Source organism: Castor canadensis, chromosome 14, assembly GCF_047511655.1.
Source record: "Castor canadensis chromosome 14, mCasCan1.hap1v2, whole genome shotgun sequence".
NCBI lineage: Eukaryota > Metazoa > Chordata > Mammalia > Rodentia > Castoridae > Castor > Castor canadensis.
This window is the reverse complement of record NC_133399.1, coordinates 38,707,010-38,933,607: the sequence shown is the minus strand read 5'-3', so window position 1 is coordinate 38,933,607 and position 226,598 is coordinate 38,707,010. Positions and strand designations below refer to the sequence as shown.

The following is a 226,598-nucleotide window of genomic DNA, read 5'->3' as shown; positions in this document are numbered from 1 at the left end:
CGGGTGGGATGGGGGCGCGGGTGGGTGGGGACAGAGACTGTGCCTGCCCCGGGGCCGGGTGACTTCCTGGCCCAGAGAGCCCCACTGGCACGCGGAGGGGATGCATTAATACTAATTAATTAGTAATTACGGATAATAATGGGGCTCAGCCTTCTAACACCGGCTGGCATTTAATGAGCGCCGACGGTGCCAAGCGCCCCACGTGGCGGAGGCCAATTCCGCCCACTGCACGGGCCGCCGGGAAGCGGGCGGCGGGCGTCAGGGGCCTGCGGGGAGTCGAGCGAATGAGGCGCCCTCCCGCCCGGGATCCTCAGACGCCAGCAGCTGCAAGTTCCTCCGAGCGCTGGTGCGGTTTCCTCCGGCCCCCAGGCCTCTTTTTCCTTCTTCCTTCTTTTTTTTTTTTTCTTCTTCTTTTTGCTTTTTGAACCAGGGTCTCTCTGTGCAGCCCAGGCTGGCCTGGAACTCGTGATCGTCCTGCATCCGCCTCTTGAGTGCTGGGATTACAAACTTGCTCCACCAGGCCAGGCCCCCCGCGGAATTTTGAAACTTGCACTCTGGGATCAGAATCCTAAAGTGCAGAACAGCCCCACTCCCTCTGGGCTTGTCTCCTCTGGGACAAATCTCTTAAATGCAGAAAAGTAGAGTCTTTCCAGCCTAGAATGGGTACAATGTACATTAAAAGTTACAGAACTCTTAGGTCTTCATAGTCTCACCCAGGAAGCCTTTCCAGCACTGCGCCCTTCCCTGTTGATCTGGGCTCCCCAGGTTCCCTGTGCCATACCATCATATCTGAGTATCTGCCACCCCAACTCTGTCTCCCCCACCAGGCTGGACTCTTGTCAATTGGTACAGACCCCTGCACCAATTCATACCGTGCATGCTTCTATAGAAAATGGGTGGCAGGGAGATCAGAAGCTCAAGAGAGATAACCTGGCAGTGGCAGGGGACAGGAGACAGACTGGAGATATGGGTTGACCTTGTGGGGGAGATAAAAGGATAAGGAGAGATAAGAACCTCAATTCTTTCCTCCCTAGGGCTGGGTTACTGGTCTAAGTTTTTCGTTTCATCCACCATCCCTGAGAGATCAGATACCACTTCGTGCCCATTTTAGGGATGTGGAAACTGAGGCTTAGACCCAGGTCACTTGCAGGAGGACATGCAGCTGACTAGAGGAAGACTGAGGAGTAGAACTCAGCTTCAGGTGACCTCCAGTGTCTTCGAGCTATCTATTTACTAGCAGGAAAGGGTCCACCTGAATGGGGAAAGGCCAGTGCCTTCTGGTTTCTCTGCTGGCCCAGAGTCCAGAAGGTGTCCCTGAAGCATCTTAGGGGCAGATTCAGCAGGAGAGGAGTGTCTTTGGACTCTGATCCCTTTTTGTTGTTTCGTTTGTTTGGTTGGTTTCACTTACCTTTTTTGTCCACTCTGGTCTCAAACTCTTGAGTAGCTGGGACTATAGGTATGTACCACCATGCCCATCTCTGGCTCTGGTCCTTTTAGAGCCAACTATTTCCTGACCCTTGACTGTGTGGGGAAAGCAGGAACAAGGTTAGCCTTGATCCTGGGGCAGGGGCAGAGCAGAACTGTGCTACTTCCTTCATTCAGCCACCCCAGGGCTGGAGAAGTCAGCCGGAGAAACATGGTGGACTTGGTAGGTAAGGAGCCAGGATGTCACCCTGAGGTGGCTGGAAATCATGGGCTTTGAGATGAGATAACCCCTCCTCCATCATCCTGGGCCTGGGTCAGACAAGATCAAAGCAAGTTTTGTTGGCTGACACCCCCACCCCACTCACCCCAAGGCAGGACTGAAGCCATGAGGATGTCAGATCTCCAGCCAGGGGAGGGGACAGAGGCAGAAATAAGTTCAGTGGGGTGAGGGAAATGGTTTATTCTCAACCCTTGGAAATGAGTGGAGAGGATATGTGTCCCACAAAAGAGGGGGGTGAATTTGGGGCGAAGATCAGAGAAAGCACTGCCTAGATCAAGGGAGGCCAGGAAGGAGCCATGAATTCTCATTCCCTTCGGGTCCAACATAAAAGCTGGGAGTCAGGTGAGATCCTGGCAGCCTTTGAAGTCCCCAGAGCGTCCCAGCCACTTCGGACGCTAGGTCTGCGTCCCTTCTCCCTTGGCCAGGGATCGGATGTCCTGGTGGCCCCAGTCCAGCCTCAGGGTACAGGGGGCCTTGCTTTGATCCCATCTGGCCCAGGCTCAGGAAGGAGGTGGAGGGAGTTCCCAGACTCCAGAGAAATCTTTAGATCTAAGGGTGTAGCAGGAGACCATCTCATTGCAAGCCCCCAGGCCTCAGTTTCTCTCTGTAGAATGGAGGTGAGAATAACCTTGTGGAGCCTGGAGTGGTGGTACATACCTATAATCCCAGCTGGGTTTTTTTTTTTTTTTGTGGTGGTGGTGGTGGTAGTGGGGTTTGAACTCAGGGCTTTGTGCTTGCTATGCAGGCGCTCTACCATTGAGCCACACCTCCAGCCCCTAATCTCAGCTGCTTGAGAGGCAGAAGGAGGACCACCAGCTGTAGGCCAGCCTGGTGAAGTTAGTGAGACCCTGTCTCAAAAACAAAATGCAGCCAGGTGCCAGTGGCTCATGCCTGTAATCCTTAGTTATTTGAGAGTCAGAGATCAGCAGGATCCAAAGCTAGTCTGGGTGAATAGTTTGAGAGACCCTATCTCGAAATTACCCAACTCAAAAAGGGCTGGTGGAGTGGCGCACATGGTAGAGGACCTGCCTTGCAATTGTGAGGCCCTGAGTTCAAACGTCAGTGCCGCCAAAAATAAATAAAATCACCCTCTGGAACAACAGGGAAATGGGAGGCTAGAGAAGGATTTGGTAGCCCTCTGACACTTGGGACAAGATTGTCCTTTGTGATGGGGACAGTCTGTGCCTTGTGGATCTCTGCCCTGGGCACAGTAGGTCCAGTACCCCATAGTCCTGACAACCAAAAATCTCTGTAGGCACTACCTAGTATGGAGCTGGGGGTGGAATCACCGCCGGGTGAGAACCCCTAAGTAGGAAAATTCTTCCTAACAAGTGTTGGATTCTTTTTCTTTTTTTCTCGAGTTAAATCTTGTAGCACTGGAGATGAACCCAGGGCCTTGGTTCACTCACCACTGAGCCGCCCCCAACCCAAGTCAGGGATGTTTAAAGCAGAGGCTGCAGTGACGCAATAGAGACACGACCGTAAGGTGGGAGTCAGGCCACGCAGTTGGCACGGTCACGCAGCGCTTGCCAGGCTGCTGTCAGCGGGAATGCGTGACTGCGCATGCCTGACGCAAAACCGTTGTCTAGGTTATGGAGTTGAAAAAGGAGCAGAGTGCAGGTGAAGGCAGTGGTGTAATAAAAACCAAATAACAATAGGATCACCCATTTTATTTATTTTATTTGTGTGGGACTGGGGTTTGAACTCAGGGCTTTGCTTTTGCAAAATAGGCACCCAAATGCTTGAGCCACACCTCCAGTCCATTTTGCTCTGGTTGTTTTGGAGATGGGTGGTCTCAAGAACTGTTTGCCTGGGCTGGCCTCAATTCCTGATCCTCCCGATCTCAGCCTCCCAAGTAACTACAATTACAGGCGTGAGTCGCCCGCACCTGGCAGGACCACACATTCAATTAGGATATATTCATTGTACAGGGGGGATTCATAGTGACAATTCCAAATAGGCTTACATTGTACATTGGTTAGATTACTCCCCCTCGTCCCCCTCCTCGCCCCACTTAAAACAATTGCAAGAAGTTTCTTTGCTGTTTCATATAAGTACGTGAATCCATCAGCCATGTTCCCTCACCTTACTCTCCTTCTTTCCCCTCCCCTCCCCCTAGAGCCCCCCCCACATTGTACCTATTTTACAGTCCTGTCTTTCCTTATTAATATTTAAGTCGCTGTTCAAAGGGGTGGCTCAATGTATCCCTGCTGTGAGTCTACTTGTGACCACACGTTTTTGTAGGAGCACACAGTCATGAAGGCACATCTGTGAACGACGATATATGTATATGCATTGGCTGGGGGTGGGGTTCTCACCCCCAACTCTTCTAGGCTGTACTCCCCCTCTCCTCCCTCCTGCCCTTGGGTCCCTGAAGGTGACCTTATTTGGAAATAGGGTCTATCCAGATGGAATTAGTTAAGATGACATCATCAGTGTTGGGCCTGATCCAATATGACTGGTGTCCTTATAAAAAGGGGAAATACAGACATAGACACAGGTTCCGTGCTAACGTCTTGTGAAGATGGAGGCAGAGATCAAGTGACACTTCTGCAAACTAAGGAACGCCTAAGATCACCAGCCATCACCAGATGCTGGAGGAAGGCCAGGAACAGATTCCTGCCCCAGCCTCAGAAGGAGTGGCCCTGCCTACACGGGGATCCCCAGAAGTGAGCGAGAATAAACTTGGCGCTTTGTTATAGCTGGCCTGGGAAAACAGTACTTCTCTATGTGTAGGAAAAGTGTGTGTGTGGGGGGAAGGGTTGTTTTTTGTTTTTTTGTGGTGCTGGGGATAGAACCCAGGGCCTCGTCTATGCTAGCCAAGCCATCACCCCTGAGCTACACTTCAGTCCAGGAAAAGTTTTTAAAAGCAAAGTAACCAGCTGACAAGTGCAAGAACGCTGGAGCTGGAGGTCTGCTGCCCTTAGCCTGGCTTCTTTAATTTTGTACAAATGAAATGAATTTGTGCATTATTTGCATAAGCAACATTAAGTTAGGGTTAAGGATGTAACTCCGTGGTAGAGCACTGCTCCCACGTGCTCAAGGCCCTGGGTTCTGTCCCAGCACCAACATAATAATAACAATACTAATAATAATGATAATAGTAATAATAGTTTAAACAAAAGAAAAATACATGTGAGTTTTGGATGTGGCTCAAGGATAGCTGTACCAAAGGTTGGTTCTGGGGTTGGATCCCCAGAACCCAAACCAAAGAAACAAAACAAAACATGAAAACAAACGAGCTGGGGCCAGTGGCTCACATCTGTAATCCTAGCTACTTGGGAGGCGGAGATGAGGAGGATCACAGTTCAAGGCCTGCCCTGGCAAATAGTCCAAGAGCCCCCATCTCCAAAATAACCAGAGCAAAATAAATGGCCTGGAGCTGTGGCTCAAGCTGTAGAGCGCCTGCTTTGCAAGTGGGAAGCCATGAGTTCAAACTCCAGTCTCATGGAAGGAAGGAAAGAAAGAAAGAAAGAAAAGAGAAGAGAAAACAGTCAGGCACTGGTGTCTCACATCTGTAATCCTGGCTACTCAGGAGGCAGAGATCAAAAGGATCTCAGTTCGAAGCCAACCAGGCAAATAGTTCAAGAAGCCCATCACAAAAATTGCGCTGGTGGAGTGGCTCAAGGTGAAGGCCCTGATTTCAAGCCCCAGAACCACCAAAAAAAAAAAAGAAAAAAAAATCAGAAAAAAGGGCTGGTGGAATGGCTCAGGTGGTAGAGTGCCTGCCTAGCAAGCGTGAAAGTGTAAGTCCCTGAGTTCAAACCCCAGTGCCACAAAACAAATAAATGAACAACAACAACAACAAAAATCCCTGCAGCAATGCTGTGTGGTTTGATTCTGGTTTTCCCCCTTGAGACAGGGTCTCACTATGAAGCCCAGACTGGCCTGGAACTCGTGATCCCCCTGCCTCAGCCTCCCGAGTGCTGGGGTGACAGACCAGCGATGCATTTTTCTTGATGCCAAGAAAAGTTCCAAACTGCTTTGGAAATCTACATTGAGGCTGGGGGTGTAGCTCGGTGATATAGCGTGCTTGGTATGCGGAACCTGTTGACTCTGTCCACAGCACCAAACTCACAAAAATCCACCAACCAACAAAAAAGGAACCTCTAACTCTTTTTTTTTTTAAATGGTACTGGGATTTGAACTCAGGACCTTCACCTTGAGCCACTTCACCAGCCCTTTTTTGTGATGGGTTTTTTGAGACAGGGTCTTGTGAACTATTTTCCCAGGCTGGCTTTGAACCTCAATCCTCCTGATCTCTGCCTCCTGAGTAGCTAGGACTACAGGCGTGAGACACCAGCACCTGGCCCCTAGGTTACATTTTGTTGTTTGTTTGGTTTTTTTTGGTGGAACTGGAGTTTGAACTCAGAGCTTCTGCTTGCAAAGCAGGCACTCTATAGTCTTTTTTTTTTTTTTTTCCTTTTCTTTCTTTTTTGCCTCTGGTTATTTTGGACTGAGGATATGGCTTGAATCATCTGCCTTGTAAGTGCAAGGACCTGAGTTAAAGTCTCAGTGCTGCAAAAAAACAAACAATCCCCAATCTCAGCCTCCTAGGATCAAGGATTACAAGGGTTAACGACCAGGTGCCTGCTGTTTGTTTTTAAGATATATCTACCTAGTCCATGCTGGCCTCAAGTGTGATGCTGATCCTCTTGCCTCAGCCTCCCAGTGCTCACCTGGCTTGTTTTTAACCAAGCTGAGGGATACACTGGAGGCATGCGAGGTCATACAGTTGGTTGAGCAACAGAGCAGAGTCTGGAATCCAGGTCCGTCAGGATTCCAGGGTGAGGTCCTGTTTCTCAACCTCGGCTGCATCTTGGAAAAAAGATTGAGATTTATGTCACACATTGTGGAATGCCCCACTTAGAGTGTACAATCAAGTGGGTTTTAGTTCATTTACACTAAATGGTTATGCACCCATCACTACTATAAAGCTCCAGAACATTCCATCACCCTAAAAGAAGCCCTGTCTTGGAGTGGCTCAAGTGTTACAACTCCTGCTAAGCAGGTGTGAGGAACTGAGTTCAAACCCCAGTGCTGACAAAAAAAAAGGGAGTTTTTGCTCCCATTTCTGCATGGGGAACAGGAACTCTCTTTTTCTCCCCCCTGACCTTTTTGCTCTCACTCTAGAGACAAATTGCTTTCAGTCTGTTGAAAGTGTAATCCTTTCCTAATAAACTTTACTAAAAGAAATAAAAAATAAAATAAAAAGCAAAGTTAGCCAAGGTTCAGTGGCTCACATCTGTAATCCCAGCTACTCAGGAGACTGAGGTTCGAAGCCAGCCTGGGCAAGTAGTTCATGAGATCCGATCTTGAAAAAAAAAAATCACAAAAAAGAGCTGGTGGAGTGGCTCAAGTCGTAGACCCTGAGTTCAAGCCCCAGAACCGCAAAAAAATAAAGAGGCCCTGTCCTCAGGAACAGTCACCTGTCCCCTCCCCAGCCCCTGGCCCACAAGTCCACTTCCTGTCCCTGGATCCTCCTGTTCTGGCTGTGTCCTGTCAGTGGAGTAACAGGCTGGGGGCCTGTGTGTCTGCTTCTCACTGAGCACCGTGTCCTCAGGGTCCTCCACGCTGTGGTGTGGGTCAGCGCCTCGTCCTGTTCACGGCTGGCTAATAGTCTATGGTGTAGACATAACCCGTTTCGTCTATCATTCACTGCTAAATCGCTCCCCGGTTATTTCACTTTTTGGGTCACACTTGTATGAAGCTCTGTGTACTGTGTTCAAACACCTATTTTCATGTCTCTTGGGGACATTCCTAGTTGGTGACTTGCTGAGTGGAATGGTGACTCCACGTTTATTTAACCCTTTAAAAAAATGGCCAGACTGTTCTTAAAAGGAGATATACCTATATTGTAGGAATTTGCATGACTCATCCATGCATTTATACAATGAATACATATGGAACACTAGTTTAGGCTGACATTTTTAAATTTTTGAGACAGGGTGTCTCCATGAAGCCCAGGCTGGCCTTGAACTGACAATCCTCCTGACTCGGCCTCCCAAGTGCTGGGAGCATTACTTTAGGCCTGAGTGAAGTAGAGCATGTTGGTGGCCAGGAATTAGAGAGGAAAAAAAAGGAAGGAGTTGGGGACTAAGTACATCTTTCCAGTGACCTGCTTCCTCCAACCAGACCCCCCCCAAAGAATGCCATCTTACCTGAACCCAGCGAGGGGAAGCACACTGACCCCAGTGCTTGGGACCCAACCGCATCTCAGTGAGTGCATCCACCAGCTGGGGACATGTGAGCTCCCCTCCCCTCCCTTTCCCTCCCCTCCCCTCCCCTCCCCTCCCCTCTCCTCTCCTCCCCTCCCCTCTCCTCCTTTCTCTCTCTCAATATACATTAATTTTACAAAGGGGTTTCACTGTGATATTTCCATAAAATAGACTTTGATCAAATTCATCCCTATTCTTTCTTGTCTCCCTGTCCCCCCAAAAAACAATTTTATGGACTTCATTATTATTATTATTTTTGGAGTATGGGGGTTTGAACTCAGGCCTCACGATCAGGTGCTCTCCCACTTATGCCGCTTCACCAGCCCCGTTATTATTCTGTTTTTGCACATGCATAGGAAGTAGTTCAATCCTATAGACCCCCTTCTCCCTCGCCTTTCACCCTCCCCGCCTGCTGATCCTCCCCGACACCTCCCCAGTCAGCCCTGTTTTCCACTCTTGTCATTCCTTTTTCTTTTTCTTTTCTTTCTTTGTTTTTTGTTTTTTTTTTTTTTTGCAGTACTGGGGTTTGAACTCAGGGCATACACCTTGAACCACTCCACCAGCATTTTTTTTTTCCTGTGTTGAGTTATTCTGAGATAGGGTCTCACAAACTCTTTACCCCTGCTGGCTTCAAGCTGTGATCCTCCTGATCTCTGCCTCCTGAGTAGCTGGGTTTACGGGCGTGAGCCACCACCACCCAGCTCCTTTCTTTTTGGTGGAATGGAATTTGAACTCAGGGTTTCACACTTGCAAAGAAAGCACTCTACAGCTTGAGCCACACCTCCAGCCCATTTTGCTCTGGTTATTTTGGAGATGGGACCTTGTGAACTATTTGCCTGGGCTGGCCTTGAAGTTCGATCCTCCCGATCTCAGCCTCCCAGGTAGCTAGGATTACAGATGTGAGCCACCAGCACCAGGTGTGCCATTCATTTTTTTTTTTTAATGTGGTATTTGTCTTTCTGAGTTTGGCTAGTTCCATCTATTTCCCTGCAAAGGATGTATTTTCATTCTTCTTTATGGATGAATAATCCTCCATTGTGTATATATACCACATTTTCTTTATCTGGTTATCTGTTGGTGAGCACCTAGGGTGATTCCACAGCTGGCTATTGTGAATAGTGGTGCTATAAACAATGATGTGTGTGTGTGTGGGGGGGGTCTCTATTGTGTGCTGACTGACATTCTTCCAGGTATATGCCTAGGATACAGGAGTGTTTTGTTTTGTTTTTTTTCTTTTTTGGTGGTACTTTTTTTTTTTTCTGTCTTTTTTGCTTGAACTCAGGGCCTCACACTTGCTAGGCAGATGCTCTATCACTTGAGCCACTCCACCAGCCCCTTTTCTGTGTTGCGTAATTTTGAGATAGGGTTTCTGGGACTATTTGCACTGACTGGCTTCGAAGCACCATCCCCCTGGTCTGTCTCCTGAGTAGCAAGGATTACAGGCGTGAGCCACCTGATTCTCACGAGTCTTTTTGACGCATACTTCATATCCGAACTATAACCATAGCTCAGAATGGACGGTGTTCTCCGTGATTCGATGCAACTGATCCAAACCAGGAGATCATAGGGAGGAAACTGGCTTATGGCAAAAACAAAAAATGATAGACCACAGGACTAGGGTGCAAGCCTGGGAGACCCTGGCTGAAGAGGTAAGTTTTGAGCAAATATCTATCTAAAAGACCCAGAAGTGGCAAGAAATGCAATGGCTGGGTTTGAGAAACAGGGGTGTGGAACAAGTGAGGGCAAGAGCACAAGCAGATGGGGGCAGGGAGCTGATGTGGACAGGTAGTTTAGGGTCTAACCGGCTGTAGGGAGAAACTAGGTTGCAGCACCTCCAGCCTCCGATGCTCACCAAGTCCTCGCACCCTTCCTTTCTTTCTTTCTTTCTTTCTTTCTTTCTTTCTTTCTTTCTTTCTTTCTTTCTTTCTTTCTTTCTTTCTTTCTCTCTCTCTCTCTCTCTCTCTCTCTCTCTCTTTCTTTCTTTCTTTCTTTCTTTCTTTTTTTTGTGATACTGGGGCTTGAGCTCAGCCTCATGCTTGCTTGGCAGGCACTCTACCACTTGAGCCACTCCACCAGCCCGCACCCTTCCTTTCCCACCCACCTTTTTCACATGCTCCCCGCCCAGTTCCTGATTCCAGCCACAGCCTGATCCAGGCCCTAACATCGCAGCATCCCAGCTTTTAAGACCTAGACATCATGCAATGTGCCCATTGCACAGACAGGAAAACCGAGGCTCTGGGGGAAGAGCAGACCAGAAGCCCGACTCACAGCAGGGCGAGAGGTCAGTGACCTAAGTTGACGGAATAAATGGGAGACCACACACCCACCGAGTTTTTGAAGGATGCTAAGAACAAGTCCGTTTTGCCAACGTGCTGTCTCTTTGGACCTTCACTCCTTCCTTAGCAACCTACGGCTGTTCCTATGGCAACTGGGGCGGAGCCCGAGCCGGATCCGTAGCTCTTCAGATCCGGCAGGGGCGGGGAGTCTTACCTTCAGCCGGGAAAAGAAGTCTGGGCCGCGCCTACTGGCCCTTTAAGAAGCTCCGCCCGGCGAGGCTGGCAGGCGCCGCCGATTGGTCCCGAGCGGGACCGAGCGCAGCCGAACTTGACGCACCGCCCGCAGTCGTCCCTTCCCACCTCCCACGCGGCTCAGCAGCTACCTCAGCCAATCACCGATGGGCGCGCCGACCTTCATCTGCATGGTCACGCCTCAGGGGGAGGTCTCAGCCAACGGGAGCACTCGCCGAGGCTGTCATTAGCATGCCGGAGGCGGAGCGGGGCGGGGCGGCAGACAGGGGCGGGCTCGGGGAGGTTGGTTGGAGCGTCGCCGCAGTCGAAAGGTCCGGGAAAGTTTCTTTGGAGGTGAAAACAGCCGCGGAACTCGGGGCCCAGCGATGGGGCGGGGGCGCAGGGGTCTCGGGGCCGGGGCGGGGCCCTTCCCGGGCTGGGAGGACGCTGGCCCTGGCCTCCCGGGGGGCGATTGCCCAACAAAGGATTCCTGGGGCGCCCGCCCTCGGTGACTTCCCCGCCCCCGGATCCGGCCCCCCCAGGCGCCGGCTTTCGGGGCTCTCTCACCGAGGTGGGGGGCGGAAGTCAGCATCGGAGGCTCGGGCGTCCCCCATCTCCGCCCGCATCTGTGTTGCAGGTCCGGCCCCGAGCGGCCATGTCCCACGGCCCCAAGCAGCCCGGCGCGGCCGCCGCGTGAGTGAGCCGCCCTCAGCCCTGTCCGAGCAGCTGGACCCCCGCCCCAGCCCGCCCCCCAGGGTCCGGGCTTCCCCACGGGGCTCAAGGCGCCCCCATAGGTTTCTGCTTGACCCCATCACGAGTCCCCGATTCCGGGCTCCAGTCCCTCCCAGGACCCCGACTGTCCCTCAAAGTGCTCCAGTTTCGACTCTCAGACGCTGACCTCTGACCTGTCCCTTCCCAGGACTCTTGCCCCCTCGCGGCCAGCCCCACCATCGGTGGTCTCTAAACGCTTGGGGTGGGCGTGGAGGGACAGAGGAGGCTGTAGGGATGGGGGTGACATGGTGTCCTATGGCCCCAGGCCGGCGGGCGGCAAGGCTCCCGGGCAGCATGGGGGCTTCGTGGTGGCTGTCAAGCAGGAGCGCTGTGAGGGTCCGCGGGCCGGCGAGAAGGGGTCCCATGAGGAGGAGGTGAGTCCCTGCCCTGTTCCGGTGAGGCCCGGTCGCGCCCCTATTCTTGAAGCTCCTCCCCAGACCAGATTTGAATTCCTTGTGGCCCTGATAGCCCCACTGTGAGAAGCCACGCCCCCAACAGGTCCACTCTAAGTCCAGACTGAAGTCCGGTTCACTGCCATCTCCCTCTGGGCATCACCTTCCCCCACCGGGAGGCCACGCCCCCACGCCAGAGGCCACGCCCCCGGCCCCGGCCATCCTTTTATCTCCCGGGTTTTGACCACTGATTCAGGCCATACCTCCATCCGGCCCTGCGACGAGACCACGCCCACCATTGCCCCATCCTCTCCCCGCCCCACCCCTGCCCTCCAAGCCCCTCCCAACGACTCAGCCCTGTTCTGCAGCCGGTGAAGAAGCGCGGCTGGCCCAAAGGCAAGAAGCGGAAGAAGATTCTGCCAAATGGGCCCAAGGCACCGGTTACTGGCTATGTGCGCTTCCTGAACGAGCGGCGGGAGCAGATCCGCACTCGCCATCCCGACCTGCCCTTTCCCGAAATCACCAAGATGCTGGGCGCCGAATGGAGCAAGCTGCAGCCAGCGGAGAAGCAGGTGGGATCGCAAGGGGCACGCGGGTAGAGCCGGCTGCATTGGCTAACCACATCTCCCAGTCACATCCCTTGCAGCATGCATTGTGGAGAGTTCACCTTTCTACCTGGAAAACCTGACCCCCAGAATGGGCAGTAGTTAGGAACAGGCTGTTAAGACTGTTTCCCTCACAGGGCGAGAATAGATACAAAGCTTAATGACCAACCAACCAGGTTATGTCAAAAGACTCAGGAAGGCCGTGGTTTTTGTGTGTGTGTGTGTGTGTGTGTGTGTGTGAAACCTTCCAATTTTCAAATCTTGGCAATTAGTTTAAAAATTGCATAAACCAGCTGGGCGCTGGTGGCTCATACCTGTAATCCTAGCTACTCAGGAGATAGAGATCAGGAGGATCACAATTGGAAATAGTTCGCCCGGGCAAATAACTCGTGAGACCCTGTCTCTAAAAAGCCCCTCACACACACACAAAAGGCTGTAGGTCCCCAGTTCAAGCCCCAGTATCAAAAAACGAAAACAAACAAAAAAAACCCCAACTGATTAAAAATGGCATAAACCACCAGGAAATGCTCACAAACCACTGCCAACTTGCACCACCTGTTGAGAGGAGATTTCAGCAGGTAAAAATGGCGCAGTAGGGCAGGGCATGTATTAGCAGGGTCTAGACGGGGTTGCCTGCAGAGGGAAGGACGTGGGCCAGGAGTGGTTTGTAAGGACCCGAGTTAGGGCTGTGGGAGGTGCGATGGCTGCGGGGCAAGTTCGCTGAGTAGGAGGCTGAGGGAATAGGGAGCTATGGAACGTACAGGACAGTAAGCAGGGCACTGTCAGAGCTGGGTGATGGAGGCAGGGTCCTGGGCCTGGAGGGCTCCTCTCTGCCAGGCTGGGCCTAGCCTTCGGGTGCTACCCGCCCCCAGCGGTACCTGGACGAGGCGGAGAAGGAGAAGCAGCAGTACCTGAAGGAGCTGCGCGCATACCAGCAGTCTGAGGCCTACAAGGTGTGCACGGAGAAGATACAGGAGAAGAAGATCAAAAAAGGTGGGCGGGGCCCCGAGCCCCGGGGAGGGTGCCTGGGTGCCTGTTGTATGGGGCTCAGGTCCTGATCCAGAAAGAATATCAACCCCTCCAGTTCCCCCTCCCTTCCATGAGGACGGGGGCCCCAATCACAATGTCAAGGGCGTGGGTTTCACCCTGTGTCGAGATGGCCCGGGATGGGTAGGGCTGACCAAGGAGCTGACCCTGCCCTCATCCCTCCCCACCAGAGGATTCGGGCTCCGGGCTCATGAACACTCTCTTGAATGGACACAAGGTAAGAGCCCTCCTAGGTGCACAAGGACTGCACCTGGGGGATAAGGGTCTGGAAGTTGCTAGATTCCCGAGTGAGCCATGGAAGTGACCGCTGCGCGTCTAGGTGGGTGCGTCTTCTGGACTCTGTGGCTCCGTGGAGGCAGGGTGCCCCAGATCCCCCCAGCCTCTAAGCACCTCCCGGGACGAGTGGCTGCCCCCCAAACACATTGCCACTTTGTCCTAGGGCGGAGACTGCGACGGCTTCTCCACCTTCGATGTTCCCATCTTCACTGAAGAGTTTTTGGACCAAAACAAAGGTGAGCGTTAACTAGGGTTGTGTTGCTCGGGACTGATGGGGGCGGGAAACCGAGAGCGCAGCGGAAAGAAGGCCGAGCGCCGGGCAGAGCCCGGGCCAAGGCCGGGAGGCGGGCGGGGAGGGCGGGCGAGCGCCAAGCTCTGACCGGCTCCCCCGCACAGCACGGGAGGCGGAGCTTCGGCGGCTGCGGAAGATGAACGTGGCCTTCGAGGAGCAGAACGCCGTGCTGCAGAGGCACACGCAGAGCATGAGCAGCGCACGCGAGCGCCTGGAGCAGGAGCTGGCGCTGGAGGAGCGGCGGACGCTGGCGCTGCAGCAGCAGCTCCAGGCCGTGCGCCAGGCGCTCACCGCCAGCTTCGCCTCGCTGCCAGTGCCAGGTGCGCGGTGCCGCCGCCCTTCGCCCCGCCCACGGCCCTCCAGCCCCGCCCACACCTATCCAGCCCACGCCCCCTCCGGCCCCGCCCATGCCTCAGCCCCACCCTCTCTGGCTGGGCTCCTCCCTCACCTGCTGGCTAAAGCCGACCCTGACCAGGTACCTAAGCGGCGTGCGTGCCCCTCTCTCCTCGCCATCCCAAATCTGCGTGGCCCTGCTGGCCCCACCTCCCTCTCAGGATCATCCATAGCCCTATCCCTGCTGACCCCTCCCCTTCCCCCATACCATCCCAGCTCCTCCTTGGCCGGCTCCTCTGATCCCAAGCCCTCCTCATCTTCCATTCCCCCTCCCCCTCCCCGTTCCTCCTTCCTATTAATTCCTGGGTCCCTGCCTTGAGCCCCGTTTCTGCCCATCCAGGTGGCCTTGCTGTTCTCTGGCACTGGCCCCACCCGTGTCTGCGCTAATCCCTCTCTAGGTCTCCACCCTCCTCTGTAGCCCGGTGGGTCCCGAAGACCCTGCCCGTGTTAGCTGTCTTCTGCCTATAGCTGACGTTGATTGACCCCCTCACCCTGCCCACACTAACCCGCGTCCAGACCCCAACCAACCCCATCGTCACTGCCAGCTGTCCCCCTGCAGGCTTTGTCCCTGCTGACCCCTTGACTTCTGCCCCCGTCCCCACCCCCGAGGAGAGCCGGAGTCCCCCGGGCCGGCTGACCCGTTTCCTCCGTAGGCACCGGTGAGACCCCGACGCTCAGCACTCTGGACTTCTACATGGCGCGGCTGCATGGCGCCATTGAGCGGGACCCCGCCCAGCACGAGAGGCTTATTGTCCGCATCAAGGAAATCCTGGCCCAGGTCGCCAGGTGCGTGCCAGCAGGAGTCCAGGGCGGATTGGGATGGCAGCCCAGCCCGACTTGGCCACAGTGGGGCTCCCAAAGCAACGACCCCGAAAGGTCTGTTCCAGGGCTTATAGGATGCGGCCACGAATATTGGGGGCACTGATAGGGCTGTGCCTCAGGTCAGTTACATTGGGGTGGGGAGTGGGAATGGCTAGACCTTGGCCTGTAGAACACACTGGGGGTGACCAGAACTCCCCCAGAGCTTCCTGGAGTGGATCCGGGCTGCCTGGATAGGTGGGCTTCCATCCAAGCCCCCACACTGGCCTGGCCTCTGCTTGGAGGATTCCCAGGAAAGGGTGATGCTGACTAATGAGGGGGTCCTTGTAATGTCCTCTTCTTTGTTACAGCGAGCACCTGTGAGGGGCAGGTGGCCTGTGATCCAGAGAAGCAGCTCTGGGCGCTGCTTTCCCCACCCCCACCAGATGGAAGAGAGGCTGGGCATCTGCCCTTTGGGGCCAGGCCCCATGCTGCACCTTGGGGGCTTTAGCCCCCCTAAAATTAAATTTCTACAGCATCTCTTTAGCTTTCAACCTCCCCAGTCCCTGAATCCAGAGAAAGCACCAGCTACTGGAGATGTGCCCAGAGCACAGGGCCACAGGGCCCTTCACACTACAGGACAGACCCACACCCTCCCACGTGGGAGCTACCAGGTTGCCCCCTGCACAATCCGGACCCCAGATTGCTCACCTCTGGGCTACCTGACGTGGCACGTGGGCAGGGAGGCACTGGGGAGATAGCCTTACAGTTGCGGGGATAAGGACCCCTGGGATCCCTTCCCTCTGGCAGGGAGACTGGGCCCTCCTGGAAACAACCCCTTCCTACACTCAATCCAGACCTTTTAAATAAAAACAAGTGGAATATGTGTTCCAAGCTTGTGAGCGTGTAGCTTTCAGGGGTGGGCCAGGAGGTATACCCACCCAGGATCCCCTATTTTATCTCTTTTGGGGGTACCAGGCCTGCCCTCTTACCTCTGGCAGAGCCCTGTTTTTTCAGATGGAGAAACTGAGGTCCAGGCTTGGCTGGGCTCATAGAGGAAGACAGGTCACCCATCCCCCACCCTGTTGGATTAGGCACACGCTGGAGACTTGGGGTCCAGGGGCTGGTGCTTGACCACTTGGTTCATCCTTGGACTGCTCTTCCTGACCTCCCCATGACATAAACTTGGCTGCTAAGTTGTGTTAAAATGCACGATTCAGTGATATCTAGTATATTCAGAAGGTTGTACAGTGATCTAGTTCCAGAACGTTCCTTCACACCAAAAGGAACTTCCTACCCTGATGAGCCGTCACCCCAACCCCTGCGCCCATGAGTTCACTTCCTGTCTGTTCTGGGCGTGTCCTATCAATAGAGCCACAACTGTGTGCTTGTGTGTGTCTGCTTCTCTCACTGAGCAGTGTCCTCAGGGTTCCTCCATGCTGTAGGATGGGTCACGGCTGAGTGATATTCCAGGGATGACCATGTTGTGTGTGTCCATCTGTCCCTCCGTGGACACTTGGGCTGGTCTTCCTCTTGGTTGCTGTGAGCATACGTGCACTGACTCCTGTTTCAACCCCTACTTTCAATATTTTTTTGCAGTACTTGGATTTGAACTCAGGGCCTGCATCTTGAGCCACTCCACCAACCCTTTTCTGTGATGGGTTTTTCAAGATAGGGTCTCTCGAACTATTTGCCCTGGCTGGCTTGGAACTGTGATCCTCCTGATCTCAGCCTCCTGAGTAGCTGGGATTACAGACGTGAGCTACCGGTGCCTGGCCACTGTGAATTCTCTTGGTTCTATGAGTTGCTGGTCATATAGAAATCCTGTGTTTCACTTAGGGAGGGGCTTCCCAGAGACTTCTGTTTACCTAATAGGATATTGAAGACACCTGAAAAGTTTGGGCAACGTGACAGGCACCCATGCTATTATGGGGTAGAATTGTATTCTCCCCAAAGTGTGTTCAAGTCCTTACCCCAGACCTTCTGAGTGAGACCTTATTTGGAAATAGGATAGCTTACAGATGTAATTAGTTAAGATGAGGTCACACTTGAGTGGGGTGGACTCTGAGCCAAGAACTGACGTCTTTACAAGAAGAGAAAATTTGGACACAGACAGCAGACAGATGTTGAACCACAGAGGCAGAGACTGGTGACACATCTGTAAGCCAAGGATGACCAAGGTCTGCCACTGGCCACCAGAAGCTGTCAGGGCCCAGAAAGAAACTCTGTCCAAGTCTCAGAGGACCCAGCTGATACCATGATTCTAGAATTCCAAACTCTGGAACCAGAACAGAATCGATTTCTCATGTTTTAAGTCACCTGGCTGGTGGCACTCTAGGGAGACTAATATGACCAGACGCTATCAACCCCTCTCCACCCACCCCACATCTCCTGGCACAGGAAGCCACAGCCCAAATTTAAGTTTACCATTACTGGGCAGGACCTGCTTCTCTACGACCTATGTAGTTCTCCCTAAAAAGTACCATTTTGCAATCGTTTTTTGTTTACCTAATTTTTTTTTTTTTAGTATACAAGTCAGTGGATTTTAGTACATTCAGAGTTGTGTGACCAGCACCTCTATATAATTCTAGCACATTCTGTTACCCCCAAAAGTAATTTCCATCTCCATGAGCAGTCACTCACCCGTGGTCTCCCAGTCCCTGGCACTGTCTCTGGACACTTCCTGTCTTTGGATTTGCCTGTCCTGGCCGTTTCCTATCAATGGAGTCGCACGCTGTGTCCTTGTGTGTCTGCTCCTCTCACCGGATCCTCAAATCAGCACTGCGTCCGCAAGGTTCCTCCACACTGTAGTGTGGGTCAGGCTTGGCAGGTTGTTAAACTTTTTACTAACTTCCTTCCATCATGCAAAACCTCGAGCGGCTTGTTTCCTTCCATCGATGTCTTTTTGTGTAATTCCCAAGAGACAATGGCTGTCACTGGCTCAGCCTAGTGACAGGATGGCACCCATGTGACAGGAAACTATGGAGTCCATATCCCTGAGCAGCAACACTGATGGATGGCCAGGTGGGTTCAGCACTGTCTTCATACAAGGCTTTTGTTACCCAGAGCCCCTTCTATAACCTGGGGACCCATTCGTCCCCTCCCAAGATTGCCCGAGGGCCCCAGTGTGCCAGGCATTGTGGGCAGCTCCAACCATACAGCAACACAGGAAAAGACCCAAACTGTGTCCTGGAGCTTGTCTTGCCGTTGGGGACACACAGGACACAAGGTGAGGAAGTGATACATCGGTTTTTTGGGGTTTTTTTTTGAGGGGGGGAGAGGGAGGCAAGGTCTTGCTGTGTAGCCCAGGCTGGCCTCAAACATGAGATCCTCTTGCCTCTGCCTTCCCAGTGCTGGAATTACAAGCAGGAGCCACCATGCCTGGCACAAGTGAAATATGCTAACAAGTCAGAAGTGCCTTTAAATGTTAAGGAGAGGCATCAGATGGGGGCAGAGGGCTTTGGAGGTGGTGAGCGAAGAGCTAATGAGCAGCGCTCTGGGGACAGGGGAGGCAGGAAGGACAATGGGCAGGTCTGGTAAGGCCTAGTGGGCTGTGAGGAGGACTTGGACTTTTCCTCTAAGGAAAGTGGGAGCTATGGAGGGCTGTGGACAGAAGAGGGATGGAATGAATGTAGCTCAGGTTATACCAGCATAACTGTCTTTCCTCAGTCCTCAAGGTCGTTGCAAGGATTAAATGACCTACAGCCTCAGGAACCTCAGCTGCCCTGGTCCTACTTTGTGATCCTTGTTTTTCGTGGGTTTGCAGCCCAGGTCCCTGCGGACCGCCAATCGTCCCCGCCAGTCCCCGGGGAGGGTGCAGCTGGCCCTGGCAGGGCCCGGACACCTGGGACCCGTGCCCCCCTCCGCACCCCGCGGTGTCGCCTTTCCGGGCAGCTCGGGTTCCCAGATCCCCTTACCCGGGCGGCTCGGCTGTCGCGCCCTGGACCGGGGGAGGGGAGGCTGCAGGAAGCGGCGGATCCGGCGTCGGCGGTGGCGGCGACGGCCCGTTTGGGTGGCCGAGCTTCTCCGGCCATGGAGGGCGCTGCGGCCCGCGAGCCCCGGGGGGACCGGGGTGACCAGAGGGCCGAGAGCCCGCGCGCGCCCGCGCCCCCGCCATCTCCCGCGGAGCCCCCCGCGCCCCGCGCGCGCCCGCGCCTCGTCTTCCGCACGCAGCTGGCGCACGGCAGCCCCACGGGCAAGATCGAGGGCTTCACCAACGTCCGCGAGCTCTACGCCAAGATCGCGGAGGCCTTCGGCATCGCGCCCACCGAGGTGAGGCCCCCCCCAATGCCCGCGCTCCAGGTGCGGGGCGCAGCCTGGGATCCCCGGTCGCCGGGGAGGGGGCGAAGAGCCAGGTCACAGCGCCGCGCCTCTCAGATTGCGAGGGGCCATGTCCCGGACACCCTTGGCCCTGCGCCAAAGACGAGCGGTCTTGGGGACAGGGGTCCCTCATCTTCCAGGGACCCTCCGCGGACCCAGCTAGGTGTGGATCCCAACCCTCGGGGAAGAGCCTCTGTGGCTCCGGGGACTGGGACCCGTATAGTGGACAGTCTGTGCTGCGGGGGGTCGGGGGCTTGAGGCTGTCCCAGCCGGCCTCCTCCGCCCTGCAGCCCCCAGGGGGCGCCAGCGGGCTCCCATCTTCCTGAGAAGCCCCGAGTGAGGGGGGGCGGTCACACCTAGAGGTCGGGGCGCGGGGACCGGGGTCTCCTACTGCCCGCAGCCCCTGCTCAGCCCTTTCCCACTCTCGGGGTCCCACCCCTGCTGTGTCTCTGGGGGCGGTCCTTGTGCCAGTTCCGGGACTCTTTGGGCCTCAGTTTCCCCGTCATCCATCCGGGGCGTGCGCAGGCAGGGAAACTAAATGGCCAATTCTGGGGCTGTGGCTAATTGTGGACTCCCCTCCGCTGCGGGCAGATCTTGTTCTGCACCCTCAACAGCCACAAGGTGGACATGCAGAGGCTGCTGGGGGGACAGATCGGCCTGGAGGACTTCATTTTCGCCCACGTGCGAGGGGAGACCAAGGAGGTGGAGGTCACCAAGACGGAGGACGCGCTGGGGCTGACCATCACGGACAATGGGGCCGGCTACGCCTTCATCAAGGTGCCCAGGGCGGGAGGGGACTTTCTGGGTGCCTGGTAATCTAAGTAGGCCCCGGGGACCCCAGGGGGCTGCCATTGCGCCATCAGCGACTCTGGGTCCCCGCAGAGGATCAAGGAGGGCAGCATCATCAACCGCGTCGATGCAGTGCGCGTGGGCGACGGCATCGAAGCCATCAACGACCACTCCATCGTGGGCTGCCGCCACTACGAGGTGGCCAAGATGCTCAGGGAGCTGCCCAAGTCCCAGCCCTTCACCCTGCGCCTGGTGCAGCCCAAGAGAGCCTTCGGTGAGAGCCACCTGGGGCCCAGGGTCAATGGGGAGCAAGTGCAGAAAAATGGGTTCTTGGGGCAGCGGGGGAGGGGGAAATGGGGCAGCGGGGGAGGGGGAAATGGGGCAGCGGGGGGGGGGGGAAATGGGGCAGCGGGGGAGGGGGAAATGGGGCAGCGGGGGAGGGGGAAATGGGGCAGCAGGGAAGGTTCTAGGGGCATGTGGTGTGTGCTGAGCTCCTGGCGCTGGGTTGGGAGCAGGCAGAGCGTTTGTTGATTGACTTGGTTATGGGGGAGGGGAGGTGTCCGGCTCATCTTGTCACCCAAAAAGTAGCTCTGAGAGGTTCCAAAGGAGGGTGTACAAAGAAAGTCCTAGAATGGCACTTTCCTTTTTTTTTTTTCTTTGTTTTGGCGGTACTGGGGTTTGAACTCAGGGCCTCACGCTTGCTAGGTAGGTGCTCTATTGCTTGGGCCATTCCACCAGCCCTTTTCTATGAGGGTTTGTTTTTTTTTTTCCAGATAGGGTCTCATAACTATTTGCCCAGCTGGCTTCCAGCTGCAATCCTCCTGACCTCTGCCTCCTGAGTAGCTGGGATTACAGTCGGAGCCACTAGTGCCCAGCTGAATGGTGCTTTTCAAAGGGAAAGAGCTTGCTTTAGGACACCATTTCTCCCCCTCAGCACTGTGGACAATTGGAGCCCAGTGGTTTTCTGGGGTGGGCCTCCACCTACTCCATGCCAGGTGTGCCCCAGTCCTGAGAACCACGGATGTCCCCAGACATGGATGGCACAGGGCCCCTAGGGGCAGGATCACCCCCAGTTGAGCAGCTCTGTTCTAGAATGCATAGCATCCTGTTTAGTCACTTTTGGGGGGCTGTGCTGGGGATGACTCAGGGCCTCTCCTATGCTAGGCAAGGGCTCTACTACTGAGCTGCACCCCGGAATAGCATTTTTTGGGGGGGAGGTGACACTGAGGTTTGAACTCAAGGCCTCACACTTGCTAGGCGGGCACTCTACCATGGGAGCCCCAGCCCTTTCGCCTTATTTTCCAGATAGGGTCTCTCAGTTTTTGCCTCATCTGGCCTTGCTTGGGCTGTGATCTTTTTACTTCTGCCTTGCAAGAAGCTGGGATTACAGACATAAGCCACCTTGCTCTATTTAGTCATTTTTTTTTCATAACGAATTTCAAAGCAAAGAAGGCAGTATTTTGATTTATGCCTGGCGCATTTGCCTTACCTCATCATGGACAGGCCCCTTTGGGCCTCACTGTGCAGAGCAAGAAGCAAAGACTCCACACGGGCTTCTAGGTCCCGAATGACGGTTGTGAACTCTGAGAGCCCTGCCTGAAAGTTAGGAAGAGCAAGTTCTGTAGCGAGGGCTTTTCTGGATTGACCGTCTAGCTAAGAGGATGGTCTCAATTCACACCCTCTAGAATCATCTGAAGAGGAAGGGGGGCAGAACTGGAGACCCACTGTGGTAGAACAGCTTTTCTGGACTCATGGGTTACTTTCTTGGGGGCAAGAAGAATATTGAATGGGGTCTCTGAAGGTGGAGGTAAGGAGGACTTTGAAGGGGGAGAAGGTTCTAGAAAGGCTCAGAAGTTTCTAGAAAGCCTCCCAGTGTCTACAAAGGAGTGGAGTGGATTTTCTGCATCCAGAACATAGGCGTGTCCCCCACGTGTCCCCTGTAGATATGATTGGCCAGAGGAGCCGCAGCAGCAAGTGTCCCGTGGAAGCCAAAGTGACCAGCGGGAGGGAGACCCTGCGGTTCCGAGCTGGGGGCGCCGCCACAGTGGAGGAAATGGTGAGTGACAGGTGCTGGGGTTCGCTTAGTCTCAGAGCCTCAGTTTCCCTGCCCGTGCAATGGGGCCTGATTGGGCAGGGCAGTAATGGTGGCTCCAGTGCACGGTCGTGAGGGGCATCTGGGGGATCAGACCTGAGGCCTCTGCTTGTCCCCTGCACCCCAGCCCAGTGAGTTTGAGGAGGCTGCGTCTCAGAAGGTGGACGACCTGCTGGAGAGCTACATGGGCATTCGGGACCCTGAGCTGGGTAAGGGGCCAGGGTAAGCTGGGGGCCCCTGGAGGGAGGATGCCCGGGAGGAGGCGGGGGTCCCAGGGGACACTGGGGCCAGGAGCGCCCTCACCCTGCCCCTGCCCGCCCGCAGCATCGACCATGGTGGAGACGTCCAAGAAGACGGCGAGTGTCCAGGATTTTGCGCGCTGTTTAGACTCGGTCTTGGGCGAGTTCGCCTTCCCGGACGAGTTTGTGGTGGAGGTGTGGGCCGCCATCGGGGAGGCCCGGGAGGCTTGTGGCTAGTGTGTCCTGGGGCCGAGCGCAGCCCCAGCCCGGAGCCCAGCCCCCTGCCCCAGCCCTGCTCCAGCGCCAAGACCAACTCTAGAACCCAATCCAGTTCCGAGACCCAAGCCAGGTCCACAACCCAGTCCTGCTCTAGAACGCGGCCCAGCTCTGAGAGCAAGCCCTATTCTAGAACTCAGGTCAGCTTTGAGACCAAGCCCAGCTCCAGAGGCCAGCCAGGCTCCGACACCAAGCCCTCTTCTAGAGTTCAGGCCAGCTTTGAGATCAAGCCCAGCTCCGCCACCAAGCCCTGTTCCCGAACTCAGGTCAATTTTGAGACCAAACCCAGTTTGAGAGCTGAGCCAGACTCTGAAACCAACCCCAGTTCTAGAGCCCAGTTCATCTATGAGAATAAGCCCAGCTTTGAGAGCAAATTCTATTCTAGAACTCAGGCCAGCCTTGAGACCAAGCCCAGCTCTAGAGGCCAGCTAGGCTCTGAGACGAAGCTCACCTATGGAACCCAGCCCAGCCCTGACTTCAGGCCAGCTGCTGAAACCCAGCCCAGTTCAGAGATGATTCTCAGTTCCAGAAACCAGTCCAGCTGTAAGTCCGAGCCTGGCCAGAAAACTCAACCCAACTCTGCAACTCAAGACCGCTCATTGGTCCAGCCCTTCCTAGACATTCAGTCCAGCTCTGGAGCACCACTGAGTTTTGGAACTGTGGTGAGATTCAAGAAACAGCCCAGCTCTGGAGCTGAAGCCAGCTCTCAGCCCCCAGGGTGTCCCAGAACTCAGAGCAGCTTGGGAAGCCATCCGCACGTTGCCGTCCAGTCCAGATCCAAACCTCAGCCCTGTTCTACAACCCGGCTGCTCCCAGGTGCCTCCCTTAGGGATGCGTCCTGGTCCAGCTCCGGCGATGAGTCCAGCTTTGAGGCTGAGCCCAGCTCTAGACCCCAGCCTGCTGCTCCAAGCAGGCCCATCTCCAGAGTTCAGACTGGCTTTGGAACCGCATCCATCCCTGAAGGAAGGCCTGGAGCCGAGCCCCAAGGCCCCTGCCGATCACAGACCAGAATGCAGTCCACCTCTGGAACCCAGACTGACTTTGAGACCTGGCTGACCTCTGGAGCTCAATCCAGCTCAGGCGACCCTCCCAGCTATCGAACCCAGCCTGCCTCTGGAGCACAGACTGGTTTTGGCAACCAACCCAGCTCGGAAACACAGTCATTTGAGACTGAGGAGAGTTCCAGAACCCAGCTGAGCTCTAGAAGTCAGTCTAGTTGTGGGACAAAGGCCAGTGAAGCCTCAGAGCTAAGCTCCAGAACCCAGATGAATGCAAGAATCCAGCTCAGCTCTGGAATCTCCTTTACTTCCAGAATCCAGCCTATTTCTGGAACCCAAAAGAAGCCCCAAACTCCAACCAGCTTTGAGACCCAGCCCAGCTATGGGGCCCAGGCTAGTGCAAGAATTCAGCCCAGCTCTGGAACTCAGTTTAGTCCCAGGATTGAGTTCAGCTCAGAAACCCAGCCCAGCTCTGGAGTCCATGTTAGCTCCAGAACCAATCCTCTTTCTAGAACCCAGCCCAGCTCCAGAATCCAGCTCTGCCCTCAAACCCCTGGCCTTGACGCTAGAATCCAGCCGGATCCCCTCTTGCCAGCCCAATCTCAGTCCCCAAGCCCACCTCCCAGAGCCCCAACTCCAGCCCCCAGCAAGGTTCCTGGGCCTCAGTGTCAGCTCCATGCTTTGGGACGTGGAGCTCAGGCCAGCCCTGGCTCAGTGCGAGGTCCCCCAACCTCTTCCCTGGCCCCCCAGATCCCGGTCTTCTCCACCTCCCAGAAGCCTGCACTTTCCCCCAAGCCCCAGCTGGGACCCCCGAAGTGTACCCCACCCACCATATCAGTCAGTCCTAGCCCAGCACCCAGGGTGGCCACCCTGCAGTCCCCTGCATCCCCAGCTCAGGGGCTGTGCCCCTCCCCTGTGCTAGGGGAGTTTGGTCCCTCCCTCACTGATGGTACCTCAGAGGTGACATCTGGCTCCTGAGGCCCACCCTCACCTGCCTCCCCCAGCCTGGGTCAGCAGACTAAGCTGGTGCCCTCATCCCCGCCAGGAGAGGTGGCTGGGTGGATGGACAGGAGTTGGGCTTCACTGGGTGGGAAGCAGATCACCCTTAGAGGGAGCACAGGAGGCCTGTGCCTCGCGGGGAATAAAGGCACCTTGCACCCGGCTGCTGCGTGTGTCATTTTGGGGGAGGCATTTGGGGAGGGGAGGGCTGAGCCAAAGGCTACTTGGCAGCACTGGGTGCTCGTGAGGCCCCCGGTGTACACCTGGCGCCCTGTTAGGCACTGCCCCGGCCTGAGAACACCATCAGTGGGTCAGTTCACAAGTTTATTGGGACCTGCTGTGCCACAGTTGGTGTCTCAGGTCCTGGGGCTCCAGTGTTGAGGGGGGCTGGAGTGGAGGATCCCGGGACTGTCCCCAGCGACTTATGAGGCCTCCCCGCTTTCCTCGCTGCACAATGAAGCGAGTCCCAGAACCTCCCCGAGGAGTCCAAAACCCTCCAAAACCGGGGTCCGCGGCCCGCTGCGCCCCGCGCCCAAGGCCACCGACTCCTCGGGCGTCCCGGCTCGGTTCTGGCGGGAGACAGGTCGCCCCCTCCCTGGCACCCCCAGTTCGGGGGACCGAGCCCCCACAGCCGACTTCTCCCACACGGCCCCGAATTCCAGCCGCCAGGGGCTGCGAGGAATTGGGGGGCGACAGCCTGGAGGGCGGAGGGAGAGGACCTCAGAGAGGGGCGGGGTGGCGGGGGCAGGGGTGCGGGGTCCCCACGGGCGTCAGGGGACAGGGCTGGCCCCGCGGACCCGGCCCCTCGCTGCTCCGGGCGCCCGGGACGTCCTCGTGGGCCCGGCCGGGGCTGGCGGTGGCGGTGGCGGTGGCGGTGAGGCGCGGGTGCAGGCGCCGCAGCACGGCGCGGCGGAACAGGATGTACACCCAGGGGTCCAGGATCTGGTTCCAGGTGGCCACGCGCAGGTAGATGAGCAGCTGCTGCTCGGTGGCCCGGGACAGCTGTCCCGCGGGGCTCATGGCCGGCGGGGTCCGCAGCACCGTCTGCGCGATGAACACCTGCGGGGTTTCAGCGTTAGCCGCGCTGTGTGACCTGGCGGGCGGCGCGCCCTCTCTGAGCCTGTCCCCGCGCGGGCCCGGGTGCCCAGCAGGGGACACACTGTCCATCCTGAAACTTCAGATGCGACCACTTACACTTTGTCTTGTCCCGTGAAAGGCTTTTATGTCACATCATGTAACTTTTATGTTTTATAATAGTTTTTTGGCGGCACTGGGGTCTCAAGCGTGCTGGGCAGGCAGGCGTTCCGCCACTTGAACCAGGCCTTTTTTTTTTTTTTTTTTCTGTGTTTTTTGAGGTGCTGGGATGAACCCAGAGGCTCTCACAGGCTAGGCAGGTGCTCACCACTGAGCCAACCCGCAGCCCAAACATAATATTACATAAATATAAAATTTATATTTATTACTAACACATGGTCGAAATGTTCTAGCAAATCAGTGTACGGTGTAAAATGATTTTAAAATGTCAGTTCTATAACTATGTAGTTATTATTTATAACTATGTGTAATATTCGATATTATGCACTTGTGTGTTACTTAAAACGTAAGTACTACTATGCTGTACATATCTTCCACTTATACTTAATTAGAATTAAAATTTGTATTGTATTAAAATAATTTCCATTTTGTTAAAATGCATCGCTGTGTTAAAATTATTATTACTGGTGGTGGTATTGGGATTTGAACTCAGGGATTTAGGGTTACAGATGTGAGCCACCAGCACCTGGCCAGAATTATTTTCTGAGCACTCACTCACTTTGTGCAGATGAAGCTTGGGACAGCAGGCCCCAGGCCAGGCCCAGGCTCCATCCTCACAGGTGCACAACGGGGGGGGGGAACCCCTGTGCCCTGGTCCCCCCCACAGCAGCCACCAGGGGGTGCCCGTGAGCACCGAGCCAGGCCCTCCCTCCCCTGCCCACAGCCCTCCATGGCTCCCACCTCCCTCAGGCTCAAAGCCCAAGTCCTCCCTGCAGCCCACAGGGCCAGGAAAGCGCTCACCACTGAGCTGCATCCCCAACCTGAGACTGCATCTTGCTGTCCCCCGAAATCAGAGGGGATGGAGCCCCAGACGGCCAACTGCAGCCATTGAGAGAGAAGACTTGTGGCCCAGCATGGTGGCACACGCTTGTAATCCCAGCTGCTCGGGGAAGTTTTCCTTGTTAGCCCACGTAGAGCCTTGAAGACCCTCGTCTGGACTTCTTGGTCCCAGGGTGCTGAATGTAATTTGGGGGTCCTTTGTGTCTTCCTCTTGTGCTCCATAAGGAAGGGCACGTGAACACAGAGCCCTAAATCTGGACCTGAGGGAAACTGACCCCCCTCGCCCCCCCACCCCGGACCCCCAGCCCGGCACTCACCAGCAGTGGCATCCAGCACACGCTGGCCACCACCATGATGCCCAGGAGCTGGACCATCATCTCCACCTCGCAGTCCCGGGGCCGCTGCTGGGCGGCCTCGGCACCGTGGTAGACGCGGCACAGGGTGGCCACGCTGACGGTGTTGAGGAAGAAGGACAGCGCCACGGACAGGCCGCCGAGCAGCGCGAAGAGCAGGCCAAAGGCCACGTCGCCGGGCCGCGCGCCCAGCGTCAGGAAGCACCAGGAGCCGGGGTACTGCACGGTGTAGCGGCCCAGGCCCAGCAAGGGCAGCAGCCCCAGCCCCAGCGCCACGGCCCACACCAGGGCCACCGTGGCCCAGGCCCGGCGGGGCGACGCCATGGCCGGCCGCGAGAAAGGCCGCGTGATACCCAGGTAGCGCTCCGAGGCCATGGTGGCGCCCAGCAGCAGCGGACACAGGCCGAAGAAGACCATGGCGACGCCCATGAAGTGGCAGAGGCGACAGCTGGGGTCCACGGCCTGCCAGTCGAAGAGGACGGCGTGCTGGGACACCACGATGACGCCGGTGACCAGCAGCCCCAGGAAGTCGGTGAGCACCAGGCCGCAGAGGAAGGTGAGGAAGGACGAGCGGGGACACTGGCGTGCGGCCGACAGCACACTCAGGGCCACCAGGTTGGAGGCCAGGCCCACCACGCAGAAGGAGGCGGCGAACCAGGGCGAGGCGATCAGGCCACGGTCCTCCCGGGTGATGTTGGTGGGCCGGAAACAGGGCCCCCAGCTGTCGTTGGCCCACATGGCGCCCCAGCTGCCTGGCGCCATCGGTCACCACCCCATCGGGGAGAGGGGGCAGGCTCGGCGGGCTGACACTGGCTCAGGCACACCTGGCAGAAGCAGAGGGAAGATTGGTTGGTCACTCTGCACACCAGGCTGAGTGACTCTAATGAACTCCTACCCAGTCTTCAATGCCCGAGCACAAATACACCCTCCTTGAGGAAGGCTTACCTCCCCCGCCCCCCATTATTACTACTGCTAGTTGTTCTGCTGTTTCTTCCTCCATTTCTGTCTTCCTTAGACTCCAGGGACCCTTCAGAGGGATCAAGTGTGGTGGGGCACATCCGTAATCCCAGCTGCTAGGAAGGTCTGACCTGGCAAAAACTCAAGACTCTATCTGAAAAATAGCTAGGGCAAAAAAGGACTGAGGACGTGGTTCAAGTGGTAGAGCGCCTGTCTAACAACTACAAGGCCCTGAGTTCAAACCCCACTACAGCCAAAGGAAAAAAAAAAAGTTAAAGTAAAAAGAGGAGGACCATCTCCTCTGGGACCCCAGGAAGTATTTTTTGGGGTCCCAGAGAAGGGTCCAGGGACATATGGCTTTGAACTCCAGCTCTGGTGCTCACTATGTGACCCCCCCACCCTGAGCCTCAGTTTCCCCATTGGTCACCCATCCAAAGTCCTTGGTCGACTGCAGAATCAAAAATATTTCAGTCATTTGAGAGACAGAAATCCCAACCTCGACAATGCGTCTAGAGTGACCAGCCGTCAGTGGAGGGCCACCCAGCGCCGAGGGTCCCCATTTCTCACAGATGCCCCGGGCGGGCGGGAAGCCCTCCTCCTCTCTGGTGCTTTTAGGGAAGCCAGGGGCGTTCATGTCCTTCCTCGCACATGTTGGAATTGTGTGATTACTTTTTTCCACTTTCGCAGTGCCATTTTTATAATAAGAAATGAGCCCAGAAGTCCCAGTTCCATTTTGGGAACAAAAAACAGCTCACTTGCCACAACAGCTTCCCCAGGGACAAGTCAGAGAAGGCAGCGGGTGGCTGGGTGTGGTGATTCATGCCTGTAATTCCAGCTACTCAGGGGTGAAACTTGGGAGGATGGAGGTTCAAGGCCAGCCCAGGCTAAGAGTTAGGGAGACCCCATCTCAATCAACAAAGTGGGCATGGTGGCAATGCTTGTAACTGACAGGCAGAGGGAGAAGGATCATGGTCTGAGGCCAGCCCTGGGCAAAAACACAAGACTTTCAAAAATAACTAAAGCAAAAGTGGGCTGGCGGCGTGCTCAAGTGGCAGGGTGCCCGCCTTGCAAGCTCACGGCCCTGAGTTCAAACCCCAGAGCCGCCAATAAATAAAAAAGGAAAGAAAAAAGAAAAAAAAAAAGGGCAGCTTCTGGTTCCCAAAGACAGGAAGGACACTCAAGTACAGAGTGAAAGCCAGGCGCGGTCGCCCCGGTGTTGGGGATGAGCCCAAGGCCTCACGAGCTGGACAGCTCACCACGGAGCCACGCCCCAGCCCTCAGCTTTCTTAAAAGTTGGCCAGACGGGATTGAGAGGTGACCCTCTGGCTGACCTTGGGCTTGTCACGTGTGACTCGCAGCCTCGGCTTCCCTCCCTGTAGAATGGGGCTGCCGAGGCGTTCCATGAATAGACAGCGTGTCTAACACACAGTAGGTGCTCAACTGGTGCTGGCCCCGGTCAGGGCTGAAAGTATCTGTGGGAAGCCTCATTGTCGCCTTGGCTCAGCTTCCCACTATGGAGACTCATAAATTTTCCAGTCCCAGACAGCTGCCCTGACGTCCCTCCAGCCGGCCCAGAGCCAAGGCTTCTGCCAGTCCGCGGGGCCAGACCTCCCGTGGGAAACTGAGTCCCAGACAGCCAGCAAGGCGGGGTGGTGCGCTCTCCATGGCCATGGCCATGGCCACGGCGACTGGCCAGACTGGGCGACTGGAGCCCACCCTGGGCTCCAGGCAGGGTCTGCTTTGCTGCCTCCCTTGTCCCCCTGGCTCCCCCAGAACGGGGCGCCTTCCCTCCCCAGCTGGTATGCGCTGTTTCCAAACATCCCCATGCATCTGGGCTGTGCCTGGAGTGAAGGCCTGTCCTTCTTGGGTCTCATGGTCCCCTGGTCCACTCTAGTATGTGTCTCAGAGATGCACCTCCCTGTCTGGGGACAAACCCATGACGCAGAGCTCTCTGCTGGGGGGAAGGGTGGAGGCTGGCCCCACAAGTCCCTCCGGTCACAGCTGGTGGTTTCCAGTCCCTTCCCCTCCTCCCTAGCCGGGTTCAGGTGATAGTGGCTGTCTCAAGTTCCCCAGGCAAGCGCACCACTTAGGGGGACCTGGCATAGCCTCCCATGTTGACCAGAAGGGATGGCAGGGCCCCCACCACACCACGAGAGGTAGGAAACAGTGCTGTGTGGCCTTTGGAGGAGCTGCTCTCCTTCTCTGTGCCCCACAGGAGGCGTGGAGAACCTCAGAATCCCTGGGCCACACAGTGCAGAGGTTTGGACTTGGAGGGTCCATGGCCTGGGAATTCTGATGAAACCCCTGTTGTGCACCCTAAGATTCTGGAATTCTGAGAGGCGGGGGCTTCAGTGGGTCCTGGGGTCCCTGTCTCAGCTCCTGGCTTCTTTCTGGGGGTCGGACACAGAGCTCTCCATCGGGACAGGGCCTCCCGTGCAGGGCACAGGCACTGGGCGCCATGCCCGAGACCGCCCAGCTCGCAGAACGTGATGTTGGATTCCCAAGCGCCAGGCCCTTGCTCCTCCCCAGCCACCACTCAGCCTGTAGCAGTCCCTCTGCCACTCGCCCGGCCCCTGGCCTTCCCCACATCCTGGGTAGTCTTGCTTTCCTGATGGGCCTGGACTCTCAAGGTCCCTCTGCCTGCCACCTTGCCAAGTGTCAGTTTCCCACTCTGGGAAATGACGATCAGTCATTGCTCTGCCCAGGCCTGATCAGCTCCTGCAGCAGCCTTGGCTCGTGCCCTGGCTGGGTGTCAGTGAGGTGACCTTGTCTTCCCTAAGACCCTGACCATGTCCCGTGTGGCTGCCTGCACTCTTTAGCCTGAAGTCAAAGGACCAGGCCAGCCAGGGGACCAGGACATACCCATGTTAGATTCTCTCATTAGTGTCACAGATGCCCCTGCAGATGTGTGCATGACACACCCCTGGCCTGCACACCCCTTCACCACAGGGCTCTATTTCCGGGAACTCTTCCTGTTTGTGACACTATTGAGGCCCCCAGCCCGAAAAGCACAGGTGGTGACTCCACACCCATCAGTCTCTGCTCCACCCCCGCCCCCGCCCCAAGCTCACTGGGTCCCCTCTGAGCCGCGGTTTCCTCTTCTGACCAGTGGACACCCAGAGATGCAGCGTGGGACAGTGAAGGGGGGAGGGGAGTGGCAGCTGTGGCGGGATGGGGCCAGGTTACAGGGATCACACAACACACTCCAACAGCCACTAGTGAGTCTGTGCATGGTCTCACACACACACACAGGTGGACACTCAGAGACAGACACACAGACAGATAGGTACCCGGCCAATCAAACAGGCAGACACAACACACAGAAAGTCAATTACCCAGGCAGACACACAGAGAGCACAATGGCCAACACACAGACGGACATACACCAGGGACTAGGTTTAGAGCACACAACCTGCCACACATCCAGGGCCACATCTGTCACGGCCACATCCCGCTCCTGTCACCTTCTCTAGTCAGGTTAGACCTTCAGGACACGCAGGGACCCCACCCAGACTGGCAGAAACGCCAAGTGCATCCCGGGCCATCCTGGGACCCACCACACCGCGTCCAGACGGCAGGTATAAAAGCCACCGGGCACCTGGAGGCTGTCACCGCCCACAGGGACACACCCATGGCAGGGCAGGGTGAGCGCGGCGCCCAGCCCGGGGCTCACGTGCGCATGGCGCGGCCGAGCGGGGCGCAGACCTCACCTGGGCGACACCTGGGTGGACGCTGCCGATGGTCGCGGCCGCGTCCGGGACGCGGAGCAGGCGGAGGTGCGGGCGCCCGAGGTCGGAGGCCAGCGGAGGGAGGGGACGGGCGGTCCTGGCTCCCAGGGATTCCAGGGGAAACTGAGTCACGGCGCCCCCCCCCCACACACAGAGGCCGGGGCGCCGCAGGCAGGTCGCCGCGGGCACAGATGGAGAGCGTGGCGGCAGAGGGGCCGGGGCGCTGGCAGCAGTGGCGGGGGCGGCCCGCGAGGCCCGGGCTCCCGCCAGCCCCGCCCCCGCGCTCGCCCCGCCCCCGGGCTCGGGGTGGGTGGGGCCTCGCCGGGGGAGGGGCGCCGAGGGACCCGGACTCCTCGCCGTGTGCATAGCGCCCAGGGCGGAGGGTCGGGCGCTCAGCCTCCGGGAGGCCCCGACCCGCGCAGGGAGAGCCGGTTAACCCGGGAGGGGGGGGGGCGCCTGACACACAGCAGGCGCCTAATAAGTGCAGGATCTGCTCTTTTCAAAGCCTCTGCAAGAGAGCGGGTGGGGGACACAGGGACATTTGGGGGCGGGGGATGCAACATGGGCCACCTGGCTGAGCAGAGCTTCCCGGCAGAGGAGCCCCTAGGGTTGGGGTGATGTGGGGGGGATGCTCCCGGGGGGCGAGTCTGTGAGGACAGAGGCTGGCGGTGGCCTCAGCAGGAAGCCTGAGGTGGAAGAGGGGCTTGATGGGGAGGATGGATGGAGGCTGTCACCACAGCAGCGATTTAGATGAGGGCTTGGGGGCAGCTCGCCAAGGGTCTTCCGGCCTGAGACGATGGACCGGAGGGGTGGGGGTGGGGGGTGTCCACGGGCCTGGTCAACCTGAGAGGCTGTGTGGAGGGCAGGGTCTTGGACTCTTTGGTGTCAGTTTGCACGCAAACCAGGCAGACCCTTGGCTCGAGTTAGGGCCCTGGGTGGGCCAGGATGGCTGGCCTGGCCCTGACCCACCCTGCCCTGTCCACTGGTCCAGACTCTGAATGCAGAGGAGGGGCTCTATCAGCAGACCCGAAGTCCCTCCCTTTGCCCCGCCCACCACCTGTCAGCCTCCTGGCTTCTACCGCATCCCTCCAAACGGCCCCTCCTCTGTAGCATCCCATTGCCTGACACCTTGAGCCCTAATTTCTCCCTTCATGGTAAGGCGTCACCCAACTCCTATGCATCTGGCAAAGCCCTGCCTCCAAGGCCCCACCTCAGTAAATCCTTCCTGAACTCTGAGTCTTACTGCACTCAATCTCTGTGAGGGGACAATTCTGAGCTCCTGGAGAGCCTGCCCTTGCAGGACCCTCCAAGCTAGAGAAAGACAGAGACCATCCCAGCATCCTGGAGTCAGGACTGAGCCACAGAAGCGTGGACCTACTGGAGCTCAGAGACTGGGTAGGAAAAGGATGTGGAAACTGGGGTTTTGTGAGATGATTAGGAGTTTCCCGAGAGCATGAGGCCATGAGGAACTCACTACTAGTGGAGCAGATGTGATGGGAAAAGGATGGGGCTGGGCTCCAGATGGGGTCGGGAGGCCACTGCACTTCTGGTCCTCAGCCCTGAGATGGAGAACAATGTCTCTTCTGGGAAAGGGTTGTGGCCAGGGTCAGAGGACACTTGCTTCCCATCTGACCTGTGAATTTGAGGACACTGAGGCCTAGCGGGAGATGATGGCCATCAGTGGCCTGGGGGCAGATGATGGAAGGCTGGGCTCAGGATGGGCCCCCGCGGCTGTGGCTTCCGCTGGGGGCCAGGCAGGGAGCAGCTATTCTTAGCTTTGGACAGCCAAGGGAAGGAAGAGGCTGGGACGGGGGCTGGAGCGGTGTCCAGGATACGGGGAACCTTCGCCAGGGTGGGGGGTCATAGGGCAGCTCCTGCACCCTGCTTGACTCACTCACCTCCATGGCTCCCCTGTGCCCTGGGAAAGTCTAGCTCTTTGGCTTAGCATTCAGCCTGCTGTCTAGCCTTGCCTTGGGCACAACTGCCACCCTGTCCTCCACCAGGCCAGCCCCAGTACGTGAGCCCCTCCTTCAGGGAGTCTGTGTCTCCTGGGGCTCCCCTAACTTAGTACCTTACTCCAGCACTGCCTCCCCCAAGATCGGGACAGGACATTAGAAGGAACCAGGGTGCCCGAGTTGGAAGGGCTTTCCTCAGCTAGGTGTGGCTCTTAGACAGTGGGCTTCTAGACAAGGATAATACAAAACAAAACCCAACAAAAGCAGACATCTAAAAAGCTAACCCTGATTGACTCCTTACAGTCATTTTTCCTCTGGGACAGGTGGAAAAACTGGGCTTGGCCCACTCCATACTCAGAACCCATGGAGTAGGACAGGTCAGGGATCAATTATAGAGGCTGAGATTGACTTAGGTCTGGGGCGGGGAGACCCAAGACTCAATTATAGAGGCTGAGATTGACTTAGGTCAGGTGTTCTTTGCCACAAGCTGGCCTGGGTGATGGTGGGGGTGTCCCTTGAACACACACTTCTCTGCAGAGTCCTTGAGCCCCACAGCAGAGGCTCCTGGGATATGGCAAGAAGTCAGGGCTGGGAGGTAGCGGGTAGCTGTCTCCCATGGCTTCTGTCTCCTGCTGTTTTTTCTTTTGGCAGCACTGGAATTTGAGCTCAGGGCCTCATACTTGCTAGGCACTCTACTGCTTGAGCCACTCCACCACCTTCCCCCTGCTGTTTTCTCAGCCTTGCCTTGTGGACATGCAGGGCAGATCTGGTCACTGTGGGTGCTCGCCTCCATGGTCTCCACGCTACTCTACATCAGGTCTTCCCCTAGTGGTGACAACCACGTCCCCAGACACAAGCAAGCACTGTGCTTACGAGAGCTCTGTCCTGGGAATAGCTGCCCACCATCGGGCATCAGCTCTCCTGCCTTGGGGGTCCAGGCAGAGGGGAGCAGGGCCAAACAGGCTCCTCACAGCATTGCTTGTGCCCCCTGCTCGGAGTGTGGTTGTGTACTTTCTAGGCCTCTGGCTGTGGCAATTGTGTCTGGGTGCTGGGCGGGCGCCAGGTGCAGTGCTGTCTTCACAGCATTCCTGAAAACCTATGACAATTTTAGAATGAACTCTTATTAGAAACACATGTCTCCCAAGCAGACTCAATGAAAATACAACAAGATTTTTTTCCCATCTAAAAAAAAGTCTTTCTCAAGACACAGTCTCTTCAGATCAAAGGGCATGGCGGGAGGGCTGCATCTGGGCCAGTAACTGGGGGAGGCCTTCAGGAGACCACAAGCCGTAACAGGAGGAGCCTGCTGTGGCCTGGTGCTGAGCTGGGCATGGGACCCTCCACACCCTCCACCTTCCCCCTCCAAGGAAGAAGCTGTGGGGCCGACAGCAGTGCCATCATCACCCTGTGGCTGGAACTCACCAGAGGCTCTGGAGGCAAGCTAGGTGGGGGTGCCCTGAGAGGACCCTACCACACTCCCACCCATGTCCTTGAGGTGGGGGCAATGGCAGGCGAATTGGGGGCTCTTGGCAGCAGACCCCGTGGTCCCTAGTGGTGTCTTCTGGAACACACATGAGCAAAGTGTCAGGTTCCACTGGCCCTGGGAGCAAGGCCAGCCCTCAGGAAGGGACTGAACTCTGATGCCACTGCAGAGCCTGTGACACTGTCCTGGGCCTGAGGTCCCTCAGCAATCTGAGGCAGGTTCACGCAGAGGAAACTGAGGCTATTTGGGGAAGACCCAGCCTGAGGTGGACATGCACACAGGCAGTGCTCCCTCCAGCTGGGCCCAGGTGGTGGCCCTGGGGCAGTGGTGAGCCAGCCTTCTTGTCAGGGTCACCGGCGGTAGCGGTAGCGTTTGAAGTGAAACCAGAGCTGGAAGATGCCGTTGGCAAACTGGCAACGGAAGCCATGGCGGTGCGAGTATTCCCACTCGCGGTTGACGATCTTGAAGGCGATGTCCTCGTAGGGTGGCCCAGCATGGAAACGCAGGATGGCGAAGTCCTTGTTGTCCGCGCAGGCTTCCAGGAAGTACTCAGGCGTGGAGCGCTTGTCGATGAGGTCGGGGTAGAAGATGTTGAACTTGTAGCCCTGCACGATCTTGGGGGGTGGGTTGTCAAAGTCGTAGTGCGTCTGGTTGTACTTGTTCCACTCGAAGCCTGTGTGCACGCGGTTGAAGAAGCGTGGCTTGCGTGGCCGGTACTTGTCGGCCCACAGGTAGGCCTTGCCAGTCAGAGGCATCTCCACGCTGAACTGCGCCTCGTCCTGGCCCATGCCCTCCTTCGCCCGCCGGAAGAAGATGTCTTCTGCACTCTCACTCGCGTCGCCTGTGGGCGGGGGCTGCGTTAGCCAGGGCTCCCTCCCGGGCTCTCAGGCCTTACACAGAAGGGAACACAGGGTTTCCTGGCCCCTCCTGGTCTCCTTGACTCCACCCCATCCCTCCTGGCTCAGCACCCAGGCCTCCATACCTGTGACCTGGAGCTGCTGGCGTGACAGCTGCAGGCGCTGCAGGTCCTCGTCGGGCTCCAGCACGTGCACGTCCAGTGGCAGCTCGTGCGCGGTAAGCAGCCGTGGGCTATAGCGGCCGGCATCATAGTCGTCCAGGCTCTGCTGGATCAGGTCCTCCTCCATGAGCACTGCCTCACCGTCACCATCACCCTCTCCCTCACCTGCTGCAGTCCCGTCTGCCTCAGGCTCCACAGGACCTCCCTCCATTGAGGGGGCTGGCAGGGGAACTGGTTCCTCGGGCTCCAGGCTGCAGAAAGCCAGGGTGAGTGGATGCAGGGTAGGGATGGCAGCCCTGTTCTGTGCCTTCCACTCTGCCTACCTGTGGCCCGGGGACGCAGGCTCCTGCTTGAGGATGGGGAACAGCGGCTCGCTCTCCACACCCTGCTCCTGCTTCAGTTTGTACAGCTTCTGCCGCAACACGTCCTGGTGGCGCTCGCGCAGCCTATATCACGACACAAGCCACGGCTCGCTGGGAGGGAACGGCCTGGCCTGAGTCCCCATGGGCATTGCCCTGTCCCTGCTCCAGCCAGCCTTGTGGCTTTTGGCCACAAGGACAATGTGATTGAGGGACCCCTGAGCCCAGTCCCTTGGAGGCGGGGCAGGTCCCTATCCCAGGCATACATGGGGTTGGAGACATGACCCAAACAGCCATAGCTGGGGTCACTGGAGGGGAGGCTGCAGCAGGACACTAAGCAGACAAGGATGAGGACAATTTAGAGACATAGACAAAGTCACAATGGCAAACAAGGCCTGGGTGCAGCATAGCTGCTGTGTTTATGCACCGAAGCCAAGCATGCTGAGAATCTGTAAACAGTCCCACACTCGGGGAGGGGCTGGTGGCTGGGGCTTCTGGGACACTGTAACCCCAGAGAAACAAAGGAGGGGAGCAGAGTGGCCAGGTACTTGTTAAAGGCAGGAAGCAAGACAGGCGGCCGCTGCCTCCTGGGGTGGTGACTCACCTGGCCCGGGCCATGTGTGCGCGCAGTTGCTGCAGCAGGCTCTCCCAGTAGCCCATGTCTAGGTTGGGGCCGCCGGCCCGGATCTTGCCCTCAATGCCCTGGAAGATGACCTGCAGCTGGTTGTACGTCTTGCCCTTGAACACTGACTGCACGTCTGAGCTGACTGACGCGTTGACTCCCTCTCGGTGCTCACCTGCACAGGGCAGGACTGATTGGTGCAGGCAGGGGTCCTAGACCCTGACCCCTGTGCTGGATGGAGACAGGATGCAGACCCTAGCCCTAGGAAGGCCAGCATGGTTCTCACCCCTCTGCAGGTGAGTGTGACACTGGGTCTAAGAATCTCTCTGAGTACCCTGGTTAGTGGCCCTGGCCTGCATAGCAGAGCCGTATGAAAGGCTAGAAGGATATGCTTTGCAGGCAGACCTGGGAACTCAGAAGGTAAATTTGAAGTGTGACCCTGGGCAAGTGCTCACCCTCTCTGGGCCTTGCTTACCTTCGTGCAGCCTGAGCTTTGCAACCTAAGCAGGGAGAGCTGCTCAGGTTCCCCAGGGCTGTTGACAGCCTGGGAACACGTTGATGCCACCCCAGGACAAGTCCCTCCCCTCTATACTGAGAGGCCCCTGGGGAACAAGATGCAAATAAGCCCAGTAAGCCCAGCCCTGCACTGCCCCACCAGTGCTCTAGTATGGCCATCTGGTGGCCAAAGGGCTGTCCTTAGGGCACTGCAGCACACTCTCTGGCCTTGCAGGTACCCTGTCCTCACTGCCAGCGCACATGGGCCTAGTCCCACCTCTGAGCTTCACTAGGTTCCTCCACAATGCTCCATCTTGCATGCCATTTGCTGCACATCCCACACCTCAGCGCCCAGGGACCACACCTTCCCCTCACTCCCTACCTCGATAGATGGCAGGGGCCTCCTGTCTGCGCAGTGACACATACTTCTGGGGCAGCGCTGCCAGGTTCTGTGGTTTCCTGGCACTGTGCTAGGCCTCAGGGGCCAGGACATAGCTGATGGGTAGGCCTGGGGTTGGTGACCAGTCCCTGCTCCCAGGCTGGCCACTCCCACCTGGGGTGGCGGTAGAGGTTCCAGAAGCCACAGGAGCCAGGACAGGATGGGGAACACCTTTCTGCCAACAGCCCAGGACCCTGGGGTCAGCAGTAGAGATGTGGCCCCTCTGCTGGGTACCCCCAGGAGGAAACCAGCTCTGCCACTCGGGAGTGTGAGTGACCTTGGAACCCACCAGTAAGCCCCTGCTTGGTTGCTCCCATGAAGTCAGGTGAGTGAGGTTCACACAAAGCCAGGCCTGCTTATGCCACCTGGGGTACCCACTGCTGACCCTAGCAGCTTGCCCTTGAAGGGAGGCTTTGCCAGGCTATGCATCTCCCACCAGACCCTGAGGTCACAGTAGGCATGGCTCAGGTTACCTGGCCCCTTGCCCGAGGCCTCCAGCTTGCGGAGTTTGGCGATCTCGTCCTCAGTGATGATGGTCATGTCCCGCCAGAAGTCCACATTCTTGCCCTGCTCCAGCTCCATGTACACCTGCGCAGGCCGGACATAGGCAAGGTGGGGGCAGGGCACGTTGGCTGGGGCAGACAGGCTGTGGGGAGGGCGGGCAGCTGTTACCTGAATGTCCTCCAGTAGGTCCTCCATATCAGCCACAGTAAGGCCATTGAGGAAGGTGTAGGGCTCGTGCATCTCCACGGCCAGGTCGTCGTCCTCGGCACTGATGTACTTGGCCAGCAGGTCAATAGGCTTGGCTCGCCCATCCCGGATGCGGATCTTGGAGCTGCCAGGGCACAAGGGCAGTGGTGTCAGAGCCCGATGTGCTCCCCTTCCTGAGCACCTGCCTTCGGGGGCAGCACACTGTGGGGCCAAGGTAGGAGCCTGGTCCCGAGCGGTGGTCAGGGAAACTTTCATTTGAGAAGTGGGCACAAACCATGAGGGTGGGGACAGTGGAAGGGCAGTCAGAAGCCTCCAGGGGGGCAGCTGTCTGGGCTGCAGTGGGGGCTGCAGAGGGGCTGAGGGGCATAGCTTCTGCCTGGTGCCCAGGAGGACACATGCCAAAGTGATCATGGGGCAACCCAAGGGCAGCCCCTGGCCATGCAAGTTGGAGCTGGAGGAGCCACTGAAGTCACCAGGAGGAGCAGCAGGTGGTGCTCAGACATGAGCTGTGTAGCCTCAGCAGCCAGGGCTCCCCTTGCACACCCCAGCCCTCTTTCCTTGTTTGTAAATGGGCTGATGAGCGAGCCACGTCACACACTGGGTGAGGGAAGGAGAGGCCATCCGCACCAGAGGGATGTGGAGCACAGTGCGCATTCAGTGTGATTCCTTCCGCCATGCCCAGCCAGCCACGAAGGAGGTCTCAGGAGAGCCTCCCTGGAGGGCAGGGTGTGAGAACAAACCGCAGCTTGGCCTGCTGCAGGTGGAAGTTGTCCTCCTGTTCCTCCCACGTCTTGAAGTGCTCTGCCTCCTTCTCCCGCTGTAGCATCTCCAGCTCCTGCTCGCGCATAGCCTTCTCCCGCTCGCGCTCCAGCCTCAGCTGCTTCACCTGGAGGAACATCAAATGAGGGGCACTCCAGGGGTGCCACAGCCCTGCTGCCTTCTCAGGCCACGACCCGGCCCTGCCCTGTGCACAGGGACCAGCTGGGGCTACGTCAGCCTCCCTAAAGGAGGGGGTGAGAGCAAAGCAGGACCCATGGGGAAGGGAGACACCATTTGGGCCCCTAAGGCCAGTGAAGCTTGATGCCAGTGCCCTGGATTCGGAGGTGAACACATCCACCCATCCTGGCTGGCTGAGGTCTGAGTGCATAGCTGTGGCCCACCTTCTGCAGCTCCAGCCGATTGTCCTCCTGGATCCTCTTGTTGCGCTCCTTCAGCTCCTTCTCCTCCAAGTGGCTGATCCCTTTCTTCTCCAGGGCCTGGAAGGACAGACCCATGTCCCCCGAGCAACGATCCCTGGCCCATGCCAGCCCGGCTCCACCTCTAGGGGGCTGCATATGATGAGCCCATGTGACCTGGAACCCTCTGATGTCACCTAACAGCTGTGCTAGCCACTGAAATTCTAACTGTCTCCCTCCAGGTTCCTAGTGCCTAAGCGAGGATCCCCCTGGCCCCCATGAAAAGCCCACAGGAGGACACAGGGATGCTGGTTCTGGAGCTCCCTCCACCGACTCTCTATCCCAAGCTCCCTTCCTGCCTCACGATCCAGTGCCCACCAGCACACGTGTGCCCGAGTCATGTCTGGGAATAACAGTGCAGACAAACAGGGCCTAGACAAGTGCTCTGCTTTTCATGGCTGGGCGAGCTTGAGGCTTAGCATGGCTGGGAGAGCGGTGGTTCCCCCGCTCTGGCCCACGGGCTCACCTTGTTCCAGATAAAGGTGCCCAACAGGTTGTTGTCACCGAAGGGGTTGTCAGTGTTGGTGTAGCCCATGTACTCTTCGCCCCAGCCCATCTTCTCCCGCTTCTTGCGCTCCTTGGCCTCCTTCTTGGCCAGCCGCCGAGCACGCTTCTCCTCAGGTGTCTCGAAGGCCTTGAGCAGCTCCTCCTGCTGTCGCCGCTCCTCACGCCGCCGCAGCCGCTCCTGCAGGCTCTGCTGCTGGCTCAGGGCTGCCGCCGCTGCCCCAGGGCTCTGCCTGAATCCTGGGGACACTGTGCTGGACGCTGAGGAGCCCCGCGACCAGGAACGCCTGCGCCCGTGGTGGGCCCAGCCCCGTGCCTGCTCCTCCCCAGAATCAGACTGCGAGGACTGGTCCCGGGAGCGCCATCGGGGTGGGGGGCTCTGACTTCGCCTCCTGGGCCGCTGCCGCCGGTCTTCCTCCGAATCCGACCTACAGAGGGAGAGGACCCACAAGGCCTGCTCAGTGCTGCTGGTGGGCACTGCTCTGGGTGCTGGGGACCCAGCAGTAACCAGAACATTGATGGCTCCTGCCTTCTTGGGCTCACCAGCCTGTGGCCCACCACATTAAAGCCACACAGAAATGCACACTGGTGTGACAGACTTGACACAGCCATGGGAGCCAGGGTACTGACTGAGGGTGGGGAGACCTGAGGAGGGAGGAGAGGAGCTGCAGGGCAGAGAGATCATGTGGGGCCTGGGTAAGGATGTGGGTAGGACACCCTGGGCACAGCACATGTGTGGGAAGAGCATTCCAGGCAGAAGGAACAGCAGGAGCCATGACACCGAGGCTGGAATGCACTTGGCTTGTCGAGGTTGTAAGGTGTGAATCAGAGGACTGACCTGGTCCTACGTGCCAAAGACAGGCATGGACAGCGTGCCAGGAGGAAGTGGGGTTTGAACTGGTCCTGGGGCGGGCAGAGTAAAGTGTCAGGAGGAAGGAGCAGGGTGTGAGGCATCCCTGGGGATGGATTCTTGGATGTCTATTTTGTCTGATGTGCTGCTTACTCAGCTCACGGAAAGAAACAACGTAAACCATGAAACCAAGTACACTGGAGCCCTTAAACACTGTTGCCTTGTTTTTTTGTTGTTTTTGTTGTCTTTTTTCTTTTGCTTTTTTTTTTTCTCAGAGCTGGGGACTGAACTCAGGGCCTTGCACTCGCCAGGCAAGCGCTCTTCCACTGAGCTAAATCCCCAACCCCGAGCCCTTAAAAACTGACCGAAAACTCTATCAAGTTTTCAGAGACAACTTCAACTCTCATTGTGTATCTCAAGCGGCTCATCACTGCAAATCACTTAAATCCCAGAAAACAGCACGGGGAAAGATAAAGACGGCAACAACAAGACTTACAGTGGCTCCTGGAGCTCTCAATGCACCAACGCCTGGGCCTTCAACCAGATGAACTGGCTTTTTTCCAAAAGGAGCAGATGGTAAAGTTCCAAGTTTTGCAGGCCACGTGGTCCAAGCCACAACTACTCAACTCTGCTCTTTAGCACAAAAGCAGCCCGGGCCAGCATGGAGACAAATAAGTATGGCTATGCTCTGCTCCCCCCACTCCTTTGGCAGCACTGGGGTTTGAACTCAAGGCTTCAGCTTCCTAGGCAGGCGCTCTACCACTTGAGCCACTCCACCAGCCCACGTGGCTGGGCTGCAATGCAGCTTTATTCCCAGACACTAAGGTGAATTTCATCTCGTACTCAGGAGTTAGGAAACATGAATCTTCTTTTGACTGCCTCTCCATTAAAAATGTGAAAACCAGCCAGGTGCTGGTGGCTCATGCCTGTCATCCTAGCTACTTGGGAGACAGAGATCAGGAGGATCACAGTTCAAAGCCAGCCTGGGCAAATAATTCCCAAGACCCTATCTCAAAAAAAGACCCTTCACAAAAAAGGACTGGTAGAGTGGCTCAAGGTGCAGGTCTTGAGTTAAAAACTCCAATGTCGCAAAAAAATTTTTTTTTTTTTTTTTTTTTAGAAAGTGTGAAAACTAGGGGCTGGAGCTGTGGCTCAAGCAATAGAGCGCATGCTTTGCAAGTGCAAAGCCCTGAGTTCAAACCCCAGTCCCACCAAAAAAAAAAAAAAGGGTGAAAACTAGGCTGGGTGTGGTGGTTCAGAGTTGCAATTGCAGCTACTTGGAAGGTGTAGGTAAGGAGGACTGTGGTTCAGGCCAGCCCTGGCAAAAATAGGAGACTCTATCTGAAAAGTAATTAAAGCAAAAAGGGGTGGAGGCATAGCTCAAGTACTAGAGCACCTCCCTAGCAAGCTAGGCCGAGTTTAAACCCCAGTACTGCTACCCTCCTCCGCCCTGCCCACCAAAAGAGTAAAAATTAGCCAGCGTGGTGTCCCACAGCTGTGATCCCAGTACTCTGGAGACTGAGGCAGGAGGATCTCCAGTTCCAGGACAGCCTGGGCTGCGTAGCAGGACTATATCACCAAATAAAACAAGAAGCAACAAACCACCCAAGTAAAAAAAACAAACCTAAGAATGTAAAGAGCATTCTTACTCCCTAGCTTAATCAGCTGACCCCTTAACTCAATTCTGCCACTTTTATCTTCCTGGGATGCCTGGGGCAGTGACAATCTCATCACACTCAAAAGCCACGTTGTGGAACCTGAGAACCTTGCACCACAGCCTCTCCATGGTATGGAGACCAGCTGGAGAAGCTCTGCTGCAGCTGTCAATGTGAATTTTGTCAGCTGTCGTGGGCTCCTTTCCCCTTTCATATCCATCTCCATTAGCAAGGGTTGTCACCTTCACTTCCAAAGTCCCCCTCAAATCTACCCACTTTCCCACTAAGCCTGACATCACGGGGCCATCGACTGCCTGGACAACCGTGCCATCCATCCTCCTCTCTGGTGCCCTCCTGCTTCCCCTCAGTCTCCGCTCCATAGGAAAGTCAGAGTTTCTGAAAGTCAGTCAAGTCACGTCACTGCTCTATTCAAAGTTCTCCTCATTTCCCTCCGATAACTCCTCACCACGGCACACGGGACCCTTATCCCTGGGTACCTCTCCGACCTCACCCCCTGCATCCCACTTGCTCCGCTCCTTGCGGTCTCTCAAACCACCAGGCGCCCTGCTCTCAACGCCTGTCACTTTCTTGTCGCCGCTTGGTTTACCGAGAAGAACCCGTGCTCTGACACCCCTTTCTCTGACACCACGTCGGGTCCAGTTCCGCTAAGGCGGAGACCTGACGGCAGCCGTATCCTCAGAGCTGGCCCCCCAGCGGTCCCACCTGCGCTCCCGGCTCCGCCGCCTCCGCCGGTGCCGCCCCTCGTCTTCCCGGCGCCGCCGGCTTCGCCGCCCATGGCTGCCGCTCCGACTTCTGCTCCGACTGCGACTGCCACTCTGACTCCGCCGCCTTCGGCCCCTGCGACCCGCCGACCGCGAGCGTGAGCGTGTGTCGCGACCCATCTGTGGCTACGGCAGCGGCGGCGCAGACGCAAACAGTCGGTGCCTGCACTGGGGGCCTTTCTCGACCAAGGCGCGCTTGGGGCTGCCCCATCTTAGCCCGAACCAGGAGAACGCGTCCTTCCCGCTTCCCGGAACTGCAAAAGGCGGGAAATCGGGATCTTCCTAGGTCCTCAAACGTAGCTTGCGTGACAGACTCCGTCTGAACCGTCGCAAGCCGAAACGGGAATAGCTATCCTTCAGGCAGTGTTGAGGCAGCCCGAGGCGGGTCTTCGTGCCTTAGTGGGCTGGAGGAACGGCGGGCGGGGCCGCTAATTGTGGGCGGGGACAGGGGAACGAGGAACCGTTAGTGGGGCGAGGCCTCGGGGACTTGGGACCAAAAAGAGGCGGGTCCACCGAGGAAGTGGAGCCGAGGCGGGCGTGGCCCTCGAGGATGAATCAAAAGGTACGGCCGAAAGGGGGCGCGGCCACAGAGGCGTGTCCCAGGGGCGAGGTCTCGGGAAGGCTGCGGACGTGGAAGAGGGCGGATGCGAATACAGATTGCTCAAAAGGGGACGGAGATTCAAAAAGTCTTAAGAGGCCGGTCCGGGTCATCATGTTCCACCACCTACCAGTGAATACTTGCGTAGGTTATGTTTTTAAAAAACTTCAGTAACTCCCTTGAATTCCCCAACCCGTTTTAGAGATGGGGAAACAGGCTCGGGGATATCACTTTAACATCTTCCTCCATCCCCAGCGGACCTTGGATTTGTCGTGTGGGCATTGAGACCCCTCGTGGGAGGGTTTTAGCACGGGAGCGATGAGCCAGGCGGAGTGCCCACGGGCCAGTGGGAGGATGGACACAAGACTAGAGGCTCTGGGCTCTCCAGCCCAAGGCTGCCCCACCACCTCCTCCACCCACACTTATAACCACACTGGGCTGGGTGTGCTGTGCTTGGATGAGACGTAATATTTTAACTTAAGCTAACTCTAAATGCTGATCTTAAATTACAACTCCGCAATTCTGACTTTGCATGCACTGCTCTTCAGAAAGAAACCCGGGACCATATCCTGTCATTTTTGGGGGGCGTGGTGCGACTGGGGTTTGAATTCGGCTTCAGTCTTGCAAAGTAGGTGCTGTACCTCTTGAGTCACATCTCCATTTAGTCCATTTTGCGCTGGTTATTTTGGAGATGGGGGTCTCACGAACTATTTGCCTGGGCTGGCCTCAAATCTTGATCCTCCCCCTCAGCCTCTCAAGTAGCTAGGATTACAGGTGTGAGCCACAGGGCGCCTAACTTCTTGCCACTCTTGACGATGACCCTGCTTCGTCTTCCAGAGTGCACTCTGTCATTCAGTCTCACTGCTGATCTCTGGAGGTTAAAAAAAAAAAAAAAAGCAGATTCAAACCCTCCCACATGTCCACCTTATAACTGAGCCTACTGTTTTCCACGACAGCCTCTTCCAAACAAACTGGTTTTCCCAGGACTCGCTTATAGGCAGAGTCTTACCTTCAGGGCAGTTTCTCAAGCTAGGAGTTGGGAAGAAATATTTCCCCTTAAAGGGGTCCATCCATTCCTCCAGCTCAGCTGCTCTGGCTTGTGACTTTGGGAAGGTCTGCTGTTTTGAGCTGGGCTGCAGCATTGTCACAGGCTTTGACTTTCTGAACTAGATCCCACAGGAGACCATAGCTATACTACCCATACATATATATACATATTTTTTGGCAGTACTGCAGTTTGAACGTGGGCTACTTTAGCCACACTCTCACCCTTTCTTTTCCCTCTACATAAGGGCTCCCACATTTTCCCTGGCCAGCCTTGGACAGAGATCCTCCTACCTGGCTGGGATTACACTCACTACCACACCTTGCCCATGCATTTGGGACAGGGTGTTAGTTTGAGGCTGGCCCCAAACTCTGGGCTCAGCCAGTCCTACCAAGTGTCTGGCTGTGGCCTTATTCACACTTTTCATGAGTTTTTTTTCCACTCTGTGATTCAGTTGGTTCTCTAATCCCAGATCCTGGGATGCACCAGAGAGGCACACAGCTGATGTTTATACCCGATTTATTAGAGAGATCTGTTCAACGTAAAAAGAGATGTGATGGGGACAGCTGGGCAGGGGCCTGGGCTGCATACACATGTTTTCTGGGACCAGCAGTAGCTGGATTATTCGAGGTGCCCATTGTTCTGGGCTGGGGGACACGGCCTCCTCAAAGGTGCCAAGGGAAGCCGTGCTTCGGATTGTCACACACCAGGCCACAGGGGCTGAGGATGAGACCCCGGTGAGAGTTAAGACACACAAGGTTTGCACTTTTAAGAATTGGTTCGGCCATAAAAACGAGATTGGAGTGCGGCTGGGAGATGCGATTTTTAACCACCAGAGAAAAGGGTATGTGTGGGATGCCTGTCCTGGGGTGGGGACCAAAGACAGTATCATGGCAAGGGACCCCACGGGGATGGAAGTATTGCACTGAGCCAGGTGTGGGGTGGATGGGGACATGTCGAGATGGCATGGGAGGACACAGATGGAAGGAGACACATGAATGTTCCACTTTTGTCAGTTTCACAAAAAAATGCTTCAGTTCTTACAGTACAGGAATTTGGACACTGTCCCCGGCCAGAGCGGTAGCAGCCACTGGAGAGAGGAGCTGGGGGTGTGGGGAGGGAGTGCATCGTGAGGATATTTACAGTTTCTACGGAGGAGGGGGTCCAGGGCCTTCCTCCAGGGAGCTGAGGATGGGCGGGGTACAGTCCTTCAAAAAGAAACAAAGAAAGCGACACAAGATGGGTCTTGGAAGTGGTCTTCGGGGCTTCACACAAAATTGGAAATGTAATGACATCTATGGCATTTGCAAATCTCTCCTTGTGGACTCTGCCTCCACACCGAGGGGTCTGAGGGGTACCCCAGCCACTCCTCTTCTGCTTAGCGACCTGGACATGGACCTGCTGTCCACATGAGGGATTATGGGCTCTGAGCCACTTCTAGGAACCTCAGCTTGGCCCCTGGCAATCTGGGTGTGGTAATGACTTGGCTGTCTCTGTTAGTCATTCAGGTCCTGGACACCCCTTGTGACCTCTGCCCTGGTGTCCTTCCACATGTCCATTGGGTATCCTTCAGCAGGGCAGGCAGGCAGGTGCCAGTGTGTGAATCAGGGCTGACATAGAAGAGAGGATGCAGCTACGTCCAAACAGGGACTTGGATGGGCTTGTCTTCAGGTCCTTTGAGCCCAGGCAGCAGCAGGTCCCCTCCCCAGCTCAGACCTGGGGGGCTCCAGTGGAGTGCTGGCTGGCTCTGTGACAGGCTCTCTCTGCACAGTCCTGGTGGGACAGAGACCAGGAGGAGCCATGGCTTGGAGCTCACACAGGCTGGTGGGCTCAGCTCCCCTGGGGAGAGGGAAGGGTTTGGAGCAAAAGCCACACACACATCCTCGTGCCAGGGCCCATAAGTGGGGGATCCCAGAAATGGGAGGAGGGCTGGGGGTGGTCCTCATTACATCAACTCCAGGAATCCCAAAAGGGGGACGGGGACACAACTGCCTGGGGTGGTGATGACTTCAACTTGTGCCCTCTGACTACAGCAGGCCAGCCAGCTGCCAGACCTGACAAGTGGGGAAAAGTCTCTGTCCTTTCATCTACCAGGCACTGCCATCACTGAGCAGAGGGTGGCAGCCCTGGCCTCCAGGCAGTACCTCCAAGACCCAGGGTGTGTCCTCTAACTGGTTGGGACAGAGAGGCTCTGGGTGGCTATCACGGCTCACAGTAGCCTGATGTCACCTTGGCTATCTCCAGGATACAGCTCTCTGTAACCTAGAGCTAAGGTCCTGCCTCTCCATTTCAAGGTTGGACCAGGTTCTGCTCTGACCAAGTGGTCCACGATGGGTGTGAGGTCAAGTCCACCGCCCTGAGCTGCTGCCCCCACAGGGCCCTCCCAGTGCCAGGTCTGATTGTGACATGCTGGGCCTTCTTGCTCACAGGTCCCTCGGTCTTAGAAAGTCCCTCCTGGTGGCAAGAAATTAATGTGGAGAAGTCACAGCCACCTGGGGCCACCCCTGAGGATGCAGGTCTTGCCCAGAAGCCCCCAAACCTGAGCCAAATGAGGGAGTAGTTGTGTCCAGCCAGGAGCGGTTTGCCTTTGCACTCAAGTCTGGAATGACTTAAGTGTCAAGTCTGGGATGGTGAGAAGAGCCACCCATCCTGTCACCTCTGCAGGCTGCCAGGTGAGACTTGAGAGTGTAGGCTTTCTCAGGGCCACGGGGACCTGGTCCCCAAGGTGGCAGGGCACATGCAAGTACAGCAGAGAACCTTGAAGTCAGTTGAACGGAGTCTCTTGGTTCTTGGTTTTGTGTGTGTGTGTGTGTCTGGTTTGTCATTTTCCTAAAAAGCACCTGCGTGCTTCTGTCTCTGTGCAAAAAGTAAGGACCCAAAATAAATACACGGTGGGATGCTCCGCAGCTCCGCAGGTACCGCCTCACGAACCCAGGTAGTTGAAGGGATACCGCAGTCCTCAGGAGTTGTCGGAGGGGACAGGCTCGGCCTGCTGTCAGCATCCATCAGGGGAGGACGAGGACGAGGTCGGGCCAGGGATGGCCTGCAAGTCGCCAAGCTCTGGGCCTCAGCTGGGCAGACGGTGCCTCTGGGGAGCGGCCGGGGCGGAGGCGGGCGCTGGGCTCCGGGTTGGGAACTGCATAGAAATTACTGCAAAGGCGAGGGGAACAGGTAAGGGCGGGTGGGGGGCACGGCAAGGACCCCTTGCCACCCGCTGGGCCCCCCGGGGCCACTGGGCCCGGAGATGCCTATTCCGGGGCTACCTGGGTGTCCCTGGTCTGGGCCGCCTGTGCCCGCCCTCCCCGGCCTCGGTTTCCCCTCGGACTCGGGCCCCTGCTGGGCCAGGGTCTGGCCCCGGTGCGGGCGGCCATCCCGCCCCACTTACTGTGTCGCTCTCGCCGTCGGAGGCGGGCTGCGCCTGCGCGCTATAGTGAAGCGGGGAGTACACCCAGCTCCTCTCGTCGGTGGGCTGCGGGCGGGCGCGCGGGGTGGGCGGGGGTGCAGGAGGGCGGGGGCGAGGAGCGCAGAGACAGGCGGAGGCAGAAGGAGAGAGGAGAAAGTAAAAGAGGCGGAGCCCACGGGCGGGCGGCTCTCCGCACGCGCGCACCTCGCACGGCGCCCGCCCCGTCCCTGGCCCAGGCGCAAAGGCGGCGGCAGCAGTTAGTGCGGTCACGGTGCGGGCGGCTTGACGCAGGGGAAGGAGCGCGGGGAGGGGGGCGGGGGTCGGCGGGCGGGATGCGTTTGCAGCCTCCCCCTCCAACTACCCCCATCCTGCTCCTCCTCTCTTCCTTCAACGCCTCCCGTCAACTCCTCCCTCCCTTCCCGTCCCTCTCCAGCTGCTTTTCCTCCTCTCCATACGTCAGAGAGCTCTATCCTTATCCTAACCTCCACCCATCCTCCCATTCTGCCTGCCAGACAGACTCCAGGGAGCTTCATGGGGGGGGGTCCTGCTGAGTCAGGGAACCCCAATCTGTTTCACCATGATCCCTGTTTCTGATGACAGCCTGTGAAGACCTGAATACACAGCTGGTGCACCATACAGCCCTGCCGCCTGAGGCTGGCTGTCCAGCTAAGAACCTTCCGCCAAGAGGACGACACGCCAGGGGAGCAGGGACAGTGGTTAGGTTAGGGCTAGGCACTGCCCATTGAACTTTTCCCAGGTGTATCTGAGTGAGGGGTCCTGGGTGGATTCAAGTCTGGAGACTGAGTATGTAACCTAAACCACCCCCTCATCTGCTCCTAGGGGCGGCTATCTTGGGAGGGTCCTCTTCTCTCGCTCCCTCCTCCTCCCAGGGCCTCCCCATCAGCCCCCAGCCTTCCAGACTCCTTTGGGTGCCAAGTGGCCTGTGGACTTCTACCCAGGCCTGTCTCCTGCTCAGAGTCCCTAGCCATGTCCACCTGGGTGTCTCTGAACTGCATTCTAAGCTTGTTGCAGCCACAAAAAAAACAGCCCCTCTGTCCAGTCCCAACCATGCTGCCCTGGCCACGCTGCACCTCTTGCCTCTCTCACATCCATCCTCAGTATGGACCTGTCACTGACTGTCCTGGAGTCCCCTCCCAGCGGCCTGAAAGGCAGCCTGTGGGCTCCGTGCTTTCCAGGTGGGCCAGGCCTCACCTGCTGGGTTGCCATCCCCCACTTCAGCCACCTGAGGCTCCACCCAGAACATCCTACTCTGCGTCCTCTTGCAGTTGAGGCCCCAAGAGCCTCCCACCTGTGTGCCCAGGCTGGATAAATGGACAGCAGTGCATGCACTGTGGGAGCACAAAGGCACTGTGGGGTCAGTGCTGGGATCTCAGACCTCTGATGGCTCACAAAGGAACAAAACCTTTGAGGGTCCAGCCCAAGGCACCCTACACGGCTGTCCCACACTGATTTGTGGGGCTTGTCTGGGGCTCAGAAGCTCCAAAGACACCCTCTGTCCCCGGGAAAGAGGCTAGCGGCAGCCCTGCAGGCCACCATCAGAGCTGTCCTCTAGGAGGGGGCAGCCAGTACTGCCCCTGGGCAAGGACAACAGGACACTTTGAGATGTTAGGAAGGGAAGGTGAATCAGCTTTCCTGTCTTCCAGGAGCAGGGTGGACAGAGAAGGACCCCTTAGCCACCAGCTGACCTGTCAGGCTGGGCAGGCTAGGCAGTGGCTGAGATCCAGGACGTGGGTGACTGCATGTAGGTCAGGGTCAAGAGCGCATCCTATGAGTCCTTCAACCCTCCTGCTGGCTGTGGCCCTCTCCTTGCAGCCACCTGCCAGACTTTTGCTTCAGCTGGGCCCTACCAAGGCTCCCTTCCCTTTCCTGTGTCTCCAGCCAAACTGAGGTGTTTATCAAAGGCCTTCTTGAACAGCTCCCCTCTGCCCAGTCCCAGCCGCAGCACCCTGGGCAGCTCTGTGAGTATCTCAGGGTGCAGCTTCTCCGGTTCACTGCCTGCTGTCTGAGCTGGACACAACGTGGCCAGAAGGGCTAGGGAACTGGTCACCCCACGATGTCTGGCATACAGCCTGCCCAGTTTGCTGATGGGGTTGGAGGTGAAGGCAGCATTGAAAACAGACACTCTTGCTTCAAGTCTGTACCCTCTCCTGGCTGCTCTGGTGCTCTGCAGCTCTGGGTAAGTCACTCAGCCTCTCTGGGCCCTGTGCTTATTGTTCACGTGGCAGTAGTAGCCACTTACAGTTCTCCACCTATGACTTCTCCATCTGTGACATGTGTAGAGAGGCCCTGCAGTTCAGGGCTCAGCTCTGTGGCTGCTCTGCTGACCTGTGTGGCAAGTGTGGACAGTGAGATGAGTGTGGAGGCTGGCAGGCTGGGGTCAGGGCGACCCTGCCATGGCCACTGCCTCCTTCAACTTGGAGTTAAATGCGTTTTCATGTGACATGATGCACTCAGCCCAGTTCCCACCTGGGGCAGGTTGGCCGACCTCACCCAGTTGGTATTTTTCCAAAGTCCTTTGAGAAGAAAGGGGAGGCTGGGCACTGTCCTGGGCTAGGGAGTCTACTCTCTGTTGGCCCGAGGTGGGCAAGGCCCCTTCTCCCCAGTGGCCGGCTGCGGTCACTTACAGTGCCCAAGGAGCTCGGCGTGACGGCCCGCAGTCGGCGATGACGGGGAGAAAATATCCAGTATCTCCCATCGGCAAACTGGCGGGCAGCGGGCCGGGCGGGCAGAAGGAAGAGAGTGTACAGAGGATGAGGGCAAAGGAGTCAGGTAGGGAGAGGCGGAGAGACAGCGGGGTTGGCGGGCTGGGGGACAAGCTGGCTGAAGCAGGAGGTGGGGGTGTATGCAGGTGTCTGACAGGCCTGCTACCTGCTTTGCAGGAGGGACACAGGGCACACCCGGCAGGACACAGCCCCCCACACCATACACGGACTAGGAAACACACACATACACACCAAGGTCTGGGTGCAGGGTGACGAAGCAGGTTGGGGACAGAGCCCTGGCCCAGTCCTTTCCCCTTCAGGGCCAAGAGGGGACTCTGGGTCCCCCAGACATGGCTCAGAGACAAAGCAGGCTGTGTTAGTAAAGAAGAAGCGCTGGCCTTGGGCGGGGATGAGGCTGGGCCCCCAGGCTGACCCCTGGGCCCCTGAAGGATGACAATGCTCTGGGAATTGGAGGGGCTTTCTGGCCCTCCCTGTTGCAGTAGGGAGACTGACCCCTGAGGGGCTGCAGCTGTGGTGGCCCCAGGACTCATGGTTGGGGAGGGTCCTTAGACTGAACTTGCAGCCCTTCTAATGTGGGAGATGGGGTGGTGACCCCTAGCTTGAGGAGGGAGGTCCTTGGTCCCCAAGGCCAGGGTACACCCAGTTTCAATCAATGGAGCAGATAGCATGAGGCACTCCTGTCACTTGCCAGGTCCCCCTGCCCTCCTTGAGGACACCCCAGTGTCCTTGTCCACTACCTGCAGGGGACAGATTCCTGCCATTTCCCAACTGCCAGGGACCCAGGGCATGGGTCTCCCCACGGGCCCAGGGGGGCTGTGTGTTTGAGGTGTGGTGGCATGGCCAGGCAATGGTGATGTGGCCAGGGAGGGACATATGGGTGGCTCAGATCCTTGAAGAGTCTGGCCTAGGGGATGCAGGGCATGAGGTGGCCAGCCCTGGTGGTTGTGAATACAACTGAGTGTGCCAGTGTGCCAGGGCACGTATGCAAGTGGTTATGAAAGCCCTGAGTGTGAGTGCACGAGTGTCTACATGAGGGAGTGTGCAAGATGCATGGACTCCATGGGGTGCATCACAGGGCATGTGGAAGTTACACATGGGCTCCGAGGGGCAGGGGACCTCAGGGGACTTACAAAATAGATGTCAGTAGCAGGTGCATCCTCCTCATCTGAGGCCTGGCTGGCGGGCTCTGACGCCTGGCTGGCTGTGTCCACATCCACAGCAGCAGCAGCAGCAGATGCACCAGCTGGGGAAGCTTCCATCCTAGGTACAGGGGGCAGGCAGATGGGGTCCTGGGCAGTTCTGGGCAGCACCAACTTCCCTCTGTCTCAAGAACCACTTTATAGTGTCATAAATGAGACAAAAGACCCAGGCAACAGGTAGTGGACCTTAACATGTTCCATGTTACCAAAACAAAACAGTCATACCAGATGCTGTATTGAACACTGCTGCTGGCCAGCAGCCTCCTCACCCCAGGAGTCTGCTTCTCTCTAAGCCTCCGTTTCCTCATCTGAAAGCGGAGAAACACAGGACCTTCTCCCGTGGGGCCAGGACCCCTCTTCTCCTTTTCACAGCTCACTTACAACATGCCAGGACAGCTCCCAAAGCCTTTGTGAACGAGCACTGCCAGTTGCTGCTGACCCCATTTTGCAGATGAGAAAACTGAGGCTCAGAAAGAAGGCAAGAGCCAGGTGCCAGTGGCTCACCCTATAATCCTAGCTGCTTAGGAAGCAGAGATCAGGAGGATCGAGGTTCGAAGCTAGACTGTGCAGTTTGAGAAACCCTACCTTGAAAATACCTAACACAAGAAAAGGCTGGCGGAGTGGCTTAAGGTGTAGAATGCCTAGCTAGCAAGCATGAGGCCCTGAGTTCAAACCCCAGTACTGCCAAAAAGAAAGAAAAGGAAAAAAAAGAATAACTATTTAACTGGGCACCAGTGGCTCACCCTATAGTCCTAGTTCTCAGGAGGCAGAGATCAGGAGGATCACAGTTTGAAGCTAACCCAGGTAAATAGTTCCTTGAGACCCTATCTCGAAAACACCCTTCACCAAAAAAGGGCTGGTGGAATGGCTCAAGGTGTAGGCCCTGAGTTCAAACCTCAGTACTGCAAAAAAAAAAAAAAAAAGAAAGAAAAAGGAAAAAGGATGAACGTAAGGTCACAGCTGGGGCTAAGTGGTTGTGGCATAAAATTCATCTCATAAATGACAATGCTGAGGACTTGCTCTCCTGTCACGTTTGAAGTGGGTTTTTTCGAATGAGAATTTACACAGGCAGATTCAGTAAATGGCAAAAGACAGACGGGCAGAAATCTCCTGTGTGTGCACATGCGTGTGTAAAATGAACTCTCTGAACAGTAGAGCCTGGGAATCTGTGCCAAGAGTGCTCAGTAAAAATAAGTACAGAAAACAAACATTAGAGAGGCAAGAAGAATTCAATAACATCATGATAAAGAATTGCACACACCGACACATGAGAACCTGCTGAAGACACTGAGGAATTACTCAATGACGACAGCCAAAAAGCTGATGTAACAGACTTGGAGAGAACAGGATAGAAATTCTCCCCAGAAATAAATGCACATTTAAGAAGCAGATATTGGGCTGTGGGCTGGTGGCTCACACCTACAATCCCAGATACTTGGGTGGTTCACATTGGGAGGATTGCCAACCCAGGCAAGTAGTTACGAGACTCTATATCCAAAATAACCAGAGCAAAGTGGACTGGAGGTGTGGCTCAGGCTGTAGAGGACCTGCTTTGCAAGTGTAAAGCCCTGAGTTCAAACTCCAGTGCCACCAGAAAAGAGAAATAGGTTTTACTCTTGACCATAAAGACTAATGTATTAAAAAAAAAAATCTTAGCCAGGTGTGGTAGCGTACACATGTAATTCCAGCACTGAAGCTGAGGCAGGAGGATTGTGAGTTCCAGGCCAGCTTGAGTTAAACAGAGTCTGTCTTTTAAAAAAATTTTAAAAAGAGGGTGGCTCAGTGGTAGAGCCCTTGTCTACCATGTGCCAGGGCCTGGGTTCAGATCGCCAGCAGTGAAAAAAAGAGAAGGTTAATGCAAAAGGCACAGAATTTTAAAGGCTGCAGTCATTTTTTAATTCCTTAAGTCTTTGGGTCAGAGACTCCTAAATAATCCTCAGCCCAGGGTCGCCAGGTCCCCCTGGGGCCAGGTTGTTCTCTGCGGAGCGTCCTGGGCCCCTGAGGGCACTGAGCAGCATCCCTGGCCTCCACCCACTCCCTCCCAGGAGCTCCCCAGTTGTGAGAGTCACACAAGTCCCCAAACAGAGCCTAGTGTCCCTTGGGGCAGAGTAACACAGTTTGTTAAAAACCACTGCCTTAGATAAAAGATGAAATTAAAAGCAAAACCCCTTCTATCTGTACATCAGGAAGAAAAAGCCACATTGTTAGTGAGAAAAGCTGTGGCTTTTCCTGGTGCCCACCATTACCTCCTTGGAGCCTGCACTCACCCTGCATCGTCCTCCTTGGGGACCACAATCTCCACACTGCACGTGGGTTCCACCTGCACCGTTATCTGCTGCAGTTCCTCTTCCACATGGGGCTCCTCCTGGGGCCTGGAGGCCAGGGGAGCCAAGCTCAGTTTCCTGTTTCCTCCTCCCCACCCCCAGTCCTGGTGGAGCACCAGCTCAGACTGAGTTCTCTGGTTGTCATGTCAGGGGGCTGCCTCTGGGCCCAGCTGCACACCTGGGTCCCTCTGGGACCCTAATGTTTACGGGATGAGTGGATGGAGAACCCACAGGCTCAGAAGCGTGCCCACCCTCCTGGAGTAGCTGGGCATCGCTGTCCATTGTCTGAACGGAGGCTCCACACAGAGGGTCGGAACAGCGGGTTGCTGGGGGTGAAGGGGGGTGGGACTCACCGGCCATCCTGTCCGGAGGACTGGGTGCGTCGCCTGTAGAGATGGCAACAGGTGCGGGGCACACGGCCCCCGCCTCTGTTACAGCCAAGTTTGGAGACAGTGTGCCCCGCCCACCTGCTGCTTCCTCCTCTGCCCACCCACCTGCCTCACTCACCTGTACCGTGGCTGCTCCGAGGTCTCAGAGGGGGACCGCTCTGGGATGGAGAGGGAGGTGGACGACAGGGTCGTGGCGATGGAGGCGGTGGTAGCTTCTTCAAAAGAAGGTGGTGTGCAGGGCAAGAGGTCAGGCCGGCCTATGGGGAGAGGTAGGTGGGCACTTCGTGTGCTGGCGCCCCCTGGCTCTTACGCCTACCTGGTGGTACCACCCCCTGCTGGCCAAGCTTGGCATTTGCCCTCCCAATGGACGGGCACTCCCACCTGCCACCCAGCTTGTCTCCCTACGTGCCCTTTAAAAGGTCAGTATGGTTAAATTTTCCCTCCTGCACAAATGCTTCCACAGAACTTCTCAATGTTCTCAAAATACAAAACACCTCAAGGGCCACAGGGTCCTGCAGACCTACCCCTTTTCTGCCCTCACCTCCTCCTTCTCCCTCCACCTGTAGGTCAGGCTAGGTCCTGCCCAAGGTCCATCCTGCCTGGAATCCTTGACCCCCAGGGACCAGAAGATCTTCTGAAACATCAGTCCCAGCGCCATGCAGTGTGTCCTATGACGCCCCTGTACCTGATGGTGATGGTGATGGTGCTGTCTTCTATGCTTAGCGATCTCTGCAGCTGTTTCCCAGGGCCCAGTCCCACCAGCCCCCCACTGGCCCCTCTGTAGATTCTGCCCCAGGTTGGCCAATCACCTTCATCCTCTAGTGTGGGGTAGCTGCGGGCCCCCCGCAGGTCGTACTGCGCGTCTTCCCGCTCACTGGGGATCTGGCTGGCTGAGAAGGCAGCTGTGGGCCCCAGGGGCTTCACGGCCAGCAAGGCACCACGCCCCTTCTTGGACGGCGAGGACTTGAGGGCTGTGGAGGGAAGAAGTACGGTTGGTGTTTGGGTGGCCTGGGAGCCTCAAGGCTTCCCCAAGCAAGGGCCCCTATGTTCCAGCTTTGCCTTTACACAGAAGCCTGGCAGAACCCACATCCCCTGTCCTGCCTGGGGACCCTGTGCTCCTGGCTAATCTGCCTCTTGATGCTAGGGACGAAGGAAAGCCCTGCTCTGTCATGGGGAGGTGCCAGGGAAGCCTCATTCCTGCCACCCCACTCAGTCCGTAACAAGCCTCCTGGGCGACCGGGCACCACTGCCCCCAGGGCCTCCAGGAGTAAATAAATGGCAGAAGGAGTTGTTGCCTCTGCCTATAGACTGACCCACAGCCAAGACCCCCGCTATGGACGGAAAGCCCTGCATGTGGGTGTTGCAGCAGTGGCAGCACACTCTGCCCCTGCAGCTGGGTGACTCAGAAAGATGGCTGAGTCTCTCTGGGCCCCTGGGGTTTCGTCTGCAGCAACAGGGTCCACAGAGGCTCAGCCCCACGCGATACACCACTTTGCGTGTTCCGGGTCTGTCATTCTCCCACCCACCCTGGCTCCCTGATGCAGCCCTCTTCTCTCCTCCCGAGTCCCTCCCTCCCCAGCAGGCCTGGGTGGCTCACAGGAGTTCTTGCGAAAGACTGTGTTGCTCATGAACTTGAAGAAGCGCTCAGCATAGAAGCTGGGGCGGTGGACAGAGACTGTGTCCTGGAAGAGAAGGGGTGGGCAATGAGGGGGCATTAGCTGGGACTTTGCCCTCTGTGGGGATGTTTGTGGGCAGAAGTTGTGATGGGGGGGGTCCCTTCTGTGTAAAAAGTGCTGTGGCTTTTGGGAAGGGGACAGGGGCTCACTCAGAACCACATGGTCAGGATGAGATGGGAGGGAGATTTCTTCTTCACTATAACTTTTTGAACCATGTGAATGAAGTCACTATTCAAAGTACAAGAATGAACACCCCAGAAACCTGAGAGATGCAAAGTCTGGCCCCCATGCCTGCTTTGTAAATAAAGTTTTCTTGGCATGCAGCCACACCCCTTCCTGTATGTTTGGTCTCTGGTTGCTTTGCTATTTCCTGAGCAGCGTCCCTGGCAACCACCCACTCCATGCCAGGAGCAGCCCCAGCTCTGACAATGTTTTCCAACACTGCCCAGAGCCGAGCCCCGTTGAGACTCCCACTTTGACATAATGGACTCCAACAGGATTCTTCCCAAGTGTGATCACATGATTACATTTTGGCCAGAGGGACGTCAGCTGCACTGTGACAACATGATTTCCTTTGGGCAGTGGGATTTGGTCCAAGTTTGAGTTCAGGCTGACCTTGAACTCAGGATCCTCCTGCCTCAGCTTTCTGTGTGCTGAGCTGTGCACCAACCATGCCTGTCCACCCTGACCTTCTGGACATGTATTCTGGAAGTTTCTTCCCAGACTGTCATAAGGCTTTTTTGAGGGGGGGGTCTCCTTGTTGAATCTTGGATTTTATAGACTGTGGCCAGAGAGGCAGTCACTAGCACTTTAGTAAGAATCAGTCTGAAGCAGGGGCTCTGGGCAGAGAGCCGTCCACCCATCTAAGACCCCTTACATGGGCTATGGTCCTCACTCTGAGACTTGAGCCATGTGCTTGCAAGTCTGGACATGGGGTGTAAGGGGTCAGCCCAGGTCTTTCATTTATGTTTTTTTTTTTTTTTTTTGGTAGCACTGGGGTTTGAACTAAAGGCCTCACACTTACTAGGCCAGTGCTCTTACCGCTTGAGCCACTTTGCCAGCCCCCAGGTCTTTCATTTAAAGAAACACACACTAAAAGTGCATATGGGAAAAAAAAATGTGTGTGGTAACTGGGGTCAGCACTGAACTGTGCTGCCAAAACCCCTCCACACTGTGCATTTCTGGAATACTCTGACATTCTGGGTCAAGCTGTCCTTCCAACAGCGTGGAAGTCCCCTCCTCCAGGATGCCAGCCCATCCTCCTCTAGGAGGGCAGGGACCCCTGCGGGGCTCCTGTAGCTGCCTGTGCTTTCTCTGCACCCTTGGCTTGGAGCTGGTGACAAGGCTGTTCCTGCTGGGCTGGGCAGCAACCCCAGGAAGGTGCGCCATGCGTGCTGGGTGCCTGTGGACTGATGGTGGACTCACCCCATCGTGGACCAGCGCCTTCCAGGTGTGCTCCAGCTTCTTGATGAACCTGCAGCGGAAGGGTGGGGAGTTCAGCACACCTGGTGAGGTGGGCAGGCAGCCTGGGGAGGGGGCTGGGTGGGGCCAGGCTGGGGCAGGCGACTCCCCTCCCCCCAGCACCTGTAGGACTGCAGGATGTCAATGATGCCTATGTGCAGCAGCAGGCGCTCCCCACGCCCGTTCACGGCTGGGATCCCACCCATCCTGCGGAGAGAGCCAGGGCAGTGTCAAGGTCCTGCAGGGCCCAGGAGGCTCCAGAGCCAAGAATCCATCTGCTCCCACAGCAGCAGGTGGAGCAGGTCCCAGGCACCTGGAATCTCGTCCTGGTGGGCAACTGAGTGTGTCTTGGGCTTTGCTCAAGCTCAGAGCTGAAGACCGGAGGCTGCCCAGCTGTCCTGGCTATGAGTCCTGGGTACACGCACACACTCACACGCATGCCTGCACCCGCCTCCATGCATAAGTACACTTCCATGCCTGCACACACACACTCCCACAACAAACATGTCATGCCTGCACACACGCACTCCCACACCTCCAGGACTGTACACGCTCATAACACGCACAAACCTGTGTGAACACCTCCATGCTGTACACACACACACGCACACCTCCACACAATCCCCATGACTGTACACACTCACATGCACACACCTAATGCATGCACAGCCCCCACACACGCACACGCCCCTCCACACACATGCACGCACACTCTGTGTCTCTGAGGCTTGGGCACAGGCTGGGGTAGCAGTCACATCGCGTGGCATAGTGCACACACGTCCTGGCCAAGCACGGTTAGTGACAGCACACGAGGCAACAGTTCCCGGAAGTCACCTCGACTTCAGACCCCTGGCTTAGCCCAGCAGGCTCTGCTCACCACACACCAGGCACCCTGTGCTCACCTGCTGGCCCTGTGCAGACCCGACAGACGCCAAGCCAGTGTGAGGCAGGGGCAGCTGCATGGAGCGAGTCCCCTCACCTGCTCAGGGATACAGACTGGCTCCTCCTCTGCCCTTGGCAGTTGGTGGCCTAGTAGGAGTCAGCACGCGTTTCCCGGTGGGTCAAGCTGGGGGGTGGGTCACATCCCGATCCTATTCCCAGACACTGTTCCCCCAACCCTTGAGCCTTTAGCCCTTGACGGCAATCGGTACTCCACCTTCCTCCTCCAGGATCCAGGGCGGGAGTGTATACATGTGTTTTGTGTGCGTGTGTGTGAGCTAGGTGAGAAGTGAGCAGACGTTGCTGGGACAGGAGGACAGCCTTCATACTGACAGAAGGCTTGTCAATCTTAGCCCCAAGGGCACTGGACAATGTCTGGGTACGTGTGGCTGTCACTAGGCAGCTCAGCATGGAGTAGGTGGAGGCTTGGGATGCTATTCAGCACCTGCAGGGTCCAGGATGCTCCGCCCAGCGGATGCCCCAGGGTCCCCAGTGCCAAGGGGGTGACCCCTGGAGCATGTTTCAGCTTCTAAGGTGCTGCTCTGTGTCTTGCTGGCTGCAGATTTCCCAACGCTGCCCCTTCTATCAAATACCTCCCTTGTCCCCAGTCCCCTTCCAGCTGTCATCCCATGACACCTCACAGCTATGCTTTACATAGGGGGCTCTCTGTTGTTCATATGGATGGCCAGTGGGCTCAACCCACATACCTACTGACCTGCCCCACGTACCAGGGTCTGTAACTGCATCATGGCCTGGGAGGCAGGATGCCACAATCTCTAGGTCATGAAAGGAACCAGGGTGCAGAGGGACCTCTGTGCTCCACTTCTTTGCTCCCCTGTGGGCATCACTACCAGCTCTCTGGGCTGTTTGCCCCTTGGTTGGGGACAGTGGGCACTATCCTAGTTGGGCTAGGTGAGGACAACTCTGGGGGACCCCAGCCTTCCCCACCTACGTGTCGTCTGTCTCGATGGCCTCCCCACGGGCAGCCCCGCCCTGGATGGACTCCATGGCTGTGGAGTACAGTGCCTTCTGGCCCACGGGCCGCTTCTCATCAGAGGTGCTCTGGGCGCCCTCGGCCTGCCGCTCACGCTCCTGCTGGTCGATGTTATGGACGCCGAGCAGCAGGCTGTAGTCCATGATCTTGAAGCTCTCCAGTACCTGGCACAGGGGACTGGGTCAGGGATGGCTGAATGGCTGTCCTGGCTCACACATTGAGCCCCCCAATCCAGAGAGACCCAAGAACAGACAGCAGACCTCACTTGGGCCAGCTGCATTGGAGGGACTTAGTCCCATGGTCACACAGAAGCCCTGTCACCATCTTAAAGGACAGAGGGTTACAGTGGGAGCCAAGCCCAGGGTGTCGGCCCTGGAGCATGAGCACCTAATGTGGGATGAGGAACTACTTCCTGTGCCCTATCCTCTCCAGGGTTTACAGGTGAGGTGGCACTCCAGGCTTGAGCAGGGAAGCCCCTGCACGTGGACACCCAGGGTTTGGGGACAAGCCAGGGAAAACAGGGAGGCCCCTGGCCTGTGTGGAGGTGGAGGGAAGTCAGCAGGGAGAATGAAGGATGCAAACCCTGGCTTTGCTGAGGGCTGGGAGTGCCCTCCTTCGTCTGGACTGTAATGGGGACTTTGGAGCTGTCTCTGCTACAAGCACCATCTCTCCCTGGGCCTGCAGCAGCCTGATGGGTACTCAGCAGGACAAAGCTTGGGATCTCTGCCGCCATTGTGGATCTGCCTCTCTGGCTACCTTCAACTCTGGGTCAGATTCTTCCTGAGCTGTGCACGGCTACATCTCCACCTTGCTGTCTGGCTCATTCTGAGTCACCTTCCCCATGTCCCAAGATTCCAAGAACCACAGTCTGACAGGCAAATATCTCATGACCACAGCCAAAGTCAACCTCCCTATCACTGCCAATGATCCGTCAGACCTCCATTTGACCCAGACTAGTTAACTACACAGATTTCTTAACAATTTTTTTTTTTTGTGTGACAGGTTTGAACTCAAACTCAGGGCCAGGCACTTGCTAGGCAGATGCTCTACCACCTGCTTTTTTTTTTTTTTTTCTTTCCCTGTTTAAACCTGAAGGTTACGTCAGTACCTGACTCCTCAGGCACTGAGGAGGGCTCAAGGTGACTGTGCCTGTCTCCTTGTCATTCTGAGCAGCTATCCTAGGTAAATCCTTTTGTGTGTGTGGTTGGTCCTAGGATTTGAACCCAGGGCCTTGCACCTGTTAGGTAGGTGCTTTACCACTTCAGCCATGCCCCTAGCCCTTTCTGTTTGATTTTTGGGACAACTAGCTAGACCTGTGCTGTTGGGACTCCCCAAAGTCAGGGTCCCTCTGGCCTAGGACTCAGGCAACATGCACTGCACTGGGGGAGGCGGCTTGGCTGATATCACATGGCCGACCGAGAGCTGGGCACTTACTATTTTTTTCCCTGATGCACAGCCACGGTAGCCTCCATGAAGGATGTGACATGGGCCAAAGGCTGGCCAGGGTGGCTGCTCACTGTCACTACTGCCTGTGGAGTGGGGGTGGGGCTGCCCTGTGGTGGGCAAGGAAACAGGCAAGAGAGCCTGGGCAGCTAGCTGGGGGGCAGCAGCTTGCGGCCACAGCACCCTAAAGCTGGGCTGCGGGCTTTCGCAGGGACGGCCCCTGGCATGGTGGAGAAGCTGAGATGGCTTCCAGCCCTGCGTGGGCCGGGAGCTGTGGGGTGGGGCCTCACCAGGCAGTCGCGCTGCAGCGTCTTGACAAGGGCACTGAAGGTGTCGGCATCAAGCAGCAGCCCCTCAGGCATGTCCTGCATGAAGTCCAGGTCCTTGTAGGTGGGCATGCTCTTCTCCTTCTCCTTCTTGCTGGCCCGCCGCTTGTACGTGGAGCCCTTGAGGTCGAACTTGAGGTGCATCTTGACCATGCGTGGCAGCACGTTGTTCATGACCACCACGCGGATGTTTTTGCCTCCCGACTGCACGCAGTACAGCCCATAGAACTTCGGCAGCAGGGTCCGCGGGTTCTGGTTCAGGTTCTGCCAGGTGGTGGGGTGGCCGGGCCATCAGGCGGGGACACATGGCCACTCTGCCACCTCCCGCTTACCCCTGGGATCTCTGAAGAGCCCCCCACCCTGCTCTGCCCTCTACTGTACCCCAGGTTTACATGGGTTCTGAGGGCCAGGTCGTGGCCCATGAGGATTGGCCCACAGAACCAAAATACCAGCAATGGCTCTTGGCCACAGAAGGTTGCCAACCCCTGAACCAGGCAGCACACAGCAGAGAAAAGGTGTTGCAAAGGGGAAACTGAGTCCAGCACTGCCAGGAGGCAGTGCAGCAGTTCTGGGCCTCTTCCTGTGCCTGGAACCTTGGGGTCAGCAGGACCCAGTGAGAGAGGTCACCAGCAAGATGCCCACTGTAGGCTGGGCCACCTGAGTCCCGAGGGCTGGTGGCCAGGGGCTGACACCCTTCCTTGCATATTACAAGGGAGGGAGCACAGGAGGGAGGGCCAGGAGGCAGGAGGAGCCACTCTGCACCCTGAGCAATCGGTCTTTTGTGAGGCACCAGCTGGCAGCCCCTCCCATCCTCTCCTTGACTGAGTCAGCACCCGCTTGGCCCTCGGGGGTGCTGGGAAAGACACTGACCATGGGACATGATTTCTGAGATCTAGGACTCACAGAGGGTATTGGCAATAGGGCTAAGGTCCTCGCGCCTCTGCCCAGGGATGGCCACATGGGCCTGCAGCTGCAGGAGATGGCAAACACTGGTATGTTGGAGCACCCGCCGGACGGGGCCAGGCCATGGGGATCCTGTTTGCATGAGCCATGTGGACATTCCCTGCAGCTAACTGGAAAGTGAAGGCCGCTATGGGGAGGGTGCCTGGGGCCCCTTGGCCGTCCAGGCGGCCCTGGCCAGGTGGGGCCACGCACCATATAGTAGCCGGGCAGCAGCTTCTGCAGGAACTCAGCCTCCTTGTGCATGACTGTCTTGATAATGAACTCGTCGTCGCTGGTGACGTAGAAGAGTGAGCCGCTGGCACCAGGGTTGGACAGCTCGATCAGTGGCTCGTTGCACAAGGAGTACTGGAAGGCAGGGTGGGGCAGTGAGTGGCCTGGGCTGAGTGACACTAGCTTCTGCTGCCAGGCCACCTTGAAATTCTAAGAGTCAGTTCCATCTTACAGATGGGAACCAGAAGCTCAAAGAGGGGCGGTAACACGCCCTGGGTCACACAGTGAGGACTAGAGTCCAGGGAAAAACACTCTGGGGCCTGAATGCTGACCAGGTGGCCTCTGCTCTCTGACTAGTAACACCTGACAGTTTTGGGGTGCTGACGCTGAGCCGTGCTCTCAGCTTCCCTAGTAGCCATGTGGTTACCACATCAGCTCCGCTCAGTGGATCATGAGCAGACAATGGGTTGGGGGCACCAGGGATCAGACAGCTGGAGCACCTGCTTTTCTGCCCTCTCTTATTTCTTACCTGGGACCCTCATGTCACAGCTGGAACCCAAGTAGGCACTCTAGCCATGAGGTGGCTTCCAGGATGGGATTTCTGCACTAATGACAGCAGACAGAGAGCAAGAAGGGGCTGCATGTCTGATGCACCCACACCCAGGGCCCTGCTCTGATGCTCACTCCCCACTCTCTCCCTCACTTTCTCTCTTCCTCACTTTCTTTCCCACTGATCCTTAGGGTTCACCCTGGCAATCACTGCCTTGACTCCCCCACACGCTGGGGAGGATGCTGATGGTTGGGAGATGTGTGCAAGCAGCAGCCTTTGGCAGGTCTGGCCATCTGTCTGTCCTTTCTCCACCCACAGCCCCAAGCCACAAATATCCCCAGAAGACAAAGAAGCCCACGCCCAGCTCTGTAGCTCCCCCTGCAGGCAAAGGCCCTGTATCCCCAAATGGTCAGACAGCAGCACAGGGCAAGGAAGGGACCCGCTTAGGACTGTACTACGTCCCCATTTCTGAATTCCACTGAGGGCCACTAGGAGCCACTTCTCTACTGTCCCAAGTGAGGCCTAAGCAAAATAATCAGGTGACCCCACGTTTGCATCAGCTAAGGGTCCTTCTTGCCCCAAACCCCAGGAATGTCTGAGCCCCTTCTCACTGCCTGCAGAGCTTGTCAGAGCACTGAGAGGTATTTTCAAGGAGATGGGATAGAGAGAGGAAAAGTTGTGCTGGCTCCAGATGGCGGCTTGGGCACCTGCAGCAGGGTGCCACGGTTGGGAAGCTGGCCAAGTGGCATCCTTAGTTCTAGAGTCCTCAGGGATCCAATGACCCCACCTGGAGCACAAGCTGTTTCTCTCTGGAGGAACATGGCTTCAGGTAGGACATGGGCTTCCCAGAGCCTAGGGTGGACCAAATATGAGTGTGCAGATGAGGAACACCAAACCACAAGGAGCCAGCATAAAGTCAGCAGGACTGAGCTCCCACCCTCTGCTGTCCTGTGGATGACTGTCCTCCAATGCCTCTGTGTGGAAGGCTTGCCCACAGGTGGCATTAGAAACCTCTAAGGGGCAGAGCCTAACGGGGGAAAGTTAGGTCCGACTGCACTAGGCCAATGGGACACCAGCTAATGGGAGAAGGCCGTGCCCTTCTCTTTCCCTCCCTTCTCCTGCACTGATGGTGATGTGAGTGGCCTGCTCCACCACACGCTTGGGCCATGATGCACCTCCTCGCCACAGGCCCAAAGCTTGGAAAACTGTGAGCCCAAGTCAACCTCTTCTCTGTAAGGTGACAATCCCAGGCTTTTGCTAGAGTGATGGCAAGCTGACTACCACTGCCCCCCAGACTCAGATGCAGTCTGTCCAATAACCAGACACGCAACCTGTGGATAGAGCACTCTCCCTGGTGGGAAGTCATAAATGACCAGGAGGAAGATTTGGAGAATGAGTGTTCAGAAGTGGATTCTTTGCTGGGCAGGTCTCACTGGAGCCCCAGACTCAAGCTGTCCACGACACGGAGCATAGAGCCCAGCTGAGCTGCATCCAAACTCTAGCCTCAACACACTGGAGAGACCATACCCAGGCACTGTGTTACAGGGCAATAAATGACCAATGTGCTTACCAAATAATCGTCTGGCCGGATCCCAAAGAGCTCCCGGAAGTAGCGGAAGGCAACGGGTGCATAGGTCTTGAACCGGAAGTCCTGGAAGTGGTGGGCGGGGGTGAGGTTGCTGCCTTCACTGCAGAGGAGGACGCAGGGGGATGTCTGTGAGGGTGGTAGCTTTTGGGGGCACCTCTCCCCATCTGTCCCAACACTCAACTGTACAAATAACTCAGGGTTCCTGCTGGGATAAGGGCACTATGGCCGGCTTCGAGCTGAGCCCCAGTGACCACTCTTCCTTCTGTCATTAGTGAGGGAGCCCTCAGTGAGCACTGCCAAGAATAAGACAACACTGCCCAGCCTCTCTTGCAACTAGGTATGGTCATGCAGCTGCCACTCAGCTAATGAGATGCAAGCAGAGCAGAAATGATGTTATTTCCTGGTTGTGTTCTTTTCCTCCTTCCTGCTGCTGGAGTGGAGATGTGATGGCAGGAACTTGAGTAACCACCAAAGACTGTTAATTTCAGAAGCCTCACTGAGGATGGTGAAGCAGAGCAACTAAAAGGAACTTGCCCCCCTCTTACCCCCACCCAACACCATGGAGCCACCTAACCAACCATGGGTTGACTGCAGGTATTTACCTATTATTTTGTTTTACTGGGATTTGAACTCAGGGCCTCATGCTTGTTAGCTGGCGCTCTACGTTTGAGCCACACTGTTAGCCCTTTTGCTTTTAGATTGTTTTTCAGATTAGGTCTCCTGCTAACTCTGTCTGGGCCTGACCTTGGACCACGATCCTCCTTCCTCCATCTCTTGAGTAGCTGAAATTACAGGCATGGACCACCATGAGTTTTTAAATATTTTTTTAAGTGGAAAGTGGGAGAGTTTATTGAGATAGAGAAGTATAAAGTGGAGCTGGGCGCCAGTGCCTTGTGCCAGTAATCTTAGCTACCCAGGAGGCAGAGATCAGGACAATCATGATTGTGGTTCAAAGCCAGCCTGGGCGAATAGTTCATGAGACCCTATCTCGAAGAAACCCATCACAAAAAAGGGCTGGGGGAGTGGCTCAAGTGGTAGAGCACCTGCGTGACGCCCTGACTTCAAACTCAGTGTCACCAAAAAAATTAAAAAAGTGAATTTAAAAAAAAAATAAAAAATAAGTGTAAAGTGGGAGAACAGAGTCCCCAGAGTTGGGGGGAGGGTCCCAAGAGAGAGTGCCCCCCTTGCTTTGAGATAGGGTCTCATGCTCATCTTTGCCTGGGCTGCCTTCAAACTGTGACCCTCCTGGCTTCACCTCTCAAGTAACTGTGACCACAGGCCTGCCACCTCGCCTGGCTGCCTATGGCAATCTACAGGTGAGAGAAAAAGGAACTCCTATCCTTTTTCTTTCCCATTTTGTAAAAACTTGCTGTTATACTGACTGAGGCTTGATTCAGCAGTGAGGCAATACTGTGATTAATGGAGGATTGGAACCCAAAGCCACAGAGACACAGATGGGACCTAGTGCTGTTTTGGGTAGGTGCTCAGGGGAGGCTGCCGTTCTGTGTGGGGAGCACATTCATCTACTGGGCGAGGGCCTCTGCTGATGCTGCCAGGACCAGGGCCTACCTGGGGAAGAAGATGCTCTCCACAACATAGAAGTCCTGCATGAGTACGTCGCGCTCTGGCTTGGAGCTCAGGTTGCCTACAGTGTAGCCAATACCCAGCTGGATGGCGCCCTTCAGGGTGGACGAGGTGGTCTGCAGGAGAAACCAGTGGCATCAACACCTCAGGCTGCTCCCCGTACCCCTGGTGTGCTGGGCTGAAGCTGGAGCCCAGCATCTGCAAGGTGTTGCCTGAGGCCCTAGGGCGTGACCACTTTCCAGAATGGTGGCTTGCTCCGCTGCAGCCATGTAGGGCAGAGGCCCAGGCTGCAATGGGGAGGCCACCCTGCAGTCATACCACGAGGCAGGAGCCTGGCCTGATGTTCCCAGGCTCCAGAGCCTGTTTTCTAGCTAGGTTCCAGAAAGTTCTCTTGGTGGGGATCAATTTGCTGTCAGAGTTTTGTTTAAAACAGGGATAGTTTAAGAGTGATGTCTGGGGGGTGGAGGCAGGGGGGAGAAATGACCCAAGCCTTGTATGCACATATGAATAATAAAACAATTAAAAAAAAAAGAGTGATGTCTGAATTACTTTCATTCCCTACACCAGAATTTTTTTTTTTTTTTGGTGGTACTGGGCTTTGAACTCAGGGCCTTGTGCTTGCTAGGCAGGCACTCTACCACTTGAACCAGGCCCCCAGTTCTTCTTGTTCTAGTTATTTTTCAGATAAGTTCTCACATTTTTGCCCCAGGAAGGTCTGGGAACAGGCTCCTCATACTTACATCTCCTGCATGGATGGGCACAACACCACACCCAACTTATAACTGAGATGAGGTCTCACTACCTATTTTGCTCGGGGCTGGCCTTGAACCACAATCCTCCTGATCTCTGCCTCCCAAATAGATGGAATTACAGGTGTGAGCCCGGACCTGGCCCTTCTACCTGATTCCTAGGTGACTGTGTCATGTTGGGTGAGGAGCACTGTCTGTGCAGTGTTGAGTGTCCCTCCTGAGGCAGCTGTTACAGGTCGAGTCAGGGGCTTGGGCCAAGGCCTGCACGTTTTGAGCATATACTGTTTTATGACTGCTATGGTGGACATTACTGTCACTGTGTATTCTGAGCCCCGTGTTTACTTGAACCCTGGGAAGACTCAGTCCCTGGTCCGCAGCTCTGTGGTCACCATGCCAGGCAGCAGTTTTAGGCTTTGCCACCACAAGAGCAGACCTTCCTCTCTTGCTCAGGACATCCAAGCCACACTATGGAGGGCCCACCGGCCTGGATGCCCATCTGCCTCCCTCACATGCTATCTGCTGAGTCGATGCTGTCCAGACAAGAGCCCCTAGGTTGGCTGTAGAAAGATGTTCACCCCTGAGGTGCCCAGGACAAGCAACCAGAACCAAGAGACGATTCCATGTCACACCCACTCAGATGCTGGGGTCAGGACGGACGACAGTCAGTGTTGGGGACAGTGGGGGAAACGAATCCTTGCACACAGCTGGTCTGGAGGTGGCACGGCACAGCTGCCAGGAAAACAAGCTAGAAGTTTCTCACAGTGTTGAACACAGAGGCACCATATAACCCACAATTCCTCTCTTGGGTGTATGGCCAAAAGAAATACAAATACACATCTAAGCTAGGCGTGGTGGCCATGCCTGTTGTCCCAGCCCTTGGGAGGCTGAGACAGGAGGATCAGGAGTTCCAGGCCAGTCCAGGCTACACAGCAAGACCCTGCCTCACAAAACAAACAAACAAAAAATAAAAAACAACAACAATAAAAATCTGCCCAGAGATTTTTTTGGCTCAGTGGCGAGCACTTCCCTAGCATGTGTGAGGCCCTGGGTTCATCCCCAGCACCAAAACCGAACCAAAACTAAACCTAAAACACACATTCACACAGAAATTTGTACATAGATGTTCATGCCAGCATCACTGATGGACATTGAGCAGGAACTGCCTAAGTGGACATCAACAGATGAGAGGGCCCAGTGTGGCCCTCCACACACGGGAGCATCATGCAGCCAAGAACAGGACAGGGCTCTGAGCCCACATCACAACATGCAAGCACCTTCAGGACACCGTGCTCAGTGAGAAGCAGGTACAAAAAGCCCTACAGCCAGTGATTCCATTGTCAGGAAATGTCCAAAATAGGGGAAGTCACAGACAGGAAGTAGACTCATGGGTGATGGGGGCTGGGGATGGGATGACTGCTTTTGGGATGGGGCTTTCTCTTGGGTGACGGAATGTTCTGGAACCACAGAGGTTTTGCACACCTCTGAGAATGCACTAAAAAGCACTGGTCACACACTTTAACAGGGTGCATTCTGTGGCGTGTGAATTCTATTTCAGCAAAGCTGTTAAGTTTTTCTAAATACAGTCACAGCTAGGGTAGGGGCAGTGGCAGTAGGTCAGGTTTCAGAGTGTCCCGCCTGCTGTGTGAGGCCATGGTGGGTGAGCTGTAGCTGCTGGCTCTCAGGAGGGGGCACCAGGGGCTCAGGAGCCGAGGCACAGCCACAGTCACTGGTACCTTCACCAGAGCACCCGCCTCTGGCCCACATGCTGAGAGCCAGCTCCTGACCCAGTGGGTCCCATGTGTGTGTAGGGGGAGTGCAGCCAGGCCTGAAGATCCCTGGGAGCCCCACCCTGCCCATCCAGCTGGCCAAGTGCAGAAAAGGCACCTTCTTGTAGGTGGTCTCGCCAGATGCGTCCACGCCTCGGTGGCCCAACTTCTTCCCATGGCCAGGGCCTGGCTGTCCAGTCATTGACGGGGCCTGGGGAGGAGGAAGCAGGAGGTGTTAGGCCAGTGAAGACACCAGAGGCTCTGCAGTCCTGAGAGAGGGGCTTGGTCACCATGCCCAGATGGGATCCGGTGCTGTGTGTGGGGCCAGTGTGGTGATGCCAGAGTGAAGCAGAAGGTCTGTCACCTGCAGAGTCCCAGCAGGTGGGAAGTATCCAAAGTGGATGTCCACAGGGCTCACAGGAAAGCAGGGAGGTTGGCCGGTCCCAGTCCACCTGTCAGGGTGGAAGGGCCTTGCACCATAGCCACTGCATGACACTCTGTGGGGCTTTGCGGGCCCTGCAGGTGCTGAGCAGTGTTTCTGCCCTCCACCCACTCCATGCCAGGAGCTCCCCAGTTGTGATGACAATGTCCCAGGACATGGCCCAGGGTTTCTTAGGGGAACCTGGCTGGGCAGGCTGTGGGGGATGGCACGGACACCCCAGAAGATGAGGGGGGAGCTACTGACCACCCCCATACAAGTACACAGGCTGTCCCTCCTGGCGAGAAGAGGGACAGATGCCAACAGGAGACAAGGACCAAGGTTGCTATGTAGATGGGGGGTGGGGCCCCTGCTACCACTGACTTCCATGAAAAGCCCACTGTGTGCCAATTTGGGGAGCCCCTTGGGGAGGCCCCCCTACCCCCCTAGTCAGCTAGCTGCACTTCCCCTGTCCTCAGATGCCCTGGTTCCAGTCCCATCTGCTCCTCCATACAGGATTCTACTTGGTGGGTTCTAGCAGTTCTCAGCAGTGGCCACCAGGGGGCGGGATCCTCCTGGACCGCCACATCCATCCACCTCTACACCCCTGAAGCTGAGTGCGCCTCCCTCCTGCTGCCCCACTGGCCCTGAGGTTACCCAGGGACTGCTCCCTGTACAAGGGATGAGGAGAAGAATCCCCGGCCAGGTGGACAAGGCCCTCCCAGCTCAGTGTGGACACAGGAGGCCCAGAGAGATCCTGGGGTTGGTGGTGCTCCAAAGAGCAGATCAGATGGACACTGCCACCAGCTCCTGTGGAGTGGGTGTCAGGGATGCAGAGACCTGGCTCCTGATCTGGCCCCAACTGGGCCTCCCTGGCATCATCCTGGAAATGGGGCACAGATGCCCCACAGCAATTTCCAGCAGCGACCCAGAAACCACACAGCTCTGCTTCCCTCGGGTAGTGACTGTCCCCAAGCTGGGACAAGCAGCGCTGGTACCCACTGGGCTGACCCAGGGCTGCACACCGTTGGCAGTGAGTGACCCAGAAGCACTGTCAGGGCAGGGCCCCAGGAGGGGAGAAGATGGGGGAAGGGGTGGTAGGGACCACGTGCGTGTGTACACAGGGACACTAATCGTGCTCTTGGGTGGAGGACATGGGTCTGGCTGACCACCTTGATATCAAGTTCTTGGCTAGTGTCCTCCAGCAACATCCCCGGTGTCCTGCACCCACTTGGAGTGCGGGCTGTGCCCAGTTTCATCTGGGGTGACCCTGAAGGGCTGAGTTTTAGCGTGAAATCTGTGGCCCAGCCACCCTGGGCCACACATTCATTCCACCCAGCCTGCCAACGTGTTCTTCTGTCCCTCTAGGTCACCTCCACATCTGGGACCATTCGCAGTCCCCAAGACCGTTACAGAGCTCCCCCCGCAATTGCTGAATTCTGCCCCCACAACTGGAGGCCAGCAGGACGGATGGAGCATTTACCCTGCCTGACAACTCTCACTGCCCGGAGAGGCGCAGTGAATTGCTGGAGGACACACAGCAGCCAGAGATTCTCTTGGGCAGCTCAGATGACTTCTCCCTTCTCTGTCTTGTCACTGAGGCTGGTCAGGGTGGGGTCCCTGACCTTTTGCCCCCCCCCCCAACCCGACGACACTCACCTCAGTTGGGGCTGTCTTCTTCTGAGCCAGTTCTGTGAGAGAGAAGGAGAGGTTTCAGCCTGGAGATGCTCCATGGCTAGCCCGCACCACCAGGGCCACAGCCAGGGGTCCAGCCCAGCCTGTGCTCCCCTCCCTCACAGGCTCCATGAGCCAGCATGTGCAGAAGGTGCTGGAAGATGGCCTCTTACAGAACAATTCATGGCGTGCACCTGGGGTGTGGGGATGGGAGAGGAGAGAAGGCAGGAAACCGGGAACACAGAACTGGAACGTCCTAGACCTCGTGGAGGGGCCAGGAGCTGCAGCCCACGGCCGCTCCAGCAGCAGACTTGGTGGCCCCCAAGGCTGTGGGTCCTGCTGTGTGGCGCTGACCCCACCCGGTGGCCTGGTCCTGCGTCCTCTCACCCACCAGGCCCACGGGGGACACCTGGGCTGCTGATGCCCGGCCCACACTCTGCCCACAGTGTCCTCCTGGTGAGCAGGCAGGGGCCGCATGTCTTGGTGGCCCCAATACTGGCTGTCACGGTGCGGGCCTCCTCCCAGCCCAAGGCACGGGCAACATCTTCTGAATGAGCCGCCCCACGTTGGAGGAAATTGAGTTTAAAAATAGCCAAGGAAGGAGGACAGGCAGGCGTGCCACAGAGCCAAGCCATGCAGAACCCACATCTGCCAGGAGGGCCTGGGTGGGCGGGGACGCCGTGGGCATCCGACCAGGGTGACCTAGGATCTAAGGGTGACCTCTGTTATTCTGGCTCCCCACCAGTGAGGGCCAGGCAAGGATCCCTTGGCATTCAAGCCAAACTCTGCTACCCCACTGCTGTGTGACCTTAGGCAAGTCCCTGCACCTGTCTGAGCAGCTTTTCTCTGGCAGCTCATTCAGTACCCAAAGCCAGGGTTTAGATGCAGGAGGCTCTGTCTTTGACCCACCTTAGGACCTGATGGTGACCCAAGCCAGCCACATGCTGCTCTCATGGCATCCTGCACGGCTCTTACCTGCTCCACTTTGAGCCCTGAGGTCTCTGTAAATTGTGCCCAATGACTGGGCACAGAAACTCTTAAAGCCACTGACTGCTCCAAGTCACTCAGCTGATTCCAGTCCACGTCTGGCCTTCAACCTGTGCTCCTGCCTGCATGCTCTAGGCCATCTTCTCTGTCCTGTCAATGCTGCCCCATCCTGCAGACCCCATTCTGGTGCCTCCTGGGTGGGCCTAACACCCACAAATGTTTGCTGACCGACTGACTGATGGATACCCGTTATCTTTCTCTGCACAACAGGTCTCCATAGGAACCACTTCTTCACAACTTGCTGGATGTGGAAACTGCGGCAGGGAGCCACTGTACTGGAGCACATGCCTTTTACACCCCCAGTGACCAGTGAAGAAGGCAGTGCTAGGTGAATATGGTCCTCAGGCCCAAAGCCAAAAACACAGAGGGGCCTGGGTGGCAGGGTGGAAGAGGAAGGAGCTGAAATTTAAAGGAAACAGAAACTGCAGGCTAGGCCAAGGCTCTGTTGGAGACAGCAGCAGCAGTGGGTGGGGAAGGTCCTGTTTACCATGCTCCTGCCCCTTGACTGTGGACAGTGCTGGTAGGGAGACTGAGGCCAAGAGGTCAGTGGGTGTGGGAGGGGTGCCTTCCAGGAGGGGAAGCCACATGGAGGAGGAAGCCACCGCCCACAATGAGGAAGTGCACAGACCATGCGGGTAAGAGAGGTGGCTGGTGAGGCTGGGGGGGAGGGGCACAGGGCGGGGCAGGGAGGGTGGGAACGAGAACCCACTCAGCCAGTCTCTGACAAGACTGTCCATCTGTCTCACTCTAGACCTGCCCATTTGGTCATGTCATTTCCCTTACCAGATCCCACCACATACCCGTTTCCCCTCCTCCTCTTCTCTCCCCCTCGCTCCCTCTGCTCTAGCCCATTGGTGTCCTTGCGGCTCCTCCAATATGCCAGGCCCCAGGGCCTTTGCACAGACTGTGCCTTCTGCCTAGAGCTGCTTCCACCAGACCCCTGAAGGTTTTGCTCCCTTGCTCAGCAAGACTTGGCTAAAACATCACCTCCTCAGTGAGATCAGCACTGACCACCCTCATCCTCTTTCTAGCACGCTTCGTGCTTGCTGTGCCCTGGCTGCGAGGGCAGCTCTCCCAGTGTCAAGAGGAAGAATGCCCACAAGAAAGGGGTAGTGGGGCCAGAGGCTGCTCTGAACAGCACAGGGGACTGTGCCATGGCTGAAGTCACTGCTCAGGGGGTTGGACACTGGGTGCCCCAGGACAGGGAGTGGTCACCGTGACTCAGACCCAAGAAAAGAACACAAGGACAGACCAGGCACACAGGGCCTATGATCCTGCAAAAGCAAGAAGTTGGGCCAGGCCCCCCTGCACACTTATGTCCCTGATCTGCTAGAACGATCTGTCTTTTGGTCTCCCACTGCATGGGCCTCTGACCACAGGAGCAGCTGCGGGAGGCGCCAGTCCAGGCCCAAGCCGGACACCACGTTCCTAAGCCATACTTGAGAACCTTCTTTCGCTAAGTTACAAAAGGGATCCCGTGGCCATCTGCAGAAGACCCAATGCCAAGTGGCCATGTGATTGGCTCTGTCCACAGACGGGACAGTGTGCACCTTAGATCCTAGCAGGATGAAGGCTACAACCTTGGGGAGCCCTGATTCCCACATTCCAGAGGTGGCTCTGGCAGAGACCACATGGGCACAGCAGGCCCGGGCAGCCCCAGTGCGGGTGATGGACACGTGCACGCAGAAGCCTCCTTTGGAGTCAGTACCCTCCCCCCCTCCCCCTCCTGCTGACCACAGCCCCAGGTGAGACCTGTGGAACCTCCCAGTAAACACAACCAGGACCATAGCACTGCAAGGAAAGACACAGGTGCTGAGTAGAGGCAGCAGGTGGGGCTGTGTGTCACACAGTACTAGCTGACTGAACCAGGGGCTGTGACAAGGCAGAGAGCGTTCCAGCAGAAGTGCTGGGACCTGTGAGCAAGGACTCCTTGGGCGCTGAAGATTCCGCTTCTTACTCCTCTGTCCAGGGGAGATTTCCCATGTTCAGAGAAGCATGAAGAGGGTTGGGAGCGCAGCACAAGTGGCAGCACCCTTGCCCAGCATGCAACAGGTCCTGGGTTTGATTCCCAGTTCTGCAAAAAAAAAAAAAAAAAGTATACATATATGCAGAAAAGCATGAAGTAAATCTACATTACTCTCACAGAACGAGGCTCTGACCCATGATACAACACGGAGGGACCTCAAGAACATGGTGCTCAGTGAGAGAAGCAGACACACAAGCACCCAGCGTGTGACTCCATTGACAGGACAGGTCCACAGCAGGAGAATCCAGAGACAGGAGGTGGACTTCTGGTGCCAGTGGCAGGGGAGGGGACAGGGTGACTGCTCATAGGAATGGAGCGTCTTTTTTGGGGTGATGGAATGTTCTGGACCTAGGTAAGAGGTGGTGACTGCACAACTCTCTAAATATACCAAAGACCATTACAGACTTTAAATGAGTGAGCTCTATGGTATATACATCTCTCAAATGGGAAAAAAAAGGTCTGGGTGCAGTGGCTCATGTCTGTAATTCCCAGCTACTTGGGAGGTGGAGGCAGGAGGATCACTGGTTCAAGGTCAGCCCAAGCAAAGGCAGTAAGATGCTATTCCCAGAACAAAATACAGCAACAGAAAATAGGCTGGGGCCTGGCTCAGTGGTGGTGCTCACCTAGGATACAGGAGGCTCTGGGTCCATCCTTGGCCCCCAAAAGAATGCAAATTTCTGGAGATGCAAAGACTGTGCAATGTTGCATACCATCCAGAACTTTCCACAGACTCCTTTTCCCTCAGAGAACTCGGGCTCTCAGTCTCCTTGTCTCCAGAGGGTCAGCACGTGGTGAGGAGGAGACCTCTGACCTCCAGGGGGGCAGTCTGTCCCCAGAGCAGCGCACCTCAAACCCTCTGAGGCCCAGGACTTCTATAATACGGACAGCCAACATCACATGGTCTGAGCTGTCCGTGCACTGGGCACACATGGGCACTGTCACGTCCTACTGCCCCCTCATCTCAGATGGCAACAAACGCATTTGCCCACAGTGACCCCATGCGACCATGCCTCGGGCCACTTTCTCCTAAGTGCACTGACCATTTGGGGCCTCCAGCACTATGCACACCAGGCCAGGTTGTTCTCTGTGGGACATCCCAGGCCCTGCAGACTGCTGTGCAGTTCTCCTACCCTCCACCCACTCCACGCCAGGAGCTCCCCAGTCATGATAGTTACAAATGTCCCTAGAGTCACTCAGGGTCCCCTGGGAGCAAATGAGACATTCTAAAAGGCAGGAGAGCAACGATTTAAGGCCCTGTGGTGTCTGGGAGCCAGGCCTGACCTTCCTGTGCAGAATGTCATCCTGGCCCGGCCGGGTAGGTAGCCACTACTGAAAAGATGTTTTATGGATGAGGTTCAGGGAGGCTAGAGGACCGATAACCGCCAGTGAGAGCCCGTGGAAGCCAGGGCTCCCAGCCCCCAGCTTACTTTTGGTGGGGCAGCCCTTGCCTTCCCCCACTTTGGGACGGGTGGAGCCCTGGTCCCAAATGCTCACCTCTCACCAGCGGCCGCCCTGCAGTTCGCAAAGGAATGGCCCAGCTGGGCTTCCTTCTGGCTCTGCAGTGTTTGTTTAAGGTGAGTCAACAAGAAAAATCACAGTTTTCTGGAAAGAAAGCTGGAGTTCTTGAAAAACAAGCAGATCTACAAATGAAAGGCAGCACCATTCGCCTGCCTGGCGCCTGCTAGGTCCAGCACAGTCACCTCCTCCACCCATCCTACCACACTGGCCAGGGGCACCTGTGGGCAACCCAATCCAGTCACCACTGAGTCTAATTCTCTCTTCATTGAGGCCATTTTATAGGAGATGTCTGAGTTACTCAAAGTCACAGGCAAAAACCTCCCGATCCAGAAAAGCCTCTGACAAAGGTCAACATGAACTTCATGACACAAAAGCTATAAAAGGATGGGACTGGGGTGAAGTTTAGTTCAGTGGAAGAGCACTCGCATAGTGTGTGCAAGATCCTGGCTTCATCCCAGCACCAAGAAAAAAAGAACCAAAGCAAAGCTATAAAGAAACCAAAGAAGTAGCCAGGCCTGGTGGTGCATGCCTGTAATCCTACTACTTGGGAGGCTGAGACAGGAGCAAGTTTGAGACCAACCTGGGGTACACAGCAAGACCCTGTCTCAAAAACAAACAAAAAAGGGGGTTGGGGTGATAGAAGAGAGAGAGAGAGAGAGAGAGAGAGAGAAGCTAAAGAAAACAGGATGTGTTTGTGTGGAGACTGCCTTTACTTGCAAAGTATAAAGCAAAAGTTATGGAAAATGTGTTAATGTCAACTTCCAGATAAAAAAGTTATCTAAGCTGCTCTACCAAGCAGTGGAGGTGCTGGCCAATGCAGTTAGACAAGAAAAGAGGAAGGAATGAGGATTGGAAAAAATCTGGGAGACCAATTGACTAGCCACTAGGATTAAAGAAAGCATAGGAAGGGACCAGATACCAGGGGCTGACTCACAGAGGGCATGTCACAGGTACATGGGGAAGGGGAGGGAGCCAGGCATTCCCACCCTTTGGACCCACCACTCACTCGTTATCTGCTTGGCTCCGGTCTAGTTTCTCATTTGGGTTAATTTTAATCTGTTCAGTGCAGATAATCCCCTCTGACTAGCAGGGACACTGGAGGCTCCCCAGAACACTGAGACCCCCAGAAGCTGCTGTCCCCACCTGCTGTGAATTGAACAGGAGTCTGGGGTCTACAGTACACAAAGGCAGAAACAAATAACCCTTAGCCAGGCACGGTGGCCATGTCTGTTAACCCAGGACCCAGGAGGCTGAGGCAGGAGAATTACAAGTTCCAGGCCAGCCCATGCTGCATAGGGAGACCCTGTCTCAAAAAACTAACAAACCAACAACAAAAAAAGAACTCTTGCACTTCTGCCTTATCTTGGACTTCTGCTTACAGGATTAAGAGGGAAGGGCTAAGAATCCTGGAGTTCCTAGCAGGCTGGAGAAGTTAATGTTTCAAACCATGTTAAAAAGTAGCAGGGCCGCGTGCGCTCAGTGGCAGGGGCTAGCATAGCGTGCACAAGGCCCTGGGCTCATCCCCAGAACTGCAAAACCTAAAAAAGAAGCAAACCCTAGTTAATGACAGGCCTGTGGAAGTGCTGAGAGGCGAATGCCTGAAATTCTTAAGTGCATGCAGAAAATGAGACAAGAAGCAAATAAGGTGCCACGGCACTGGAGATGGAGGGGCGGGGGCAGGAGGTGTCCACAGTCCAAAGCTTATAAACTTTCAGTGTTGCTGAAGATTTTCCTAATAAAATTCTGTCCCCCTGGCGAAAGCTGAGTTTCCACCCTGGTTGCCAGGTGTCCTCGGCTTTGGGGAGCTCGGGGTTTGAGCAGATGCTGCCCAAGGACTCTGAGTGGCCACATGGGTAACGCCAACACTGTTAGGCACGAGCGGGCCAGGCCCTGTACAGGCCTCAGTCATGCCTTTGAGGAGGTATGTCCTCCACCACAGGGCCTTTGCATGGCTGTGCCTGCTGCCTAAGACAGGCTAGCCTCACACCTCTGTGGCCACCTCCTGTCCACTCTTCAGTTCAGGCCTCAGCTGGACTGTCGCCTCCTTAGGGAGAGTACACCTGATCACAGGGCCACACCCCCCACTTCCTCCTCTGTATCTCTGATCACCTTTCTCATGGTGTACATGTCATTGGAGTCATCTGTTTAGGACCCTGATGCCCCCCACAGAGACTCAGGGTGCCCATGCACAGCTGTTCCACCACAACCTAATGCAGTGCCTGGCATGCAGGAAGAACACAGTGACTGCTGGAGAAGAGAGCCAGGGTAAAGAGGCTGGGATGGTGAGGAGGGGGTGAGGAGAGGATATGGGGTGGGGATCTCAGGAAGAAGAGCTAGGCAAGCAGGTCCTCGGCTGCAGGAGATGGGACCTGGGAGAAGGTGATGCTGGTACTCAAGTCCCATCATTCAGTGGGTCCACTGCCAAGGCAGCTGCTCGGTCTGAGGTCCAGGCTGGACAGACATAGGGGATTGCACATGGAGGAGGCCCCCGAGGCCCAAGAGGGATCCTGGCATGTAGAGATACTCAGCAAACACTATCCTCAAATGGAGAGGCTGACACTGGCGGGGACACTGCCAGGGCCCAAGGCTGGGCTTGGCTGGATCCAGCCCTTGCTCCTTGGCGCTGGGCCTCATCATACATGTGACATGGCGTTAAAATCGAGGCCCAGCCTGGAAAACTTGTTCTGATCACTGTGAGCCATCCCTTCCCTTTGGAGCTGTTTTCTCTTTGGATTTTACACCTTCAGTCATTTGGGGATGGCAGCATGGAAGAATTAAGTCAGTGCTCCCCAATAACCCAGCCCCCAAGAGATAGTCGGCTGGCTTGTTGGTTGGTTGGTTCATCCGTCCACCCATCCATCCTTCTTCCTTCTTTCATCCATCCATCCATCCATCTATCCCTAAATGAACTCTGGACATTTCTGGGATGCTGGGCCCCATTTGGGGAGAAAATGCTGAGCGGGAACTGGCTCTTTAATAAGAAACAATGGGGCTGGACAATGGGGCCTCACACCTGTAACTCTAATTACTTGGGAGGCTGCAATCAGGAGGACTTCAGTTTAAAGAGGCCAGCCCAGGCAAATAGGTTTGCAAGACTCCGTCTCCAAAATAACCAGAGCAAAATGGACTGGGGGTGTGGCTCAAGTGGTACAGCACCTGCTTTGCGAAATCCTGTGTTCAAACCCCCAGTCCCACAGAAAAGGGGGGGGGGCGAGAAGAGAGGACCACAGCAGAATGGGATCACAGTACATATGTGCATGTATGAAAATGTCACAATGAAACCCAGTATTTTGTACAATTAATGTACTGAACAAAATATTTTAAAAATGTTTTTGGTTTGGTTTTTGAGCCAGGGGCTCACTATGCATCACAGACTGGCCTGAACTCTCTCGATCCTCCTGCCTCAGCCTCCCATGTGCTGGGATGGCGTGCTCTTATTTTTGGTTTGAAGCTCCCTGTAATAAAAAGCTACAACTCAGCCACACGTCCCCCTGGGGGCTGGCAGTGTTGCAAGCTGCACCTCCAACTCTCTCCATTATCCGCATGAGGTAATGATCATTGGGAAACTGAGGCTCAGAGGTCTGGGTGAGTTCACAGGCAGCCATGCTCACCTGGGCTAGACTTGGGGGCACAAGAGCCGCGTGGTCACCCTGTGGGAGGGGGCTCTGAAGCACACAGTTCAGACAAACTTGGAGATGCAGTCAGCTGAGCAGGCCCCACGGAGAAGCACTGGGGCCAGGCTTTGGTTCCCTGGCCCTCAGATCTGACTGTGTGTGCAAACATGCTCCAAGGCCAGACAGTGGGACCGCCACTTTCTGTGGCCCCTTTCTTCTGACAGCACTCAGCAGGCCAACAGGAGGCTGTTTCCTTCTTAGCAAATCATTGTGGTGGTCCAAGTCACAGAGGCTCAAGGGCTCAGAATGGTGAACAGTGTCTCCTTTTGCTATTATACTGTCATTAGTCCTATTTCCCTCTTTACTCTGGGCCGTGCAAAGCTCCAAGGTTTGCAGCCCACAGCAAGGCTCCATATACTTTAAGGCAGGACAGCTCTTCCCAGCTCCGCAGAAAACATGTAGGAGCCCCTTGCTGATCTGGGGCTCAGGGAGGCCCTCGCCTGGCCCAGTATCAGTCTCCTGGTCTCAGGTTCCCCAGCTGTCAGATGGGGCAAAATGGTACTAACCTCTACGATGTCAAGAGGACTTTGAGAGACTGTGCCATGTGGAACAGTGATAGTCCCACAGTTGCCTCCTGACTTGGCCCTGCTCATGGTGAGCACTTGGTCAGCTGGCTCAGCTTAAATCCAGCTTGGAGAAGGCGGTGGGAGGCAAACCGACACTGGGAACACACCTCACAATGGGCATGACACGGTATCCCCACCCCAGGTTTAAGTCACCTCAGCCAGCAGTGCAGACGCCCACCTCACAGTGACATCCTTCTGGAGACTGGCAACTCTGACCCTTGGCAGTATCCCTGGGTGGCCTGGATCCCTTTCCTCTTGCACTGTGTGTGGAGGAAGTCAGCTGCTGACCTCCAAGGCCGGCAGACTGGACTGACTTCTCTGCACCTGGGCCTCAGGCATCGTGTGGGCTGAGGGGAACCCAGAGACTCTCTGCCCCCCCCACAGGTCAGCCCCAGCAGCTGGAGGGCTCCTCCTGCAGGGTCTCCCCCCGCTGTGTCCAGATGGAGCTGGGTCCCTGCTGCTCCTGGCCAGCTGTCCCTGCTCCCCAGGTGGGGCTGCTGAGGGAGAAGGCCTGGCTGGAGACTGACAGGGCCTGGCATGGGTACAGCTTCTGTGCTGCATGTGGACATTACCACTTTACCACTCAGACTCAGTGGGCCCTTAGGGTGTCGTGGCCACTATGGGGGATGGGACGGGATTGTTTGTCTATCACAACTCAGGCACTGGTTGGTGGCAATACCTGGACAGAGCACAGTGACAGCTAATGTTTACAAGTCTGTCTGATGGGGTCCCACATCTTCCCAGCAGTCCTGTGAGGTAGCTACTATTGTTCCTCCTGCATTAAAGGTGGAAGCTGAGGTTCAGAGAGGTGAGGTCACTTGCCTGAGATCACACAGCAAAAACATGAGGGTAGACGGATGTGATTCCAAGCTGTACCACTATCGTATAGATAGAATGTGAAAATGTGAAGGAACCAGCTGGGGTAAGACCCAGCAGGATTTCTGGGGCAGAGGACATGGCCACTGCAAAGACCCTGGGGCAGTATGGGACAAGAAGGCTGCATTGACTGGAAAGGAGGGAGGGGGAAAGCCAAAACAGTATGCATGTGAGAGAAACAACCTAGCCTCACTGCCCTTTCTGGGTCCACTGTGGCAGGCCAGTCCCCACCCTCTCCCAGACTATAGACTCACTGGAGGGTGGCCAAGGCTGTGCCTGACCTAGGGTTGCTGATGAATATCCACCACATCCTCAGTTTCCTCCTGAAAAGCAGGGAAGGACAAAAAGAGCCACAGTTCATGGGAAGAGGTGACATTAGTGTCCATTGAGCCACATTTGAGCACTCATCTGCCTGAGGGGAGCTGGCTGCCATTCCTGGTGGTCTACGCCCCTTCTCTTAGGAGGGGGGACCTCTTTCCCTCCCTTGAAGGTGGGCAGGGCTTGAGATGTGCTTCAACCAATCAGATGAGTCAGAAGTGACCTCATTCCAGGAGTCCAGCCTCATACTTTCTGTAGACTGGAGCCACAAAGAGAGGTCTAGAGGCCAGGAGGCCACATGGGTTATCCCACCATCAGCCAGGGCGGCTGCCTGGGGGCCTGGGCCCACAACTCATGCAAGGGAAGAACTGGACAGCAGATGGGCCAGAAATCAAAAGCATTGCTGTTGCTGGGTGCCAGTGGCTCGTGCCTGTAATCATAGCTACTTGGGAGGCTGAGATCAGGCGGATTACAGTTCGAGGCCAATCCTGGAAAACAGTTTGTGAGACCACCATCTCCAAAATAACCAAAGGAAAACGGATGGAGGAGTGGCTCAAGCACTATGGTGCCTGCTTTGTAAGCGCAAAGCTCTGAGTTCAAACCCCAGTCCCACAAAAAAACAAAAAACAAAAAAACCTAAAGCACTGCTGTTCTGGCCTCTCAGTTTGCCAGTAGCTTGTGACCTAGCTCCTAACAGTCCTTCAAATGTGCTGAGATGCCCCCACTTACTTAGAGTCACACAGCACGTAGGGCCCAGGACACAAAGCCCCCTGCAGTTGTCTCTCCAACAACCTCAGCAGCCCCAGTGACTTCCTGGATCCCAGCTGCCCTCCAGCCACACAAAACGCTCAGGCTCCTGACATGCCCTCAGGTCGGAGTTGTTTCTGGAGCTTGGGATGGAGGCTGGGCATCTCTCCCTCTGTTTTACACACTTTGGTCTGTTTGAAATAAATGAGGTTTCTGATAACCAGGAAGGTGAAAACCTGCAGAGGTACATTTATCACCTATTGTCTGGGGCCAGGTGACACACAGGGAGGGCTTGGCCTCTCAAGGGAAGAAAAATGAACTCCAAATGGATCCACATTACTAATGCAAATGGTCTTTACCAGCAATTCCACTTCCAGAACTTTCTCCATGCAGTAAAAGACATGCTCCAGGAGTCCAGGCACTACGAAGCAGAAGTTTACAACAGCTAACAAGTCCTGAAAAGGACTGAGGAGTGTACAAACCAGCAGACAACGGTCCAGGGGCCAGATGTGGCCCCACTGCCTGTTTTTGCAAATAAAGTTTTACTGGAACAGAGCCACATCCATTGGTGGTGTCTAAGGTGGCTTTCTGGCTACAATGGAAGCATTCTGTATCGACTGGGATCGATAGGCAAGGGAGACTCCAATGCGTTACAAGGCAACATGCAGCTGGGTGTGGTGGTAAAAGTCTGTAATCTCAGCATTTGGGAGGCCAAGGCAGGAGAACTGTGAGTTCCAGGTAAGCCGGGGAAAAAAGAAAAGAAAAAGTATCTTGAAGGGATGCATAACAAGAATAGATAAAAATGCACAATGGCTAATAAGCACTGGAAAAGACGCCAAAGACAGCCAACACCATATGTCATTAGGAAAGTGCCCATCAAAACCCCAAGGGTTCCACCACCTCAGGCCCGCCAGGATGGCTCAGCTGAAACCCGTGTTGGAACCAGTGTTGGCGAAAATGGAAAGGCCCGACCCTGTGTGAAGCTTGTGGGAGTGAGAAATGGAGCTGCCGCTTAGGAAGACAGCCAGCCGGTTTCTCAAATGGCTTAACACAGGCTCTAGGATTCAGCAATCCCACTCTAGGGTGTCTATCTATTGCCCCAGTGGAAGCAAAGACCTTCACGTGCACAAAACCTTGCACACAGATGTTCACAACAGTACTACATAGTCTGCAACAGCCAAGTGTGACCACAACCCAAATATCCATCTGTGGACAGACGGGCACACAGCGTGCTCCGGCCACACGATGGAATACTACTCAGCACCGCAGGGTGGAAGGACCTTGAGGACACACAAGGCTCCACAACCTGTGACCCCTTTGATAGAAAGCGTCCAGAACAGGAGAATCCACAGGCAGGAAGTGAACTCATGGGGGCTAGGGGCTGGGGAGAGGGTGAGGCTTCCTTTGGGGGTGAGGGAATGTTCTGGAATTAAGAGCTGATGGTTGCATGACTCTGAAAAAGCTACTGAGTCATCCCACTCTGACATTTCAATACAGCTGTTAAAGACTTTAGAGAAAAGCTCCAGGTATGGAATAAAATACACACACGTCACAAATGCCATTCAGCAGGTGGTGACCCTGGGCTCCAAGAGACACATGCAGATGGGGAAGCAAAGGCCTCTCAGGGGACAGTGCTTCCTCCCCCACCACATGTTCTGCCAGGACACATGCCACCTCCCAAAGCACAGAAGGAAAGGAAATCACGAGAGCTGGGAGCAGGGATCGGGGCGCTGTGGGGACAGCAGGGGCGGGCTGGTTGTAGCTGGGGGGAGGGGGCAGATGGAAGGGGTGCAGTCCCGGGCCATCCCTCCCTCCTCACCCCATGATCATCCTTTCCTTTTGTCCCCAGCCCCCTACCACACAGGACGGACACATTTCCCCGCTGGCTCCAAGCAGTAAACAGGAAGCCAGGCCAGGGCAGGGAGCTGATCCACCCACAACCCTGTAGAGGAGGTGGGAGAAGCCACACTGTGTATGCCAGTCCAGGTCACTGCCATCTAAGTCCCCAGTAGGGGGACAAGGACAGGGGGTTGGGGTCCAGGGAGAAAATGCCAGCCCAGCAAGGACTCAGGGCCCAGCTGTGTGAGCCCCCTCCAAAGGCAGGGCTTCCACCTGGGCAGGGGCTCGACACCCAGGGCTTGACCATCTTCCGTGCCCTCTGTCCCCAGCATGGCCAAGTGGACACTCCTCAAAGACAGGCCCACTGGGGATGAGGCTGCTCCCCAGCATCACTGTCCCCCAAAGATCCTGGCACTCAGCACAGGTATGTTCAAAAAGCAGCTCTGCAGGGAGTCCTGCTGTGGGCATGGGCCACAGCCAGGAGAAACACCGGGGTGTACCGCCAGGTGGGCTGTACAGCTCCAGGGAGCTGGACCAGCCTCGCTCCCAGGGGACCATGGCAGGGCCCCGAGTGTTGGCCTGGATGGTGCTGTGGTCTAGATGTAGTGTGCCCCCCAGGGTTCATATAACGGAAGCCTGGTTGCCTGTGTGGCAGTTGAGAGGCAGTGGGCTGTTTAAGGGATGGGGCCTGGGGCTGGGGTGTGGCTCGGTGGTAGAGTTCATGCTTAGCATACACAGCCCTGAGTTCAATCCCCAGCACCGAAAGAAAGAGTTGGAGCCTCATGGAGATGAGGTCACCAGGAGCATCTCCTTTGGAAGGGATTAATGGGGTTCTCATAGGACCAGCTCAACTCTCCTGAGATGGACTGAAACAGCAGACCTGACCCCTCCTCCCTCTGGGTCTCTGTCTCCCCATGTGATCTGTCCCTCTTGCACTGGGTCCAACTGAGATGCTATCACCACCACTGAGGCTCTCACTAGAGGCTGAACAGATGGGGCCACCTGACCTTTGACTTTTGGCCTCTGAGGCTGTAAACTAAATAACCCTCTTTCTCCTTAAAGTTCCCAGCCTCGGGGATTTTGTAAAAGCAACAGAAAACAGGCTAACACAGATGGTCACCTTGCCCAGTTGGCTCTGGTGTGGTAGGATCTCAGGATGAGAAGGACACATCTGATGGCAGCCGTGGAGCCACACCTGCCCTGCTGAAGTGCAGCAGGGTGACACTCTGTCTCCTCCTTCCAGCTCAAAGGCTTTTAAAAAAAAAGTGTCCTTGGCCTGGAGGTGTGACTCAAGCAGTAGAGTGCCTGCTTTGCAAGTGTGAAGCCCTGAGTTCAACTCTCAGTCCCGCCAAAAAAAAAAAAAATTATCTACAAATGTCCTTTCCATGGTCTGTTGAGTGCCATGGGGTGGGTTTTATTTTTTGCATTTTTGTTGATCTTGCTGTTGCAACTGGCCCAAGCATAGCAAGCCCCACCTGGCACTCCAAGGCTAGGAGGCGATGAGGTGCCTCATGGACAGGCTGTGTCAGAGCAGCTTTGCCAGGCATGTTTGATATGTGGTCCTTCCACCCAGATGGAGGTTGTGTACCAACTGGTGACGCCCACGCTGCAACTCAAGGCCAGCAGGAACCTAACTGCCAGGTTCCTCTGGGAGCAAGCGAGGCTCAGGATTTGTTAATGTGGTACTTGCCGAATTCTCAAGACTCAGGTACAAGAGGTAGGGAGGCACAGTGTCTGCAAGTGACTTGAGTGGCCCTGCAGAATATCTCCTTCTCTGTCTGTCTGTCTGTCTCTTTCACACATACCATCCAACGGTAAATGCTGCTGCATCCCAGTGAGCCCTGTATGGGTGTTTGCTGTCGCATCTTTGCCACTTTTTCTATAGGCTTGAAACTTTGCAAAATAAAATGTTAAGAAAAGAATAACAGAAGGGCGGGAGGTGTGGCTCAGTGGCACAGCACTTGTCTAGCATGCAGGAGCCTCTTGGTTCCATCCCCCGCACACAAAAAAGAGGACTAGATAGTGAGTCAGGCGTGTAGGGGCACAGAGAAAGATCTGGAATGATAGTCATTACCTCCGCAGAGAGACAGAGATGGCAAGGGTGAGTGGGAATGCTCACTGTCTACCAACTGCACGCCTGATCGCTTTTTTCCTTCTTCTTTTTACTGTAAACGTGTTATTACTTGCACTTTTAGATATGTCTATTGCATGAAGACAGGGGCAGATGAAAGGAACAGAATGAAGAGTCAAGAAACAGACAGCCACACATAAGAGCTTGCCAGGATCACTTCCACACAGAGGAAGAATTCACAGTCAAAAAAAAGGAGAAACGATAGAGGTCATAGAAGAATTTAATTATACCTCAGAACAGGGAAGAATTTCCCATCCATGATGCTAAACTGGGAAACTGTAAAAGGAAAAACGAATAAACTTGACCATATAAAAACTAAAATTCATGTGTGGCACTTGTCATTACTGTAAGAGAATGATTACAATAGAGAACCATTCGCACTTGTATTACGTGAAAGAGAAGGGTCCACCATATATAAAGAGCTCCTGCAAATCAACAAAAGACTGTTTAATTGAGAAGTGGGAAGACAGTTCTACAGTTCCCAGAAAATGAGGTCAGAGTTCAGAGTGACAAGTAGAGCTGAGTATGGGATCCCCTGGGGTGAGTAAGGAAAACAGGCCCAGAAGGGTGGTGGCAGAGTCCAGGGCTTGCTAGAGCAAGAGGCAGCAAGGACGTAGCCTCAGTGGTGGCCCTGTCTCCCTGGTGGGTGACCCTCTATTTTCCAGTTCTGACAAATCACTACACCAGGGAGTGGCCACGCCTGTAACCCCTGCACTTGGAAGGCTGAGATAGGAGGACCATGAGTTCAAGGCCAGCTGACTACATAGTGAGACCCTCTCTTCAAGAAGAAAACAAAAGTAAATCCAAAATACAAATTGCAAGTACATTAAATCACTCTGCACTGTAAGACTGACACCGATAGAAGAATTGACAAGGCCCAGCACTTCTCCTGGCTGAGGGAACTTGGATGGCCTAACCCAGCGCATGCTAACCCTGTTTTCTGTTTTCTGGATTTTATGGTGGTTTGACATCCTGGGGTACAGCAGATTAAGGAAGGGCGACCCCTGTGAAAGTCAGCCAATTCCAAGGGGTTGCAACAACTTCCTTTCATATGGAAACAGACTAGTGTCCCCAACAGCCTCACCCTCTATCAAAATTCCCCATGCCAAATCACCCAGGCCAGGGCCACCCACAGCTCAGATCCCTGGGAAATTATATACCCTAGCCAATCCTGCCTTCACTCAGTGCACTGCCCTGGCTTGTAGCCTTCCCACGAGAGCCCCTGTGCAGGCTGTGGCACCCACTCTCCACTTCCCTACACCCTGATGTCGCTCTCACCTGCAGGCTAGAGGCACAGAGCGTGTGTGTGCATGGATGTGCATATGTATGAGAGGGAGAGGTGACAGTCATACTGGGACATACATCCTGGGACTCTTTTTTGTTGGTTTTTGAGGCAGCATATCACTGTATGGCCAGGCTGGCTTGAACTCTTGGTCCTCCTGCCTCAGCTTCATGAGGGCTGTGATGACAGGCTTGTGCCAGCCACCACTCCAACACTGAGACACTTTACTGGAAGGCAGAGTCAAGTCCCCAGACAACCGGTACCAGCCCAGTCAGACCGTGGTGAGAGAGATGCAGGGGCTCCGAGCTAATCCCGAGCTCCATAATCCCCTGCAGTTCCACCCAGCGCTGCAGGCCCCACTGTCCAGCTGGCCACAGCCTGCAAATCCTTGGCAGGGTCTCAACCTGCTGGTCACGTGTGAAGGTACACTGCTCCATCCAGGAAGCAGGATGGCCTGAGGCCTGACAGCTGGCTCTGGTGCAGCCCCAGGGACCCTCCCAGAGCCTCGGTTTCCCCATCTTAAGTGGTCAGCTCTCAGTAATTTCCTCGCCGATCCCCAGCAAGTCCAAGTTCTCGGTATGAGAGGGAAATGGGGAAGTCCTTTGCCCAGACAACCATGGTGGGCATGGTCTGCATACAGCCCCAGGTCCCCCTCCCTCCAGGGATCCCAATGCCTGAGCCTCACACATCAGCACAGCCTGTCCCCAGGCCTCTGCAGCCCAGCCCCAGCTCCAGGGCCCAACCCCAAACCCTTCTGAGTCCCTGTCTTCCTTCACCTTCTGGCCCCAATCACCTCACAGCACTGCCTGTCGCAGCCAGAGTAAAAGTTTAAGACTCAAGTCAGCACTCTCTGCCCTTCCAGGGCTGCCCACTGTCCTCAGCACAGAGCAGGGGGCTGGGCCCAAGACGCCTGTGTGGCTGGCTGCCCATCTCAACTCATGCCACACTGACTTCGCTTCTGCTATGGGTCAAGTGCGTTCTCACCCCAGGGCCTTTACATGGCTGTTCCCTCTGCCTGAGGTACTCAAGTGGCACCTACTTTACATTCAGGTCTCAGATTGATGGGTCACCTCCCACCCTGACATGTCAGTCTCTAGCTGTCACCGCCACGGCCCATTTCCTTTTCCTCTTCACCCTGCCCACTGCACACATGGTCTTATTCAGGGCTCAGCAGACATTATCCAGAAGGGACCAGATGGTGAATACTTCAGGTTCTGTGGCCCAGGCAACCTCTCTCTTGGCTGCTCAGCTCTGTGACGGTGCAGAGGTCCACAGGACAGCCCTGTGAGCAGATGTGTGTAGCTGAGAGCCAATAAAACCTTGTTGACAAAACCTGGTGTGGACATGACTGGAGTGGGAGCCGCAGTAGGTAGACCACTGACCTCTGGGCTGACCTTTTACTTGTGCCCATCTGCATCCTGGCCCCTCCCCCGCCAGTCTAGGAGCCCCATGGGGACATCAAAGAAGAGCCCCATGCTCCACGACATTGAGTAGTTGCATGATAAATGTGCAGTGGACACCGTTCAAGGACTAAGCAGGACCCAACTCCACCCACGTGCTGTTGAGCCACTAGACGCAGCCCTATCACCCCCATCCTACAGCCAGGCATACTGAGGCCAAGCACCCCAGGTTCAGCATGACAGAGCTGCTGGGGGACCCAGGGCCTCTCCATGGGGAGACTGAGTCTGCAGAGGATCAGGTGCCTGATGTCACTGTTGCTAGGAAGTAGCAGGGTGGCCTGAACACAGAGCTTTTTGCCTCCTAGGTCACACGCAACCTTGGCCCTGGGCTCTGGCGGTTGCCATCCCCTTCCTTCTACCCAGCTGGCCATCCTGGGCTGCAGAGGCTGCATGGCACCACCCTGCCCACCCCAGCATGCTGCTCCTCACACACCAGGCCTCTGCCACCAGCCCCCTGCAGGTCTCCAAATGTCACCTTCCAGGCACAGCCCTGACCATCCCATGCCACCTCAAAATTCCTTCTACTTTATGGCACCCTTGGTACTGGCCACCCTGATACACCTGATGTTCATGGGGCACCTGTTGTGTGCTAAGCTGCTCCAGTGCTGGGGCTGAGCCTGGCATGTGGAGGAGCAGCGAGGAGGCCTGTGTAGCTGCAGCAGGGGGACAGGGGGGCACAGAGGGAGGCAGGGAGGCAGGCAGGGAACAGGGTAGGTCGTGCAGGGCCCATGTGGCTAAAGCAGGGGGACAGAGGGAGGAGGAGGCAGCAAGGGGACAAGCAGGTCGTGCAGGGCCCTGTGGGCTGCAGGGGAGGACTTGGGCTTTGAGCCTGAGGGAGGAGGGAGCCATGGAGCTGTGGGCAGGGGAGGGAGGGACCTGAACCAGGTGGAGGCAGAGGAGGGGGGAGCCATGGGCAGATTTTGGGTTGATTTTGAAGGCAAAGCTGACATAATTCATTGCCAGATTAAATGTGGAAGGGGCGCTGTGGGGTCAGGAACCAGGCCACTGTTCTGAGACCTCACGAGACAAGATAGCAGGGAAAACAGCTCAGGCCAAAACCCACAGGCAGATCATCATTCCCCACAGCCAGCCCAGTGGGCATTCCCAAGCCCCAGGACCTCCTAAGACCTGCTCCCATGAAGCCGGTACCCTAGCCACCCAGTAGCCACTGGGGAACACCAGCCAGGCAGCCTTTTCTGGGCCAGGCCTGGGAAGCAAGAGCCTATACAGTAACCAGATTCTAAATGCAGGTGAGATAACGTTTGCCTCCCATCAGATTGCCGACGTGACCACGGCTGATAACATCCGGGGCTGGCAGTGCTGTGGGGACCCAGGCGGCTCTCTTGGGTCCCTGCTGGACAGAGCTCCCCAGTCTTTCCGGGAAGCATCAGGGCAGCTCTTCACTCTGCTTGCCCTTGACTGAGCCACCGCAGGGCCAGGATGCTGAGTGCTGGACTCCAGACACCCTTGTCCCCACGGTTTCCAATCAGCAGAAACCACGATCCACCTCAGTTGGGGGCTGGGTGGCTCCCTGAAGGCAAGGGCTGCAGCAGGAGGGAAATAGATGCTAACAGTCGTTAAGCACCAGGGTTGACTCATTCATGGCATTTAAGGTTCTGGTGTAGGGCTGGGGGAGTGGCTCAAGTGGTAGAGAATCTGCCTAGCAAGTGTGAAGCCCTGAGTTCAAACCCCAGTGCCACCAAAAAAGAAAAATAAAAAATGGCTCAGGTGAACTAGCCCCAGATCAAGGTAGATAAGGACAAAGTCCCCACTTTACAGATAGAGACACTGAAGCTCGGATGGGTGAAGGCCACACGGCGCCCCCCCCCCCCCCGCCCCAGAGTCAGGGAGCTGGGAGTAGAAGCCAAGCCATACAACTCTGGGATTTCTCTCCAAATAACTGATTCCGAGGTGGGACAAGGGGCTGGGGCATGGCTCAAGAGGTATAGTGTCTGCCTTGTGCCTAGTAAGCACAAGGCCCTGAGTTCAAACTTCAGTACTGCAAAAATAAATTAAATAAATAAATAAGTAATACTGAGGCTGAACAAAAAAAACTCAAAATTTTTGCAAATAAAAGGCAAGCAAGTCACAAAATAGCAGCTAGAGCCTGGTGGTTCTCACCAGGGTGATGCTGTCCTCAAGAGAACCTGATATATGGGGATGTTTATGGTCATCACAACTAGGGGCCCAGAGTGGGTGGAGGCCAGGGATGCTGTGCCACACCCCACAGTGTCCAGGACACCCCTCAAAATAAAGAATTTTCCAGGCTCAAATGTCAATACCGCCAAGGTGGAGACCCTGGCACATGGAACCAATGATGTGTATATTTGTAGGGGCACCACAGGAAAGGCGGGGACAATCACACAGTTAATGGGACTTCTATCAGGACAAGCTGGGCTGGAAGAGAAGCGGGAAGGGAAATGAATGACCAGCTGGTGGAGTCCAGTCTCTGCAAATGCCAGTCACAGATCCCTTATCCCCTAAGCCCCCGCTATGCTCAGCGCAGCCACTCTATCTGTCCCCAATCAGATGACCAAGTTCCAGATAAGACAAACGTTTGCCCTGTGGCTACCTTGTATTTGAGCAGCTCAGCCAGGGATGAGGGCAGAAGACGGGGGCTGAGAAAGGATCCCAGCCATGGTCTGCTGTCCATCTAGCTTCCTCTATGCCTGGTGCAGCCAGGTCAGGGCACAGGTGCCAGCAAAGGAGGGCGGGTGGCTCGTGAGAACAAACAGGGTCATCTACCAGGCGGCTCCAGATGGCAGCAGAGAAGGAGCCAAGGAAAGCCTGGGGGACTCACTGGCTCTCTCACTCACTCTCCCTGTCTCCAGACATTTCTCCCAATTCCTGGGCAGTCCAGCACCTCCTCACCCACCTGCTAAGGAAGCTTTGGGAGGAGAATGACGGATGCTGTGTGGGTGTCCACAGAAACACAGCCACCCTGGCAGAGACAGCTTCTGGAGGAGCCCAGGGTTTTGCAAATCGGGAAACTTCCTATTTGGGAGCATATGACCTCGACAGAGAAGGAAGTGTTCCAGTCTCTGGCTCTGCACACCACCCTCCGGAACGAAGGCCTGGAGGGAGCCACAGGAAGGCTGGGGGCGGGGGGGGGGGGACAAGCCAAGGAAGGGCACAAGCTGGCTATGCCCCCTACATGCTAGGCCAGTTCAGGGTTCAGGGAGAAGGCTTGGGGGAGGGGGAGACAAGACAGCAGGCTACCAAGGCAGCCTCCTACTGCACCTGCTTGTCCAGCCCAGATGCGGACAGCACCTCAAAACACCAGGGAGGTAAACTGAGGTCTAGAACGGTAAGGAACAGTCAGCGAATATACCCAGGTCTGAGGACTTCCAGAACCAGAGAGGACACAGCCAGGAGGCTGCTCTAAATCAAAGCCCCCCCACTTCCAGACACTGCACTTCAAGACCTGCCTGCGGTTGAAGGCCCAGAAGGTGACAATCATAACATGGGCAGCCCTGCGAGGTGGCTCCAGGCAGGGGGTGGCATTTGGGGCACCGTAACACACACACACCCCGCCATGCAGCGCGTAGAAGGCATGGTCCCCCGCTAGAATGGGAGTACCACTCCAGCATCCACACACTCAGAAAAGCCCCTCGCCCACAGCCCATGACAGCGGCTGAGTCGTGGTCCCCATGCACCCTCTGCAGGAGATAGATCACCGGCCCTGCCTCCCAAACTGGGGTCCCCCTAGATATGAGGACCCCTCTCCCCTGCACGCTTCCCAAGGGGATTTGCTACACCCGCACAATCCCAGCACAAGGCCCTGCACCCACTCCCGCCCCCAGACCGGCTGAGCCTCCCAAGGACTGCGGAACCGGCCGAGCGCCGCAAGCCCCCATCCCCGGGCGGGGCAAACGCAGCCTCCTGGCCAGCGCGGAGCGTCCTTCCCCCCCACTGCCGAGCGTAGGTCGCACCGGAGCCCCCCGCGCGCGCCCCCGAGTGGAACGCTCCGGCCGCCCGCTATGGGTGCCCTCCGCGCCCGGGCGGGCCCACTGCGCCGGGGTGGGGGGGACGGGCGGGCCCATTTGGGCTAACGGGGGCGTCGCAGGGCCGCACCGTTACCTGCCGCCGCTCCGCTCTCCGCCGCCCAGGCCGCCTCTGCCGTCACGGTCCCTGCCTCGGCGCTCTCCGCCTCGTCCGGCACTTCCAGCTCCATGGCCGCGCGCACCGGCGGCGGCGGGCCCGAGGTTGCACCCGAGCTCGGCCGCCGCCGCTGAACAACAAGCACAGCCGCCGGCCCAAGGCGGAGGGAGGGGCGCCGGCGCGCGGGGGCGGGGAGAGGGCGGTGCCAGGCAACGACGCGCAGCGTGCAGCCAATCGGAGATCTGGGGCGGGACCTGAGTACGGCCCAGCCCTGGAGCACCGCGAGCGCCCCCGCGCGCCCAGCAGTGGAAGGACGGCACGGCGTCTTAGTTAAGATTGTTCTATTAGAGACATTGTTCCACGCAAGTAACATTGACAGCTAACAACCTGTTTATTATCACACTACAAATAACGTCATGTTCTGCTATTTACACCATATATTATAAACTTAGATGTTTTATTATTTTGCTCATATTTTATTATTAATACTAATATTTCTACTGTCAATGAGAACAATTGTATTTATATTATTTCTATTAATACAAGTGATCATTTTAATAGATAAAATTAATGTGTAAGTTATGTCATTTATATTGCATAAATTATGGAATAGTTCTATCATATTATATACTTGAATAAATGTTAATTTTTATTTGAATGATAGATGGAAAATGTAAATATCTGCATATTTTTACATTTTACTTACATATGAATAATGAATTTAAACATAAGTTCATATAAAATATTTGCATTTATATTTATGTGCATAACTGAGAAAGTACATATTTGTATATTATATTCATATTTTATTCATTTAAATCACTTATATAATAATATTCATATGTGTTTATAATATAAATATGTAATACAAATAATAGACAAACATAAACACCTACGTAATTATACTTGTATATTTATGATGCATTTATAATATTTATATGACAGTATTTGTATTTATATGAATTATACAAATGAAATACCTATATATTCACATTTGTATATTTTATCTATACATAAATAAGAAAGTTGTTCACATAAATAGCAATAAATATACTTGATAGCTCATCAGCTGTATTTTATTAAGTACAACCTGTGCATTATAATAAGATATGAATATTAGCATCATGAAGCAGAATCTGGGCTCTGTGATTTGTGAATCTGCCCACGTGGCTGCGTTGGGCAGGAGAGAGAACGCCCTGACCACCAGGTCAGTGCCGAAGCTTGGCCGGCGCTGCCTCTCTAAGTCACAGACTGACTTTTGTGCTTTTGTGTTTTTCTTCTTGCTACTCAGAGTTTCCCAGTGCCTAACAGAGGACCTGATGCCTGACACCTGGAAATCAATGAGCATTTGAAAATGACCCAGTTAGATGCGCACTTCTTTTTTTTGTTTGTTTGTTTTTTTTGAGCCAGGGTTTCACAGAGCAGCCCAGGCTGGCCAGGAGCTCCCACTCCTCCTCCCTCAGCCTCATGAGTGCTGGGATTACAGATGTGTACTACCACACCCGGCACTATCACTGGTTTTATTCATGATTGAAGATTTCTGGTCTGGTCACCAGTACTTGAGGGATGGACCAGGGATATTTCTGCCTAGGACCCCTCTGTGTGATGGCAGAGGCAGGGCCCTCCTCACTGTTGGGCTGTCAGGTGCTTGGCATGGGGTGACGAGGGACCAGGAAGCTGGGGCTGGCCTCAGTCAGAATCAGGGTCCAAAAAACACTTCTGCAAGGCTGTCCACTGGAACAGAGAGGATGATCAACAATGAAAAGGAAGCAATTTTTTTGTGTGTGTGGTACTGGGGCTTGAACTCAGGGTCTACACCTTGAGCCACTCCACCAGCCCTTTTATATGATGGATTTTTTGAGATGGGGGTCTTGCAAACTATTTGCCTGGCTGGCTTTGAACCGTGATCCTTCTGATGTCTGCCTCCTGAGTAGCTGGGATTACAGAGGTGACCTGTGCCTGGCAGAAGCAAATTAAAAACAAACAAACAAACAAACTAGAAAGTCAATAAGTGGCCCATGAGGCAGGGCTTAGAAATACAGAAACCAGTGTTCAACTAATCCACTGAAGAGGTTATGGGGAGGGTTTTGTGGGGAGGGTTGACAAGGGGAAGCTGCTCGTTTTCTTAACAAACCTGCATGTATAACTTCATTAAAAAATAAAAAGTAGCCAGGCGCTGGTGGCTCACGCCTGTATCCTTGCTACTCAACAGGCAGAGGTTAGGAAGACCATGGTTCGAAGACAGCCCTGGGCAAATAGTTCACACAAGATCCTATTTTGAAAAAACCCAATACAAAAATAGGGCTCGTGGAGTGGCTCAAGGTGTAGGCCCTGAGTTCAAACCCAGTACCACAAAAAAAATACAAACAAAAAACACTAGCTGGGGTGCAGCCCAGTGGTGAGCGCTGGTCTAGCATGTGCAAGGCCCTGGGTTCATCCCCAGGTCCCAAAATAAATAGTAATAAAAATAAAATAAAAAATAAAAACATACAGAAAGAAAAAAAAAAACCCTAGTGCTGGGGTGGAGCGGACAGGCAGGGAATGGGGAGAGGACCGGGGCTTGGGTGAGGCTGGGCTTTGAATCCCGGACCTCAGGTCCCAAATTCCTGCTCAACTGACCCATTTTTTGCAGGGTGGAAAACCGAGACTGCCATCACCCCCCTGGTGGCTGTGGCCGGTATTATGGCCAGCAAGGGTACCTTGGGTTGGTGGGATTTGGAGAATCTCCAAGCACTTCATATTTCATTGTATTCATTCCAAAAAAACGTGTATTGAGCACCTACTGTGTACGCTACACTGTTCCAAGCCATAGGAGAGGCAAAGATCAAGCAAGACAAAACTCCCTGATCTCAAAGATAGCAAATGAATAAACCAGGAAGGTATAACAGCGTCAGAGGCTACATGCTTGGAAAATAACGTAGACCTGTGGCTGAGGATGGAGCTCAGTGGGAAAGTGTTTGCCTAGCATGCATGAGACCCTGGGTTCCATCCCCAGCACTGCATACACAAAAAAATATGTACATACAAAGAGTGGCCAGCAAAAATACAAACAAGATGGGTGTGATTGTGCACACCTGTAATCCCAGCTCTTGGAGGTGAGGGGCTGAGTTCAAAGGGCAGTCTGAGCTGTAGAGTGAGACACTATCTCAAAAAAAAAAAAATACAGGGCTGGAGGAGTGGCTCAAGTAGAAGAGCTCCTGCCTAGCAAGCTCAAGGCCCTGAGTTCAAACCCCAGTACCGCCAAAAAGAAAAAAGACGTTAAATAATACTGTAGCCAGGGCAAAAAAATGATAAAACGTGAAACTAACTCCTGGTTATTAAATACCTGTTCTGGTGCTATCTGATAGAAGTAGAATGAAAGCTCCAATCTCATTTTAATCTTTTTCCTCTGGTGCTGGAGATAGAACTCAAAGCCCTGTGCATGCTGCACGGGGCTCTATGACGGAGCACAGCCTTGATCCAAAGGCCCCCAGTTTCAATTGATTTTTGGGGGGGTAGTAGTGGGATTTGAACTCAGGGCCTACACCTTGAACCGCTCTACCAGCCCTTTTTTGAGATAGGGCCTTACAAACTATTTGCCTGATCTACAGGCAAATAGATCTACAAACTGCGATCTTCCTGATCTCGCCTCCTGCGTGGCTGGGATTACAGACCTGAGCCACTGGTGCCTGGCTTCAATTGAAATTTTTAAATGTTATTTAAATTTTTCTGATAGCCACATTTTAACAAAGTAAAAAGGATCACATGGCAGGGCACACTTCTGTAGCCCCAGCTACTTGTACTTGGGAGGCAACATAGAGAGACACCAGACAGAGAGGGAGGGAGGGAGGGAGAGAGAGAACAAAACAGGTGAAATTGATTTTATTTCATTTTAATTTGTTGGCAGCACTGGGATTTGAACTCAGGGCCCTGAGTTTGTCAGGCAGGTGCTCTACCACTTGAGCCACTCTGCCAGCCCTTTTCTCCGATAGGGTCTTGCACTTCTTGCCTGGTCTGGTTTGACCCTCCTTCCCTCTACCTCTGCCTCCTGTGTTGCTCGGATGACAGGCACACACCACAACACCCAGCTATTGGTTGAAATGGAGTCTCACTAACTTTTTGCCAAGGCTGTTTTTGAACCTTGATCCTCCTGATCTCCACTTTCTCAGTAGCTGGGATTGAAAGATTGCACCACCATGCCTGGCTTGTTTTTGAGATTTGGTCTCATGTTAACTTTGGTCAGACTAACCTCGAACTATGAGCATCTTGTGTCTGCCTCCCTTATAGCTGGGATTACAGGCATGAGTCCCTGCACTTGGGCCATTTTTCCCGTTTTTCATATGCGAACAGCTGGGGGTCAGGAAGCTACCCAGTGGGGAGAGACGGAAAGTTCTCTGCATAGGGAACAGGTTCCTTCTCAGCTGGGAAGCAGAATTTGCACACACATCTGCAGCATGGAAGGAATGACTCTGTTACAATCTGATGGGAGGACATCCCTGGTAAACCACACAGCAAGGGCAAAAGTCCTATGGCTGGAGGCCCAAGAAAGACAGTAGGGGAGCTTGGAGGTGTGGCCCATTCATTCCTTAATGTGTTCACAAGTTTCTTCTGAGCTCCTACTGTGTGCCACCCTTGAGTGGTTCAGGGCACCCGCACAAGTAGGACTTGGAGTGCCAGCCTCCAGGCGTGCAGGGGTTAAGGCCAGCTGCTACCACGTGAGCACACCTTGCGACAGACCACACACCCTTACCAACCGGCCTCTCTCACTTATTCAGTGGCCTGCATACGTTTTGTACTGGTTCCACCTGGTCAGGGACCTGCCTGCCCGTTGCCACCACGAGGGAGGAACGGTTAGGCAAACAGGTTGCCTGGTGAGAGCTGGGATCCTCGGTCCCCTCCCCACTGCCCATGCCAGACGGGGACGCAGGACCTGGCTCCCGCCATCCACTCAGAGTCCACCCAACCTGCAGCACAGGTAAGTCCCCCAGTCCTGTTCTGCCCACCCCTGGGGTGTTGTGGGAGCCAGGCACCTGCAGTTCAGGGGCCTGGGACCCCAAAATGCCTCCTTGCTCCCCAGCCAGCCGGATGTTGGCGTCCTGCGTGGGCATCTGACATAGTTTCTAAGGATTACTGGCTGCCCTGGCTGACAGCCCAGGACGCTGGGGCCCGTGCCTTGAAAGGGCCATTGTTGGTACAGGTGATGGCGGAGAGTGGAGCAGTGAAGGGACACAGGCTGGTCTCTAATTCCCTGACCCAGGGTGGGCAGGGGCTGTCAGTCCCCAGGGGGCGGGTCCTCAGATCACCCCTGAAGTGGGGAGTTGGCAGGTGAGGCAGGCTGGCTGGCACCTGGCCTGTTCCCAAGCCACCTGGGACTTTCCCTGGGACCCCCAAGTTTCCCCTGCCCCTCCAGTCCTGTGCACAGTGGGAAACCCTCCAGGACCTCAGGGTCACTTATCTTTGCTCCACCAGTAAAATCTCATAACTGAGAAATTCAGGATGGGCCTGGGAGTGGTGGATGCAGCTTGGGTGACGGGAATTTTTTCTGGGTCACTCACTCCCAAACAGGGAGGAGGCAGGGAGCTCCCCGAGGGGCTAGTGTCTGATTGCACCTCGGGTCTCTTTGTCCAGGCCTTCTGGGGCCCGCGAGGAACAGTGTCCATATCCTGGGGTGCAGGGTGGGTCCAGTATTTGGGGTTACTGCAGGGCATCGTGGTCATGAGAGGTAGCCGGCTTGATATCCGGTGGGCTCTGGGGATAGGGTAGGGGACGGTGGGTTGGGGACAGGACACATCCCTGCCATCAGATGCTGCGCTGGCTGGGAATTGGAGAAAAAAAACAAAACCCTCATTCAGGAAGCTCTAGCCCCTTTTCCTGCCCGGACCTCGATTTTTCACTCTGCACAATGAATATCATTGGCTATCGCTGCTGAGACCAAGTGACAAGGAAACAGATGACAGGTCACACGGAGGTCAGGGTGAGCCATTCCTCTCCAAATCAGAACACAGAATTCAATTCCAGTGCCACGGTCCCATGCTCAGAGAGGGTCAGCCCTCTCTGGGGTTGCACAGCAAAGTAGGAATGTCAGGCAGATGAGCCAAAATGCAGAAGCAGGAAGGTCTGTGCGCTGCTTCTCCCCTCAATATCTACAGAAGGCCCGGCTTGCCTGACTCTCACTTCCGCGTGGCCCTGAGTGCTGGGGAAAGTCCACCACAGGGAGTTTGGGCTGTCCTATTTCCTCCAGGCCTGGCCGGGTGCCAGAGGAGCCATGTTTATACAGGGTGGAGCCTGACACCCTTTGGAATGGGCTGGGGTTAGTGGGGCTGGTTAGTGCAGCAGGAAGTGAAGCAGCGTTTATTGAGCACTTACTGTATGACAGGTGCTCAGGGAGTAGACCTTGGGGTTCTGCAGGGAACAACAGAGAGCAAGACCCCTGTTTTGGTGACTAGTATCATGGGCAAGAAGACAGACAAGAAAGGAAAACCACAATAAGGAAGAAAATTGTGTCACATCACAGCATGGGTTAGGTGCATTTTATCACTTTAAATAGAAAGATCTGGGCATCTGGTGGCATTTGGGCAAAGCCTTGCAGGACCCGAGTAGTTGGCCAACTAGTGTTTGGGAGAAGTGTTCAAGGCAGAGGGCACAGCCTGTGCAAAGGCCCTGGGGCAGGACCCAGCTTGATGGATGAAGGAACAGCAAGGAGTTCAGGTGGCTGGAGCAGAGGTAGAGAAAGGGAGACGGGGGCTGGGCACTGGTGGCTCAGGCCTGTAACCCCAGGAGGCAGAGGTCAGGAGGATCACGGTTGAAAGCCAGCTGGGCAAATAGTTTGCAAGACCCTATCTCACAAAACCCATCATAGAACAGGACTGAGTGGCTAAAGTGGTAGAGTGCCTGCCTAGCAAGTGTGAGGCCCTGAGTTCAAACCCCAGTACCACCCCCCAGAGAGAGAGAGCGAGAGAGAGAGAGAGAGAGAGAAGGGGAGACAGAGTGGAGGGAGGCACAGAGGGGACAGGCAGGTCATGCAGGGCCCTGTGGGCTGCAGGGAGGACTTGGGCTTTGAGCCTGAGGGAGGTGGGAGCCATGGAGGGCTGTGGGCAGGGGAGGGAGGACCTGGCTTGGCTCACCGCGTCCCCTGGTGGCTGCTGTGGGGAAGACACACTGGGGAGACTGGGGACCAGGGACTAAGCCCTTTCTGGAGCCCGCAGAGGCAGGAGTGCAGGGATTCTGGACCCCTCATAGGGGTTGAGCAATGAGAGACAGAGAGAGGCCGCATGAGTGATAAGGAAGGGGGAAGATTATAACAGGTGAGTAGAACAGACAGCTGGGCAGGTAGGTGGAGAGGTCTGAGGTGACATCCCTGAATGCTGGCCTGAAGCCTTTGGTTTTGAGGTTAAAGGGTTTTTTTATTTCCTTTTTTTTTTTTTTTTTTGGTATTGGGGCTTAAACTCACAGTCTGCACCTTGAGCCACTCCACCAGCCCTATTTTGTGAACAGTTTTTTGAGACAGGGTCTCACGAACTATTTCCCTGGGCTGGCTTTGAACCTTGATCCTCCTGATCTCTGCCTCCTGAGTAGCTAGGACTATAGGCGTGAGCCACTGGCACTCGGCTTATTTTCCTTTGAAAAAAGGGTTGAGCCAGGTGTGGTGGTTCATGCCTGTAATCCCAGCACTCAGGTGGGTGAGGCAGGAGGATCATTAGTTCAAGGCCAGTAAAAAAAAAAAAAGTCTGGGTGCAATGTCTCATGCCTGTAATTCCAGCTACTCCAGAGGCAGAAATCAGAAGGATAGCAGTTCCAGGCCAGCCCAGGCAAAAAGTTCACGAGACCCCATCTCAACCAATAAGCTGGGCCTGGTGTTGAGCACCTGTCATCCCAGCTACAAGGGAAGCATAAAGAGGAGGACCAGTTTCCAGACCCGCCCTGAGCATAAACCTGAGATCCTATCTGAAAAATGACCAAAGCAAAAAGAGCTGGCAGAGTGGCTCAAGTGGTAGAGCACCTGCCTAGCAAGCGTGAGGTCCTGAGTTCAAACCCCAGTGCTGCAAAAACAAAAAGAACCCTCAGTTCAGAATCCATCCACTTCTCTCGCCTGGGTCTCCACCTGGAGGACTCCATCATCTCTCACCTGGTCCAGCACAGTCCTCTCCCCTGGTCCCCAGCTCTCACCAGACCTCCACAGCCTGTTCTCCTCCCTGAGGCCAGCAGGGGGCACCCGTGAGCGCCCATCCAGCCCCTCCCTCCCCTGCCCACAGCCCTCTGTGGCTCCTGCCTCCCTCAGGCTCAAAGCCCAAGTCCTCCCTGCAGCCCACAGGACCCTGCACGACCTGCCTGTCCCCTCCCTTCCTCCCTCCTCCCTCTGTCCCCCTCGCTCCCTCTGCTCCAGCCACACGGCCCCTCGCTGCTCCTCCATCACCCAGGCTCGTCCTGCCCCAGGGCCTTTGCACAGCCTGTGCTCTCTGCCTGGAGCACCTTCCCACCCCTCCTCAAAGCTCTTCCCCGCTTCAGCAAATCTAACTGCCCCTGGGTCCCACGCACCAGGTCCATCTCCAGGACCACCTCCTCCTCGGGGACCTGGGTCCTTCCGGACATCTCAGAAGTGTGGCTGTCCTTTTTATCACATGTGACTGTCCTTCATCCTGCCTGAGAAGCATGGGCCTCTGTTGGGCTGTGTCTCCTTATAGCCTGTGACTTCAGGACTATGTACACAGTGGGTGCTCAATAAGTACTAAAAGAATGAGCCAGTGCCCGGCTGCAGAGTTTCCAGGCTATTGTTGGGTTCTGGTCAGACTTGTTAGGTCACACATAGGACCTCAGCCTCCTCCCTGCAGCAATCCTGCCCCAGGGAGATTCACCCCATAACCCTCCAGGGCTCCCACCTTCTCCTGGCCATCCCGCCAAAGGACCTCGGCCGGGCCTCTGCCCAAACTCCTGGGCCTCAGTTTCCCTCAATGCTCTCAGAAGGGGTGGAGCAGGATCCACCCCCCTACCCCGAGATATTTCAGGAGGGAGCCCCTGGCTTCCTTGCCTGTTAGGCCCCCCTGATTGTACTTGGTACTGCAGCCTCAGGTGCACAGTTGGTTCCAGGTCTGATGGCATCAGGTTCTGCACTTAGTAGGGAGGGAAGTGTTTGTTGAGTGCATGATGGAATGGACAGAAGAACCAGTGAATGACGGAGGGGACTGATGAAACGAGACCTTAAATTCCTTGCCGTGGTCTGGCGGTCGGGAGTGTGTGTGTGGGGTGTCAAGGGGTCTTACCTGGTGCGGGGACGTGGCACTGACTTTGCTGTCTCCAACTTACAGATTTGAGCTCAAAGGCTGATGGTGGGGACTAGGGAGCTATTGAGGGTTCCAGAGCAGAACATGTGAGAGCAGAATGGTGGGTGGCAGGAGGGAGACAAGGGGTCTGGGGTGGGGGTTGCCTCCCTCCCTCCCTCTGTTAGGGGGCCCGGCAGCCTCTGTTTTCTTGGCTGCCAAATGGGTGCATGGTGCTGCGTGTAACAGAGCTGGGCTGAGAGTGAGTAAGCAGGACGGGACTTGGGGCGTCCACCCATCTATTTTATAGACGCCGTGCCGAGGTCTGGAGGTGGCGGGGACGGAAATGCTGGCTTGTCCACCAACTTCTCTCACCTGCAGGTCACCCGTCCCCCTTGCAATCACAGCTGCCATCTGCATGTGGGGGCGGCCTGGAATTTATGATTTTCTTATGACTCATTAAAACAAGCAGATGGCTATTTAAAAAAACTTCAGCCCTCTCCTACCTAAGCTTTTGTGTGAGTGCGCTGCCTTCTGGTCCCTAAGCGTCACGTTTGGGTCCATGGTGCTTCCACCATCTTGGGGTGAAGGACTCCTGCTGTGCAACCCTGGCGAGCACTGAGCTGTCTCTGAGCCTTTCTTTCATCGTTTTAAAAATGGCTGTGTCACATTTCCTGATAATACACAGCCACCCCTCATTTAGTGCTTGGAAACAGTTACAGTAATTCTCCCCATTTATGACAGGGAAACTGAGTCTCTGTCCCCTCTCCCCCTTGTTTAAACGGCTTGCACAAGGTCCCACAGCTGGGGTAGAGCAGCAGGGCACATTAGCGTCTTATTTTAAGCATCTTTCGTCCTCCTGACCCCTCTGTGATGTAGAAGCTATCATTTTCCTCAATTGCAGATGCGGAGGAGTGCACAGACAGGGGAAGTAACTTCCTGAGGTCGCACAGCAAATTCAGAACCCCCTCGGCCCAAGGATCCAAGTGGGTCCCCAGAAGGGATAACCTTCAGTAAAGGTTTTGTTGCCTTGGGGATTTTCAGGGATCCTTGAGGGGCTGACTAGCTAGTTGAGACACCTGACTAATATTGCAGTGGATGGAATGAGAAATAACTTTTGAGGGCTTCAAAGATTTTGATGATATTGTGTCCTGGTCACTTGGCAAACTCTTATCCAGCCTTCAAAACCCCAGTTGGGATGTCCTTCTCCTCCAGGAAGCCTTCCCGAACTTCCCTGTGTTTCTGCTTTGCCTCCCATTTCTTGCTTCCTCTTGCTGCCCAGCCTGACTGCAGACCAGGGAGGGGAAGGTGTTCGAGCCCATATTTACCCCTTGGACCTTGAGCTGGGGTGGGGCAGGGGCTGTTTTTTTAAGTAGGGAGGAATGTGTGGGCGGAGCCACAGGCAGCCCCACCCATCCAGGTGACTTCCTCCCTCCCCCACGCCCAGGTAGAGGCTTTCCTGCTTTGGTCCTGGTCCAGTCTTTCTGAACCCGGGGCGCCTGGGGGCGACGCCAGGTGTAGGAGGAGGCTGACCTTTTCCCCCAGGAGCCTGGAGAAGGTCCTCCCGCCCTGCCCCGCTCTCAGTCACCTTCCATCCCCTCCATCCCCTCTTAGCCCAGAGCTGGATGTGAAGTCCGAGCTGAGAGGCCGCAGCTGGGCCTTTTCATAAAGCCCATGTCCCTGGCCTCCTGGGGCTCAGTTTCCCCTGTGAACTGCTGTGAGCCTGGATATGGACCATCCTCCTGGAGAGTGGGTGTTCCGATAAGAGCCCGAGGTTGCTGGCTCTTCACGAGCTCTTGATTCAAGAGACCTCTCAGATGAACCTCAAAATGTGCCCGTTTCACGGATGGACAAACCTCCCACTTCCCCGGCTCCCTTCCGCCCGCGGGCTGTTCTCCCAGCCGGGTCTTCTTCGCAGCTTCATTGGGGCTGCATTCCAGCTCCGGCCACGGGATAAGGCTCGGCTCCTCGGAAAACCCGGTGCGGATTTCTGTGTCCGGCGGCCTGGAGCCGAGGATGGAGGACACGGGGCGGGGGCCGCCTCCGCCGCTTCCCGGAGGCGTGTCGGGCCGGGCCGGGGCGGGGCGGCCGCCGACCTGGAGGAGGAAGAGGGACAGGTGCCGCCGGGAGCAGCGAAGCGGACCGGAGGAGGGCGACAGCGGGACCCCCGCTCCGCCGCGACCCTCCCCAGCTGCGTCCCCTGGGCCGGGGTGGGGGCGGATTGACGGTTTCCAGGCCCCCCGCGGGTAGGCGCCGCTGCGGAGCGGGGGGTGGACATGGCGGTGAGATTCCAGGCAAGTGGCCCGCCGAGGGTTGGGGGGAAGAGGGCACCCCCTATGGTGAGGGCTTGAACCCAAGACCCCAGAACACCCTCTGCCTACAGAACAGGTGGGGAAACTGAGGCCCGGGGGCTGCACGGCGAGGCGTGCCCGCGCCCCTTCACCCTTCTGGGGCTTCCTCCGCGCCGCCTGTCCCCGGAGCCGTGGGTTCGAATCCCGGTGTTCTGGCCGCGGTGTAACGTGGAGCCAGGGCGCCCATGCTCCGTGCCTCTGTGGTTTGCAGAGGGCGTGGGGCCGGGGTCCTGCGGGGGCCGCGGTGGGAGCGCCCTGCGTGTAGTAGGGGCGCAGTGAGAAGCCCACAGTGATTCATTGGCGGGGCGGGGTGCTTCTAAGTGCATAGGCTGTGGGAGGCCATCTGCGTTTAGTAGGCGGCTACTGTGTGCAGAGTTGCTGACCTGCACCGAGGGGTGGGGTCTGCACCCCGTCTTGCACTGGGGAGCGATGGCGGTCCTTGCACCTCTAGAGCGACTTTACCTTGCCGTCCAGGAGCCTGAACCCGGGTGAGCGGCAAACAGGCTGCAGTGGGCCACACGGCCGGGGTCTGAAAGTCCCTCGGCCACCTCCTGACAGGACACAAGGGACAGCGCCCGGCCCCTCCAGCCTCCCCCGCCTTTGTTCCTGGGGGTGGGGGAGGGGAGAGGCAGCAGAGACCCGGCCAGGGGCTGGCGACTCCTCCTTAGTCCCTGTGGGCGGCTCCTCCTGGTGTTTGTGTCCACAGGTGGCAGGGGGCGGGACCGGGACGGTGCCTTCCCAGTTCACCTGGTGGGGCGGGACTGTCAGGACACACCTGGCTGAGCCAGTACTGGAACAGCCACCCTTCACTGATTCCTCAAAGCCTTCCCCCAGTGCACGGCCTTGTGGGGACAATGTGGGGGTCCCAGAGCCCGCAGCCCAGCCTACCAAACTTGGGGGGAGTGTGGGGGAGAAGCCCCCAATAATCAGGGTTGGGCCAGAGGGAGGGATGTGAGATGCATGCATTGGGAATGGAGGATGAGACCGTAGGCCTGGGGTTGTGAAGAATGAGTAAGAGTTTGGGGAAGAAGGATCAGAAACTTACCAAGTGATGATTCAATGACATAAAGATGATTTTAGATGCTCTGAATAAAAGCAAATAAATGAATCAGGAGAGATGATACGGTGCCTGGTGGTTACTGAGATTCTAGGGTGGTCAAGGAGAGACCTCCCAAGGAGAGGCATTTGAGCCAAGTCCCAAGAGGCAGAGGACAGGCAAGCAGAGTCCTGGAGCACAGGAACAGCCAGGGCAGAGGTCTGGAGATGAGCCAAGCTGTGGTGGACCAGGCTTGGCATTATCCTAGGGCAATGGGGAGCCCTGGGTGGTGTTAGGGAAAGCCTCTGGTATCCGCAGAGACGAACCCACACAAGTAGAGACAGGCCCAGCCACCTGTACCCAGCTCCCCAAGGGGCCCCGGCGACCCAGGGGCTGTTTCTTAAAGTAAAGCCAAGAAATAAAAATTCCAGGCAGGGGAGAGGCATTTAATCACGTAATCATCAAAGCAAGAGAAAGATTCTGTTTTGAAAAATAAGCCCAGAAGGAAAAAGGAAATGAGCTGAGGCCACTGAAGGGTGGTGGTTAAGAGCCAAGGCTGGGAGAGAGGTGCTGTGTGACCTGGGGTGAGTTACTGTGCCTCTCTCTGCCTCCCTTTCTTCCCCCGTGAAATAGGACTCATAGCAGGGCCACTTCCTCGGGTCATTCTGGGAATTCGATGAGTGGGTACAAGTGCTCTTGCTGGCAGCCAGCAGAGTAGTAGGGCTTATTCGTTCGACACAAAGGAGATCCGTCATTATTATTACTTCTCACGATGGTGGCTGGATCTCTCTCTGTCTTGGAGGCTGGATCTTGGTCTGCTTCTGTTGAGACAGTGTCTCACTGTGCAGCTCACGCTGGTCTGGAATTTGATCCTTCTGCCTCAGCCTCCTGAGGATTGCTGCTGGTGCCTCCGTTTCCTCACCTGTAATGGGATAATAGAGTGACTCTTCGATGGAGAGGGGTTCAATTCTAAATGGAGTGGTCAGGGCACCTCACCAGGGAAGTGGGCAAGGACCATGAAGGGAGGTGAGGGATTTGGAGAACAGAATTCTAGAGGGCACAGTCTGGGCAAAGGCCCTGGGGCAGGACGAGCCTGGGTGATGGAAGAGCAGCAAGGGGGGCCGTGTGTGGCTGGAGCAGAGGGAGCGAGGGGGACAGAGGGAGGAGGGAGGCAGGGAGGGGACAGGAAGGTTGTGCAGGGCCCTGTGGGCTGCAGGGAGGACTTGGGCTTTGAGCCTGAGGGAGGCGGGAGCCATGGAGGGCTGTGGGCAGGGGAGGGAGGGAGGGACCCATTTTGCAGATGAGAAAACATCTGGATTCTCCAGTGAGCCTGTGTGTCCTGATGTGTGTCCCTTTCCCTGTCCCTCAACCCAGGTGGCAGACATGGAGGAGCTGACTATCTGGGAGCAGCATACAGCCACGCTGAGCAAGGTGAGCCTCACCTGGTGAGGTGGTGGGACTATGGTGGCTTTGTCCCAGCTCCAAGAAAGAAGCCCCTTTGTCTTAGAAGTAAAGCTCTTCTTGTCCCCTGTCCCTTAGGACCCCCGCCGTGGCTTTGGCATCGCCATATCCGGAGGCCGGGACCGGCCCAGTGGATCCGTGATCGTGTCGGATGTGGTGCCCGGAGGACCGGCCGAGGGCAGGCTCCAGTGAGAACCAGGCCACCATTGTGGTTCCACAGGGGGAGGGCGGGTTGGCGTAGCCGAAGCCAGGAGGAGGGAAAACGCCTGGCACTTGTGGCTCTGTCAACACAGGACTTGGCTCTGGCAGCAGCCACTCAGCCCTAACTTCCCTGAGGCGGTTCCTGGTTCGTCCTTGAGTGCAGTTCTTCATTATGGCCCCAGGGTGCTCCTGAAATGGAAAGTCCTGGGAACATCTTTTTTTGGCAGGAGAGAAGACCCAGTGGCCTCAGCCCTAGGTGGCAGGAGGTTCCTAGGAATTCTGTATAAAAATAAATGACTTTGAGCCCTGAGTGGCTGACAGGTGATATGGCCCAGTGCAGCCCAGATTCAGAAAGGGGGACTTCCATCTTACTGTATTTCATAGATGAGGAAACTGAGGCAGGAAGGATGAATAAGTGTCTTTCTGAACCCGGGGACATGAACAAGTCAGAAGCAGGCCTTGTAGACCTGGAGGTGCTGCAGGTCTGTGGGGACAAGCAAGGTATGGGGCCATGAGGCCTCCTCCCTGAGATCTGTCCTCTCCCTCAGGACAGGGGACCGCATTGTCATGGTGAACGGGGTCTCTGTGGAAAATGTCACGTCCGCCTTTGCCATTCAGATTCTCAAAACCTGCACCAAGTTAGCCAATATCGTGAGTGGTGGAGGGGGGAGGGGCAGCCCCAGCATCACAGGGTCTCTGGATCCCCAACCCCACCCTGTCCCTGGTCCTGTCACTCTTGGTGTAGAAGTGTCGACTGTTGGAACCTGATTTCCTGGGTTTTCTATGGTGCTGGGTGGAACCCTCCCGCATGTGTGCCAGGCACTGAGCTATGCCCAGTCCTTGTCCTCAACTCACAGCCTGGGTGCTGAAGCCCAGAGAGGGACTGGGGTCCCCAGGGCCACCCAGTGGATGGTGCAGAGCCTCCCCCAGCCCCCTGCTTCTAGCTGACCTGTCCTGTCCCCTCTCCTACCAGACAGTGAAGCGTCCCCGCAAGGTCCAGCTACCCTCCACCAAGGCCAGCCAGCCTGGCCCAGGGCACCAGGATTCGGATGAGGAGGCTGACCACGGCGGGGGCTATGAAGGTGGCTCTTCCAGTGGCTCAGGCCACTCTTGGGATGAGCGATCCCGCCGGCCAAGGGCAGGGCGCCGGAGCCGGGCTGGCAGCCACGGACGCCGCAGCCCGGGTGGTGGCTCTGAGGCCAATGGGCTGGCCCTGGTGTCTGGCTACAAGCGGCTCCCAAGGCAGGACGTGATCATGAAGCCGGTGAAGTCCGTGCTGGTGAAAAGGAGAAACAGCGAAGGTGAGGGGGAGTGGGGCTCGGTGTCCCCCGAAAGGGAAAATGTCACTGATGCGGTGTCTGGACTTTTATTGGGTGTGGTCTGCCAAAGAATGACCCCCAGAGACATCTATGTTGCGATTCCCAGGCCATGAGCTGGGATCACCATGGATTGTCTGGGGCCCAGTGTCACACAGGGTCCTTGTAAGAGGGAGGCAGGAAGTCATAGGCAGAGAGGGACTGGGGGACCCTGAGCTGCTGCTCTGAAGAGGGAGGAAGGGGCCATGAGCCAAGGGATGCGGGGCTCGAGGAGTGGGGACGGGGGTGGACACGGGTCCTCCCCAGAGCTGCCCTGTGCTGCACCCGGACTACAACCCAGGGAGGTCCCTGTCAGACTCCTGCCCTCTAGGACCATGAGATGACAGATTTGTGTTGTTTTAAAGCCACTAACTTTGTTACAGCAGCTGCAGTCCACTCAAACATTTCATCATGGCCACATCAATAGAAATGTAATTTCTGGCCCTGGTCTGAATTTAACGACAGTATTGTGACCTCAGAGTTTTGGTCGCACACTTGCTAGGCAGGCACCCTGCCATTTGAGCCACACCCCCATCTCTTTTTGCTTTAATTAATTTTTGAATAGGGTCTCAAATTTTTGCCTGGCAAGCCTCTGACCATAATCTTCCTACCTCTGTCTGCTTCCCGTGTAGCTGGGATTATAGACGTGAGCTACTACTCCTGTCCCCCATCATGACTGCAGTGACAGTCACATCTCTGTAATCATGGTGTCACTAGTACTGACTTGTCACTAACCTGTGCATGGTCACATAGGGCCTGACCTCTCCCCCTATGTAGAGGTCACCAAGGCCGTTGAATCTCAGACCCACATGTGGCATCAGTGTTCCCATGATGTCACCCAGTGGTCCTGCAGAGCCTGTCTGGAGGGTGGGACATCAAAGCCTGTGGTGATGTGATTGGGTGATGGGACAGCAGGGTTGGGTCCCAGATGCCATCATTACAGCAGGCACCTGTCTCCAGAGCCCTGCCTCAGTTTCCCTCCTCCCTACAGAGTTCGGGGTCAAACTGGGTAGTCAGATCTACATTAAGCACATCACAGACTCCGGCTTGGCTGCCCGGAGCCAAGGGTTGCAGGAGGGGGACCTCATCCTGAAGGTAAGCCTGGCCTTTCTCATCTGTGGGGTAACTGAGGCTGGGGCGGGCAGTGGCACCAATCAGTCAGCCAGATTTCCAGAGCCAGGCCCTGACTGCCATTTTCTTCCTGTATTGATGGGGATGGTGAGGCACAGAGCCCTGCTTTCTCCAGCTTCTGCATTTCCACTGCCAAATGTCGGTTTGGTTTCCAGTACTCTCACTGATTTGGCTGTTTCTAGTACCCTGACGGCTTTCCGTGCTGGCTGCAGTGCTGATTCCTGGACTCTCCCCAAGAGGCTAACGGCCCAGAAAGCAGACTTAGAGAAACCACCTGCCTCAAGGACTGGATTCTTTCTCAGTTCTGCCCCTGAAAGTCTGTTTCTAGTGATTCCCAGGACTGGAGTTCCAAAACACTTCCAGATAACTCCTTGGAGTCATCTGTTTCTAGTGACCCTGAGGAACTGTCTGTTTCTAGCGGTGGGGACAGACACTAGAAACGTAACTGGGGGAGCACTAGAAACTCACAATCCCTAGGGTTCCTGAAAAGAGACACCCCCAGGGACAATGATAGGAATGGATTCCTGGTGTAGGCAGAGATGATACAAAGCCCTTTCTAGGAATTGTGTGTTTCCAATCCACCTCCGCGTGTCTGTTTCTACACCTCAGCGTCCGCTCCCTCGTCTTTAATTAGCGGTTTCTAGTGTTACCCTCAGATCTGTCCTCCTGCCCAGTGAACAATTTCTGCTCCCTGGGGGAGAGGAGAGACCACTCATTTCTAGTTTGTCCTCTAGAATTCTGTGGACAGTCAGTTCTTTTCACAGTCTCCATCCTGCAGCAGGAATCTAGTTCTAACACTTGTCCAGAGGAACTGTTTTTAGTGACCTCTGGAGATTGTCTGTTTCTAGTCCCCCCAGCCAAGCCATCTGCTTCTAGTATCTCTCACCCACTTCTCTTTCTCTGTTCCTTCCTGGTCCCTTTCAGATCAACGGGGTGTCCAGCCAAAATCTGTCACTGAGCGACACGCGGCGGCTGATTGAGAAGTCCGAGGGAAAGCTGACCCTGTTGGTGCTCAGGGACCAAGGGCAGTTCCTGGTGAACATTCCCCCGGCTGTCAGTGACAGTGACAGCTCTCTTCTGGAGGGTGAGGGGCTGGGCAGCGGCTAGAGGAAGGACAGGGTTGGTGGGGAGCACCAGAAGGGCCAAGCAAACATCTTTAAGCCAGGTCTGCCACACAGCAAGTCAGGGTTGGATCTTTTTTACTTTTGGCAGTACTGGGGGTTGAACTCAGGGTCTCACACTTGCTAGGCTGGTGCTCTACTGCTTGAACCATGTCCCCAGCCCTTTTTGCTTGAGTTATTTTTGGGATAGCATCTCCGTGATCCTTCTGTTTATGCATAGCTGGGGTGACAGGCATGTGCTGTCACACTCGGTTTTTACTGGTTGAGATGAGGTCTCCCTAACTTTTGCCCCAACTGGCCTTGCACAGGGGTCAGGGATTCCAGACCTGAGTCACCACATCCAGCCCTCAAGGCTGGATCTTCTAACTGGGGCTGTGGCTGACGTGGGGCCCTTTGTTTGGGAGGCCTCGTCGCTCCCCTCTATGAAATGGGTCCATGCTGGCCCTGTGGCCATGGCTGACCAGGTACCCCCTCCCCACAGACATCTCGGACCTCACCTCGGAATTATCACAGGCGCCACCATCTCACATCCCACCTCCACCGAGGCACAGGCAGCGAAGCCCAGAGGCCAGCCCGACAGACTCCCCTGTGTTTGTACTGGTCGTGGGGCAAGGGACACTGGGTGTGGCTTCTGGCTGAGGGTGGACAGGAGGGCGTGTCCTCTTTTTTTTACAGCTCAATCTCAAGGCTCCCACTGCCTCTGTCCCGTGTCCAGCTTCAGATCACAGCCCTGGTCTGTACGTGCTGGATACCACATATCTTGGCAGAAAATTGTCACTTGAGGCCTGTCCACACGCTAGTGTGGACAGGGGGCCTGGGATGCCAGGAATTCATTGCTCACAGTTCAAGGTCTTGGTGATTCAGGTCTGTGTGCTCACAGTGGGGCCAGAGAGCACTTTCTTTCTGTTTCTTTCCTGTTCCAACCCCACTGAAGTCAGAGGCTCCACCTCCCACTACATCCCACTGTAGGTTAGGGCTTAAGACGTAAATGTGGTGCCGGGTGAGGACATAAATTTGACGTCCATAACAACCTTTATGGGTTTTTCTGGTTTTTGAGTGAGGGCCTCACTGTGTAGCCAGGCTGGCCTGGAACTTGCACTTCCTGGGATGACAGGCGAACGTGTTGGTGTCTGACTTCTGCGGCTTTTTTATAATAAAATAAGTCGGGTGTGGTGGCAGCTGCCTGTAATCCTAGTGCTTGGGGGGGCTGAGGCAAGAGGATGGAGAGTTCCAGGCCAGCCTGGGCTCCACAGAGAGACCCTGTCTAAAAAACCCAAGACAAGCAAACAAATTGTCCATGGACAGCCGCCCCCCCGCCTCACCTGGAGTCTGTCCCCCCAGGGAGAGCCCTCGGCGGGAAAGGTCGGTGGATTCCAGAACCATCTCCGAACCAGGTGGGTGGAGGGCACTGGGCGGTGACTCTGAGCACTGTGCTCCTGGCTTTTCTGATCCTTACCGGTAGGGCTGTGTCAGCAGCGTGAGAGGAGGTGGGGACGGTGCTTGGAGGGGCAGGACATCCAAAGCAAAGGTCAGGAGGCTGGACAGGCACAGCAGTTTGGGAAGAGACCGGCTTTTCTATTCCAGACTCGCCCAGGAACAGTGGCTATGACATTTACAAGGTGCCCAGCTGCCAGAGCCTGGAGGAACGTGGGTGTGTACCCAAGAAACAGCCGAGTGGCCTGAGAACCCCCCCATTTGGGGCCACATTTCCCCATCCCTGCAACCCTACCTTCTCCTGTTTGGTTGAATGGAATGACTGCAACCTGTGCTCTTTGGGGAACTGAGGCACCGGGTAGGGGGCGGGCTTGCCAAGGCTGCCTGGCACAGCCCATCACTGCCCTGGCCTGACCTGTGCCCCTCCCCACAGGTACAGCCCTGACACACGGGTCGTCTGCTTCCCCAAGGGCACACACATTGGGCTGCGGCTGGCCGGGGGCAATGACGTGGGTATCTTCGTGTCGGGGGTGCAGGCGGGCAGCCCAGCCGATGGACAAGGCATCCTGGAGGGTGACGAGATCCTACAGGTGACCCAGGGACAGTCAGCACACTTTGGTGGGCGGAGGGTACATTGGGTCCGGCCTGTGACTATACCGTCTCTGTGTCCTCCTCTGGGGTCCCCCGGGGGACTCAACACCCAAGTGGGCACTTAGCAGTTTATGTCTCCTGCCTGAGTCACAGCCTCGTTTAGGTCATGATCTCATTGTCCAGGTCACAACCTTACATCCTGGTCATAACTTTGTCTTGTTAGCAAGGTCACAGGCTCCTTTTTCCTGTCACAGCCATGTTGACTGTGTCCTGACCACATGGACAGTGTGTCCAAACCAGGTTACTTGTCCCTTCTTCCCCTCCATCTTGTCGTTTTCTGAGTCACCCTGTATCCTTATCCTGGCTTGGCCTGGTTCTTCCTGATGGCCTGACGAGTCTGTCAGAGCCCAGTCCAGCTCCTTCTCCCAGTCCTGGCCCCTTTCTTGCTCTTATGATCTTTTTGGTGTCACAACCTTAAAATCTGAGTGGAGAATTTGTGAAGGAGCCACAACCCCACTTCTGGGTCCCCTAAGTGGAAACCCCATGGCCAGGTGGAGGCCGTGTTGCCACGCTTCCCCAGGGCAGGTGTTCTTTCTGTGTTCCTGCTTTGTGGGATTGTGGCCTTGTCTTTCCTGTCATGATCTCTCTCTCTCTCTCTCTCTCTCTCTTTTTTTGGTGGGACTGGGATTTGAACTCAGGGTTTCACTTGAACCACACCTGAAGTCCATTTTGCTCTGGTGATTTTGGAGATGGGGGTCTGGTGAACTATTTGGGCTGGCCTTGAACCTGGATCTTCCTGATCTCCCAAGTAGCTAGGGTTACAGGTATGAGCCATCAGCCCATCTTTTTGTTTGTTTTTTTTTTTTGAGTCAGGGTCTCACTGTGTAGACCAAGCTGGTCTCAAACTTGAGATCCTCCTGCCTCTACCACAGACATTGCGGGCTGGTGCCTGGGTTCTGTGCTGAGGACCTCATGTCGCTGTGACACCATCAGTTGTTCCTGTCAGTGTGACACTGCTACTGGGTGGTGCCCAGTCACAGCCCTCCCTGGTGGCTCCCACGGACAGGAGTCCTGGAGGCCATTAAGTCAAGCTGTTCCCAGGTGTCCTCTGGGGTCTCCTGTGCAGTGGGTGATGCTCAGGCCTGGTCCCCTCACTGCATCTCCTACCTGGCAGGTGAATGACACACCGTTCCAGAATCTGACTCGGGAGGAGGCCGTGCAGTTCCTCCAGGGGCTACCACCGGGAGAGGAGATAGAGCTAGTGACCCAGCGGAAGCAGGACAGTGAGTGTGTGCGCATCCATGGCCCTGTGTCACTGTGCGTGCCCACAGAGCACTGGCCACCTGACTGTGTGGCCCGGTGCTGAGCGCAGGGCATGGTGTGTGTCCTCTGCGTCCTCACTGCTCGTGGTCCTGAGGGCTCCTGGGGGAGCAGTCATGTGGGATGGAGAGGCTCACAAAGGTCTCTCTGTCCCCAGTCTTCCGGAAGATGGTGCAGTCCCGCGTAGGCGACTCCTTCTACATCCGCACACACTTTGAGCTGGAGCCCAGCCCGCCTTCTGGCTTGGGCTTCACCCGTGGTGACGTCTTCCACGTTGTGGACACACTGTACCCAGGTGCTGGGCAGAGCCAGGGCCGCGGAGGCTACTGGCTGGCCGCACGCATGGGTCGTGACCTTCGGGAGCAAGAACGTGGTGTCATTCCCAATCAGAGCAGGTAAGCCACCTGGCCACTGCCTCAGTTTCCCCATTGGAACTGGCATGATCCCATGGTTCAGTCAGGCTGGGACATAGTTGATAGATGTGTGTCCCATGGTTGTACCAAGTGACCTTAACCTTAGTGACTTTAACTCACAGTTCTGGGGGTCTGACCTGGCTCCTAGAGGTCCCATATCCCTTGGCTCACTACCCCTTCCTCCCCTGTCAATCAGCAGCTCAGAGTCCCCCAGTCTCTGTTTGTGACCTCCTGCCCCCTTTTTTTGGGCGGTACTGGGGTTTGAACTCAGGGCCTCACGCTTGCTAGCCAGGTGCTCTTACTGCTTGATCAACTCCACCAGCCCTTTTTTGTGATGGGTATTTTCAAGATAGGGTCTTGCAAACTATTTGCCTAGGCTGGCCTCAAGTCATGATCCTCCTGATCTCTTCCTCCTGAGTAGCTAGGATTCCAGGTATGAGCTGCAAATTGGTTTGCCCAAGGTACTAGGGTTTGACTTGGGGCCTCATGCTTGCTAGGCATGTGCTCTACCACCGGAGCCATTCTGCTAGCTTTCTTCCTTTTATGAGGACCCCATGGTGACACTGGGCCCCGGATAAGCCAGGATGATCCTAGCTCAGGGTCTTGTACTTGATCCCACCTGTAGGCTCCCTTCTACCTTGGGAAGTGACACAGCCACGGGTCTTGGGAGTTAGGATGTGACCACCTTTGGGGCGTGTTCTGCCATCCTCATGCTCAGTGTCGTCCTCCTTCCCAGGGCCGAGCAGCTGGCCAGCCTGGAGGCTGCACAGCGGGCCGTGGGCATGGGACCTGGCTCGTCCTCGGGCTCCAATGCAAGGGCCGAGTTCTGGCGGCTGCGGGGTCTTCGTCGGGGGGCCAAGAAGTCAACTCAGCGGAGCCGTGAGGACCTGTCGGCACTGACCAGACAGGGCCGCTATCCGCCCTACGAACGTGTGGTGCTGCGAGAAGGTGGGCCAGGTGGGGGTGGGGGGCCCTAGCAGGGGTGTGGGGGCCAGAGGCACCTGTCCCCAGTGTCAGCCTCCAAACCTTGACCTTGCCACTGACCTTCCACCAAAGGCACTTGCTCGTGGTCATTTAGGGGCAGAGCGAGATGGGAAAAGAGTCAGGTCATTTGCTTAAGATTGGTTCCAGGGCTAGCAGAGTTGCTTAAGTACATTTGCCTAGCAAGCTTGAGGCCCTGAGTTCAAACCCCAGCACCGCCAGAAAAAAAACCCCAAATCTGTTTGTATTTCCAACAGAACTAGAATGTGAGGAATAAATACGTATGTAACCAGCCTCTGTGTGCACAGGTTCCACAGCCAGCAATTCAGTCCAGCATAGGTTGAAAATATTCCAAGAACAGTTGCGTTTGTGCTCAACATGTCCAGACTTTTTACTTGTCATTTTTCCCTAAACTACCCCATAGCACCACCATTTGCATAGCATGGACATGGTGTCAGGTGTTATAAGTCATCTAGAAATGACTTAAGGTCCATGAGAAGATGTGCCGAGGTTCTGTGCAAATGCTATGTCATTTTTCAGAAGGGACTTGGGCATATGTGGTGTTTTGGTACACGTTGGGGGGAACCTGGAACCAAGCCCAGGTCCATACCGAGGGATGACTGTAATCTTAAAAAAGGGAAAAGATACAGTTGAAAATAATTTTGTTTGACATGCTATACCCAAAGTTTAATTTCGAAGCCACATGTGGCAGCACACACTTGTGACCCTGTTGGTCGGGAAGCTGAGGCAGAAGAATCATAAGGTGGAGGCCAGCTTGGGCTGCATATCGAGACCCTGTCTCAAAAAGAAAAAACAAAAAAAAGAAAAAAAAAATAAGTTCACTTGATCTTAGCCGAAAAGCCACAAGGCATTTAAAAGAGTATAATTTCAGACAACATCAAAAAAATAATTTTTTTAGACCGTGCTAGGGATGGAATCCAGAGCCACAATAGAGAACTGTTATTATTTCGGTGTTACTGCTTTTTGGGGGGTGGGTGGGACTGGGATTTGAACTCAGGGCTTCCCATTTGCAGAGCAGGCACTCTACCACTTGAGCCACACCTCCAGTCCAGGTTGCTCTGGTTATTTTGGACGTGAGGGTCCCATGAACCATTTGCCCGGGATGGCCTTAAACCTTGATCTTTCCTATTTCATTCAGCCTCCCAAGTAGCTAGGGTTACAGGTGTGAGTCACCAGGTCTTGTTATGTTGTCCAGGTTGACCTTGAATTCCTGGGCTCAGCTGATCCTCGTGCTTCAGCCTCCTGAATAGCTGGGGCCACACGTGTCCACCGTCAGATTTTTAATTTCTTTTTTGGCAGTGCTGGGGTTTGAACTCAGGGTCTTGCTCTTGCTAGGCAGGCACTCTGCCACTTGAGGCATGCCTGCAGCCCTTTTTGCTTTAGTTATTTTTCAGATCGGATCTTGTACGCTTTGCCTGGGCTGGCCTATACCATATTCTTCCTATGCCTCCTGAGTATCTGTGATGACGGGTGTGCACCACCACACCCAGCTCGTTTATTGAGGTGGAGTCTCGCTAACTTTTTGCCTGGACTGGCAATCTCTTCTGCCTTCCAAGTAGTTGGGATTACAGGTGTGAGCTATCACACTCAGTCTAATATCAGAATTATTAATGAACTATTTCACCTTCTTTCTTTGTGCAGTCTTCATGATCTGGTGAGGAGACATTCCTAGCCTCAAGTGCTCCGTAGCCACACATGGCCTGTGTGGCCAGAGACAGGACAGGAGAGCAGGATGTACAGTTATTGGGGTTGCCGTTGCTGGATTGTTGGCTTGGGGTAAAAGCAGACACACTTAAAATACATGCACACTGATCACAGGTGTTCCACCAAAAACCTGTGCATGAATGTTCACAGCACCCAAGAAACAGCAGCCAATGGTGGCCCCAGCCAAAGTGTCCCTGGGTAGATGGACACACACAGTGTGGTCCCTCCACACATTGGCATATCACGTAGCCTTTTGTCATTGTGACAAAACACCTGAGAGGAACAACTTAAAAGGAGGGAGGGTTTAGCTAGGGACTAGTGGCTCATGCCTGTAATCCTAGCTACTTGAGAGGCTGAGATTGGGAGGATCAAGGTTCAAGGCCAGAGTGGGCAAATACATTGAGAGACCGCCTGTCTCTAAAATAACCAGAGCAAAATGGACTGGAGGTGTGGCTCAAGTGGTAAAATTGAATTAAAAAGGGAGGATTTACTTTGGCCCACAGTTACGGGGTTTTTGGTCCATGGTTGCCTAGATGCATTACTCTGGGCCCAAGGCTGGGCAGAGCATCATGGCGGAAGGTGTAGTGGAGTTCACATCACAGGGGCCAGGAAGCAGAGAGGGAGACAACAAGATGGTGCCCTCAGAGGCACCCAGTTCCTGGCTCCACCTCCCATGACATTATGTCCCATCAGTGGATTAATCCATGAATGACATCGTTCATTTTGGGGATCCCTGGGGACCCCAGAAACCCCACCTCTGAACCCTGCATTGGGGACCAAGCCTTCAATACATTAACCTTTGGGGACATTTCATATCCAAACCGTAACAGCCATGCACTGGAAGAGGCTCTGAGCCACGCCACCACGTGGAGGGACTCTGAGGACATGGTGCTCAGTGAAAGAAGCAGACACAAAAGGCCACAGGCAAATCCAGAGACAGGAAGTGTACTTGTGGGGGCCAGGAGCTGGGGAGACTGATTTCTCATTGGGACAGGGCTTCCTTTTGGGTGATGGAGTCTTCTGGAATGAAGATGGTTTCACAACTCTGTGAATGTACTAAAAACCACCGAGCTGTTGTATATTTTATGTGCAGGTTTAAAGTGGTAAAGTTTATGTTATTTGAAAACAAAACAAAACAAAACAAAAAACCCCCACAGGAACACAACATTCAGCACCTGTTTGAGAAACCCTGCCTCACTCCTGCTTCCAGCAGAGAGGAGATTACTCCCTCAGGGCCCCAGGGGGAGGGGATTAAGTGATTAATCACCAGGTGTGGCCTTAAAGTAAAACCAGAGAGGAGTTGGAACAGCAGGTGGCCCAGGCAGGTGGGGACTGAGCTCCACAGATGCCCTGGGACCTGCCCTTGTGCAGGAGGGAGAAACTTAAAACCGCAGCCCTCACACTGCATTTCTCCCTCCCGCTGGTGAAAGTGCCAAGGTTTCTTTCCCTGTGGTGCTGGGGTTGAACCCAGTGCCTTGGCTGTACCAGGCAAGCGCTCACCCTTAATCCCTGCTCTCCTAAGAGAAAACAGATCGGCCTGGAAGGAAGGGAGAAAGAGCAGGATCCAGTGCAGAGGGGCGCCAGTCTCCCCACTTTCTTCCCCTACAATGCTTTTTTTTCCCCTTTAGTAAAATGGCATATCCATTAGGCCAAGGCTCAGCCAACTTTTCCAGCCAAAAAAACCAAAAATGAAATAAAACAAAAAGTTGGAGAAGAAGTCACTGGCTCCTGGCCAGATAGCCTGTACTGCAGCTACTTAGCTGGGCTTGAAGGTTACAACAGACAGGACATCAACAAATGTGACTGTGTCCCAATAAAATTTTACTGACAAAAACAAGCAGTGGGCCAGGTGTGGCCCATGAGTTAGAGCTCATGAGTTAGAGCTCACTGCTGAGTTAGCTAGGGCCCAAAGTAGAAGTTTCTTTTTAGGGCTGGGGCATGGGTCATGTGATAGAGCACCTGCCTCGCCAGTGTGAGGCCCTGAGTTCAAATCCCAGTACTTCAAAAATAAAGTTTTCTTTTTCGTGTGCCGTGCTGAGTCGAATGCATGCCGAGCGCACGCTCTTCCACGGAGCCGCATCTTGTTTTTTTGCCCTCCTGCACGGTTCAATAAGGTTCTGGGCACACGTGGTGGAAGGCAGCTTCTGCCTGTAGAGGGCACAGCCCAGCATTGCCTACACCAGCTCTGCTTGCACCCCATTGGCTGGAGCTCAGTCACATGGTCACACCTAGCTGCATGGGAGCCTGGGAGATGTAGTTCATCTCACTAGTCCACCATGGACACAGCTGTATATTACTATGGAGGAAATGGAGAACTGGCCACGAAAGACACTAGCAGTCTTTGCCAAGAATAGGATCCTGATTTTTGTCATTGTTTCTCTGCCCCTCAGCCAGCTTCAAGCGCCCGGTGGTGATCCTGGGACCTGTGGCAGATATCGCTATGCAGAAGTTGACTGCAGAGATGCCTGACCAGTTTGAAATTGCAGGTGAGAAGCCAGTTCAAGGGCCAACTTGAGGAGGGGGCTGCTAGTGATGCTTTTTTTTTGGTGGGGGGGTTGAATTAGAAAAACAGAAGCAAACATGGGGCAGACACCTCATCACTTTTTCTTCCAATGCCCAGGTCAGACATCCTCAATCTGAGCACCGTTTGTCTGGCTCCACTCAGAATCCTTCTTAACACATGGGTCACAGGGAGAGTTGGAGCATGGACGGCTGTTCCTGGGAGGAGGCTGGGTGTGGTTCAAAGGGCAAGGTCACATGCCATGTTGTTAGTCGTAAGCGAAATGTAGATTTGTGCCACCATGAGACACCAGTGCATACCAGATTCGGTGACTACAGTAGAAACTAGAACAAAAGAGCAGAGGATGGCAAGGTGTGGAGCAGCTGAAACCCTCACACATGGTGGGTGGGAATGCAGAGAGGTGTAGGCACTGCAAGAAACAGTATGGCAGATCCTCAAGTAATTAAACACAGGCCATCATGCCTGTAATCCCAGCCACTTGGGAGACTGGGATTGGAAGGATCATGATTTGAGGCCAGCCTGGGCCAAAAGTTAGTAAGACCCCATTTCAGTCCATAAAGCTGGGCATGGTATTGTGCGTCTGTTGTCCCAGCTACTCAGGAGGATCTCAGGAAGGAGGATCTCAGGAAGGAGGATCTCAGTCCAGGTTAGCCCCAAGCAAAAAGTGTGAGACCTTATTGGAAAAATAACTGAAGCCTAAAGGGCTGGAGGTGTGGCTCAAGTAGTAGAGCGCCTGCCTAGCAAGTGCAAAGCCCTGAGTTCAAACACCAGTACCGCAATAAGTAAGTAAATAAAAAAAAAATAAAGGTGGAAACAGCCCAAGTGTGCGGCCACAGATGGACACACACTGTGGTCCACCCACACACTGGATATTACTTAGCCACAAAAAGCAAATTAATTTTGACACCTGCTCTTATGTGGAGGGGCCTCGAGGACACAGTGCTTGTTCCGTGAAATGAGTGACACGGAAGGACACACAGTGCAGGGCGCCACTCACAGGAGGTCCCCAGAGTCACAGAGCCTCAGAGACAGGAAACAGGATGGTGGGTGCTAGGGGTTGGGGTGGGGACAGAGCTTCAGTGTGGGAGGCTGCCCCTTGTCCCCGAGACTCAGCGTCAACATCTGCCAGATGGGGCCACTTAGGCCCCCCTGCTCACCAGTGGGGACAAGGTCAGGAGGGATGGGTGAGTGCAGTGCTCGGCGGTGGCCAGCAGGAGCTGCTGGTGCTACCCTTTTCCCTGAGGGGTGATGGGAGCCATGTTGGGCTCTTGAGCAAGAAAGGGCCAGGTAGACATGAAGTTGAGGGGTGGGAGCCAGCTCCTGACGCTGCTGGCCTCTTTTCTCTCCAACAGAGAGTGTGATGAGGACCGACAGCCCATCCAAGATCATCAAACTGGACACTGTGCGGGTGATCGCAGAGAAAGTGAGTACAGCCCTGCTCATGGAAGGGGAAACTGAGGCTTGGGTGTCCAACCCACGTGGTCTTTTCTCAGATGCTGTGTGAGATGGGGGGGGCTGGGAGAGACACAGCTTGGTCAGAGGCACAGAGCTGAAATTGCTGGGGTATGGATGTGAGAGGCGGGGTCCGCTCTGACCTCAGACTCTGTGTCTTTCCATTTTTCTGTCTCACTGTCCTGTCACTCTCCACTTTGTCCTGGTCCAGGATAAGCATGCGCTCCTGGATGTGACCCCCTCAGCCATTGAGCGCCTCAACTACGTGCAGTACTACCCCATTGTCATCTTCTGCACCCCAGAGAGCCGGCCAGCCCTCAAGGCCCTGCGAGAATGGCTGGCCCCAGCCTCCCGCCGCAGCACCCGCCGCCTCTATGCCCAGGCTCAGAAGCTGCAGAAACACAGTTCCCACCTCTTCACAGGTGGCTGGGAGCCGGGAGGGGGTGGTTAGGGGCTGGGGGTTCTGAAGTGACCCCTGGCCATGCTGACACCCTCTTCCCGCAGCGACCGTCCCCCTGCATGGCACTGGTGACACCTGGTACCAGGAGGTCAAGGACGCCATCCGAGAGCAGCAGACACGGCCCATCTGGACAGCTGAGGACCAGGTGCCAGGCATGGGGCCCCTGTGGGGTCTGGAGGCTCTGAGGTGGTCAGGGTCTGGCCAGGGTCAGAGTCCAACCCGAGGTGGTTGCCCTTCAGAGTGAGATGAGATTGAAAACTCAGTTTGGGGAATGGGGTGCAGCTGAGGTTTGGGGCTCGTCAGCTTTGGATGGAGGCTGATGGTCAGATGTCCTGGGACCCAGGGTTAAGCTGCACTTGAGTGAGGTCTGGGGTCAGGTCTTTGCCTGGTTGGGACAGCAGTTTAAAGATAGCATCCTGAGCTGGGGTCTCGGCCAGCCAGGGCAGGGGGGCTGTCTCAGCTCAGCTGAGCTGGCCACAGCGACCATATCCACCCACAGCTGGACGGCTCCTTGGAGGACAACCTGGACTTGCCCCGCCGAGGCCTGGCTGACAGCTCTGCGGACCTCAGCTGCGACAGTCGGGCCAACAGTGACTATGAGGAGACGGATGGCGAGGGTGGTGTCTACACTGATGGCGAGGGTGCCTACACCGATGGCGAGGGTGGACCCCACACGGACATGGATGAGGGGCCTCCATCAACAGCCCTGGCTCGGTCCTCAGAGCCTGTGCAGGAGGATGAACCCCCAAGCCCGAGGGATCACAGGAGAATCCTGGCTCAGCGGGGGACCCAGGTGAGCAGGGCATGGCGACAGTGGTCCCTGCAGGGTCCACACGGAGCAGAGACACCAGCTCGGAAACTGGCTGCCTGGAGTGAGCTTTCAAAATGTCTCTGATGGGACCCATTTCTGGGACTCAGACCTGGGGTGTTTGAGCCACCAAGCACTTGAAACAAGTATGGGTGTCTCTGGGTATCCCTGGGGATCTCCTTTAGAACCCCGTGTAGTCCGGAGTCTGCGGACGCTTCAATTCCTTATGTAATCGCGTGGCCTGGTATTGAATACTAGCTAAAACAAGTTGTATGTGTGATCAGTACACTCTACCATACTGAGAGTCTCACCCTTGCTAGGCAGGAGTTCTACCACTTGCACCACTCCACCAGCCTTTCTTTGTGTTAGGTATTTTCAAGATAGGGTCTTGAGAACTTTTTACCTGGGGCTGGCTTCGAACCACAATTCTCCTGATCTCGGCTTCCTGAGTAGCTGGGATTACAGATGTGAGCCACCGGCGCCCAGCTACTTGTTATTTTTTGTCCAAATATTTTGGATGGTTTCTTGCTTGAGTGCAGACACAGAATGTGGACAGGGAGGTTGGGCCACGATGCCCTGTGCATCACCTCCTCTGGGACACGGGGTAAGTTCTAAGGGTCTCACTGTCACAGGGTGTTTGTGAAAACTGTGCTTTTTCTGCCACACTGTAGGTGGGTGTCTGCCCAGAATGAACGTGTATTCAGTACTTCGTCTAAGTGGGGCTGGCTCAGCATCTTTCAGGGAATTCTAAGGCACCTGCACCCTTTCCTCCAGACCTTAGGTAGTTAGATGTAAACATCTACCAATCTGTGACGTCCTGGTCTTAATGATGCAGTGCTCAACCCACTCACCTGTCCCTGGCAGCCTGTTTGTGGGGCATCACTATTGTCAGCCCTTTACATACATTAAACCATTTATGAACGCACAAGCACTGTCCTCTGGGGAACTGTAGAGAAATAGAATTCTCCCCCTGCCTATAGGCAGGAGGTCTCTGCCATGGTTTCCCCTCCCCCTGCACTGCCTGGGATCCCACTGCGGTGGGATGGGGCATTTATTCATCCCCGTGCTCTGGGGTTAATGTGAACCCTTCTCTCTCTAGGTGGACAGCTACCATCCCCAGGGACAATGGCGCCAGGACAGTATGCGGTAAGAGCCCCCACATAGGGTGTGGGACCTTGAACCCTTTCTTTTGGACTCAGACTGTGGCTTAGGAGGGGTCCTAGGACCAGGCTGTGGCTTCATGGCACCAAGTGGCTAAGGTAGAGCCCAACAGGGCCACTCCAAGCCCCCTGCACACAGGCTGAAGGGACAGGGATCCACTTCCTGGGATGACTGTGAAAGCTTATTGAAGGAGTGAGCATTGGAACTGGGGCTTTGTGGGATGCACAGAAGTTTGTTCACAATGCCCAGTCTTGTTCACCCCTGCCCATAACCACTGTGCCTAGTGGAGTTAGTCACAGTAACGCTAGGGGAACTCACGCCCTCCCATCCGAGGCTTCTACTCCTCCTTTCTGATTCACAGGACATATGAACGGGAGGCCCTGAGGAAGAAGTTTACCCGAGCCCGAGATGTGGAGTCCTCTGATGAGGAGGGTTACGACTGGGGTCCAGCCACTGACCTGTGACCCCTCTCAGGTTGCCAGCTGGCCCGCTGTTCCTTTGCCTCCTGGCGTTGGGTCTCAGTTTCCCCTACAGAACCCAGAACTTTGCTTCTCCCTGCCTGGCCGGTAATAAACTGAGCATTTTTACAGTGCTGGCAGCTTCCAGGAAGGACAAGGGGGGTGGTCTCTCCTCTCTCAGCCCTGCAGACCTTGACTGGAGGTTTTGCCCATTCAATAAACTTTTAATTTTTTTTTACATTAAAAATAATATAGGGCCAGAAATCCTTTGGGGTCCCGTCTGGCCAAGGAGGGGCCTGGCCAGTGGGGACTAAGGCACGGCGGTGCAGATGTGGGTGGAGGGATGGTCACAGGTACACAGGTTGCTCCTGGCCTGTGAGAAGGCGGTAGGTGGCAGCTGGCATTGTCTTCATGTGCACCTGGGGATGGGAAAGCCCGGTCAGGATGGGGAGGCGGGGTCTGGGCCAGAGGGTGTGGTCAGCAAGGGAGGCGGGGTCAGGGTCAGGGCGGGGCGTGGACATTACTACAGGGAGGCAGGACAAGAGGGGGCGTGGTCAGCATAGGGCGTCCCCAGGCTGCGCCGCACCTCGTCCTGAGCCTCTGTGAGCAGCTGGATGATGCGCGCGTGCGGCGTGGCCACCACGCTCTGCCCGTTGATCTCGATGATGCGGTGTCCCACGCGGACGCCCCCGCGCTCAGCGATGCCCCCGCGCAGGAGGCTGCAGATCTGGGGAGGTGAGGAGGCTGCTCAGAGCCATGCTGGTGGCCGCCGCCCGCCCCCGCCCGCCCCCGCCCGCCCGCGCCCGCGCCCGCGCCCGCGCCCGCGCTCACGATGCCGTCCTCCACGCAGAAGCCCAGCTGCTCGCGCGCGTGCGGCCGCCGGATGATGGCAGTGGTGACGGGTGGGCAGTGCACGATGCTGAGCCTCACCGACGTGTGCGGCTTCACCTCCTGCGGGATATGGGGGCCGGTGGCAGTCCCTTGGGGCCTCAGCTTACCCACCCGTCAACTGGGGCCTGGTCCCCTGTCCTGTTGGCGGGAGGACTCACGCGCACGGCGGCCTGGCAGGCGGCCAGGGGCAGCCCCACCAGGCTGGCCCCGTTGATGGCGGTGAGCCGGTCCCCGATGCTGAGGGCGCCTGAGCGCTCGGCGGGGCCCCCGTGCAGCAGGTTGGCGATGACGGCGGTGGGCAGCAGCGAGCCCCAGCCCGATTCCACCAAGGCCACGCCCAGGCCCTCGCCGCGGAGCTTCTCCACGTACACCTGGGGGACGGAGGCCCAGCCCGTGATCGGCGGGTGGCTGCGTGGGCGGCTGGGGGGTGCGCAGCGAGGGCGGATCCTCACCTCCCTGCAGTTTTCACTGTTGGAGAAGTGGTCCAGGTCCCCGTTGTGCAGGTGGCCGGGGCCCGCGGTGCCCTGGCTCGGCCGGGTGCCCACCTGGCTGGGGTCGATGCCGCTTTCCCGCAGGAACTGCCTGTAGGCTACCGTGAAGGCCTGGCCGATGGCCTGAGCAATGAGCTGGGCCTGTGAGGAGACATGGTGTGACCCTGGGGCATCCCACCCTCAGGTCTCCCATCTGGGACATGATCTTCAGGGGACAGCTTCCCGCCCTGGGGAGCTGTTTGTAATTACAGAGAGAAGAGCTGGTGGCCCCAGACTGTGAATTTTCCGTTAACTTGAGGATGTCTCTGTGCTAGGCAGAGACCAGTAAGCCTCAGCATTCAAGGTTAGCAAACTCCTACAAATACTTCAAAGCCCTATCTCCAATTGGGTTATTGGGTTCCTCCAATAACCGTTCAGCGTCCTCCCAAGAAGAGGACTGGCCCTGACTGCAGGGGGCTGCAAGTGGCCTTCTCCAGCTCTATCTGGGCCAGGAGGCTCAGAGCACTGGGAAGCTTTGGAAGCAGCAGGGGTGAGGCCTGTGCTCCCCTCCTCCCAGGGCGATGAGGCTCCCGCTGCTCACATCCTGGGAGTGGAAGACGTGGCAGATCATCTTGTACAGGCGGTGGTTGCGGTCCTGGGGTGCTGGTCTTCGTGCCAGCCGCCGCCGCGCCATGAGTACCAGTATAGGGCCGATGTCCGCGATGTAGGAGACGGTCTGCAGTGCGTGGTCCATTATGGCCTCCTGGGGACACGTGCTGTGGGCTGTGGGCCTCGCCAGGCCCCTGCGCCCCTGTGGCTATGATACCCCGCCCCATACCTGCAAGTCCGGTATGAGGACCTTGACCCTCTTGGTGGAGACGAAGAGGTCCACTTCCGTCATGGGCTGGCTCTCGCCCTCGGGGGCCTGCGGGGAAGTGGCAGAGGTGGAGACCCTAAGAGACCCCCCACCACCACGGGCCCAGTTCCCTGTCCTCCTCGCCCCCACCTCACCTTGACGCGATCCACGGCCTCCTGGGCCTGCGCCATGCGCACGCTGGGGGGTGGGTTCCGCTCTGACACCAGGTGGGTGGAGCCCAGGTATTTAGCACCAAAGATGACACCGTCCATGAGGTCCTCGTGGTCACAGGGCCCAGATACTGAGGGCAGGAGTGGCAAGAGGGTGGGCCTCTAGAGCCTCTGCCAGGCCTATCTACCTCTGGGTTCTGTCCCCTGCTCCATAATCATCAATGTGGCTCAGCCCTCAGAGGTCCAGAGCCCTGTCAGTCTAGGGCCAGTTACCTCTCCCGCCCACTTTCACCCCCAAGGACTCCCGGGCACTGTTCCCCATACTAGAAGCCTTCTGGGGGTCCAGAGCCAGGCTAGATACCACCCTCAGGCACTCTTAGAACTCTGTGATCAACGTGGAACCATATGGTCTGCTCTGACTTCTAAAATCCCAAAGCTAACCCCTCCCCCACAGCTCTGGAGTTGCTTCAATGGAGACCCAGCCAACTTGGGTCCTGTGTTCTAGAATCCTCTGCAGTCAGCCCAGGACAACAGGCAACTCTAGTTCTTGGTTGTAAGAAACAGTTGTCCGTCCACATGTGTAAAACTCAGCACTGTCCAGACCCCAGTGGCTCTGACCTATTCCAGAGCTCCCTAACATACAGTTCCATCAGGGATTCTAGAAACCAACTTCCTCACAGCATGATTCCAGAACTTTTCTGTGCTGAAGATGAAACCAGGGGCCTCTCACATGGTAGGCAAGTGCTCTACCACTGAGCTGCACCCACAGTCCCGATTCTGGAACTTCTAAACCCTGACAGCATTGGGTAGCTCTTCTGTGGTTCTAGAATCTCAAGTAGTTCCCAACCTCAGCTGCTGTGGTTGTTCTAAGAATCACCTGAGCAGTTGAGAAGCCATGTTTGCTCTAAGAGCATTCTAGAATGGCTGCTCTCCCCCCTCAACTCAGCCCAGAACCACAGAAAGCTTCACCCCAAGGTTCTACATTCCCCCATGCCAGACAGTACTGCCACTGATTCTAGAATGTTCCAGCCAGTAGCTACTGCTCTTTGGTTTAGAATCACAGATACAACAGGTCCCAGTTCTAGACACCTCTCAGGGAATTGAAGCCAGTAAGCACTGTCTGTGGTCTTTCCTGATCTAAGCCTTCTGAAATAACAGATGACGGCTCCACTCTAGGATTCTAGAACCGTGCTGCCAGTGTGGTAGCCACCAGGCCCCCAAGACCGGGACACATCAGAACAAGGCAGCTCCTGACCAAGATGAGCTGTGAAGTGCAAATACATTCTTGGTTTTGAAGACTTAATGTTAAAAAAAGTAAAAAAAAAACCCTGAAAATTACTGACTGTATAATAAACAATATACTAACTATACTGGGTTAAAATATATGAAAAAGGTAATTCTACCTGTTTCTGAGATTTTTGACTTGGCCAGCTAGAAAATTCAAAATCACATATGGCTCACATATTTCTATTGTAGAGTTCTGCTCTACAACTGTCTGATCACAGTAGGCTGACAGCTCTGCCCAGGGTTCTAGAATACCACTGGCCTAGAACAGCAGGTGAGCTCTCTTCATATTGTGATTCTAGAACTTCTGCAGTCCAAGGAGACCCAGACAGCTCGGCATTAACTCAGAATACTTTTCATCCCTGGCTCCTTTGTTCTGGAATCCTCTGCGGGTTGTCCAGGAAAACAGGCATCTGTACTCCTTGGTTGTAGAAGGAGGCAGCTGTCCCTGTGTGTCTTGGCAAGGTCTGGAACTCCATAGGTGAGTCATAGCCGCACCCGCCACTCTAGAACCTTCTCAGAGACACAGGTCCAAAGCAGCTCCCCTCCCTACCACCACAGAAGTTGCTTTGATTTATATCCTAAGGTGGTTTGGGAGAGAATTCTAGAACAAACTTTTTCTGGGCAAACTTTTTCAATATTTTCATTTCTGTGGGCCAGATGATCTCCACTGAAACTATAGTCAAGTTGGTTCTCACACTGTGAGAAATGTGAATGTCAAAGTGTTGATGAAAACAAATGAAGACAGCCACATCACTAGGTCACAATTTTTTTTTTTTTTTGGCAGTACAGGGGTTTGAACTAAGCCTTGTGCTTGTTAGGCAAGGGTTCTACCACTTGAAGCATGCCCCCAGTTCTTTTGCTTTTAGTTTGCTTTTCAGATAGGGTCTCATGCTTTTGCCTGGATAGTGATCTTCCTGTCTCTGCCTCCCAAGTAGCTGGGATTACAGGCATGCACCACCATGGCTGAATAGACCATATAATCCTATGGGTCAACTGTTATATGGCACATGACTGCATTTCTCTCTGCCGAAGTGGCCACAGACAACATTTATTTGAGTGGGTGTGACTGTGTTCCAATAAAATTTTACTAACAGACTGAATTGCCCATCATTTTCACATTTCAATTTTGATTTTTTTCAACCATTTAAAAATGCAAAATCCACTCTTGGCTCATGAGACCTACCAGAGCAGGTAGGGACTAGACTTGACCAGCAGGTGGTCATCTGCTAACCTCTGCTCTAGAGCCAAGTGTTACCAATAGCCACACCTGCCCTGCTACCCTGGACTCACTCTAGAACATTCTCTGCAGTGTGTCTCCTCTCTCTGGCCACGTGGAATCTGTTCAAAACTGCCCTCAAGGCTTCCTAGAACCTTGTCCTTATCATCAAACTTTGTGCCAACTTTGGGGGCCTGGTTCTGAGGTCTGGATCCTCAGGCATTGGACAGGGGTAGGGAAAGACACTCACCCTCCTGGAGGGCAGGGCACGAGGCCAGGGTCTCAGGACTCTGGAAGAAGACAGAAGAGGAGCAGGGCTGAGTCCCCCTGCTCAGCTCCAGGCCATGCAGGCCAACTGAAGGGTTAGAGCAGGCACTACCTGGGCACTAGCAGGTGACTTTTCGGGTGTGACCAGAGGGACCGTCTCCAGCCAGGGCTCAGGGGAGCTGCTTGAGCTTCTGCTGTCCTCTTGTTCTGCAGAGGCTCCATCTGCCCACTCTGGGGAGGCAGGCCCCCCACCTGAGTCCCCAGGGGGCTGCAGGAGGCGAGGGGCAGGCTGAGGAGGCTCTGGGGGACTCGGCTGGGAAGGGGAGCACGCCTCACACTGCAGGAGGCCCAACAAGTCCTCCCGGCCAGCCTCAGCAGACAAGAGCCCATGGGCATCGGCAGTGTCCTGGGAGGCCAGGCCGTGGCCAGTGGCAATGTGCAGAGGGCAAGGGGCTCCATCTGGGGCCAGGCCCACCAGATCACTGGGCAAAGCCTCAAACTGTCGCACCAGGTCCTGAATGCTTGACCCGTCCAATTCCATCTGAGTCAGGCTGCCCGAGCCTCCAGGCTCTGGGTCCCACCGGCTGTCAGGGCTGAGGTCCTCGGAGGTCACGGGGGAGCCCTTGGACTCCTCCAAGTCCATAGCTGGAGGCCCTGAGAGGGGCTGCGGGGTGGTGAGGAACTCCATGCAGAGTCCCAGGCTCAGGCAGGCATCTTCACGCGGCTGAAACAGAGGTTGGAAGCCGGTTTCACAGAACTGAGTCCCCCCGGGCCCTGTGGGGACGTCGGGGTCCCAGGCTCACAGATGAGTAAACTAAGGCAAAGAAGGGGGGGGCAGCCTTCCGATCCCCGTCACCCTGACTCCTGCCCGCCTCCGCCTCCGCCACTAGAGCGGTGGTCGTTCCCAGTTCTCGCGACGTGGGACCCAGGCTGGGGACACAGCGCTCTTCAATGCCCTCGCTCTATAAGGCCGCAGACCCAGGACCTCAGACAGTCTGAGATCCAAGATGCCCCCAAATAGACCAAACCTCCCATGTCACCCCAACACCGACCCCAGACCTCAGGCGCCGGGCCCTGATCCCCCCCCCCCGCCGGGACACTCACTTCCCAAACCGAGGTCGTCTCTGCCCCGCGCGGCTCCCAGAACCCCGAGCCGCCCGGCCAGCCCCGGCATATCGCCGTCGGTCGTCTCAGCAGCCGCCACCGCTCGCCGATCCCCGGCCCCGGCGCTCGCTCTTCTGTCTGCTCGGCGTCCGGCTCAGTGGGCATGAGCAGTCTTGCGACGCCTGCTGGGAAATGTAGTCCTACGGTCTGTCTTGTCACACATGGGGGACGGGGGTGGGGATGGGGGTGAGGGGGTAGGGTTGCGGTGGGGGGTGGGAGCGCGGGTTCGAATCCTAGGCCTCCATGCACGCGGGCTGGCCTCTCTACTGCAAAACGAAGCTATTAACTACTGCCTGCCTCTTATGTCTTATGCTGTGATAACACATGGGAAGAGAGGGTAGTCTCTGTGACTTCAGGACACCAGCAACCTTGTGTGTGTGTGTGTGTGTGTGTGTGTGTGTGTGTGTGTGTGTGTGTGTGTTCCAGCGGGTTAAGGATTTAGAATAGGTCTGGACTACAGTAAAAGCCTATTAAGTATTAGTTTTTCTTACTTTTAGACTTTCAATAATTGCTCATTAAATGGAATCAGTAATACATAAGGTGTGACATTTTAAGTAAATAAATAATAAAGAAGGTAAGTAGTTAGTGAAATATCCTTTGAAAAGCTTCTTATCTAGGAACTGGGTATGTCTTACAAAAATTTAAAGTCATACTAACTGTAATGTCTAAGACTAGGAAGACTACATTTCCCAGAAGTCCTCAAGGTCCTACAATTCCCAAGAGTCCTCTGGGCCACTACGTCTCACGGAAACGTGCACGTGCAAGCAGCCGGCGTACGTCATGGCGGTCAGACGTCTTCTCAGGGATACTCGAACGTGGGCCGGCTGGGCGACCCGGGAGCTCCCAGACCCTGCCGCTTTTAGGAGACTGCTGGTCCGGGACTATGCAAAAAAACCGGGTAAGCCGAGTTAACAGGCAATAAGATGGGCACGGCGGGTACTATGAGGAATTGGTAGTGCGCAGGCGCCGGATGGGGAGGTGGAGCCAAGAATTACTGCGCAAGTGCAGATATACAGCCGCGAGGGCTGTCTGAGCAGGCGCAGTTTGAGGGATTTAAGGGCTGCTTGGGGCTCGGGCGCCTGGCGGGACTGGGACGATTGCACTCAGTGCGCAGGCGCAGGTGCGAAGCCCAGAGGCTCGGAATGAGCGTGCTTTCCGCAGAGGAACGCGTTTCACTGCGCAGGCGCGGGTTGATGTAGGCGTGATAGGTCTTGAACTTGGACTCCTGTTAAGTTTCTGACTCTGTCCTGATTGCCGTGTGACTTTGGGCAAGCCAGTCACCACCGAGAATTGGAAAGACACGGAGCCCATCTAAATATTAATTGTTTTTGGCGGTACTGGGGTTTGAACTCAGAGCTAAGCACTTGCTAGGCAGGCGCTCTACGGCTTGAGCCACTCCACCAGCCTTTTTTGTGATGGGTTTTTTCAAGATAGGCTCTCTTGAAAAACTGTTTGCTCAGGCTGTCTTCAAACCATGATCCTCCTGATCTTTTCCCTCCTGAGTAGCTAGTTACTATATTTTAGCCGGATATAGTGTTGCCTGATCTCCTTTGTTGAAAGGAGGAAATAGGCAAATGTTAGACCTTAAAGTCATGTCATGGCTGTGAAGGGAGATTTCTTGGTGAGATAAATAGAAGGAATCAAAATAGAATTTAAAAGGAAGTGACTTGGTGACTTGGAGCGTTGGTGTTGTTTAATGCCGGGTCCCTGTGCCACTTCCTTTAAATGGAGAAGTCAGAGTCCAGCTGGGGCTGCAAAGAGAGGGGGCACATGTGGGTTGAGCTAGCTGGAAATGACTCCTCCCTCCTCCCCACAGTCATGAGGGGTGCCAAGAGTGGCAAAGGTGGCGTGGTCAGTGAGGCACTGAAGGACCCAGAAGTGTGCACAGATCCCATCCAGCTTACCACACATGCCATGGGTGTGAACATCTACAAGGATGGCCAGGATGTGGTCCTGAAACCGGATGCTGAGTACCCCGAGTGGTGAGTAGGCTGGGCTGGGTCATCCTGGACCAGCTGTTGCCTCCTCCTTCAGCCATCAGGTCAGATAGTCACACCCGCTTGTCCTGATGTCCAGGCTTGAGGGCTTAACTACTCCAAGCTTCAGTTGTCCCATCTGTAAATGGGTGATGTATGGGAGGGGACCATATGTCCTTCAGAGGGTATGAAATCAGAACCTGTGTGCAGTGCCAGAAATGTCTTTTTTTTCCTTCAACAAATACTTATTAAGGGCTGGGGGACATGACTCAAGTGGTAGAGCGCCTGCCTAATAAGCACAAGGCCCTGAGTTCAAACCCCAGAACCACCAAAGCAAACCAAACCTAAATACTTAATGAGCACTGGCTGGATATCAGGTCCCCTTCTCAGGTCCAGGGACCCAAAGGTGCACAAAGGAAGCTAAAAGCTGACAGGAAGCAACAGATGGGCAGATACAGTGGGGACCACAGTGCAGGAAGGGGGTGGGAGAGGGAGCAGGGACAGATGGGGGCTTGGCTTATCAAGCCTGAGGTCTCCGGGAGGGCTTCCCTGTTAAGATGAAGCAGGAGCTGGGGTGCGAAAGGGAAGGGACCTCAGAGATAGGGGGCACAGCCTGTGCCAAGGCCCTGAGGCAGTACGAAGCCTGGCATGTTGGAGGAGCAGCAAAGAGGCCTTGTGGCTGGAGCAAGAGACTAAGGGAGAGAGAAGGAAGAGAGAGGCAGGGAGGAAACAGGGTAGGGTATGCAAGGCTCTGTAAACTGCTGGGAAGCTCTCACTCTGGCCCCAAGAGCAGCTGTGGGGCCTGGAAACCCCTGACTCATGCAGGTCCTGAGAGCTGGGGAAGGGTCAGGAAGGTAGATAAAAGGCAGTACAGGACAGTGGCTAGGGGCAGGGTGTGGGGTGTGCCCTCCTCAGCTATCAGTGCCATTGAAGTGGAAACAGCCGTCTCTGAGCAGCCATGGACCCAGGGGAGCAGAAAGACCCCCAAGATCATGCACCCTCCTGGTGGCACTTGGCCCCAGCCTGGCCACCTTCTCTGTGCAAGGGATGCCCAGGTGCTGCAGGCTCACTCACTGCAGCCCTGACTCCTACCCCACTGCCAGGCTGTTCCAGATGAACGTGGGCCCTCCCAAGACGCTGGAGGAGCTGGACCCTGAGAGCCGGGAGTACTGGCGGCTGCTGCGCAAACAGAACATCTGGCGCCACAACCGTCTGAGCAAGAACAGGAAGTTCTAGGAGAGGAGCTGGGTGGCCGCAGCGAGAAAGACGACTTGCACCTGGGTTTCTGTGTGGCCCCAGCAAGGCTGGGCCAGGGCCCTGGGGCCAGTAAATACTTCTTCCTGGACCCCAGTGCTCCTCAGCGCTGTCTGATATCAGCTGGGAGGGAGCTGGGTCAGTTCCACCTGGCAGTTGGCCAGGCTTCTGCAGGTTCTCCTTCACCTCAGTCTTCAATGGCCCCTGGGATTTCCTAGCCTTGTCCAAGAGGCTAGGAAACCTCTATGGTTGTCCTGGTCAACCTTTCTTGGTTTCAGGGGCCTCATACCACACCCAAACCTTTAGAAGTTCTGTGAGCTTCTGGAAGTGAAGTGTCAGGGGTAGATGGCTGCCTTTGGGCATGGCTGGATCCAGCTGCTTCGAGTCAGATCTGTGGCTCTTTCCATCTCTGATCCTTTTGTCTTCCCAGTGGGTGGTGCTCGTGAGCAGGGACAGCCTCAGGGATCCTGGCCTGCCACCCCTACCCTGCTTGGCAAGTGGAGCTTGGGGAAGGGACGGCCACCTCCTTTTCACTGGTGTCACAGGCGGGCCTTGCTGGCTAGTCACTTAAGCCCAGGGCATGGGCCTGCTGTCCTCACCCAAGTCCTCAGCTGCTTCGTCCACCAGAGCCGTGCCTCAGCCTCCCTTCTGCCTCCTCTTCACCTGCCTGACATGTCCTGGGGTCTGCTGACCTGAGCGTCTGACCCACAGCCCCGTGAGAACCCTGGTCCCGGCTTCTGGAATCCTGACTACTGCTCAGCCACCTGTGGTGGAGGGGCCTGGAGGTGGGGTTCTGCAGGTGAGGCCGGGCCCAACAGATCAGAGGGCCGGGGGTGCTGCCATTAAGGGGCAGTGCAGCAGCCATGGTAACCAGGACCTTCCCCTGTAATTGCTGCGTGTGTGTGTGCGTGTGCGTGGCCAGGGGGCAGCTTTGTGCCAGGTCCACCCACCCTCCAGCTTCCACCAGCTCCTGCAGACTTGAGCGGCTAATCCTGTCCTCTCCCCGGGAAAGGAGAGCCGGACTCTGCAGAGTGGATCACTGCACACCTGCCCTCCCATGCCTGGCAGAGGGAGTGATCACGTGCTCCTTTGAGTCTTGGAGGGTCATGCTCACCCTTCTCCAATCCTCCTGTGGCTCCCCAGTGGCTCTCTGGGTCCACACCAAAGTTATAATAGCCACCAGGCTCCACCCCACTTGTCCTGTCACCTTCTCCCACTCCCTCCCTCTGTTCCAACGACTTGGGCCTCCTCACTGCTTCTCCAACAGAGCGGGCTCCGTCCTGCCCGAGGCCCCTTGCACAGGCTGTGCCCTCTGCTTGGGATGCTCTTCCCTCAACACCTCCATGGCTGTCTTCTTTACCTTCTGGTTTCTGCTCTGATGTCACCTCCCCAGACCTCCCTATTAAAATTGGAACTCTAGCCACACACCCAGATGCTTTTCTTGTTTTTCCTCTATGGTGCTTCTAATGTCTCTGACATTTTATATTTAAGCTTAAAAAAGAGATCTTGTGTCTCCTTTACTGTCATGACCCTACTGCCTGGTCCATATGATATATTGGGTGGGTGGATGGATGGATGGATGGGAGGATGGTGAATGGGTGGGTGGATGGATGGGTGGATGGGAGGATGGTGAATGGGTGGGTGGATGGATGGGTGGATGGGAGAATGGATGGATGGGTGGGTGGGTGGGCAGATGGGTGGATGGATGGATGGATGGGAGGATGGTGAATGGGTGGGTGGATGGATGGGTGGATGGGAGGACAGTGAATGGGTGGGAGGGAGGGTGTAGATGGGTGGATGGACAGGTGGATGGGAAAATGGTGGAAGAAGAGATAGGCAGGTGGTTGGGCTGATGGGTGTAGGAAGACTGCTCATCTGGTTTTGACATGACTGAACTGCCACAGTGACTGACCAAGGACCCCAGCCCACAGGGATGCAAGAACTTAAATAATCTGTGTGTCAAAGAGCAATGGGTTAAGGGATGATGGGCCAGGTGACATTTCCTGCTGGGAACAGGGCCTGGTTGCTCCAAAGGTCCTCCTGGAGAGATGTTCACCACCACCCTGTAGATAAAGGAAAATGAGCTCACGCCTGTAATCCTAGCTACTCAGGAGGCAGAAATCAGGAGTATCGTAGTTCAAAGCCAGCCTGGGCAAATAGTTTGTGAGACTCTATCTCAAAAAAAACCATCACAAAAAAAGGGCTGGTAGAGTGGCTCAACGTGTAGTCCCTGAGTTCAAGCCCCAGTACTGCCAAAAATAAAGAAAAATGGAATGGGTGGTGATAGAGGGACTTGGGTGGGGCTGCTGTTCAAATCATCAGCTGCTTGGTAAGTGACTCCAAGTAAAGCTTGTTCCCTAGGGGAGCTGGGTGTTCACAGGGGTTCCCACACTGTCCTGATTTAGAGGCAGGTGCTTATTCCTATCTCCCTGGGAACCCCTCATTCAGGCTGCTTCAGGCTCAGATTCCTGGGCTGCCTGAGGGGCACTTGGGGCTGGGTGGCTATCTGGTGTGGGATGACACAGGGAAGTGAGCACCTGGGTTGAGTGTGGTTCCTGGGGAATCCTAGGCCCTGCAGCTTCTGACATTGTCCCCATTCCTACCCAGGGCCATTGTTCTGTGTCTGGCCCATCCCTTGGACAGTGTCCCCTCAGCCTGCTCTGGGCAGTCACAGGCTCCAGTCCTACCTCATTCACAGCCTCCTGATCTAGAGCCACGCCCCATTCTGACAGGGTGGCCGCTCCTCATGCCTTGCTGAGCCCTGGGGAGATGTGGTCTGCTAGACAGGACAGAGGCTGGCATTGCCTTACTGGGCTGGGGACACGCACAGGCCCCACAGCTCCCTGTCCTGGCACCTGGTGCTGTCCTCGTCCTTGTAGCGCTGCATCAGGAGACAAGACTAGGAAACCAGCCCCAGTCCATTCTGGCCGTGTGACCTCTGGAAATGGCTTTCTGTCTCTGAGCCTTAGTTTTCCAGTCTGTAAAGGGCTGATGATGGTGCCCCCTTCCCAGCTGTGGGAGGGGTGAAGTGGTTGACACTGGTGGGATATAGTGACAGTAAGCACACCATGGGAACACGAAATGGACTGCTGTGGTTGTCACTTTCCAAGGACTAGGAGGCCTTGGGAGCCGGCATGGGGCAGCAAGAGCTGCTCGAATGCGTCCACGCACAGAACCCACATCCTGGCTGCTCGTGCTCCACGATCCCACAACCCAACCACTGCCCATTGCACACATCGAGGACTGAGGCCCAGGAGGGCAGAAACACCCACAAATCCTGGTCTTAACGGTGGCTGCTGTCACTCAGGCATGTTCCAGGCCCTGGGTGTGGACCAAGGAGTGCAGCTGGACGGGCCCAGTCTCAGGCCAGTGGCCAGGCTCCCTCTAGGGCCTGCCCGTGCTCCTTGGCCAGCAGCTGGAGCAGCTGAAGCCCAGGCCTCCAGGGGCAGCGACATGTCCAGAGGGTGGGCAAATGGCAGGTCTGGGGCCTTGGGGAGCTTCTGGGCTGCCAGAGCCTCTGAGCTGGACTCTTAACTGCTCCTGGTGGTGCCACTTGGCCTGGCGATTCTGGAACCATACCTAGGGGCAGGGAGAGTGATATGGGGGCTGGACCCCTCCTCCCTACTCTGTGGAGCCCCTCTGGGTCTCCCAGTCTCTGCGGGTCCTGCCTGCTGTCTGACCCGACTCCCAACGGTGGCCCCGTTATTGTCCCTGCATCCACTCCTGACTCATCACTGTGCCCTGCCTCGTTGGTGGGCTCTCTGTCCTCCCTCTGGTCCTTAGCAGGATGGTGGGCTCCTCAGCTGGGCATTTGAGGCCTTTGACAGCTGTCTTTGGCTCCTTTCTCTGTCTCCTTTCACCTGTCTCACACCCAGCTCAAAGAAAACACCTACAACCTAACTCCTTCACATGTTTGCACATGCTGTGCCTAGAAAAACCCTTTCTCCTTCCCACCTGGTAAACTACTGAAACGTCAAGGCCTCAGCTCCCTTGCTCCCTCCTCCTCCAAGAAACCTTCCCAGGTGTGGGGGGGATGGGGCACCCTCACCTGCACTAGCACCTCTGGCAGGTGCACCTTGGCTGCCAGCTCCTCATGGCTGTACATGTCCAGGTAATGGAAGGCCTTGAACTCCTGCTCCAGCTGGTGCAGCTGGTACATAGTGAAGGTCGTGCGGTTTCTCCGGTGCTTTTTCTTGGGGGCTTCCTCGCCCAGCCCTGGGCCTCCACCCTCCACCCCTGGCCCCTCACTCTGGCTTAGGATCATGGCCCCTGCCATGTTGGATGAAGCAGGACGGATCACAGTGAGACAGCAGGAAAGACTGCTGGCTGGGGGAGGACCAGGGAACCCTGAGCACACCTTCAGCTTTTGCTGCACCCCATTTGTCTGTGTGTCTGTCCGGGATTATCTCGCACTGTGTTTATCTGTCCCTCCTCCCATTATTTCTGTCTCAGTGTCTCCCCATAGCCTCTCTGTCTAGCTCTGTGTGTTGACCCTCAGGAAGGAGGAGGCCAGTTTGCTGCCTCCACAGGCTGCTTCCTTACACTGCTGTGTTCCCTGCACCCCACTCCTGCCTGCCCACCTGTGCCCACCTGCGCCTGACGCTTGTCACCCACAGCAGCCCCTGCGTGGGCTGGCATCCACTGGGCACTGGCCCAGCAGACAACAGAGCTTGGAGGCTGGGCAGGCAGGATTAGCTCAAGCGATTAATTGAGGCGCCTCGCCTTTGGCTCCTGGCTGTTCTGAGCCCCTGGGAGGGCAGGGACTCACACAGTCACACACACACACACACACACACACACACACACACACACACACTTGAGTGGGGCTTGTCGGCCAGCCATGGGACAACAAGGGGGCTCTACTCTGTGCCTGTTTCCCTGGCTGTGAAATGGCGATCTTGGGGCCACAGTGAGGTGAAGAAAGTAAAAAGCACTCAATGAAAGCCCACCTACTCTTTTATCAGTTGAGGTCTGAAAGGGACTGTTTCAGATTTACAAATGGCGCAGAAGTTTGGGAAGTGAGAGCACAGAGGCGAGGGGCATCCTGGTCAGCTCTTCTGAACACTGACCAGGACAAGATGGAAGGGGCATTTTTGCCAGGTCTTGATGTATGAGTAGAAATTCACTATTCATTCACTGAGTAGACATTCATTGAGCACTCAGTGTGTCCTAGGTGCTGTTCACAGTAATAAAAAAAAAACAACCTACAAAAGTCATGGAGCTGGCCTTCTAGTGGGAGATAATCAATGAATTTGAAAGAATTAAAATGGAGGATGTGTCACATGTCATTAGCCTAGGGAGAAAAACAGGGAAGGGGGGGAGGTGGGGGAGGGTTGCTGTCTTGAAAGTGGTCAGGATGGGAGGTGGAGTGCAAGGCTGCAAATCCCGGATACAACTGGTTGTGAAAGACAGGGTACTGGGGAGCCATGGGTGGTTGTAGAGCAAGGGGGCACAGTCAGTGACATCTTAAGACAAATGTGTACCGTGGGCAAGATGGGAAGCCAGGAGGAGGCAAGAGGCTGGCGTCCAGGAGGGAAGGCAAGACCCTGGTTAGTAAGAGTGGTGGGGATAGACGGGACAGGAGGGATGGAAGAGCACTTCTGGAGGGAGACTTTTTAGGAGGGCAGGGGTAGAAGGAAGGAGGAGGCAAGTACCACCCCCAGGGGCAGGGAGGGCCAGGTGGGGCCCAGACTTAGTCAAGCGAGGACAGGAGGGGGAGCTCTAGGCCAGGGGATGGAGGGACAGGTACAAAGTGAAGGGTTACAGATTCTTCAGCGATGTTGACATTGAAGGGAGAGAGACACAGAGACAGCTGAGTGCATAGCACACACAGCAGGCGACCGCCTGGGTTGTCCAGGTCCTATTGCAGAGCCTAGTGACCTAGGACATTGGCTTCCACACATGGCAGGAAGCATCAGGGCCCAGCTGCAAGCCAGCAAAGAGGCAAAAGGGACAGGCTGCATGTGACAGCTGTGTCTGGGGTGCCTAGGAGCTCCCCAAGAGTGGCATGAATCCCTCTTCGCCCCATCCCCTCTCCAAACCCACAGTGAGGAATTCAGGTGCCCAGGCGGGACTTCGTGCGGGCACCAGATAGACTATGCCTGCCTCTGTCCTACCCACCCCTGCCCAAGGGGAGCCTGAGACAGAGATGTGCTAAGGTCACTCAGACCTCCCGCGTGGCCCCTGGAGTCCACCCACTCTGGCCTGAAGGGATCTGGAGGTTTTCTGGGAGAAATGGAAGGGTGAAAGGCCGGAAGGGCCCCGCCTAGCCCCGCTGGAGAGGCCACCTGTCCCCTTGGCCCTACCCCCCACCCCTAATCCACGCTTTAAGCTGCCACTCACCTAAGTCGCCCAGGCCCTCTGTACGCGCCTGCCATAGCCCCCGAGACCTGCTGTGGCCTCTTAGCCCACCAGGGCCAGTTAGTTAATTGGGCCTGAGACGCCATGCGTTAGCACTTCGCCCCGCTGGAGTGATTAGGAGTCACACGCCTTGCTGCATCGCCCGCCTGCAGAACCCTCGAGCCAACCGCCCCGGGCAGCGGGCAGCGCGGTTTGGGGCCTCAGGGAGCCCTGCTGGTTAGGACTCTGGGCAGCAGGGCCTCCCTCCCTTCTGGCCCTGTTGTTTCCCTCCCTTCTACCCCTGGGATGAAGGGAGCCACATCTGGCTCCGCGTTGAGAGAGACTCCGTGCATGATGGGGACTGCTGAGCCTGGGTGCTTTGCCCAGCAGGTACCGACAGGGAACTTTGAGCACTTAAGTTCCACAGCCAGAGGAGGCCCTTCAACCTCAGGGCACCAGTCAGGATTGAGTCCCAGTGGGTCAGCTCAGAGCCAGCTCCTGGGGGTGGAGAGGGCAGGTCATGCCAGGCTACGGTCTTTGATCCTCAGATGCTGTCCCACAGTTACTGGCCCAGGTGTGTGGTCTCTACACAACTGGTCAATCTTTGTCCAGGGCCGATGTCACTTCTGGGCTATCCCATTAGGGTCTATGGGGACACTCAGTGGACGCTCAGTAAGTACTGAGGGAGGGATGGATGGTTGGGTGGATGGATGGAAGGATGGGTGAATGGATAGATGGATGGGTCTGGGTGGGCGATGGATGAGTGAGTGGCTGTATGGGTGGGTGGGTGGGTGGTGGTGAGCTGGCTGGAGGGCAAGTTGGAAGTGTGGCATGTTTATCAGATGGTGGCTTCCCCCTCTCTCTGTGTGTCACACATCCTTGAAACCTTGTGGCACCATCATTGTTGGGTTGGGATCCTCTGCTGGTACAGAAGTGGGGAGGCCCAGCTGAAGAAGGTGATGGAAGCTCAGTCCTGGACTGTACAGGCCAGGTTACATCTTGGCTCTGCCACTGTCTCTTAGGGCACCTGGGGTAAGCACCTGCTGTCTGGGCCTCACCATCCTGTGTGACAGGGACATCACAAACCCTTCCCTCTTGGGCACTGGCAGGACCTGACCTGCAAGCCCAGGGCACAGCGCTGCCCATAAATGGAGGCACAACTGGAGCACCAGGGTGGCTTCCTGAGCACCTCCCCGAATGGGGATAGTGCCTTGCAAAGCCCCCTCTCTGGGAGAGCCAGGGGCTGCTCGGTTGAGAAGAGGCTGTAGTGGAAGAGGAAATGTGGCCAGTGAGGGTCTTCCCAGGAACCTCTGAGCCTGGGACCCTGTGGGTGGGGTGGGGTCTCCACCATAAATACCTCATCCCTTCAGGGGACCTCATGGCTGATGGCTAGTGGGTCCTCAGCCTGGAAGCTACCTGGGGACTGCATCCCCATGGTGGCCAGTGGGTGGGTGCTTCTCAGTGGGCCTCTGTGGACAGCAGCAGGGCCCAATGTGGACCCATCTGGGTGCCAGAGGTGGAGAGCAGAGTCAGAGGGTCCCGGTGACTCCATCACCGTCTGGTTGGGCAGGGAGTTCAGTAGCTTGGGGCCATGACTAGGGAGTTCCATAGGGGTCTCCAGGCATGGGGAGACCCCAGATGGATGCAAGCTCCATGGGTAGATGGGAACACAGCACCCAGAGTGGTTCTCCAAAGCCAGTAGCCCCGCCCCTGGAGGTCACAGAGACACAGACGCCCACAGTCCTTGGAATCTGTCTTTATGGAGGCAATGACTCCTGGCTTCCCGTGTCTGTGGTGTCCAGTGGCTGCCCAGAGCCCCCCAGCCTGGCCTGCTCTGCCCGGGGTTGGGAGGGTGGTCACTGGCCCTGACCCTCCTCAGGCCCAGCCACATCCCTGCCCTGTGGCCCCCACTCTCTTGGTCCTCTTGGCCCCACTGGGCGGGGTCAGGGCTCCTGGCTTCGGGTTGCAGCACAGTTGTCCAAATCCTGTCCCCCGACGGGGGCCGAGGCGCCCGTGCTACGCAGCTCCCGGGCCAGCTTCTCGGCCACCTTGCGGAAGGACGGCCGGCGGGCGGGCTCCACCTCCCAGCAGCTGCCCATGAGGGCGTGAACAGGGCCTGGGCAGCCCTCAGGGGGCTCCATGCGGTACCCCTTCTCCACGGCCTCTGACACCTCCTTCAGTGACTGCAGATGGAGGGTGTGTGGCGTGGGTCAGGGCCCGGTCAGGGCCACGAGACCTGGAGTTGCCACCACCTGAGTCCCACTCACCATCTTGGGGTACGGAGCCCGTCCATATGAGAAGACTTCCCACAGCAGCACCCCGAAACTCCAGACGTCCGATTTGCTGGAGAACTTCTGTGGGGCCCAAGGTCTGGTTGAAGAGGGATCCCCCTGGGGTTCCTGCTCCTGGCCTTGCTTCCTCCAGGAAGCCATGCAGGGCCACCTCGCTCTCTGATCTCCCCCCAACAGTCTCCTCCCCCAAGTCCCCCACAGTCCAGGGGAGTCAGACTCTGTAGAGTGAAAGCCCTGTTAGTCTCTCCCTCCAGGGTGAGCCCATGCCTGCTTAGAGATGGGGAAACTGAGGCCAAGAGGGGGCTTCGGACTTCCTGGAGAGGTAGCGCCATTTCTAGGGGGAGATTCAGAGAGGCCAAGTGATATGTTCAGGGTCACACGGCACAGCTGGGATGCCAAGCTTGCTCTGGGGTAACCCCAAAGCCCTGGGAATGGAGGGGAGCTCACCCCATGTTTGAGGGCTTCAGGCGCTGTCCACTTGACGGGCAGCCGGCTTGAGTCCAGCCCCTTTCGCTCAGCCTTGGCCAGGCCAAAGTCACTGACCTTGGCCACCAGGTCCTCAGAGACGAGGATGTTACGGGCAGCCAGGTCACGGTGCACCAGCTTCTTACTCTCCAGGTACTCCATGCCCTCGGCCACGTGACTGGGGAGAGGCTCTCAGTCAGGTTTCCTGCCCCGTGCCTCAGTTTCCCCTTGACCTTGGAACCCCACGTCCCTGTGGGGAGCCACACTCACAGAGAAAACTGTAAGAGCTGGGTGGTGTTCACGAGGGCCCGGCCCCGGGTGCGTAGGAAGTTCACCAGATTGCCCTGTGGGGGATAAGAGACATGGGGGGGTTGCCGGCTGCCCACCCCTCACTGCCCACCCCCATCTGCCCACCTGGCTGCCCCACGCGGGCACCTTGCTCACGTGTTCCATGACGATGTAGAGACCCTGGTGCAGGATCACGCCCAGGAGCCGCACCAGGTTCCGGTGCTGCAGCTTCCTAGAGAATGGAGGTGGGGTTGAGGACATGCATAGGACCCCAGCCCAGGGCCCTGACCCCACCTGGGGACTCACGTCATTACAGCTGTCTCGTCCAGAAATGCCTGGGCTGTCACGTCACACTTGATGTTCTTCACTGCCACCTTCTGCCCCAAGTATTCACCCTGCAGGACGGCTAGGGGTGGGGAGACAGAAATCAGGACTGACATCAATCAGGACAGATGGATTCACTGATTGCTGTGTGCACCAACATGGCTTCGGGGCCCCAGACCTTGGTACAGCCCAAGGGACTGTACCAGCTTCAGACCTCCATCAAAGAGAACCATCGAAACCAGAGGTCTGCCGACGTCCACACCTGAGGGCCAAATCTAGCCCTATACCCTGTTTTGGCACAGCCCTGGAGCTCAGGGTGGCTCGTGTGTTTTCAAATGATTCAAAAACACCAAAGAGAGCCAGGTGCCAGTGGCTCGCACCAGTAATGCTCTAGCTATACTCGGAAGGCAGATATCAGGAGCATCGTGATTGGAAGCTAGCTGGGGCAAATACCGGGCAAATAGTTCACAGGACCCTATCTCGAAAAACCCATCACAAAAAAGGGCCGGTGGAATGACTTAAAGTGTAGGCCCTGAGTTCAAAAAAAAAGCCAAAGGGGCTGGGGGTATGGCTCAGTGCCGAGTGCTTGCCTTGCATGTGCGAAGTCTTGGGCTCCAGCTCCACCACCACAGAAAAAGAAAAAAAGGAAAGAAAAACACCCTAAAGATGTAATGACACGTGGACATTACGTAGAATTCAAATTCCTGTGCTACCAAAAAGCTTTAAGGAGCTGGGCTTGGTGGCTCACGTCCGTTATCCCAGCTACTCAGAAGGATGGCGATCAGGAGGATAGTTCAAGGGCAGCTGGGGAAAAATGTTCTCAAGATCTCATCTCAACCAATAGCTGGATGTGGTGTGTGTGTGCCTGTCATCCCAGCTACTTAGGAGGCATAAACAGGTCCAGGCCAGCCCCTGCAAAACCTCAAGACCGTATTAAACAAATAACTAAAGCAAAAAGGGTTGGAGGTGTGGCTCAAGTGTTACAGCATCTGCCTAGCAAGCCAAAGTTCAAACTCCAGTGCCTCCAAAAAGAGAAAGCTCTAAGGGCCACACCCGAGTGTTTACATATTATCTGTGCCAGTCTCTCCACTGGGCTGAGTGGTTGTATTTGTGCTTTGGCTCTTTACAGAGCTGGCTGACCCCTGACCTAAGCCCAGAGCTTTCCAGAATAAGGATTCCAGGGACTGATGCTCCAAGCAAAGAGACCCAAAACCCAAGGCTGGAAGCAGAGGGAATGGCTGATCTCCCGGTGCCCACTTGGGCTCTTTTACTCCCTGTGAGCCCATGACGGGGGAACAGACTCAGAGAAGGCCTGTGCCTGTCCTCCAACACGTAACAGCGTGGTGGCAAACAGGGACTGGGTCCCTTGCCACACACGCCCTGCCTTCAGTCCCCCCGTCTCACCTCCAAACTCTCCCTCTCCAATCTGGGCTCCTAGCGTGAGATGCTGTAGCTCCAGCAACCAGCCAGCTGTGGGGGAGCGAAGACCCAGTTGGGGGGGGGGATGGCCGCACCCAGCAACAGAGTAAGTGGTGGCCTCCCAGCGCCCCAGCCCGGGAAACACACTCCCAGTAGCACCCCTAAGATTGTGTCCGAGACTCCCCTCTCTTGGTACAGCTGGAAAAGCATTCCAGGTGAAGGGAACAGAATTTACAATGGCACAGAGGCATGAGAGGGTTGGGGCGTGCAGGAATGGGGGAAGGGCTTTGTGGACAACCCTGGAAATGTACTTCCACCCATGTGGGAAGGCTCTAGAAGGTGGCGGGGTTGCCAGGTCTCCCTCCAGGTGTCCATGGAAGTGTTGAGCAGGGCATGGCATGGGTGTGTTTTTGTAACAGAAAGGTCTTGGGGCCCCATACAGGGGGAAGGGAGACTTCCCCCGACTGAGGAAGGAGGTGGTCTGATGGGAGGGTGTGGGAAGGAGCTTTGGGGCAAGGAAAGGATGAACTGACATTAATGGAACTGCCCTTGGAGGGGAGGTGGAGGCTGGGGTGGTACAAGGTTCAGGCCCAGATTTCTGGCTCAGATGACGTGATGGATGATGGGACAAGAGGCAAGCAGGCATGGGACTCTTCCCTATGGACCTAGTCTGTGTTTGTGATGTCCTCTGCTTGACCCATGGCAGCTCTGGTCTCCCATTCTGTCCCACAGCGCCAGCTGAGGGGACAAGCTTGGTCCCATTCGGGGCTTGGATATGGACAGGGCCACATGGGAAGTGAGGGGTCCTTTCCCACTATTTTGAGGGGTTCCCTACCCTTGGCCAGCTCCTCCTCAGCTGACTTGGTGCCCTGTTTCCTCTTGGGCTTCACAAGCTTTGTGCAGATGGGACCCTTGTCTTTGCTGTAATGCTGTGGGACAGGCAGGGGTGAACATGAAGTTGGCAGGGCACCCCTAAACCTGTCCCTTTCCCAGGTGGTCTCTGGGTGGGGCAGGCAGGATCTGGGGAGATGGGTTTGGGTCCCACCAGAGGTGGGCTGGTTTCCATGGGGATGGGAAAAGATGCAGAATAGGTTCTGGGGGGCCCTCTGGATTGGTGTCCTGTGGTTTCTGGAGGTCCCCAGAGGAGTCACCCCAATCCTGGATCCAGGATTATTCAGGCCACCTGTGGAGTCCACAGCCCATGGGGACCAGCCTCTCATCTCTGCATTGGGCAGGGAAGGGGGGACAAGACTCTGGGGCTCCCAGACCCACAAAGTTGCCACAGCCTGGGGGGTAGGGGCTTGTAGTCCCTGGGGAGCAGCCTTGCCATCATCCCCTGGACATGGGGAACACGCGCCTCTGGGCCCCACCCTGTCCCCGCAGGGCACCTCCACCATGTCCATGAGGTTACAGAAGCACACGGCCTCGTCGATGGTGAGATGCCCATCACGATGCAGCACGCGGTAGTGGATGACATCACGGCCAAAGCTCACGCACAGCACGTAGTCACCCGGGTGGCGGGCGGACTCCCGCACCAGGAACAGCCCATCCTCGGGCGGCTGCAGCTGCTGCACCGCCTCCTGGCCCGAGATCTTCCCATGGAACCACCTGGGGGGGGCGGGGGCAGAGATGCTGCGTGGGCCGAGCTGGGACATGACCCCCACCCGGGGCCGGCCACCACTCACGGCATGAGGCTGAGCTTGGGGTCCGCAGAGAGGGCCTCGCGCTCCCGCAGTGCGCCAGCTGCCAGCAGCCCTTCCTGCCCACTGGCGTGGTGCTTGGCACGGTACCAGCTCTTGTTCTGTCCGGGAGGGAGGGACAGGTTGGTGCTGGTCTGGTAGAGTCCCCTTCACTCCAGGTGCACCCTCCAGCCACGCTCACCTCACACGCCTCCAGGATGGTGACCACGTCGCCCTTGCGGAAGGCCAGCTCCCCTGGCTTGGGGCGCGAGTGCTCACACTTGGTGATGCACTGGGTGCCAGGAGCCCAGCGCCTCTGGGGCATCAGGAGATGTGCAGAGAGTAGAGATGGAGGAGAGGGGACAAGAGGGAGACGGAAATGGAAATTGGGAGAGACAGGGATATTGGAGACAGAAAATAGAAGAGAACAGGAGGGCCAGGGGCAGGAGGAGAGAGACAGAGAAAGTGGCTAAGACATACCAGGGTCATAAGCAGAAGGGGCCCAGGACCAAGATCAGAAAGGCACAGGGAGCACGCACAGACCTGGGGCTGTGGAGCTGAGTTCTGTGGGTCCATTTCCACTGGGGTGGGGACCATGAGGAAGAAGGGCTGGGGACAGAGGCACCCATGAGGGGGTACTCACCGTAGGCATCCTGGCTGTGATGGGCCGGAGTGCCAGGTTTGGTAGAAGTGAAGGCTCACCTGGAGAGGGGTGTAGGGTCAAGTAGGGGAGCCCGGATTCCAGCTAGGCTGGGGCCTGAGGATCCAGTTCCTTCTGTCTGGGTGGGCCAGGTGGGACAGAGGCAGGAGTCGGAGAGCCCCCCGCAAAGGCATCCCAGTGGAGCCGGGGTACTGGCTCTCCCCAGTCCCTTTGAAGGAATGATCTTTACCCTAGAGAGATCCTCAGCTGAGTCACAGTTGCAAAATGCTGGCCAAGAAGCCAGAGCTTCACCCTACCATTGCCCACAAAGGAAAAGTGAGGCACAGGAAAGGCATAGAGCCAGTGGACACAGGATGGGGTTGTGGGACTGAGTGGCTGAGAACCAGTATCTAGCACAGTGTGTAAGAAGTGTGGTGCCACCCCACTGAGCCTGGTTCTTCCTCTTTTCTGGTCAGAGGGCAGGGCCAGGGTGAGGAATCCACAGATGAGTCAAGGTCATTCCCAAGACTCTCACCCAGGGCGGATGGGGGCAGGAGGCAGGCCATGCAGCCCTGCCACCTCCTGGGTCACCAGAAGTTCCTCTGTGGCCTCCTCCCCTCCCCCTCAACCTAACTCAGGACAGACATACCAAAGTCCCTTGCTGCTGGGGTGGGAGACCCTGGCTGCCTCTCCCATGTCACCACCACCGGTGGGCAGGGGAGAGGTTTGGGGGTGAGTTTCATCTTCTGTATGCCTCCCCCCACCCCGTAAGTCCTCCTTCCCTGGTGTACACACACGAATCCGATGTATACACAGCACACAGAAAACATAGGGGCTCAGACACAGGTACCTGCAGGCACCCAGGCTGGGTGTGCAAGCAAAGGCATGCGCCCACCTGCGGGCAGGTGTGCGCACACAAGCACGCGTGTGGACACACGCACAGACACTGACACCAGAGAACCTGTGCACCTGTCCCCCGCCCCCATCACACACACGGACCCACACTTGAACACCTGGGCGCCAGACGCCGGGCCACGCGGGCGCGCAGAGCTCCACGCAGGGCCGCGCACACGCATCTCGGACACGCGCGCACAGCTCTCCACGTGGACGCGCCGATCCACTCCCGGAGCTCGTAGCTGCGCACGCCGCACCCAGAAAATACCTCGCGCACCGCGCGCCACGCGCGATCGCCTCTGCCACCCTCCGCCCCAGTCGCGTCCTCGCCACGCGCCCCTCCAGCACCCGTGCTGCGCCCCCCGGAGCCCTTGGGATCCCCACCCGCCTTGGGGCGCTTCTCCCACTCCCCGCGGACGCACTCACCTGTTCAGGGGGCGCCCCCGGGCTGAACTGCGCGCCCGCCCCCAGGAGGGTCCCCGCAAGCCGGCTGCGCACCCCGAGGCGGCCCGGGCGGCAAAACTCGGAGCAAGTTGCTCGGTTTCCTCATTTTTTGGGGGAGGGCTGGGGGGGGGAAAGGATGGTCGGGGAGGGAGCGCGGGAGGCGCCGCGGCCAGGAGCCCCCGCGGGTCCTAGCGCCGGCCGCACTGCGGTCAGCTCCGTGCGCGCCGCCGCCGCCGCCGCCGCCGCCGCCGCCGCCGCCCCTCCTGGCCCCGCCCCCGCCGGCCCCGGCACCACCCGCGCGCCTAGGTGGGGGCCGGCGCGCTCTTGGGGTTCACGTCGAGCCCCGACCTGCGCTACCCGTCATCCTCCCGGGGAATCAGGGGTCTTGGAGCGCAGAGTGGAGGCTGCGGCGCATACACGTGCGTGGCGGGAGTGAGAATGAGCTCCCTGTTTGTGGAGGTAAGCAAGTCGCAGAGCCCGGAGGACAAGACCCACACAAAAAGAATTAAAAAATGCCAACCTTTAACCTCAATCCTAGCTACTTGGGAGGCTGAGATCGGGAGGATCACGGTTTGAGACGCTCATTTCCAAAATAACCAGAGGAAAATGGGCAGGAGGGGTGGCTCAAGCCGTAGAACGCCTGCTTTGCAATAGTGAAGCCCTGAGTTCAAACCCAAGTCCAACACCCCAACACCCCCCCCATAAAATGCCCACCTCCATTGGTACCCTCCTCCTCATCAACCATGGAAAAGAAAACTGAGGTGGGCAGGACAATCATATTTGGAGTTGGAAGTTCCCAGTGGAGCTGCCCTCCTTGGAGGCAACAGAGAGTGGGTCGTGGGGGACAGTGAGGGAACGAGTCAGCTCTGCCCCTCTCAGAGGAGGGGCTTCCCCTACAGGCAGGCTGAGCTGCTGTGTCCATCTCTCAGAGGACAGATCCCATTTGATTGCCTTGGGGGACCTTACTGGACCCAGGGTCAGGATGGCTAATGGAGAAACCCCTTGGACAGAGAGGAAGATTACAGGGGACAGTGGAGCAGGCATCAGGGTCTTCTGTGCCTTCTTTAAGTATAAGGCAGAGTTCTAGGCTTTAGGTTGGGTTTCTTTTTTTTTTTTTTGCGGTACTGGGGCTTGAACTCAGGGCCTACCTACACTTTGAGCCACTCCACCAGCCCTTTTTTGTGATGGATTTTTTTTTTTTTTGAGCTGGGGTCTCTACCTCCTGAGTGGCTAGGATTGCAGGCATGAGCCGCTGGCGCCCAGCTTCGAAGGTGTTTCTTGACTTGTGGGAGCAGAAGCTCAGTTAGGAGATCCTTCACGGCATACAACATGGACCATTACGCATTGAAACCTGCAACACTGTGGGCTAAAATGACAGCTTTTCAATTGTACAAGCAGCCACATCCACCAGCAGAGTGAAGCACCATGCGGACGCCATGACCCTGGCCACGGTACCCGTGAGAGAATGAGTCCAGGGGGACAGCCATCCTGGATGGGTCCCTCCTGTCAGCCGCAGGGAGGGAAGTGGCCAGAAGACAGGGTAAGAGAGCAGGGTCTCCTAGCTGAGTTGTAATTTGTTATTCCTGTCCTCTGCAGGATGGACCTTCTGTACGGTCCCCTGGGTAGTCGACCTGGCTCCCTGGAGTGGCTGAGGGTCTAGCAGTGGCTACCAGAGGCCTGGGGACCCTGCAGCTGTCATTTCAGATGTCCTAGGGACCTCCCTCTACAGCCACTCTCCATCGCTCGCCTGAAATAGAAGTGTCAAGTCCAAATATCGCAGTGGAAGCCCACCAGCGTCAGCAAATTCTCACGAGGCCTGCCGCGGCCATAGCTGTGCTCCATGTTGAGGGATGCCTCCCTGCTGCTCTTTGGGGACAGGTGCCACATTGGGGAACATCTAAGATGCCCTGACACCGTGCAGAGACATTCTCCGTGACTTGGCCCAGGAATCCCAGAGACAGCAAAGTGACTGTCCTGTTCTGGAGGTGTCCAACAATTGGCCACTTTGAATCACAAACTCTCCTCGTCTCTTTCTGTTTCCAGAACCCAACAGGAATTTCTCCTGCCTCCTATCAAGGAGATGGAGGGGCTGCTGCAGCTCTCGGTCTCCCCGAGTCCCGGGCAGGCTGTTGACGCAGCAGTCCACGTCCTGGTCTCCTGGCTGCCTCTCCACTTTCCCCCTGCTCCCATTCACTTCATAACCAAGGGAAAGAGACTGTGACTGTGTTCCTCCCTCACACTAAATCTTTCTATAGCTCCCTAGTGCCTACACTCTGGCATCCAGGGCCCTTCAGTCTGGCCTTGTCTCCTTCTGATTCCACTAAGCACCCAGAGTTCATAGGAGGCCTGTTTGGAGAAGCCAGTCTGCATTTTGGTCCCTTTAGGAGTGAGTTTCCAGAACTTAAAACCAAAATGCCCCCAAGTACTAAAAATGGTGCCAGGCAAAAGCATGGACCCTATCTGAAAAATACTGAAGTAAAAAGGGCTGGAGGAGTGGCTCAAGGGGTAGAGTGCCTTTCCTTTGCACACACAGATCTCTGTTCTCCACATGTCACTCTTCTCCCATAATTTCCCTCAAACTGTGACAATTTTTGTTTTGTTTTTGGTGGGACTCATGTTTGAACTCAGGACTTTGTGCTTGCAAAGCAAGAGCTCTACCACTTGAACCACACCTCTGGTCCATTTTGCTGTGGTTATTTTGGAGATGGGGGTCTCACAAACTATTTGCCCAGGCTGGCCTCAAACTGTGATCCTCCTTCATCTGCCTCCCCAGTGCTGGGATTATAGGAATGCACCACCATGCCTGGATTAGGATATAGTTCTTATTCTTCTTTCCTAATGCCATTGAAAATCATGGTAGCCAGTGGAGAGAGAGAGAGTTGCATGACAGACACTTTCTTTGATCCATCAGTCAGGATGAGGATTCAGGGATGGAAACCCCTAAATTCTAGAGGCTTGAATCAGCTAGAAATGAGTTGTTACTGAGGCAGACAGTTCTGGGTGGTGTCAGGGACACAGGCTCCTGACATCTTGTTGTTGCACCATTTCATAGAGTACACATTTCTAACTTTGTTTTTTTTTGGCAGTCTTGGGGTTTGAAGTCAGGGCCTCATGCTTGCTAGGCAGGCCCTGTACCAGCCCTCCATAATTCTTGATCTAATATGGCTTTCAAATATGCTGCACTTTGATTCCAGCAACAGGAAGCAGGAAGGAGTAGAGAGACATACACGTCTTCTCTTTAAGGACGCTTCCTGGAAGATCACATGATGTGTGGCTTCGTTGCATGGGTTTAATGGGCCATGGCTGTCCCGTGACGGGAACACTCATCGTGCCCATTTTGCAGATGGGGAAACGGAGGCTTGGGGGGTAATGGCCACCCCAAGTGGGCTGGGCTCTGTGGCCACCGTCTGGCCATCCAGCCAGGTACTGGGTGCATAGAAAGACAGAGGGAGCTTTCTGAACCTAGATGGCTTGGCCTGTAGGTCAGCTGTAACCAGGGGTGCAGACAGCAGAGCCTGGTGGCTTCAGCAGAAGCCATGTCCTTCATCCCCAGCCTGTCAGCTGAAGAGCAGCCACAGATCCGACTGCCCCAGTTAGTGCGTCTTTCAATTCAGTGTTCTCCACAGCCAGGGATTTGGGATCTGGGGAGGGGTCCTTACTCACTGTCACCAGCCATGAGCTGCGGCCACTGGACTCAGTGCAAGGGGAGTTTCTTGGGGTGACCTGCTCTGGGGAGGCTGTCTGCTGTCGCCTGTGGCCTGTCTTCCCACACTAAGGACAGAACTGGGAGCGTTGTTTCTCAGCCACACTTGGCACCGCATCCCAGCTACTTCTCAGGCTCCTGCCATGTTTAGGGTACAGCAAGCCCTCACTGCGGTCCGCCATGTCACCCCCGGGCCCCCTCTCTGCTCCCAGCTCCCTCCCTTCCCCAGCATCCTCTGCTCCTGCCTCCCTGGCCCTGCCCTCCAGGCTCCGCCCAGCCCCAGGCCCTTTACACGTGCTGCCACCACCTCCTCGTGTGTCCCCAGCTCTTCTCACAGCCAGCGACTTCACCAAGAGACCCTCCCTGACCACCCCATAGCTGCCACCTGCTGTCATTCTCTGTAGCAAAAGCAAGACTCACTGCCTCTCAGCTTTTCCTTTCTCCTTATTGTTTTGTGGTTTTTGAGACAGGGTCTGTCTGTGCAACCCAGGTTCGGTTCAGTCTCGAGATCCTCCTGCCTCAGTCTCCCAAGTGCTGGGATTACAGGTGGGAGCCACCAGTGCCTGGCAATTTTTTAAACTGGGCAGTCACAAAACTGGGTGCAGTGGCTGTCATCCCAGCTGTAGAGAAGACTGAGAATTACTTATGTCTAGGATTTTGGGCCAGCCTGGGTGAAATATTAAGGCCCCACCTCACCAAAAAGAGGGAGAATAGTCCTGACATAGAGGGTGAACCAGGCCCCTTGTCTAGAGTCAAAGAAAAATTGACAAAGCTCTTCCGAAACAGTTTTGCACATGGAAGGTTCAAATGTCAAATGGCCATGCCCTTCGATGGGGACATTCTTTTCTTTGGGATCTATCAGATCCAAATGCTACCTGTTGAGGACCCGTTTGTCCCAATGTAAGTCACACCTTGAAAACAGTCTGAGTGTCCAACAGTAGGGGCTGGTTGAGCACAGTAGGGTACATTTAATTGATGGAGTATTATGCAGCTATTAAAAAGTGGAAACAGCCTGAGTGTCCATGCAGCGTGCTCCATCCACACACTGGAATATTACTCAGCCATGAACAGGCTGAGGCTCTGACTCATGCTACAATGCGGAGGGACCTTGAGGACACGGTGGTCAGTGAGAGAAGCAGACACACCAGGCCCCACAGGGTGTGACTTCATTGATAGGAAACATCCAGAACAGGGAATCCAGAGACAGGAAGTGAACTCCTGGGGGCCAGGGGCTGGGAAGGGGACAGGGCAGCTGCTTATGTGGATGGGGTCTCTTTTGGATTGATGGGATGTTCTGGAACTAGATAGATTGTCTCTTTGAAATAGCTGAAATAAGTTTTATGTCTTTTACCACACTTAAAAAAAAGGATACTCTTGGGCCTGATAAGGTGGCTCACTGCTGTAATCCCAGCTACTACAGAGGTGGAGATCAGGAGCATCTTGGTTCAAGGCCAGCCAGGGGGAAAAGTATGAGACCCCATCTTAATCAATCAGCTGGGTGAAGTGGTGCACACCTGTTATCCCAGCTATAAATAGTAGGATCGTGGTCCACGCAAGTCTGGGCATAAATACAAGACCTATTAAAAAAATACCTACAGCAGTAGGGTTGGGGTTATGGCTCAAGTAGTAGAGCTTGCAAACCCGAGGCCCTGAGTTCAAGCCCCAGTCCTGCCACAAAAAGATTATGATTCACAAGATGGTTGAAAGAATTAAAGTGTACACAGCCCGTGATGAGCAGGTGGTAAATCAAAGCTGTTACCTCCAAAGAACCAACAGAGTATTTAAAAAACCGCTGGTGGCAAGTAGAGTTTAAGAGCAATTGACTGACTGATTGCCTTTTTTCTGAATTTTCAGTTTCTTTTTCTAATAGGAAAACGCTCATACTTTAGAAAAAAATGTAATTGTGGTAAAATGCATATAAACATAAAATTCACCATCTTACTCGTGTTTTTAAGCGGTGTTCGGTTCTTTTATGTGGTTGTGCAGCCGTCCCCACCAACCGCCTCATCTTCCCCATTCCACACCCACTCCCTTCCTCCCCCCCCCCCGCCCCCGCTCCTGGCATCACCCACCCTACTTCCTCTGTCTGTGGATCTGATGATTCCACTCGCGACCTCCTGGGTGTGGCGTTCTGCAGTGTGTGTCCTGCCGTGTCTGCTCATTTCCTTGAACACAGTATCCTCAAGGTCCTTCTTCGTTGTAACGCATGTCTGCATCTCCTCCCTTTTCATGCTTGCATAATATTCCAGTGCATGGATGGGTCACATTGCGTGTATACATCCTCCTCTGCATTGTCACTTGGGCTGCTTCCACCTTTTGGCTGCTGTGAACACGAATGTGCCAGTATCTGTTTTCAAATACATTTATTTCCCAAACGCGGGCAGACGCGGGTAACACGCGTCCCCCAGAGCTGTCCCGTCTGTTGTCGTGGGAAGGTTCGAGCTTGGGGTGGATCACGGCGCAGAGCCCTCCTCTGCTTTCCTGCAGCATCTGCGGGGCTCCCGCGTGGGCTCCCGCGGTGCAAGGCCCGGTCCACCCGCGCGCGCAGTCGGTGACCTTGAGGATGGAGCGCGCAGACGGCCCCTCCCTCCCCACGCCCCCCGAGCAGCCCCCGAGGCCCCGCCCCCCGCGGCCCCGCCCCCCGCGGCCCCGCCCACACTCACCGCGTCTCCTAGCAACGCGCCGCCAGCATCCGCAGCCTGCGGTCCTCGCTCTGCTCCGCACGCTGTGCAGTCCGCTGCCCGGTGCCCCGGGGCTCCGCCGGCCAGGTCAGGCGCGATGGCTCCCCCAGCCTCTTGGGGTTGCTCGGAGGCCCCGCGTAACGCTTGCCGGCGAGGCTGCATTTCACCCCGCTGCCGGTGGCGGTTTGCTTCCCAGGAGCCAGGGTGCGGGGCGCTTCCGGAGGGAGGCTGCCAGCGCTGCTTGCGCGGGCTCCGCACCGCCATGAAGTCGCCCCTGTGGCCGCGGTGGTCCCCACCCCTCCCCCACTCCGCCACTCTGCGCTGCAGTGGGGCGGAGCACATGGCGTTCTCTAAACTGCGTGCGAGAGCACCGCATGAGAGTTCGTCACTCAGCTGTTCCGCCACCCTCCCCCCCCCCCCACGCTCGGGACCTGGGACAATGTGGTCAGGTGGACGCACTTCCTGTCCACAACTACCTAACAGAACATTCTCACCAGACGTGTCTGGTGGCCGCTGGAGGTGGTTAGGGAGACCTCTCTGAGCAGGTGACACTGGAGTAGAGGTCTGAAAAAGGGGAGGCCGGCAGCCAGGGGAAGAGTTCATCAGGAGAAGGAGAAGGAAGCAGGACGTGCAAAGGGCCTGGGGCAGGACTGAGTGTGGCTCATCTGAGCATCATCAGAGAGCCTAGGTCCGAGGTGGAGTGACTGAGGGTCAGGGTGGCAGGGAGTGCTAATGGGGGCCTTGTTTAGATTTGAGATTTCAGCCTGAGTGCAATGGGGAGCTCTCAGGAGTTAAGAAGATGGAGCAGGTGGAGTGCAGGGTTTCAGGGTGGACTGTCTGTGAGGGCAAAGATATGGAGAAGAGGGGCTCAGGCTCTGTGCCCATGATACATACTTCTTTCCACCCGCCAGGCTGTTACCTTGCCTGTGCCTCCCCTTCCGCCTGCACCCCAACTCCCTTCAACTGCTGCCTGGGGAGCCCCAGGCTCAAACCTTACCCCAGATCTGGCCCACAGTGACCATTGTGACCGAATGTCCTTATCTGAGCCATTTGGAGGAGTCTCCAAATCCTGCAGTAGGGATTTGGAACTGGTTGAGCTGACCCCTTTTTCCAGGAAGCCTCTGGGGGCCTCCTGACCCCCTCTCCCTTGTGTTGTGGCCGTTATGTCCTGGGACAAGGCCAGGGAGGCAAAGTCCCAGGTTGTGTGATGTTCAGAGATGGACATTTCTTAGACATCCACAGGGGTCCTGTGTCGGGGAAAGCTAAGGGATCTGGGAGCAGCCATAGCACAGCTCAGCCCCTGGGACACCCTCTTTGCCCAGTCTTGCCTCAGGACCTTGCAAGGAGGTGGCCACTGGCACCCCAAGCAAAGGAAAACATAGGCCACACGCAGACAAGTGTGTCTCCTTTATTCCCCTCGTTTCCATTTCCAGGCGGCTCTACAAAGATGCCCAAAGCTACATGCCACATGTGGGCTGCTCCTTAAGTCTTAGAGATGGAATCGACAGAGCCAAATGTCCCTGGGTCAGTTCAGTCCAAAGATGGCCTTTCCTCTCCCGATGTCTCTGGGAAAGAGGTTGTGGTCTAACAGGGTGGGGCGGGGGCCAGGCCCTGCTCCCCTCGAGGGGAAGTGTGGTCCACCTGCCCCAGGCCAGGCTGAGGCCCACACCAGGGAGGACCCAAGGCAGAATCCAGGCCTCCAAGCACATCCCAGAGCCACAGAGTGGCTCCTCTCTGCAGAAGGCACTCAGTGTTGTGGGCGGTGGCAGGTATCTGGGGCTAGGATCCCACTATGGGGGCGGGGGGAGGTCACAGTGTTCCCAGCGGTGGGGGGAGCCCAGCCTGTGCCTGTTTGGGTCTGAGGTCTCCATTGGCACCATGGGGTTGAACACATGCACAGGGTGGGGATGAGGCCACTGCCACAACGCTGGGTGCTCCCCACACACCTTCAAGGCTTCTTCTGTAATCTTTGGGACCAGCCTCAGCGACAGTGGCCCAGGACAGCCTGTCCGCCTTGTTTCAGGTACATGTACAACAGGGGCCTCTGGAGGGAGCAATTTATAACTCCACACCCCAGTGTATTGCATGGGGAGAGTTTAAAGCCAGCAAGTTGGGGGTCACCCAGCTGGAGACAGGGCCACAGGGGAGGAAGCTGCCCTGGGGTGACTCCCAGGGCCAGAAGCTGTGACTTCGCTAGTAAGTGAAGCATAATGTTTGAAATAAACTACCAAGCATGACTGAAAAGGGAAATGCCACCATTTGATGTCAGGGACAAAATACAGCTTGTTGGTGCACACTGTGGCCAGGTGTGCACAGCTGACAGGGTGCAGATGTGCAAAGGGTGTGGGGAGGCGGGCAGCTCATACGAGCCCCTCTCCACCTTGCCGGCCCCGTTTCTTCTCGCTGGTGCCCTCCAGGGCCTCCCTGGGCCTCTTCCTGCTGCGGGCCCCAGGCCTGTGTCTAGGTGGCAGAGGGTCCATGCCAAGGACCTCGTGGATCTGGCGGAAGGCCACCATGCGCAGGGCGTGCTGCAGGCCACATGACCTTGTCAGGATGCTCCTGCCTGGCCTTGTTCCCGGCCCCCACACATGGGACACTGAGGACACAGGGGCTCCTGTTGGGGGTCCCCAGGTTCAGGCCTATCGTCTTCCTTCCTGCACCTGCTCAGTGCCAGCTGCACAGCCCATGAGGAAATTTACCCAGTGCAGCTTGGTCCTGGTTGACAAGTAGGGCTGTCCTGGAGCTCCTTGGCACACTGACTCTGTCACCTCACTAGAGGGACCACAAATCCTGCATGTGGATGGAGTGACTCAACTCATCCCATGAAAGTGGAACCTTGGGTGATGAGTTTTGTGTGGCCAGATCTTTATTTTTCTTTTTAGACAGGGTTTCTCTGTGCAGCCCAGCTGGCTTTGAACTCATGATCTTCCTGCCTTAGCCTCCCAAGCGCTGGGATGACAGGCATAGCCATCATACCTGGCTCTTAGGAGACTTTTCTTACAAGGAAACCACAGAAGCTTGGGTGTTTCTGGATCACACTGTGCAGGGACACCTGGGACAATCATGCCAGTAAGACCCTGGGGTCTGGGCCTCATCCTAGTGGTGACTGAGGTTCTGAGCTGTGGGCCCAACATAGGGCTGGCTCTGCCCACGGGAGCAGACGGGCCACCCCACTCCCCAATCCTGGACCCAGTCTCTCTGCAGGAGAAGAAAAGGGCTCGCCCTGTCCTGGGCCCAGCCCTCGTACCTGGGCACTGGCTGTCACATCCTCCCGCTGCTGGGGGGTCATGGGCTGAAGGGCATCTGTCTGGTCTCTCTCACAGGGGTCCTGGATCCCGGGCCCATCTGTGCAAGGTCGGGGGAGGGGGCAAAGAACATGAGGACACTTCATAAGGGGCTCACAGTGACACAACAGTGTTGCTCTGCCTTGTGAGGGGAACTCAGGTCCACGCACAGGGTCTTCACATCCACTCGTGGCACCTGTGACCCACAAGCCACATGGGGCCGGGCCTGCCAATGATGGTATGAGGTCTTACCTGGGCATGTGCAGGGGTCTGTGCACATGTGTGTGTGTACATGCCTATGTGTGTGACACAAATGGCTCATGCACCAGGGCCATCTCTATAACCCTTCTTTTCCACACAGCATTATCCTGGTCACTACAACCTGGGGCCACCCTCTTCACTGGGTGACTCCTGTCCCCTCCTGGGAGGGCACCATGGCACTTCCTGCTCCCCGCTTCCATGGTCAAACATATTGTGTCACTTTGTACCCATCTTATCCTCTGCTTATTTCCCTTGAATAAATAATAGTGCATTTATTCAAATAAATTTGCATTGGGCAGATAGTCGGCCAGTCACCTGGTTATGAGCTGGCCATTCTCCAAAAAGGCTCAGTGCTGTGGGTGGGCGTAGGCATAGAGAGCGACGCCTGCTCTCTCCAGCCGAAGTTCTTTGTCCCTAGAGGGCAGACGTACCCACCCTGTTGCCCTGTTCCCTCCCTACTGGGATGCTTGCATGCCATATCCTGGCTGCTTTCTTGTCTGGGCGGGCCCCTCCTCAGGCATGTGGATGGTACGCTCCAGCCTGCGCACACTTGTGGCCTCTGGGTTGCTGCCCCCATTCCAGCTCCCCCTGCCCCAGTACTCACCTGGCAGAAGTGTGCCTGTGGCCACACACTCCAGGACCCGGCGCACAGCGTCCCCGGGGCTTAGGGGCCTGGTCGCACTGCTCAGTGCTTTCTCCACCAGTAGCTCCATGGCCTGGTGGGGGGACACACAGGGAGACCCTGGGCTTTGGGAGGCCCCCACTAGACACCTCCCACTGGCAGTGGTTTTATCAGGGCTCAGCCCAGGGGGACTCAGGGACTCTGGGACACAAGACCCCTCTGGGCTGTTTCCTTCTTCCTGCCCACCCTCAGACATCTCCACTGATGGCCAGTGAAGCATCTGCCACCACCTGTGTAGACAGGGGCAGGTTCTCTGCCTCTTCAAGTCCCACTTTAGCTATCTGCACTCTGTCCCCAGTGACACCATAAACCACCATGAGTGACAATGAAAGTCACTCAACTCCAGCAGGCCACCCCACAGTGGCAAGTCCCTGTCACCCCAGCTTTGAGGGCAAGGTGGGAACATGCATGAAGGTGGCCCTCCAGCACATGTGTATGTGTGTGAACAGGAGGCTGTGTGTGTGTGTGTGTGTGTGTGTGTGAACAGGAGGCTGTGTGTGTGTGTGTGAACAGGAGGCTGTGTGTGTGTGTGTGTGAACAGGAGGCTGTGTGTGTGTGTGGGTGGGTGTGTGAGAACAGGAGGCTCTGTGTGTGTGTGTGTGTGTGAACAGGAGGCTGTGTGTGTGTGTGTGTGTGTGTGTGTGTGAACAGGAGGCTGTGTGTGTGTGTGTGTGTGTGTGTGTTTCACATGTCCCTTGAGGTCCAGGGTGGAGGACTCCCTGAGTACTAATGTAGAAGCCAAAGACTTAGAAATGTACCTACCGTGTTATTTCTAACTGCTGGGTCAGTGTGGGAGTGTGGACGAGGTGGAGAGACTGAGGGGTGCATGGATGAGTTACCATCCCATGGAAAGACAGAGGTCCTGGGGGATGGGACGCTGCACTTTGTGGCTGCTTTGTGGCCAGTGGAGATATGGGGGCTGGGCAGGGACCTTGAGGCCTCGCTGGGGGACACAGGAGCCTCTTCTCTTTCCATTGGGATTGACCCAGGGATATACTGAATGGCGGGGGGAGGGGGAGGTAATTAGAATTGCAGGTGGTCCAGAGTCCAGCATGGAGCCAGGGCAAGGCCTGGCTGTCTGTCCTGATGCCACCATGTCTAGGCGTTGGCCACCCATTTCCCTGGTGCACCCGCATTTGCATGGCACCCCAACCTCACCTCAAGTTTGGAGTCTAAGATAATGGTAATTAAACAAGGGAGGCCCAAGTCCCTTCTCCCACTCCCAGGAGTGCTTGGAACTTCCCCGCCCTCAGCTACCTCTCTTGCTAGAGCTCTCTCAGGCCCCTTCCAGAACAACCAGATGCTGGCAAGAGGTGGAAACAAGGATTGTCTTGTCAGGACCTTGGGGCCTAGGGACCTCTGGGGGGCTGAGCATTCCTCATTGCCTTACCCAGGCTGGCAGGGCTCCCCAGGTAGGCAGGCGCCGGCAGAGGTCCTGCAGGACCCGGATGACGATCACGCAGGGCTGCAGACCACTGGCTCGCGCCTTTGGAGAAAGAGGCACACATAGCTGTGTTGGGGATGGTGGCTGTGTGGCCACAGGAGGATTAGGGTTCCTGGTGGGGGGGGTCAGTGGTCCCTGACCTGAGGGTGAATACTGGAGGGGGACTACAAGAGGTGACAGGGCCACCAGCCTCAAGAGTGGCCGAGTCTAACTCCACATAGACCCAAGGCTGCCAGGTGGCCAAGAGTAGCTGTCCTGTCCCTACCCAAAGAGCAGTGCTCACTATGTCTAGTCTTCCCAACCCACTCCACCAAGGACCAATCTTGGTCAGTGCTCGTCAGCAAGAATGTGGCAGAACAAGGACATAGGCACCTGCTTGGTCATCCTGTCTGTGCCCAGCCCCGGGCCCAGGCTGTCTGGGGCTGTGTTTGGTGACAGGTCCTCTCCCGCCCCCGCCCTGCGCCCCTCACCTGGAACCACTTGGCATGGCGGAGGGCGGCCAGGGTCTCCAGGCACTTCTCTTGACTCAGGACATCTCCTGGATTATGCTGAGACTGCTCCATTCCTTATAGAAGGAAGGGGACAGTGAGTCACCAAGGGTGTGTGGGCAGGAGCCTCATCCTGCTCTGTCCAGTCTGGATGGGCAGTTTGGATCAGGTTGGGGCCTCCATCCTTGGGATCTGGGAACAGCTGGTTCCTCCCAGACCCACCTGAGGGATGTGGCAGGGCCTGAGACACCACTGCTGCTAACACTCATCTTGGGAAGAATTCCTGACAGGAGCTGAATGACTTTGGCACTGGCCTTCTTACCAGCCAATTAAGATGTAGCTGTAAAACTATGGATTAAGCCTGATTTCCAGAAACTTCAAAACACATCATGAGAAAGGAGAAGGCAGGCTGATTTAAATACGTACTACTGTTGCCAACAGAGGTCACAGGCCTCTGGTTCATTTTGCCTTTCCTGTTGCTGCTTCAAGAATATGCTCATCAAGCCAGGTGTGGTGGCTCCTGCCTGTCACCCTCACTACTCAGGAGGTGAAGATAGCAAGGACCACAGTTTCAGCCCAGCCTGGGGAAATAGTTCTTGAGACTCCATCTCAACCAATGGCTGGTTGTTGGTACATGCCTGTCACCCCAGATACTTGGGAAGAGTAAATACATCCAGGCTGGCTCTGGTGAGTGCAAGGCCCTGAGTGCAAACCCCATAATGTCAAAAAAAAAAAAAGAATATTCTCGTTTGGTGGCATAAAAGCCACGATGAACCCCTAGCTTGTCCATCACAAGATGGAGTTCAGGGCTCAGTTCAGTCTGTGAGTGTCTGTGGTGACTTCTGTCCCCCTGTCCCTCATGGGTAAATCCCTCCTTCAGGGTTAAGGTGGAACTGGCCAGGGTAATGTGTAGAATGGGGATCAGGAGTCAGCCTCCCCCGTACCGAGTGGGGACGGGAAACTGAGGGAGGAAGTGGCCAGCGGAAAGTGTGGTTTCCTGGCAGGCCGGTTCGTTAAAGAATGGTCTATGCCATTCTTTAGTATGGGTTTTAGGTCTCCTACTCTGTCCAGTCGGGCCAGGCGAGAGAGCCTCTGTTGTGAACACTCTGGAACATTCCCCAGTCTCCTCCCTGTTCCCTTGTTTCAGGACCTCCAGCTAGATTTCAAGGCTCTATGTTTTTCCTCCACCACATTTATTTTTTTTAAGAAGGTGTTTTTGGTTTTGTTAGGGTGCTGGGGATGGAACCCAAGGCCTTGCATGCTTGGCAAGTGCTCACCACTAAGCTGCATGTATCACTTTTTTAGATAATTATTTTTACTGGTGGGACTGGGGTTTGAACTCAGGGCTTCATCCTTGCAAAGCAGGCAGTATACCACTTGAGCCACACTTCCAGTCCATTTTACTCTGGTCATTTTGGAGATGGGGTCTCAAGGACTACTTGCCTGGGCTGACCTCAAACCCCGATTCTCCTAATCTCAACCTCCCACACACTGGGATTATAGGCGTGAGCCACCAGCACCTGGCCTTTTTTAGACTATTTATGACAACTGATAATGGCTTTCCATGTACGGTTCAAAGTCTTTTAAAAAAAAAATTTGGTGCTGGGGACAGAACCCAGGGTCTCACATGCTGGGCAAGTGCTCTGCCACAGAGGTGCACCCCAGCCCTAAAAAAGACTCAGTTTTAATAGTGGATCAATGTAAGTAGTTATGACCAAAAAGTCATGAAGGGGTTCCAAGGATGACAGGAGTCTGGTAAACAGCCCCAGAAACTGTTCTAGATGGTTTCAAGGCTGAGATCCCAGTGAGCACAGCTGTGTGGTGTGTGCTGTCACTCACTGTCACCGCAGCCAGTGACCAGGACCTTCCCTGCCTTTCCACAGGTGAATCTGGCTTGTTCCAGATGAGTGGCCCTAGGATCAGTGGGACCTTCTGTGGTCCCCAGCTGTGGGGACACTGGTTGCTCGGAGAGTCCTGTTGCTGCCACATTCCTGCCAGGTCACACCTGGGTGAGGAAGCAGGGCCATGCACTGGTGTTTCATTGCTCATGGAGGACAAGGCTGTAGCCAGGCTCTGAGCTATCAGGGCCTCTGTCACCTGCTCATTTCCTCTGCTGTCCCAGACTAACCCTTCTGTGACCCGCAGCACTCAGACACACAGAAGTGCCAGAAGGCTGCTGTCTTGGCCTTCTTGCCCAGAGCAGAGGTGGGTGGGGCCCCAGGTCTGGGTGTTTGCACAGGTGTTTGCTGTGGGTGTTTGCTATGGAAGTATGCCATGAGCAGTGTGGGGGCTTGGGCAGAAGTGCCTGGCTGCACCTTGGTCCGCAGATGGGTCCTCCCGCATTAGGGGTGAGGTGATGGACACGTAGACCTGCATCCTGGGCTCCTCGCAGGAGGAGATGACGATGTTGGCTTCAGGGTCACAGGAAACCTCATACTTGTCCTCGGCCACAATCTAGATGTAAATGCAACACAAGGCCATGTGACTCCAGCCCTCACATGTTCCCTGCCCAGATGTCAGGCCCTGAGCTCAATGTCTGGAACTTCCGTGTGACTAAGACACAGTGTAGCTCTCCCAGGGTGCACACAAACAGAAATACATGCTGTAAGAGGCCTCCATATGTAAAAAGCACCCAGAACTCAACAAGACAAGCAATCCAAAATAACAAGTATTGGCAAATGAGATAACCAATAGTTGTAGAAAAAGAAATACAGATAACTTTTCTACAAGATGACACAAATTAACCCCATAGCCAGAGAGAAGCAAACTAATGCTATGGTGAAATGTTGTTACCTGAGGGAAGAACAATGCTCAGGAGGTCTGAACAGTGGCCCGGCCTCCATACTGCCTATGTTTGCACCTGAGCCAGGCCTCCCCCTATCCTTGAGCCCCTCTGTCTTGGGGACTCTCACAGTGAGGCAGCCCCTGGGGGTTCCATTTACACCACTGGGGTGGGGGTGCTCCCAGCCTCTCCAAATCCTTGGCCATAGTTTTGGGGCTTAGGACTTGGCCACCAGGCTGTGAGTTTCCAGAGGCTGGTGTTAAGGAACTGCATGATGAGGTTCCTGAAGTCAGAGTATGGTACTGGCCACTTCAACCCCTCCAGTCCTCTGCTTCCCTGAGAATGTAATCCTGCCTTTCTGCATGGCCTTCAGGCTCAGTTTGATCTAGGGCTTCCCACCTTCTGCCTCTACAGGTGCTGGTCCTTCTGGACCTCTGTCAGACATGTCAGGTCTGACCTCACCTGTCCTGTCCTCTGCCAGGGACATACACCTCCCTCCATCCTGTCAGAAGTAGCTCCTGGCTCCCCACAACCATAACTCCTGGTTGAGCTGTGCTCAACCTGGCTCAGCACCTGGCATTAATTTCTTCACAGGAGATAAACTGGAGGTTAGCATGCTAATGTGTCTGTCTATCCTGGGGTCTGCCAGGAGCCTAGCCATTATCTCTTGCTCACTAGACAGGTGGGCAGAGCCACGTTGGATCCCTGGTACTACAGGACAGACTCCAGGATTGGGCTCTTTTTTTTTTTTCTTTTTGGTGGTTTGAACTTGGGGCCTCATGCTTGCTGTGCAGGCACTCTACCACTTGAGCCACGCTCCAGCCCTTCTACTCTTAGCTTGTTTTTGAGACAGGGTCTTGAAATTCTGCTCAGGCCAGCCTCAGACTGAGATCCTCCTACCTCGGCCTCCCGAGTAGCTGGGATTACAGGTATGAACAAACACACCCAGTTTGTCTTTGCAACTTTTATGAAAACCACCTCTGGCTGGTTTCCAATAGCGATGCCTGTGTTTTTTTCTTGTTTATTTATTTTTGCGGGGCTGGGGATGGAACCCAGGGCCTTCTGCATGCTAGGTAAGTGCTCACCATTGAGCCACACACCCCGGCCCTATTGCTTCTAGGGACCACGGAGCAGAGTCACCCCTGGCAGGGAGCAGAAGAGCCTCGGGGAGAGGGGAGGGTCAGACAAGCCACAGGGGTCAGGGCAGCCATCCTTACCGGGAGCTGCCGGGGCAGCTGCTCCACGATCCTCTGCAGCAGGGCATGCGTGGGCTTCTGGGAGCAGAGCAGGGCCAGCTGCACGCGCCGGTCCCCTCGAAGGACCAGGCCTTTTGCCAGGATGCCCACCCGCATGACGCCTTTCAGGACCCGAGGGGAGGGTGCTGCAGCCCTGGCAAGACACAGCCAAGAATATTCCATCACGGAAGGGGTACAGGGACTCCAGCTGCTCTACTCAGGACTTCTGGGGACCCTGGCAACGTGCCTCAGTTTCCTGCCCTGGCAGGTTGAGATGAAACGTTACAATGCCAGTGTCTTCTAGAGCCTGGGCAGGTTCAGTGCAAACACATCACTGTGTAGAAGAACCCTGATACTTGCGGGATGGCTGCCAGGCCCCATGGACATCAAAACACGTTCCTTCTATAACCCAGCACAGCGTTTGCATAGAACCTGTGCATGTCCTCCCCGGGACTTAAATCATCTGCAGATGACTCAGTACCCAGTACAAGGTCAAGCCTGGGTTCACCATGTCACACTGCACAGTTTGGGGGATGATGAGAAGAAAAGCCTGTACCTGCTCAGTACAGATGCAGCAGCTTTTTACAAAGCAGTTTCAACCCTCGGTTGGTTGAATCCACAGATATCGGATTTGTGGATATTGACAGCTGACTGTTCATCTAAGAGGCATGGTAGGGACAGGGCCACAAAGCCTGGCCTCTCAGATCAGAACTGAAAGGCCACCTCAGGATGATGTCCTCAGAGGTAAGGGGCTGTGGCACAACATACCTCCCCTATTCAAAGACTGTCCTCGTGAGCCCTTGTGTTTGATTTTAGCTTCTCAGTGGCTCTTGGGCAGGACAAAAAAATAAAAAGGGTTCATGGCCAGGCATGGTGGCTCACACCTGTAACCTCAGCTCTGCTAAAGGTAGAGATCAGGACAGTGGTTTGAGGTCATTCTGGGCAAAAATGTTAGCCAGTCCCAGCCACACTAGATGCATAAGTAGGAGGACTGTGTCTGAGGCTGAGACCTTATCTGAAAAAACAGCTAAAGCAAAGGGCTGGGGTTGGCTCATGTGGTGAGGTCCTGAATTCAAACCCCAGTCTGCTGTTAAAAAAAGAAAAGAAAAACACTAAAGAAAGAAAATGAAAAAGACACTATCCAGAGAGGAAGAACGTGGAAAAGCCCACTCTCCATGAGAGGATGAAATTGTGTGGCAGTTACGACACAGAGGGACCTTGCTGCATCCACAGTGGCTCCTAATGGACGCTGGCAGATATGTCCTCTGACCACGGAATGGCTCTGTGAGGTGGAGCCGGGGTTCAGTCACACGTGACTTCCTTCTGTGCGTGAGGGCGCAGGTTCGCGGACACGCGAGGCTTCTGTGAACTGCATTTAATTGAGGTTTTGAGATGGGGTCTCCCTGTCCTGCTGGGTGGTCTCCAACTCCTGGGCTCACGTAATGCTCCTGCCTCAGCCTTCTGAGCTGTGGGGACCAGTCTGTGCCACCATGCCCGGCTCTGTGAACCATAGGCTGAGCTGCACCTTCCATAACAAAGGGCTCGTGACATTGGGCCGACAGTGCTTGTCCTCTGAGATTGGGGGACTTTGCACTCGGGGGCTGGGAAGCCTGATGGCCACACAGGGCTCAAGACCAGGCAGAGGTGGAGGTTAGCCTGTAGGGCCTGTAGGCCTCTGCTGGGTGGTCCAGGGAACTGGCAGCCACTTCCATCCCAAGAACTGGCCCTGGCTCAGGAGTGCAGTGATGTCCTGTTACCTGCGCTGGCTACCCTCGTCCTCTAGGCTTTCCTGATCTTCCTCTACCAGAATGTCAGACACAAGCCTCAGGGCCCGTTCCACGTGGGACACGGCCTTCTGGATGGCCAGTAGCTCCCCCTCTGTAGGGTAGACAGTGGCATGTTTGCCCATGACGTGCCGGTCATCGCTGGTCTCTGGTCGCCGCTTGGGCTGTGGAGAGAGGTCGTCCTCATCAAGGAGGGTTGAGGAATGTCTGAGATTGAGTGGGAAGGGGACAAGATGGCTGGTCATGCCATGGTGGCAGACAGTATTCAGAGGGCCCTGTAGTTGGCCAGAGGACTTAGGAGGGGCTCCTGAGCCAGACTGGCTTTGGGGAGCCATGCAGGTGGGTGGGTAACTGTGGCTAGTTGGACTTAGAGGTGTGGCACAGCCAGGGAATTGTCCAGCCACACACAGGGAGTGGGGAATGTGGGAGCCACAGGGCAGTGAGCCAGGGAGAAGCCTGGGCCTGGAGTGACACATGCCTTTGGAGAGCTGGCAGGACCCACAGTGTGGGGACTAATGGACACATGAGTAGAGGATTTCCTGGGCCTTCAAGAGGCCAACAGTGGGGGCTGGGCAGGGGACCCCATCTGTGGTGTGAGGGGCTGGGATATGGGTCCCCAGCCACAGGCACCCACCAGCTGAGCCCCGGAAGAGGTTGGGGTCTTGGGAGAAGTGAGAGGTATTTTGCACGACGCCTGGCACCTACCGGGCGTGGGGCTGCAGGTGTCCCTGGTCTGCTTGTGAGGGACTCGGGGGCCCAGGCCAGTGCCAGAGGTGGCTGCTCCTCCTCCTGGGGCCGCAGGTCTTCCTCTAGTTGCCTGCAGTGGGCCTCATACTGCCTGTGTTGGGGGACACGGGATGCCACAAGACAGGAGACTCAGGGAACACCAAAGGTGGGGAGATACAGGGATGCCAGAGGTCAGGCGACACCAGGTGGCGCTGCAACCCAGGTGTCCTGTGCATGGGCAGGGCTTCCCCTACCATCTGCCACCTATTGGCCAGTGAAGCAGTGATGGGACCCACACAGCCTGGCCTTGCTGAACGGCCCACCTTGAGTTCCCCCACCCTCCACCCTCCCAGCAAGGGTTGTACTCCCGCCTGAGCACTGGTGTTGGGTGGCTGATGTCTGTGTGGGGTAGCCGGGGGCAGAAGCTGAGATGTGACTAGGTGGAGAGGGGGTCACCAGGCACCTGAGTTCCGTGTGCCAGCGCTGCCGTGTGTCCTCCAGCTGCCTCTGTGCCAGCTGCCTCTGCCTGCGCAGCCTCTCTACCAGTGCCCTTTGTACCCTGCTGCTGGACCCCATGGCCAGGGGGAGACGGGGGTCCACTTTCCTCTGCAAGGCAAGCAAAGTGGGGTCAGGCTGCACAATGCATGTGGGTACCCTGGGGACCCTGGACACCCCATGTCGCTTCCCGCTGCAGCTCAGGATGCTGGGTTCACATTCTCTGTAGGCTTGAAACCCTGCATCCCAAAGGCAATGTGGGGAACGGGGTGCTGAGGGGAGTTAGGAAGAGGGTGCTGGGATAGGATGGTCAGGCAGTGCAGGAGGACACAGGCACATTCTGAGAAATGCATCCTGGGCAGCTCAGGCTTTGAAAACATCATGGAGTGTGTGCACAGCTAAACACAGCCACCCCGTCCCTTAGTGATGTGACCTTATTGGACCACGTATTCTGCACTATTCAGTCTGATGACCGAAAGCCACTGAGCTGCGTGTGACTGTGTTGGTGAATACGCTGTGGTCATGGAGTGTAGGCAGAAATTCCAACCAAGAGCACTCACTAACTGACTAAATGCACTCACTCCCATCAGACAACTCAGCAAGGGAGGAAACAAGACCTCAGTCACAATTCTGGGATTTCCTATGGTCTACCTCCCCACTCCCCTTCCGCCCCACACCAACTAATTTTATAAATGGGTCAGCAAGTGTCTTGAGGGACCAGAACTGAAGGCATTTTCCAAAATAATACATGGATGTCGTTGATTTGTATCAATCTATTCACCCATCCATCCATCATCCATCCACCCATCCATTCCTCCACTCACTTAACATTCACTCACTCCTCCACCTGTCCATCCATCCGTCCTCTAGTTCCTGATTCCTCTGGGCAGGCAGTGGGTGAGAGGCTGTTCCAGAACATGGACTATGGGTTGAGGTGGGAGACCCACCCTTGCTTCTGAGGAGGTGCAGGGGCACCTGAGAGGGGGTACCCAGGGCTATGGGAGCTGAGGAGTGACGGAGCCACCCCTGAGCTATGGCTCAGCCTGCTGGTCAGGCAGCACCTTGGCAAAGGGCAGGCATGCCTGGGGTGGCATCAGCTGCATGTGCCTGGGGCCTGTGGATCCTCAGCAGAGGAGGCCCCAGGGTGGCACCGACCTCACAGTGTCCAAGGACCCAGGGGACCTGGAGGATTACCCAGGGCTCAGTTTCACAGAGGAAAAGGTGTGCTTTGAGATGCGGATCAAGAGGTAGAAAACAGAAGCCACTACTCCCCCACCGCAGCCCTAAGCTAACCAGAGGCTAGGCAGAAGGGACTTAACCACAGAGGCCCTCAGACAGCATCGGGCCCCCCCACCCCCATGGACGCACCCTGTACTGCAGCCGGTGCCGCCGCCCTGTCACATGCATGTCCTTGGCATTGAGGTCATTGAAGTTGCATTCGCACAGCTTGCAGCGGAACCGAATCACCTCCCCTTTATCGTCGCACACCTGGGACACAAAGTTATGGTTGTGCATGTGCCAGGCTTGAGGCCCAGGAGGAGTACAAGGGATGCCACCGATGTCCTGGGCACTAAGCCGTCCCTTGTGGCCAGGCAGAGTCGTGCCTGCTGAGGAGGGAGCTGTATAAACACCAGCTCACGGCTCCCTTCCGCCCTGTCCCCTTCCTCCTCTTGTGCATTTACCTCCCTCTCCCCCACTCATTCCTGGACACAGTAATGACTGTTCCATGAGGCTGTCCCTGTGGTGCCACCTCTGCCCACTGTGCTCCCTCTCTGGTTCCTACAGCTTCTGTGACTCTAACCTCCTTAACCTAGGGACAGGGTCTTCGGCAGCCTCGTCCTAGCTGCTGTGGCAGCTTTGCTCTGGACAAAACACAAGAAGTTGAATTGGGGACGTAGGCATACTACCGTCTCCCCCACTCAGCCATGGCGCGCCTGTGGGGGTGACATGCTGAGTGTCACTGGGGCACTTGAGGAGGCTGGGAGCTCTGGAGCTGGCCAGAGAGAGGCTTTGGAATTCAGAGGAGCCTGGTGAGCTGACTGCTGCTGGATGTCTGCATGGGGTCCTGTGGCACCAGGGCTCTATGGCCACTTGGGCCTTGGCCTACCTCCTCCACAAACTCCAGGCCCACTGGCTCCACATCCCAGCATTCCCTGGAAGCTTCTTCCAGGCCCCCTAGGGTGAGTGGTTCTCCAGGTCTCTCTGTCCTGTGTCGGGCCAGTTTTCCCTCCTGGTGTTGGCTGTGTGCTGCCCGTGGCTCAGGAGGCTCTGAAGGGAAGATGGCTGTGTTACTTAATATTCCCCAGAGGAAATCCATGGCCAGTTGCAACGCAGGTCCCTTTTCTTCCTTGGGAGGGCGACTGGAACATTCCTGGGCAGCTAGCCTTGCCCGCCCATAAAAGTTCTCAGATTCACGTAACTTTTTTTTGGTGGTACAGGAATTTGAACCTGGGACCTTATGTTTCCTAGGCAGGCATGTTACTACTTGAGCCATGCCTCCAGCTCTCAAAGTTCTCAGGTTCAGAATAGAGTCACCTGTGTCAAACCCCACAAATGGAGCCAGGGAGAACTGTGAAGGGAGGGCTCTGTCGCAGGAGCTGCCTGATGATAGAAATCACAAGGACAGCTACCTGACACCCCATCCCATTATACCCCATGCAGGGAACCAGCCTGCCTGACTCAGCACATGGTCAGGGGTTGCTCACATAGGAGCTGGTCCATCAGGGCTGGCTTGAGACACACCTCCAGTCCATTTTACTTTGGTTATTTTGGAGATGGGGTCTTGTGAACTGTTAGCTGGGGCTGGCTTCAAACTGTGATCCTTCTGATCTCAGCCTCCCAAGTATCTGGATTACAGGCATGAGCCACTGTGTCCAGTGGGATCTTTCTTCAGAACAACTTTCATAAGTTTCTCAGTCTAATAAGGCCCAGAATCCTCCCTTTGTTCACCAGAGATATCAGTGGCCACCTACCCTGCAGTGGTGACTGGAAGGCATGCATCCTATTGATTGTTCACCCCCAAATACAAGTTCCTTTATTAGGGATTTGTATCTGTTTTTTTTTTTTTCCCTTTTTGTTGTTGGTTTTTCTTTCTTTCTTTTTGTTTGCCTTTGTTTTGTTTTGAGATAGGGTCTTGCTATGCAGTCCAGGCTGGAATGCAATTCCCAATCCTCCTGCTTCTGCCTCCCAAGTACTGGGATTACAGGTGTCTCCACCAGGCACTACCTCATCTGTGCTTTTGTTTGACTTTGACCCATACTGTCATGACTGCATCACAGCTGAGGCTGATTTGAATTCGTGATGGGGATTCCTGGTTTCAGGTCAGTGCTTGGAGAGTCCACCAACTCCTCAGAATCTACAGCCCCAAGTCAATCAGTTGTGAAATAGCGGGTGGATCAAAGTTTCCAGTACACCTTACTAGTTAGGCAAATTTATGGGGCCTTAGGGTAGAAACTTCTTTATCAAAACGCCTTGCTGGGTGTGGTGGCGCTCAACTGTGATCCCAGCACTTGGGAGATGGAGGCAGGAGGATGGAGAGCTCCAGGCCAGCCTGGGCTACACAGGGAGACCCCAGCTCAAAAATCAAACTGAGGGCTGGGGGTACAGCTCACTGGTAGAGCATGTAGCTGGAGCAGAGACTGGGGGACAGAGCCAGGCTGGAATTCCACCTGTTTTTCCATCTGCACATGGGGACTAGTGACAAAATCACCGGAGCGACTGGGGAGGCTGACTGGGGCACACATGGCTGCCAGTAGAGCACCAAAACTCTATGGGAGTAATGGCATCCATGTCACCTGTGCTGCTAAATTCCTGGCAACCTCGCCAATCTGTGGTTTGGATTGGTGTGGCCCCCACCCTCCACCCCATCTGATCTTAAGTGCTTGCTGAGGTTGTGTGGCCCCTCTCACAACATTCACAAAGGTTACAGATGATGGCTTCTCAGGAGATTGAGGGAGGCAGGGAACTGGGGAGACACGTACCCTTGCGTGGGGCTGCCAGTCTCTTGCCAGTCCCACCGGGGTGGGCAGGAGCCCAGGACTTGCCTGAGGCCTCTGAGGAGCTGTCCAGAGCATGGGTGCCCAGCTTGCGGGTGCAGGTGGGGCTCCTTGGCGTGGGCTCGATGGTGGGGATGGGCTTTCCCAGTCTGGTGTGCAACTTCAGGACCTGGAATGGAGCCCATGCCCTGTCAGATTAGTCCTCAGGCACCAGGCGAAGGATCCCTGTGCTGTGGGTGTGCTGTGGAAGGGGGTGTGGTGGGCCTGCCCCTGGGGACCCCACTTTTCCCTGGCTGCCCTGAAATGGCTCCTGCTCTCTGGAGCACTGCAGAATGGCCTTCACAAGCCAGGGCCCTCTCTCCTACTTCTAGGCCCATTGCTTGGGCAACTGTGGCATCTCTAGTTCTCCACATCGCACTGGCTCCCGATGACACTCTCCCTCCAGTTCTACTATGTCAGCAGCCATCTGTCTCTGTCTCCCAAGTCCCAACCCAGTGCTCCAGCCCAGAGAGGGACTGTGTGTGTGTGTGTGTGTGTGTGTGTGGGAGGTGGATATGTGGTTGGGGTTGCTAGCTAAGACGGATATGTGCACAGGCTCCTGGGCACATAGCTTGATGTGGTAGCACATGCCTATAATCCTAGCACTTGGGAGGCAGAGGAAGAAGGATCGTGAATTTGAGGCCAGCCTGGACAACATATCGCTTTCCAGACCAACCTGGGATGTGTAGGGAGACAAAACAACAACAAAAACAAAAAACTGGAAAAAAAAAGGTGCATGTTTGTGTGTACACATCCATGTTCTGGTCACACCCCTTGAGCTCTTCGAGCTAAAGGCAGTTATATAGTCAGCCAGGACTGCATGGTGGCCTCCACTGTACCTTCAGAAGACATCTCAGACAGGTCAAGTCTCAACCTGTGACTGCAGCCCCACTCTTCTCTCCTTAGCCACCTAGGCACAGCCCTCCTTCCCTGTCTTTACCCTCCCCCTCCCATTTTCCCTGCCTCCTTGGCTGGCTCACTTCTCTGGGAGGTTGGAGTCTGTCCTGAGCTGGACAAGGGACTGCTGTCCTCTATGAGCCTCAGGGTGTGTGTGTGGGGAGCCACACTCCACCCCCACAGAGCATCCCAGCTCCATTAGCAGTGACACTAGGGGGGCGCAGAACTGCTGTGGTTCCCAGGTGACCTAGGCTCCTACCTTCTGGTGCTTGGCTCCCCGGATGTGGGCAGCATAGGCGTCTGCCCCAGTGCAGGATACAGAGCACAGGCCGCAGTGCAGTGGGCCCTGCACCTTGCGTGGGCTGCTGCTGTGCTGTGCCTCCTTCCTCTGAGCTGCCTCCTTCTTCCTGTGCCTCTGCCCTTCTAAGTGGTCTCGGTACGTCTGTAGCAGAGGGAGAGGTGGCTTGAGCACATGTCACCCACCAGGCATGGCCTTGTCCCCTGGGCAGGTGGCAAGAACCCAGCTGGAGACAGAGGCCACCGCCTCGCACCTGAGAAGGCAAGTGTCACTTTATTAAGGCCAGTGGCAGACTCAGAACCTGGGCTGAAAGCTTTAAATCAGGTTTCCTTCTCTAAAAGTAAACAGTTTCTTAAGAAAGCATCCTGCAAGCATCAGGCATTTAGCTGCCGTGAAAGAAAGCTTGCTTTTCCATTTCAGACCTCAGATCCCAGCTGCCTGAATGACCTCACTGCTAGGACATGGAGGAGCTCCACGTGACAGTTGCCATCCAGGGTTGCTGTGCTCATAGTATCTGATGCTCTGACCTGGTGCAAAATCCGGGAGTCTGTCCTTGCAACCCTAAAAGTGAGGCAAACCTCAGCTCCCCGCATCTCCTGTTCCCCCTAACCCAACGTGCTTTGATAATGCCAATGGAGGGAGAGTAAGCCCCAAACACCCAAGAAACTTGCGCCATCTGTTGGTTCTGGGGAGAAAAAAAGAGGCAGAGATTGGGGCAGGGCAGGGAATGAGGCAGAAGACAGACAGCTCACTGTGTAATCTTGGAACTTTGGAAACATTTTTTTTTTGAGGCACTGGGGTTTGAACTTAGGGCCTTGAGCTTGCTAGGCAGGTGTTCTAACACTTGAGCCATGCCCCCAGCATTTTTTGGCTTTCATTATTTTTCAGATAGGGTCCCTAGGTTTTGGCTGGGACTGGCCATGGACCATAACACTTCTACTTATGCCTCCTGTGTAGCTGGGATTACAGATGTGTAATATTACACCTGGCCTTTTTTATTTTTAGTGGTGCCGGGGTCTGAACTCAGGGCCTCGAGGTTGGTAGGCAGGCACTCTACCACTTAAGCTTGAGCCACTCCACTGGCCCTGTTTTGTGTTGTGTGTTTTTGAGATAGTCTTGTGAACTATTTGGCTGGGCTGGCTTTGAACTGTGATCTGTGTGATCTCTGCCTCCTGAGTGGCTAGGATTATAGGCACGAGCCACTGGTGCCCAGCTTTTTTTTTTTTTTTTTTTTTTGAGATAGGGTCTTGCTATGTAACCCAGGTTGGCCTGGAACTTCAGATCCTCCTGTCTCAGCTTCTCTAGTGCTGGGATTACAGATACGTGCCACCACACCTGGCTTAGAATTTCAGAAACTCACTGGGTGCTGTTGACTCATGTCTATAATCCTAGCTATTCAGGAGGCAGAGATCAGAAGGACTGTGGTTTGATGCCAGCTCAGGCAAATAGTTCATAAGAACCCACCTTGAGAAAAACCCTTCACAAAATGGTTGGTGGAGTGGCTCAAGGTGTCAGCCCTGAGTTCAAACCTCAGTACTGCAAAAAAAAATTATTACCTACATGACAGAATAAGCTCTCCTCTCTCTCTCTCTCTCTCTCACACACACTCACACACACACACACACACACACACACACACACACACACACACGGGAAAGATTTATGGAATATGGTCTGGAAGGACCCCATCAAGATAACACCATTGAATAACTTCCAGGGAGATGGGTTGGGTGCTAGGCATGCCAGTGGACTCCCACAAACTTGGTCTGAGGTCTGTCTCCACTCAGACTCTGGGTGCGGATGGACTTTCCTTCACCGAGCCTCAGACACACTTGCCACATGGAGAGGGTTGTAAGGATGAGATAATTTGCACCACATACCTCAGAGTGCCAGGTATGTGGCACACATACAGAATGCACACACTTCCCATCTGTATCCTTGATCTGGTCTGACTCCTTACCATAAACGTGTTGTATGTGTGATGAGAGGTTCACAAAGAGGTGCAGCTTGTCTTGCTGCCCTCACTCCTGGTCCCCTTGGGCCACCCAGAAGGCATGGACCTTTCAATATGAAGATGACAGTGGGAGTGGAATGGGCTGTCTTTGGCTTGGAAACACCTACTATACTTGGAGCCCTGGAGCCCACAGGTACCCAAGTCCACAATGGACAGAGGTGCAGACTGAGGAAGGCTTTCAGTGGTGATGGGCTGGAGACAGTGCTGGCAGGGGGAGAGGACTTGCCATAAAAGGGCACTACCAGGGTCCCTTGTGGTGCTGGGAATATGCAGTGAGCACACTGAGCACAGAGTGAGAGCGGAACAAAATACACGTGTGTGATGAGGCCAGTAAGTCCTGAGCCAGATGGCCAACTGTATCCATGTCCAGGTTGTATAACTGATCATGGTTTGTGAAATGTTACTAGCATTGAGGGAAACGGTGAAGGGCTATGGGGTGTCTCTGCACCATTTCTTGAAATTGCATGTGAATCTACAATAATCCCAATACAAATTTTCATTTAAGAAGTGCTATAAGGCAGGTGCCAGTGGCTCACAACTGTAATCCCAGCTACTCAGGAAGCAGAGATCAGGAGGATCATGGTTCAAAGGCAGCCTGGGCAAATAGTTCATGAGACCCTATCTCAATAATATTCATTACAAAAAAGGGCTCAAGTAGTAGAGTGCCTGCCTAGCAAGTGTGAGGCCCTGAGTTCAAACCCCAGTACACCAAAAAAAAAAAAAAAAAAAAAAGAAAAAGTTAAGACTAATCAGAGCAGGCATTTCTGAGGCACATCTCCCATATGCCAGGGACCATACAAGGGCTGGCTCATTGGGCATCACGTCCCCCGGGCAGGCCAGGCCAGCTGTATTGCTGTCTCTCTCCCCACTGACAGACTAAGGCTCACAGAGGGTGCCGATTGCTCAGGTTGCAGATGGCCTGGTGGACTTGTTAGTGAGCTCAGAAGGCCGACTGGCTGTAAGCCTCACTGGGGGCCTGTAGGATGCTTGGTGAGAGCATGATTTACTTACCCCAGCCACAATGGCAAGAGTCTGGGATCACAGGAGACGCTTGTGTTTGCTACCAGGGACTGAGAAGGGTGTAGGCTTTTATAGCTGGCAAGCTTCCCAGCATGGAAAATGAAAATCCCACACAGAAATGCTGATGAGAACAAGTGAATGCCTTTGACTGGGGTGTGTGTGACAATGGAAAAGGTGGCTGCGGAAGGTGTGTCCCTCACAGGTCTGCGTAGGCTGCGGTTGTGTTCCTGCAGTCTCTCAAGCTTCCTTTCAGAATATTCACAAAGCTAAGGTGTGTGTTTTACCAAGACAGAGCTCTGGCATGGAATTTTCTTTCTAGGGAAAAAGCCCAGAGTTTTCAGGGTTATTTCTGAGCTTTATGATCTTGAGCTGTGCTTCCCAAGCACCACCTCACTCTTGAACACACATGCACACAAACCCTGCATTCACACACACACGAGTGCATGCACACCAATACAAATGCAAGAACACATGTGCACACATGCAAACAAAAGCATACACGTCTGTATGCATGCATACAGCAATACATGAGTGTGCACTTGCATACCAACATACATGCAACACACACGAACTCACATGTGCAAAGACACACTGGCACACACGTGCATGCACATATTAGTACACACAGTGTGTGCATACAGGCACATGCACACAGCACACACACAACATGCATGTGCACACACACACACACACACACACACACACAGGCACACTCCTGTAAACGTGCACAGTGTTTTAGGCTCAGCAGTGTCCCATGCCATTGCAGCCACTTGTGGCCCTCCAAAACCAGCCCCCAGAATGGAAGGATGGAAGGCCTGTTGAGGACTTGGGTGTCAGAGGGAAACACATAGGTGCTAAGTCAGGATGTGTTTCATCCTTTGCCTCTCCATGCATAGGAGGAGAAGCTGAGTCAGAAAGATGAGGTCGGCCAAAGATCACAGGTGAGTCACCACTAGGTCCCAGGCCCAGTCCTCCACTCCCAGTGGATTCCAGCCAGCTGAGCCCCATCCCGGCCACAGGGTCAGGGCACTGGGGAGACACTAGCAATGCCATGACAAGTCACTTGCTGGAAGCCAATTTGGCCTCACTGCTTGCTGCAGTCTCTCCCTGTCAGACCCAAAAGAGATACCACTTTGGTGGTCAAGCCATTTCTCTGTGGCAGGCCATCAGTGCCATGCCTGGCTCTCCTTTCTTCCCTTGGATGCCAGTAGGCCCATATCAATGCTAACATGCACTTTGTGGGGCAAGTTAGTAATGGACCTTTCTGTGCTGACTAGGACCCCTGTACCCACACTTGGTCTTGACCTTTGCTCAGCTGAGAGGTATGGAGACTGAGAGACCCAGATCTGCCCACAGGGGCAGAGCTGACCTGGGCACCCCCGCAGCTGATCCTGCAGACTTCACAGTAGTGCAGTGGGGGCTGCCTGGGCCCCACCGTGGACCTTGGCTGCTTGCTGGGGAACGGTGGCTTCTCCATGAAGCTTCAGGAAGAGGTGTCCCTGGTGCTGTTTCCTGGCACTGGCAGCAGGGAAGACTGCTGAGGGATTCCCCGGGGTGACAAGTGCAGTGTCCAGGGGGACAGTGGCAGAGGACAGTGAGGACTGGCTGCTAGGCATACAGGTGTGTTGTCACTTGGGTAGCTTGGTCCTAGGAGGGAGAGAAAAGAGAGTGTGGGAGAGAGGTATTGATTTCTACCAAGTTCATTGTGAGAACAGATGGACAGACAGCCTGAATTACCGGTGTCCTGGGGGAGATGGCATCTTACCCAGGCATGGGGCCAAGGGACATATGAGAACAAAGGCAGGAGGCCACAGTGAGGGCAGCAGTGTTGGGCGGGACACTCGGGGCTGTGGGGCAGGTGGAGCCCCAGGACAAGGCGCTGGTAAGAGGGTCTGCCTTCACCTTGGCTGTGGGGACTGAGCTTGTCTGTGAATGTCACAGGCTGCCTTTGATCCCTAGAGAACAGGCAGGGCTCTCTGCAGAGCCAACACCTTACCCAGGGTCTCCCCAGCCTCCTGTGCCTGTAGCGGAGCTGGATCTTGCTGGCTGCACCTTACTGGAAATTTAAGTCTGGGGCCTGGCAGTGAGTTGCCTGTGACTTGGGCCAGCCTCGCCTTTCTGACTCCAGCTTCTTCCTCCCGTGGGGTGAGTGGGGGTTGAAGGGCCATTGGCACCTATATGTCTCCCTCTGACACCCAAGTCATCAACAGGCCTTTACCTCCTTCCACCCCAGACAGCCTTCTTAGAAGACACTATTTCCATCCCTTCCTGTTCATTCCCGGGTCAGAGACCTGCTGACACTCTGGGCAGATTTGGCCCCCAGAGTCTTTTGCCATTCTAACCATTTTCGCCCTATTCCACCACTGTTGCCTTGTCCTTGCAACAACTGGTCGCTGCAAGACACCCACCTGGCTGGCAGGCGAGTCTTTGTAGGCAGCAAGCTAGTTGCCCAGTCTGTCCTCGTGGCTCCTGGTTGGCGTCAACTGTCGGTTGCTGTAACTGTCCTGCATAAGGATTTCCAAGGGACAGAGGGGGCAGGGGCTCTGGGGTGAGTGATATGGAGCCCCAGGACAAGGTGCTGTCCAAATTGCCTCGCTCACCCTGACCCAGAGAAAAGGAGCAGGTGCTGACTGCCCCGCTGTCCACACCAGGAGCCTTCCCAGGAGGACCAGGGACTCACGTCCCTTGGAAGAGCTGACTCAGACCCAGATCTGACCCCAGCATCCCTTGCTCTGCTGTCAGCCACCCTGAAGACAGTCCTGGGATTGAAAAGCCACTTGCTAGGGAAAAGTATGAGAAAGATTACAGCCCAGTGCCCAAGGGAGGCGGTCATGTGAGACAGTGGACCCCATGCCCCATTGAGGGGGTGTGATTTGGGGGCCAAAAGACCTGAATGCAGAGGGATCACAGTCATCCCTTGGACTGGTCCCAGGTCTGCCACAGAATACCAGAATCCTGATGCTTGGGACCCTTACGTACAATGACACAGCACTGCACAGAACTAGAAAAAAAATGTCTGCACATCCTCAGTACAGAGGTAATTTTTTTGGTGGTCTCAGGGCCGTGCACTTCCTAGGCAGGCACTCTACCACTTGAGCCATGCCCCAGCCCTTTTCGCTCTGGTTATTTTTCAGATAGGGTCTCATGCTTTTGTCTGGGGCAGCCTGGACTGTGATCTTCTGACCTCTACCTCTGGTGTAGCTGGGATGATAGGTGTGTGCCACCATGCCCATCTAGATATAATTTCTTAAAGAATGTTTCTGCCCACAGTTGATTGAATCCACTGATGGGCCCTGTGCTGTGCAGGCTGACTGTATACAGTGGTGGTGGCCTGGATGGGTGTGCACACTCATCCTCTGGCATTTCACACTTGTCCTGAGCACACACTGGACACCTGGGGACTTCATAGATCACAAGGCTGCTCCTGTCACCCCAGACCCCATGGGTGACTCACTGCCCAGTTAGGAGACAGTAGGAAAACCCAGGGCCACACGGTGTATCCCAGGCAGTGCTGAGGGATGCACAGAACAGGGGGAGCATAGAAGCTTCCATGCAGGAGCTGGGAGCAGCACAGCCACCCCATGAGAACCGGACACCTGGCCAGGGACCAAGCAGCCCCACCCTCCTCCCTCCTTTCCACATCTCTGTCCTCCCAGCAGCAGGGGCTCCTCTTGAAGCCTGATCCACTGTGTCACCCTGCTGCTCAAAGCTCTCCCAGAGCTCCACACCAAGGACCCACATCCTCTCCAGAGTCTGCTTGGTCCATTCCTCATCCCAGCAGGTGGCTCCTCATATGTCACCTGTGAGTTCAGGCCTTCCTTGATGCCCTATCCAAAACAGCAGCAGATCCCAATCCCTGATCACTATCTGTCCCGGGCCCTGCTCTATGACTCACTGTTCATCTGTCCCCTCCAGTTTCTGCCCCAGTCTTGAAACTGAGGCACACAGGGCCTGCCATGCTGGGTATTCATGGACCACAGAGGGCAGGGTGTGGGCACATGAGGGATGTCATCTTGCTCGCATTGCAGCCTCCTCCCTGGTCCTGAAGGCGCTGTGCTGATCCCACGAGGCTCCTAACCCTGCACACAAAGCTCAGCAGCTCTCCAGGGGAACAGCAGGCATAGGAAGCCACTGCCCTCTGCGTGTACATCTGGGGAGGTTCGCGTCTCTCCAGGGAAAACAGGTGTGCCTTGCCTGCTTTGAAGGGACAGGTTCTCAGAGATTGCACTTTGTTCTTTAAAGAGAGCTTATTAGTCAAGAAGTAGATTAAGAATGTGATGGGGGCTGGTGGAGTGGCTCAACTGGTAGAGCACCTGCCTAGCAAATGTGAGGTTCTGAGGTCAAACACCAGTACTGACCAAAAAAAAAAAAAAAAAAAAAAAGAACATGATGGCCGGGTGCGGAGTTGTACATCTGTACTCCCAGTACATGGGAGGTAGAGGTAGGAGAATCATGATTTCCAGGCCAGCCCTGGTTACATAGAGATCTTGGTTAAAAAAAAAAAAAAAAAAAAAAAAAAGGAAGGGGCTGGGTGCAGCTCAGTGGCGAGTGTGAGGCCCTGGGTTTCATCCCCAGCACTGGAAAAAAAACAAACCAAAACAAAAACAGTTGGTGGAGTTGTGAAACAGAAGTTTAAATCTTATTTCACTTAATTTTGATCTCAATTGTCACGTGGCTTGTGGTGGCCATGGTGCCAGCAGGGATGCAGGACCCGAGCATCAGTGCAAGGTCATGTTGGTAGGAGGCATATGGCGTCCCTGTCCCCATTTCCCTGTGGCTCCCAGGGTTCAGACCCAGGAGACACTGCCCCCATCTTAGGCTCTGGGGCGGAAGGCCAAGGCCATGGCATGGGAATTCTCTGATGCTGCCCAACTGGGGATGGGACAGGAAGTGACACAATGACAGTCACAGACTCTCCTAGAGTCTACCTGGGAGATGCCAGTCACCACAAAAGGCCTTCCTGCAGGAAACATGGAGAGTAAGGCTTGGGCCTAGGTCTTTGCTAACATGGCTAGGGATCAGGCTGGAGAGGCCAGACGCTAAAGGCAAGGACTGGAGCCCAGCAGAGCTGCATGAAGGGTGCCCTAGGGACCAGGTGGACACAGGCCCTGTGGCAGGGGAAAGTGAAAGTTGCTTTTTGTTGCTGGTCAGGGACAAGGACACAGTGACATTCCCACCCAGGGGCCCAAAATCCCTAGGTGGCCAAGGGGTCAGCTGTTGGCATGAGGCTGTGGGCCACCTGCAACCAGGTACTCAATAAAGTAGAACTGGGGAGGGGGTGGGGGCAGGGGGGAGAAATGAACCAAGCCTTGTATGCACATATGAATAATAAAAGAAAAAAAATCAAGTGGAACTGATGCTGCCTGAGAAACTGAGGCCATTGTACAACCACCCGGCAGGCCCGAGGATGGTTTTTCTCTTAACTCCAATTAAGAAATGGAGTTGGTGTTGGCTGGATTGGCTGACAGGTGAGACCTGCAGAAAAACTCAGCACTGCTTAATAAGGCTATAGCCTTATTTAGTTGCGATACTCCCTTGTAATTATCCCCCAAAATTGGAGTCTATTTGCTATTATTATTATTATTTTTGGGGGGACAGAGAAACTCTTTCATATTTGGAGATACAGCCAAGAACTAAAAGCTAAAGCAATAAAATAAAAGTTTCTGATCAGCAGAACAATCTAAATGTGGACATAACTACTGGGACCTAGTTTATTATTGGACTATTGGTAAGGAGATGCTAACTGTGCTAACATTTGGAAGGTGCACACACAAAAATCTAGAGGCTGTCATTTGATTCCAAAGAAAAATAAAGCAAACTTACAACAGTCTCTCCATGTGACTTTAAGGAATTTATCTATGGCTATCAATGGCATTTTTTCTATCATTTGTCCTTAATGAATTACACTTCATCATTTATTTAAAAAACAAGGCAAGGACTGGTGAAGGTTAGAGGCAGGGACTGACAGAAATGAAAGGCAAGGACAACAAACGTTAAAGGCAAGGATTGGCAGAAGTTAAAGGTAAGGTTACAGGCAGAGATGAGTGGAAGTTAAATTCAAGGACAGAGTTAAAGGTAAGGAATGACAGGAGTTAAAGGCAAGGACTAGTGGAGGGTAAAGGCAGGGACTGACAGAAGGTAAAGGAAATAACTGATAGAAAGCACAAGGCACAGGAGCCAAACTGGTGGGAATTGCAGAGATGGGAAAAGAACATAGTTGTCTTCAGTCACCTGCAGAAAGTAAGGTCATGCTGGGTGTGTTTGTGCACACCTGTAATCCCAGTTATCCTGGAAGTACAGACAGGAGGCTTGGTTCCAGGCCAGCCTGGGTAATCTGGTTTGTCATTTATTTTATTATTATAGTTTTTTCAGACAGGGTTTGTTGTGCAGACCAGGCTGGTCTCCAATGCTCAATCTTTCTGCCTTTAGCCTTGAGTGGCCGGATGTCAGGTTTTTTTTTTTTTAATGAAAGTACTTCTGTTTTTGAAAAGCCCACTGGTAAGAATGCTTTTTATTTTTTATTTTGGTGGTACTGAGGTTTGAGCTCAGGGCTTCACATTTGCTAGGAAGGTGCTCTACCTCTGGAGTCCCTCCACCATCCTGACTTTTTTATATTTTTAAATGGTTGGAGCAGAGTTAAAAGGGTCATGTTTCATGACATGTGAAGACCATGTGAAATTCACATTTCAGCATCCCAAAATAAAGTGTTGTCAGCACATGGTAAGGGTTATGCAGAATTCAGTGGCAGCTTCAGCAGAGTCAAGACCTTGGCTCTGGTTGTTGTGGCAAAGCCAAATCACTTATCCTGTGGCCTCTACAGTGAGGTCTGTGTGTCCTGCCTGCAAACGGCAGTGGTCCTGACTCTGAAGGGCAAGCAGCGCCCCTCCTGTGTACGAGATGGGCACACTCAGCCAGCTGGGGCCACAGGCTCTGCTCCAGCCTCAGGCCTCCACATGCAGGAGGGGTGCAGGCCAGGCTTCTTACGCACAGTGTTACCACCACCACAGCATGTTGGCTAGGCAGGGAGCAAGGATGCTGGAGACAAGGGACTGGGAGACAGACTCTTTTTTCTGAGCGTCCAAGGTCACAAAGGAAGGAAGGAAAGATGGGGACATGGTGACAATGACCTACCCAAGTCGTGGTTACAGTTGAGCAAGGAAAAGCAGAGTTCATGGGAAAGGTCTTCATGGCAAAGCCACTGTGGTTGCCAATCCCAGGGACCCTACAAGCAGGGGTCTCCCTGGGGCTAGTTCTTCCCCCAGGGGACATTTTGCCACATCTGGGGTCACGAGCTGTCACAAATGGAATGTGTGTGGCATGGAGTGCGTGGAGGGCAGGGACACTGGTCAACACCCGACAGGGCCCAGGATGTCTACTTCAGAGAACCAACACTACTGGGAAACATTCAGAAGGGCAGGGCTGATGTCCCCATAGGGGACCTGGGATTAAAGCCTAGCTGTGGGGAGAGAAAGGCAGCTGGTGGGGAGCCACACGCTCTCCTGCCCAGGCCCCAGGTCTGGGCTGGAAGGCCAGGACCCTTCTCCTGTTACCACAGTGGCAGACGGCCACCACCTCTGCCCTCTTCGTGTAGCATCTCAGTCTTTTCCTGGATGGGTCTTCTTAAGAGGAGGCAGGGAGCTCCTGTCCTGCTCCAGGACAGGCAGATTGTTCAGTGGGCTCCTGGCTTTCCAGGTCTAGAGGAAGAACCCCCACTATAATGGGTAGATGGAACCACCACCTGAAGTTAAATGGCAAGTTTTTTCCTTTTTGGGAGAACTGGGGGTTGAACTCAGCAGAAGCGCGGTTTTAACTCAGGGCTTCATGCTTGCTAGGTGGCACTCTGTGGCTTGAGCCATCGCTCTAGCCCTTAAATGGCAAGTTTTATAGAGTATAATTGTGCCAGAAGGGCTGGAGGAGTGGCTCAAGTGGTAAGAGTGCCTGCCTAGCAAGCATGAAGCCCTGACTTCAAGTCCCAGTGCCACCAAAAAAAAAAAAAAAAAAAGAAAAAGAAAAAGAAAGAAAAAGAATTTTCCAGGACATGGTGGTCAGTGAGAGTAGCAGACATGCAAGGCCCCACAGCAAGTGACTCCACTGACAGAAAATGTCTAGAACAGGTGAATCCAGAGACAGGAAGTGGACTCCTGGGGCCAGGGGCTGGGGAGGGGATGGGGTGATTGCTCAGAGGGATAGGGTTTCAGTGTGGGAAGATTAGAAAGTTCTGCAAAAACTCTAAAGTTGATACAGGAAAGAATAGGAAATACTCTGGAATTAGTAGGTATAGGCAAGAACTTTCTCAACGAAACCCCAGCAGCACAGCAACTAAGAGATAGCTTAGATAAATGGGACCTCATAAAACTAAAAAGCTTCTGTTCATCAAAAGAAGTGGTCTCTAAACTAAAGAGAACACCCACAGAGTGGGAGAAAATATTTGCCAGCTACACATCAGACAAAGGACTGATAACCAGAATATATAGGGAACTTAAAAAACTAAATTCTCCCAAAACTAATGAACCAATAAAGAAATGGGCACGTGAACTAAACAGAACTTTCTCAAAAGAAGAAATTCAAATGGCCAAAAACCACATGAAAAAATGCTCACCATCTCTAGCAATAAAGGAAATGCAAATTAAAACCACACTAAGATTCTACCTCACCCCTGTTAGAATAGCCACCATCAGCAACACCACCAACAACAGGTGTTGGCGACGATGCAGGGAAAAAGGAACCCTCTTACACTGCTGGTGGGAATGTAAACTAGTACAACCACTCTGGAAAAAAATTTGGAGGCTACTTAAAACGCTAAACATTGATCTACCATTTGATCCAGCAATACCACTCTTGGGGATATACCCAAAAGACTGTGACACAGGTTACTCCAGAGGCACCTGCATACCCATGTTTATTGCGGCACTATTCACAATAGCCAAGTTATGGAAACAGCGAAGATGCCCCACCACTGACAAATGGATTAAGAAAATGTGGTATCTATACACAATGGAATTTTATGCAGCCATGAAGAAGAACGAAATGTTATCATTCGCTGGTAAATGGATGGAACTGGAGAACATCATTCTGAGTGAGGTTAGCCTGGTCCAAAAGACCAAAAATCGTATGTTCTCCCTCATATGTGGACATTAGATCAAGGGCAAACACAACAAGGGGATTGGACTTTGAGCACATGATAAAAGCGAGAGCACACAAGAGAGGGGTGAGGATAGGTAAGACACCTAAAAAATTAGCTAGCATTTGTTGCCCTTAACACAGAGAAACTAAAGCAGATACCTTAAAAGCAACTGAGGCCAATAGGAAAAGGGGACCAGGAACTAGAGAAAAGGTTAGATCAAAAAGAATTAACCTAGAAGGTAACACACACGCACAGGAAATTTTTTTTTTCAATCCTTTATTTATTTATTTTTTTGAGCTTGACCATTGCCTTCTATGCTTTATTTTTCTTTTGTTATTCATATGTGCATACAAGGCTTGGTTCATTTCTCCCCTCTGCCCCCATCCCCTCCCTTACTACCCACTCCGCCCCCTCCCTCCCCCCCCCAAATACCCAGCAGAAACTATTTTGCCCTTATTTCTAATTTTGTTGTAGAGAGAGTATAAGCAATAACAGGAAGGGACAAGGGTTTTGGCCGGTTGAGATAAGGATAGCTATATGCACAGGAAATTAATGTGAATCAACTCCCTATATAGCTATCCTTATCTCAGCCAGGAATACTTGTTCCTTCCTATTATTGCTTATACTCTCTCTTCAACAAAATTGAGATAAGGGCAAAATAGTTTCTGCTGGGTATTGAGGGGGTGGGGGGAGAGGGAGGGGGTGGGGGCAGCGGGGAGAAACGACCCAAGCCCTGTATGCACATATGAATAATAAAACAACTAAAAAAAAAAGAAAGTTCTGAAAATGATTGGGTACTGGTGGCTCACACCTGTAATCCTAGCTACTTGGAAGGCTGAGATTGGCAGAATCAAGGTTTAAGGTCAGCCCAGGCAAACAGTTCTCGAGACCTCATCTCCAAAATAACCAGAGCGAAGTGGACTGGAGGCGTGGCTCAAGTGGTAGAACACCTACTTTGGAAGTATGAAGCCCTGAGTTCAAACCCCAGTCTCATAAAAAACAAACAAGAAAAGAAAGTTCTGGAAATGGATGGTGGTGATGGTTTCCTAAATCTGTGAATATACTAAAAACCATTAAATTGCATGCTTCAAATGGGTGACTTATAGTTTGTGAACTGTATCTCAATAAAGCTATTTTTGAAGTATTTTTGAGCACAAAGAACTCAGCACCTTTTATATCTATGGGCAAAGCCCTGTCACTCCTGATCAGGACACAGATCTGGGGAGAATCTCTTTACAGGAATAAAAGAGCTACCTATTGTAATTTGGATCTGGGGTGCCCCCAAAGGCCCATGTATTAAGGGCTTGGTTTGCAGCTTGGCACTATTGGGAGGTAGTGGAACCTTTAAGAAGTGGGGCCTAGAGGGAGGTCTTTAGATCATTGTGGGTACGGCTTCAAAGGGGTTATGGGGCCCTAGCCACTTTGTCCTGCCTTTGCTTCCTGGTCATGTTTTGCCCTAACCTGCACTCCTGCCCTGACGAGCTGCCTCACCATAGGCCCAAAGCAACAGAGCCAACTGAGCATGGACTAAAACCTCCACAACTGTGAGCCATAATCACCCTTTCCTCTCTGCATTATATCAAGCTATTTGCTATGGTGCTGGAAGGCTGATGACCACACCAGGCAAGTAAGCTTAGAGAAAATGATGTAAGGAAAGTGGGCTAAAAATAAGCAGGAAACTCCTCAGGACAGGAAGAACGCCCTTTACATCCAAGGCTCCTGGGAACCTGCTTCATTCAGAGTTGTTTTTAAAGTGCAAATTTTTCACTTCTAATTTTAACCTCAACTTAGTACAAAAACTCATTTGCATTTGGAGAATGGGGAAAGGCACAGGCTGGCTAAGAGAAGGAAATGCCGCTGGGGCCTTCTGAGGTTCTGGGGTGTTCCAAAGATTATTTTGCTTTCTCTGGCTGCAAGGCAAGAGATGCTGTGTGCAAAACACAGGACTGGAGAGTGAAGAATGCTGGTGGCCTGATGCCACCACTGGACAGAAAGTTGCTGGGCACTCCTGCACCAGAGCTGTCACCAGAGTCTCACCTGAAGAGAAGAAACTTTGCATGAGAGGGGTGGAAAGCAGGGCTGTCCAGAGTCAGTTCAAGGATAAAGGCACAGCTAGTGAGGCTGGAGTAGAGGGGATGAAGACAGTGAGGTCAAAGCAGCTGGGGTGGACCCCGTAGGCCATCATGGGGCATTGGCTTTTATACCGAACCTTGCAGTGTGTGGGGAGGCATCAAGCAGAGCGTGGACACATTTTTCTTCTTCTTCTTTTTTTTTTGAGATAGAGTTCTGCTTATGTAGCTCTTTAGTACTGGGATGACAGGTGTGTGAAATCACACCTGGCATTGGGGGCTGAGGACAGACTAAAGTGGGGCAAGAACAAAAGCACACAAGGACCTGGAGTACAAATGTAGGGAGAGAGAGGCTGAGCAGCTGAGGAGCAAGATGACAGCAGGGTCACTGAGGATGCAGAAGGAGAGGCAATGATGGAAGATGGGCCAGGGGCGGCTCCACCACAGACACTCTCGCCCACCACAGGGGTGACACTGGGTGAAGGCACTGGAGACAGGATCAGACGCTGGGTCTCTGGAAGTGCCAGGGAGATGTCCGAGGGATGATTGGGTGCCAGCTGCATCTGGTGGAAAGCAGAGCTGGGGAGAGGTCTGAGTAGAAGGTCCACACTGGGTGTCATCCACAGATGAAATTCTTAAGGAACTGAGATATAAGCAGCTACCATAACATTTACTCTTTAGAATGTGCAGGTCAGGATTTCAGTACATTCACAAGGTCTTACTACCACCACCTCTATCTAGTTTCAGAACATTTCCTCACCACAAAAATAGCCCTATCCCAAGAAACAGCCATCCTGTCCCCTCTCCAGCCCTGACACCCATGAGTCCACTTCCTATTCCTGGATTCTCCTGTTCTGGATGTTTCCTATCAGTGGAATCACATGCTGTGGGGCCTTTTGTGTCTGCTTCTCTCACTGGGCACTATGTCCTCAGGGTCCACCCACACTGTAGTGTGGGTCAGAGCCACGTCCTGTTCATGGTCGAGTAATATTTCAGTGTGGTGCTGCTTTTTCTTTTTTCCAGACAGCTCAGTGATTTTTACTGTGCCTGTTCTCTGCAGCAGTCACTCAGCTATAGTTTGATGCTGAAATGTCCCCAGAAGGCTTACATTCTGAGGGCTGGGCAGCCAGCTGATGGGCTTCTCAGAAGTGACTGGATCCTGAGGGCTTGGACTTCATTGATGGATAAGTCCACTGATGAAGTCATAATTTGATGGCATTTTTGGGAAGTGGTGGTGACTTAGAAGTGGTGCCTTGTTGGAATTAGTAGGTCACTGGGGGTGTGACTTTGAAGGGTATACACTGTCCCTGGTCCCTCTCAGTCCTTATGCTTCCTGGCCACCATGAGGTGAGCAGCTCTGCCCCATCACACCCTTCTGTCTCAGAAACAATGGTGCCAGCAGACCATTGACTGAAACCTCTGACACCATGAGCCAAAATAAATCCTTCCTCCTTTAAATTGTGTTCCTCAGATATCTGGCACAGTCATTAAAAGCTAACACCTCCCTATCTTCTAGCCCTTGGAACCCACAAACCCATTTCCTGCTCTGGATTTGCCTGTTCTGCACATTTCCTCTCAATGGAGTCATGTAGTATGCTGCTCTGTGACTAGCTTGTAGATGGCATTTTAAAGCCCTGAGATGAGATGAGGTCACCAAGGGAGGGCAGCCAGGCTCCTCCATGACAGTCAGTTTAGAGCAGAAGGAGGGAGACACCAATTACTGGTCATTGGTCCTAGACATAGGGAAGCCCAGAGACAGCCATGGACTGTGTCCAACACTGCTGGCTGCCTCCAAGGGCTGAAAAGGGGCGTTTGAAGTGATGTCATGAGAGGGAGGATGGAAGCCTGGCTGGGCAAGGTTAATGGAGTCTGGGAGGAGGGACCAGTAGGCAGAGATGACTCCTGCAGGGCTTGTTGTAAATGAAGAGGAGACACAGAGACAAGACAGGAGGATACACCATTCTCTTCAGTGGTCAAACATGCTTAAAGATGCAAGAGAAGGGGAGGAGGGCAGAGCGTGAGGTGGGGAACAGATGCTGGGGGCTCAGGCAGGAGTTCAGGCAGGACAGGTGCAGCTCGTGGCCGCCAGGTGGTGCTCGGAGCTGCTGAGGTTATGATGTGACTGATCCTGAAGGAGACAGAAAGCATGGTGGAGTGTGTCAGCCTTGGTGACACAGGCTTGGACGAGGACTTGCTCAAGGCCTCTGATTGGCTACGGAGTTGTGATGTGGGCAAGGAGCTGACTGGACTTGTACCAAGGGAACTGGGGGGCACAGCCTGCAGACATCCATGCCCTGATCCCTGGAACCCACGAAGATGTCACCTTATTGGGAAGGAGCTTTGTGGATATGACGGTGTTTGGGATCTTGAGGTGGGGTGACCCTGGGTTATCTGGGAGGCGGGAGGCCACAGGTTGGTGGTAATGGAGTGAAGGGGCCACAGGTAAGGCAAGCCCTGTGCTGGAAGGACAAGAGGAACAAGGATGCATCCCAGAACCACAGGGGGAACCAGCCCTGCTCGCGCCTGGAGCTTCCCACAGGGACACTCATTCTGGATTTCTGACATCAGAACTCAGAGATGGTAAACTGGTGTGGTTTCGAGCCATGAAGTGTGTGGTCAGCTGTCACAGTGACAGGAGACACACACAGATGCAGGAAGCCTGAGGGACACAGGAGGCTCCTGAGGGTGGAGGACTGGGCTGGAGGGAGGGATCACAGGTACAAAGCAGGGCTGGACGGCTGTTCTATAAGGACCAGAGAGAAAACGCACAGTCTTTCTAGGTGGCTTGGGGCTGTACAAAGCCAGACTGCGGAGTGCTGATCAGAGGCCAGTGGTGGGAGCAAGCAGCTGACATCCAGCTGAAGCCTGGGTTCTGGAGTTCTGGAGGGCACCACTGTGCACACCCTGGAGGAGCTGAGGATGGTAATGGGCATGTGGCTGGGGAGTCCTCTTTCCCAGCAGTCTGCAAGGCCACAGAACGTCAGTCAAACACACTGTGAGTGGAGGGGTGCAATACAGTCTGTAAGTCAGAAGGAAGAACTGTCCCCTCGCTGTGGGGCAGGAGCAAGGGGAGTGGTGCTGGGAAGCTGTGCCTGTGGAGAGCTGGGGCTCCTGATACCAAACTCTATTTCTATTGTCTGAATTTCAGTATTTGGCTAGTGGGGAGAGGTCTCTGCCAGGGCCAGGCACCTCTGAGAGACGGCAAAGGGTTCAGCAGGGAGCACAGCTTTCTCTGCAAACCGGGTACTTGACACCCCCAGCCAAGCCTCCTTCTCAGTCATCCTAGGGCCAGTGTCCCCATCCATCCGATCTGGTCTGCATAGCTCCTACAGAACAGCAAAGAGTTCTAATAATGAGGAACAAATATTTGTTTCTCTCGGTTTAGAGGTGCAAGTGCAAGGTCAAGGCTCTGGCACTGGGTGTCTGGGGAGGGTCATGAGGTGAGGTCTGTAGGAATCAGGGATCCTTATGAATGCTCCCCATTTTTTAACATCAGTAATGAATTAAATGAAAGCAAATGTGTGGCTCAGTGGTGGGGAGGAGTGGAATGAAAAGTCTAGGCTTGTTCTCAATAAAGCCCGCCCTTAACCAATGGGTGGTCCTTCCCTGTGGCTGTGGTTGGTGGCCACTTGTTGCTAGGGGCAGGGTACCGCTACACTGTAGCTACTGTCTCCATGACAACAAGCACCAGGCTGGTGTCCAGCCTGGGAGGGAGGGAGCTTGGGCAGGAAGCTGGTCTGGCTGGGGTCACTCCTGGTCCAGGACAACAGCGCTTCAGCAGGTGCTAATGCCTATCCACACATCCTATCTACTGTTCTTGTCTTGGGGTGTCAAGCTCTGGGTGGCTTTGGATGGCTTTTTGCTCTGTTTGTCTGGGAGGAAGCCCGGCTATTCTGGTCACATCCTTCTTCTAGATTAGATCCTAGAGTGCAAAAGTGGCACGACTCGTGGACATGGACACCGACACCATGTTGGTCACAGTCATCAATCCCCTGGGGACACTTTTGTGCAGAGGATGAAAGGGACTCATCCAGGGAAATCCAGGATGAGCCCAGGGCTCTTTTCTTTGGGACATACTCTTTCTTTCTCTGTTTTTTTTTTTTGGCTTGCAAATACAGAAATTTTTTTCTCACATTCTGGCGCCTAAGGAGGTAAAAATCATGGTGCTGGTATATTAGCTATCTGCTGGGAGCCTGCTTACTGGTTCATAGAGAGCCTCACAGGTGGAAGATACAAAGGAGCTCTCTGGGCCTTCTCTCCAAAGGCACTGATCTCATTCATGAGGGCCACTCTCTCATGATCTAACCACCCAGTTCCTGATGCTGTCACTGTAGGGGTTAGGACTCAACATACCAATTTTAAGGGGACACAAAGCTTCAGTCTGGAGCAATGGGCAAGGGGCACTGTGCTAGGGGCCAGGTACACAATACAGAGGACAGACAGACAGGCCTCTGCCCTCATGGAGAAAGAATTCTGGAGGAGGCAAAAGACCTGAAATAAATAATAGATAATGCTTAGGGCAATGTTCCTGTGACAGAGATTAATGGAGGAGACAGTCAAAGACAACCTCTCTCCAAACAAATGAGCTGAGATTTGAAATACTAAAGCCATGATTACAAGGAGCCAGGGGCAAAGGGGCAATGAAAAGAGGGAACTACGATCACGTTCAGAGAAACTGAACCTGACCTAGAAGGCCAGAGTGGCTAAGGTGGAAATGACCAAAGGAAAGATGGCATAAGACACAGTCAGAGAGATAGTATGGAACTTAGAATTTAATGTTAGACGGGTCATTTATTTAGAACTAAGGAATGAAGGCAGGAGCTGTGTGACGTAGTATCTTAGTTTTTTTTTTAAACATGTGGGACACACTCTCAGTCAGAACTTGAGTGTAGACCAGGCTCAAAGGATCAAATACGGTAGAGGTGGAGGCAGGCCATGAGACGCTTTAGGGATGTCAGGAAGAAAGGTGAACACCCATTTGCATATTACGATGAATTTTTTTCTTTTGAAAAAAATTTTGAGACAGGGTCTTGCTAGCCTGGAACTCTTGATCCTCTTGCCTCTGCCTCCCAACTGCCGGGATTATAGGCATGTACCACGGTGCCCAGCTAATAATGATGATTTCTGCTGAACATCGCTTCCGAAGAGTAACTCAATGTGAACATATACATGGCCAAAACAAAAACAAACAAAATAACCTCCTCCCACCTAAAACATTGAGTCCAGGAAAAAAAAATCAAGTAGAAAGAGATTTTCCTGGAATTCCAGGGCTGAGAAATCTCACTTGGTTTTTTCTTATTAAATCACAAACTCTTACTTCAGGGACTTTGCTGTTCACCTGCTTACCTACTCACTACACCTCCTCCAGAGGGAGACAGGAGTGGAGCAGCCAGCTGGAGACCTATCTTTCACCACTGAGAAACGCCCCCTGTTACCAATGCTGCCCTTGGGGGTTAGAGACTTTTAGGACTCACAGAGTGCATTGTGTCAAATTCTAGAGGGACTTTTCTTTTTATTTTTTTTCATTTTTCTTTTATTATTCATATGTGCATACAAGGCTTGGTTCATTTCTCCCCCCTGCCCCCACCCCCTCCCTTACCACCCACTCCCCCTCTCCCTCTCCCCCCCCTCAATACCCAGCAGAAACTATTTTGCCCTTATTTCTAATTTTGTTGTAGAGAGAGTATAAGCAATAATAGGAAGGAACAAGGGTTTTTCCTGGTTGAGATAAGGATAGCTTTACAGGACATTGACTCACATTGATTTCCTGTGCATGGGTGTTACCTTCTAGGTTAATTCTTTTTGATCTAACCTTTTCTCTAGTACCTGTTCCCCTTTTCCTATTGGCCTCAGTTGCTTTTAAGGTATCTGCTTTAGTTTCTCTGCGTTAAGGGCAACAAATGCTAGCTAGTTTTTTAGGTGTCTTACCTATCCTCACCCCTTCCTTGTGTGCTCTCGCTTTTATCATGTGCTCATAGTCCAATCCCTAGAGGGACATTTCTTTTTTTTTTTTTTTTTCATTTTTCTTTTATTATTCATATGTGCATACAAGGCTTGGTTCATTTCTCCCCCCTGCCCCCACCTCCTCCCTTACCACCCACTCCACCCCCTCCCGCTCCCCCCCTCAATACCCAGCAGAAACTATTTTGCCCTTATCTCTAATTTTGTTGTAGAGAGAGTATAAGCGATAATAGGAAGGAACAAGGGGTTTTGCTGGTTGAGATAAGGATAGCTATACAGGGCATTGACTCACATTGATTTCCTGTGCGTGGGTGTTACCTTCTAGGTTAATTCTTTTTGATCTAACCTTTTCTCTAGTTCCTGGTCCCCTTTTCCTATTGGCCTCAGTTGCTTTAAGGTATCTGCTTTAGTTTCTCTGCATTAAGGGCAACAAATGCTAGCTAGTTTTTTAGGTGTCTTACCTATCCTCACCCCTCCCTTGTGTGCTCTCGCTTTTATCATGTGCTCATAGTCCAATCCCCTTGTTGTGTTTGCCCTTGATCTAATGTCCACATATGAGGGAGAACATACGATTTTTGGTCTTTTGAGCCAGGCTAACCTCACTCAGAATGATGTTCTCCAATTCCATCCATTTACCAGCGAATGATAACATTTCGTTCTTCTTCATGGCTGCATAAAATTCCATTGTGTATAGATACCACATTTTCTTAATCCATTCGAGAGGGACATTTCTAACCAAATGCTGATGTGGCCAACAGAAGCACACAGGGAGACATTTCAAGTCTGCTTTATCAGCAATTAGACCATGGTTCAATTACCCAGCCACTTCTGGTCACCACAAGGGTTACCATCAAAATATGTTACATGCTCTAAGTTTTTTTGTGTGTGTATGTTGCTGGGGATAGAACAGAGGGCCTTACACATGCTAGGCAAATTCTACCACTGAACCATATCCTAGCCCCACATCTATCTTCCTTCCTTCTTCCTTCCCTCTTTCCTTTCCCTCCCTTCCTCCCTCTTTTCCTCTCTCCCTCCTTCCTTTCCCCCCTCCCTCCCATGCTACTGGGGTTTGAACTCAGGACCTTGTACTTGCCAGGCAGGTGCTCTATTACTTGAGTCACACCCCCAGCCCTTTTTGTTTTACTTTTCCTATAGAGTCTCAAGTTTATGCCCTGGATAGCTTGGATTGTGATCTTTCTATTTATGTTTCCCTCAACTAGGATGGCAGGCATGCACCACTAACGTCCACCTTTTGTTGGTTGAGATGGGGGGGGGGTCTCACTAACTTTTTACCCAGGCTGGCCTTGAACCTTTGTCCTCCAGATCTCAACCTGGCATAGCTCATGCCAGGCATGAGCTATGGCACATGGCTCTAATTGCTTTAACTGATCTTTTCTTTTTCTTTTCCTTTACCATGAAATCCTTACATGCACTGTCCACGTGAAATGCCCATTTCAGACTGGGTGCCCCAGCAAACTGCTGACACACTGACAAAGTCCCATGCTCCGTTAGCTTATCTTTTGGGAAGTGACAGGAGGACTTTTATTGCTCACTCCATCTATCACCTCCTTCTTCTTCTTTTTGCTTTATTTTCTGTTTCCTTCCAGTGCTGGGGATGGAACCTGGGGCCTCAAACATGCTAGGCAAATACTCTGCCAGTGAGCTACAGTTCCAGTCCTATTTTTTTTTTTTTGAGATAGGGCCTCACTATGTAGCCCAGGCTGGCCTGGAACTCATGATCCTTTTGCCTCCTTTCACATACTGGGTTCACCGGTGCAGCCTGTGCCTATCTGCCACTATCTTCTTTAAGCTGTAGTCAGAAGCCACTTCCAAGCCAGAGCCCTGGGCTGCTCCATGGGGGCCACAGTCTACAGCTTGGGCAGAGCTTCCCAGACCTCAAGGGTGGGCCAGGCTTCATCGGCAGTGGTCTCCTGAATCTCGTCCATGCTGCTGAAAGGAACTCGGTCCCCATGGAGAGTGACTACATGGAGAGTGACTACAAGGAGTGTCCCATCTATCAGGTGCTTTATTATTAATTGGTTTTGGCAGTGCAGAGGATTAAGGGCCTCACTGGAGCCATGGCCCCGTCCTTTTGGTTTTAATTTGTTGTTTTGATAGGGTCTTGCACTAACTTTGCTCGGGCCAGTCTCGGATCGATTCTACCTCCACCTACCTAGTAGCTGGGACTGCAGGTGTTTGTCAGCACACCTGGGGTTAGGTGTGTTAGAACATGGCCCAGCGCCACATTGGGAAAGCAGAAGGAAGGCAGAGGCGCCTGCCCTTCAGGCAAGCACTGAACCTTCCAGCCAGCATGGCTCAATGTAGCCAGGCCCTCCTGCTGCAAATGTGTGGGGAGCACAGGATGAGACCTCTTCCTGCTACTATCAGAGGATGAGTCAGCTGGCCTGGGGCTGTCACAGTCAAGTTCAACAGTCATCTACCCCGTAGCTCTGGAAGAAACTGATGACATCCAAAATTAAAAAGCAGCCACTGGCTTTCTTTTTCTTTCTCTTTTTGTGGTTCTGAGCTTCACAAATGCTAGGCAAGTGCTCACCACTGAGCCATGTCCCCAGTTACTCAGTGGCTTTTAAAAACATTCAGTCCAAGGGTCTTTGGATGTTGGGGTTCTCTGTGCCCCCAGGAGTAAACTCCCGAAGGACTGGCCTCATGTAATGGACTCAACTTTCTAAGACACAAAATGCTCCTGAGTCAGAGGGAAGCCTGGGACAAAAGGTGCCATGGAACACATTTTTTGGAAATGGCAAAGGGAGGTGATGGCCTTGGGGGAACATGCCCAAAGCAAAACATCTACCAAAAAAGAGAGGAATCTTGTTCCCCGGATATTTACAATGGGGTCTCCAGCTAAGACACACAGTGACCTTAGCATGACAGCGTAACACAGGCCCAGGAGAAAAGAGCAGGTAGAGGAGGTCACTTCCAGCCAGCTGGCGCCAGGGGACATCCAAGGCAACAGAGGCTCACCCTGGTGGACAAACAGTTCCAGAGCTTTCCCAAGCTGTCTTCTGTCTTTGGAGGAGACTACTGAGAGATATCAGTTATTGTCACTTTCCCAGTGGTGCAGGTTTTTTGATTTTTTTAATAACATCTGAAGAATGTAGCCCTAAGCCACAATGTGACTGGGTCCTAAATCACCAGGGCAGGAGCAGGTGGCAGTAAGAATGGCCATCACCTGGGCTCCAGTGGCAGATGTGACCTCAGGCTGATGAGGTCAAGGCTGGGTCAGCCATCTCAACCCTCCCGAGGCTCCGGCACAACCTACGGCAGGCAGAACACTCAGTCCTTCCACCCGCTACCACAGGGACCCACACCAGTTATTGCCTGAGCCTCGCTGTCCTCATCAGCAGATGGGCGTCACCTGTCCTTGGGCCTGTCTGGGAGTGTGACTTCGGGACTGGACAGACACCAGGGCCAGTGTTACCTGGGGAGAATGATCCCTGCTGGGGTTACTGGTGCCAGTCAAACTCAGAGGGCCTCCAGCCACCTGCCCTTCTCTGGAGAAAGGACACTGCTCATGAATGTTGAATGCTGAGGAAACAGCTCAAGGACCCTGTCACCCAGCAATAAGAATGCAAGACAAGCTGTGTTGTGGCTCACGCCTGTAATCCTAGTTACTTGAGAGGTATGACTGAGAGGCTCTGTTTGAGGCCAACCTCAAAAAATTTCACTCGACTCCATTTTAACCAAGAGCTAGGTGTGGTGGTGTATACCTGTCACCCCAGCTGCAAGGGATCGCAGTCCAGGGCGACTGGTGTGTAAAAGCAAGACCCTATTTGAAAATTATCTAATGCAAAAAGGGTTAGGGGAATGGCTCAAGCAGTAGCACGCTGCCTTGCAAATGTCCTGAGTTCAAACCCAGTACCGCCAAAAAAACAAAACCAAAATGAAACAAAACAAAAAAAACCAAAATGCAAAAACGACACATGAAAAAACCCCCAAACAAAAGCAACAACAACAAAACAAAAGACAAGGCAAAGGCAGCCTACTGCATGATCCTGGGGGATTGTGGAGAAAGTGCACTGCCATCTGAGCCAGCTTGCCACTGCCCATGGTTTTTGGCCTCACAACGTGAAGCTGTCTGTACTAATGATGAGCCTGTCAGATTCCACATTCCACTTGGGATGATCTTAATTCTGAACCTCCAAGGCGATAACTCTAAAAAAGCATTATGAGACTTGCAGAACCACATAAAATAAATAATAATTGACATTAGCGATAGCTAATTGCCAACTTTTCTTATTCCTTCATGAGTGGATGTGCATGCAATTCTTATTGATCAGTGAGTTAAAAACAGCTCAGGAGCCAGGTGCTGGCGGCTCATGCCTGTAATTCTAGCTACCCAGGAGGCAGAGAGCAGGAGGATCAAGATTTGAGGCCAGCCCAGGAAAACAGTTCCTGAGACCCTATCTCAAAAATACCCAACATAAGAAAGGGCTGGTGGAGTGGTTCAAGTGGTAGGTTGTCTGTCTAATAAGTTCAAACTCCAGAGCCACCAAGAAAAAAAAAAAAAAAACAGCTCAGGGGCTGGGGTGTGGCTCAGTGGCAGAGCTATTGTCAGGCATGCATGAGGCCCTGGATTCCATCCTTAGCCCAGTGAAAGAAAAAGAAAAGGTGAGAATTGAGATCCCAATCATATTTGTGGATGACATGTAAGGAATGTTCCCTCCAGAGCTCTGGTTATCAATTTTACAAGCCAAGAAAACCTACTCAAAACTGCTAAGAAATAAACTCTTGTCTTCTTTGGAGACTGATGAAGTGGGCTTTGTGCATACAATTGTCCTATTGCTACCAAGGTGGGTACTAGCAGCATGTTATCAAACCACTTTTTCTATGGCACATTATGTAAGAATACGGGGGCTTGGCTCAAGCGCCTGTGTGAAGTCCTGAGTTCTAACCCCAGTACCACCAAAAAAAAGGGGGGGGGGAAGAGGGGAGAAATGATCCAAACACTGTATGAACATATGAATAAAAGAAATAAAAAAATAAAGTAAGTTATATTCCTACCAAAAAAAAAGGGGGGGAGGGAGAGGGTTAAAGTATCTGAGTAAAAGTTGGTTTTGCTTAAAATAAAATCATTCGAAGAAGGCAGATCGTCTTGTTTGGAGGTTCTGTGAGGCTGAGATTTATTTTGCCATGACTCCTATGTTAGTTCAGTTTTAGTTAATGTCTATTCTTTTCTCAAGGTGTAATTCACTCTCTCAGAGACACTTCTAGAGACATAGACTAATTGGACATTCAGCTGATGATAACGTAGCATTTTTGGTCACGGTAAGTCCTATCACCAGATTCATCAGCATACAGAATGGAGTTGTGCTAAGATATCTAAGTACATAGCTAACCCAAATCATGTTGCATGTGGTACATGTGTTGCTCCAGCTACTAGGGAGGCTGAGGCAGGAGGACTGCTTGAGGCTAGGAGTTTGAAATTAGCCTGGGTGACATAGCAAAACTCAAGAGACCCTGTCTCAAAAACAAACAAATGCCATCTATTGACTGTGAGCAGTAAGCCACAGACACTCATTTTTTCCCCTGGGAGGGAGTCACACAGGGGACCATCCACATCAGACTGAAGCATGCAATGGAGGAAGAAAGAGTAAGAAAACAACAGGTAGTGAGGGGTGGAGCGTGGCCAGGAGCAGAAGGTCCTAGCTAGGTGACTAGGTGAGTCCCTCTTCTGTGCATGGCTCAGGCCATAAGAATGCCAATGAGTATGATGGGGACAGAAGAGAGAACAATGCAGTGCACTGTCCTGGAAAACAACAGGTCATACGTTCCTTCCAATAGAAAATCCACGGCTAGCCGAGCACGACACAGAGATGGCACATGGGGTGTGGCTACATTAGGAGCCGTCTGCCATCCACATCTGGGTCCAGCCCAAGCAGCTTCTCTTTTACTATACCAGCTCAAACGCTGGGTCAACACTATCCACTGCCAGACTGAAGGCCTGGCTAGTTGGAAGTTACTGTCAATTTAGAGATCAATGACGCCTATAGATAAAGCCCCAAGTTCTGGGGACACTTGTCTACCAGATGCCTAAAGTTGGTTCATGCCTGTGGTGGGCTCAGTTGGGGCTGAGAAACTGGTCCTAGGTTCACTAGGCTTCTGGCTGAAAAGTGACAGAGGGGTGGCACTTGATAGTAATGGGTACAGGGTCCTTTCCCCAGGGAGGCAGGCCCTGGTGGCCTGAGACCTTGGTTGCCTGATGAAGGCTGGGATCTTGGTGGAGACAGGGGTCAAGGACAGTGAAAGTTCTCCAAGGAATAGGCCTTGGAGGACAGTGCAGGATGTTCATGTTTGTATCCTGAGTGTCCCCACCTACAGGATGGTTCTCAGTCCTTGCTCCCACCCCATGCCTCCTCTCCTCCCTCCCCTTTTGCACACCTCAAAAATTTCTAAGTGCCCCCTCCTTTACTGCCTCTTAAATATCCAAGTGCCCCCTCTGCTCAGGGCTGAGGATTCACATCACCAATCTGGTTCCCAGTGGGGCCCTCTATCCCTGGAAGCTCCAGTGACACCTCCTACTGGGCCTCAGGACCTCCTCCAAGTCAAGTCTACCCCCAAGTGTCTGTCTCTCTGTTAATCAGGCCTCAGTCCCCCATCTTCCCACTCCAGCAATGTCCTTCTCCCTCCCCCTGTAGCACCCTCTTGGGTTTCTGATTTTCCAGGTCTGTCCCGGTACCCTTCCAGGCCTGTCTTTTTTTTCCATAGTCAGGGCTCAGCTCCCCATCCCTGACTCCACATTCCACTGCTCTCATCCTTATTAAGGTCTCTGCCCCTCCCCCTGCCTGGCCAGCCACCTCCCAGGCCTGTCTTCCCTCCCAAAGATGAGGCATCAGTACCTCTAACCTCATATGCCCCTTGTTGGCCAGGGACCCTCCAGGTGTTTTCTTTTTTAGTCATCAGGGATCCAACCTCAATATCCCCTTGTCTGGTCAGGTATCCTCCCTGGTCTGTCCTCTCCTTTTCGGTGTCAGCTCCCCTCTGCTCAACCGGGTACCCTGGAGGTCAGTGTCTTCTCCCCTTCATCAGGGGCAGCTCCCCTTCTACATCTCCCGCCCCTCGCCATCACGGGTCAGCTTCCTTCTGCACCCTCCTGCCAGGCCAGCTACCATGGCAGGCTTCCATCCTCTCCCCGCATGCGTAAGGGATCAGCTCCCCAACCCACTCCACATTCCAACCAAGGTCCCTGGTCCTACCTGTGCCCAGCCAGGCACCCTCCCAGGTAGCAGGTCTCCCTTCTCTTCCCCTCATCAGCGGTCAGCGCCCCTCCGCCCTCCCGGCCTGCCCAGGTGCTCTCGGGGGCTTCCTCGGTGCAGGCCCCATGCAGGCCCCTCGGGGACCGAGCACCCCAGCACAGCTCTGGCCCATCTCCCTCAGGCCAGGGCCCCGCCCACGGCAGGAGCCCCGACCCGCTCCTCTCACGGACGTGGGCTCGCGGCCACCTCAGCCTAGAGTTCGGATTTACAGAAAAACAAGCGAATGCGGACAGACACTGCCCCCGGGCCGCTACTCACCGCGCGGCTTTCCTGGTCGGGCCGGTGCGCGAGGCGAGAGAGGGGCCGCCGTTACCTGGACAGCGGGCCGGGGCCCTGCGTGAAGCGGAAAGAGCTGCTGGCCGCCATGTCCGCGTCCTCTTGCAGCCGGCGGGCAGTGACGTCACTGGCCCCGCCCCCGAGCGTGCGGCGCTCGTCCCGCCCCGCGCCCAGGCCCCGCCTCTGTTCGGAGCCCCGCCTTCCTTTTAACCACTCAGATGCGAGGGTCTCTGCTCAAGCCCCGCCCCCTGCCGGAATCCCACTTTGCCTTTAACCACTCCGATGTGTAGGTCTCTGCTGAAGTCCCGCCCCATACCACAAGCCCCACCCCTTCCCAGAGCCCGTCCTTTTTTTCCCGGTTGAGATATGAGCCTTCTACTTCAAGGCCCACTCCATTCCACAAGCCTGACTGCAGTCACCACTTTCCCTTTATTCATTTAAATGTGAGGGTCTCTGCTCAAGGCTCCCTTCTTGCCACAGTCGTGGCCCTTGCTCGTAGCCCCATCCAGATGTCAAACATTTGCTTTTTTGATTATGGAATATTACAGAATATTACAGTACCTTCGCCAACCATGGCCGGGTGGTGTCCCTCTGTCCCCTTATATTAAGCAGGCACAAGGCTACTTAATTCTTGGACAGACACCGTAGGATCCCCTGTGCCAAGGGGAGCCCCACCGGTGACTTAGTGGATGGCATGCTTCCATCCGTGCCTTCTGACCATGTGTGGCCACTGGGAATGGTCCGGCCGGTCTGGCGAACGCAGCTCCCCGCCATGCCCTGGCTGAAGTCCAGCGTGGTAATCACAGTGGCCTCCCCCAAGGCCTTGCAGTCTAATTAGTAGCGAAAGCAGCTCTGTAGAAGGCAGGTCTGCTTCAGTGCTTTCTCTGGACTACACAGTATCTTTTCTCCTATTATTTATTGCAAGCAGTGCTAAATGATTTCTATGTCCCATCTTAGCTAGTCCTCACAACAGCCCTCAGAAGTCGATTCTCATTGTTTTGTTGTATAAAGTTGCCACGAACATTGAATTAGTGAAAACTGACCATCGCTCCTGGGGGAAACACAGGGCTAGGTTCCTGCCAGCCTAGGGTCACAACATTTTCATCAACTAACCAATCAATACATAACCCTGTTTTATGTGTATTTCTATTTAAAGACACCTATTTAACATACACGATCAATTTGTTCACATTGATTTCACAGCTAACAGCATTATAGCTCATGCCTGAATGAAAATTCTCTAACACACATGATTTTCTGTGTGAGGTACATCACAGCCTTCTTGCATTTAACAACACTAGATAGCACTGTAGTTGGGCTGTTTCTTAAAAAATCAGATTACCAACAAAAATATGCAAAAGAATAGCAGCACTCAATAGATTCCCAAAGACTCTTGTTTACAGTATGAGAGATGAAAGAGGAAGGCAGAGCCTCACTTTGTTCAACCTCAACTGTTGTTCAACCTCAACAGACAGCAACTAAAAAAATTTTCCTGCTTTAACAAACAAAACAGCTTCTAGTATGTATATATATATATATATATATATATATATATATAATTTTCATCAACTAACCAGTCCATACATAACCTTGTTTTATATGTGTTTCTGTTTAAAGAAACATATATACATAACTTATAAAGAGAATATATACACATGTATATATACGATGGAATATTACTCAGCCTTAAAAAGGATGGAAATTCAGAACCTGTTACAATATGATGGACTTTGAGGACACGGTGCTCAGTGAAATGAGCAGATGCAAAATGTGACACACTGAGAACTTCACTCACAGGAGTCCCCCAGAATCCTTAGTTCCATAGAAACAGGAGGTAGGATGGTGGTACCAGGGGCTGGGGGAGGGTTTGATGTTTAGTGCAGTAGGGACAGAGCTTCAGTTTGGCTAGATGGAAAGTTCTGGAGGTATGGATGTGCTCAATGCCGGTGAGCTGTGTTAAATGTACATTTTATATTATGTATATGTTGCCACAATAAAAAGCAAAACAAAAGGAAAAGTGACAGGGAGCCCAGCTTGAGTAGCACGCGGGGCTCGCGGGCGGTGCTTCAGCACCCGGGACAGCTCCCAGGGCGCTCCGCAAATGCAGGACCTTCCCGCAGGACCGAATGACTTTCTCCTTCCCCACCTGACTCCTATTCATTCCTCAGAGCCCAGCTCACATCGTCACCACCCGTCCCACCCTCGGAAAGATCCCAAGGGCCCCGCACACTGCACGGCTTGAAGACGTCTGAGATTAAGTGCGGAGCCATATGGCTCCTGGACGCAGTGTCTTCCTAGGGCTCCACTCTCTGGCCGGGCGGAGGGCGTCCAGACCCTCTGCCTGAGCTCTGGTGTCTTTCCGCCTCCATCTGGGCTTCCTGCCTGTTCTGGGGGGCAGGTCGCCTTGCTGCTCTGGTTCAGAAGGGCGCAGAGCCCGAGGCAGTGGCGGAGGCAGCCAGCTGAGTAGCGCCTTGTCTAACGTCCACGAAGAGAGCCTGCTCCAGCGATCTACTGTGGTTTGAAGATGACTGTGACCCCAAGGGCCATCGTGATTAAAGCTTGGTCCCCAGAGTCGTGCTGTTGGGAGGCGCTGGGACCTTTGACAGGTGGAGCCTATTTGGAGGTCCTTAGGTCATGGGGTGTCTCTTAGGACATGGGGGCATGCCTAAGGTAGTGAGGGCGTGTCTTAGGTCATGGGGGCGTGTCTCAGCTCATGGGGCGTGCCTTAGACAATGGGTGTGTCTCAGGTTATGGGATGTACAATTGGCAGGTAGTTCTCACCGGCCTCTTTGGGGGTTCTCTTCAGAGGGATGTTATACCAGTCTGAACTTTGGCCTGGAGTACAGCTCAGTGATGGAACACTTGAATAGCATGTACAAGGTCCTGAGTTCTATTCCCAGCACTGCAGAAAAAGGGGTCCTGGACTTGCCCTCATCCACTCTCTCTGGTTTCCTGTTGGAGATGTGACCACTGCAACACACTCGCACCACGGACACCAGACATCCACCATGTGATCCCCACCAGAACTGAGCCAGTGCAGGCACCATGTAAGCGAGCTAAATAAATCTCTTCTCTTTATAAGTTAGCTGCCTTGGGCATTTTTTTGTAGTGACACAAAGCTAACCAATACACTGAGTTTCCTGAACACCTTAATCCCAAGTGCTGCCAACTTGTGTGGAGAACAAGTTAGGGAAGCAGACCAGTGGAGTCTCTGCTCTCTGGAAGTTTATATTCAAGTAACAGGAAGAGATGATAACCAAAGAAACAGGAAATAATTTCTGAGTGGCAAGTGCTGTGGGGAAAAAGCAGGGTCCTCAATAAGTGAAATATAGAATTTCAGTGTGACCCAGAAATTCCACTCCCAGGCATATACTAAAGAAAACTGAAAATGAGGACTGAAGTATTTATGCCTACATGTGTGCAGCAGCTTGATTCATTACTACCAATAGGTAGAAACCACCCCAAGGGTCCAACCATGGCTGGGTGAATACATTAAAGTGCTCCATTCATACAGTGGAATATTATTTAGCCACAGAAAGGAAGGAGACTCTAATAATACTACAGTGAGTAGTATGAGCTTTGCAAACATAAAACTCAGTGAAAGAAACCAGATGTAAAAGACCACACAGTGTGGGATTCTACTGATAGAAAATGTCCAGAACAGGACAATCCATAGAGTGGGAAATGGGATAGAGGGGTGAGTGGGAGGCAGGGTGGGTAATCAGCTATCTGAGGAGAAAACTTCTGAACTGGCACATGAATAATCCAAAAGTCAGGAGAAGAGCATATCTAACAGGAAATACAGCCTGTGCAAAGGCCCTGTGGTGGGAGTGAGTTTGATGTGTTCATGGAGCAGGTGGGAAACCACCACAATAACTTGGGGGGAGAAGAGACAACAGAACTCAGTTTCCACTTGGGGTCATGTACTTGATTATTGAAAAAGTACCCCACACTGGAAGAATTAAAACAAGCATGTATTCTTCTTGGTCTTGGAGACCAAAGGTATGAAATCAAGGTGTCACTAGGGTTGGTTCTTGAGGTCGGAAGGAGAATCTCTTCCCTGCCTCTCTCTTCCACCTTCTGGAGGCTGATGCTGGGAACCCTTGGTTTCCTTGGCTTGTAGACCCGTCACCCCATCTCTGCCTACATCTCCTACACGGCTCTCCTGTCTCCTGTGCCTCTCCCTTCTTCTAAGGATGGCTGCCATCAGATTTCGTGCCCACCCTAAACCAGCATCCTTAACCTGACTCCATGCACAAAGACCCATTTTCCAAACAAGGTCACATGCTGGAACATGACTGTGTCTTTGGGGGCTCCATTCAGCACTCTATAGGATCTCAAAATTAAAAATAAAAACAGCAGCGGCAAGAAACATTTACACAGCCTTTCCCATGCTCCAGCTTTCTTGGCACCATCTCATTAAATTCCAAAAAGCCGGTGCCAGAATGTCCGCACTTCACACAGGGGGAAACTGAGGCCTGGTGGCAAGGTGACTGCTCCCTCGGGTTCCCCATGTGGAGGGTGGCTCTGGGCCAGGGTCCAAACTCTCTTTGTGTCCTTCTGAGCGTCTGAGTTCTTGGCCCTGTCTGGGTCCACCAGCCTCTGCAGTTCCTCCAGGCGACTGTAGGGGCGCTGTTTCCCGGCGGCCCCAAGACACCGCATCTGCGGAGCGGCTGCGTCCCCAGCGCCCCGCGTCGTTCAGGGCACCGAGCCCCAGCGTGGCGAGGGCCTGCCGCACCCACGAATCCGAGGACGGTCTTTCCCTGCCCGCAAAGACGGCGTGGGCCCCCACCAATAACACCTTCCCCGGCCGCAGCCGGCTCGGTATGGATCCCGGCCGCGCCGCACTTCTTTATTTGCCCCGCTTTTGGTTTTGCACCTGCGATGCGCCATCGGAAATCTGCACCTCCCCGCGCGCCTGTGGGCGGGGCTTTCCCTGCAGCCAATGGAGAGCGCGGATGCCGATGGGGCGTGGCTTCCGCAGCAGGCCTGGCCCCGCCCCGCCCCGCCCCCCGCACACAAAAGCAAGGCTTTAAGCAGCAGGGCGGCTGACAGCTGTGAGCGGGAGGAAGCGGGGACCTCGCAGGCGGCCCGCAGGCGGCAATGACAGTGGACAGGGCGACTGCGGGGACCCAGGGAGCCCCCCGCTGACCAGCGCCGCCCTCCCCGCCCCCGCCCTCGCGGCCCCGGTGACCTTCGGGTGCGGAGCCCGCCCCGCAGCGCCCGGCGATGCTCTGAGGCCTGGGGACCGCGCGGGACGCCCGCTGCGCGGCGGGACTCGGCTTTGTCTGCCGCGGAGGTGAGTGGAGCCGCGCGGGGCGGGGGAGCGGGGAACCGCGGTCTCGTGACTCGGCGCTGCTCCCACGCGGGAGCCGAGGCCCCGCAAACCCGCGCCCGCCCGGTCCCGCCGCCCACCCGCAGGCCGAGGGTCGCCCCATTTTCAGCGCCGTGCCTCGGCCGGCTCGCGAGCTCCCGCCGCCTCCGCTCGGCTCCTATTTATGTCACCGAGGGAAGAAGGCCAGCCGCACGGGAAAAGTCTCAGGACCGCGACGACCAGGGTTTGCGGGCGGGGAGGAGAGGGGCGGCTGGAGACCAGAGTCCCCTTCTGTTTCCGAGTTTGTGTGCGATTGCTCCCAATTCAGCACCATGGCTAAATGAACGTCTCAGCCTTTCCTCGTCCCTCCCTGTCATTTGCCGTCCCCAAGTGGGAAGCCGGGATCTGACATCGGGAGGGTCCAGGGCCGCAGGCGACCCGGCACACCCCACAGTTAGAGGATGTGGTTTCAGCCTCAGCCTGAGGGTCCCCCTGGAGCTGAGGTCGCGCCCAGCTCAGGATGAGGAAAACAGACGCAAGACCCCCCGTAGGAAATGGCTTCCACCTGAACTTTCCCTCGCAGGAGCGGCTGGCGATTGCTACTGCCTGTGGCATCCAGAAGGAATTTTTTTCCTCCCATTCTACGTCTTACTGTCCCTCCTCCATGAGTGAATGACGACATTCAGGACCGCAGAGAGAACTGAGTGAGAAGCCCCCCACCTGCAGCCAGAGCGGGTCTGATCTCAGCCATTGCCCCTTCCCGCAGGTGCTCACCTGGCTCAGGTGCCCTCTGGGTCCTCTCTGACCCCAGCCACGGTCTCAAATGCAGACCCATCATCTACTGGCAACGGGCCCCAGAGCTCTTTGCAGATCCATCGCTAACGTGCTGAGGGGTTGTCTTGACAATTGCAGTCTACTGAAGCTCGTTTCTCCACCTTCTGCTCTCTCTCAGGCTCATTCCTCTTCAAGCCTGCCCCTTTCCAGCTCCCATGGGGACCACTGAAGCCATGCTCTGTATGGAAAATGTGGACACAAAGGAGTGACAGGTCCAGGATCTTCCTAGGTAGGACCCCAGGTCCAGGTCACTGTGGTCCTGGCATCTCTCCCAAGTGGGGCACAGAGCACACAGCTGTTGCCCTCACTCCTGTTGGAATGCTGCCAGATCATCAAATCTAAGTGGGGACTTTCTGGACTGACCTGGTCCACTCACTCTCCTCTCTCATGCTCTCCTTGAGAGCTAAGACATTATGCTTCTTCTCCATGTGACAAGTCCCCAAACCTTGAGCAAACTATGGAGCCCTCACCATCCTATGATGGTGGGGTCTGAGAGCCTATGTCCCGATCCCTGTAGAATGGGGGAGGATCCCTGGTCCACAGACCCCTGCCAAGGCTGGTCCTCAGTTAACTTGTGGGTGATGTGAATAATTCTAATGAGACATGGGGTAGGTAACCTGATGTCCTGGACAGACATTCCTGTCAAACTTAACCCAATCTATGAGAGCCCCTCCCCAAGGCAAACAGGATCTCCTGTGACCCCAAACCCTTCAAAAAAATTTTTTTTTGGTTTTGTTTTGAGACAGGATATCAGTATGTAGCCCAGACTGACTTTGAACTCAAGATTCTCCTGCCTCAGCTCCCCTCCCCCCAACCCAGTGCTGGGATCTCAGGTGTGGTCGCCATGCCCACTTTCCTCCTCCAACTGTCGCCTCCAAATCCTGTCATGTATGGACTGTCCAGCACATAAGGCTTCCTGGGTGTGGAGAGGCAGATGCGCACCTGCTCACAATACCTCCTATTTGCCAGCTCTTTTATAACAATTGGGGGTAGTAGCATGTTTGTGCCTTAAATAGTGGCTTAGTTTAAAATTATTTTTTGGTGGTACTGGGGTTTGAACTCAGGGTGTTGTGTTTGCTGGTAGGAGCTCTACCACTTAAGCTATGCCCCCACCCATTTTTGCTTTAGTCATTTTTCAGATGGGGTCTTGCACTTTTGTCCTGGCTGGTCTTGGATGGAAGTCCTTCTACATAAGTCTCCACTGTGCCTGACTTTTTTGAGAAGGGGGATCTCACTAACTTTTTGCCTTGGCTGTCCTCAAACCCCAGTCCTCCTGGAATCTGCCTCTTGAGTAGCTGGGATAGTTGAGATTATAGGCATGAACCACCATGCCTGACTAAATAGTAGTTTACTTTTTGAGAAACAATAACAGCTGTGGGGAGCCAAGCCTGGTGCTGGATAGGGAGCAATCCAGCAGAGTCACATGGGTGTGTATGTGGGTGCCACCTTCTCTCCTCACCTGACCCCCAACTGAGCCCCTTCCTGAGTGCAATCCCTGGTTCTGGCATCCTTGCCAGTGCCTGCAGTGCCTATGTACTGGGAGCCCCATTTTCTCTCTCTCTCTCTCTCTCCTCTCTCCTGTTAACATGCTGCACACTGAACTTATCTAGACCTAGGCTTCTGGCTCTCATCCTTGTGAAACATCTGAGAAACATAAAAAGACTGATATGTCTGGCAGGGAGGAGGAGGCCTGGTGTGGCTGGACCCTCCTCAAGGTTAACTTTGCTCTGGAATGTTCTTCATCATTATGGCCCCCTGCACCTGGTTCCAAATGAAAACAAGTTCTGGTCTAAACCAGTGAAGATGGGCTACTTTGCCTTTTGTCTGTTACCATATCATTATTTCATTGTGCTTTTAAATCCCCCCTCATGGGTTTTTCTTAAGTGATCAGGGGTAATCACACTCACAGAGTGATTCTTGAGACCTGTGGGAATTCTTTCACAACTTTTATGTCAATCACTCCCCTTAGGCTGGTCCTAGAGAGGGACTGGTTGCTCCAAGCCCCCTGAGTTTCCACAGAAGCCTGTGCTGGGGTAGATGTGGTCTGGTCGTCACTTTCAACCTCTCTTTCTGAGACAACTCACTTTTTCCTCTGAAAGAGGCTTTCTATTCTAATAAACTGTACTACTCTTTTTAAAAACATTTTTATTGTTTTATTATTCGTATGTGCATACAATGCTTGGGTCATTTCTCCCCCCTACCCCCACCCCCTCCCTTACCACCCACTCTGCCCTGGCCCTCTCCCCCCCACCCCCTTGATACCTGGCAGAAACTATTTTGCCCTTATCTCTAATTTTGTTGAAGAGAGAGTATAAGCAATAATAGGAAGGAACAGTATTCCTGGTTGAGATAAGGATAGCTATACAGGGAGTTGACTCACATTAATTTCCTGTGCGTGTGTGTTACCTTCTAGGTTAATTCTTTTTGATCTAACCTTTTCTCTAGTTCCTGGTCCTCTTTTCCTATTGGCCTCAGTTGCTTTTGAGGTATCTGCTTTAGTTTCTCTGCGTTGAGGGCAACAAATGCTAGCTAATTTTTTAGGTGTCTTACCTATCCTTACACCTCCCTTGTGTGCTCTTGCTTTTATCTTGTGATCAAAGTCCAATCCCCTTGTTGTGTTTGCCCTTGATCTAATGTCCACATATGAGGGAGAACATACGATTTTTGGTCTTTTGGGCCAGGCTAACCTCACTCAGAATGATGTTCTCCAATTCCATCCATTTACCAGCGAATGATAACATTTCGTTCATCTTCATGGCTGCATAGAATTCCATTGTGTATAGATACCACATTTTCTTGATCCATTCGTAAGTGGTGGGGCATCTTGGCTGTTTCCATAACTTGGCTATTGTAAATAGTGCTGCAATAAACATGGGAAACTTTACTACTCTTAATAAACTCTTCTGTCACTGTCACTGTTTCATGTCTGCCCTGACATCTTCTCTTGCTGGATGCAAGAATGGAGATGGCTGTGCTGACTTTCTGGAACTGCTGGATGCCCCATTCCACCCCGACCCCCAAAGCCAGGCTTCACAGTGTCCTGAGTCTCAAACCTCAACTCAGAGTTTGTCCCTGGGTGTCACATGGATGAATGGGGTTTTTTTGTCTGGGAAGATTCTTATGTCTCCTCTTATGTCTCCCCTGAGGCCCTGTGTGGGGCCTGGTACAGCCACAGGCTCTGGAGCTCCAGGGCAGGGGCTGTACCTCCAGCCTCAGGTGTGGAACTGGCTGGTTTCTGGGACTGTGTTACAGGCAGGGGGGCCTTGACCAGCTCTTCATCTGGAGGCTGCAGGGGGAAGTGTTGACCCAGTCATTTTGGGGCTGTGGCCCCTTGACTGGAGTCCATAGGGCTGAGTCAGGCCCTTCAACAGGAAGAGAGGCCCTCTGGATGGGGACAAGAACCCAGAGCAGACTCTGGCAGCAGGAAACTTGACCCCACACGTGTGTGTATGTGGCAGGGGACAGGAGAGTGCCTGTCCCCAAAAGGTTGGGTTCAAGGCTCAGGAAGAGTAGGAGGCTCCTAGGGCAGGGGCCAGCACACCAGTGCCACAGGTGCATAGCACACCCACAGAGCGAAGGGCTGCATGGAGGAAACTGAGGCTTCCCAAGGTGAGAAGCAAATGCCCCACGCCCCTTTGTAGGAAAAGGCAGACTGCACAGCTTCAGCCTCTCCTCTGCCCGCTTGCCCCTCCTCCCTCTGCGGGCCTGCCTCTCCTGCGCTCCCCCAGCAAACCCATTCACTCTTGTGGCCAAGTCAACACCCCTGGGGACACACAGCCCTTCCCCTGGGCTCCAGGAGGGGGCAGGGAGTGCATATAGGTCAGGCATGGAGTCTGTGAGCCCCAGCTCTATCCTAGCACCCAAGGGCACAGGCAGATTTTGTCTTAACTTCCAGGGGAGTATGCACATGACACACGCTGGCCCCCCTCCCCCAACATAGAAATAAACCTCACTCCTTGAGCAGGTGACAACTGTTGCTGTCCCTTGGCTCCTGTAGACCAGCTTCCTTTGGTTGTGTACAATCCCTTCCCCTGTGTGCACAGAGTTGAACAGTGAAACCACCCCAGCCAGGGACCCCAGAAAGGACTCCAGCAAGAAGAGGCAATCAGTCTTCCTGACCCCAGAATTACAGCTGAACTGTATCATCAGCTGTATCCCTTCCCCTATAAATAGTGACAGCTGCCAGCTTCCCCAAATTCAGAAATTCTCCCCAGCTGGGCACCGGTGGCTCATGCCTGTAATCCTAGCTACTTGGGAGGCTGAGATGGAGAGGATTGAGGTTTGAGGTCAACCCAAGCAAAATGAAAGCAAGTTCCTATCTCAAAAATACCCAATACACACGCACACGCACACACACAAGGGCTGGCAGAGTGACTCAAGTGGTAGAGCACTTGCTTAACAAATGTGACACTTTGAATAGCTCAAACTCCAGTACCACCAAAAAAAAAAGTTCTCTCCAGTGTCTCTGGTGTCCTTGTGATCTGTCACCTCCCCTGCACCTTGCTGCCTTATCATGGTAACTGTACAAGTGAAGGCTGGATGGGCAGTGGCAGGAAAAAACTCGCTTCTTAGTCATCTGTATTAGGGGGTAGGCATCTGGGTACCCACAAAGGCAGGGGGGCCCACAAAGTGTTAAGCACGCAGAGCAAGGGGCAGCAATGTGACAAGGAGCCCCACATGTATGGCTGAGGCTGACAGAAGTCTCGGGATTACGGCTGGGCCCCCTGCCTCTGATGTAATCACCAGCACCGCAGCGAGAGCAGATAACAAACCAGTTCATTAGGAATCCACTGGAAAGTCTCAATGCGTCTCATGAACAAAACAATTAGGCCTCGGCTCCTCGGGCTCCCACAGGGCTTGCATGCCAGCACAGAGAGAGCCGCCTCCTGTGGCCCTGCCAAGGTCATGGGCTCCCGTATGGGCGCTGTCCCCCAGCTCTGCCAGCCCCTGCAGAACACAGTGCTTCAGGCCTCTGTACACACAGGAGCCTGTCTGTGTTGCTTTTGCAGGGGTGAACAGGTCCCACACTCCTGTCTCTGCTCCACCTGCAGGGCTGGTCTGCAATCCAGGGCTCCCATTGCCTCACTGTGGAAAACAAGGCTGACTGCTACAGAGTAAACTACTGCCTCCCAAGTGCACCTGGAATGTCCCAACAGCCCGGAGGAGGGTACCTTTGAAGCCATACTTTATCAATGGGGAAACTGAGGCACAGAGCACTGCTTGGCTCAGGGCTGCATGGTGTGGGGGTCCAGGGTCTACACTCAGGCTGAGGGCTCCAGCTCTGTGCTTGTGAGCCAGTCTGCACCTCTGATCTCCCCTATGGGTTGTTGCTGCTCTGGAGGGAGGGGAGAGGCTGATTCAGGGGCCCATCTGAATTGTCCCCCCTCATTCACCTGGTATGGCTCAGCCCTAAAGGCAATGCCCCCAGCATGCAAGAGATGCAGTTCCATTAGCCCTGGATGTCCTCCTGGGTCCCGACCAAGCAGAGCTGGCAGGCAGGGAGCTGGGGAGGGGAAGGGGAGCCCAGGCATCTTGCTCCTCACAGCAGCAGGGACTTTCAGAAGCCCGGGCCAAGGTCAAGGCACCTGCTAGAACTTTTCCAAAGTTCTCTGTTGGCCCTGTGGCCTGTACAGCATGTGGGGAGGGACTGGTGGCGCTGGTGGCTGGACAGTTTGTAAGAGGAGCTCAAGTTGCTTTTGCTAAAAAGCACTGATGCCTTACTTGGCTCCACAAATTAAAAACAGGAGAAGCTTGGCATCCCTGCCTCCATTTTGTATCTGACTTTGCTCTAAGCTATTCTCTTTGCAGTCACTTTAAAATCATCTTGGATTCCAGAAGGGACAGAACTGAGAACAACTTTATGACAAGAAACCTGAACCACCTGCAGCTGCCACTCTCCCAGTGAGAACAATGCACATCCCAAACCAGAGGAATCCTTTCAAACAGGAACCAGATTACTTCCTCCAGGTGATGACTTCCCAGAACTGGACCAGACTGCCTATCTGACCAAGATTTCTGGCCCCACCAATCATGAGACCAGCCACAACAAATCTGTGACTGGGACTGTTTAACTATGCATACCTTTGTCCCCTGCTCCAGTTCTTTTGTCTATTTAAACTTATAACTCATGTCTGTCCCCCAAAGATGGCTGAGGATGGGCTGAGTGCTTACTTTGTCTCTTCCCACAGCGTGTTCCGAGCTGGGTATAAACTCCTTTCTATGTCTTCACCATGCCTTTTTATTTGGCGTTTAGGGGTGGGTGGCCGGACCTGGCATGTGGGATCTCAGGAGTTTGGGTCCTGGATACAAAACTCTAGTTTCAAGTGCTCCCAACACTTTTGGGCAGCAGGTGCTAAAGCAACATGCAGTACAGGTGAGGGACGGTGGGTGACCTGGGGTGTCCTATGGAAAACCAACACTGAGGGGTCATGGGTTCTTGCCTCTGATGGCCCGCCACCATTTGGCCATCACCTCTCAGGGAGCTGCTGTCTGCACAATATAGACCCCTCCTGCCATGCAGCAGGGGCTCTGCCCACACAGTCTCATCTGTCATGTGCTGAGACAGCTGCTGGCATCGCCCTAGTCTCCTGCACAGAGCATTATCAACCCACAACCAGGCCACTTTCTGGTGCCCTTAGCTCCAGTTTTCTGGTTGGCACAGAGCATCCCTGCCTCCACTGCTTCTCCCTCCCAAGGCATGCAGTGGGTCATATCCTGGTGTCCTTGCTGCTCATGGGGGATACCTGTCTCCACAGGAGGTGAGGTCCTCACAGGGCCTCCTTCTCAGCTCAGCCTGTGCTCACTAACAAGGGGTGGGGAACAATTGCCTGTTTTTTTTCCCTACCTTTTCCTCTGTGGTTTTTAAGGAATCTTCCCCTTAAGATTCCTACTGGAGATAAGGATGGCTGCCATGGACTGAGCAGGCATGGCCCCTCTGCTGCCCTTCAGACATCTCTGCTCTGCTCCTCTTGGTTCTGGTTCCAGCCAGCCTGAGCTGATCACTGCTGCCACTAAGCTGAGAATTCATAAGGGGGCAGATCCTGGGAAACCGCTTCAGGGCACAGCCCAGAATGGAATGATGCGGGGGCCACCTACTGGCTCTCAGGGACATAATTTACAGGGTAGTGTCCCAGCAGGTTCACTAGGAGAAGCTGAACCCCTGGTGCACATGCCTGCGTGCACACACACACACTACCTCCATCCCGGGACCCATGCAGGGAGCCAGCAACAGCCTGTGGTTTGTACACTTGGCAATGGAATGCCTAGCTGCTCCTGGCCCCTCAGGGAGATGCAGTCTGCTGGGATGCTAGGCTGGGCCTAGTGCTGTCCAGGGAAGGCAGCACATCCACCTCACCCCTCCTGCAGAGGACTCAGGGGGCACAGGGCTGCAGTGGCCATGCTGCCCTCCTGTTGCAGCAAGTACAGTGTTGCCCTGGAGACAGGAGGGCAGTGGGATGTGGGAAGTGTCACTGGGACACTGGTGTCAGCTCATCCTGTCCAGGCTCTTTCCATGAAAGACTGAATGTTCCACATCACCAGGAAATGCCACCGCGAGGCTAAGGACCACACTCTGGGATGCGTCATTTCCTGTTCCCCAAACCCAGACTCAAGCTACTTGTGAGGCAGGGTGTCACCAGCCCATTAATACCTCTCCAAATTTTCCTGAAAGGCAAATACCTCCCCCACCAGAAGCCTTCAGGATGAAGGATGCAGAGCAGCGGATCGCCCCAAAGGTAGAGGCATGGATGGAAAGTAAGGCACCTGGACCTGCAGCAGACCCAACACACACAGCGCCACCATGCAGACCACAGAGCCCATGCTGGCAGTCACAGCTGCAGATGGCCTGTCCTCCTCCTATGGCCTGAGGATATGCCACCTCCAAGGGCAGAAGGGACCCACAGATGACATCAAGTGAAGGACCCTGAGATGGAAATCATCTTGGATCATGAGGTTCCTCATAAGAGGGAGGAGAGAGTGCTTACCAGCATGGGTGAGACCCTAGGTTCCATCCCCAGCGCCACAAAAAACAAAAAAACAGAGAAATCAAAAACAGAATTGAGAGTCTAGAAATGAACCTTGTTAAAAAATAATAAGAGGGAGGCAGAGAGAGGCTGGGAGACACTGCACTGTTGCTCTGAAGAGGGAGGAAGGGGCCGCGAGCTGGGACAGGTGGGACACGGATCCTCCCTGGAGCCACAGGAGGGAGCAGCCTGCCTTACCTGGACTTTAACTCAATAGACAGACTGGATTCTTCAGTTCCATCACTGTGAGGGAGTGGTCTGTGCCAAAGTAACCTGTGAGGTGTGCTGTGACTTGTTACAGCAGCCACAGGACACACAGAGGAACCACCACACTCAGCCCCGCACCTTCCTCTCCTCCCTCCCTATCTGAGCGGAGCCCGCTCTGTAAACGCTCATCACAGGTCAGGAGGGCTGGACACAGCACATGCAGGCTGGCTCTGTTTGAGGGCCACTGCGAGAGTCTCAGTCACTCCTGGTGCAAACCTACCTGCCCACCCAGAAGCCAGGCAGGGCTCCTCCCCACTGTCCCCTCCTGGGTCTTCAGCCAGAGCTTCGGGCTCAGAGTGCCCTGGGCATCGTGGACCCTCCAGCACTCGGCCCAACCCAGCTGGCCGCTCATCCAGGAGACCTGGGCAGCGACATGCAGTGCAGATGGACACAGGACAGTACCGGGTCACCATGGGTGGGATGCACAGTACTGGGAGGACCTGGAAGCTCCTGGCTTTGTCACCTAGTGAGCCAGGGTTCCCTCTCAACTCCACAGTCCCTGCCTGGTTTGCTGTTCACACACCACCCAGACCCGCCTGCAGCTGCAGCCACATGGCTGTGTCCTGCCTCGCACACACATTGTGTGAGGGGAGGTGAGAGCTGGCCCTGCTCAGACCTGAGGGGAGGCAGGAGGAACCTGCTCCATGCCCTGGATGTGTTTGATTTGTGAGTCTACAGAAAGAAGATCATGAAAGGAGGGATGGAAAGAGTGTGCTTGCTCCCCATGAGGGGTATGTCAGCCTGCTCTTTCTGGAAGAAGAAAAACTCACATGGGCAGCTGAGAGTTTTGGCCATTAAGGAGCAGGTGGGCCTGGGGGCAGAGAAGAGGGGTGAGCTGGAAAGAGGAGGGCCCTCTGGAAAGAGGACACCTGGGATGGCAGGGACAAGTGAAGCTCTGGCTCAGAGGTGTGCTGGAGAGAGGATGAACTTTGCCCTCCCCAAAGTCTGGCAGCTCTCCTGCCTGGAGAAACTGGTGCAGCTCTGCCCAGGTGTCATCAAGGAGAGCCAGGGACAGGCTGTTTGGGACATCCCCCAGAGCCCTCAGGGCCTGCAACAGAACCCAGTCTTGGCGGTATGGTCTTCAGAACGGAATGCTACCCTGTCCAGTTCCTGACAACCTATGAGGGTGTCCTGTGCTGACCACCATGGAACCTGGAGGCCAAGAGCAAGACCAGGAGATGCTCAGGGTTCAGGTCTCAGGCCCATGGGGCCACTCCCAGCAGGACAGTCATTTCCTGGGATGGACCACAATAGATGCTGTTGTGAGGCCTAGGGATGCTGGAGTCTGGCATGGTCCAGCTCTGGGCAGCAGTCATATACTCCAAGGATCTGGGGCCCCATTTTTGGGAGGAAGCATTGTGCCCCAGTCCCAAACCTGGTGGGCAAACTAGGGCTGCCCTGAGGATTCCAGCCATCACACCGTGGCCTTCGCCTACCTTACCTGCATGGCCCCTGACACCAGTCCAGCCATGCGCTCACAAGGACTTGGGCTCCCTGAAGTGCCCAAGTCCATGTCCTTGCTGTGGCAGGTAAAGATGTTCTTCTACATGCCAAAGTACAAGTAGGGGGTGTTGACACCCTTGATGATGGTGTCACACTTGTGCTCCACCATGTCCAGGATTGTCCTGAGGTTCCCAGTGTTCCACTGGGCCATGTGCTGTGGGGCAGCGGAGCACGCAGTCAGGTGGTGTCATTCCCAGGACACCTGGTCTGTCCTCCCCCCAGACACTCAGGGAAGAACAGGAAAACTGGATCTGCCCACCTTTGGATCCCAGGGTTTGAGCTGGCCTCTGTAGAGGCCCAGGCAGCTCAGGGGCTGTCAGTCACTCCAAAGTCTACCCACATCAGCCCCTCAGCCACCTTATGTCTGAGGTCCAGTGGGGCTGATTGGGCCCTGGGCTTTCTGCCAGCCCCAGCTTTGTGAATAAGAAGGCGGTGTGCAGCCACTGGGCCTGCCCCCCACACCCCGCATTACTTTGGATTCTATGCTGTGTGTACGCACATGGAGTGAGGTGGGACCGCATTGTGAGGTCTGCAGCTCAGCTGTGAATAACTAAGCTGCTTCTAAGTCAACGACACCAAAGGAGGAACAAAATCTCCAAGGGGACGAACCCAGCACTGGTGCCGGAGCCCAGGCTCAATGGCTCAATGACAGCTTTTTCTGGCACCTGCTGTCAGAGGAGACAAGACAGCTTTCAAACCAGGATAGAATCCCCACGCACCAACAGGGCTCTTAATGCCACAAGCAAACAAACACTGCCTTGTCCTAAAAGCTCCGTAAATATACGTTAATCAACTTCTGGCCCCTGGAGACAGGGCCAAGCTTGCTGTGACGCTGAGACACAGAGCAGGAGCTCAGTGCGCTCGTGAACTTGAGCGTCCTCTCCCGTCCCAGATCCACCCTGGGCCAGCGTTCCTGTTCCCAAGTCCCAGGCTCTTGGACAAAACTGGACCAGTGCTGACTCAGCCAGGTGACCCTGGTGGGAGCCTGGAGCACAGCTCCCTGACTGCTTGTTGTGAGGGTAAGAAGCCCACATCCTCGAAAACAGAGGTTGCCGAAGGTCGGGGCAGGGGACACCAGGCAGGTTACTGTCCACCCAGAGCCCAGTCTAACTGCCCCACTGTCCACACAACACACTTGCAATGTGGTGGCTCGTGTTGCAGGCTGACAGAAGGGGACAGGAGGAGGTGCTGATTCATCCTGTGACCAGACCAGGTGCCTCTGTGCTCTTGGCCTCGGTTTCCCCATCTATAACAGGAGAGTGCTGCTCTATGTCAGGCATGGCAAATGAGTGGGCCAAGGCCCTAACTTCCCCCAGGACCTGAGGCAAATGCAGTTCACTGGCCTGGCCTTGGCACACTGAAGGTCACACATGGCCACAGACCCCTTCATGAGGCCATTGCTACTGGCTGGCTGGCAATAACGCCCAAGAGGAGGCCAGAGCTTCTCACTGGGCCAGACGCTAACTCTTCCACTTTCATTTAAAAACAGTCTCACAGAATCCTTAAGACAACAAGGAGACAAGCCACAGACTGAAAAGATTTGCAAAGGACACATGTAGTAAAGGACTTATTCAAAAGCCACAAGGATCTGTTGAAACCCAACAGTAAGCAAACAACCTCATGAAAAAGTGGGCCAAAGACCTGAACAGATGTCTCCCCAGGCCCATGGAAAGATGCTCCATGTCATATGCCAGCGGGAACTGCAAACTAAAGTGACAGTGACACACCACCACACCCCAGCAGAATGGCCAAGATGCAGAGCACTGACATTGCTGAATGCTGAAGGACGTGGAGCAGCGGGAACGCTCCATCATGGAGAGCGGGGAACACGTGTGGTGTGGCTACTTGGAAGGCAGGTGGGCGGCTTCTCGGCAAGTTAAATCTTTTCTTAGCATTTGATCCTGAAATCTCTTCAGCAATGAAGCTGAGAACTTATGTTCACCCAAAAAACTGCATGAGGTTTTTGTGTCACTGCCCACCTTGGAAGCAACAGAGATGTCCTTCAGCAGAGAAGTGGACAAGTAAATGGGTCCATCGAGACCGTGGGATATCAGCAGCTCTAAAAAGAAATGGGTCATCGAGCCAAAAAAAAGACACAGAGGAGCCTAACTGCAGTGGATGAGCGAAGATGGCAGTGTGAAAAGATGACACTGTGTGATCCACCTCTATGACATTCCCACAAGGCAAAGCTATGGGGACAGGAGAGAGAATCAGTGGTTGTCAGGGGCTGTGGGGTGAGGAGGTGGCACAGAGGATTTTTAGGACAGGGAAGCATCTGCATGGTACTGTAATAAGACACATGCTGTTACACATTTGTGCAAACCCACAGGATACACAACAGCAAGAGTGAGCCCTTGGGTTTTCAGTGACAGTGACACCGCCGTGAAGACTTATCAACTGTAAGGACGTACCCCTCCTGTGGTGGATGTCGATGGTCAGGGAGGCCAGGGGAACATGGGGACACTGTGTTTTCTGCTCAATTTTGCTGTAACTCTAAGACTGCTCTATTCTTAAATAAATAAAAAATAAATAATAATCTAGGATTCCCACCTAGTGCCAAGACCCACAGGGGACAGAACGGTCTTTCTAACAAATGGTGCTGGGACAACTAGATTTCTACATGCAAAAGAGGGAATTTGAACCCCCACCTCACACCAAATACATACACTCCCCCAAAACCCAATCAAAATGGATCACAGACCTAGACCCAAGACTATCAAAGTCTTCAAGAAAGCACAGTAGATACGTGTGACTGTAGAATTGGCAATGGATTCCTTTCTCTTTTTCTTTGCATTTAAAACCTTATGGATTGCTTACTTCCAGAATTTTCCATTTAATATTTTCAGACCTCAGTTGTGCCTAAGTGTGGACAACCGTAGGCTCCTCTCCTTCCTTATGTCACTTCTGTCCTCTCCAACCTCTGTGCCTGCAACATCCAGGTCAAAATTTGTGTTCAAATTCTTGGTTTTGGGACTGATTCCTAGAGAACCTATACTCACCACTAGGGTCTTTGCTTTGTTCATGGTGATGGTTAGACAAAGAGCAATGGATGAGCCAGAGCTCAGGAGTGGTGGCATCTGGGGAAGGCTGCTGTCCTCCTGGCACCCCTTACTGCTGTGCTTCCCTGGGGAGACACATGTGTCTGTGCAGAGCTTCTTTTTAATTGGCAGGACTGGGGATTAATCTCAGGGCTTTACACTTGCTAGGCAGGCTCTCTACTATTTGAGCCACACCTCCAGCTCTGTTTGCTCTGGTTATTTTGGAGATGGGGTCTCACAAACTATTTGCTTGGCTAGTGTTGGGATCCTCCCAGTCTCAGCTCCCAAGTAGCTAGGATTTAGGTGTGAGCCACTGGTATGTGGCACGCAGGTTTTTTTTTTTTAAATTAGCAACAATTAATTGCATAAAGGGGTTTCATTGTGGTCTTTCCATATATTACATAATTTGCTTTGACTCTATTACTCTTTCTTATCCCTCTCTCTCCTCTGTCCTTTTGAAACAGTTTTTAATGGGGTTCATGATATTTTTCATATATGTATACAATGTATTTGAACCATCTCCTGTCACTCTAACTTACCCCCTCCCCCATTCAACTTGTTACTTCCCAAAAGTCCCTCTTTTTTACAGTTATGTCATGTTGTTAATTTTGAGGTGTACTTTGAGTGCAAGCCTATGACATGTGTCTTTCTGAGCTTGACTTATCTCTCTCAACATGGTGATCTCCATCTGGCAATGGATTCTTAAACATGATACCAAAAGCATAAGCAATATAGAAAAAATTAAAAATTGGGTGTTTCAAAGGACACTATTCAGCAAGTGAAAACACAACCCACAGAATGGAGAATTGAGAAAATATTTGCCAGTCACACATTAGATGAGGAACTCACATCTCACACCCTTAATGTATGAAAAATACATAAAAGTCAAAAATGAAAAAACAAGTCGAGTATGTGTAAGAATATAGACACTTCTCCAAAGATGTACAGTGGCAGCGTGCGCAGGAAAAGACACTCAATATGACTAGTCACATCCCAGGGACAGAGACTGAGTGCTGGGCGATGTGGAGAGCCTTGAACCCCGAGCCTGCCTGGGGGAGTGGAGCCCCACGCAGCTGCTGTAGAAGAAACTCAGCACAGTGGCTCCACTCCAAGGAAGACCGAGAGGAACCACACGGCTACCAATTCCCTCAGGCACACAGCTGAGAGGAAAAACAACCCACAGCCATGCAAGGGCTCGGACAGGAATGCTCACAGCTGGATATTCACAGCAGCCAAAAAGTGGAGACCACCCAAATGCGCCTCAGCGGATGGATGGCTACATGCAGCAAGGTCCATCAACACATAGGAACATCATACAGCCACGAACAAGGCACTGACATGCCACAACATGGAGGGACCCTGCAGACATTGTGTTCAGTAAGAGAACCAGGCAGAAAAAATGCTCACCATCTCTAGCAATAAAGGAAATGCAAATTAAAACCACACTAAGATTCCACCTCACCCCTGTTAGAATAGCCATCATCAGCAACACCATGAACAACAGTTGCATTTCCTTTATTGCTAGACATGGTGAGCATTTTTTCATGTGTTTTTTGGCCATTTGAATTTCTTCTTTTGAGAAAGTTCTGTTTAGTTCACTTGCCCATTTCTTTATTGGTTCATTAGTTTTGGGAGAATTTAGTTTTTTAAGTTCCCTATATATTCTGGTTATCAGTCCTTTGTCTGATGTGTAGCTGGCAAATATTTTCTCCTACTCTGTGGTGTTCTCTTCAGTTTAGAGACCATTTCTTTTGTTGAGCAGAAGCTTTTTAGTTTTATGAGGTCCCATTTATCTATGCTGTCGCTTAGTTGCTGTGCTGCTGGGGTTTCATTGAGAAAGTTCTTACCTATACCTACTAACTCCAGAGTAGTTCCTACTCTTTCCTGTATCAACTTCAGAGTTTGTGGTCTGATATTAAGATCCTTGATCCATTTTGAGTTCATACTGGAATAGGGTGATATACATGGATCTAGTTTCAGTTTTTTGCAGACTGCTAACCGTTTTCCCAGCAGTTTTTGTTGAAGAGGCTGTCTTTTCTTCATTGTATATTTTTAGCTCCTTTGTCAAAGACAAGTTGGTTATAGTTGTGTGGTTTCATATCTGGGTCCTCTATTCTGTTAGGTCTTCATGTCTGTTTTTGTGCCAGTACCATGCTGTTTTTATCTTTATTGCTTTGTAATATAGTTTGAAGTCAGGTATTGTGATACCTCCTGCATTGTTCTTTTGACTGAGTATTGCCTTGGCTATTCTGTAGACACCAAGTAGGTCCATTTGATCTATGGTATATTTTAGATCTAGGATTTCTTTATTGATTTTTTTGTTTGGATGACCTATCTATTGATGATAATGGGGTGTTGAAGTTTCCCACAACCACTGTGTTGGAGTTAAATATGCTTTTAGGTCCTTCAGGGTATGTTTGATGAAATTGGGTGCTTTGACATTGGGTGCATATAGGTTGATAATTGTTATTTCCTTTTGGTCTATTTCCCCTTTTATTAGTATGGAATGTCCTTCTTTATCATGTTTGATCAATGTAGGTTTGAAGTCTACTTTGTCAGAGATAAGTATTGCTACTCCTGCCTGTTTTCAGGGGCAATTGGCTTGGTAAATCTTCTTCCAGCCTTTCATCCTAAGCATATGCTTATTTCTGTTGGCGAGATGGGTCTCTTGTAAGCAACAAATAGTTGGATCTTCTTTTTTAATCCATTTCGTCAAACAGTGCCTTTTGATGGGTGAACTAAGTCCATTAACATTAAGTGTTAGTACTGATAGGTATGTGGTGATTCCTGTCATTTAGTTGTCTTAGTTGTTTGAAGGTTTGATTGTGTGTACCTAAGTTGAGGTTACTCTGTTTTCTATCCTTTTCTTTTCCTGTTTTGGTGCTGCCTGTCCTTTCATGGTTATGTTGGGTTTCACTTTCTGTGTGCAGAATCCCTTGAAGAATCTTTTGTAGTGGTGGTTTTTGGTCACATATTGTTTTAGTTTCTGCTTATCATGGAAGACTTTTATTGCTCCATCTATTTTGAATGATAGTTTTGTTGGGTAGAGCATCCTGGGGTTGAAGTTATTTTCCTTCAGTGGTCGGAAGGTCTCACCCCATGCTCTTCTTGCTTTTAATGTTTCTGTTGAGAAGTCTGCTGTCATTTTGATGGGTTTACCTTTGTATGTTATTTGTTTTTTCTCTCTTACAGCCTTCAGTATTCTTTCCCTAGTTTCTGTACTTGTTGTTTTAATGATAATATACCTTGGGATAGTTCTATTTTGATCTGGTCTCTGGTGTTCTGGAGGCCTCTTGCATCTGTATGGGAATAGATTTCTCTAGGTTTGGGAAATTTTCTGTTATTATTTTGTTGAATATATTATGCATTCCCTTCGCTTGCACCTCTTCTTCTTCAATGCCCATGATTCTCAAGTTTGGTCTTTTGATAGAGTCGGCGAGTTCTTGCATTTTCTTTTCACAGGTCTTGAGTTGTTTAACTAATAGTTTTTTGGTTTTTCCTTTAATTACCATTTCATCTTCGAGTTCTGAGATTCTGTCTTCTGTTTGTTCTATTCTGCTGGATTGGCCTTCTGTTTTGTTTTGCAATTCTGTTTCATTCTTTTGTATAAGGTTTTCCATATTCTGAGTCCCTTCCTCTTTAATGTTGTCTATTTTTGTCCTGAGTCCATTTATCTCTTTATTAATTGTGTTCTTTGTTTCACTTTAGTGTTTATACAGTGCTTCTACAGTTTCTATTATTTCTTCTTGTTCTTTTTCAAATTCTCTATTTTTGTTGTCTTGGAATTTCTTGAGTATCTCCTGTACATTTTGGTTGACCATATCCAGTATCATTTCTATAAAATTCTTATTGATTACCTGTAGTATTTCTTCTTTTAGATTGTTCTTGTGGGCTTCATTGGGTTCTTTGGCATAGTTTATCTTCATTTTGTTGAAGTCTGGATCTGAGTATTGTTTTCTTCATTCCCCTCTAGTTCCTGTACTAATTTTTTGCTGTGGGGAAACTGGTTTCCCTGTTTTTTCTGTCTTCCTGTCATTTCCCTTGGTGTTGTTATTGTCCCTTTACTGTGTGCAATTAAGTATTTTCTAGCTCATAATAATAACAATGGTGATATTTAGAATGGAAGGGTGAAAGGAGCCGGAAAGCAAAGAAGTTAAAGAAAAAGGGAAAAACAAATAAAGAAGTAGATAAAAAACAAAAGAAACAAACAACAAAAAAGTTTCAAAGATATAAACAGGGAGAGATAGTGTAGTAATCAACAGTAAGCTGAACAGGAATTAGTGAAACAGAAAGAGGATTGAAAATTAAAAAAAAATAAAATAAAATAAAAAATAAGTAAATTAAAAAAGAAAAAAATATAAAAAAAACTCCAAGTTCAAATGCAATAAAGTTTCAGTCTTAATAATTTTAGTGTACATCCCTCAGCCTCCAACCCTGGAAATGGTGTCTCAGTAGTTCTATCATTGTCTCATCAAAGGGGAACAAAAACTAAAACAAAACAAAACAAAGCAAGACAGCACAAAGCAAAAAAAAAAAAAAAAAAAAAAAAAAACCCAGAAAGTGTCCCAAGTTCAAACGCAATACAGTTTCAGTAAGTTTTTCAGCATGCAGGTGTAGTTCAGTTGTTTTCTCTTTAAAGGTAGGGAGAGAGAAAAAAAAAGAGTCTGGAGACAGTGCTGTGAATGGCTATCTGAGGCTGTGGGTTGCCTGCCCATTGCTGTCAGCCTGCTGTTGCTGGAGGCTTATTTATGCAGATCTCAGGGGTGAGCTTAGCACTCACCTGGCCCTGCAGGCTTTATTTACTCAGAGTTCTTCTGTGCACAAGCTGCTGCTACAAGCTTTCCACTCTCCAAGCACACCGGGGGAGGTGACACTGCACCTGCTTTCTCAGGCCTGCATGTTTATTTACAGTTCACATGGGAAGTGGGTCCTCCTCCCTCTCCTGTGGAGTTTTCCTCCCACTGCTGCTTTTACAAGCTTTCCCCGCTCCTGATTGCTGGGTGTGTGCCACCTCTCCTGCCTTCTCTGGTTGGATTGTGAGGGATTTCCCCTCTCCCCTCTTTGGTGCTCAGGGTGCCCCACCCTCTATGCCACATGTCTTTATTGTTCTTATTGCTTATTACTCAGTTTCTCTTTTTTCCCTGGGTGGGGGTCAGCCTGTCCAGGGGGCTATGGTGATCTGGCCCAGGGTTGTCTGTGGGAGTACTGTGTACTACTTAGCTCACCTTGTGGTCTGCGTCTTCTCAAGCCATCTGGGTGCTGGCATCTGGTGGCAGTGCAGGAGCCTTCCTGGTTTGTCTGTTTTATGTGAAGTGGAGATGCTCTGCACAGGCTGGAGGTGTGGAGCAGTCACAGTTTTGCCTATTCTGGGTGGTTTTTCCTGTAAGGTTGTCTCCAGCGTCTCTACAAGATTTTACTTTAGGAGGCACACTTTCTGCTTCCTCCCTCTAGTCACATCTTGGAATCTCCAAGAGGGAAAAATTTAAAATGATACTACTTACTATAGCATAAAGAAATGTTAAAAAAAAACCCTATCATGCAGAATGCCCATCATACTCAATATTACCCATTTTAGACTAACATTTTAAAAGTAAGTTCATTTACTAACACTTTTTCAAGGTGATTTTAGTCATGTCTCACATCCTACTAATCTCATGACCCTGTTTCACTAAAAGATATGTTTAGATTATTGTCAAGATTATTGACACTGAGTTATTATCACTGTCCTTTTTAAACTTACATGCATAGTTCACATTGTAATATGTTTGTAAGTCTCCAATTCCTCTGGGCATTTCTAATGGCATATTTCCAGTTCTTTTCTTTTTGAATCTTGTTGAGTTTTCATTTTAGCATGTTCAGGTTCCACATTTTCAGTTTCACATTGAAGCTGACTAATTAATGTAAAAGTATGATGTTCTCTTTTTTTGAATTATTTAGATAACCTGAACAGATTTATT

General features: G+C 54.3%; 11 protein-coding genes and 1 long non-coding RNA gene across 32 annotated transcripts; 5 read left to right on the top strand and 7 right to left on the bottom strand.

Annotated features, from left to right (window-relative positions):
* The first annotated feature begins 10,716 nt into the window (after positions 1–10,716).
* On the top strand, positions 10,717–15,898 carry Hmg20b (high mobility group 20B). 2 transcript variants are annotated; one of them, XM_020164698.2, is made up of 10 exons: positions 10,717–10,784; positions 11,068–11,123; positions 11,467–11,575; positions 11,962–12,165; positions 13,071–13,191; positions 13,416–13,462; positions 13,685–13,757; positions 13,918–14,133; positions 14,860–14,992; positions 15,376–15,898. In XM_020164698.2, exons 2-10 carry the CDS (start codon positions 11,086–11,088, stop codon positions 15,386–15,388), a joined length of 954 nt encoding a protein of 317 aa, XP_020020287.2. In that variant the 5' UTR covers positions 10,717–10,784; positions 11,068–11,085; the 3' UTR covers positions 15,389–15,898. The 2 variants fall into 2 exon arrangements, with proteins under 2 accessions (XP_020020287.2, XP_073910395.1); XM_074054294.1 differs by having other exon boundaries at positions 14,860–15,082.
* Positions 15,899–19,035: 3,137 nt separating this feature from the next.
* Positions 19,036–24,880, top strand: Gipc3 (GIPC PDZ domain containing family member 3). Of its 5 annotated transcripts, none has more exons than XM_074054292.1 (7): positions 19,036–19,276; positions 19,916–20,101; positions 20,207–20,387; positions 22,057–22,169; positions 22,333–22,427; positions 22,530–22,639; positions 23,106–23,287. In XM_074054292.1, the coding sequence occupies exons 1-7, from the start codon at positions 19,037–19,039 to the stop codon at positions 23,150–23,152; spliced, it is 972 nt and encodes a 323-aa protein (XP_073910393.1). In that variant the 5' UTR covers position 19,036; the 3' UTR covers positions 23,153–23,287. The 5 variants fall into 5 exon arrangements, with proteins under 5 accessions (XP_073910393.1, XP_073910394.1, XP_073910391.1 ...); XM_074054293.1 differs by having other exon boundaries at positions 22,333–22,414; positions 23,106–23,266; XM_074054290.1 differs by having other exon boundaries at positions 22,530–24,880.
* Positions 24,881–25,139: 259 nt separating this feature from the next.
* Positions 25,140–32,063, bottom strand: Tbxa2r (thromboxane A2 receptor). The gene is made up of 4 exons (XM_074053306.1): positions 31,832–32,063; positions 27,129–27,988; positions 25,464–25,776; positions 25,140–25,414 (listed from the first exon to the last, which is right to left on the bottom strand). The coding sequence occupies exons 2-4, from the start codon at positions 27,924–27,926 to the stop codon at positions 25,140–25,142; spliced, it is 1,386 nt and encodes a 461-aa protein (XP_073909407.1). The 5' UTR covers positions 27,927–27,988; positions 31,832–32,063.
* Positions 32,064–34,905: 2,842 nt separating this feature from the next.
* Positions 34,906–44,127, bottom strand: Cactin (cactin, spliceosome C complex subunit). The gene is made up of 10 exons (XM_020181257.2): positions 43,899–44,127; positions 40,633–41,098; positions 40,092–40,187; positions 39,672–39,817; positions 38,893–39,055; positions 38,694–38,808; positions 37,269–37,461; positions 36,629–36,751; positions 36,270–36,556; positions 34,906–36,128 (listed from the first exon to the last, which is right to left on the bottom strand). The coding sequence occupies exons 1-10, from the start codon at positions 44,075–44,077 to the stop codon at positions 35,638–35,640; spliced, it is 2,259 nt and encodes a 752-aa protein (XP_020036846.1). The 5' UTR covers positions 44,078–44,127; the 3' UTR covers positions 34,906–35,637.
* Positions 44,128–46,102: 1,975 nt separating this feature from the next.
* On the bottom strand, positions 46,103–93,755 carry Pip5k1c (phosphatidylinositol-4-phosphate 5-kinase type 1 gamma). 7 transcript variants are annotated; one of them, XM_074054283.1, is made up of 19 exons: positions 93,559–93,755; positions 71,986–72,017; positions 70,027–70,119; positions 67,379–67,509; positions 65,792–65,909; positions 63,654–63,806; positions 62,463–62,762; positions 60,688–60,893; positions 58,920–59,003; positions 58,761–58,809; positions 57,257–57,341; positions 56,469–56,630; positions 55,778–55,916; positions 55,624–55,656; positions 55,214–55,318; positions 52,878–53,007; positions 51,649–51,726; positions 48,986–49,069; positions 46,103–48,750 (listed from the first exon to the last, which is right to left on the bottom strand). In XM_074054283.1, exons 1-19 carry the CDS (start codon positions 93,656–93,658, stop codon positions 48,748–48,750), a joined length of 2,085 nt encoding a protein of 694 aa, XP_073910384.1. In that variant the 5' UTR covers positions 93,659–93,755; the 3' UTR covers positions 46,103–48,747. The 7 variants fall into 7 exon arrangements, with proteins under 7 accessions (XP_073910384.1, XP_073910385.1, XP_073910386.1 ...); XM_074054284.1 differs by having other exon boundaries at positions 93,565–93,755; XM_074054285.1 differs by lacking the exon at positions 51,649–51,726 and having other exon boundaries at positions 93,559–93,754.
* A 4,561-nt stretch (positions 93,756–98,316) lies between these two features.
* On the top strand, positions 98,317–124,932 carry Tjp3 (tight junction protein 3). Of its 4 annotated transcripts, none has more exons than XM_074054280.1 (21): positions 98,317–98,539; positions 107,580–107,636; positions 107,745–107,854; positions 108,416–108,518; positions 108,841–109,168; positions 110,214–110,317; positions 111,278–111,437; positions 111,956–112,064; positions 112,816–112,868; positions 113,059–113,125; positions 113,342–113,498; positions 114,674–114,782; positions 114,977–115,214; positions 115,969–116,180; positions 120,329–120,424; positions 121,812–121,882; positions 122,123–122,333; positions 122,416–122,516; positions 122,871–123,164; positions 124,279–124,325; positions 124,702–124,932. In XM_074054280.1, the coding sequence occupies exons 2-21, from the start codon at positions 107,589–107,591 to the stop codon at positions 124,802–124,804; spliced, it is 2,721 nt and encodes a 906-aa protein (XP_073910381.1). In that variant the 5' UTR covers positions 98,317–98,539; positions 107,580–107,588; the 3' UTR covers positions 124,805–124,932. The 4 variants fall into 4 exon arrangements, with proteins under 4 accessions (XP_073910381.1, XP_020024216.2, XP_073910383.1 ...); XM_020168627.2 differs by lacking the exon at positions 98,317–98,539 and adding an exon at positions 104,902–105,112; XM_074054282.1 differs by lacking the exon at positions 98,317–98,539 and adding an exon at positions 104,907–105,064.
* A 69-nt stretch (positions 124,933–125,001) lies between these two features.
* Apba3 (amyloid beta precursor protein binding family A member 3) lies at positions 125,002–131,229 on the bottom strand. Its single transcript, XM_020168634.2, has 11 exons — positions 131,060–131,229; positions 130,068–130,679; positions 129,939–129,978; positions 127,171–127,316; positions 126,998–127,084; positions 126,761–126,922; positions 126,142–126,321; positions 125,848–126,060; positions 125,630–125,749; positions 125,385–125,525; positions 125,002–125,217 (listed from the first exon to the last, which is right to left on the bottom strand). Exons 1-11 carry the CDS (start codon positions 131,222–131,224, stop codon positions 125,146–125,148), a joined length of 1,938 nt encoding a protein of 645 aa, XP_020024223.2. The 5' UTR covers positions 131,225–131,229; the 3' UTR covers positions 125,002–125,145.
* A 622-nt stretch (positions 131,230–131,851) lies between these two features.
* On the top strand, positions 131,852–135,774 carry Mrpl54 (mitochondrial ribosomal protein L54). The gene is made up of 3 exons (XM_020168632.2): positions 131,852–132,017; positions 132,936–133,101; positions 134,199–135,774. The coding sequence occupies exons 1-3, from the start codon at positions 131,900–131,902 to the stop codon at positions 134,329–134,331; spliced, it is 417 nt and encodes a 138-aa protein (XP_020024221.1). The 5' UTR covers positions 131,852–131,899; the 3' UTR covers positions 134,332–135,774.
* A 1,874-nt stretch (positions 135,775–137,648) lies between these two features.
* On the bottom strand, positions 137,649–138,613 carry Rax2 (retina and anterior neural fold homeobox 2). Its single transcript, XM_020168625.2, is given in 3 exon segments — positions 137,649–137,879; positions 137,881–137,928; positions 138,398–138,613. Coding segments are annotated over 3 exon segments (495 nt in total).
* A 3,816-nt stretch (positions 138,614–142,429) lies between these two features.
* Positions 142,430–149,295, bottom strand: Matk (megakaryocyte-associated tyrosine kinase). 2 transcript variants are annotated; one of them, XM_074054279.1, is made up of 13 exons: positions 149,115–149,295; positions 147,798–147,856; positions 147,357–147,470; positions 147,161–147,276; positions 146,864–147,083; positions 146,311–146,404; positions 145,461–145,526; positions 144,039–144,138; positions 143,880–143,964; positions 143,715–143,788; positions 143,427–143,622; positions 142,956–143,042; positions 142,430–142,871 (listed from the first exon to the last, which is right to left on the bottom strand). In XM_074054279.1, exons 2-13 carry the CDS (start codon positions 147,804–147,806, stop codon positions 142,632–142,634), a joined length of 1,401 nt encoding a protein of 466 aa, XP_073910380.1. In that variant the 5' UTR covers positions 147,807–147,856; positions 149,115–149,295; the 3' UTR covers positions 142,430–142,631. The 2 variants fall into 2 exon arrangements, with proteins under 2 accessions (XP_073910380.1, XP_020024218.1); XM_020168629.2 differs by lacking the exons at positions 147,798–147,856; positions 149,115–149,295 and having other exon boundaries at positions 147,357–147,479.
* Positions 149,296–156,892: 7,597 nt separating this feature from the next.
* Zfr2 (zinc finger RNA binding protein 2) lies at positions 156,893–201,782 on the bottom strand. 3 transcript variants are annotated; one of them, XM_074054277.1, is made up of 17 exons: positions 201,647–201,782; positions 179,369–179,464; positions 178,330–178,607; positions 173,888–174,070; positions 172,678–172,861; positions 170,805–170,965; positions 170,066–170,185; positions 168,666–168,808; positions 168,182–168,314; positions 167,450–167,640; positions 165,675–165,846; positions 163,991–164,129; positions 161,658–161,752; positions 161,134–161,229; positions 159,666–159,777; positions 158,764–158,861; positions 156,893–158,044 (listed from the first exon to the last, which is right to left on the bottom strand). In XM_074054277.1, the coding sequence occupies exons 3-17, from the start codon at positions 178,435–178,437 to the stop codon at positions 157,877–157,879; spliced, it is 2,103 nt and encodes a 700-aa protein (XP_073910378.1). In that variant the 5' UTR covers positions 178,438–178,607; positions 179,369–179,464; positions 201,647–201,782; the 3' UTR covers positions 156,893–157,876. The 3 variants fall into 3 exon arrangements, with proteins under 3 accessions (XP_073910378.1, XP_073910377.1, XP_073910379.1); XM_074054276.1 differs by lacking the exon at positions 179,369–179,464; XM_074054278.1 differs by lacking the exon at positions 179,369–179,464 and having other exon boundaries at positions 172,741–172,861.
* A 4,898-nt stretch (positions 201,783–206,680) lies between these two features.
* LOC141416810 (uncharacterized) lies at positions 206,681–214,040 on the top strand. Of its 4 annotated transcripts, none has more exons than XR_012441387.1 (4): positions 206,681–206,963; positions 207,562–207,682; positions 207,931–208,041; positions 212,864–214,040. It is a non-coding gene; the product is annotated as an uncharacterized lncRNA (long non-coding RNA). The 4 variants fall into 4 exon arrangements; XR_012441388.1 differs by having other exon boundaries at positions 207,562–207,744; XR_012441389.1 differs by lacking the exon at positions 207,562–207,682.
* Positions 214,041–226,598: the final 12,558 nt, after the last annotated feature.

Coding starts and splice junctions, on each gene's coding strand:
- Hmg20b (XM_074054294.1), top strand. CDS start 11,086: ATGTCCCACGGCCCCAAGCAGCCCGGCGCGGCCGCCGC. Junction 11,576..11,961: donor AGGGGTCCCATGAGGAGGAG/GTGAGTCCCTGC, acceptor CCTGTTCTGCAG/CCGGTGAAGAAGCGCGGCTG. Junction 12,166..13,070: donor TGCAGCCAGCGGAGAAGCAG/GTGGGATCGCAA, acceptor ACCCGCCCCCAG/CGGTACCTGGACGAGGCGGA.
- Gipc3 (XM_074054290.1), top strand. CDS start 19,037: ATGGAGGGCGCTGCGGCCCGCGAGCCCCGGGGGGACCGGGGTGACCAG. Junction 20,388..22,056: donor GCAGCCCAAGAGAGCCTTCG/GTGAGAGCCACC, acceptor TGTCCCCTGTAG/ATATGATTGGCCAGAGGAGC. Junction 22,170..22,332: donor CCGCCACAGTGGAGGAAATG/GTGAGTGACAGG, acceptor CCTGCACCCCAG/CCCAGTGAGTTTGAGGAGGC.
- Tbxa2r (XM_074053306.1), bottom strand. CDS start 27,926: ATGGCGCCAGGCAGCTGGGGCGCCATGTGGGCCAACGACAGCTGGGGG. Junction 25,777..27,128: donor TGTGCTGGATGCCACTGCTG/GTGAGTGCCGGG, acceptor GAAACCCCGCAG/GTGTTCATCGCGCAGACGGT. Junction 25,415..25,463: donor CGTGGGGACCCCGCACCCCT/GCCCCCGCCACC, acceptor TCCGCCCTCCAG/GCTGTCGCCCCCCAATTCCT.
- Cactin (XM_020181257.2), bottom strand. CDS start 44,077: ATGGGTCGCGACACACGCTCACGCTCGCGGTCGGCGGGTCGCAGGGGC. Junction 39,818..40,091: donor ATCGGCTGGAGCTGCAGAAG/GTGGGCCACAGC, acceptor ATGTTCCTCCAG/GTGAAGCAGCTGAGGCTGGA. Junction 39,056..39,671: donor CTGCAGCAGGCCAAGCTGCG/GTTTGTTCTCAC, acceptor GTGCCCTGGCAG/CTCCAAGATCCGCATCCGGG.
- Pip5k1c (XM_074054283.1), bottom strand. CDS start 93,658: ATGGAGCTGGAAGTGCCGGACGAGGCGGAGAGCGCCGAGGCAGGGACC. Junction 58,810..58,919: donor GACATCCTGCAGTCCTACAG/GTGCTGGGGGGA, acceptor CTTCCGCTGCAG/GTTCATCAAGAAGCTGGAGC. Junction 57,342..58,760: donor AGGCGCTGGTCCACGATGGG/GTGAGTCCACCA, acceptor CTTCTCTTCCAG/GACACAGTCTCTGTCCACCG.
- Tjp3 (XM_020168627.2), top strand. Junction 114,783..114,976: donor GACCCAGCGGAAGCAGGACA/GTGAGTGTGTGC, acceptor CTCTGTCCCCAG/TCTTCCGGAAGATGGTGCAG. Junction 122,334..122,415: donor CAGTTCCCACCTCTTCACAG/GTGGCTGGGAGC, acceptor CTCTTCCCGCAG/CGACCGTCCCCCTGCATGGC.
- Apba3 (XM_020168634.2), bottom strand. CDS start 131,224: ATGCCCACTGAGCCGGACGCCGAGCAGACAGAAGAGCGAGCGCCGGGG. Junction 127,317..129,938: donor GTGCCCTGCCCTCCAGGAGG/GTGAGTGTCTTT, acceptor TCCTGCCCTCAG/TATCTGGGCCCTGTGACCAC. Junction 125,750..125,847: donor CCTGCCAGGCCGCCGTGCGC/GTGAGTCCTCCC, acceptor CATATCCCGCAG/GAGGTGAAGCCGCACACGTC.
- Mrpl54 (XM_020168632.2), top strand. CDS start 131,900: ATGGCGGTCAGACGTCTTCTCAGGGATACTCGAACGTGGGCCGGCTGG. Junction 132,018..132,935: donor GGACTATGCAAAAAAACCGG/GTAAGCCGAGTT, acceptor TCCTCCCCACAG/TCATGAGGGGTGCCAAGAGT. Junction 133,102..134,198: donor GATGCTGAGTACCCCGAGTG/GTGAGTAGGCTG, acceptor CCCCACTGCCAG/GCTGTTCCAGATGAACGTGG.
- Matk (XM_074054279.1), bottom strand. Junction 147,277..147,356: donor CCATCCTGGAGGCGTGTGAG/GTGAGCGTGGCT, acceptor CCTCCCGGACAG/AACAAGAGCTGGTACCGTGC. Junction 146,405..146,863: donor ACCTCATGGACATGGTGGAG/GTGCCCTGCGGG, acceptor CCTGTCCCACAG/CATTACAGCAAAGACAAGGG.
- Zfr2 (XM_074054277.1), bottom strand. CDS start 178,437: ATGGAGAAGCCACCGTTCCCCAGCAAGCAGCCAAGGTCCACGGTGGGG. Junction 167,641..168,181: donor CACCTGCAGCCCCACGCCCG/GTAGGTGCCAGG, acceptor CTCTCTCCACAG/CCCAAGCGGCGACCAGAGAC. Junction 159,778..161,133: donor GGGGAGCCCTGCCAGCCTGG/GTAAGGCAATGA, acceptor TCCCCCCACCAG/GCCATGGAGCTACTGGTGGA.